Source organism: Vicugna pacos, chromosome 9 (assembly GCF_048564905.1).
Source record: "Vicugna pacos chromosome 9, VicPac4, whole genome shotgun sequence".
Lineage (NCBI taxonomy): Eukaryota > Metazoa > Chordata > Mammalia > Artiodactyla > Camelidae > Vicugna > Vicugna pacos.
This window is the reverse complement of record NC_132995.1, coordinates 33,319,316-33,602,250: the sequence shown is the minus strand read 5'-3', so window position 1 is coordinate 33,602,250 and position 282,935 is coordinate 33,319,316. Positions and strand designations below refer to the sequence as shown.

Here is a 282,935-nt window from a genome sequence, read left to right as displayed (position 1 = left end):
TCACTGCTTCTCACATCCTGCTCACAGCCATCCTTCTGTTGGTGATCCCTCTCCACCTCCAACACGTCGTCCTGACTCAATTCCTGGTATTTTTGGATTTAGTCCATAAATCTTCTGGCTTCTCATGGTGGGGGGACCCATGTACAGATTTGCAAGCTGGACAGTACACAGTGGAACTATATCTTAGAGGTGTTATTCACCTTGTAAACATTGTCACTTTGTCTATTTATTATGATCATTTTCCAGCAGATGGCAGTAAAAGGGGGTGGGGTGGGAAAGAGCATATTATGTCAATTTCCCACCAGATGGAAGTCAAGTATCTAGCGCTACTTCCTCCCTCTTCATACAAAGAGGCTGTAAGGCTATTGGGTATCCTGGCTGCTTGGTGGCACCCTCTTCTGCAGATAACTTCAGCTTTGCTAACTCACCTGCTACCTACCTGCTCAAAATTGAACACTTCTCATCTACTGTCCTCTCACCTGTTCTTTTTTGTTCTTTTGTAGGTTGATAAATTTTTGGTTTATTTGCTTTGATTTTGGTAGGGCTTTGGGAGGAGGGAGAGGAAAATACATGTCCTGAATCTATTATTTTAACTGAAAACACCACATTTTTAATTTTTCCCTGAATAGAAATTTGTGCAGTAATGCCTCATTGTGCACATGAGCAAGTATTAATACCTCTTTGTATAGTTTACTTTTACAAAAATGGATCACGGTATAGATGTTATTGGGCAATTTGCTTTTCTCACTTAATGTATTCTGGGCATCTTTCAAAGTCAGTTTATATAGATCTACTTTACTCTGTATAATAGCTGTATAATATTCCATGAAGGATAGGAATTCTATTCCAAGGGAGAGAAAAGGGGGGAAAAAATCTCCTTTTTGTCACTCCTTATCCCCCAGGTGGAGGGATGACTCCCCAGGAGAGTTCCCCCAGGTCAGGGAGAGGGTTTGGTGGGTGGGGATGGAGTGTACACAGTTTTAACGATATCATTGATTCCACGTATGTAATCATAATCGTAGGGTGGACGTGTCAGATTCTGTTACTTTCCGCTTGACTTTATTGCTAAAACCCAGGACTTCTCAACTTTGGCACAACTCACACTTTAACCAGAGAATTCTTTGCTGTGGGTTGGTCTATGCGTTGTAGGCTGTTTCGCAGCATCGTTGGCTTCTACCCACTAGATGCCAGTAGCATTTCTCCACCTCCCCCCCACCAACCCAGCTGTGACAAACAAAAATGTCTCCAGACTTTGCCTAATGCTACCTAGGGCAAACTCACCCCCGGCTGAAAACTGATCTGAAGTTCTCTTAGCAACGAGTGACCCAGTTAGCTGTTTTTGCTTCCTTTGTTTCTGGTAAAACTAGCTATTTATGATTTTTTAGGAGAGGCTCTATATTCCCACCATGTCAGTTTCCTGTGTGCCCAGATAGGGGGTTAATTTACTCTCTTAATTTACTCCCAGATTTTTTTTCCCTATCAAGTTTATTTGCTGGTTTTATTTTAAATAACTTCGAAAAAATTTTAAATGTAATACATATTTGTTGTTGAAAATTAAAAAATACAGAAAATCACAGGGAAGAAAATTTTACATCTCCTTTTAGGCTCATTCCAGAAAGTCATCAATAACATGATGTTTGTTATTACTCTTAGAGCCCCCCAGTCTTTTTACTGTCTTTTCCTCTGTGTAGAAAATGTGTGTATATATAACATTTTAAGCAAAACTCTTTTTCATTTAACACTGTAATACCTCTCCTTGGTTTAAGCACCAGAGTCCTTTGCAATCACTCTATTCATACATCCAGAGAGCTTATCCTTAACGTTCAAGTTCTGATTGTTTATGCTGATTAAGGCGATCACTTGTCTGTACCATTTTTGAAATACAGCAAATGACCTCTGTTCTCTGTTAAAGTATAACTTGAAGAACATTAAAAATAAGACTCTCATACAAATGAACATGCACCAAAGATATATTTAATTTGTTAACAAGGGAACCAGTGGGACAGTGATGGGGGCTCCCAGAGGGGCAGGGCAGCTAAACCAAGCCCTGCCCGACTTGGAGAAAGTGTCTAGAATGTGTGGACTTCTGGCCAAGTGTGGATCATGTTCTTGTGGTAAACAGAGGCAGGAAATGCCAGGCTTGCTGTGTGAGGCAAGGGAGCGGAGGACTGTAGCCTGGCCCTAGACTGGATCCCTTCAAGGAGGTCCCAGGCTTCTGTAAGCTGTCCTCTGAGTACTGGCCAGAACAAAATGCCTCCTTCAACACCCTGCCACACTGTCAGAGATTCCACCACATTCCCAGAGCTAAGTAAATAAGTTGCCGCCTTTTAAAAAATGTGAATGCTCCCAGGAGGAGTAGGCATCTAGCAAGAAGTCAATACCTTATTGTGAATTAGCTTATCAGATGCCCACCCACATCCTGCAGAGACAGGGCTCAGAGGAAGTGGGAGTTTTGATTCATTGGGAGGAATGAGGGAGGGACAGGAGGGAGCTCTGGTTGAAAAGGGCTAGCTCTGCTCAAGGGAGACTAGGAGGGGGCCAGAATTGGGATAAGGGGCCTACTGGGAAAGTTTTCACCTCCATTCATCAAGTGATAATTGGTGATCATATTAGTTTATTATATGCCCCACATTGTGCTAAGCACTTTGCAAACCAGTGTTCTATTTTATTTATTTATTCATTAACACTTACATAGCACCATGTGCCACCACCGACCTCTCACACTCCACATGCTACACCTAGTTTATTACGGATCCTGTTGGCTCCCACTGAAAAATGATTTCAGAATCTGACCCTTTCTCATCACCTTTCCAGCCTTGCTGCTCACCCACTGGTTTCCGGCAGGTCTCCCCCGCTGGTCTCCCTGCTTCCATATTTGCAGTCAGAGGAATTCTTTATAAAACACGTTCCTCCTTTATTCTAAAGACTCCAATGGCTCCCAACCTCTGTCACTATAAAAACCAAAGTCTTACACAGGTCTATATAGTGCTACGTGAACTCTCCCCTCTTACCTGGCTGATGCCATTGACTGCCTGCTCAGCCACAGGACTCCCACTCTTCCTCAGGCACACCAGCGTGCTTCTGCTCAGGGCCTCAGACTAGAACACTCTTCTCCCAGAATCTGCATGGCTCCTGCCCTCACTTGCTTCAAGTCTCAGCTTAAATGTCACTTCCTCAGAGAAGCCCTTCTTACCACTACCCACTCCATCTAAAAGAGCCTGCATGTGCCAGACTGCTCACTCTTAGAAAAGATGGCTGCAAATATAGAGAGGGAGAAAACTAGAATGAATTCTACGGTGTTAGATTGGAATTGGAGATATGGAGTGAACTCATGGTTTCAATATACACAGATATACAGAGAAATAAATATAGATAGAAATATAGATAAATATTGTGTGTGTGTGTGTGTGTGTGTGTGTGTGTGTACATATATATATTGTTCAGTCCACTAGAGAAGGCCTGGGAACAGCAGCAGTCCGGTAAGAGTGAGCATACGTTGTGGCCTGATCTTGGCTTCTCAATACTCTTCTCCACTAAAAGGAATCAGGACACCTTGGAGAAATGTTTGATTCCAGGCCTGGGGCAGGGAAAGTACAAGATGAACTTGGAACATTTTTCTTGTGCCAAAAATAAGAAAGTACTCAAAGGATGATGGAACATCAAAAGGATATAGGAGCCAGCTTGAGGGAGCTCCCACTAGGCAAATAAGAGACAATTTGAACATCAAAATAACTAATAGCAAGAATTCATTATAATTCATTGAATAAGATAAGAATCCATGAGTTCATTCTAATATAAAGAAATAAATAGAAAGTTTGATGAGGATCAGGATAATTACAGAGCTTTCAAAACACCATGAAATACATATTCCTTAAAAAGGTATAAAGAGTGACTTTATAGGGGAGAAATCTGGCAGATGCTACCCTGATAATCAAGTGATTGAAGTTAATACCTCAGGTAATGGGACCATAGAAACTGTACGTCACCTGATAGGATGGTATGAGGACATGGCATTATTTCTGTCATATTTCAGCCAAGGATACATAATCTGAATCAAATCATGAAGAAGTATCAGATAATCCCAAATTGAGTAGCAAGCTACAAAAGTACGGGCCTATCGTTTCCTGAAAGTAACTGGGGAACTGCTCTAAACTGAGAGCGGTTAAAGAAGCATGACAACTGTAACTGTGTGGTGATGGATGCTGGCTAGACTCAATGTGGTGATCATTTTGCAATATACATACATAGATCAAATCATCATGTTGTGTACCTGAAACTAATATGTTATATGTCAATTATATCTCAATTTTAAAAAAAAGAAACATGACAATGAAATGACATGTGGTTCTGGAGTGGTCCATTTCCTCTGAAGGACTTCACTGGGGTAAACGGCAAAATTAGAAGGGGACCTAAGGATCACGGTGTTGGTAGAATGACACGGTTCTTGCACTAATTAGGGCGAGTCCCTGCTCAACTCCGCGATGGCCCCAGCGATACCATGGATGTCTAGTGTGCTCGCCACCAGGGCCATCTTCTCCCAGCCTTCTCTATCACTGTTGTCTGTGTCTCGTCCTCCACTTTCTCAGTGAAAGGATTGGTCCCCACCTTAGGGGTGTGGAGTCTGGATTTTCTTCTTGGGTTTGGATTGTGCTTTCTGGGGCTGGCAGGTCACCCACAGGAACTTCTGTTGTACTTTGTGCTCTTCTGGGCAGCAGAGCTGGCAGACCCCTGTGTTCACAGGGCTGGCCCATTGCTAGCATTTGGACTTTCTGTGTCATCTTCCAGCCAAACAGGAAGACTTCTGCAAGCATCCAGACATGATGCACTTCCTAAAATAAAAAGTAGAGCTTGTGGGTGCATCATCTTTTAGTTTAGTTTGTTCTTTATTGTTGTGTGTGTGTGTGTGTGTGTGTGTGTGTTTGTGTGTGTTATTCCTCAGGGGATAGCCCCTAGTATCTATTGGGGGAAATAAAAAACTCTCAGATTCTCAGGCTCAGAGTTCTCTAAACAGATGCCTTAAGGTGAGGAAGAGGTGGGGCTTGGATGCACGGGGAAAAGCCTAATGCCAGGAGAATTCCTCGATATCCTTTTGCCTCCAACAATCAGAGCAGCTGGTCCTCTGGAGAGCAAACTTTCCTGCTTTAAAATAACACCAACTGTAAAGTGACATGCAAGTATCTGTGATTTCTACGGGTGACAAACTGGCAGGGACAGCTAATGCTACTGCGCTTTCTTTTTACTTAAAAGAAAACTTTTTCTTTTTTACTACAGACATAACAGAAGGAAATGCTAACTTTTATTTAGAGGTTAGTGAATAAAGGTGTAATTTTTTTCATCCAAGTTTATGAACCCTCTGAGCTCTTGCCACAGACCCACGTTAAATACTCCTGGGTTAGCACGTGGTGAGCCTGACAGCCCAGAAATGGCTGCAGAAAAGGATCCACAGAAAACCCAAGGAGGAAATGATTCAGGCTTAAATCAGGGCCGACGCTATGGATGGGCATCAAGTTAGGAGGGTGGAAGCAAGCAGCCATCTGGACAGAAAGCCAGCTGGACTTGGTGATGGATGGGAGGTGGGAGCTGGTGGTGATTTTGGACAATTTGGAAAAGCAGTTGATTTGCCAGGAAGAGGATAAATGTTTGTGAAGTACAACAGCCTTGCCAGGGGGTATGATGCCTGCTACTATAGAATTCAGCCCACTCTCCTCCAAATGCCCACCCCAACCTCTTGTGTGCAGCTCTCAGGGAAGAAGTGCCTGCCCTCCAGAATACTGCCTCCACCTATCACTTGCAACTCCAGGATTAAGGAACTATGCTGCAGGATTTCTGAATCCTGATCCTCCTTAAAATGCAAATCTTGTTTAGAAAGCTGTTATTTACATTTTAGTCTGAATGAGTTTATTTATCCTTCCCTGAGAATAATAGAAAGGTTTGAGTTCACTGAGCTGCTTGGAACAGACGGATAATGAAGAATTGGGGGAGAAAACTGTTTCCCCTTTTCTAGTCAAACAAAACTGAATAAAAGGGGACCCCACTGGAGCACCAGCAGGAAATTTCTGTTTCTACTGCTTCTAGCTTAGGCAGGTTAGGTCACATCCCCTCCTGCCCACTGTGTCGGGGGTGGGGGCACTTTCTGGTTGGAGGGCGGAGTGGGTCATATTTTAAGGATGGTTAAGGAAAAAAGAATCAAGAAGTGATAACCCTAAGCAAGTTATGTGAATAGACCCCGGTGGAGTGCTACCAGGGAGCCCCTAATGAACACACTTTATTCACCTTTCTGGGGCCTCAGAGACATGCAAAGGTGAGAGTCCAGCATTCCTTGTGGATTCCTTGGATTACAGAGAGAATTTAACATCCTACTCCCCCCACCCTCTACAACCTCCCAACTGATGAAAAGCCTCCATTAACCCAGAGATTGCTGGGGGAAGGGCTAAGATAGTCAACCACCTGTAAACATTGGTTCTTTTTTTCTGATTATAAAAGTAAAATCAAATGATTCCAAGACTCAAAGGCACTTAATGTATCTCCTTGCAGTTCTTTATCTGTGCATTTGTTACATGCCTGAGAACTCACCTACTAAATATATTCATAAACTTTGGCACAAAGCAAACAAAACAAAAGAACATATGTTGTATTACATGTTCTTATTGCAGAGAAGAGGACCTGGAAGGATATACACCCCGCTATGGGAATGTGGAGGGAAAAGAAGGACACTGTTCATGTTTTAGCTCACTGAATGAATTTCTTGAAAACATATTTAGTAACTGTATTCTACTGTATGAGTTTCTTACTGCTGCTGTAACAAATTATACACTTAGTGGCTTAAAGCAACACAAATTTATTATCTGATAGTTCAAGAAGTCAGAAGTTTGAAATGGGTATCATAGACTATAATCAAGGGATTGGCAGGGCTGCATCCCTTCTGGAGGTGCTCGGTGAGAATCTGTTTTCTTACCTTTTCCGGCTTCTGGAGGCTGCCCACAATCCTTGGCTCCTGGCCTCCTTCCATCTTTAAAGACAGCAATTGCTTCATTCTGATCTCTGCTTCCATCATCACATGTACTTCACTGACTCTCCTGCCTCTTTCTTTCATTTATATGGGCCTTTGTGATTACATTAAGCCCATCTGGCTAATCCAGGATAATCTCCCCATCTCAAAGTCCTTCATTTAATCACATCTACAAAGTTTCTTTTTCCATGTAAAGTAATATCTTCACATATTCACAGGTTACAGAGATTAAGAAGTAGGTCTCTGAGAAACAAGGCAGGGAGGGTGGCATTATTCTGCTTACCATAAATACTTGTGCAATTTAAAAAACTATTTTAAAAACCTTGTATTATAAGAATTTTCTCATCACTAAAAATCCCTAATAATCATAATTCTTAATGATGCCGAATATTTCACTGTAGGGATACACCACGATTTATTGAACTGGTCCCCCAACTGGGGATATTTAGGTTGTTTTACATTTTCATGATTTTAAAGATGATTTTCATGATGAATATCTTTGGGTCTTTGTGGGGGGGTATACTGAATCATAAATGGCTTAAAGAAACAGACTTGGTGATCAGAAAGACCAGAATTCAAATCCAGCCAAAGCCTCAATTATCTGCTTCATTGCAGTCTTATTTTCCTCAACTGCAAAAAAGGGACCTCAGCTCCAATCTCACTGGATTTTTAAAAAGCTTTCTTGACATATAATTCATATATCACACAATCCACCCAGTTAAGGGGTAAATTCAATGATTTTTAGTCTCAGGGTTTTTGCAGGATTCAATCATACTGAACACAAAAATTGTCACTACTATTAATAATTCTTTGATCATAGTTTTCATTATTTTCTTGAGCCAGGTTCTTAGAACCAGCAAATATAGCATAAAAGCCTGTAAACCTCTCAAATGTTTTGGAAACAGTACTTGTGAAGATAAAAGTGTTCGTATGAGGGTTTTTTTAATTTTGGGAGGTTGGGGGTATTTTTTAGTGTTTGGATAGAATTTGGAGGCATAGGAGGAGTGGGTAGGAAATCGTTGGGCTAATTGACTCAAGATGCCTTCTTTCATTCTCCCTTGCATAACTCTGAATTATACCCACCCCCAAACCCACACACGCACAGAGTAATTAGGGGAAGTTGATTCTGGTTCACTGAATGTCCCTGCCCTGTCTCCCACCCCTGCAGAGCCACTGGCCTGTCCCTCTCCATATCCACATGAGACTCCTTCAGTGAGAATTGCATTGGTACCATCTCCAGTTGCCCATCTTAATTCACACCAAGCACACTAGCAAACTGGCAGGAAGGAGAGGAGGGTATCATCTCCAGTTGCCCATCTTAATTCACACCAAGCACACTAGCAAACTGGCAGGAAGGAGAGGAGGTAGGTCCCCAGCAAGTCCACAGGGTGCCAAATCTACCTATCAGTAAACCAGAGCAGCATATTCCATTTGGCTGTGGGAGGACCGACTGCAGGCTTCAGGGCTGAGTTAGTGAAGTGTCAGCCAAATCCAAGAGCATGTTGCACCAGAGTCATCTGTGGGTGAATCCTCAGGCATCCCAGTAGGTGTGGGAGCAGGTTACGGGAGATGGGTGTGGGTGAGGTGGTGAGGGATGAGAGGAAGGTGCAAGGAGGGTGGGTGGGGTCAGAGATGGGCGAGGGTGGAGGCCAGGAATGAGGTCCCAGCTCCAGTTGGATCTAGTAGTTAGACCAGTAGTTTAGAACCATTTTTGGGTCATGGCCTTCTTTGAGAATCAGATGGATGCTAAGGAAAGAATGCATGCACACACACCAACCCACAAATTTTGCACAGTGTCAGGGGTTCCTTGAACTTAGAAAGCTCATCCAAGAGTTTAGGATTAAAAACCTCTGATCTAGACTAGTTCACAGGGATTTATCAGAAAGAAATTCTAATGCTGCATTAAAAATTTGAGAATGTTTGTGTCTTCTCATGTGATAGAGATTTAGGGAGGTTTGCAGGTTTGGGAATTAAATTCCAAAGCCCACTTATTCCATACATGCTCTATTTATTTTCCTCCAGCTTTTATTTTGAAAATTTTCAAGTCTACCAAAAAGTTGCAAGCTCATATCTTCAATCACATTCTCTAGTTGTCTACACTTCTCCCTAATCGCTTCCCCTCCCCATGTCTGCTTGTGCTCTAAGAAACCCATGTTTTTCTGGATAACCATTTGAGAGTAAGTTGCAGATATGAGACTTCATCCCTAAACACTTGGCATGTAACTCCTAAGAGAATCTCCTCTCTAACCACAATATAAACCACATACTCATAAAATTTAACATTGATACAATACTTTATGTAATGTACATCCTATATTCATATGTACTGGTCCCAATACATAGTGTCTTTTTAGCTGTATTCTTTCTCCTTCCCTTCCTCCCTCCCTCTCTTCCTCCTTCCCTTCCTATCTCTTTCATCCAGGATTGAATCCAGAATTATACACTTAATTTAGTTATATCACTCAGGCTCCTTTAATCAAGGGCACTACTCTGGAGTTTTGTATTGTTTTCTCTTGTGACATTGATCTTTTTGAAGAGTCCAGACTAGCTGTTTTGCAGAATGCCCCCCAGTTTGGATTTCTCTGATTAGATTCAAGTTAAGGTTTGTACCCTTCTTGGTACATCACATCAGAGGGTCAGTTGGTCCCTTATTGATGATGTTAAGTTTGATTCATGATTAGAGTGATGACCTCCAGGTTCCCCTTTGTAATTAACATGTGCTCTGTAGGGTAACACTGTATTCAATGAAAGCCTTGAGCTGTGGCAAATGCTGGGTGAGCCAGTGGTGAGCATCAAGACTCAGTCCTTGCTCTCCTGCTGTTTTTACAGTGGAGGAAACAGAGAACAAGTTAGGAAACAAATAATTACAAAATATGCAGTTTTCTGAAGAATGTGGGTGAGTGCTGAGATAGAGAATTACCAATTCTAACATTTAAAGTGAACTTAAATATGAGACTTGAAGAGGAAGAAGGAGTCAGGTATAGGAAGATGGGAGTGGTGGGCATGGAGGTGGCTCTGGCCAAGCTTGGAGGGTAGGAAGAACTGAAAGATGAGCATGTGGTGATTTCAAGGAAAGAAAAGTGATAGGAGAAAGGTCCTGGTCTGGTAATAATAATATCGAGCACTTAGACTCTGCTCGATACTGTTCTAAGTGTTTTACATGGTTTACCTTGTCTAAGTTTTCCCCATAGCCCTTGAAGTAGATGCCTTTACTAGTTTTATGCAGTAAAATCTACAGCACAGAGAGGTTAAGTTATTGGCCCAAGGTCACACAGCTTGTAAGTAGCAGAGCTGCAATTCAAACCTGGATTCATTTGCCTCCATAGTCTGTGCTCTTAACTGTATCAAGGGTCTCACCTAGAAAACAGAATGTGAAAAAGGATTGGAGTCAGAGCAGCCTGGACTAAGTGAGGAAGACCTGTCGATAAAAAATGTGGGATGGGAAAGCAAGACAAAAGAAAGGCCCAGAAGATCAAAGAGAGAAGAGTGTTCAGCGCTAGAAGGCAACATAATAAAATGAACCAAAGTTTGGTTGGCTACCCCACCCTCAGTCCATGCCCAACCTCTAGCCTGTCCCTTCAGGCAGGACTCTCACAATTCTTTTCCTGCTCTCTGTCCTCCTAAACAAAACCAGGGCATTTACTGAGTCTCAGAGTATTTCCCCACAAATTGCTTATTAATTACAAAGGGAAAACAGGAACTTTACATTCAGCAACTTGGCTGACTCCAGGTTAACCAAGTGAGGGAAGTGAATATACAGAAAGATCTTAGGGAAGGTTCTGGAAGGAAATTTGGGGGGAAATGTAAGAGAAGGGTTTTGTGAGGAAGGCTCTGGATGAAGAGAGAGGGGGAAGTCTTGAGGAGGTTGAGGAGTTTATGGGTAACAGTGCAGGCTCCATTGGGGGAAGCCGGCATGTCTCTGGGAGGGATGGGGAAATCTTGAGTTGAGGGAGTTTCAGAGTGGTAAGAGCGAGACATTAGGGAGGGCTTGATGGGAACAGTTTGGGTGACAAAAGGGTCACAACAGGGTCAATATGGGAGGTCGGGATGGGTAAACTCTGGATGACAAGAGGGTAGAGAGCTTGGGGTAGGGGTCTCTAGGAGAGTCCTGAAAGGGTATAAGGGGTAAGGCTCGAGGACAGCAGCTGTGGGTGGGGTAGGCCCTGCGTTGAACGTGTTTAGCCAGCCCCAGGATGGGAAGATTTGGAAGCCGGGTTGGGGAAGCCGGGGAAGCCGGGGCGGGGCCGGGGGCGGGGCCGGGCCGCCGGGCGGGTCCCCCAGCGCTGCAGGGGGCGCTGTGAGTCTGGTCAGCCCCGGGCCGGGCGGCGGCCGCTCCTAGTGAGCGCGCCCCCTTTTCCGGGTTTCCTCCTCCTCCTCCTCCTTCTTCGCCGCCGCCGCCACCGCTGCCCCTTTCCCGGCCGGCGGCCGCCGCTGCTGGTGCCGCCACCACCGCCGCCGCCGCCGCCTCGGGACCGCGAGCCGAGCGGAGGCCGCCGCGGAGCGCGAGCGCCGCCCGCCCCGCCGCCCCGCCGCCCCGTCGGCCGCTCCAGGGCCGGGCCGGCTCGGCCGGCGCCCCCCGCGCCCCCAGCCCGTCCGCCCCCGCGGGCCCGGCCTGGCTCGGCCGCCCACCGCCGCGCTCCTCCTCCTACTTCGGCGGCCCGCTGCCCGCCGCCTCCTCCGCCCGCCGCCCCGCGCCCCACGCCGCGCCACCGCCGCCGCCCTCTGCGCCCCGCGGCGCCCCCCGGTCCCGCCCGCCATGCCCGGCCCGGCCGCGGGCAGCAGGGCCCGGGTCTACGCCGAGGTGAACAGCCTGAGGAGCCGCGAGTACTGGGACTATGAGGCTCACGTCCCGAGCTGGGGGTAAAGCCGCCGCCGGCCCCTCTGACCCCAACCCCTGCCGCCCCCCGGCGCAAACCTCAGCGATCTGTCTCTCCGCCGGCCCCTCTGCTGGGCCCGCGCTTCCTTGGGTCTGGGGCTGGAAGCAGACCACCCCCTTGCATGTTTTCGTCTCCCTCTCCCTTTTTCTTGCCTCTTCCTCCCCGCCGTGCGCAGCCCCTTTCTCCCGCTTACCCCAGGGAATGCTTTCTTACTGAGAAGTACAGTGGTCCAGGGACCAGAGCCTGGTGGAAGTGAGGGAGCAGCCTTTCCTTCTCACGCTTTTTAATTTATATTGGGGTGGGAAGTCAGCAGCTGTCCTCTTGAGCTATTAAAATTCTCTGCCTTTTTAGTTTCGTGAAATGAGGCTGGGTGGGAGGAAATTTTTTAAAGATGTCCAGATTCTCAAGGCAGGCGCAGTCTACCTTCCGGGTGTGAAATATAAGGCAGGTGCTGTGGGCAGAGGGGCACCCTCTGAGGATAGACGCTTTGCTCTCCCCCCTAGATTGGCTGAGAGCTGTACCTTTCCTACCTGATCTCCACCAAGTTGTGAGGGACTGATTACGTTAGGAGCTGTATCCAGTGGAAGGAGCCAAGTTTATGTTGTGGCTTTCATTTAGGGAATGAGTTGTGGCGTGATGTTTAGACACTACCAAATGCCTGATTAATGGAGGCGGTTAGATGGGGGCATGTAGTGGGCATAGGTTTGGTTAATTCCAAATCCTGGCATTTATCTGTCACTCTTGCCTTTCACAGTAATCAAGATGATTACCAACTGGTTCGAAAACTTGGTCGGGGAAAGTATAGTGAAGTATTTGAGGCCATTAACATCACCAACAATGAGAGAGTGGTTGTAAAAATTCTCAAGGTGAGTGTCTTATGAGTTGCACTGAAATTTCCTTTTCACAGGTGGGAAGGATATAAACTACTCCAGCCACATTCTAGAGTGAACAGTGCTAGGTCTCATTTTACTTATCTTCTGATGTCCCTCTACTCCCACCTCCTGTTTTCCTGTGATCTTTTGAGAAAATACTCAGACCTGTTTCAAATCTAAGCTTGAGAATTTGGGAACATTCTCGTTCTGAAATGTAATTATAGGCTCCCAAAGTGCCTATTCCAAAGGGGCTCCATTTGTTACAAAATAAATAGGTATTCAGAAGCAAGAAGAGCCTTTTCATGAAGATCTCATCAATCCAAGGGCTTCTTGAGCACTGAGTTTGTTACTCTTGGTGCTCTAAGTTATTCCAGAAAGAGAGCTGGAAGAAATTGGAGCAGCTTCAAAGAAAAGTTTGAAGCTTGAGTGGAGGGAAACACCTCAGTGGATTATCACTTTATTTTTCTCCTTTAGCGATAAACGTTTCAGGTGGTGTGCACATGGTGAGCTGTTAGTGCCAGGAAGGTTCGTTGTTGCTTATCATCTAGTAAAAGTGAAATTGGGAGCAGTAGAGAGTACACTTACAATCACTAACATTATAATTGGAACAAAACCCTCTCAGTCTGGTTTAGCAGCCTAAGTTTGTTAAAGAGACAACTTCTGTCATCTCTTGGATGAAATGTGAAGATTTGGCTAAATTCTCTTTCAGGTAACTGATTTTGTAGCTTTAATAATGTATTATAGGGTGTACTAAAAAGTAATTCTTAGAATCTGTGAAGGGTATTCATCATTACCAGATCACTTACTGTGTGTGGCTGTCATTTAGTGAAATCTTGATAAGACCAAAGAGTTAATTAATTAATACAAACACTTTTAGGGGATGAGGATATAATTCAGTGGTAGAGTGCATGCTTAGCATACTTGAGGTCCTGGGTTCAATCCCTAGTACCGCCACAAAAAAACAAGTAAAGATTTTTTTTTAATGTCTAAATATATACATACAAGCATTTTACATGTACAGGACTTCTGATGTGGCCATTTTGGAGAGGCTCTGTAAATACGAATGTAGGATTGAAAAGTTTTAAGTAGAGTTATGGCAGCTGTGTCCCTGTTTAGAAAGAAGAGTCAGACTTAGACTGTCTGAAAATTACCTTTCAGAAAAGTGGCCTGCTCTGTCTCTCAGTACCATCCTAGCCTAGTGATGGAGACGCAGGATTGCAGTCGAGAGAAACAGGCAAGTTACTTGTGCTGCCAGAAACAGTAGGGGTGAGAAGTGAGGAACTGATACTGAAGATGTGGCGTTTGACTCCCCTCTTCCCTAAATATGAATTGCACCTACAAAGTCACATTTTTTTTTTCACGAGCATAAATATTTAATGTTCCCTTCAGAGAAGTCACCTGGGACTTTTTTTCCTTTATACATTAGCATAAATGTTTTTTTAAAAAGCTGCTTAAAATCTCTCTAGGAAGAAGCAAGACATAAATTGAAATTAGGAATATTCTTATTCCACTGCTGTGCATTCAGAAGAATGAATTTCTGACTAAATTCCAGAAAAATGTCTAAACTTTTGTGTGATGGTAGCATTTTAGAGTAAATGCACAACTTCCCATGGTGTCTTTTTTGAAAAGGAACAGCACTCAGATGTACATGCAAGTAATAGTACATTGATTTAGGAAGGCGTCTTACTGCCCCTTAGTCATCCTTCTAGAGAACCTCATAACCTCAGTTGGATAGTTTTTCCCCTGCTCTAAAAATTCATGGGATATGTCTAGGGAATCCAATATGGAAGCTGAAGTTTATTTTTACCAACAAGAAACGTAGGCACAAAGAAACGTATCTCACATCACTATGTTGAAATAACCTTTAGCCAGAACTCCCATTTCCTGTTTCTTCCTGTCTCTTGCTGCTCATTTTACCATTGGGTTGTATCTTAACGTTGAGCACAGAGGAAGTTCCAGTGTTCTGGAATAAGACTTGGGAGGCCTCTTTGATGCTCTAGTCCATGAAGTGTTGTTTCTTTTGTATCTCCTTGACACAAGTTCCTTTCAGACTATGGCCTGAACCACCTTCTTTCCACTGGTGAAAAACTATACTCACTTTTTGTTTTTCAAAGCCTTGTAAAATTTCTATCCAGATTTTGTTCTATCTGAAGGATGATGGGGTAAGAAAGTACTAACTGTATTTTTGGGGTTTTCCCATTGTTCTGACAGGCTGAATTAAAGTAGTTTAAAAATACTGGATTTTTTTGTTTGTTTTAAAAATTAGGATCTTTATTCTAAGTTACATGTACCTATTCAGATGAGACAAAGTTATGACTACTGCCTACTATCGTGGTGTTTGGCCACAGGAAATTAGATACTCAATAGAATGCCAGTTGCTCGTAATTTGGAGGAATCTAGAAAAAGCTTCCTCTTCAGGTAGACCTACTGTACTTCAACTGCAGGAAGGAACTTACATATTGATGTGCACGTTGTGACCAAGAGAGAGGGTATGTTCCTCGAGGACAGGAGCTGCCTATCCTTTTGGTCAGTAACATTTCCATCCAGTCCTTTCCCATATATGAGAATGGTTGGATGATGAATGACCATGCAGAAATTTTGTATCATTTAATTTACATCAGATTTCTAAATTTTTTTTTATCAAAACATATTAGGGCTATTAAGAGGAATTTAGAAACTGGTGAGCAAAATGCTTCTGTCTATGCTGAAGTGAAATTCTGAGGCTGAAGTCTTAAACTTTCTAATCAAATAAGGAGGTTATATCTTTTTTGACAAATTGTTTTGAGGAGAAAGGGAGGAGGGCGGATGGTAAGGGTTACTGTAGTATGACAGGAAGCCATTTTTGTTCCTAAAGTTTCATCTTTTGATTCTGAAAAAATCAGTTTTTCAGTTCTTTTGTGGTAACTCTTAGGAAAATTACACAAAAATGAAAGCATTTGGCCATTTTGGGCAACTTCCAGCCCTTTGTGAGCACCACCTATATATGGATTTCGATTCTCCTTGGGATCCTTCGAATTAAACTGCTGTTTCCTAAATAGAAGTTTAGAGCAATACCAGTTTCTAAAAAACAGATGTACAGGGCTTTGGACCCATGCTGTGATGACTAGAAATCCTCATGAGGCTTCCTGTTGCTAGTATTATTTTATAAAGAGCTTGACTATCCATTTTTTCCACCAGAAATTAATTCTCAAGCTTCAAAGAGTGGTAGTAATACAAGTTCATTTTTTCAGCATGTTTAGCCTACTTGTTTATAGTTATTTTTTAAATTTTTTGCTCTCAGGAGGTAGTGTTAAAAGAAGGATGAGATGTCTGTTGATTATAGATCCTTTTTAGTTACTTCATGATCAGCTGGTGGCTGTTATCTTACATCAAAATGATGTTTTCTCCATGCTGATACTGTGCTTTCTCCTTTATTTCTACTTTCTTAGGTGGAAGGTTTTTTACCCCTCCATTTACTTCATTAGGCAAGTGTACCAAGACATCTTCCTGAAGCAAGACATTAATGTTAATTCATCAGAATTTTTCATGATTTCTAGTTTCCACACGTCTCAAAGTATACAAATGTTTTTTTAAAAGTTATTATTAAACTATTACTGACTTCACTCATTTTAATTTTTTTTGGAGGGGGGAGGTACTGGGGATTGAACCCAGGACCTCATGCATGCTAGACATGCACTCTGCCATTGAGCTATACCTTCCACCCTAAGTATCACTGCCTTTAAAAGTAATACAGATTTTAAAAGTTGTGTGTGAACTAGTCAGTGCTGTTTCTAATATTGTGGTTGTGGGATCAGAGATTGAGAGTGTGGTTAACCTGTGAAACAATCACAGAATAGGGGAGCATAGAAATGATTAGAACCCAAACCTTTTTTTCACAAATAAACCAAGACCCAGGAGTGCCTGCAGTTTGCTCAGGGTCCCATGGCTGTGAGGGGAAGCACTAGGTTCACAACCCTCTGTCCCTGTTTTGGGGTCTTGGTAGATGTGAAGGGCAATGGTAGGACATTTACTGGATATTTGACTTCTTGCTGTACATCTTGCTGGAAAGATGGACGAACACTCAGCAGAAGTCAAATGAATTACTTTGTTTCTAATGATTTTTGGAGTTATTCTGAAAGGAAATAACTTGATGTCAGTGGGTTGCTAGTTGAAGTGTGGAATAGATGAATACCCAGAGAGCTATGGAGACCCAGATTTGGGTTCTCTGGTTTGTATTCACAGCAGCATGTTTAATGCGTAAGTGAAATGTTACTTTCCTTTCTTGGTTTGATACCACAAGAACCAATGTTTTTGTACTTTTTTAACCCATACAGTTCCTCCAAGTCTCATCCTGATTACTTGTAAGGTTTAGGGGTTAAGTTTTATTCTTTTAATACATTAGAGTTTATTGGAGAGTGCACCATGTGTGAAAAGAATATTTTGGTATATATAGAGTACCTAATTTTCATGTGTAGAGCATGACTCCAAATAATTTTTAGAGCCTAATTTTAGGATCTGTCACCTCATAATCAGGGTGATATAGTGTAAGAAGTACTGCAAATGGAGGGCAGAATACTTGGATTCTAGAACCAGCTTCTTCATTTATACCCACTTGACTGTTTTGTTATCTGTAAAATGGGTATACCTTTCTTGTTTGACTCACAAGTTGTTGGGAAAATCAGATGAGATGCAGATAGATGAGTAGGTAGTTAGAGGATGGTGATTGAGTAATCTACAAAGTTTTTTTCTTTTTTAAGTGTGAAGTAGACTGCCTGGATTCAGGTGTTAATTCCAACACTTAGGAGCTTTGTGACCTTGAGCAGTTACATAAACTTTCTTCCTCAGTGTCTCATGTAAAATTGCAGTAGTTAGTAGTACTCATCTCAGAGTACTATTAAATGTGCTTAAAGCAGTACCTGGGACTTACAAAGCAGTAAAATATGGTTACAACAATATTTCATTTGGGCCAGGTGAATGATTTTAGAGGGCAGAACCAATCATAGAAAGGACTATACCATCCTCTCAATGAGATTCAAAAGACCTGCTGTATATCTCGCTTTTTAAAATAAAAAACATTTTTTAAATCCTGAGAATAAACAGTTACCCTTAAGGAGTTGGTAATGTAGTTGGAAAGATGAGAGTTGAAAGATTAGGGGGAAAGTTGCTGTGAAGAAATTAACATTGCTCAGATAATGTTTATATTTAGGTCAGTTGCAGTAGATTTTAGAGATGCTACCAAGGTAATGAAATAAAAGCTATCATCCAGACTGAGCTTTCTTTCTGCTATCGTACATTCCTGACAACCATTGTTCATTGTAATTGTTTGTTACTGGTGATGAAATCAGTATCTTAGTCGGGCAATTGTTGCTTTCATGGTGGAATAAAAGTAATCCCATGTTTGAAAGTTCTGAGCTGTAGTCCCACTTTCCTTGAATTTATCAGGTCGGTTGTGCTTGGAAAGACTTTAAGATGGAACTTTGCCTGTTAATATTTGCTGGGATTTATTGAGGTCATAATTCTTAAGCCTTTGGTAGACATTACTTTGCAAATTCAATCACAATTAAATGCTAGTAGTTGAAATCTTTCTCACATCTGGCTTTTTAAAAACCAGCTCTGAGTAAATAAATAGAACAGATTACTGACTTTATCAACTTTTTCCTTTCCAAGCAGCCCATCACTAAATTGTTCTTTTGTTTTAAAATGTTTTAAGTTGGTGAATGGGGAAAGAGAAAAAATACCTTACTCTTGAATTATTTTGAACAAGTTTCTCTTAAATAGCTAGGACTTTCACTGTGGGCAGAAATCTGAAAAAATGCTTTTTTTCTTTCTTTTCAGATCTCATGCACAGAAAATTTTAATGGGTGTTTTTTTCCCCATAAATATTGTCTCTAGGTGTGTGCCAAAATTCATTTATTATTGAAACTTATTTTAATACTTTAATTTCTTTTTTTAGCTTTTTACCATTTTATCTACTAGACTTTGTGTTTCTTTTTCCTTTTTTTGCTTTGTTAAACTGCTAAACTGATTCAGTTAGAATCAGGTAAATTCTCTGAACTGGAATAAATGAACCTTGGGTAAGAGAGAGGCTCTTTCTAATGTGCAGGGTGAAATGATGAGATTGTGATAGAAATGTGTTCGCCACCTTCCTGGTGGTGAATGAGTGCAGACTCTGGGCTAGAGGGTTAAAGCATCCTTATTTCTGTAAAAATTCATGGTCTCTTTTCCTTTAAATGGCAAAGGTCCCTTATGAATCCTAACTTTTTCTCTTCAGTTACTATTTATAGAATTTAAATCATTGCTTTCACTTCCTGGGAGTTCATTGGTTTTTTAGCTTCTGGAGCATCTCTCAGGTTCAGCAGAGTAGTCTTGAGGCTAAAGGAAGTTACCTGTAGCCTGGTTCCTATAGAGACTTGCTGCTCCTGCTTTGCAGAGGCGTGTCCTGAGCTGTGCATCACTTTCCTTTCTTACAGTCTCTTTGTCTTTTGTCAGTATATGAGGACTCCAGCTGCAGTATAACTCCATTGTGTGACTTCAGAATTACCGTGCTGTCCCCAGTCTCTGGTTCAAGGAGTTGTTGGACAGGTGACAATTCAGCAACAAAATATGCTTCACTTGCTCTATAAGTTACCTTTAGACGTAATGAAATATATGTTCATCTTAACTGAGTTGTCCAGGAACAGTGTGCCTGTCTGATCAGTTGCTGAATAGCAGGAGAACAAAGCAAGGCTTTATATGGGGCATTGTCATGAAAGCAACTTACTTAATGGTTTACCCCTGTGCTCACCCACTGTTAGAAGGAGAGGAGGGCTTTTGGTGAATATAGGCTGCTTCTGTCTGTGGTGTTTTTCTCCCTCTGTCACCAGTCCTAATCCCACAGATTTGTAGTTGCTTTCCAGTAGTGGATGAAAATTCTGAAATTTTCTTACATTGAATATACTGGTAGCATTAGTAAATTTTTAGATATAATACCCAGCTTTTGTTTTCCTTTTAACTTTTTCACAAAATTTCAGACTTACAGAAAAGGTGCAAAAGTTCCCATGTATGTTTCACTCAGATTTCTCAAGTATCAGCATTTGTTTTTATCCTTCTCTCTCACACTGTCTCTTATGTATACACACACACATAGATAATGTATGTATATGCCTATATAACTATATTTTTTACATGTTTTAAGTGCTTGAGAGTAATTGCAGTCATCCCTGATTTCCTGTATTTTCTAAAATCAAGAACAATTTTTTTTGCGTAACTCACAGTGCCATGATCCAAAGTCAGAAATTAACATACAGTGCTGTTAGCTAATCTACAGCCCCCATTCTCATTTTTCAGTTGTCCTTATAGTGTTCTTTATCACAAAGGGAAACCTCAGATCATGCGATACATTCAGTTGTCATATCTTTTTAATGTGGAGCAGTTGTTCAATCTGTATGTTTCATGACATTGACTTTTTTTTAACATTTTTTATTGATTCAGAATCATTTTACAGTGTTGTGTCAAATTCCAGTGTTCAGCACAATTTTTCAGTCATTCATGGACATATACACACTCATTGTCACATTTTTTCCTCTGTGATTTATCATAACATTTTGTGTATATTTCCCTGTGCTATACAGTGTAATCTTGTTTATCTATTCTACAATTTTGAAACCCCAGTCTATCCCTTCCCACCCTCTACCCCGCCCCCCACCCCGGTAACCACAAGTCTGTATTCTCTGTCCATGAGTCTATTTCTGTCCTGTATTTATGCTTTGTTTTTGTTTGTTTGTTTGTTTTTGTTTTTTAGATTCCACATATGAGCGATCTCATATGGTATTTTTCTTTCTCTTTCTGGCTTACTTCACTTAGAATGACATTCTCTAGGAGCATCCATGTTGCTGCAAATGGCATTATGTTGTCGGTTTTTATGGCTGAGTAGTATTCCATTGTATAAATATACCACATCTTCTTTATCCAGTCACCTGTTGATGGGCATTTAGGTTGTTTCCATGTTTTGGCTATTGTAAATAGTGCTGCTATGAACATTGGGGTGCAGGTGTCGTCCTGAAGTAGATTTCCTTCTGGGTACAAGCCCAGGACATTGACATTTTTGAAGCTTATCGACTAAAATATTGTGATATGTCCTTCTCTGGCTGTTTTCTGATCAAGTTGTACTTCATTTTCAAGAGCTTTCTTTTCCCAAAGTACTGAGCTCTGTAATTATGAAAAAGGAAAATAAGGAGTAAAATTCCCAAGTGAAGATAGGGAAGAACCACAGTAGTGAGGTCTGTTCCGCTGAGAACCCTGACAAAGTGAAGTGGTCGTGATTGTGGCAGCTGGCTTAAAAGAATGCAGCTAGATTCCAGAGCTTCAGTTGAGCACCTTGTTATAGGTGATGTAGGTGTTCTGTGTTTCATAATCTCTGTTTTGTTGTGTGTTCAAAGCTGTAGCTTGGTGACCAGCAAGAGATGATGGTTTCTCAAGCATATGTGTATGTTACGTCTCCCCTTCCCTCCCCACCATGCACCATACACACAGGCTTTTTTAGTCTTGCTTCATGGCCAATCCATTGAACTCTTTTTGCCTGTGCTAGTATAGCTAGTATAACACTGTGATGGAATACTCCTTTTCCTTAGTTACATTTCTCCCAAAGCCACACTTGGGAAGTAAAAGCACAGTGGCTGAGTGAGGCCAACAGAGTCAGACTGTCTAGATTTGAATCCTGCCTCCACTCTTTACTATTAACTGTGCGATCTTGGGCAAATAGCTCAACTTGGCTGAGTCTTCATAGAAATTTTATGAGGATGAAATATGATTTATGACTAACTAAAAATTTGAAAATAATAAAGCTAGCACTTATTGATTGCTACTAAATGCCAGTCACTGTTTAAATACTTTATAAAATGTAATTGATTGTGATACTTACTTTTCTGGAACTACTTTTATTCTTCTGCAAATTCTTTAGCCCATTTAAGAGAAGAAATAATGTGTGCAAAGCTGTTGTTTCTCATTATGGTCTTCAGTTTTATTATCAAGTAGGTTAAGAGGTTAGCAAGTAGCAGAGGTTTTCAATCACTGCTGTATCTGAGATCAGTTTTCTCCTTTGCTGATCCATCATGTTTTTCTGTAGGAATGGGATCTGTTGGGAAGTTTTACTGGCTTTGTGCTGATTTCAGATTCTAGATGTTAAGGAAATGGGAGTGGTGACGGGAAATGGGAGCCAGCAGCTGGGAAACAAGTTTGTAACTTGATGTCAGTGAACTGGTCTTCCCTCCTAGAAGACAAAATTACATGCAACTCATTGTAAGAGCAGGTGTCTCACCATTTTGTTTCAGTTTTTCTATTTGTGAGTGCATGATAGACAGCTGTTCAGAGCTATAACAGTTTCCATTTGGCAGTTATCTAGTAAGCATTTTATTTTTAAAGTATGACATGGGTGTTCAAAAATTTTAAGTGCCCTAAATGTAACTACTTAAAGATCTGACACATAAGCTATATGAGTCTGTGAATTATTTAACTTAATCTTAAAAGTTCTCATGGGCAGGCCCGTTTTTATCTCTTTTTTTTTTCTCTTCTGATTTAGACATGCCCTTTAGCATAACGCAGTGTGAGATAATGCAGTATCCATTTGATATAAACAGGTTTTAAAGTTTTATTTATTAACTTCAAAAGGAGTCTCACTTTTGATTACTTTTATGTATTTAAGCCAGTGAAGAAAAAGAAGATAAAACGAGAGGTTAAGATTCTGGAGAACCTTCGTGGTGGAACAAATATCATTAAGCTGATTGACACTGTGAAGGACCCTGTGGTAGGTGCCTGGTGGTTCTGAGAGTGAGTGAGTGAGTGAGTGTGTCACAGAATTTCAGGATATGAGAAACATCATTATAATCTACTGGGGATGATTGAGCTTGTCTTTACTACTGAATGGTTATGAAAACCAGAAAAAATCATAGTGGCCTAGTGATAAAATAGCCGCCGCCACTTTTTTGGAACCTAAAAGCACAAGTAGAAAAAATTCCTGTCGCAGGTTTGTTACCTCATTATTTTGATATGGTCCACAAACGTTTGCTGAATCTCTTTACGCCCCTGCTTCTTCCCCAATTTTGAAAGCTTATTACTGCCAATTAACATTATTTTACCTCACTAAGTAAGCCTGACATTTGAAAATCTGGGTTTACAGAAGGAAATATGATGTGTTTCCACATGGACCCTTGGCCATAGAGAGCTGAACAGACCACAGCCCCACAGACCCGTTGAGGAGGCTGTCTTGCTATTTCTCATAGTGGTCTTTAATTCAGCATTCATCTTTAGGACTCACATTGTATTTGCAGGTGTAACTTAAATATTTTTGTTAAAATGCTTGATTTTTAGCCATTTTAAATGTGCTGTTAATTTTGTTTTCTCTCCCTGAGGGGAGGAACTTAACCTCACGTGTTTATGATTAGCTGAGGGTTTTTTGGTACCATGCTTATAGCATGTCCATCCCATTTCTGTTCTTCACCTGTTCTACCTCAGATATTTCTCTGTTCTCCCATGATAGCTTTTTGTTTAAAAAATAGGTTTTTGTTTGTATCTGCTAAAGACATCCTTGTAATGTGGTAGCTAACATACATTGAAACTATGTGCTAGGCACTATTCTCAATGTTTAACTGTATCACATTGTTTAATCCTCACAACAATCAGGTGGGGTAGGTACCATCATCGTCCATCTTGTCACATTGTACGGATAAGAAAACTGAAGTCTGCAGAAGTTACTTGCCCAAGATTACACAGTATCATTGAACTGAAGAATAAGGAAAGTTTTTCCTTTGGGATCCTGACAAGATTGAGAAGGTTGATTGTAATCTAGATTGTCTAGTTGGCATTAAAAATATATCCCAGCCTTATAAGCTCAGATTGATTTTACAGTGATGACTAACTCTGAACTATATAATATTTGAAAATGGACTGCATTGTGAAGCAGTATGTAGTTTTATACCTGGAACATCTTCATTTTGCTTTTTTTTTTAAGTTCCTAGAACTTAGTGATTCCTGTCTTACTATTTTTGTAATTTGTTATTTAAAGCATGTGTGTGTTTTACATGATACGTAATTCAAGTAAATTGAAGTGGATGGAAACCAACAGGGAGCCTCTGTCCCATAACTTGTACGGGAACAGGCTTGCTCCCAGCCTGTAGACAGATCTGGTGGTCTTGATGAAACCCTTTCAGTGTTGGGCTAGTGAGGAATCCCTGGACCAGGGCTGCTGCTTGTTCTGGCAAAGACCTGCATGCATGCATTGTAGCCTATTTCCTAGGTAACTTTCACCTGCTTCCTTGAGCAAAATTTTCCTAGCCATAAAGATTTCCAAGATGATTTTGTTACTTTCTATAACCTTTTAAGCCCCTGCTTTTCTCTAAATTTTGAAAGCTTATTCCACTGCCAATTAGCATTATTTTACCTTACTTAAGTAAACCTGACATTTGAAAATCTGTATTTAAACAAGGAAATATTGAACATTTTGTTATTATTGCATTAAAGATCATAGTGCTTTCAAAATACTTGATTTTACATGAGTTTTTGAGGAACGCATCTTTGTAAAGTGAGACATTCGCTAATCGTCTCTAGCCAAGGCAGTAATTTCACATTATAGCTTAATAATAATCACAGATTTTTTTTGATCCTGAAAAGACCTGTGATAAATTCCCAAGACCTCTGATAATTCTGTGAAATGCATCTGGCTTACTAAACCAAGATGAAAATGTATCACTCTTTTTGTGGTTGGCAAACTGGAGCACTGCAGACTATAAATCTTCACATAATGTGCCAGGCACACTAACAAGTTGGTCAGAGGATATGTCTCTTTTAAAAAACAAAGCAAAACCTTTATTATGAAAAATTTCAACCATTTAAAAAAGTAAAATGAATAATACAATGAATCTCCCTGCACACATCACCCAACTTGAGCTCAAGTTAATCAGCTTGTGGTCAGCGCTGTTCATCTGCACCCCACCCACTTCCCCACCGCCCACCATCCCCAGTTATTTTGAAGCAAGTTCCAAACAAAAAATTTCAGGAGGATACTTTCTTAATAGGCGTTCCCTGATGAGTGAATCTCTCATCTGTGTAGGGTTTGGGAATGGGCCAATATGTTAGAAGCAAATTTGTTTATTTTTCGAATACTTATAAAGCATTGCTATTCTCTCTTGCAGTCAAAGACACCAGCTTTGGTATTTGAATATATCAATAATACAGATTTTAAGGTGCGTATGTACTTTTTCTTTGTGGCATGGGGTTAACGGGGAATGGGGATGTGGTAATAAGTACTGTTGATAGTCTAGAACACAAGGCGGGCAGGAAAGGTCATTGATGAGAGCAGGAAGTAACAGATTAGATTCCTTACAGCATTAGTACAGGATGCAGAAAGCCGTTAGGTTCTTACATTTTTATCACCCTTTGCCTTGCTTACTCTGGGAATCGCTGCTGGTCTGGCTCTAAGTTAATGCGTCATCTATAGCAGTCATGTTTTAGACAACATAGTTTTAGGTAGATGTTAACTCTACTTTTCATAGGAATCTTACATTCCTGATAGCAAATGTTAAATGGATCCACAGCTTGTGTGAAAAAATGCAGTATAGTACATTGGATTCAAGCTGTCATCTAGATGATGTTTGTTGGTCAGGCACACTGTATACAAAGCAAATGATGCAGCATCACTGTGCTTTAGAAAAGCCCTATTTTGGGTTGTTTACATTTCTTACAATGCATGTTAATTTATACTTTGAAGTGTTCTTCGAAAAGCATGGTCTTAAGCTGTTTTTTCATGAATATGTTTTTATTGTTCAAACACTGCAACCTTCTGATAAGGTTTTTGGGGCCAGACATACTGAACACGGTAGAGCATAATATGAAAACCAATATAAAAATAAACAGTGGTGTTGATTTTTATGGGCAGTTAGAGAACTTTTAGGTGATTATAATTCTCTATCAGTGAAAAAAAAGGCTTGTGGTTTTATTGTTGTAGAAAGTATGGCAAAACCAACACAGCAGCTGAAAGACGCTGGTAACAGGAGTGATATTTTTGGGTGAAAATAAAAGAATCTTATTCTCACATTTACTTTTTATTAGGTTATCACTCTAAAATAAGGTTAGTGTAAAGTAAGCAAAAGAGGATTGTATGACTTATAAAACAATAAGGAAGTTTTATATACAGTCGTCCCTTGGTATCCACGGGGGATTAGGATACCCCCCAGGGATACCAAAATCTGAAGATGCTCAAGTCCCTTGTATAAAATGGCATGATATTTTCATATAACCTATGTGTATCCCGTATGTTTTAAGTCATCTTTAGATTACTTATAATACCTAATACAATGTAAATGCTGTGTAAATAGTTGTAAATACAATGTAAATACTATGTAAATAGTTGCTGGAGCTTGGCAAATTCAATTTTCTGATTTTTTTTTTCCCTGAATATTTTCAATCCGTGGCTGGTTGAATCCTTTAGATGTGGAGGGCCGGTTGTATAGCTTCTCCCATATGTAACAAATTTCCTCGTTGATGTGACTCCTTAAGGTGAAATCAATAGTGAATTCTAAAAGGTGGGATGTAAACTTTTCATTACCGACCAGAGCAGTGCTTAGCTGCTAGGCTACCGTGCTGATGCTTGTAGATGATTACACTTCTGCTGTGCAAGATGTCCGTGGCTGGGAATGTGTGTACATTTAAGAAGGCTTAGGGCTTTAATGAAACCAAACATTCTCTTATTGCAAAAGTTTAAAGCTGGTCTTAATGAGACTTCATAGTAAAATCCCTCAGTTTTCAATGCCTCTGCTTCCTTAATGAGCTTTTACCAATTATCTAGCCACACATGTAAAAATATTCACTTCAGCATTTTTGTATTTCTTAAATTGACAGCTGCTCTCTTGATTTAACAACATGCAGAAGATCAGTTTTTAATTCCTGGAGAAATCTTCCTTCTTACAAAGGGGATGTTTTGATGTGGTACATTCTCTAGGAGCTTCCTTTAAAGGGGAAACTGATGCTTTTGGAGGCTTGCATATATGAAAACATCTTTATTCTATCCTTGCAATTAATATAATTACCATGGTATAGAATGCTAGGTTGTAATTAATAATTTCCTCAGAATTTTGAAGAGATTGTTCCACTACTACTACTGAAGCCATTCTGGTTTCATCTTGTGTGATCTGGTTTTTGGTTTTGGTTTTTCTTCTGAAAGCTTTTAGGATTTCCTCTCCATTCTCAGTCTCTGAAATTTCACAGTGATGTGCTTTCATATGGGTCGCTTTCATCTTTTGTCCTGGGGACTTACTGGGCTTTTTCAGTCTAGAAACCCATGTCCTTCCATTTGGAAAAATATTTTTAATGTTCTTTTATTTTCTTCTCTTTCTTTGTTCTCATTTTCTAGAACTCATTCAAAAGTTAGACTTCATATCTTAGAACTCTATTTTCTTCTCTGAATTTTTAAAGATAGTATCCTGTTCTTTTATACTTTATGTAATATCTTCTATTTTCTCACTGAGAATATGTGGTCTTTTTCCCATTATGTTTTCTTCATTCCTTTTTCTCTTTTTCTTCTAAATTCCTTTTTTGGGGGGTGTTCTCTGTTTTTGCCTCTGTTACAGTTGTCTGAAATGTCATAGTTTTTATTAAATGTCTGCTCTTACTTCAGAGTAATGAACTCAATGATTACTGATTGTCAGCTCCTATCTTGAGGATGCAAGTCTGGCTGCCAGCGTCTTAGTAGCTTCTCAAGTTAAGGAGAGCTATGGGGAGTGTCATGTGGACTTTCACTTAATTCCCCCTTTTCAATGTGGTGTTTTAAACTCATTTTCCTGTTTTCAGCTCAATCTCTGCCCTCTTTTGGGGATCCCTGGGGTCACTAATTCCCGAACCTTTCTGTAGTTCTTCGGTGTGAAGTGTTTGCTAGTGGACTGCCTCCATTGGCAGAATGTTAGCAGAATTCTCAGCTTTTGTGTGGTCTGCTAAGTCAACTGGACACCTGTTTTATAGCTTCAAAATTTGTTATTGCTTCCATTCTTTAAATTATTGTGAGTTAATCCCCCCTTGTCCTCTTACTGTTATTTTAGAGGAGCTTTGGGAAGAAGCAGAGGTAGGATGGGTTTGTTCTGCCATGTTAAACTGGAGGTCCCTTTGACATGTTCAAGCCATGCCATTTTAGTAACTTAAAAGATCATTAAATATTAGGTAGCAGTTGTGTGCTTTGGAAGAACAGATCATGACAGAAAAATTATTTTCTTTTCCAGATGGTATAACAGGCCACAGGTGGGAAAATCAGTTGATTAAATGTCCAGTGTCCATTTTATTAGGAAAGTTTGTTTTTATTTTTTCTCATTTTACTGTTAAGTGTACTAATAGCTGGTTTTTAGATATCCAGAGGTTTGTCCCTTTTTTTTAATTTTTAATTTTATTTTTTATTGGGGGGAGGTCATTAGGTCTATTTATTATTAGTTTTTTTTTTTAAATGGAGGTACTGGGGATTGAACCCAGGACCTTGTGCATGCTAAGCATGTGCTCTACCACTTGAACTATACCTTCCCCCGCCATCCCTGGTTTAAATATCAGGGGTGAATCAACAGTGATACAGCCTGCAGCCCATTCTTTTCAGTATTTTTTATGGATACAATTGATAATAAATTTTGATCTTTGATTTCCTTTTATTGTAGAACCTTTCTGGTTTTGGTATCAGGCTTATACTAACTTCATAACATAAACTAGATAGCTTTTCCTTTCTGTTCTCTGAAAGTTTACATGAAATAGAAATTATCTAGGTAGGTGTCTTTTGGGGTGGGGAGGGGAGACTTTGGACTAAACTTTGCTTTTTAAAACATAACATTGGCCAAAGTTTTACCCCAGCTTTCTATCTCTTCCAAGTCTGTTTAGATAATATCTATTTCTAAAGTTGTCTACTTTTGATTATATTTTCATAAAGTTAATAGAATTCTCTTAGGACTTAAAAACATAATGCATCTGTAATTTATGCTTTCCTTTACGTTTGTAACATTACTTGTACCTTTGCTGTGTTTTCTCCCTCTTTTTAAAAAAATCAGCATTGCTAGAATTCTCTTATTCATACCTTCAAAAGAACCAGCTTTTGGTTTTGTTGCTCAGATAGTTTTTGTTAGTTTTTCTATTTCATTCAGTTTCTGCTCCTATCTTAATTATTTTCTTCCATCTTTCCTTCTTTCTTCCTTTTTTTTTTAACTGGAGTTACTGGGGATTGAACGCAGGACCCTCGTGCATGGCAAGCATGTGCTTTTCCACTGAGCTGTATACCCTCTCCCCTTCCTTCTTTCTTCTTTCTTGAGTTTTCACTGTTTTTCCTACTAACTTCTCAAGTTGAAGTCAACTCACTTGATTTGTTTCTTTCTTGATCGGTAGTGTTGCATCTGTACAACCCCAGGAACCATTTTAGCTACATTCCATGATTATGGAACTCCTGTTTAGTTTTCAGCCCACTGAATATTGGGAGGAATAGCACAGTTGATACCCTTAAATTACTCACCTAGGTTTACCAGTTGTTAATACTATTTGCCACATTTGCAGTTATTTCTCTCTCCTCCACCCTCCCCTCTTTATCTCTGTCTCTATCTGTTGAAGTCATCATAAAGTAAGTTGTAGACATCATGATACTTCATTTTTAAATATGCTAGCACTGGAACTAGGTAGGATATTTTCTTACATAACTACAATACTATTGGTACACTTAATTTAATATTTATACAATAATGCCATCTAATATACCATACAGAGTTTAACTTCAAAAGTTTCCCAGTAGTTATTATCCTAGGAATGGGCTTTATAGCTGTATGTTTGTGAATATATATCCAGGATCTACTTGGTTTTTTAAAAAAAAATGATTCTTCTATTTTGTTGGTTCCTAATTTGATTGCACTGTGGCCAGAGAACACGATCTGTATGTATATAATGTTGATTATTTGGAACTTGTTGATGGTTACTTTGTGACTTTGTTACATAGTCATATTTTTATATTGTTAATTTAGTTCAGATCTTTTATGGCCTTGCTGATTTTTTTTCCTTGATACTTTATTTTATGATAGAGGTACTAGTTTGATCAATTTCTCCTTGAAATCAACAGTTAAGCTTCATATATGTCAAAGTGATAATAAAAGATAACGTGGTGATACTTAGAACAAAAGACAAAGCCAATTTCTAAAAGTTGGGATGAATAGTTACAGAAAACTCTCAAACTCAAAATTATCCCAAGGAGGTTCAGATACTGTTTTGAGGTAGAAAGAGTTTTCATTGAGACATGCTTCTCAGTTTTCTATGCCGTTGCAACAGTATAAATAAAAATGAATATACAGTTTAAGTAAAATATATCATATGGGCATTTTAAAGATTGATAAGACATCCCAAATGGGCCCCATCCTAAGAAGACGGTAGACCTATACTGATCTGTGGAAAATTTCATATCACTCATAGAGGAGGCCTTGAACTCCTGATGTTTTGAGGTCTTGTTCATGTTGCTAGAGTTTGATGTGGAGAGGATGAGTTCACAGACTCAAGTTTCCTTAATTGGGGGAACAAAATTTACTTTTATTATTATTGGTCACTGACATTATTTTGTCATCTTTGTAAGACATTTTCACGTGATTTGTAGTAACTTTGATGTACTTAATTAATGATTTGTTCTGCTTCCTTAAATTTCTAAAAATGTTTCCCTTGGTCTCATTCTGAATCTTGGGGTTATGTGTAAATAGTGGCAAAATGGGTGCCACCTTTCACTTTTACTTTATATCACACTTCCCCCATTTTGTCTTCTCCCTACACGGGGACCACTGGGGTTTATGGACATAGACCAAGCTGTGTGTGCAGGGTGGAAGTTCGCTGTGTTGGTAATTCCCATATCTGGCTGGGAACCTTCTTAAAGTGAGAAGCCCTCCTGAATGACAGTCACTGGGGCTGGGGCCTTGCAGCCATTCCATTCTGCATGTTGGTTTTAGACCAAGTAGGCCCTGGTTCTCTTGATCAAATTGTATTTTTTGCATTCTTCTCCCCAGACTTTCTGAGGTTAATAAAGGTCTCAGGAGATTTCCACCTTGGGTTCTTTGAATAGTTCTGGAGTATAACTGATTTCTAGGGAAATGCCAGTATGTTTGAGGCTTTGGAACCAAACTAGGATTGGTGAATAGTTTCTTCCTCAGCACCTTTGTAGTCTTCCGGGAAGCATAGGCTTGTTTTGTTTTTGGTAAGTCACTTACTTTATGAAAATGTAAGTAAAACTAACTTCCTGGCAGCGTTTTGCCATTGGTTGGTTAATGATGTCCATGTACCTGACTAAGAAGAATGGAGGAGAAGTGTAGTTCTTGTGAAATTTCCCTTTCTAATGTGTTGTTGACTCAGTACTTCTGTTTCTTGGAAAGGTATCAATTTTGTTTCATTGACTGGTGAAGATCATCAAAGACAAATATTTGTTGACTTCTGTGTGCGAGCAGAGGATCACGCCATGTGTGGTGTAGGGTATATAAAACATAGGCTGTTCTGCTGTGTGAGGACTTAGAATATGGACTGGGTTGTACGGTGGGCCCTTGACATACTTGGGGGAGTGAAGGTTCAGAGATCTTGAATCACCAAATTGGTGACTGCCACCAGTCACATCACTTGTTCCTCCCCATCATGCATATGCCACAATGCGCAAGGATGCTGGCATGGGACTCTTAGGATGTGGACGAGGTGAAGAAGCCCTTTGTTGTTTCCAGCGGAGTGAGACATTATCTTGAGAACTTCAGGTCACTGCCAGTACCTGAATGAGAAATGTTAACTCTGGGCATGCTGCTGCTGTTGGCGTCCTGTGGGCACCCCAGAGGACAGTAAACAGCATGGGGGCTCAGAGAGGGAAGAGACCACTGTCAGCTCTGTAGAACCCTGATGGGATGGGATGCTAAGGGGGAGGGGCAGGTAGTCTAGGTTTTGGAGAGGGAAGAATGGAAGTGGCACACACAGGTTTGTTTGGTCAGAGTGGGGATCTCCTGGGGGTTGCAGTGGAGAAGGAGCTACAGAGTTGGGGAAGCTGGACTGGACCCTGGCGAGGCCTGAATTCCAGGCCCCAGTGGTCAGATGTTACAGGTATAGTTGGTCTCCTACCCAGAGCTCCTGAAAAGTGAGAGTGAATGTCAGCCTGTCGCTTAGGTCTTTATAATGTATTAGGCCTAAAAGCTATAGTCAGCTAGGGTTTTTTGTATTACATAAAATTGATACTGGTTGGAGTAGCCAGAAATACTATGTTAGCAGTCCAAGGCAATTTTTATGCCTTACACTGTTCACATGGATGCTTGGTATAGATACCACGTGATATGACAGGAAAGCCTCCCACAGATAGAAATCCAAATAATTAAATAGCCCATATCTATTTTTCGGAAATAAAATATTCTAGCCCTCTAGGGGTTAGAAAATGTCCTTTTCACTTTCATGGCCTGTTTATTGACTTGAGGTTCAACTTGGCCCAGTCTCTGGGAATGATCTCCTTAACTGTCAGAGGAAAAGCTGATTTGGCACCCAGAGAGATGATATCTTCAGCCTGTGTCTCCATACAGGCTGTTCATGTGCTGGCTGAGAAGCCTTTCTTGCTGTTCAGAGCTGAGGGAGAACAAAACACTTGGGTGTTTAGCTGTTAGGTGATTGAGTCTCCTGAGCAGAAGTGGTGGCGTGTTTGCTTTTGGGCCTGAATGTGATTCTTTCCCAACCAGGGTCAGCCTCCAGTAGTGGAGCAGCTCAAGGTACCACCAGTGTACTGGAAAGTATGTTTTCATTGCCTATAGTGCCCTTAGCTAGGCACTGCCTGAGATTCATGAAATCAGATCTTAGTAAATGGAATTTTGAGAAAGAGGCAAAATCCTGGTGTTAGAAAGTGTTAGGTTCTTGGCAAACCTGTTATTTTTCCTTAAAAAATTTTTTTGAACAGGTAATATCTTTACATAGATCTAAAATATAAAATAGTATGCAGTAAAAAGTCTCCTTATTCCTGTGTCCAACTGTCCATCCTCTAGACATATATGCACAAAACCACTTTTCATTAATCTCTTACATCATTTTTCTAGATACAAACAAATATGCATGTAAAGTTTTAAGTTTCCCCTCCTTTTACACAGATTGTTTATGCTGTTTTGTGCACCTTGGAAAGATTCCCCACGTGGCTTGAGTCTTCCAATAAAGAGAGAAACAAAATAGGTTTGATAAAAGTGTGCAAATTAATTTTATAGAAGGTGCTGTTTGACTAGTGGGGAAAGATTTGCTTGCAATTGATTATCAAAAATAATAGTATGGTTTCTGATAAGGGTTTGTGATAATTTAAATGAACCTGGATGTGTAAATTCTGCTGTCTGTCTTAGAAATTGGAATTTAAAAACTCCCATCAGGTGGGTCTTTGGATTATCAATTATGAATACTCTCTTTTGTTTGTCAGTTTGGTCTTGAATCATTTTCAGTACCTGTATCTTTTCCTTCCCTCCTTTCTTCCTTTTCTATATTTTCTTTTCTTTATTTTTTTAAGCATCTCATCCCACCTACATTTTCCCCTCTACAACATTTTACTTCTTCAGTTCCCATCAGTTATTGCCTATGAGGTGTTCTTTTTTTCCAGCCTGCAGTTCGTTTTGGGAATGGAAGGTACAGATTTTTTTTAGTCTCTTGCCATCTCCAAATGCTATAGCAGTTCATTTTCTTCATGTTTCATAAGCAGACTGTTTTGTCGCTATTTTACCATGTGGGCTGATGAAATTTTTCAAGTTCTGCTGTCCACTCAGAAGTCAGTTATCTAAACCATGGTGCTGCAATGGGTTTAGTTTGTTTGAAGTGCAGTAAAAATACAAGGTCAGTTGGACAACTTGGACTTCATAATAATGTAATTGTGGTGTTGAAATCATAGAGCATTACATGAGTTTTTGAAAGATCCAAGTTGGTATAGATGGCTTTTTTTCCCCTTGGAATTCCTTGGGTTTTTTTTTCTTCTGAAGACTGAAGTATTAGCGCCTTGTCTTATGTTTTTATCCCTATTTGTTCCAAATCAGGTAGTAAAATGTTCTGGGATTCCTGAGTGACTTAAGCACTAAGTTTATGGAGAAAAATGACCAACTTTGGGATGACAAGATACAACAAGACTAAATTAACTTTGTTTTCTAAAATCTGTTTCAGCAACTGTACCAGATCCTGACAGACTTTGATATCCGGTTTTATATGTATGAACTACTTAAAGTAAGTGACATTCATAAACAGTGAATTTTTTCAGGCTTATTCATTAAAGGAGAAGTTTTTGAGAGGACAAAGAGACTTCAGGAATATTTTTTCATACCCAGAGAATTTATAGTGTTTTTTGTTTGTTTGTTTGTTTTTTAACTTATATTGAGGTCTCTATCAGGGGATCTTTACATAGAAATTTTCCAGTGGAACTGAAAATGGTCAAGTTAGGGGTACTGGGGACATTATACCAGAGGTTAGAACCTCACTCTTCATAACTCCTGCTGGATTTTTTTTTCCTGCTTAATTTATACTTTATACTTACTATTAGTTTTCATTGCATAGCAGATCACCCCCAAACTTAATGACTTTTTAAAATGATCTACTAATTTTCATAATTCAGTGGGTTGAATGGATGAGTCTTTTGGTTTGAGTCCACTTGACTGGGGCAAGATGGTCCAAGATGGCCTCATTCACATATCTAGGATGGCAGCTATAATAGCTGAGGTCTCATTCTCCAGGAGGTTATCCTGGGCTGCTTCCTGTGGTGGTCTTGAGGGTCCTGACAGCAAAAGAGGGAAACCTCGACATGTATGCACTTTTCAAGATTCTGCTGTGTCATGTTTGCTAATGCCTTGTTGGCAAAAGCAAACCACATGACCAAACCTAGATTCAGGGGGTTGGAGATGTAGATTCCACCCCTTGATGAGCAAAGCATTGAAGTCACATCATGGGAGGACATGCATTCAAGGATGGCAGGCATTTTGCAGCCATCCTTTACTTCCCCCGTCTCGTTGAGACAACATACCCTTTAGCCTACCTATTTAGTCCTGGCTGGTTAACCTTAACATGCAGGGAGAGGTGATAGGTGGACCTTCTTGGAGACTTACTAATCCCAAGACTGAAATTTTCAAGCATTATTGATAAATAGAGGAAAGATCTTTTTTAGTTTGTCTAGGTAAACACTTAAGAATTCTGAAAAGATTTGTAAAATAGAATAGACCAATTTTTTTAGGGTCATGGATCACCAAAAGTGTAATGAAAGCTATGAACTCTCCCCAAAAATGCATATGAAAATATACATACAGCATTATGTAAAGCTTTAGAGTGAAACATGTGGATCTCAATTTAAGAAACTCTGGAAGAATGTAGAGGAGACTAAGGTATTGGCATTATTGATGACAATTGCCAGGATGGAGTTTTGATGGGATTGTGAACAGTTGCTGGAACAAAATACCAAGTTAAATTAAGGCTAAAGCTTTTGGGAATGGGGATTTGTAGAACTAGCTCTTTAAAGTAAACATGTTCTTTTTACAAGCACTTGCACAAACCACTTATCATTAGAGCCTTAGTGGTGTATTTAAGGGTTCACTCTTATGGCTCACAGGTCTTTCTTTTGTCAATAAGCAAAATGATGAAGAAGGTAGAGCTTGATCTATCCCATCTTTCTCCATCTCTTCTCCGGGCTAGAATTGTAGGACTCGGTGGGACAGGGGTGTGCAGCGCTATGGCCCTGTGAACTGTCAGGCTAGCCTTTTTCCTAGAGGTGCTTCTCAGAAAACCCCAGGCATTCACTCCATGAAAGCTGCAATCCAGATCTCTTACAGGGTTGTTTTTGTTTGTTTGTTTTTGTGGGGGTGGACATAGTGATATTTGGTTTGGTTGGGTTTTTTGTTTTGTTTTTGTTTGGGTTTTTTTTTTAAGTAAAGATTAAGATTTTGTGGTTAGCTAGCACACTAGAGGTAATATTTATAATCTAGTGCAATTGTCCTTCGATCAGGTAACAGCATCCCAGTGATGCAGGTCTTCAGGCTAGTCATTCCGATGGCACTCAGTATCTGATGTTCCCTCTGCCTTCTGGGGGTAGCAGCTAGGGATAAGGGCATACTTTCTGCTAATGAGACTTAGAACCCCAGATGAAACTTGAAAAACCTCCTTCATGCTTAATAGTCAGAAACTATCAGCTTTTAAAAATGAAATAATTCCCCAAGGAATTTAAAAGCAGTCAGTAATTCCACAGGGAATCATCTTGACTAGTGAACTTGACAGAAGAATTAATTCCCTTACTGTATCTGTTCAGCCTTTGCTTTCATCAGGTATTTTTCACACCCCAGGTACTATGGTTTTAATTACTTTATTCCTTTGGGCTAAGACAGGGCAAAATAATAAAATCAACACTTGCTAAATTTTCTCCTGGAAAAGGAAAAAAAAAAACCAGGATTGGGGAAGAGGAAATACTTAACATCATTAAAAATGTAGAAGAAACTAAGTCTGAGGGCGTCAGAGTGATTGTGTGGTGACTTGCTGAGGCTTCCCACCAGGTGTGAGCTCCTGATTCAGATTTAGGGAGGTCTGTCCTCAGGAGCCCTGGTTTCCTAAGGTACTGTCACAAAGCCACTGTGGAGTCTTGCTACAAGTGTTGGTGTAAAACAAGACAGAGAAAAATTAAACTGAAGTAGAACCTACATAGATGAAATGAATAGATCTAAGAGTACAGTTTTCTGGATTTTACATAAATGTGAAACCTTCATCCACATCTACATAAAACTGTGCTGTCCAATATAGTAGCTGCTACGCAAAGGTAGCTATTTAAGTTAAAAATTAAAAATTCACTTCCTTAGTCACACTAGTCACATTTCAAGCATTCAGTGGCCTCATGTGGCTAATGGTTACCATACAGGACAGTGCAGATATAGAATATTTCTCTCCTTGCATAGATTATATTCTCACCTCTACCATCATAGTTTAGTTTTGCCTGTTCTTGACCTTGATGTAAAAAGCATCATACAGGGTATACTCTATGGTATCTGGGGAAGGCAAAGTGTGCCTGTTCCTAGAATGAAGTCCTTAGGACCATCCTCTAGTTTATGTATTCCCTCCCATGTAAAGATGCCTAGTAGAGTGTCCTTGCTAGTCTAGTCCGTTGATTCTCAACCAGGTTAACTTTGTCTCCCAGAGGACTTTGGCAATGTCTGGAGCCACTTTCAGTTGTCACAATTGGAGGGGTGCTACTGGCATCTCGTGGGTAGAGGCCAGGGGTTTTGCTAAATATCCTACAGTGTGCAGGAACACTCCCCACAACAAAGAACTATCTAGTCCAAAATGTCAACTGTGCCAGTGGTGAGAAACCCTAATCTTGTCCCATAGAAAACTCCCTCTTACAAGAGTACTCAGTGCCAAGCACATCGTAGATGCCATAAGATTATGGATTGATAGCATCATTACTCAAGGAGTATATTATGGGACTCGTGTTGACTTCAAGAACTTTTTAAGATAAGACAAAGCAGCCAACATTGAAGTTTATGGAAATAGTTACTGTGTTGGAAAAGGGAGATTTAGGAGCAAATTTTTATATTACATAAAACAAAAAATAGACTTAACCCAAATAAGAAATGGGTGAAAATTTTGAATCAACATTTGTCCAAAGGAGATAAAGGCTAGCCCCAAAGCATATTAAAAGATGTTTAATTTGATCACTAATTAGAGAAATGCAGTTTAAAACCACAATGAGATACCTCTTCAGATCCACTGCAACAGCTGTAATCAAAGAAATAAACAAGAGCAAGTGCTGACGAGAATGTAGAGAAACTGGAACCCTCATATGTTGTTGACGAGATTGTAAAATGGTTCAGCCACTTTGGAAAACAATTAGGCAGATTTTTCAAAAGTTTAATGTAAACTTACATACAACCCAACACTTTCACCCTTAGGAATTTACCCAAAAGAAAGGAAAAAATATGTCCTCTCAAAGATTTGTAAGCAGCATTTATAGATAACATTAGTCATAATAGACAAAAGTTAAGACAACCCAAATGTCTATCAGCTAATATATACAATGAAATACTGCTCAGCAAGGAAAAAAGTAACATGGATGAATCTTAGAAACATTGTGCTGAGTGAAAGAAGATAAAGTACTATATGTTGTGTTATTTCATTTTATGAATGTTCAGAAAAGGCAAATCTGTAGCATTAGGTGGTAGATGAGTAGCTGGGAGGAGAGGGGAGGGAAGGAGGAAGTAAGAGGTAGATGGAGTGGGACTGACTGCAGGCAAGCCTAAGGGAAATTCTTGGGATAATGGAAAAGTTCTAAAGCTGAATTGTGGTAATGGCAGCACAACTTGAGAAATTTACTTAAAAAATCATTGACTTGTAAACTTAAAAATCTTAGCTGCTTGCCAACAATCTTACAGAAAGTAATTTTCTCTCTTCGAGTAATAACATAATCATGATTCTTAAAGGCCAGCTGGCTCAGGGATTGTTTTTAAAGAAAATACTAATATTAGAATACAAGTAAATCTAGAAAACCCAGAGACACTTACCTGAAAGACAAGCCACATTGACAGATATATCTGGATGTCATTCTTCATGTCCACTTGGACCCTTACATGTTATTTGAACAACTATAAGAAGTGACTCCAGTGAGGTTCCTAGATCTGGTTTTAAATGCATCTGCAGATTAATGTATGATTTCTAAATCCAGGTGGCTGAGACACTGCCACCAGGAACAGGTAGAAGAGTACCTTAAGAAGTATATCATGCCCCTTTTTAAGAAACCTTCATCGTAGCCCTTGACGTCCTCTCCATAGCCCTCTTTCTACCAGCTGCCAGCATCATGTGCTCAGAGAGCTAGGGGTGCCTTCTGAACATGTTTTTTTCTCTTTTGTTACAGACACTAAACTGCCCCTGGGAGACTGTATTCAAATCAAGCTGTCACAAACAAATAAGAATATGCTTACATTGCGGGGGGTGGTAGAGGGTTTGCTTACTTTTCTCTGTGCTTTCTTATCTAATAGGCTCTGGATTACTGCCACAGCAAGGGAATCATGCACAGGGATGTGAAACCTCACAATGTCATGATAGATCACCAACAGAAAAAGGTACCATTACAGCCAGGCAGCCACAAGCCTTTCATTGGAAGGCTTAGGGCCAGTCAAAACTCTGACCAGTACTAGGTGATTTCTGAAGACTCATTCTCTTTTCTTTGGCAGACTTGTGATAATAGTATTTCTCCAGTCTCCAGTGTTGGTTTCTACTATACATAAGCGTAGTACACAAGGAAAGTAGACAGCTAACCCTAACTGTAGTCACTTGTTTACTTCGGTCATGTTTTTCTGGAGGGCCTCAAGAAAGAAACTACAGTTGATGGTTTTTACTTCCTTTCTTAATGACCCTCAGACTAATCTGCCTGGCCTTACAAGTACACTGAGTCCTTCCTATTTTCAGTATCCAATTCTGGTTGTCCCTGACTGGTGAGTAAATGAATCAACTAGTGTTTGATTAATGGAAGGCTAGAGCAGCGCTTCAATCCAGGAGTGGGGCGCATGTCCCCAACCCTTTCCATTATGACTAGAGCTTATAGTAAGAACTCTCAGTAATGGGCGGATGTGTTAACACATGAAGCTGGTATGGAGGCAGAAAAAATGCTTAAGCTCTATTGATCTAGAGAGAGTAGTAAGCCAGGATAATTTAAATTTGAAAAAAAAAGCAGCAGCAAATAAGATTCTGAGTGCTCTGCTCTAGAAATGACCTCTTATGCAGTTGCGAGTATAGATTTTAGCCAGTGCACTTGCTGACATTTTCTATATGGTCAAATAATTGTTTTCTAATATACGTGGCCTTGTTGTAAGGCACAGGCATCAAGAAACACTCCTTTCACATGTTTTATTTCTGTCATATTTTAGCTGCGACTGATAGACTGGGGTCTGGCAGAGTTCTATCACCCCGCTCAGGAGTACAATGTCCGCGTAGCCTCGAGGTACTTCAAGGGACCAGAGCTCCTTGTGGACTATCAGGTAAGATGGCTAGTGAAGCACCTCTGGATTCTTTTTATATTTCCTTAGGGCTTTGCCTGGTTTTTCCTGAGGTATTTTGGTTTTTTCTTTTTTTAATTGAAGTATAGTTGATTTACAATGTTGTGTTTCTGATTTACAGCATAGTGATTCAGGTTTATATATGTATTTTTTTTTCTTTTTCATATTCTTTTTCATTATAGGTAATAATAAGCTGTTGAGTATAATTCCCTGTGCTCTATAGTAGGACCTTGTTATTTATTTTGTATATATTAATTTATATCTGCTAATCCCAAACTCCTGATTTATCCCTCCCCCCCTTCCCACTTTGGTAACCATTGTTTTCTGTAAGTCTGTGAGTCTTGTTTCTGGTTTGTAAATAAGTTCATTTGTGTCTTTTTTTTTTTAGATTCCAAATATAGGTGACATCATATGATATTTGTCTTTCTCTGTCTGACTTACTTAGTATGATCATTCCTAGGTCCATCCATGTTGCTGCAAATGGCATTATTTCATTCTTTTTTATGGCTGAGTAGTAAATTGGGTATATATACCACAACTTCTTTATGTAGTCATTTGTCGATGGACATTAGGTTGCTTCCACGTTTTGGCTGTTGTTAGTAGTGCTGCTATGAACATTGAGGTGCATGTATTTTTTTTGAATTAGAGTTTTCTCCAGATATATGCCCAGGAGTGGGATTGCTGGATCATATGGTAACTATTTTTAGGTTTTTAAGGAATAGCCATACTGTTTTCCATTGGGGCTTCACCAAATTACACTCCCACCAACAGAATAGGAGGATTCCCTTTTTTCTGCATCCTTTCCAGCATTTATTGTTTTTGGACTTTTTAATAATGATGGCCATTCTGACCGGTGTAAAGTGATAACCTCATTGTAGTTTTAATTTGCATTTCTCTGCTAATTAGTGATATTGAGCATTTTTTCATGTGCCTATTGATCATCTGTATGTCTTCATTGGAGAAGTGTCTGTTTAGGTCTTCTGCCCATTTTTTGATTGCTATTTTTTTGTTGTTATTGAGTTGTATGAGCTGTTTGTATATTCTGGGAGTTAAGCCCTTGTCAGTCCCATTGTTTGCAAATATTTTCTCCCAGTAGGTAGGTTGTCTTTCCGTTTTGGTTATGTTTTTGTTTGCTGTGCAGAAGCTTTTAAGTTTAATTAGATCCTATTTGTTTATTTTTGCTTTTATATCTGTTGCCTTGGTAGACTGACCTAGGAAAACATTGCAACGATTTATGTCAGAGAATGTTTTGCCTTTTTCTTTTCTAGGAGATTTATGGTGTCCTGTCTTATGTTTAAGTCTTTAAGCGATTTTATTTAAAAAGCCTGATTTTTATTTAGTTGATTTGGATATATTCAAAATCCAGTCTATTCTACTGCAAAATGATTAATTACAGATTTTTCTCAGCCTTTTTTTTTTTTGACTTTAAATTTAAAAATATCTACAAAGGTCAACTAAAGACTAGAAACTCAGATCAGAAAAATGGCATTTGTAACATCCTTGACTGACTGGTTGTCTTTATTTCCTCAGATGTATGATTATAGCTTGGACATGTGGAGTTTGGGCTGTATGTTAGCGAGCATGATCTTTCGAAAGGAGCCCTTCTTTCATGGACAGGATAACTATGACCAGGTAAGCAACCACTGTCTGGATCCTATCTACTTTGGGGCAGATGCCAAGAAAATAGCATCTTGATAAGGGATGCTGTCCTTGAGGCACTAAAAATCACTCTGTGTCTGCATATGAGCTTTTCTTCAGGGTAAAAAATTTCACAAAATCTTGTCTGTGGTTAGCCAATCTCCAAAGATAGAGACAGATAGTACTGTGTTATGCCCAACTTCCAAAGTGAGTTTATGAAGTCAGGTACCTCCTTGTCTAATAAAACAGGATTCTGGTCATTAGATTTTATGCCCCCATAATCATCAGCTTCTAGAAGATTATTGTCATAAGTTGTGTTACCATTTTAAAGGCATTTTGGAAATTTGCATTCATGTAAACTTCCTATCTGTGGTTTGCTGCCTGTCTGCCCCAGGCTTGGATCTGTATCTGGTCCCTGGAGATTTAGTGATGTGGAAGTCTCCTAATTTCTGATCCAGCATCCCCGTGGGCTTGCAGTGAGTTCTGTGCTCAGTGATTTGGTCAGTTTGTTTTGTGTTTCAGCTTGTTCGCATTGCGAAGGTTCTGGGTACAGACGAGCTGTATGGGTATCTGAAGAAGTATCACATAGACCTAGATCCGCACTTCAACGATATCCTGGGACAGTAAGTAAGAGAGAGAAAGAAAGGGTTTTAACTTACCCATTTCAGAAGTGGAAAGGTTAGCCAAAATCACTTTTTAAAGCTCTTTCCCCTTTCTGCTCATACCAGAATTGAAATACTCTTTTTTTCCCATCTGTATTTTTTTTTATCTTATCATGAGATAATTGGGCATTGTTTACATGTGTCTTCTAATCATTTTACTTCTGTAAGAAATAACCTGTTTATCAGTAGAAAATGGAAGACAATCATGTAACAGAAAAAAAGCTTTCTGGACAGCATATGCTTATTTTAATGGAAAATCTTAGAAAGCTGTGGTTCTTCTTTGAATAAGAGATTTATAGTTTTTTCTTGTTCTGTGTAATGGATTTTTGAATAAGGGAGCAAATTTTAAAGCACATTTTTCAGATACAGTACAGTAGTGTTGAAAAGTAAATGTGTGGACAGTTTTCACCATTTCCATCTCCATGCCTCACCCAGAATTGACTAAAAGCCTGGGGCGTTATCTAGAAATTACCTAGAAAATTATCTAGAGAGGTTCCACAAAGTCCTAAATCAGATATAGAAGTTGTAATCAATTCTATTTATCAGTCGGCACTGTTTTGTTTAAGGATGCTGTAATCATAACTGGGGAGTGGGGCAGGTACTGGTAAGAATGAGATTTAATGAGCTTGTAATCAGCACAGTGTTTTAAGACATTGTTGGCTTTAGCCCTAATATGTAAGGATTCTTGTTTAACTTAACCTCAGGACACTAATGCTTTCCTCTTTTTGTCAGACATTCACGGAAACGCTGGGAGAACTTTATCCATAGTGAGAACAGGCATCTCGTCAGCCCCGAGGCCCTAGATCTTCTGGACAAACTTCTGCGATATGACCATCAACAGAGACTGACTGCCAAAGAGGCCATGGAGCACCCATACTTCTGTGAGTCTCTGGGGCCTGATTGTCAAAGGGAAATTCTTCCACCCTTTATCACTGAGGACAGTCAGGATAATTCTGGGTGTTTGGATGACTTGTCCTTGGGATTTGGTCTCATTAGTTCTAGGCTGTTGAGAACTCTGCAGATCTGCTTCTTGATGGCCAAAGATGTTTGCTTGTTCCCCACTGTAGCTCCCTTGAGTCTGGCCTGTTTGTTGCCCTTGACCCTGAGTTGATGGATCACAAGTATCTAAAATTTTGTTTTCAAATATATACATTTGTGTGGAAACCTAATCAAAGGTTTTTCCCCCTCAAAAAAATAAGTGATTAGTTGGAAGTAATAAGATGACCATAGTGTATTCTTAAAGAAGGAAATAAGTTAAATAAAAAGAAAGAATTTGAGGAAAGGAAAGCAAGTATGGAAAGATCTCACTGAAATCCTCTCTGAATTACCAACTTCTTAGGTATTTCACTTCACAGGACGTGTATATATTCAGTTTATGTGGTTGCTTATCTGTCTGTGTGCATATAGTTTTCCCTGCTGATAAAGCGTGTCTCAGACTTTCCTCTTATTTCAGGCAACATGAGGTCATTTAGTCCAGTCACAGAGGATACCGAGCGTAAGGGAGTTTAAGTGACCTGCTCAGTTTCTCTCAGAAGTGAGATGAAAATGTACTCTCATTCCTTTTCCTTTATCCCCCTCTCAAGATAATAGTCTTGAACCTACTGGCCCTTAAGCATTAGCAGACAGCAAATTTAGAAGGTCTTACCCTTCATTCTTCCAGTACATTGATTATGTAAATCATAATCTGTCTGATTTTCTGAATATATACTGTACTTCTATAAAAATATTTTATGCTGTTGCTTAAAATTGATAGGTCTTTTTTTTTTTTAATTGATAGGTCTTCTAATGGTTCCTTTTGTTCACCCTTTCCTCCAAAGTGTTTATTGTCTAACATGCTTTAAAGAAATCATGAGTTGGACATGATATTAATATTCAAGGAAAATAACACGTAAGAAGTTAGTAGACATTTTGCACAGTGGCAGATGTGTGATTCTGTGCCTCTTTTCCCTGAGTCTCAGCAGTTGAACTTGTACCCTGAAGAAGTATACAAGTTGACAGTACTAGCATTTCTCCGATCATCTCAGTGTCTGTAATTTCTGTTGCCCTCCTGACCCTGACTTCCTGGCGGCCTATCTCGATCTCACTGTGGAACGGGGTTGGGTCTGTCATGATGTTCTCCCCTACACTGGCTGACTTTCCTCCTGTTTCTTACAGACCCCGTGGTGAAGGAGCAGTCCCAGCCTTGTGCAGATAATGCTGTACTTTCCAGTGGTCTCACGGCGGCCCGATGAAGACTGGAAAGCGACGGGTAATGCGGCATTGATGCTTGCCAATAAAACCAACCAACCAAACACAAACTTTGAAGGAAAACTACAGTGTGATAAAAAGAAATTCTAGCCGTTCCTTCTAAACGCAAAGAAGAGTAAAGACCTAAAAGTCTGTCAAAAAGAAAGAAACTCCCCAGTACTAGTCTACAGGGAGCTGCCGTTCTGGTAGCCTGACGATGCACATAGTTGAGGATCTGAGGGGCCTCTCCCTTTGGAATGCATATGGGAGACGAGAGACTCGGAGTTGTTGCACGTTTACCTTTATTTAACAGGAGACCACTGTTGAATTAACCCGTTCAGTCAACAAGCTCTGAATATCTGACTTCCTATCTATTCCACTGTGGTCTGGGTTTCTTTTGGTGAGATTCAGGCTCAAGTTTTAGCAAAGCATCAGCAGTCTATTCTGACACACCAGCCTCATTTATGAAAAGGAGATACTAAAACAGTGACAGTATTTTTTTTTAAAGCTCTTTTACAAATTCATGTTTTATGTATTTTTTTTTAATGACATGAGCTCTCTAGGAAATGTACCTTCATCCCTGCAGTTTTCTTCCAAGTGTATTCATTTGGGAAAAAACTGCAGTCATTCTCACAAGAGTCCCCTTTGATGTGTCAGGAGGCATCACTTTAAACCTTGTGATGCCATGAACAGGTCCGTCTGTCTCATCAAAAGTTGGATGCTAAGTGCATAACTTGGAGCTCACTGTAACCTTTGTTGATTTGCCTAATTGTAAAACTTTATTGCTATTTTTTTTATGTAGCTTTTTTTTCCCCCAGCCTTATAAGGAAACCTCACTATTTCCCAGCACATCCCTTTGTGTGCACTTACTTTAATGCACATCTCAGAAACAAAGACTTTCTGTTCACAACCATAACTAAAGCTGGAAAGTCAGTCTTCAAGGAAGTCAGAGAGGGAGAAAAAAAAAGTCCTATTAGAATTTAGGCAAGAAAGGCCTATTGGGTGGAAAAAAAATATTCCCTTCCCACCCTTTGTTCCTTTTTAGCCCCATGAGAAACAGTTTCCCACTGTAATCAGGGTAATCTGCATTTTTAAGCTCTGGTAGTTAACACAGGAATGTGTTGGCAAAGATAAGTCTTTCTCACATGCAGGGACTGGAGTTGTGTGGGCAGGACCAGCAGATAACCCAAGTGACCACAGAGAGTAACATGTGAGGGGCTTGGGGAAGGGAGTGGAGCTCCTGGGGCAAGTATCAAAGCTTGGGATCCATTATGCTAGCCTTCATGTTAGCAAAGGAAGCTAGATATTGTTTAAGGAAATAAAAAATAGGCTGATTTCATTCTGGGGACTTGTCATCAACATGGTTTGCAAGCAATCCCCTGACCCCAGCTGCAGAGCCATGCCACAGCTGTGGGGACCTCATATACCTAGGCTAGATGTCAAGGTGTCTACCACCACATCATACTTTAGGATTTCTTTATCAACTATTTAATAATGCCATACACTTTTATAAGGTGAGGTTGTTTGAGAACATCTGTTTACATTCCATATTCCAATAAAATCATACTGGTATTGGTAGCAGGTCCTATCTCTAAATGTAGATTCTATTTTTGTTGTTTGGTCGGTGGGGACTAAAAATACAAATAAAACTTTTATTATAGGTTACAGATGAAAAATAAGATCCCAAAGCCAGGAAATGCATTCAGTTAAGGTTCTTGTACCAGTGCTACCTGCCTGCATTGCACATTCTGTGTATTAATGTGTACATTTGTTCTACCTGAATATCAGACAAGACAGGAGCTCTTGGCTGAACCCATATTGATACGTCAGGCAGTGAAACTCAGTGTTTTGGATTATCAAAAGCCTTCTATTGCTCCCTTTTAGGGAACACCAAACTGTTGGTGGTTATTTATCAGGGAGATGTGCGACTGTGTGTCTTTCCTGCCCCACCCATCTCCTGCTTTGTCACGCATTCCCTTCCCCCACCACCTTTTTTTTTTTTTAAACGTTTCCTGTCTGGACCAAGCAGGCTAGCCTACTGTATGGTCTTGGTGAAGTGGTAACCCCATTTCTTTCTCTTGGGTCCCCCAGAGGCAATAAAAGCATCTGGAGGAGAAGAGTCAGGTGACTGACTGCTGCCTCTCTCCTCTGGTCATGATGTAGTAGGTGCAAACACAGCTGGCCTGCCTGTCCTTGGGCTGTGACTGCGGCTTGGCAAAGGAGTAGTTCTTCCTTTTTATTCATGTAGTTTACTTTTCCACCACCTACACTTTTTACCTCTCATGCCTTAGACATACAGCATAACTGAGTTTGAAGTGCTCTCTTCTGGGTCTGGTCTTAACACTCAGCTTGCTGGCTGGTTGGCTGTGCGTGGTTCTTGCCCAAACTGAACTGAATCCAGTCCAGACCTTTCCTCTTCTACCAATCACCAAAACCATTTTGTGTCCAGATGGACCTAGCTCCCCTGAGATTTAGAGTATTTACCTGGCTTAGAAGGCGGTCTTGCAGAGTTCCAAACGACAGATGAAAGTATGCCTGTGTGTGTTTGTGTGTGTGTGTGCATGTCTGAATCTAGTCTTAGATTTAGACAAAGCTATGATAGATTCACCCATCCAATATCTGTTTGGGTTGGCATATTATTTCTTAAATTCATCTCAGTAATTTTCATTAGACATTTTGTTTGCTTCATTACCTTAACAGGTTAAAAGTGCCTATGATAAGGACTTACTATTTCCTAAAGAAAAGCAAAAAAATGTGGGGAACAGGGTAGTGTTACACTGTCATCTCAGGTACTGCCTGTGTTCAAGAACATAGACCTGTATGGTGAGAACAAAAGGTTCCTGTGCCAAATACAGATGGGTGTATCATGGTTTTTTGGCCACGGTGAGCATAACTGCAAGGTTTTGCTTTAGCTGAGAAATCTCATGGTGAGAGTAGAACTGAGGAAGTGTTAATATTTCCATCAGGTTTGCTTGCAGTTCAATCTCCCCAGGATCTTGTCAGCTGGCCTGCTCCTGTCCTGCCCTATCCCTGTGGTAGGTCCAGGTGGGAGAAGCCATCAGGTGTGTAATGCGGACCAAGCATTCCCGGGGCTTCTTACTAGTTAGAGGGGTGCCAGTTGCCAGTTCTGTGAGGCACGTGAACATCAGTCACTCTACTGGTCTCCTAACAGGCATTTCTCTAACATGTCGGTACTAACAAGGCTCAAAGCATATGTATTCCCTCGCAGAGAAGTATAGTACTCTCCAACTGATTGATTACAGGAGACAAAAGAGCTTGTAATCCTTGGGCGCTGGGAGAGAGGATGGGAGAGGAGGGTGTTCAAAGAAGAAAGGGAACCAGTAAAAACAGTCAAAAAGTAGATCTTGAGGAGGGAACAGGACTTCTTGAGAGGAGAAAGCTAGGGGGCACAAAGTTGAAGTTCTCTGATGTGCCCTGAGATGGGCACTGCCCCAGGATTGGTCCCAGTGGGGCTGCAAGGTGGTGCTCTCGAGGCAAATGCTGAGTCCCGGAGAGAGCTGGCAGCCGTGGGCCTCAGTCTGCGCCTACTCAGGGAAATGACTTAGCTTCTCCCAGGTGCTGCTATGATGAGGATGGACGCAAAATTATTTGGGGACACAAACAATTGGAAGAATTTTTATATATGCATTGAAATGGATCTGAGAGAGCCCCGTTGACAGTTTCCTTTAATGCCAGTTCAGATTAATGATTTGTTTAGAAACCTGTGTTACTGCATGAGCACTCACAAGAAAAAGCAAACTTCCCTCCTGCAAATTAATAGGAGTGGATAGTAACTGATCAGAGTCAAGGTCATTAAGACATAAGCCTGAAAACAAAAGCAGGGTCTATGTGAGCACACAAAAAGCCAAATCTGTCAGTAAGCTTATTAATTAATCTAAGACTAGTATCTTGCCATTAAAAACTAACCCCAGGGTGGGGGTGAGGAGAGGGGAGGTGGCAGGGAGACATCTGGCTAAGAAAACCAGTAATAACATACACTTTGGAGCTGTATGGATGTGTCCATGAAAATGACCCCAACCAGGTATTGTAGAGGCTGGGGAACGTGATGTGAGGGGATTATACAGGTGACGCATACTTTTGTGTAGAGACTCAACAATGTGCTACAAATGTGATACTTAATCCTGAACTGCATGTATTGGGGATTGTTTAAAAAAAAAAAACTTTCATTGAATCAATAAATTAACAGTTTTTCACTTGCTGACTTTTTTGCTGTAAATGGTGACTAAGAGGTTGGGACAGAAATCTTACACCCAGTGGAAAGCTTGGATAAATCTTCGAGAACCATGGAGCCATTTCCTTCTGTTTGCAGAAAAGCAACACTGCCTGGGTTGTGATCTTTTACTAATGACTACTTCAGACTCAATTGGCCACCTCTTTGTATCACTGGATGACTGATGTATGATTTATGTGCTGCTGCCCTTAGAGGAAAGAAAAATGCTATGTTAAATTCTGTTTTCATAAATAAAAATGTTGATAATCACCAGCCTTCCCAAGTGGGAGACAAGCCACTGCCATGAGGACCTTAAACTTGTATTTCCTGTGTCTTGGGGGAGAGGAGGGATAAACTTTGAACTGCAAAGATGTGGGTGGGTGGGTGGGTGGGTGGTTGCAGTTAATTACCTTGGTGTGATGACTTTCCTTTAGCAAGAGGCGGGACTAGGGTGGTGTGGTGGGGATTGTTCTGTTTCTTGCTTCTGAGTTACACCACTCAGAACCTGCTGCTGGGGGCTGACCATTTCATTGCATGACTTTAAACACTGTAGCAGGGTGTCTGCATTTATGAAAACCTCTCCCCAGCTCCATTCCTTGCAACGCAAGTAGGCACATGCTGTTGTTTGGCAGATGGTGGTGTCTTTCACTAGTGTGCTTGTTTCTCACTGATCCCTCTGTGGAGTTGAAAGCTTGAAAATCATCTGCTGAAGAGTCATTTCTTTCTTAACCATATGCACCATGCAGCCTTTCTCAGGTACTAAGCAGTAGAACCCTTTGCCCAAAGGAACTTTGAGTCATGAAGTGTTTCTGTGTGACAGTTTCCCGGGTGCATAGTCCCTTCTGCCAATGCTCTAGTACCATCCTGAGATGCTGCTTCTAGAATTCTGGCATCTCACCACCCACTCTGCTGTGCTGGGCATGGAAGGAGAAATGAGGTTTTCAGGCCAAGCCAGACAGCCACTTCCAGGGAAGAGTTAAAAATACTTGAGCTCTCTTGGACTGGACACTTACCCTGTGTAAAAACAGTCATCTGAGTCTTGGTCCCAAGGTGTCCTCTGTAAATCAGGTCATGCGGATCTGCTGAACTTGGTAGCTTGGCTTGCACAGAATGGTCAGGAGACTATGGAGCTTCTAGATCAGCTTCCTGGACTGAGAGAAAGGGAGGGAGTGGGTCACAGCAAGGCTGGGACAAAGACTGCCCGTTAGTGGTGATCAGAAGAGGAAGGAAAAGGGTACTACTTGAAACCTGAAATCATAAAATCAGTTCTTACCTGATTTCCCACAAACTGCCATGGGCAAGTTGGGCTTGCATACTATTCCCAGCACTCCCCTGGAGAAGGGAGCCACCAGCCAGTGGAGACCTGTCCTCACTCCCAGTCAGATTGATTAATGCCGTCTTTCCCCTCCTCCCATCTCTCCCCAGGTCTGTTGCGGTTCCTCCCACTTTTCCATAAGCAGAACAAGAACCAAATCAAACGTCTTAACGTGTGTAGAGAGATCACGTTCCGTGAGCAGACACAAAATGGTGGCAGGTTTGGCAAGCACGAACTAGACCAACCGAAGGGCAGCCCGCCACCGTATATCAAACCTCACTTCCGAATGTAAAAGGTTCACACGCCTTTGGCTTCCTGTTGACTTCCTCCTGACCCAGAAAGCATGGGAAATGTGAAGGGTATGCAAAATGGTTGTTGGTTACTGTTGCTCCCTCCTCGCCCCTGGCTCATCCCGTGGCCACCTGTTTTCCAGCAGACCACGTTAACTAGCCGACCACAGACTCCACAGTGGGGGCACGGGGCGTATGTGGCATGAAGGGCGGTTACATATTATAATTTTAAAAGTATATATTATTGAATAAAAGGTTTTAAAAGAAATGTATGGAGAGTTTTCAGTGTGGAAGGGGCCACTAACTGAGACCGATGGCCGCCAGGACTGAGTGAGATAGAAAAGCGTTTATGCCAGGTTCTAGCCAGAGGAAAGAGGGCGCTTCCCAGCGGTGATGAGGGCGGTTTCAAGGATGCTCTTTACAGAGACAAGATGTTGAAGAGGTACGTGAAGCAGAGCTGGCAATGGGGGACCACAGATCATTCAAGTAGACTTGGTGAGCCAGGAAAGCCAGGACTTGCCTTGAACACAGGTCTCCCTGAGCCCCTCCTTCCAAAGCAGGTGGGTCTCCCAACCATTTAGACTGTAGGTAAAGATCACCTCTAGTGAACTCAGGAAGTTGCCTTAGCCCCTTGTTTGCTTTCCCTTTGCAAGTGTCGCCATATTTTATTCCACCTTTTAATCCTTCCCCCTCACCCCCTGCCCCCTTCTGAAAAAGCATCTCACCTTGGAGGCAGGTGGAGTCTGCTGCCCCAAGGCAGGGAAGGGGTCGGGGCCTCCGGTTCAGAGCATCCTGAAGCTCCCTAAACTGGGAGGAGAAGAGGCCCCTCAAATGTGAAGAGAGGGTGGAGTGGAAGCACCAGATGTGTCTGTTAAGTGAGAAAATGAAACCCGTTTTACAAATGAGCTCCCTGGCTCCCTCAGCCCTCCTCTCCCAGGACAGCTGTGCCCCAGGGAGGTGAAAGCAACAACCTGGTGGCTGCCAGCCTTGTCTCTGGCTGAAGCCTGCGTCCTCCCACCACCTGTAGGGAGCAGAAGTGGTGGGCAGACTGCGGCACCCAGGCGGCTGGATGAGACACCAGCTAGTTCTCCACAAAAGCCAAGCCACTTGTTCCACAGAACATCCCTTCTCCTGTCTTCTCTGCTGCTTGTCCTGAACAAGTGACCATGGGAACCCGTGTGGACACTCACAATTTTTGAAGCAATTATGGGGGGAAAGCAGAGGCCTCTCAGGGCCACCTCAGCATCACAGTGTCCCTTGGACCAGCTCCTGTCATATCCAAGCAGCTCCTCAGATGTGGGAGCTCAAGACTGTGCCTGCCCTGGACACGAGAGAGTCTGGGCCCACAGATTCATCACCAGCTGACTTTGTAAGGCCAGTGGGACACTGAATGGATGGACTTGCTACCTTCCAGCTCCATCACCTGCTTCGTGTTCTCAAGTGGTCTCTGTCACAAGACCCTTTTTGACCCAAGGCTCTGTAAGCTTCTGTTGGTCTCCCACATCTCTGAGACAGCATCTCAGTACCATGTTTTAATGAGCACATCCCCAAAACTCATAAACATGGTGCTTCATACATGAGTGTTAATCTACATAGTATATTATCTCCTTGTTGATCCGCTGGCATTCGAAGGCCTTTCCAGACAAGGAGAGTCTCTTCAGAGCACATGCACGGTCAGTTAGCTTGGGAGTTCTTTAGATACCATGTAGAACTTGAATGCTAGTTTTATCCAATTTCCCTTCTCAATCAGTGGGAAAGTCTTATTTTCCAAGATAATCTTGGTTTTTGTGAATGATTATCGTTGGGTGGGAGTGTTTGGCTGTAGAAAGAAGGCGAAAGAGGAGTTTTTGTTTAGGTTGTTTTGACCTTGAGAAAAGGGGACAAGGAACCCACTAACCCCAAAACAGTCTAAAGCTCATCCACAATGTGCTTGGAAATTCAGAACATCAATTCACATCTTTCAGTAGTCCTGCTTGTGTTTGGCTTGTCTAAAGTAATATTTAGTGACTTTTCCTGATTACCAAATTAATATATGCTCATGGTAAATTCAAATGTTACATAAAAGTAAATAGTGAAAACCTCCCTTCAATTGCATACACATACATAAAAAACTTTTTCCTCCCTTGGAGGTAACCATAGTTAAATTTGGCATGTATCTTTCCTTTTTTTTTTCTGTGCATTTACTAACATTTTAAAATCATAATGATTTTTATTTTACAGAAATATAGTCAGATTATACATTCTTTTTTGTGACTTGTGCTTTCACTTAGTTGGGAAAATTTTGCTGTTCGCATGTATAGATCTACCTCACCCCTTTTCATGGCTGTACAGTATTCCACTGTGTGATGTACCACAGATGAAGCAATCCCTTATGGATATACTCTTACCAGTACTATTACCAATATTGCTGCAAAGAACAAATTTGCACATACATTTTTACACAGTCTGTGAGATAAAAAAAATCTTAGAAAAGAATTATTGTGCCATTTTTTTTCTTTTTCTTTTTTCTTTTTCTTTTTGGAAGGGCATTATTATGATTCAGAGAAAGCAGTCTTCCATTCTCTTCTCTCACTGGTGTAGGTTGGCACCGTGTTGCCTTCAGCTATGAAATTCTTGTGGGGCTCTGTAAGAAACTTGGGGCATGGTGCTCAGGGTCTGTGAGCTTTCCAGGGACCTACAGAAATGTTTGAGACTTGAAAAAAGGATGTTGGCTCTAACATAAGAAAGTTGCAAAATAAAAAATTAATAAATGTAATGAAATGTCTCTACAATCCTGTGAACTGTGAATTCAATATTTACTTTTTTTAAACATGTTTTCTTATTTTATTAAATATTACTAGTATTCTTTAAAGGACAAACACACAGACCAGTTGGCTACAGTGAAGAAATCTCCTTATAATTTATAAGAGTTAAGAAACCATTTTAAAAGATACTTCCAGGTATTATCTTCAGTGATGCTGCTAATCTTTTTTTCTGGGACTCCAGGTAATATTCAGCTTCTGTAGCTACCACACATGCAGCAAATCCCCATTTGAATCCTTTTAATGTTGCACCAACAAAGGAAACATTATTTGCAAAGCCACCCATGTATCTCCAAGCTGCTCTGCGGCCCCATAGGTCCCTTAACCCTTGTGCAGCCAGCTTCTCCTGGACAATTTTTAATGATGTCCCTTCTATCTTGCATTGTTTATAATCTGGAAGTTTCATTTTACTGTGACCATGTTCGTCATGTCCTTGATGGGCCATGTCTGCTCTCTTCAGACAGTTCTTTTAAAATGCAATATTACTATGTTTAATACATACAGATCACATGAACTTTTTCTGACAGCAATCTGATCTCTCAGACACTTCCAGTGTTTACTTTTAAAAATATTTTTCTCATGATAATTAGTGAAGAGTCATAGACAATCACAAAATAATCAAATAATTTCAAAAGCAATTCCAAAGTTCTTTTCCTCAAAAAGTTACAAGAAAAAAAATTACCTTCAATGAAAAATGGCTGCCTTTTAATGTTTGAAATGCTGTAGGGAAGCCTTCAAAAGTAAGCATGCCGAGAGCTGACAAATATTTTAAAATATCCTTGTCCAGAGGGGGCTGGGTGGTGGAATGGATGATCAATCCTTTGCAGAATATTCTACAGGCATTTAAAATAATGTGCATGTCAAAAGCGTGCTAAGTGAAGAAGCCAGACTTAAAGGCTGGGTAATTCTATTTAATGATATTCTGGAAAAGGCAAAGCTGGGGAAATGGAGGGCAGACCCATGGTTGTCAGGGGTCAAGTTTGGAGGGTGGGGGTGTTGACTATAAAGGGATAGCATGAGGGAATTGGGGGCTGATGGAACTGTTCTGTATCCTAAATGTGGCGATGGTTGTATACTTGACTGTCAAAATCATACACCAAAAAGAGTACATTTTACTGTATGTAAGTTTAAAACTAAATTTAAAAAAAATAGTAATCTGCAGGGACTCAACAGAATTCCCTTACAACTTCACTCGCAGACTAGCAGGAGCCTCATCTGCCCATCACTGGCTCTTCTACCCATGTCTTTGGATGTAACCCCTGGAGCTGAGATTCAGCTGTCTGTACTATGCCAGCTAAGCACCCCAGTCATCTGGGCCCTCTTCCATCTTTGCTCCCAGCTAAGGGATGAGTCTCCAGGCACAACTCCTCACCTCATTGCTATACCTCCCCATCCCCATCAGCACAGAGGGGTGAAGAATAAACTCTGCTTTACAGTGTGTGATAAGTCCCTCGTGTCTCAGGGCCAGGTGCTCAGACTTTCTCGTCTTGGGCTGACATGAACGGACGCTGTCCGGGTTTTGACGTCTGACTGGGGCTTTTGTGCACTGTGTTTCTTACAGTTCCTAGTGCTTTAAATAATATCTTAGTTATTAAAGCTGTACATCTAAAAGTCTAATTTGTCTTGTGTCTTTAAGATCAGTTTACAGATCTTGTCTTAACTACAAAGCGATTGGTTTTGTATATAAATTTGAACACTTATTTTGCTTAATTCTTGATTGATGCTTGATTAATTCAAAACGTAATGGGTTAAACCCTAAACATTGCTCACGTACTTAATCTAGTTTCTGTAGGCATTTTCAAGGAAAAACACATATTTAATCTGTTTGATTTGCACAAACACTTTCAATAGCTAATATGAAAGACCTATAGTCTGATGAAATCTTCCTAAGCATTCAAATACTAACATATCCAAGTCTAAACTCATAGATTTAATCAATCAAAATCTTTTAAATATTGTTTACAAACTTAATTAAATTTTCTTAGCATTTTAAAATTAAAACCACAGATCTAATTTCAAATTCCTTTAAGCATTTTAAATTAAATTCAAAGTATCAGGTCCTCTAATCCTTTAATTGAGTTATCTGAACTATTTCAAATATGTTAAATAACAAATATCACAATGATCAGAAACTTATTCCTCAATTCAGCACGATTACTGATGTCATGGATTTGATTTACTTGCCATAATCTCTCTGCGTGTTTTGACACTTACCCTACCAACGTGAGATATTCTGTATAACGCAGGACTATGGTTCATGGTCAGAGATTCTGGGCTGGGCACAGAATTGGTTGCTGCATCTGCAATGGTTCTACCCAAACAGCAGGTTAACAAACTAAGCCCCTTCTTGTAGTAGTGGGATTATCCAGACCACCCCATACCTTGCACCTCATGTAATTACTTCACTTTTACCTCTTCTGCAGCTTTTATCTTTTAATTTTTTTATATTATATATTTTTTTATTGAGGTATAGTCAGTTTACAATATTGTGTCTTCTGCAGCCTTTAGTGGCCTGATTGGCATTGGTTGAGCTTCCGAACACACTCCTCAGAATGTAATCACTATACTGCCTCATTAGTTCTGCTCTTTTCACTTACTACTTTTTAAAACTGACACATCCACCTCATTCTAATTGCAAAGTCATTGAAGGAAGCAAAATATCAGCAAGATTTTTTTGTGTGTTTTGTCCTTACATCCTTCATGTTGATGAAGAGAAAGCACTCTTGAAAAAATACAGTTGACCCTTGAACAACATAGGTTTGAACTACAGGGTCCACTTACATATGGGTGTTTTAAATAATAAATACAGCTGTACTATACAATCTGCTGTTGGTCAAATCTGAGGATGGAGAACCACAAATATGGAAGGGATATAGAGGAACCACATATAAGGAGGAACAGCATACATGGAGGGCCAACTGTAACTTGTACATGGATTTTTAGCTGCTGCAGGGGCGGGGGGGTCAGTGACCCTAACCCCTGCATTGTTCAAGGGTGACTATATAGTGCTTAATCATGTTTCTGTGAGACATCTGTGGTCTTAGGTTATTTTAGTCTACATTACTTTGAAATGAAGGCAAGTGTCAGAGGTAACCATTTGGTTCTAGTCCGTCTGTCCATCCATCCATCCATCCATCCATCCGTTCATTCATTAATTGTGTGCCTGCCATGGTGGGATACATGGTCAGAAGACAGTCTACACCTAGAAGGAGCACATCAAAGTCAAGTCTACAATAGGAGCAAACCCTCTAACTTATGTTCTCCAAACCTTTGATCAAATAATCTTTACTGTAGCCAAGGCTGTGATCATGATAAACTTTGAACCCCAACCTAAGGAAGAACTGAACACAGTTTATGCGGACACTCACCGACAATGAGAATGAGTAGTTAGGAGAAGCAAGCACTTTCATTTTCTCCATCAGCTTGCTCAGATTGGCTATCTGTCCAAAGCACTAAGCCCACAGACCTCAAGCTGTTTCCATTTTAACTGGGGACATTGCATGTTTATTGAGAGAAATGTGAGGAGGCAGATAGACAAGGTGACCCCTAATTCCAAGCAGAAAATAACCTCTACTGGCTGGATGGATGTGGAGCTGCTGAGGCTGAGAGAAAATCTGTGCTGGGCCTGCAGAGGCCAGGACCCACCCAGTCTGTACTGCATACATACTGGCACTTAGTTTGGGCACTGAAAATACAGCTATAAGCAATACAGACAAAATTGTTTCTCCCAGAAGCTCAAAATCAAGTGCAGGGAGACAGACAATAAATAACTACAAAGAATGTCAACTGATAATAAATGCTATGGAAAAACAATAGAGTAGGGTAGAGGGATGAGCAGTTTGGATGGAGGGAGTGCTATTTCAGATTGGTGGTAAAAGAAGTCCTTCCTGATAAAGAAGTATAGCGGGTTGAATAGTGTCCCCTCCAAATTCACGTCCACCCAGAACTTCAGAATGTGAATTTTTTTGGAAAGAAGACCTTTGTGAATGTAATTAGTTGGAGATCTCAAGATGATATCATTGGATTCAGGATAAGTCTGAATCCAATGTCATTGGATTCAGGATAAGTCTGAATCCAATGTCATTGGATTCAGGATAAGTCTGAATCCAATGACTTGACTGGTATCTTTATAAGAGGAGGAGAGGACACAGATACAGAGAGAAGAAGGCCATGTGAGGATGGAGGCTGAGACTGGAGTGATGCTGCCTCAAGCCAAGGAATGCCTAGGGCCACCAGAAGCTAAAAGAGGCAAGAAATGATTCTTTCCTAGAGCCTTAGGCACAGCATGACTCTGTCGACATCCTGACTATGGACTTCTAGCCACCTGAACTGTGAGTGAATAAATTTCAAGGTAGATGGAGGTTTTGGGAATGAGAAAAGGCAGTGGTCTGGGAAGAGTGATGAAGAACAAGGAGGATGCATGTCCCACCTCTAGACCCAGTGGTTGAGGGGTACAAAGGAAAAGCCACCCTCACTTAAGAGGCTTGAGGGGGAAGCCATACCTGCTGGGAATAAGTAGACAAAGTGAAGGAGGGAGTGGCATGGGCAGGAAATAAGGAGAGAAAGTGCTTATTTCTGGGAAATGTCAAAGACCATTCTGGCTGAACTTGGTACCAGTAAGGGAATAATATGAGAGAAGCAGAGGTATATTCACTGTGACGAAACTCAAGCATCAGGACCTCTCACTTTCTGTGCCCTTACCAAGGCCCTGGGAGGGGCCTTGGCAATTTATTCAAGTGTTCCATACGATTTTGTAAAATCTGCAAAGGCAAGCAGATTATTTGGGTCTCATCAAAGCTGAGTCAAAATGGCACTTCCTTCCCATCAGAAATAAAATCAATAATGCAGGGTATATAATTATAAACATACAACAGGTTTTTTCTCCTTTTTAAACTTTTTTTTAAAAAGTAAAACTCATGCAAAATAGAATGAATCAGTCCCTGTGTTTGGAGGGCACAAACAAGTAGCAGTACTACAAGCAGTGGCACATATGTGGGTAAAGTTGCATGTTTTTTAAAATTAATTTATTATTTTTATTTTTAACTTTTTTTCTAAAATTTTTAAAAATTATTTCATTTTAATTTATTTAAAAGATGCATGTTTTATGAATCCTTCCATCAACCATGATAGACTCAGTTATCCTATTCTCTTTATAAAAATGATATTACAAAACTATGTCTTATAAAGAGGTGATCACCACGAAACCTAGATACTCAGCTGGTGAGTTCTGAGGACTTTAAACGTAGGGCAAGAATTTGGACTTTACCCAAGGGCAGCAGATTAACAGGAGCAGAGAATGCTATGGGCTGACTGACCTGGAGGCTGGGAGCGGGGACCATGGAGAACAGAGGAACTAGTTCATATAGCAGTTAGAGGCCATAGCAAGATTCATTACTATAGATTAGTTTAACCTTTTTTTTTTTTTATATTCAGTAAGTGAAATCACACAGTCTGGTTTAGTTTGTCTGACATTTTTTGTTCAACATTATTTCTGTGAGACATATTATCCATGTTATTGAGTGGAGCTTTGGTTCATTATTTTCACTGTTCCATAGTATTTCATTGAATAAATGTATCACAACTCATTCATCTACTGCTGATGGACATTTCAGTTGTTTCTAGTTCAGAGTTATTATAAATGATGTTGCTAAGCACATTCCTGTACATGTCTTTTATCAAGCATTTCTGTTTGGTACCCAGCATTAATATTTCTCAGTCACAGAATATATATATATTAGACATTGTCAAACAATTTTCAAAAGTGGCTCTACCAATTTAAACTTCCATGAAGAAGCTATGAAGTTCCACACAAATAACAAAAGAGGATGCAAAGAAAAGGGAACTCTTGTATACTGCTGGTGGGAATGTAAATTGATGCAGGTAGTGTGGAAAACAGTATAGAGGTTTCTCAAAAAATTAAAAATACAGCTACCATATAACCCAGCAATTCCACTCCTTGGTATATATCTCCCCCCAAAAAAGCACTAATTCATAATATATACACACCCCAATGTTCATAGCAGCATTATTTACAATTGCCAAATACGAAAGCAATCTAAGCAACCTATCCATTCATTAACACATGAATGGAAAAAGAAGATGTAATTATATACATACAGTGGAATACTACTCAGCCATACAAAAGAAGGAAATGTTGCCATTTGCAGCAATATGGATGGCTGCGGAAAGCATTATGCTAAGTGAAATGTCAGACAGAGAAAGAAAAATACTACATGATATCACTTATATGTGGAATCTAAAAAACATAACAAATTAGTGAATAAAATAAAAAAGAAGCAGGCTCACAGGTATAGAGAACAAACTAGTGGTTACCAGCGGGCAGAGGGGAGGAGAAACATAGGGGTAGGGGAATAAGAGGTGTAAACTATTAGGTATAAAATAAGCTAAAAGGGTATATTTACAACCTGGGGAATACAGCTAGGATTTTATAATAACTATAAGAGGAATGTAACCTTTAAAAATTGTGAATCACTATATTGTATACCTGTAATGTATAATATTGTACAGCAACTATACTTCAATTAAAAAAAAAACACTGTAAAAAGAAAAAAAAAGTTATGAGTGTTCCAGCTGCTCCATATTCTTCCCATCACTTGGTATTATTGTCAGTCCACTTAATTTTAGCCATTCTGGTTGGTATGTAGTAATGTTTCATGATTTAAAGTTGCATTTTCCTGATGACCAGATATGGGGAGCATCTTTCCCTAAGCTTGTTGATCATTTGGATATTTTCTTTTGTACAGTACCTCTCCAAGACTTTTATCAATTTTTCAAAATTAGGTTTTCTGTCTTTTTCTTATTAATTTGTGGGAGTTTTTTTTATATATTCTGGATAAAAGATTTTTTGTCTGATATATGTATCGCATATACCTTCTCCCAGATTGTGGTATGTATGCCTTTTCACTTTCCTAATGTTGTCTTTTAATTAACAGACTTTAAAAATTATAGTGAAGTTCAATTTATCAATAGTTTCTTTTATATTAATACACTTGGTGTCCTATTTAAGAAATCCTTATCTACCTGAAGGAATAGAAGATATTTCTAAGGATTTTTTTCTTTTTAAGAACTTATTTTTTGGAGCAGTTTTAGGTTCACAGAAAAATTGAGGGGAAGGTACACAGATTTCCCATATATCCCCTGGCTCCACACATGCATGGCCTCCCTTATTATCAACATCCCCTACAAGAGTGGTACCTTTGTTAACAATGAATGCACCTGTATTGACACATCATAATCACCCAAAGTCCATAGTCTACTTTGGAGTTCACTCTTCTGTGTTGTACATTCTATGGGTTTGGACGAATGTATAGTGACATGTATCCGTCATTATATTACCATTCAGAATATTTTCACTGCCCCCAAATCCTCTGTGCTCTGGCTATTCATCTTTCCCCACCCACAACCCCTGGCTTAAGGACTGATCTTTTTATTTCTCCATGACTTTTCCAGCATTAGGGATTTCTTCCACAACTGAAATATCGTAGTTTATTTTGTGCCTTTTAGAAAATGTTCTAGGAATTAATTGATTAAAAAAAAAAAGCTATTGAGTCAACCAACCCAACCGTATTTTAATTGTATTAATTTCTTTTATCATAATGTTTAGGCTTTCTTGTTTTCTAATGTATTTAAGGCGAGAAATTTTCCTCAAACTATTGCTTTGACTGCATTCCACAAATTAAGCTATGTGGTGCATTCACAGCAATCCTATTAATAATTAAAACAATGATGAAAAATGATGCAAATAAGGTGCATTCATAGCGGTTCTGTTAATAATTGAATCAATGATGCAAATTGTTTAGGGCACAGTTAGTGTGCAATACTGGTTAGCTGCTTTAACCTTATCCTGTACTGTCCAAAAAGCATTTATTTATTATTCGCAGGACACCAGATAAGCACTTGCTTATCCAAGCCACCCTCCGTCCCTTTCCCCACGTTTCTTTCACTCTTGTAACTCCTCCTAGCTCGGTAAGGGATGGGGCCCGGTTTTCACGCCCCTTGACCCCACCCTCCAGGTTCCCATGACACCACGCAGGTACTAATAAGACGTTCTATAATCCTCTGTTTCCTTCCGCTTTCTAAAAGCAGCGCTCAGAGATTACGATGGGAAAATAGTTCCTTTGCTACCTAGTTCTTTCCATGAGGAGGCGGGACTAGGGCGGGGCTTAAGAGCGGAAGGAACAGGAAGTCTGTGATCCCTGTGGCGGGATTGGGTCCTGCGCTCTAGGGGGGGCGGGCTCAAGTGGGCGGAGGGATCCATCTCAAGCGGCGGGCGGCTCGCCGCCACCATTTAAGGAGGGGAGAGCGCTGCGGCCGGTGGTTGCTGTGGTTTCTGTGCTGAGGTGGGTTAGTTCTTCTGGGACCTGAAGCTCACAGACGTAGCGTCTACCTTTCAATTTCGGCTGTCGGTGGCTGCTGATATAGAGTTCGGGAACTCAGCGTCCCCTTTTCGGACCAGAGCCGGCCCCCTGTTTTGCCTTCGCCACTTGGTGCCCAAATCTAGGTTGGCTCCGGCGCGGCTGAGGAGAAGGCCGGCGGCAAGATGTTCAAAAACACGTTCCAAAGCGGCTTCCTCTCCATCCTCTACAGCATAGGCAGCAAGCCCCTGCAGATCTGGGACAAAAAGGTCAGTGGCTGGGGGCGGCGGCGGGTGGGGTCCGGGGGCTGGGCCCGGAGTGGCGGGTAGTTGTGTCGAGTTGGGGCCCTGGGGGAGGCCGGGCGGTCGCTGCTGTGCCGTCCACAGCCTGTCGTGACTGAGGCGCGAGATGGGGGCGTCAGGTGTAAGCAGCTGGGGTGCGTGTAGGGTGGGCGTGGCTGGGGTTCAAATGTCCTGCGGCCGTGGTGTGGTTAGAACAGTGGTCCCTCGGCGCATACTTGACCTGGGCCGTTAGATTACTCGGCCTCGGTTTTCGCATCCAAATGGTGGGGTTGATAGTGCCCGTCTCATAGCATGAAAAGCGCACCTTCACGTGAGGTTGCCTTGGGGACGTGTAGATGAAAGGATTGCTGTTAACTGATTTCACAAATATTTACTGATATCCTGCGTTGTGCCAGGCACTGTACTGGGCACTAGACACAGAGCCTTTGTTCCAGGCCCCCTTATAGAGGCACAGCCAGAACTCAGTTATGTTTGGGTTCATTCATTTGCTCCCTTCCTCCCACTGATCCCAAAGAAGCCAGAATTAGATGACCTTTGGCACCATCTCCATACTCACTGTGACTTGGGGTTTGTACTCTGTCTTCAGTGGCTGACTTCTCCCTTAGGAAAATTGCAAGATGGTGATAGTCTTGCCTGGGTTAACAAGCTCAAAGCCACGTACGAACCTCATCATCTTTATTAAGGCATCCACTGGATGATACTTTCACTGACTCCAGGAGATGGTAACCTTGCCTACTTTTTTGGAGATGTTGATTAGGGGACATGTGTGTCTAGCAATCTGAGTTGGTCTGCATTTTATTACATTGATATTTCCTTTTTCATGCAAATTCCCATTCAGTCATTGAATTTTTTTTAATGTAAGTTAATATAAGGCACTCTGCTGTGGAAGATTAGATGATTTAGGATATAACCCTAGTACTACCCTCCTCTTTGGAAAATAGGGAGAGGTGGTTATGTTGAATGCTGTTTTTATAGAGGTGGATGTGGGATAATCTGAAAAAAGCAGTTTATTGGTAATGAGGCCAAGAAGTTTGGATTTCATCTTTTTCATCTTCCCTTATCCACAGATAAAAGTTTTGGGCCATGTAGAGATTAGGCCTTTTCTGCCTGTCACCACTAGGGAAGTCTGCATTCTGAGAGCAGCTTTGGGGTGGTGTGTACACAATGTTATTTTTATAAGATAGTTGAAAGATCTGAATATAATGAGTTTGGCCTTAAGCTTATGTGAAAAATCTGACCAGCTCTCCTCTTTCAGTGATTCTATCCTCAAGCTAGAGATAATGACAAGAGTTACTCATTACATAGGAAAGCAGTTCCTTAATTGTTTTCCTACATAACTGAGCTTTTCAGTTCCATGGTTTTGTTCACATTGGAATAAAAAACACTGTAAACTCTGAAATTGTACCTCTACAAAGAGAACCTGGAATGAGCGTACCTGGGAGCTTTGTAAGGATGATGGCTTTTCAGCCGTGGCTTGACTTAGTTACGGACTGTCAGAAGGGATGGAGAGAGTGGATTGTGCCTAGTTGAACTTGGAATTATAACAAAACTGTCAATATGAGGCAATTGAGATAGAGAATGGACTTGATCGAGGAGGAGAGGTTCTCAGAGCAGGTGAGTGAATTTACAACACTGAAAGAATGAATTCTAGTGCAGGGAGGCCTCAGCATTTCTATTAAGTGAAACTTTTATTAGAGTTGCCCTATTTTATCCTTTCTGGGCTTGATCTTCTGAAATGTGTTTTATTTTTCAAATGCAGCTTTTTGACTAGTCAACATGTTTACACATGGAATATAAAAGCAAAGTAACCATGGTGCACTGTGTCCCTTAACAACACCACTAGAGGTCGGATGGTACCTTAATGACATAAACATGTGTGAAAATATTGCTAGATCGACTGGCAGAATTACATGGAGTGAATTAAGCAGGCATTTTGGCAAAGAGAACCTTTAGAAGAACACTCATTTTAAGCAAAATTCTTATAGTAGTAAAAAAATGAATTACATGTTTCTACTCTTCTTCTTAGACTAGATTGAAAAATGTAATTTTCCCCGCCTTGAGGCAAAAGAAGGAAAGGGAGGAAAAAAGGGATAGTTTGGGGCCAGATCCGTAGGCTGTGGTGTATATGTGCTATTTCTTGACTATGTTATAAAGTCTTCAGAAAGTGCTGGGAATCCAGTTCAGTCAGGGAAACATTGGGAATTGAAATTCTTATCACAGATTTATTGAGCAACAGCTAAGGGACAGGCATTGTGTAGATCTGAGGAGATACAGAGTTGGAGAAGACATTTTTCCTGCTCCCATGGAATAAGGCCAACTTATAATAAGGGCAAAGTTTGATGAAGGGAGGGAAGGACTGTCCACATTTGTCTGGAAATGATCCTGCCCTCTGCTAGTAGGTACGTATTGGCTATAAGTGTCTATTTTCAGTCATTACGTGTTTTGATTTCACAAAGCTGTACTATTTGTCTTCCTGAGTTTCTGGAGAGAGAATTTCTGTAATTTGTTTACTATGAGGAACAATCTTGGAAGAATTAGATTTGGCTTCTGTTTAGACTCTGTGTCTCCTTATGAATATGAGGAGTGAATGCCATATTCACAATACCAGTGAATTTACAAACTGCAGTTTTGTGAGTGTGGCTACGTTTGCAACACTTGCATTTATCTGACACTCTGAAGTACTCCCTTCCTCCTCCCATCTCATCTATCTAATCTCAGCTTAAACATAATTTTACTGGCAACTTAAGTTAGGTCTCCTGTGTGCTCCTGTGGCACTTTATACCACACTGTATGGCAGCTGCCCATTTAATGTATACCTCCCACTAGACTACAGGTTCCTTGAGGGGAAGAATAGTATCTTACCTTGAAACCCCAGTGCTGGAGTGTGATCAGACACCTTGGATTTGCATACTGGCTCTGTCATATGTCCTGTGCTGTGCAACCTTGGGCAAGTACTTAACTACTCAGTTTTCTAATTTTGAAATAATGCCACTTCCTTTTCATGGTTATGGAAATTAAATGAAGATGTATATAAAATGCTTAGCAACAGTTGTGGCATACAGTATTATTAAATAGGGCAGGGACCTGAGGCATTTGCTCAAGAGTAAGTGAGAAATTTACAATTAAGCTTGATATTCAGATGTGTAGGAATAGGAAGTACAGTAAAACCAGACATCTGAAATTAAAATAATTTAGTCATTGTACCATGGCTTTCCCAGTCCAAAACCTCAACAGGGCTTTAAGGCTACGTAGCCTGTGGTCTAGTGCCTCTTAGCTAGTTCTCCAGGCCTACCTCCCCCAGGACCTCCCTCTTAGCAGTGATCTTCTCCTGAACTGAGAGAAGTCTGCTTTCTGTCAGCTTCAGGCTTTTCTACTTGTGGATCCCTCTGCTGGGACCCAGTCCTCCCCTTTTTCACCCCTAGTCTCTGGGTCACAGCTCAGAGGCACTTTCTCAGGTTAAGTTAATTTATATCCAGTTATAGAACTTCTGCTTCCTTCTCATCATACTGGTCATACGTGAAATTAGCTTCTCAAGGTCTTTATTCCTGACTGGACTGTAAGCTTCCTGATAGAGACCTTTGTAATTTTTCAGACCAAGAGCTTAGGAGAAATTAAGGGTTTCTTAATATTCCCTTAACTTCTGGGACCAGCAAATAATACATTATTAAAGGACTCTTATGTTTAATATAAACATTACTTCTGGTTTGTAAAGAAAATACCAGGAAGTTCTATTCCCACTTATGCCTGTGTAAAACATACAATTTTCAGTCTCTACTGATAATATCCTGAAAGTCTACTAGATGAGAATGTTAATTCATTCAAGCTTGTCTATCTTTCTCTCCTCTCAACTTGTCTTTCTCTCAGCTGCTTCTGGTCCTCCCCCATTCCCAAATGAAATATTAGAAGCAGAATTTTTGTGGTTGTTGCTTGAAAATGTTAGATTCCCATTCCCAGTTCATAATTTTAAAAATGAACAAAATCTCTCTCCAGAAAAAAAGTTTCCACACCCTAGCTTTTAATTAGCAAATCTTGGTACATGTTAAACTAATACAATTTCCAGTAGTAGAATTGAGAGCATTTGGACATGAAAGTACAAAAACTTTTCTTCGGATTGTCCCTGGGTCAATCTGAGGATATTCTTCATTATTCCGAATAATAGCTTTTACTACAATTGGGCAAAGGCATGGGTTTTAGTTACACTTGCCCTTATCAAGGCATTGTTAGGAAGAGAATAGTTAGTAATACACATAATTGTCCTCACTTTTAACTAAGGGGCTGTTTGTAAATGCCCAGAGTTGCCTGTCTGCTGAAGGATATAGTCCCTGGTAAGTGTCACAAAGGGAGAGAAGCCATTGATCCATTGGAGCCTGCAAGGTCCAGGCCTTGAGTCAGAGCTATGCCCAGCTCTCCCCACAGAGGTCTCCCTCTGCCTGTTTTCTGACTTAGAGCCCAGCCCTAGCCCAGAGCTGAAGTGGACAGCTCTAATGGTTTAATGTAAATTGGAACATGTGTCCTTAAGACTAGCATGCCAGATGGCTGAGGGCTCAACTGTCTGCCAGGATAAGTGGGTGGAGCCAGAAAAAAGAAAGATTGGAGTAGGGAATGGATGCAATTCATGTGTTATTTTTAAAGTGCTTAACGAAATATAGAGCATTGGCCAGCTTCCTCCCTATCCCAGTAGTATTTTTCCCTCCTTGGCTTGACCCTCCTCCCTGGGGCTTGCATTGAATAAAAAGAAAAAAAAAAAAAAAACACAACCCAGCGTTCTTTATTAGTTGCCCCAGCAACCATGGAAAGCCCAGGAGAGTGACTGTAAGAAGGGCTTGAAGTTTCCCTTCTTGATGTCTACAGAGTCTGAGAACCATTCTGATTGTTAATTGCCAGTAGTCTGGGTTCTGAAGCTTCTAAAGAACCTCCAGCTCATTGTTGGAGTTGGCAGTGGGGAGAAGAGAAAAGGGGAGGACCTTATGAAATTAAAAAATACAAGATTGACTTATTTTTTGGAGGAATAAAACACTCATAGGCCACACTGCAGGAATGTGTCGTGAAATAAAAAGAAATAACAACTCAAGAACAATTGGCACTTTATAATTTAGAGAGGAAAGTAAAATACAACCTACTTCCACCATGAGCAATGAATGCTGACCAGTTCATTTTATCTTCATTTCAAAGCCAGGCCTGCCTATTGGCCTCTGAACTGGAAGGAACTAAGGAAAGGAAGTTGATGTTTCTTCTGAGGCCATGTATCTTGTTATACGTGTTTGTCAGAAGCTGGGCTGAGGAGGGGGTTGCTTCCTGGAAGACCTTTGTAACTTAAGGCAGTGACAGCCAGATTGCCAAGGTGGGGCAGGGGTGAGAGGCCTTGCCCCAATTTGTCCACCTCCCTTTCCCCGTTGATCTTAGTTTTAGAGCCTAGAGAAAGATTTTGGGAGGCCTCCCATCCTTAAAGTGCTCATATTGCTGATTAATTTCACCCTCACCCCTGCTCCACTCTTTTTTTTCCATTCAATTTGTGTTTGCAGCCCTTTGAACTTAATAAAGAAGAAAAATCATAATTCACTAAGGAATCAGCTTAATATGATTTTAAAGCTCTGGCAGCATGTGATATGAGACTACTTGCAGTTTTGTTCTTTGAGGACTGAACTTTCTCCTTGGCAAAGTTCTATTTAGCTTGTTCTCACCACCAGGCAGGTTAAAACTCTAGCAAGACTGATGGAAATCCCTTCAAAAAAGCTGCCTTTTCCCCCCTCTGGGTTCTCTTGTTTTATGGGCTGTGTTAATTAATTTGGTAAGAATTAAGTTTGAGTGTGGTTGTTGATGTGTTGTAAAAGACATTTCTCTTTAGAAGTTACTGAAAGTCCAACTGAAAAGTTAGTGTGCCTCTGTCTTGGCTTTCAGTCTGTTGTCTTCTGTGTGCAGTGTAAGGCATTGTTTTCTTCTGTAAAGACCTAACTAGTCAAATTTACTGGAGTGATGTCATCTGCTGTAAACTTTGAGATGGGCAGAAGGCAAGTTTCCTAACACTTCTTCCTGTGCAATGTGGATGGGTTTTCTGGAGCTGAGGGCGGCTTCCCATTCACTCTGGTCTGAGAGACCTGAGGGGATGTAAGATTTGAGGCCATGCTTTCAACATTGTTGGATAAATCGCAGTGTGTTGCCTTGGGCCCTAATTACTTAATCCTTTCAATTTAATCATCTGTTTGGTTTGTTGCATTCTGTACCTTTTTAAGAATGAAGTTATAGAGAATAATTAGTGCTATGTTATAAAATTAGTGTTTGCATTTTGTTGGAATGCTGCCAGCTCTTATCAATGTGGCTGAGTCATATTATTTGGAAAAAATTTCTTGATGAATTCCTCCTTCACCAACAAGTTTGCCTGACTTTTCACAGCAGCTGTGGGCTAGCAAGTAGAGGAGGAATATTGTCACTTTGGGAGCATTTATATGGGAAATGAGGTGGGCAGTGTTGGCATGTGCTATACAGATCCAAGCCTTTGTGCTCTTAATCTCCCTTGGAAAGAGGCCCAGAATTCAAAGCAGGAGGGCATTGGATGTCGCCAGCTTTGTTTGAGAAGCACATCAATGTGATGTTTGTGACTTGAGAATCCAGAAATGCTACATTGGCAGAGATCTGGGGCATTCTGTCTCTGACAGTGGGTACCAAAGGATGATTTGTGGGAAGGCATTCTTCATGCTGGCAACCTCAGTGGCTTTGTGATATACCCTAGGATCTCTGGCTTCCTATAATAGTCCATGGTGGATCTGTTATCCAGGAATTAAAAAAAAAAATCCTCCTTGAATCTCTTCATATGTGCCAACTCTTAGGGTGACAAATCCAGAAGTCAGCAAATATTTGAATGCTTAGTTTATGCCTACCAGAGTGCTAAGCATTGTAGAACATACAAATGTTGCTTAGCACTTGATCTGTGCCCTTGAGCTTATTTTTTGAGACGATAAGACTCACTTGCATCTTGCAGAAAAAAATGAGCAGTGATACCAGATGTCACTTGGGGAACACTGAACACACCATGAGTGGATCAAATTCACAGTAACAGAGCTCACAAGACTGGTATCTAAAGACAGAATACCATAATATTAATACTAATCTATGTTGAGCAATATGACTATCAGACTCAACACTGTTCTCTCCTTATATGTGAATCTAATGGAAAGCCAAGTGATGAATCATTGAATATGACAGCCCAAGGCAGCCATTTTTGCTGTAACTAGAAAAAGACCACATGCTTGTCTTTCTGATGCATCTGGTTCTAAAGCTGATTGATCTTTTTCATATGTTAATACATTCAGCCCCAACAGTCCAGCCCTGTCTCAGAAGTGCCTTTGCATGTCTCTGCTCTGTCCATATTAGGTGCTTGAGTGTAATGCTTGAAGATTGTGCTTTCTTAAATATTTTTTGAGATGAGGAATCCATATTGAATATTGATTGCTCTCCATCATGTACTTCTTACATATGCAACAAACAATATAAAACAATGTAGGATGAAGGGCTAAATTATGTAGTCTAGGCTACATGAGCCAGAAAAACAAATCAGAGAAGAGAGGTCAGTGTGGGCTGAAAATGCTAAAGAAGGCTTCTGTGTGTGGCACAGATGGGACTTGAATTCGTATTTGAAGAACTAGAAACTTAGGGAAAAGAAGATAAGGAAGCATGAAGTGTAGGAGTAAATCTGGGGGTGTAATACTTTCATTTTTTGGTTGCCACCCTTCCTCTCAGTGACACTCTGCCTTTGACCTTTCTCACCAAAGACGTATATGGAGCAGTATGGGGCAGTGGAAAGCCTGCTTGTTAATCCTACCTCTTTTACTTAGGATCTCTCCTTGCACTTCCCAAGTGTCCATGCCCACATATGTAAAGTGAAAACAACACCAACTATCTTGTGACTTTTGTTAAGTGTTAGGATTGAGACTGTTGTTGCTAGGAAAGTTCCTAGTGCATAGTAGACACTTGGTAAATGTTAGCTGAATCTAGATTAAGTTCATTTCCTTGGTAAGAAATTTGTCCTGATTTATAGATTGCCAAGTTACCTGCAATTCCTGTGGTGGTTGATTGGGCTCTATACAGAGGTAACAGCATGCGTTACTTACATTCAAGCTTCAACATACCATGTTCCAAACTTCTGTGTTATGTGCCTTGAGCTACTATGCTTTTCTTTAAATAGTCCCATTCAGAAAAATATGTGAAAACGAATATATGTATGTATGTTCATGACTGGGACATTGTGCTATACACCAGAGAGTGACACATTGTAATTGACTGTACTTCAATTAAATAGATAAATTTTAAAAATAAATAAATAAATAGTCCCATTCAGCCTTCAAAATCATAACAAAGTTATGGCCAAATATTTCAGTACTAATCAGTTTAATTTTCTTCCTTGTAGGTGCGGAATGGCCACATCAAAAGAATCACTGATAATGACATCCAGTCCCTGGTACTAGAGATTGAAGGAACAAATGTCAGGTAGATTGTCACTCTGTTCCCCAGAGACATTGTATACCAGGAGGCAGTACATCCTAGAGGTGAATAGCATGGACTGCAGAGTCAGAGTCAGACTGCCTGGTGTGACTCGAGCTCTGCTACTTAGCGCTCACCTTGGGCAAGTTACTTAATCCTCTAGGCTTCAGTTTACTCATCTATAAAAGGGATAATAATGGTACATCTTCCTTATAGAGTTATTGTGAAGATTAAATAAGTGAATGTGTGTAAAACACTTAAAACCTGCCTAATCCATAGTAAGTACTGTGTAAGCCTCAGTTATTATTATTAATATTTATCCAAAGTGTGTTAGTATGGAGGTAGGGGTGTTGCAGTAACCATCCAGTGGGTGGCCAGTATAGTTTTCAGTGCCAGGGTGGTCTTAGTTTTGGTTTTCTATCATTTGATAGTTTCTAAAAGACCAGAATTGAATCTTCTCTCACTGGAAGAACTTCATCAGATCCACTGGTCTGGCTTTGTTTTTCAGATGTTCTATTGTTGATGTCTAGTGCTGTGTTAAGCTTTTGTTTCAGAGTCCAGCATTTTAAAAACACTAGCTTAGCTTAAGGGTTGAGGGATCATTAGATGACATATCTGGGTCTTTTAGATCTGCCTTCCAATTTATCCTCTTGGACTGAGTGTTATTGCTGTGCATACCACAAAGAAAAAGACAAGTAGTGTGTTTCCTGGTGTTTCTTCTTTCTACAGCACCACGTATATCACATGTCCTGCAGACCCAAAGAAAACACTGGGAATTAAACTTCCCTTCCTTGTCATGATTATCAAAAACCTGAAGAAATATTTTACCTTTGAAGTACAGGTAAGCGTGTGCACATGAATCTCCATACTCTTGGCTGTACCAAAGAGGTATCCTGTGAACTTATAGGGGAAAAAATGGCCCTAGGAAAGTATCCTGCCTCTGCTGTACACTTGATGTAATCATCATTATTATGACATAATTTTGGTATTAGTAATCAAAATTTAATGCCAAGTTTTAAAAGAAGCAGTAAGCATCGCATCTAATCAATAGCTACAAGAAAATCTAACCAATAGCTATAAGATTTCAAAGCTTGAGGGTTAGAGGAGTGTTTGGAAAGTAACTAATATGGGGCTATTGTTCATCTCTAGTCTAGCATTCTTCATTTTTCAAAGGGAAGAATGTTTATGGAATCATTCTATGGTCTGAGGGCCTGACGGATGTGTTATATGTCATAAGCAGCTGGTGTTGTCTTGGCAACAGACAAGATAAACTAGCTACTTCCGGGCCATCTGCATCCAATGTGACCTGTCTCTGATCTGTTTATTCTCCCTTGAGTCTCAGCCTTGGGAAACCAAGCTGTGGGAATTTCAGGTTGTTTGCTTCTTCCAAGATGGAATTACTGTGATTTTTCTCTGTATCTCATAGGTACTAGATGATAAGAATGTGCGTCGGCGGTTTCGGGCAAGTAACTACCAGAGCACCACCCGAGTCAAACCCTTCATCTGTACCATGCCCATGAGGCTGGATGACGGCTGGAACCAGATTCAGTTCAACCTGTCGGACTTTACTCGGCGGGCGTATGGCACAAATTACATTGAGACCCTGAGGGTGCAGGTACTGGCTCCTTTCCCAGATGGAGCTCCAAATGGGAGAGGGGGCTATGCTCTGCTTATCACTGACTTGTGGCCCATGTGACAGAACAGTGTGGGTTTCTGGCTAAAGTTCCCAAGTCACTGTCTAGGGGGCTTTGACCTCAGAGAGGCCCGGGACCTATTCAGGAATCTGCTCAGATGCAGTGGGAGAATATAGCAAGCAAAATCCCCCTCGTATGAGAATCTACCCCTAGGCCAAGCTGAGAAGGTGCAAAGAGATGAGGCTTTGACAGCACCGTGACAGGGCCCGAGGAGAATCAGGAAAAGAGGAAAGACAATCATATTTTGCCTCTTATTGTCTTACATTCACAGATCCATGCAAACTGTCGCATCCGACGGGTTTACTTCTCAGACAGACTCTACTCAGAAGACGAACTGCCAGCAGAGTTCAAACTGTATCTCCCAGTTCAGAACAAGGCAAAGGTAAGCCAGCCTTCCTCAGAGGAAGGCTAGACAGTGAAGTTGGAGAAGCTGTGTCCCCGAAAAGTGTTCTGTTCTACGAATTCAACTGTTGATGTGGAGTATGGAGTACCTTCACATCATAAGATCTTAGGTCTTCTTCCACCACGAGCACTGACTCAGGAATGATCCTGTGAAATGTTCTGTTACTACTGTCTCACCTCCAGAAGGTGGTCCTGACCCTTCTGGGGGCATCCTGCTGCTTCCTGTTGATAGGCTTTCCTTGAAGAATACCTTCCATCTGAACCTCTTACATTAGCCCCAACTTACTGTCAGCCGATCCGTCCTCTCTGACACAAGGGTGGGTGCTTATGTGCCTGCCCACTGTGACATGTATGCATCTCCCTACAGTCCAGTGACCCCTCAGGTTTCACCAGAGGAAGGGGGTCAGTGGCACTGACCATCTGTTTTCTAACAACTTAGACTGATGACTTTTTTTTTTCTCTCCAGCAATAACTGGACTGCAACTCAAGGGATAGACCCTGGACTTGACTCTTAGTTTAAAAAGGAAACTATCTGGAGGACAATGCAAAAAACAAATATTTATATTAGTTCACTGTGCTGCGGTTCTTTTATCTACTACTTGGCGTCCCTTGTCGTGGACACCAGTGACCATGTTGAAATGCCCTAATTGCATTGTAAGTACAGTGAGGAATAAGCCGTCCTTTGATACGCAAATGTTGGAGTTTATCTTGCTGCCTGCCTCGGTGTGTAGGGAGATACATTTACCACGAGTTTATGGAATTAAAGATGTCCCATAAGGCGATTTCAGCCAATATTTCTTCCTATGGTTTGTTCTTTGTTTTATATATTACCTAAATATATGTATATGCTGTGTAATACTCATAATCCAGAAATGAATAAAATGTTATATTCTTGGTTTGTAAGTTTGTTCTTAGTTTGTGTCTTTTTTAATGGTGACATTTCTCTTTCTTTGTGATGTGAAATTAGAATTCTTTCCAAAGAACATCCCATACATTCATGCTGTGAAACAGCTTGCAGTAAGCACTTAATGTGATAGATCTGCACATGCTGATTTGGAATCAACTTCCAAGATAAACTAAATGAAAGGAAATACGCATAGTGTCTGACCAGTAGAATCATCTTACTCCAAGTGCAGCTTTAGACAAAATGGCATGTATTCCAGATTGTTCTTACACACCTCAGGAAGGTGTCATGTTGGAGACCTACGTGCTCTTTTATAATAGTCAGCACATCTCGTGTTGCTTAGCATTGGAACAGATCACAATTTCCCTATTTGAACTCCAGATGAAGTACTTGCCTTGGATTTAGGGACTTACAGGAAAAATGTTTCTTTAAACACTGGACTGTTTAAAGAACAGAACTGAAACCTCACACCGCTCTGCCTGCTCGCACTTATTCTAGGGCATGTGCTTGGTTAGCAGAATGACGTGGGCACAAATAGTAAAATTTACAAAAGTTAAATACTTACGTGTGATACAATTCTACCGTATGTAATATTTTTGGGGGGAAACAATTTTAGGGCAGAGAAGAGCATATGTAGATATATGTAGATGATCTCATGGGACACATAAGAACTATACAGTGATTACATCTGGAGGGAATGGTTTTATCATTTGTATACTTTTTTGTGTTATAAAAATGTTTCTTTGAAAAGTAATGTTTTTTAAATAGTAATATTTATGTAATAAAAATTTCAAAGTCAGAAAAGAACAAAAGGCCATCCTGGATACTATGCTCTTCCCGACACTCCTTCTGGATTTGGTTTTGTCCCACAGGATGAGGCTGGAATTGTGGGCACTGGCAATTTTGAATTTGATTAGAGGTAGAAACAGCGCTGAATTCCTTGTTACCACTGCTGCCTCCTGAGAAGTTAAATGGCAAGGAGCTCTGTTGTCCCACGTCCTTATCCTCCAGAGTGCACTCTGGGTAAGCATGACAGAATTTCTGAGGAGCGCAGGGCTGCAGGAGGTGGCAGGTGGAGGGAAAGTTGCTCCACTGCTGACTTCCATGACTCACTGAGTTCTCATTTCACCTCACAGCTGTCGTGTGCCTGACACTTAGGTGGGCTCAGTCAGGGCTACTCTGCCTTCCTCTTCCTGCTAACAACCGGACTGGAGCCACCTTCACCACAGACGCTGCCCCTCTCCTTGGAGAGTCACCATCGTTCAGTGTCGCAGAACACCCATCAGCCCAGGTGACAGCCTGCTCTCTCAAAGCCAATGCAGTCTCATCTGAATGTTGTCCCGCTTCTCCATCCTTAAACACACTAGCGTTCCTGTTGTCAGACTCCGTGTGCCTGTCTGCCGAGCTTTTTGGGTTACAGAGGAATCCTCAGAAATGGGTGGGGGTGGGATGGTCAGTCAGGGACTTCAACAGAGCTGCTTGTCTCTGGCTGCTGTGTAGAGAAATCTTCCCTCCAATCTGGAGTCTGTTGTGGGATGAAAGATGCTTTTGTGGAGGCGAGAAAACCCGGTTAACTTTTCATCTCTCTTTGGTGCCAGGACATCAGTGGCGTGCTCCTGGAAGTCCAGAGAAGTACAGTAATGCACTCTCCTCCACACAGAGCCCCTTTCACCCCAAGGCACTTGTCAGACTATGTATGGGGATTACCTCACCACCCTCTTTAGGGTGGAAGGCGGCAGCTGTTGACTTCCCAGATGCTTCACATATCCATCCGAGAGGAAGTGAGGGGGTGTTGAGGGTGCTGGGATGTATTATCTAAGCTGGACCCAGGCCAATGTGAACTATGGCACCAATGACTGCATGGCCTCTGCCCTCAGCTCTCTAGCTCACCAGGAAGATGACGACTAATTATGAGGTCAAGGGAAGGAGGAAGGAAAGGACAAGCTGCAGGGCCTGGAGGCCTCCTCCATGGAGCTGGGGCCGGAGTGACCTTAGATTGAGGAAATTGGAGCAAGCAGAATCACATCACCCGGCTCCTTGGAAGTCATGGTGTGTTTTAGGAGTTGCCTTCCAAACAAGAGTGTTAGTTAATTGGCATGAAATTAAGGGGACAGGTATGTCACCATTCCTAACAGGGCCCATCTTGAGGGAGACCAGATCCACTATGTCCCTTATTTGCCACTGGCCCATTGACTGCTTTCCCTGTAGCCAGACAGCAAAACCGACTGTGCCAGTCCAGCCCCTTCCTGGGTCATTTCTCCACGATGCAAGTATGCCAGAGAACAACCCCCAAGCTGATTTCCCTAGCACATCAGCAGCTTTGGCCAAAAGCCTCAAGTCTCAAGAATTCATTGGAAAAGATCTTAGAGCTCTTGGTGTCCGAGCCCTCTCTTCCTCCATTTTACTAATGAGAACACTGTAGTCCAGAGAGACTCGGGCTGGCTCCTCTAATTGTGGCAGGGGTGGAACGAGGACCTGGATCACCTGATGGGAGTCATATGCCATCCCTGTCCTCCCTTGTGCTGGCATCTCCCTGCTTCCTGTGTGGCTATGTCCTCTGTGTAACGGCATTGACAGGTCAGATAACCTTTGCCTAGAAGGCTGAGCTAGACTTGGCTACTCAAGAGAGATTGAGGGCCAGACTCAGGGCTTGCCTGGTTCATCCATTCGTGGTTGCACATTAGCTGAACTTTAAGACCTGAGGCTGAGGATAAAAAGCTATGGGGCAAAGGTTTGTGTTTAATAGATCACAAAAGTTAACATAGGCTAATGGGAAATTCAGACTGTACAAAGAATATATAGTAAGATGAAGTCCCTGTTCCAATCCCTTACTGAAAGTATTTGAATGGGCCAAGCCAAGTTTTAACTACTTTACTTGTATTTGTTTCACTGAATTATCACAACATTGAAACAGGAACTATTATTCTCATTTTACTGATGAGAAAACTGAGGCATAGAGATTAATGTGCCCAAGCTCATGCAGTGATACCCCTGGTGGTGGAAGCATGATTCAAACTCAGGCTGTTTAACCCCTGTGCTGGGTTCTTAAATAACTTGACTTCTTTAACCCACTGTTTCCTCCTCAACAAAATTAGCCTCAGGATAAAAAAAAAAAAAAAGTGAAGCTTACCTCAGAGCTGGGCTGGAAGACTGTCCATCTACGAACAATAAATTAGATCAATTATGTTAGCGTCACAGTGGAATACCACATAGCATTCAAAAGGGACACATTACAGCTAAGTGCAACAAAAGAGGAGAATCACACAAAATGCAGAGTGAAAACAGCAAGGCACATTTCTGTACCATTTTTAAATAAGTCAAACAATATATTGTTCAGGATGCATTTATAAACAACAATCTATAAAGTAATCCCCCCTTATCTGTAGTTTCACTTTTCCTGATTTCAGTTATCTGTGGCCAACTGCAGTCCAAAAATTTTAAGTGGAAAATTCCAGAAATAAACAATCCGTAAGTTTTAAATTCTGCGGCAATCCGAGTAGCATGATGAAATCTCATGCCGTTGCACCTGGGATCCCCAGCCATCAACATCGTTTGCTCAGCCATCGACGTTGTCACGGCTCAGTGATTCAGCATCAGCCAAAGCAGATGAGCCTCCTCCTGCTGACAGACCAGAAGGTCAGTGTTAGCCTAATGCTACGTCCCCACACCCGTGTCATTCACCTCACTTCATCACGTAGGCATTTTACCACCACACGGCCCAAGAAGGGTGAGTATGGTACCATGAGATATTTTGAGAGAGACCACATTCACATCACTTTCATTACAGTATACTGTTATAATTGTTCTATTTTATTATTAGTTATTGTTGTTAATCTCTTATTGTGCCTGATATATAAATTATACTTTACCATAGGCATGTTATATATCAGAGAAAACGTATTATATTTAGGGTTTGGTACTATCTGTGGTTTCAGGCATCAATTGGGAGTCTTGGAATGGTTCCCCCTTGGGGACTATTCTGGTGACAGGCAGAGGGTTGAGTATCTCAAAACTCAGGAGAGTTCTTTACCTAGAGGAGGCAGAGGTAGAGGGGTGGGGACACAAGGGATGGGAGAGGCACTTAAGCTGGCTTCCAAGGACCACCAATGCCTTATTTCCTAACCTGAGCAGTATTTACCCATAGATTTTTGTCTCATTACTATTTGAATTACACCCTATTGAATATATTCTTCTGATTATATTTCTCAATTTTCAAAAAAAAAAGTTAAATTTGGATTACTTAGCCCTGACATATTAAAATGCAGGCTCTTGGGGCCCAGTTCATTAAAATGCAGATTCTCTTTCATGAGATCTAAATCTGGCCCAGAAATCTATGTGTTAGCATCTTCCCCTGGTGAATTCTGGTGTTTCTGTCACTTGAAGCTCCTCCAAGTTGGAGCGAGCAAGAGTTGATGTGATACCTCTTGAGTGAAGAGAGGCCAGATGCCAGGAGAGGAGGGTATAGAGCAACCCGCCCTGGCACATCTGCAGACTGTAACTCCCCTACCCCCCGAAACCTAAAGCTTCCCTTTATACAAAATACTAGTGTGTAATTTACATCTCTATACCTTTTTCATAACCTGTAATGCAAATCACGAGTGCCTCTGGGCTGCAATAGAGGCCCTCCAAATTGTAAATCCATGAGCCATTGAACATCTGGATGGAGCATGAGCCTTGGAAAAATTGTGCCTCTTGGTATCCATGGTGTCTGAAGCAAAGCAAAACAGTGTGCAAGGGGTGGGATATGGAAACACATTGGGCAGAACCCCTTACTAAAGGGTGTAAAATGTCACTGGGAGCCTCTGCTGTTTTATTGCATGAGGGTAATAAATATTAATAAGGGCCTTCATGAATTCTCTCATCACATGGTTTTCCCCCAGTGCTTTTTACCATGAAGTCTTCAGTTGTGAATCCTCCTGGTATTTGGGAGAGAATACAGCAAAATCAGGAAATACAGTAGAATCAGTCCACACACACACACCAGCCTTTGGGTTCCAAGTCACCCTCAAAGCTGTCTCCCCTCATGTTCACTTGAAGCCTAAACCATCTTTCCAAGCCTGGGACCTCTCTTCTTGATGTTGGGCACTGACCTGAGCCAACATGTCAGAGTCCTGGTGACTCTCAGGAGCCTCCGACTATCAGAAGTGGGGAAAGCTTAGCTCTCTCCCCTCCTAGCTGGCTACCACATGGTGTGCTATGAAAGCAAGTCTCAGACCACAAGTACAAAACTGACCAGTGAGCATACAATTCATGCCGTCTCTTCCTAAAGCTCAGCGGAATGTCTGTTTGCTCTCTTGATGCACTTCTGTGGGGCATGTGAGGATGTGTGGACAGTAGGTTTGTACTGAGGAAACAGGATCACATGGGGATCCTCTGGTAAGTATGTGTGGTTTGGAGGAGGGATGAGATGCAGGTCCTATCTGAGTTCCAGACTAAAACATTCTGAAGGGCTTAGATGGCTGGGCTTGCCAAATTCTTATGCCCCATTTTAATGGAGACAGAGGTGCCTATATGTAATGTTTCTGGCCAGTCACATATTTTGGACTTGACTCATTTCACCAAAGGAAAGTTATTTCTAATATTTCTGTACTAACAGGGAATAGAAATTCACTCCCAGGGCTTGTGCTGCCTTTGGCCATGTGCTGGCAGAGGAGTGGAGGAGGGGAAGACCCTGTATACCCAACGCACCACACCAGACCTTTAAAAATAGATTGAAAACTGTGCTAATATGATAACCACTAGCCACCTGTGTCTATTTAAATTAAGTTTTAATTAATTTAAGATAAACTAAAAATTCAGTTCTGTCATACTAGCCACATTTCAAGTACTCTACAGCTACATGTGGCTAATGGCTACCGTATTGGACAGTGTAGATATAAGAAATTTTGATTGGACAATGCTGTTTTAAATGCAACATAAAACATCACCACTACCAAAAGATGTTCAATGTAATATAATCACTTCCTTAAAAATGAATCTGAGCAGACTTCCCAAATGTTACTGTGTACAGGAATCATCTAGGGATTTTGTTAAAATGCAAGTTCTGATTCAGCAGATCTGGTGTGAGGCCCTAGATTTTGCATTTCTAGTAAGCTCACATGTTGTGCTAATGCTGCTGGGCCATGGATCACCCTTTGAGCTGCAAGTATTGTAGGATTAGTTAAAAACACTCAGGGTGAATTTTAGGTGATGAGCTTCGGGAATGGATGCAAGTTCAAAATTGAATGATAAGTGATGAGCATCATCTTTGTCCCTGACCTTGGTCACTGTGTAACCTCATTCAGACATGATGTCTCAAGTCTGTAAATTTCAGGCCTGTGTAAATGTGAGGCCCAGCCCAATGGCTAGAGTGATGGGCCCAGAAGTCAGGGACAGCGCCACTGCCCTCTTCCACATTAGGGCCACCTGAGGCCAGAAAGCCCTATCTCCCTGAGGATAGAGGGGACCTGCCATGACAGATGCCTGGGACAACTCTGCATAGAAAGGTGAACTGGATTTTTCATCTCAGCCTCCCTTTTATTTCTTGTCTTTTTTCTAATATAAAACCAGAAAAGTACAAAGTATCCATTCCCACCACCCAAAATTACCATTGTTACAATTTTTCACATATTGCTTCCAATGTTTCCGCCCACGTTACAGCCTGTTAATTTGGCAGCCTCCAGTGAATGCTGCCTCCTAGGATTCGCATCTGGTGTAGTGCTGGCCTGCCACTTGCTTTAACTACAGAATGTGGCAACGGTGATGCTGTGCCAGTTCTGAGCCAAAACCTTAAGGAAGCCCAGAAGTTTCTGCTTCTTAACTGTTGGAAGCTCTTGGCTACTTTGTTGGAGTGCTACTGTCAGGCAGCCCCAAGGAGAAGCATGTGGAGGAGAAGCATGGCCTCAGCTTCCAGCTGAAGGAGATGTGCAGGGAGCCACCAGCTAGACCAGCCATAGAGATGCCCAGAACGTTCAGCCAAGATGGAAGAATCAGGAGCAAATAAAATGGTGGTTGTTTTAAGCCAGAAATTTTGGGGTGGCTCCCTAGGTAGCAACAGATTACCAAACCCTACATGACACAGGTAATAGCACACCCAGTTACCAAGGAGCTAAGAGTAGTCAAAATCATGAAATGAGAAAGTGTGTGGTTGCCAGGGGAGTTACTGTTTCAAGATGAAAAGACTTACGGAGATGGATGGTTGCACAACAATATGAATGTATTTAATACCACCAAAGAGTATGCTTAAAAATGGTTAAGATGGTAAATTTTGTGTTATGTGTATTTTGCTACAGTAAAAAGAAACATAAAGCAAAGAAAAAAAGCACACCCAGCTCCACCTTCTTAGTACCTCCCTCCCTGCGCTGCCCCCTCTCCTCAGACCCCTCATGCCCTTTGACAAGTGGAGGGAAGGATATGTTAGTGGGTAGAAAAAGCAGGAATATTTATTTACTCACATGTATCTCATCTCAGTTACAAAAAGGATATGAAGTGATTTACCAAGAAGACATGTCAGATTTTCTTAAACATTCAAAGGATGAGGCGGAAGGGAAAAGGCTGAGGGTGGGAGGGCAAAGTACCACCTGCCAGATGAAGGTATATTGACACACGAGCTCTCACTCTCGTGTTTGCTTAGGGAGGGACTGGCCTGAAAGTGTGGCCCTGAGAGCCCTTGTGACCAAGATCTGCAGGGAGAAAGCAACGATCCATGATCCAGCAGGCTGCCTCAGGAGAGGGACACAGGGACGAGAGGGTGTCTGCAGAGTGAGGAGGAGCTGCAGCTGGGAGTAGGGGCAAAGTGGACTCCGAGTGGCCCCAGGGAAGAATGGCATGAGCACAGAGGAGCCGTCCAGAGAGAGAAGCAGCAGCCCCAAAGGTAGTGGGAAACGTGCACCGAGGCGCCACAGCCCTGCTTGGGAACTCAGCTCAGAGCTCTTCCAGGGCCCTCCCCCACCCAGCCCAGTCATGCCTCCCCTTGTCCTTTGGCTGTGCTGGCCCTGGGTGAGGGGTCCCTGCTCAGAGTGAGGCCTGTCCAGTTCAGTTCAGTTCCGGGGTCCAAGAGAGCCCCCATCTCCTCCGGCTGAGGGTGGCTCTGCCTTCTCACTGTCACCCTCACAGGGTCAGTTCCCGTGAGAAGTACCGTTAGAGATGGTGTGTAATCAGGTAAAAGATGTCACTTCCAGTCTTTGAGTTTTGTTAGAGGTGTGGGGGTATCAAGGAAGGCTCTTTGCAGGAGGGCTTTGCAGTGTCCAGGAGGTGTGGACACCAGGCCATAGGAGAAAGGGCAATCCAGGCAGAGGAAACAGCAGGAGCAAATGTGCAGAAGTGGGAACTCCAGCTTCCTGCTATAAAAAGAGCATGTAGTTCCTTTACGTCTGACTTTCAAGCAGCCGCCTCAGGCTTGGGGCCCAATTCTGGCCACAGGTTGGGTGCTGTGCTTGGGGAGGCAACCATCTTCCGACTTCCTTCTTCAACACCTGCTCCTGGGGAAGAGGACTTTATTTCAGGGGGAAAGGATGCTGGGGTGCGGCAGGCTCCTCACTCCATGTCCACTGCCCTGGGCTTCAGTTCTGTGGGTGGGGGTTCTCTGGTTCCATTCCCCACGCCTAATCCCTTGCAGCTGTTGTCCTCCCCAGGAAAGGCAGTTGTGTTGGAGGGAAGGGAAACAGTTATTTTGAGTTGGTCACTGGCTTCTGACTAGGAGAGGTGGATGGCCGTGTGGGCCTGGCAGTGGGGTGGGCGAGTAGGACCAGAGCCAGGCCTAATTGGGAGGGAAGCCTGCACGATTAGAGGGGGTGTTGGGGAGGAGGACATGGTCCTCATCGAGATGGGAGCTGTAGAGGAGGGTGAAGGACCAGGGAGGAAACAGGCCCCACATGGGGGATGCAGAAAACTGAGCTGGTGTCCTGAGTGTAGTCTGGATTAGCTGGAGGGAGTGGGGGAAGTGGACACAGCCTCCCCAAATTGGCCCCTGTGTCACAGAAGCTCCTTGTGACCAAGACTGGGGCTGTGGGGATGGGGGGGAGGTCTCTCATTGAATGAGCTGCTTGTAAGGGACTGGACTGGCTGGTCACAGTCCCCACCTCTTCCAGGCAGGCCTTTCCCAGCACCTCCCTCCCAGCAGAAAGCAAGTTTGACAGAGACCAGATTCTCTGGGACATCTGCCCTTCCTGTCTGTGGGGTCATTGTAGGGCAATGAGATGAATGGATATGCCTAAAAAGCCAAGTGGCCAGTGGTTAAGCCCTTCCCTGTGGGGCATGCCAGCGTGGGCTTGAATCCCGGCTCTCCTGCTTACCAGCCCTGTGACCTCAGGGCATACAGTTCACCTCCCTGAGCCTTCCCATTTTATAGAAACAGGAGTTACAACAGTGACATGCACTTTATAGGGCTGTGGTGGGGATTCACTGAGAGAATGTATGGGCTGTGCTTAGGCACAGCACTGGGTGGGTGTTGTCATGGTGACAGTCATTGTCCTCAATGCATGATCTTCATGGGTATCATCATTGTTGGCCTTCCTCTTGGTCCCTGGCCTGGGTGTGTCCACCTGCATAGAGGTACTTCATGGAGAGGAGAAAGGAAGAAATTTTCAGGGAGGAAGACGGAGGCTCCCAGAAATGTGGGGAGGAGAGAGGAGCACACTGGGCTGTGTACCTGAGAGGACACGTCTGTTTTCTTCCCTGCTGTATCCCAGCACCTAGGTGATGCCCAGCACAGGTTTGGTGCTCAGAGCAAATATTTTGAATGAATAAACAAATGAATTTTTTAGTGAATCATCAGCTGTCTGGGATGTGGGACCCTGGGTTCCTGACTGAAGGTGATTGGATGATGAATTCTTGGGCTGGTCAATGACCCAGGACATGGCCATCAGGTCCTTCTGTCTGGAATTTGAACAGGGAAAAAGAAGGGGGCAATTAGCAGTAGGGGCTCAGGAAGCAGAAGTGAGAAATGGGCCCAACAGAGCAGGCTGGAGTCGGCTTTTCCAAGAGGGAGGCAGCCCTTGGGGAGACAGTGGTACCTCCTACCTTTCCCAGGTGTCCCTCCATCTCCCCAGCCACCTTAAGTGGCCAGAGGAGGGAAGATGGAGTGGGAGGAGGGCCATGCTCCGTGGGGCCTGCCCCCCATCCTAGAAACCCTCCACCATGAGGAGCTCATTCCCGTCGTTCACAGGCCCCCTCACTGAGCAAATGTTGAGCCCCTGCTGTGTATTAGCCATAGTGCTGGGACTGGGGCTGAACTACAGCCCTACAGAGTGGCTTCTACGATAGGTAGGAGTCCAGAGAAGGCCTCATAGCCCCGGAAGCATGGGGACAGGAGGAGAGGGAGCACTTTTTGGAAGAAGACATGTCTACTGTTTGCATTAAGAGCTGAGGGAAAGGTACAGGTTGGATGGGAAAAAGAAAGGGGAAATGACTTTCCAGGCAGAAGGAACAGCAGGGGCAAAGACTGGAGAGAGCCTGGCTGGTGTGAGGAACTGCAAGGAGTTCAATGCGTCTGGGGTTGGGGTGGTGAGTGATGGGGTGAAAGGGCATACTCAATGGGGTCTCCACTCTGGGGTCAGAGCCTGCCTGTGCCAGAGCATCCAACCCATCACCATGAGGGACAGCTGCACTTGAGCGACTTGTCCTTGGAGCAGAGCCAAGTGCCAGGCCTGGGGCCAGAAAGAGCTGGGCCCTGTCCCCAGCTCTGCTGCTGCTGGCTATGTGACCCCAGGCAGCTCACTGCTCCTTCCTCAGATGATTTCCCCCTCTGCACAGTGTAGTGCCTAGCTTGCTCTCCCCTAAGACCCTGTCCCTGCCTCAGAGAGGCCTTGGGGGACACTGTGGGCTGGTTGGGGGTGGGGTGGTAGGATGAAGAGGGACTTGAAGGCAGTTTGGAGGGGTTAGGCAGCTCCACGTTTGGTCTTTATAAGAAAGCCCCTTTTCCAGGGACCACTGCCAGCATCGCTCCAGGTCCTTGGATCAGGCTTGGAAAAGACAGATTCCAATGGCTCCTGGCCTGAGTGGCTTTGCTCTTCCCTGGGGAGACCATCCCCACCCACAGAGCAGGCCCCAGGCCCCCTGGTCCTCCACTTCCCGCTGGGCCCAGGCTGCCTGGCTTTTCAGGGATGGCTGACTCATGGCTTTGGCAGCCCTAAGCTCAGTCTTTTCCTCCGGCTAGGGGCCAAGGGGGACCAGGAGTTTCTCTGAAGTCCTTTCCACCCCTAGCTTCCTGCCAGCCTCAAGCCTTTGCAGAGGGGTCTGTAGCTTTACAGTCTGGTCCAGGGAGCCCTTTCTGCACATTCTCACCTGTGCTCCTCCCCGATGCACCTATTGAGCAGGTGTTACTGCCCCACTTTACAGGAATGGGGAGGTGGCAGGGGTGCTAAATTTCCAGAAGGAGTAGGAGCCCTGCCGTATAATATACAGCTGGGCAGTGTCAGACCTGCAGAGGTCAGGCGTAGGGGAGGGGTGGAGCTTCTCCCCTGTACTAACGGGGATGGAGCTCTGCCTGAGGACCTGGCATTGGGCCCCGGTTAGGGAGGACCTGTAAGGGAGGGATCGGGCCACCTGAACATTCCCTGAAGGCTGAGCCTTTCTCTCCTTGGGGCCCTGCCAGGTAGAAGGCCCTGTATGTGAGGGTGGCTGTCTCAGGGAGATAGGGAGCCCATGGGTTAAAGGCATGGCTTTGGGGGTCAGATAGCCTTGAATCTGAATCCCAGTTCTACTTCTTTCTCATCACATAGCTTGAGAAAGATCCTTCAGTTCCCAGATGGAGAACCTTGTGCCTCCCTCTCAGGATAGGAGGAAGGGGATATGAAATGACCTATATGTTCATTCAAACAAATATTGAGTGCCTATTGTGTGTGTTGGGCTCAGGGACACGAGGCAATGGGACATAAATGAAAAATGAACATTTCAGCTGGGGAGACTGACAGAAAAAATACAGACATAACAAATGACACTGTAGGCTGGAAGGTGAGATGGTGAGATGAGGGGAAGCAGAGCCAGGAGGGGTGGGGGGAGGGGGGAGGTGACAGAGTGGGCAACTTTGAGGTGATGAACAGTGCAGACACAGGGAATGGTGTCCTAGGTAGAAGGAGCAGCATTGCAAAGTGCCTGTTTGGGCTGTGCAAGTGACTCAAGAAGCAGTGAAAGCGGAGTGGGAGAGGGGTAGAGTAGGTGAGAATGTGGGCAGCAAGGTGAGGGGGCTGCCCTCTGCAGTTGTGAAAGGTCAGGGCCAGTGTGGACATAGGACGTGACAACTCTAACCCCACTTCCTTATGCTGCAGTTTGAGTGTCTCCTTTCTCCTCTCCTGCCATCACATGGCCTCTTCCTCAGGTCCTTTGGCCCAGAGGCCTCCCCAAGTATGGCCTATGACCCTCTTCCCTGCAGGGCGGAGCTGCCCCCATCCCCCAGCTGCCTGCCTCTGCCTCCTATTTGGGGAGGGCACTGTGTCTGCTCTGGCTGTCTCAGGGAGCATCACAAAGGCTCCTTTCACCAGAGGGCATTGTAGGGGGACTAGGAGGGGACACGGTGCCCTCCTGCCTGTGGGCATAAAGACCCCCTTTCTCTTCTGCCGCGTCAGCCCTCTCTCAACTGGCGGGCAAAGGGATGGCGTGCAGGGAGATTCTTGTCCTTCCTTTTAAAGTATGGGTGAGACTGGGGCCAGGCCAGACAATGGTGGTGATTTACAGTCTGCTGGGCTGCGGGGCTGCCTGCTAGGGTGGCAATGACAAGCCAGGAGTGCCTGGTGCAGGGAGCCCTGCACGCTGGGTCGGGGCAGGGTATTGGGGGAGGCCTGCCTGGGATCCCACAGTGGGAACCTCGACTTACTAGCTATAACGTGAAGGGGTTGTGCTGTAATTTCAGAGCTCCCCTAAGCTCTGCTGTTCTGAGGTTCCACCTCAACTGGCCTCTTCTTGGGTCTGTTAGCTCCTGGCTAGTCTTTACCTGGGTCTCTCAGCCCTAACTCATGTCAGGTCCCTCGTGCTGCTGTTCTGACATTCTGTTCTGGAGAGAGACCTGTCTTTGGAGGGAGACAGGCAGGAAGTGGGGAGCACACAGGGGCCACACAGGGATGGAGAGAGCCTGAGGGAGCACTGGGGGAAAAGAGGCAGGCTGAGGAGCTGGTAGAACAACTTGGGGAGATGTCCACAGGACAGCTGGCTCTGTAGCCAGGGACTGCTGGAGACAGGGGGACAGAAGGACGGGGAGGGAGGGAACAAAGGAGGGAGCAAGAGGGAGAGAGGGCCCAAGAAGGTGAAGCAGAAAGCTAAGGAAAGTGAAAGTGAGGGAATGCCCAGGAAAGAGAGGGACCTGGAGAGAGGGCAGCGAGGGAGACACACAAGATTCAGAGGAAGAGAGAGGGAGAACAGAGGAGGGAAGGGGGAGGGAAGGGGGGGAAAGAGACAATGAAGATCTAGGCCAGAGCCACAGGCGTAGAAGGCAGAGTGAGTGAGAAGCTAGAGGACTTCTCTCCAGTCCTCAGTGGCCTTGACCCCCCACTTCCAGCGCCGTGCCCTACATCACCAACCCCACACCTCACAGGGGCACAGCGGGTGCTATCCTGTCCTCCAGCGGGGGTGATCCGGTTGGACATAAGCAGGAACTTTTTGATTAAACAGCAGAATAGGCCCACAAGGGAAGTGACCCCCTCATTGGAGCCCTGGCTCTCCTGAGGCAGGGGACTGGCCATCATGGCCCCTTGAAGGATGTGGGCTGGACCGTCTTATTCTGGGTTGATTGGACCCAGTGTGGAGGAACGCGGCTATGAGGCAGTGCTGTGGTCAGGGGCCTGGGTCCCCTGTGGGGGTGGGGGCAGGGGCTCTGGAGCAAGTTGGGCTGGTGAAGTCACAGTACATCTGTCCAGGTGGGCCTCTCCAGAGGACCGTCTCCTCTCCACTCCCAGCCTTTGTTCCAGGAAAAGGCAGCTGGGGGAGGGGGCGGAGGACAGGAGTGTTTCCAAAGGAAAAAAAACGAATCCTTCCATGGAACAGACAGCCAGCGCGGCCTCCGGCCACTTCACCCCTCCACCCCCATCCTATCCCCGCTCCACAGCCACCGCCTCCATGCCTTCCTCCCTCCCCTCTGGCAGGAGAAGCCCAGCAGCTGGAAAAACCATATTCTGCTCCCAACTCCCACCTCAGCACTGCTGAGCCCTGGTGGCCCTGCAGAGGGGGCAGGGGTGTGTGTGAGTGTGTATGTGAGTGTGTGTGTGAATGTGCACATGTGTGCCTGGTCATCACTGCCTGCAGCCCTAGGGGTGGGAGAGGCAGGGTGCATCAACAGGGTAAGAGGCAGCCTGAGCTGACTACCAGGAGCCTCAGTTTTGTCAACTGAAATATAGGCATGACCCTTACCCTGCTTCCTTAATAGGGTTGATGTGAGGGTCCCAGATGCCAAGGTGGGAGGGATGGGAACATGTTCTGAGACCCTATTTACCTGTTGGCCTCATACCAACCCTTGAGGCAGGTGCTGGTGTTACTGTTCCCTTTCCCAGTGAGGAGCCTGAGGCTCAAAAATATAAATGGCCCACAGCGAGCAAGTGGCTGACCTGAGACTGGAACCCAGGTCTGACTTCCTGCAGTTACTAATGAGGCCCCAGAGCACCTCTTCCTTCCTCCAAGAATCTGAGGCTCTGTGTCCCGACACCCCAGAGAGCTACCTTTCCCCAGGGACCTGGGGTCCTTCCTGACTTAAGAACTTGTGGCAGGTTATCCCAGCCCAAAGAATCCCCACAGGCCACGGGGTCTAACTCCCTGTCTGCCCAGGCGCCCAGCACTTCAAGTTGCAAATCACATCAGAGCAGAGCTGGGATTCCAGTTTCCTGCCTGGTGGTCCTGACTGTGGGCTGTTTTTCTCTCTTCCTTCCTGTAAGCACTAGCTGATTCCTGGAGGGGCTATCAACACAGGCACACTCCCCTTCCTCTCTCGCTTCTGCCTGGCCCAAACCCCACCCCATTTCCTTGCCCTCCCCAAACAAGGGGCTCAGCCCGGTAGGAATGCTGAGTGAGGCTTCTGGACATCCCCCCAGCCCCACCCCTTTCCTGGCATGAACCCCTCCTCCTGCAGGCTGCTCAAAGGGACCCAGCTCTTCTCCAGACCCTGTCTCTGCACCTGACCCCCTCATCCCAGTGTAAACATCCTGGTCTTTGGCTGGATGACCTCAAGGCCTCTGAGACTAGCTCCTTGGTGACCCTACCATCACTACCACCGGGGAACAGGAAGCAGCCAGACCCATGCCCTCTCCCTTTTTTCTGAGACCAAGTCTGGGGAGGCTTCCAGGAGGAGGAGGGATTTAGGGAGCTGCTTGCCAGTCTAGAAGTGACTTGTGTAGGGATGATGCCCAAGGCAGAGAGAGCAGTGTAAGGTGGACAGTGCTGGAGAGAGATCCAGGACATCCTTGGCACAGAGGCCTGTGGCCCTCCTAGAGCCTACTGGACACACAGCCAGGGCAACCAACACAACCAAGGGGAGGAAAGTGGGACACAGCCAGAAGGAGATGAGGCCCAAGGGCATAGACACCAGCCCTGCTGGGAAGGCACTGGGGTGGGAGGTGACACCACACACCCGAGCTCAGCACAGAGTTAGCCAGTATGAGCCCTGGGCTCAGCTTAGTCCGTCATGTACTAAGTGCTCTTCCTGTGCACAGTTCTGAGCTCTGGGGCACCTCGGATGACACACCTGCCCTGGGCAGCTCCCACTTGGTGGCAGGGTACTGGACACTCCCTGTGACAGATTGTCCATGTCCACCCAGATCCCCGGGCTGGTGCTTCCATCCCTTAACTGCTATGCTGTTGGCTGCTCTCAGCTCACCCCCTCCAGAAGCTGCCCTTGGCTGACAGGAGCTGCATCACCTGGGGATGCCTGGGAGATTATGAGCAGTGACTCACTGACATGAGCCGATAGCAGCTCGGTCCCCTGACCTCTGGAGTCCACAACTTCTTTGGTGCCATTTATGCTCCAGAGACCCCAGGGATCAGGCTGAGACAAGATTTTTCCTGAAACCATGTCCTGCTCAGCTTCTTCCTCTGCCCTGTTCTGCTTCCCTCATTTTCTCACAGACTGAGGCTCTCAATAAACCACTTGCACTAAAGTTACATCTCAGGCTCTGCTTCTAGGGAGCTTGACCACTGACACCCACAAAATTGACCTGGTAGCCTCTCCTATAGAATGGCCTCAGGGCTGGGGCGGGGGTGGGACCCAGTCTTAGGGACACAGGAAAGCCTCCTTGAAGAGGTGGCATTTGAATCAGGGCCTTGAAGTTGGAGTAAGAATTGTTGAGCTGAACAGAGACTGCTTCATCTGATAAATCTTGCCTGATTTAATTGCTCAGGACATGAGAGGCCAGAGGAGCAAAACACAAGCAAAGGCCCAGGGACAGGAAAAGGCAGAGCATGTTCAAAGGAGAGAGTGGACCTGTGGCTGAAGGGGAGGGCATGGAAGGGAGGTAGGAGATGAGACTAGAAAGGAAGTTGGGGCCAGAGCAGAAGGTTGCCGTCACCACGTTGTAAGTGCAGATCACCGTGCTGCACTCACGGCTGATGGACTTTTAGACTCTTGCTAAGCCCAGACAGAGCCTCAGAATCCTCGCCCTGTGACTAGCAGGCTCTATCTATCTACTGAATTAGCATGTGTGGTGACACCCATTTACTGTCCCTGCCCCAGGGAAAGGCCGGGCTGGGCCCATGATGGGATGTGTAGGCCAGGTTCAGAGGCCTGTGGAGAATGGGCCCTAGTACAGTAGGGGCCTCCCCAGGGAAGCAGCCATTGTGGCCCATAAATAGGTTAGGCGGTCAGGAAACAGGAAATCCTGACAATACAATGAGTCCTGGGGTGCAGGGGTTTCCTCTAGGCTGAGGGCTGGACTGAGGATGCTTCTTAACCAAAAGGCCTTGCTGAAGCAAGAATCCCTGGCTGCTGGCCTCAGACGCCCGGCTCTTCCCACAGTCCTTAGGGGGACTTGGGGCCCACCCTCACCCCACCCAGCCCAGCCAAGGGCAGCTCAGGACAGGCCAGCACGTGCCAGGACAGGCAGCGGAACCCTGAAGGAAGAGCGATGACGGGCTCAGCTCCCAGCTGAGCTTGGAACCAGGCAGTGATGAGAACAGCTAGGGTAGTCAGACCAGGGGCCAGGCCAGGGGGGTACCCCAAAATCAGGGGGTACTTCTGCCAGGCTCTCCTGCCCAAGGACCCTACATACCTCTAAGCCTGCATTGGTGGCCTGTCTTTGCCTGGGCTCCCCAAGGGCATAGCAAGCACCAGGCTGACCCTACCTGAACCCCAACAGTGGAGAAACAATGGGACGCCTCTTCAGAGAACCAGGCAGCCCGTAAAACCATGTCCCAGAAGAATTTTATTAAAGAAAGCAAGTAACAAAACATGATGTCCAATAGGACCCCAATTTTGTTAAAATACAAACATAAAAATCTGTGTGTGTGTATATGAGGGTGTACGTGCCCATATATGTGCACAAAGAGACAGGAAAAAGGACCAACAAAATGTCAAAGCGGTAGGGTGTCAGGGGATTTTTATTTCTTCTTTGTTCTCTTTTGTACATTCTAATTTTTCTACAATGAACTTTGTAATCATAAAAAAAAAAATCAAAACACACCAAAATCCTGCAATACCTGTTTTCTTTTAAGTACAGTGTTTACAAAGAGTTTTCAAAGAAGTGGGGCAATGTTGATAATCCATCTGAGAGGAAAACAGGATACAACATTGTATACATCGTATGTAAAGGACAAGAAGCCTAGGGCAGGAAGGGGACAGGAAGGAAGCACATGGGGTGTTAAGGCTGATGGCTTTGCAGGGCACCACCATGGTCCCAGCCATCTACAGGGTAGGAATCCCCACACCTTTGTGTCCATTGTCCACCATCTCTAGTCTTTAACATTTTTGGCAATCCAGAGTGTGGAAGATAGAGTCTTGTAATATGCGTATCTCTGATCATTGAGACTCTTTCCCCCAAAAACTTTTTATTATGGAAATTTTTAACATACAGGAAAGTAGAAAGAATTGTACAATGAACATCCATTTACTCACTATGTAGGTTCTGCAATTTACATTTTACTAGACTTGCTTTGGCACTTATCAATCCATCCATCCATCCATCCATCAGTTCTTATTTTTTGATACATTTCAGAGTAAGTTTCAGACATCACTAAACTTCATCCTAAATACTCAAGCATGCATATTGTTAATTAGAGTTCAATATTTGTCTATGATTCTCCCCCTTACCTTTGTGTAAAATTTACACAAGGTGATGCAAAAATCTTAAATGTATCATTTGATTTGTTATGACAAATACATACACTTGTATAACCCAGACCTCTATTATGATATGGAACATGACTCTCAAAAAACTCTCTCCTGTCCCCACCTTGTCAATCTCTGCTCCAACCCCCCCTAGAGGCAATCACTGTTCTTATATTTTCATCATAGATTAGTTTTGGCTATTCTGGAACTTCCTATAAATGGGATCATACAGTTTGTACTTGAGTCTGGCTTCTTTCATTCAACATTATGTCTGTGAGATTCATCTACATCATTGCAGTAGTTATGTTTAATAAACAAATAGTGTTCCACTGTATGGACATACAAATACCTATACAGTGTTCATTGAATAGACATACATTGTATGGATATACAAATGGCTATCTGTTGTGTAGATACATTCCATTCATGGATAAGGATACATTGTTTGGATACGTTCTCTTGCTGATGGATACTGGGGCTGCTAGTTTTTACTTATGAATAAAGCTGCTATGAACATTGATGTGCAAATGTCTTGTGAACACATTTCTCTTGGATAAATTCCTAGGAATGCAACAGAGCTTGTTGCTTTTCATGTTTGTTAAACACTTGAAATTTTCTTTTGCATATTTTTTAGTCTTTTTCTTATTGATTTGCAGGAGCTTTTTCATTATTAGTGCTAGACCCTAAGGATGCAAAAAATTTTATCATAGTCCTTGCCCTCAAGTTGCTCAGAGTTTAGCAGGGTAGACAGTCAGGGACATAGTTACATGTGACATGGTGGCTGCTTTGTGTACATTTATGCATTTGTAAGTTCTCTGCTCAAAACTCTGTCCTGGCTCCACCTCACTCAGGGTCAAAGCCAACAAGACTGTACATGATCCTAAATGACCTGGTCCCCTAAGCCTCTGACCTCATTCCTACCACTGTCTCCAAGTGCAGTCGGCTTCAGCAGCTCCAGCTCCTTGCTGGTCCTTAAACCACCAAACACAATCCCCTCTTCAGGGCTTTTGTCCCTGAGAGTCCCTCTTCCTGGAACATTCTTCCTCACCCCAGATTTCCACAAGATTTGCTTTCTGTATTAGTTTCCTAGGGCTTCCATAACAAATTACCACAAATTTGGTAATGTAACAACAGAAATTCATTCTCTAACAGTTCTACAAAAAAAACAAAAAACAAAAAAAAAACCCCAAAAAAACCCTTTTCCCAAATAAGCATCCATTCACAGGTTCTGGGGACTAGGACATGGACATATCTTTTGGGGGCCACCATTCAACCTACTGCACTTCCTAATCTTCTTCAGGCCCTTGCTTAAATGTTACTTTCTCAGAAAAACTTTCCCTGGACACATTATTTAAAAGTGTGCGCATGCACAAACACACACACACACACACCCTCTCCATTCCAGCTCTCCCTATCCTCCTTCCTTGCATGATTTTTCTCTCTAATCCTTACTCACAAGTAAACCATGTGTAGTTTACTAATTTATTGATTTTTATTGTCTTTTCCCCTATTAGAATGTAAGCTCCATGAAGACAGGGTTTTGTCTATGTTGTTCTCTGCTGTATTCCTAATGCATAAAACAGTGCTGGGAATACAGAAAATGCTCAGTAAATAACTGTTAAATGAATGAATGAATGATCATATTGAGCACCAAGCTTTGGTTTAAATAGAAATTTATAAACAGTAGGAGCACAGGAGGAGGGAATAAGTCATTCTGTTTGGAGTCTCATCCAAGCAGGATTCACAAAGAGGGTATTTTTGAGCTGGGCCAGGTAGGAATGGGGAGGTGTAGAGATCCTCAGAGGCAGACAGGGTAGGACCAAGACCCAGAGCATAACTGTGAAAAAATATGGAGCCTGGTGTGATCTGGGTGTGGAGAAGGAAGGAGAGAAGGGGGAAAGCATAGTGCACATGAGGCAGGAGCCTCTTTAGCCTGTGTTTCCATCTTTGCTTCCCTGACCCCCATGATGGGGAGAACATCCCATGTCTGGCCCTATTCCTCTGGGAGACCCAGATTGATGCTCTTCCCCAAAATATAGGGGCAAGGGAAGCCCCACAATTATTCTCAATGACCACATTTGTCAAGGTACCTTAGTGCACTGGATAGCACTTCCATTGGAAGCCCAACTCAAACTGGCTTAAGCTGAAAAGTGTACTTACTGGCCCTGGTATCTGAAGAGTCCTGAGGTGGATCTCACTTTAGGCATGACTGTATTCAGGGCTCAAAGTATCACCAGTAATCAGTCTCCACTTCTCTGCTGGTTTTTTCCTGCTGTGGCTCTCAGACACCCTTCCCACCAAAACACACACACACACACACACACACACACACACACACACACACACACACACACACACACTGTAATGGCAAGATGACATCCAGTTGCTCCAGAGCCACAAACCCATCGGAAAAAGAGCTCTACTTTCCCAGTAGCAGCAGCCAGTGTCTAGAGATTACCTTTGATGGGGCTACTTGGATCATGTGATCATCTCTGAACCAATCACAGTGGCCAGCAGGATAGAATCTGCTGATTGGCCAGGCCTGAGTCATGTGACCATCCTTGTATCTGAGGGGCGGAGCCAACTCCACTCAGGCCACTAGAATTGAGAACAGTATGCTGGCTGTGATTTCCCCAAGGAAAATCCAGACGCTGGTTTGAGGAGAAGTCAGGATGGCTTCTGGAAAGGCACAAGGCCCATGGCTAAAGCAAAATGGGCTGCTGAGATGTAGATTTCCCTGCACCAGCTTCTGCTACTCTGCTGTCTTATTCACTCAAGAAGGCAATGGGGAGACACAATTAGCAAAGGCTGTCAGTCCCCTGGTCTTTCCTGTCTCAATTTCCAACTGACAGCTCCTGCATTCTTTACCTGAGAACTTCCTCTAGCTGCAGGAGTAGGCTTTGCCCATGCACATAGCAGGGAGTCAGCACCCCACCCTAGAGGACCCCTCAACTAGTGGCTGATGGGAGTTACTCTGTGGTAGCCCAGCTCCTCACCTCTCAGGTGGGATGACTCTAACATGCCTGTTCTACACCATCCCCCAGAGTTCTCCAGGGGGATTAAACTCTGGTTACCTGCAGTGGTGACTCGCCTGATAACATGCCCTTTATTTTCTGTCTTCCCTTCCCTTATCACTTTCTCGCTCCTGTACGGGTGTTCCTGGGTCACCAACAATAAACTACAGTACTTTGCCTGGAATCTGTCTCAGGGTCAGCTTCCGGGGGAACCCAAACTAAGACACAAGTGTACCCTTGCAGCTGCTTCTTCGGCTTTCAAAAGCAAATCACTGGCAAACTCTTGTTGAGATGCAACCCAGCTATGTGTGATTCAGGGCCCCCAAAATTTCCAAGCCTGGGAAGCAACTGTTGAGAAAAATCTTTTTGGCTGCCTCTGTGGAAGGTAGTATGGAGGAGATGAGACTGAAGAGGGGGTCTCACCTGGGACCTGAAACAGGGCTCTGTGTGTGGGTGGCTGCTGTGGCCCAGAAGGAAGGGCAGAGGGACCTCACTTTCACAGTAGAATCAGAGACATCGGAAGATGCACTAGTGGGTGGGAGTATTGGATCACATGCTGCATTGGTGTGGATGTGGGGAACCAGGCACTCTGATGCACTCTTGGGGGTGGTGTGAATTTGGGTAGCCTCAATGGGGGCAATTTGATGACTTTAAAATGCACACAGTCTTTGATCTGGAAATTGCATTTCTAGGAATTTATTCCACAGAGATGCAAACTTGCACACGTATATTAGGAGATATCATAGTGCTCAAATACTTGATAATCTTCTATTTCCCAAAGAGATCAAAACCAAAACAACATCACATCTATTAGGATGACTATTGTCAAAACTCAGAAAACAACAAGTTTTGACAAGGATGTGGTGAAATTGAAATCTTTGTGCACTGTTGGTGGGAATATAAAATGGTACCACCACTGTGGAAAACAGTATGGTGGTTCTTCAAACATTAAAAATAGAATTACCATATGATCCAGGAATTCAACTTCTAGATATACACACAAAAGAATTGAAAGCAGGGTCTCAAAAAGGTATTTGTACACCCATGCCCATAGCAGTATTATTCACAATAGCCAAAAGGTTGAAGCAACCCAAGTTTCCACCAATGGATGGATGGTTATATAAAAGAAATGTCTATACATACAATGGAATATTACTCGGCCTGAAAAAGGAAGATATGACACATGCTGTAACATAGATGAAACTTGAGGACATTACACTATGTGAAATAAGCCAGTCACAAAAGGACAAATACTGTATGATCCACTTTTACGTGGAATAGTCAAAATCATACAGACAGAGAGTAAAATAGTGGTTGCCAGGAACTAGGGAAGGAGGGAATGAGGAGTTGTTGTTTTATGGAGACAGAATTTTACTTTTGCAAGATGAAATAGTTAGAGATAAATGGTGGTGATGGTTGCACAACAGGGTAAATATACTTAATACCACAGAACTGTAAACTTGAAAATAGTTAAGATGGTAAATTTTATGTTATGTATATTTAACCACAATTTAAAATAATAATAATAATAATAATAATAATAATACCCAACAACATATTCATGGGCCAGCTTATATTTAGAACTTTTAGGTATATAGGTTAAATAATCAAATACTTAAAACATTTAGTATATCAATTTAGCTACACATGTCTTTTTAAAATCACATATTAGCTAAAACCATATGTCACTTTAGAAATATAGTTTTATCCCCTCTAACATATTCCAGTAAATAATTATGTTCCACTTTTTGCATTACACTTCTACTGATGCATCTCTGTCACCTCTTTGTCACTGTCACATGAAAAGATGCTCAACATCACCAATCATCAGAGAAATGCAAATCAAAACCACAATGAGCTATCACCTCACACCTGTCACAATGGCTATTATCAAAAAGACAACAAATAGTAAATGTTAGCAAGCATGTGGAGAAAAGTGAACCCTTATGCACTGTTGGTAGGAATGTAAATTGGTATAGCCACTATGGAAAACAGTATGAAGAATCCCCTCAAAATTAAAAATAGAACAACTATATGATCCAGCAGTTCCACTCCTGGGTATTTATCTGAAGAAAATGAAAACAGTAATTAGAAAAGATATATGCACCCTTATATTCACTAAAGCATTATTTACAATAGCCAAGATGTTGAAACTACCTCAATGCCCATCAATAGATGAATAGATAAAGAAGATGTGGTATATAGGTATACATGCACACACAGTGGACTATTACTCAGCTGTTAAAAAGAAATAAAATCTTGCCATTTGCAAAAACGTGATCGGACCCTGAGGATATTATGCTAAGTGAAAAAAGTCAGGCAGAGAAAGACAAATACTGTATGATTTCACCTATATGTGGAATCTAAAAAACAAAACAAACGAGAGTTCTGGCTGCTCCGCATCCTTGTCAACACTTGATATTGTCTTCCGTGTTTATTCGAGCTTTTCCAATGGGTAGATAGTGGTTTTGCATTGTTGTTTTAATTTGCATTTCCCTGATGGCTAATGAAGTTAAGCATGTTTTCATATATTTATTGGTCATTGGGATATTCTTTTTAATAAAGTGCTGACCAAGTCTTTTATCCATTTTTCTTTTGGATCATCTGCTTTTTTTCCTTATTGTTTTGTGGGAGTTCTTTATATATTTTGGGTACAAGTCTTTTGTTGGACATGCAGATTGCAAGTATCTCCTCCCATTCTGTGGCTTCCTCTTCGTTTTCTCAACAGTGACTCGTGAAGGGATGTTCTTAATTTTAAAGCATTTAAAGTAATACTTTAAAAGGTTTGTTTATAGTGTTATTTTAACACTTGCAATTGTGAAGTCATATCCCCAGGAAAAATTACTGCATTTGTGTTAAATGCCTTTGCCTTCTTTTTCACCCCCAACCAATTCTGTTGGGTGTCCGCCATAAACATCCCAAATTAGAATTCATGAGGTCATTTCAGGCTATTGTGTCTTCCACAAATAGCACCTCCTTATTTAAAATAAAGGAATCAGCATCAGGTAATGAAAGAGCCTTTATCAAAACTTCTGTATACAGTAAAGGGATTCCCTCTTTTCTGAGAGATTTTTTTGGAGGGAAAAAAATTGCCTAATATTCAAGCAAAGACAGTCCGTACAGAAATATTCTCCATTCCAATGCCATAATAGAAAAAGAATGGAAAAACTGGCATGTCCTAATACTGGTATCTTCATTCAGTGGAATACTAAAGAGCTACTTAACAATGACAAGATAAATGTATGCATAAGAATACAGACTTAAGTGAGAAAAAAGCCAGGAGTGGAACAGCATGTGCACACATCTCTTCTTGAATTTGCACAGTCTGCTTGCAAGGAGTCTCAACAGTGGTAGGAAGGGGGTTGGGGTGCAGAAGCAGAAGGGAGCTTTAGACTCTTACAAATCATTTGAGGCATTCTAAATATTTTTAAACCTATGTGCATCTATTATTTATTCCCGGAACTACTAATTAAAAATTGAGAAATACAAAATATAGGAATTTGAGAGGGAATGAAAATTTTCATTCTAAGAAATGTATGCTGTCACTTTGAACCCTGAATGGTTCCTTTCAAAGCGGTCAAAACTTCCCCCTGCAGCCTCTACTGTTGGGGTAAGAACCAAAGTGAGGGCTAAATATTGGGATGTCTCCTTTTTGGGGTTCTGCTCTCAGCAATGTGGGACCCACCTGTGGCCAACTCAGGGCTGACATCTCTGTGAGGCATGTGTGGTGCAGTGCCTTGAGTCCACAAGTTCTAGAGGCTCACGGAAATGTTGGAATTGATTTAAAACAGTAGGAAAAGGATACAATCCAGCCTGGATTGTATTTGTCTTGTACCAGCACAATCATAAAATAAATAAATACATATATGTATGTATATGTAACTGAGCAAGGGCTCGTGTGCTCGCAGTGCAAAAAGCCAAACTGGCAGTGTGTATTTGTAGCAAAGTAAGGGTTCATTTGCAGGGCACCAACCCAGGGAGTGGGCGACAAGTCTCAGAGCCACTCCGCCTTGGTCTTTGAATTAGGAGTGTTTTAAAGGCAAAGAACAAAAGAACTGGGACTAATCATCTGTCTGGTGACATTTCTTAATCGTCGTTTAGGGAGTCAGGATGTCTCTGGTTTACAATTCTCTGGCGAGGTGGTCCATGGCTTAGGGGTCTGTGAGCTCATCTTGTTTTGGAGAAACAACCTGAGTTTGTACGTTATCTAATAATATCAATTTTAGTACATTAATGATGTTATTGACAGCAGCAATCTTAGTCATCTGACTCTGGTGATTAGGGTTCAGTTAGCGCAGGATTGAGATCAGAGGGGACAAGAAAGAGATTGAGATCAGAGGAGACAGACAGGAATAACATTGTGGATAAAGAGATTAACCATAGAGGGAGGGTATAGCTCAGTGGTAAGAGTGTGTGCTTAATAGGCATAAGGTCCTGGGTTTGATCCCCAGTACCTCCATTAAAAAAATTTTTTTAATTAAAAATAAATAAGTAAACCTAATTACCTCCCCCCACCGAAAAGAAAGAGAGAGAGAAAGAGAAAGATTAATCATAAACTCAATAAGGAAATTTGGTTCCAGGGGGATTTTATTTTGTATACACACACACACACACACACACATGCACACAATATTTACAAAGAAGGGGTTTATGAAGGTGCAGAAGTGCCTAGAAAGTCATAATGTTGCCCTGGGGACACTTTCTGTAAAGGGCTACATAGCAAATATATTAAGCTTGGGGCCCAGATGGTCTGGCTCTGTTGCACCTGAAGTCTGCCTGTAGCTGAAAGCAGCCATAGACATACACAGATGGATGGGAATGGCTGTGTTCCAACAAAACTTTATTTACAAAAACAGGAGGTAGGCGGGATTTGGTCCAGGGCCAACACTTTGCAATCCTTGCCTGGGGAAGTTTCAGTATTTGTTGAATGAAGGAATGAACAGGAGAGGGAGGACTATTACTAGACCTGATCCCTGTCTGGTTGAGTTTGGATTTGGGGGGTGGGGTGAGGGGTGGGGAGTGGATACTGGACTGGGGATCAGTTTTAACCTTATCTCAGCCCCTAACTTGCTGTGTGATCTTGGGCAGGCTGCCCTCCCTTGCTGGTCAGTTCTATGTATGTAAGGTGGAGGCTTTACCTCCCATTTGCTGGACTAGGATGAGAGAATGAAATGTAACAGAGGACATGGAAGTGCCTGGAATAGGAAAAGGAGATTCCTACCGGGCAGCTCAGGGCAGGAACTACCAGCTTCCTGGAGGCCTGGCAGCCCAGGGAATGTCACTTTGGCAAAGGAAAGAAGGGGGCGGGAGCTGCTAACAGTGTGACCCGAAACACAAACAGTCCCCAAAGAGGGGCCGAAACTCTCAGGTTGGTGAAAACACGCTTGTCAGGTTTCCGTCCTGCCTCTGAGCAGAATGGGGGAAGGTGCCCCAGGCTGGTCTAAATTGGCAGTGGCCAGTAGTGACTAGGGGGACCTGGGCCTCTCATGTTCTCCTGGGCATGTGTCCAGCCAGAGGTGGCCCTGGGTGCCCCAGTGTGTGATTGTTCATCAGCCAAGACACTCACTCCAGAACTGGAGGTTGCACCTCAGGGGCAGGTGCCCAGACCCGTGGAGGGAGCACCGTGTCCCCATCTCTCTGCAAGGCTGTTCAGTGGCCTGGTAAGGCAAGCTCTCATGCGACCTGGAAGGGCAATATGGATGCAAGTATTAAAATAGACAACACACATTTCCAGGGATCTGGGAATTTCACTTCCTCTCCAGCTGTATCAATTCAAGCCCTGGCAGGATTCGGAATTCACTCAGAATTCATAGACCAAACAAAATGTAGTTCTACTAACTTACAGAGGTGCGGTCAGGACCACTGGGCTCTACAGGGCAAGTAGAGGCACAAGATGAGCCCGGTGGGGCACCACTGCTGCCCTACACCACCACACAAACTCTGCTGGATTTGTTTATGAAAAAGAACAAGATCACATGTTATAAAGTCTTTTCTTGACTTGTAAATTCACAGGGAGGTGAGGGAGAGTGACTGGGGCTCCTGACCCTGGTGAACAGGGTGATGTGGCTGCAGATGGTGTGTCCAGGCTTCCAGAGCTCTCTCTCACTCTCTAGCCAAGTCATATGTGACCTGGGAAAAGTCTATTCTCATTGAGGCCCAGACTTTGGCAATGAAAGACTGAATTAAGTGACAATAGTGTTAGATTGTATTTTTTGAGTTACAAATCATGGAAATTCCAACTCAAACTGGATTGACCAAAGAGAGTATTTATTAGCTTTCACAAGAGTAAGGGGGACCACCATCAGGTCTGGCTGTATCCAGGGGCTCAAACAATGCCATCTTTCTGTCTTGTGTTTCTGTTCCCTGTGTGCTGCTGCTTATTTTCATGCAGGTAGTTCCATGTGTGAACAAAGGCTGAAGATGACTTGGACATTGCCCATAACTGGTAGAGATGGAGGAAGGAATAGGAGACTGCCTCCACCTGGGTCTCGCCTGTCCTTGGAGCTGGGGGATGGGGCAGCCTTTCTGCAGCTTATGAACTCAGTGTGGGAGAGGGGTGGCTCCCTAGAGGAAAGTCAAGGTGTTTAGTCAAGAGAGAAGAAGATCAGTACTGGGCAGGCAAAAGCACTGATGCCACTACATTAAACCCAGCCTCAGGTCTGCACATATTTAAGTCCATAATTTCCCTGATTCTTAGCACCAGCTCTGAAAACATAAAATCCCCATTTTATGGCAAAGGCTGAGGACTCAGATAAGTTGCCTGGACCTAGCTGATCTCCGACCTGGGATTTCTGAGCCCTGACCTAGGACTTTTTCTGATTCACCCCACAGTCCCTTCTCTGAGGCCCCTTTCGTATTTTATGCTCCTAAAGTCCTGCATTGCCCAGAGCAGATTGCTGGTGCAGGGTGTGTATACAGCAAGTCTCCCAATCAAATTCTTTGGCTCCTCCTATTATCTGGGGACAAGGAGAGGACAAGGGCACCACTCCCTCACCTCCACCCTACCCAGGAAACTAAGCTCTGGTCTCTGGGACCCATTCTCCCATTGGTGACATCATCTGCACATGGGGCCAGTTGTCTGCAGAATGTCTTCCTCTCTGCTAGGAACCCTGTAAGAGGCTTTGGTGGGGAGTTGGGGTGGGGACAGGGAAAGAGCCCGATAGACACCAGGAGGGGCCAGCAGGAGGGGAGGTCTCTCTAGGCAATGAACAAAGCTGGCAGAGGCATCCTCCCAGAACCAGTGTGCTGAGAGCACTGACTAGAATCAGTATCCAGCCTTGTCCAGGCCTCAGTTTACCCATTTGTACACGAGGAGCTTGGGCTAAGAACCTTCTAGCTCTAAAACTCATTGATTGACAAAGGGCCAATTTCCTCACACTACAAAAAGTTCCCACAAATCAATAAGAAATACCCCAAAAGAAAACTGGGCAGTGGGCATAAGCAGGCCATCCTCCCCTCCCCTTAAAAAAAACCCTAAAGGGTTAACAACTGACATGAAAAATGTTTGAGCTTGATAGCAATCAAAGGACTGCAGGTAAAACCAACAAAACAATATTGCTTCCGCCAGCAATACTGATAAAGATGATCTCATACCTGGTGTGTGAGGGGTGGGGGATGGGCACTCAGCTGCCACGGGATGGGTGGAAACAGGTGCTTCTTTCCTTCTGGAGGGTAATTTGTCAGTATGTAATAAAAGCCCACCTTGTGGGCTGGTCGTACCACTTTGATTCCACATTTAGAACTTTCTCTAAAGGCAAGAATCATGGGTGTTTGCAAAGGTAGTTTAGCAAAGCATACAGAAGCCAGAGAAGTACTCTAAATATCATAGATCATGCCACCCTCCCCTCAATACCTTAAAATATTTCAAAAATTTCTTGTCAGCCTTAGAATAAATCCAAGTCTGTAGCCTGATCCTACTCCCTTTCTTTCACCCTTTCACCTCCTTTCTCACCCTGCTCTTCTCCTTTCGGTTCCTCAAACATCCCAGGCTTGGTCCAGCCTCAGGATCTTTGCATGGGCTATTCCCTTGGCCTGAGATGCTTGTCTCCTTTGAATGTGAGCCCCATGAGGGAGGGTCTCTGTGATATTCCCTGCTGGATCCTTGGACTGCCCCCTGACAGCAGTAAATGTTCATTGAATAAATGAATTATTGAGATCGGGAGTTTTGGGGTCAGAAACAGGGGTGGCTTGAGTTCAGGGTCTGCCACTGTTGAACTGTGTGACCTTGAGCAAGTTACTTCACCTCTCTGAGCCTTGAGCATCTCTGGTGTGAAGTGCAAACAGAACTACCCCCTGGGGTTCTAATCAGGATTGATTTCAGTGAAGCATATAAAGTCCAGTGCAGTGTGAGCCCTCAGGAACTATTTGCTGTAATTATAGATGTTTCCAAAATATTCTCTGCAACTGTCCTGACATGGGTTGAGAAAATTCCTCGGGGATCCATAGAATGCATCCACAAAAAGCATGTTGTAGAAAACAATCTGTGGACACGAAAAGGGGTTAAAGATGTACTGTTTACTTGCTTGTTTTATTATGATGGACACATAATGCATGTTCAGAAAAATTCAAGCAATAGAGAGAAAGTCTCCTACTTACCCAAATCTCATGCTATACTGAGTGAAAAAGGCAGGTAAAAAACAATATGCCTCGTATGAGCTTACTTTTAAAAAATAAAATATATTAATATATACTCATAAGGGAAGACCTGTAGATTTACAGTAAATTGTTCGGGGTGTTTGGCAGGAGAGTAGAAATTGCTGGCATTTTTCATGGTCATCTTTGGCTTTTCTGTGGTTTCCTCATTGTCCCCAGTGGCTGACTATCTGTTACCTTATACATCTGAAAAAGCCCATTTAACAATTAAGTCAGTCTTCCCACCCGCCTCGCCTGCCACCATCTGGCTACTTGGTTCCCCCGGGCCTCTTGTGAAGACTCAGGTGTCCTATGCTGTCTTAGGCAGCATTACTGAGGCTGGCCATTGTGCCAGAGACTCCAGGAAACATTCTCAGTAAGCATTCAAGTGTTGAAGAGGTGAGTGCCTTGTGGTCCTGGGGTTTGGCACTTTCCTGAGAAGAGTCCTAGACTGGCAAGAAGAATGGGTTAAGCTAAGCACAAGTTTGGAACTCAGAGCACCCTGGGCATCAGTCAGGACAAAAATTAAAAACAAAAAAACCCAAAACCCATTAATAACTCGCATTGGCTTAAGAAATAAAAGGAGTTTATTGACACAAGTAACTGAAAGAGCTTAGGCACAGCTGGATCCAGGTACTCAAATAGTGCCTTCCAGACTCTTTAAGGCTCTGTTTCGCTCCGCTGGCTCTCCTCTGAGGCAGGTTCTGTATGTGTGGTGGCGAGATAACCCCTCAGCAGCTTCAGAGCCATGCTCCAGTAGCTCAGCAATCCCAGCAAACATAGGGCTTCTCTCTTGCAGGGAATCCTTTGCAGGGAAGAAGTCACAGGAAGTCCTTGATTGGCCAGACTTGGGTTTTCTGCTCACTCCTGGATTATGTGCCGGGGTTCTGATTGGCTGGGTCTTGGGTCACAAGATCATCTGGCCACCAGGGGAATGGGCCAGCTCTACCAGAATCCATGGACTGTGAGGAAGAGGGGGCTTGTTCTCATGGGACAAGATGGGGGACTATTTGCAGAGGGCAGATCTCCTCTCCCCTAGCTGTGTTGAAGGCTGTGCTTCATGTGTGTATGAAGCACAAAAATATCCTTTATCAGGAAAGCTGGATTAACCACAACACCCCGCAGTTCTTCCGAAGATCAGAAGAGGGAGTTCCCATGAGGGGTGGGGAGGTGACATGGGGTGCATGGTGACAGAGAGGGTGGGGGTGGAGGAGTCCTGCCTGGGGATCAGTTCAGAGACTCAGTGAGTGACTGTGGCCGAATCAGCCCCCTGTCCAGGCCTCAGTGTCTCCATCTGTAAATGAAATTTAATCTGGCTGAAGCTGACGAATTTTTAGGATGGTGCTATGTAATTTTTTGATGAAATTATTGGGGTACAGCTGCTCCTCCCTTTCCACTGACTCAGAATATTTTCTTAATGGAATTCAGTTTATTGCTGTGATCCATGCTGGCAGGGGAATGATATAGTTTTTCCAGGAGGGGCCTGTTAGATTGGCTGCAAGAGAAGGGAGGTTTGGAGGCTATTTCTGGCAAAGAGTGAGGTGGGTGAAAAATGTAGGGTGGGAGGTGTCAGGGGCACGTGGGAGAAAACCTGAGCCGGGGCCTCGTGCTCAGGGTCTGGAAAGAAGGGCTGATGCTGCGGGTGAGGAGGGGCTGGGCCCCCAGGGTTGGCAGGGTGAGGCCTCAGCAGCTGGGGAGGGGAGCTAGTGGGACAGGAATATCTCTCTTTCTGGCACCTGTCCGTGGGCTTGTCAACCTTTGACCCCATCCCACAAACTCTCCTGGAGAGAAAGCGAGAGATTCTTCCTTAGAGCCCACCAGGTACCTGAAATAGAGATTTTAGTAACAAACTATTGAGAGCCTGCTGTGGGCTATTCTAAGTGTTTACACGAATTGGCCCAATCAAGCCTCAGAACTGTATGAAATAGGCATGGCTATTAGCAGCGTTCTACAGATGGAAATCTAGGCTCAGAGAGGTGAACTCACTTGCCCAAGGACACACAGCCTTTAATGATGGAGCCGCAATCAGCATCTGGGTGCCTGTAAGGCTGGGCCGGCTGGATTCAGAGTCAAGGAATGGTCAGGACACAAGTGCTGGGTGAGCCAGAGGTGGAAGGAAACTCAACACCTTGAGGAGGGAGGGTGGGAACCTGGAAAAAGCAAGCCTTAATCTTCACCTGAAAGGATCCATGCAATTTGAACAGGATAAAATATGAAGGGAAGAGTTTTCCAACAGGAGGGAACAGCATAAGCAAAGTCATAGAGGCCAGCAAGTACAGGGAACATTTGGGACAAGGCGAGCACCCTGGCAGGGGCTCTGCCAGGGCTTTGTGGGTCATGAGGCCACTTGAGCAATGGGCTGAGGGCAGTACTGCTGTGCCCTGAAAGTGCCTTGGGCCTGAAATCTCCAGCATTTGAAAGGATAGCTGAGGGGAGGCTGTGCCCAACCCCCTTGTGTGGTTTGACAGATTGAGGGGCAAAGCCCGGCAGCCTCAGGACCCCAAGGCAGAACTAGAGGTCGTGGAGGGGCAGGAAGCCCTGTTCCTCTCGGACCTACACGGAGGATTCCACTGCAGCCTGGGCGGCTGTGGATGGACAGGAAGCTGGCCATTCCTTCCCGTGAGCCGGAGGAGAATGGCCTCTATGTGAGCCACAACAAAAAGGCTTTTCTGCCAAGTTGGAGGGGGAGGAAGCAGTCAGCTTAGCCCTGCCCCAGCCTGAAAGGAGGCTCTGTTGGTGGCCCTGGGGTCTTCAATGTCTAAACGTGTGGGGAGGGAAGGCCAGGGTGGGCAGGGGCCTCCTCGTCCCTGCCTCATTCTCCAGCAGCACAAGGGGGTGAGGCTGGGCTGCTATGCAAGTCAGTTTGTCTGGGTTCTAATTGGCCACTTCCTGGCTGTGTGACCTTGGCCAAGTTACTTCACCTCTCTGAGCCCCGCTTATCCTATGAGTGAAACATAAGCAGGGGAGCATGCAAGAAGATTGGGGTTGCATTCACACATTGAGCATTTGCCAAGTGCTAGGCACTGTCGCCAGCACTCTGCAGCCCTCATCCTCTGTTCATCCTCCCAGCAGCCGGTGGGGCAGGTCACGTGATCCCCTCCATTGAGGTTTAAGTACTGGCAGTGTCAGGGCTGAAGCCCAGGATGTTTTGGACTCTAAAACTCAAAGCTGTGCAAAAGCTGAGGAAAAGAGGCTGGAAGGGAACACACCAAGCTGTCAACACTGGCTGGGGGAGTGATAGCGACTTATGTTTTTCTTCTTCTTGTTTATCTATAATGTCTTAATTGTTTCACTTGGGAATTAGCAAAATATAAAGAAACAAAAGATGCTGAGGGAATGGGGGCTGGCAGGAGCCCAAGGTGAGTTTAGGTTACAACTTGATTAAAAAAACAAAAACACTGTAAGGATATGGGCTCCTGTTTAATCCTGGGGAGGAGAGGTGGGGGTCACTGGGGCTGCTGGGCTGTCTGGGGATGGGGGAGGCAGGTGCTTCACCCTCCTCTCCTCCCTCAGAGACCCTCACACATCTGGGTCCTCAAGTGAGAATAAATAGGGCTCTTGAGATAGGCTGTTCCTTCAGCCACTGGGTTTCTTTGAGATTCTACCAGAGAGCTTGGGGGTGGAAGCCTCCTCCGGCAGTTTCCTGAGGAGGTGAGGCCTCTGCCAAGTCTCTCCTCTGGCTGGGCTCTGAGGAAGAGCTCAACCAGAAGTCCTTTCATCCTGTCCTTTCTTGTCCCTGTGCCCCCACACCGTCCTCCACCTTCCCCGTGGGCCTCTGGGCCTCTGGGTGACCCTAAGGCTTCAGGCAGGAGTCAGACCCGGTGGGGTCCTGGGGCTTCTGATGGTGTCCGCCTGCCCCCCTCCCCCACCCACTCCATGCCTCCCACCAAAGCCCCTAGGGTTGGGGGAGCCCCCAGGCCATTTCCTAGCTGTGCCTGAGAGGCCTCTGGGGCTTCTGATGGCCAGTATTTCCTACTCTCCTCAGCCAGTTTTCAACACAAAGAGAGGAAAGGGCGGGATGAAGAGGGCTGGGGATGGGGTGCGCAGCTGAGGGGAAGGGTGGGGCCTGGAGCAGGTTGCAAGACCCTGCCCAAGAAGCTGCGGGGGCCTGGCCTGCTCCGTGGGTGAGCATCACATTCCTGGGTGCGCAGGCCAGCACCCAACAGGCTGGGTCCAGAGGTCTGACGTGGTGACCAAGGCTCACCAGTGCTCAGACTCAAGGGTCAGTGACACCTGTCTCCTGCTTTCCTGGGCATCACCTGTCCCCTGCCCAGGGTGAGATTTTCTGCTTCTTCAAAGATAAGAAGGTAGATCTTGGGTGTCCCCTCACCCTCTGAGCAGAGCATATGGTGAGGAGAACTTTTGGAATTCAAAGTGGCATCATTTTCCATCTCTCTCCAGTCCAAGCTGGGTCTTCAGGCTGCCCAGAACCAGTCTGGACAGGTGTGGGAGGGCTGAGGGGCTTGGACTGGTTCTCTCCCATCCTTCCTAGATGTGCAAGGTGTAGGGGAAGCTGAGTTGCCCTTTCTCACCATGAATGAATGATCAGTATATCCCCTACCCCTTCTCTGCCTAGCCACAGCAGCCCCCCAACCCCATCTCCTGCCTCACCTTCCTCTGATCTATTTTGGGCAGCCATCTCCCACTCTTCCCCAGATATCTGCTCCTCCCAGGGCCACAGAACTGGGAACCAGGTCTCTTTGGTGTAGGGGGCAAGTCCCCTAATCCCAGCCTGGACACCTGCCCCTCCAGCTGTAAGCTCCATCCAGCCCAAGGCCTCTTACAAAGGAGGCGGACTCGCCGGCTGTACAGTTTAATCAGTGCAGATTATTTACAGAAAGAAACGTATGGGGGTGGACAATGACCCCCTCCCGCCCCCCTTGGCTGGCTCTCCGGTGGTTCTGAGGATGGAGAGGGGGAAGAAGCAGCTGGACCCGCACTGGGAGCCAGCCCATGAGAAGCCCCTCCCCGCAGGGGCCCAGGGGATTCTGGGTGTCAAACCTGCTTGCTCAGGGCTGCAGGAAAGTAGAGGGGACAGAGCCGGCTGTACAGTACCATTTCCCACAGCAGCCTCGCCTCCTGCTAACTTTGGGAAGGAAACGTGAGCCCAGGAGGAGGTGTCTCCAGGCTACGTTGGGCTCCTTTGGGAGCTCCACAGCCCCATCCTAGTCTGTGTGAGGGGACAAGCTGCTGGCCTTCCCTAGCAGTGTCCCTGCTCCCAGTGCCCTGGGGGACTGGGAGCTGGAAGGGAAGAACCCCCAAGCCTAGTGGGCACGCGTCCATGAACATCTACCACCTCAGCTTGGGCAGCCATCTGCCCCCTCTCTTCCTGGGAGAGCTGGGACACTGGCAGCTGAGCCTGAGGCTGGTGGGGTTCTGAGACCCCTGAGGATGGTGGTGTGGGTGACAGAGGGTGGGAGGGGGCTCATAGAAAGAGCCCATTTGGGTCACAGCTCAGAGAGGAGAAAGTGGGCAGGGTGTTGGAAGCCCAGCCTGCTCAGCGAGGCCGGTGCTACCCTTGGGGGAGGGGCCTTGGCAGACCCCATTTGGTCCTTGGTAAGGCAGGCCCAGGGCCCCTTCTCCAGAGAGGGAAGGAGATGTGGGCTCGAGGGGTACAGGGGAGTTAGAGGCTTCTGGCCCTGCGCTGGCCAGGGGTCGGGTGGGGTGGGGTTCTTAGGCACAAGGAACCCAGGCTGCTGGGGTTATCAGAGGTGGGGTGGGAAGGAACCAAACCTCAACAGGACTCATGCTTTGTCAGTCCCCTCCCCTCCCCCTCTGGCCTGGGGCTACCCTTGGGTGAAAGCTCTTCTTCCTAAGACCAGACTCAGCGAGGTGGAGACCAGTTAGGCCCCACTAGGCTCCAAATCTAACAGAGCCCAGAGTTCTGGCCCTGGTGCTCAGGCTGAAGAACAGCCCTTCGGTCACTGTTCCAACTGGGCCTTCTGCCCCTCCGCTCCTCTGGCTGTGAACAAGCCAGGGGTGGGGGATGGGGTCTAATTCCCTGTCTGGTGCGGAACTACAATTAGAAAACTCTAACCCCCTGCCCTGAGGGACTGCCCAGTCAGGAAAGTAGAAAGAAATGCTCAATTAGTGCGCAAAAAAAAAAAAAAAAAAAAGATACCTGGGCATAAATAAACAAGGGGACAGGGCTGGCAGGGATGTTGGAGGGCCTGGAGGGGCCTCCACCCAGAGGCTGAGGGAGCCACCGAAGGCTCTTGCTGAAAGGCCCCAGGAGCCATCTCAGAACCACAGGTGCGGCCAGCCTGGCCCCTTAGCACCGTGAGGAGCAGGAGGGGCTGGTGTGGAGGGTCAGACCCACTCTTGCAGGGAGCGCTTGCAGTAGAGGAGCATGCGGGGCGCACCCTTGCGCTGCATCTGCACGAGGGCATAGGTGAGGCCCAGGATGCAGAGCAGCAGCAGCAGTGGGGGCACCAGCACCATCACCATGTTCACCGTCCGAGTGACCTCCTCCATCTGCACCACCACTCGGCTGCCTCCGTCCTCGTCTGTCCCCGCCCCGAAGTCCCCCTCTCCACCACCTGGGCCTGCCTCATGGCCCTCCTCTCCCTCCTCACTATCACCGCCCACCCCGGGCTCTGCACCCCCATCAGGGTTGAAGGGTGGACGGGCCACGTCGGGCCATCGGGGCCCTGGCTCCACATGCTCCTGGCAGCCCATGAAGTCCCGCAGGATGGACTTGGGGTAGCCGGGCTCCATTCGCAGGCGCTCATTGTCGAACTTCCAGTACTTGGTGCCCTTGTAGAAGTAGGTGTAGGCTGCAGGGGCAAGCAGGCCAGAATGGCGTCAGGCTGGGCCCTGCCCGCTGGCCAGATACCCTCGACGAAGACCAGAGTGTGCTGAAGGGGCCCCAGCTTTAAAACACTGTCCTTCTCACTTACTTCCTTGGGCATTTTCAAATTTGTCCCTTCCCAACTGACAGGAGCCAGACCAGGCTCAGAGAGGAACAAGATATAGGTCAAGGGCGTGATCAGAAACTTGTGCTTCCTGGCTGGGCTAACATTGACTTGTGCAGGGCAAAGAAGGGTACTATAGCCTGCTGGGTTGGCGGCTGTAATCAGGGGACCCAGGCCTGGCTTCCCTCTGCACTAGAGAGGCCAATGTCTTGCTCAAGGCCACATGGCCAGCCTGTATCGGACCTGGAGTGGAGCCCAATGCTGCCTTGGACCAGCTCTTTGGCCTTGGGCACTCTCCACCCATGTCCCTTTAACCCCAAGAAGGGCCAGGTTTGAACTACCAGGTCTGTGCTCAGCTGAGCACAATTAGATCAGAGCAGTCGCAGAGTGATGCCGTCATGTGCGGAAGGGAAGCCATATGACCTGCCTGAGCATTAGCAAAGCCTGCTGGGTCTCCCTTGAGCCTGAGAACCTGAAGGCTGAGAACCAGGGCTGATGAGTTTTCTTAAACTCACAGAGACCCTGCTGGAGAAATAAAAGCCACAGCTCCCTGTTGCACAGTTATAACAACAGAGATCAGGCTTCCCTGCCAGGTGGGTAAGGGGGCATCCTGGGAGGACTTTTGCCCCCTTCTGCTCTGGATGGGGAGCAAGGCAGCTCTCAGCACCAGCTCAGGCCTGGGCTGTACTCTTGACTCCATGATTTCCTCGCTGTGGGATTTGGGGCTCTTTAGCAAGCTCTCTTTGGCCTTTGTAAATGGTGACAGTGCAGGGAGAACCATGAAGATCATGCTCCAGAAGCTTCCAGCCCAGGGCCTGACACAACCATGTCTCCTAAACATGCCATCGTGATGCTGGTGACCTCAGGCAAGCCCTACCCCCTGTGTGTGGAGGAGGGGAATGGTGAGTGCTGGGCAGACTGGGAGGGGGCTGGCCCTGGTACCTGCATCATTGCTCAGGAAGGCCCCTTTAGGGGAGGCGGGAATCCCCTGCCACACGCTGATGGGCTTGGGGTAGCCAGGGTCTCCACGCTGCGTGTCCTCGTTGAAGCGCCAATACCTGTGACAAAAGCACTAGGCTGTGGGCCAGTGTGGGCCTGGGAGCCTGGGCCCCAGAGGTAGTGAGTTCTTTCTGGGGAGGCCTGAGGGTGGGGGACCCAGTTGAGTCCTTTTCCCTTTAGAAGAGGGGCCCTCACCTGTCCTCTTGGAAGAAGAAGGTGTGACCCGTGGGCTCCCACCAGATAGCTGTGTCGATGCGATCGTAGGGAATGTCCAGGCCATAGGAGGTCAGAGGCTGTGGGTAGCCAGGCTCCAGGTTTGCCTCTCGGAAGAGCCAGTAGTGGTCACCTGCGGGAGGGGCCAGGAGTGAGTAAGGACAAGCCTGGAGCCAGGGGCTTGTGTAGGAAGGAGGCATGAGGACTGATATTCTGGGCCCCCAAATCTGTTCACATCCACTTCCACACTCACCCCTGCCCTCCCACACACACAGAGTAACACATCCTTGTATGGAGGACTGGCTCTGACACCTACACACCCAGGACAACATACAGTACAGCCTCGTATCACACACCCTTGGCCCTCAGAGATCCTGACGACACACTCATTTACACTCATGCAGTTGCCAGCTCACACCTGTAGACACCACACACTCAATCACACTATACACGGGCCTCCATTTCCACCTGAACATCCATGCCCCCACACCCAGTTCTTGTACAGAGACAAGAAAGAGGGGGAGCCCTGCATGGCCTCTGGGTCTGGGGGCTGCATCCATGGGGCACCCCAGTGCGTGGCCCAGGGCTGCTCATTTGTAGTCTGAGCCCAGCCCTGTCCTCAGGGACTTCCTGCCTGGTTGAGGCTTGGGCCAGCGGGGCTGGCCGATCCATCACAGGGACTGCCCTCGAGGATCTCTCCCGGGGGCAGGCCTCAGAGGCAGAGCTGGGGGTAGGGAGCTCTGTTGTCTCCACAGACAGACACAGGAATCCTGTCCCTGAGAGGGCTTGGGGACCCATTCTTATGAAGGAAAGGGCAAGGAAGAGTATAGGAGGCAAGGAAGGAGGATGATGGGGCAGAGCCCCTGTGCTGCAGAAGTTGGACACTCTCCTCCGTCAGGGCAGCCACTGGCCCCCTGGTCCTCTGGACTCTGTCTAGGTCCCCAACCCCTGCCTTGCTGCCACAAGGACTCGTCTCCCCCAGAGTAAGCCCGCAGTGGGCAACAGGACGCGATGTGTGACGCGGTCCTTCCCTCTCCTCCTCCCTCAGGTCTGGCTGGATAAGGCCAGAGGTTAGGGCAGGAAGGCTGCCCAGCCCCTCCCACCTACCCCAGCTTACCTTTAAAAAAGACAAAACGCCCATCCTGGCGCTCATAGGCAGCACTGATGTCACTGGGCAGGCCACGCCAGAAGTGCCCGATGGGCATGGGATAGTTGTCCAGGACACGGTTATGCCGGACCCGCCAGAACCAGCGGCCCTGGGGAGGGTGTGGGTGTGAGCCAGCACAGCCCGCTGCTGCTTCAGACTGGGAGAGGCCCCCCCCTCCACCCACCCCTTCCCAGGTCAGGGAGGGTCCGGGGGAGACGGCTTAGGAAGCCAAGGAGATAGCCCTCAGTGTGGACCTCTAGGTTTATTGTATGACCCTGGGGAAGTCCCTTGTCCCTTGGGCTGGTTTCTTCTTGGTCTGGGATCTGATGGCTCCCGTGGGCTGCACGGTGAGGGAGCGTGCAGGTGGGGCAAGGGTCTGGGGGTGGGGAGCTCTCTGCTCTGAGCCTGGGCCAAGGGGCTGGGGAGGTACAGGAAGGGGCCAGACCTTGAACACGAACATCTCCCCACGCAGCATGGCCACGGTGTCAAAGTCCCCGTCGCAGATGTTGGGACCATACTGGTCAGGCCGCTCTGTGGCTCGGGGCTGGGCTGGGGGACCTGGCCTTGGGGGCCGCTCCGGCTTCCCGCCTGGGGGTGGTGGCTGAGGGGGTCTGGGGGGCCGATGGTCTGGCCGGCCTGGCCGCCGGGGAGTCACAGTGGGAAGGGGTTGGGTGGGCTGTGGCTGACCATCCGGGGTGCCTGCAGAGGGGCGGCAGGGGGAAGTGAGGGAGTAGCCTTGGAACCCAGTCAGGATTCCAGGTTCTCTCACTTAAAACCCTGGGAGCCTGGGGACCCCAGCCTGGGGAGACCTGTGCCCCATGGGCAGGCCCACCCCGGTGGAAGGCCCTATCAGTCCACAGCAGACCCCTTTACCATACCACTCTCACCCTCAGGAGGACCTCCATCCTCCTCCATACAGCCCCCTCCTTGACCTCTCCACACTGAGTTGGGTCACTGCACCCCTGAGGCTGCCCTTGGCTCTACCTCCCCTCAGGGACATGCCCCTCAGGATGCTAGTCTGCTCCACTGGAAGCTCCAAAAAGCAGTGGACACAAGCAGAGGAGAGAACACGGTTCCCAGGTGGCCAGGAACACAGTGAGGGGGCACCTGTCATGTGCCCAGCAAGGGCTTGCAGTGGGCACTGAGTGTGGCCCTGACCCACCAAACTGGGGGCTTTCTTGGGTGGGGCCTGCCTCAAAGGCACTGGGAAGTGATAAACCAACAAACTCAGAGGGGATCCTGGCACAGGCTCAGGCTGGGAGGGCCAGTGGGAGGAATGGGGTCCTGGGATGCCAGGGACAGCCTGGGTCTAATATCACTCAGACTGAGGAGGAAAGAGGGGCAGTGAGGGGCCCTGGGGTCAGTGCATCCCTTGCGGGCCCCAGCCTGGAGCCACCATGATGGCTCTGGGTGAAGCCCCTGAGTGAGGGCCAGGACCTGGAGTTGGCCGGCCTTGGCTTGATTTCTAGCACCATTGTTTACTCACTACTAATCGTCTCTGGGCCTCTGTTTCCTCATATACAAAATGGGGGTAGTGGTAGTATCTAGCTTTGTAGGACTGGGAATTGAGAGCAGGCATGCAGAAGCCACCACCATGCCCAAGCCGCCCGCTCACCATAGAGCTGCTGGATGCCCCGGAGGTCGTCCTCGGGCAGCTGGAAGTTGTCAATGTCCATCCACTGATAGAATGGCGCCATGATGGCACTGGGGTTACTTGAGTGCTCCAGCCCCAGTGCGTGGCCCAGCTCGTGCACTGCTACCAGGAAGAGGCTGTTCCCTATGGTGGGGGTGGGCAACACAGTCAGCTCTGGCCCAGCCCAGGACCTGGCCACCCCAGACCCCATGGGCTGAGGGGGCTAGAGAGCCTGCCTTTGCTTTACTCTTAGAGGAAGCTGAGCTGCTCTGACTTCAGGCCTCCAGCTTCTGCATCTGAAAAATGGGTACAATGATCCCTTTCCTTTCCTACTAGCCCCTGGAGATAGTGGAACAGCAGACTGAGAACAAGTGTCACTGCTCTTGAGAACTGCCCAGGAGATGTTCTCCCCTCCCAACCCTGCAGCTCCAGCTCTGCCTCCCGTGTCCTGACCCTGACCAATTGTTCTCACCATGCAGGTCAGTGCTGGAGAAGGTCCAGGGCTCATCTGCATCGAAATGGGTGTCCCCACCCAGGCCAGGGCCAGGGAAATAGGCGTGAGCCAGAAAGCCACCTGTGCCATCAAACGGTGAGCTGTCGCCGTGGAAGCCAGAGGCAAAGAGTACCATGATGTCGGCCTCCTTCTGCCGACGCAGCCGGATGTCCTCGTAGGGCACCTCCTGGAAGAGCAGGGGCGTGGCCTGCTCCCACACACGGAAGGCCCGGCGCACTGCCTCCAGGGAGTGGTACCAGCCCAGCTTCTCTGTGTAGTTCTGGATGCTGCAGGTGGGTGGGGACATGTGTGAGTGCACCCAGGGCCTGGGGCTGCTGTCCACTGCTAGCACACATTGGTTTGGGGGTGGGGACACATGGTCTCAAGGAAGATGCATAAGATCCGAGCTGGTTCCCAGACAATGCGCATCAATATCAACTGTCAGTTCACCTTGATGTGGATTTGAAAAAAAGAACCAACAGGTCAAGGCTGGGAATTCATTCAGGTATCACTGAGTAAGGTTGCATTGTCCCAAATAAGCTTATTTTAAGAAAGAATAATATTGAGTAAATAAAAGTATAGGTGATATATAGCCAAGAGAAAGACCTAGAAAGTGGGATGGAAATGGCTGAGGTGCAGAATAGACGAGCGTACACAGGATAAAAGCATGATGAGGCCTGGTATTTCCCACATAAAGCAGATTAAGCGTCCGTGTGCTGGCCAGATCTCCATCTGGTTGGCTCATGAATTCATTCTGGGGGAATGGGTCTAAGTGACCTCAGGGAGATGAAGCTGCAGGTGAGGTCATGGCTAGACTGGAACAGGAAGAAGGACCCTTGGGGACTGCCATGTGGCTGGAGGCTAGGAGAGGTTTCTTGCCAAATGACTCAGCAGAACGGAGGAAGGTGCCTGAACCAGGGTTTGTGCAGGTGACTTGCTGCCTGCCCACTGGACAGTGCCTGGATTCCGGCACCCTGGGTCTCTCTGGCCCTTCAGATGCCTGAAACCCCCAGTTTGTACTGGTGCAGGAGCTCATCTTGGCCAATGAGGCCAGCCCTGGGCTTCTGGCAAGTGGGAGGAGGGAGGAAAGAACAAAGTGGATGCAGCTTGAAGGGTCCTGACCTCCTCTGGAGGGAGAATGCCTACGGGGTGTGGCCAGTCTCATCAGCATGGTATCGGGATTGGACTGTCCAGGCTGGCACCCTGGGGTGGGCTGCTGGGGAAGGAAGCCTTCCAGACAAGTCCACTGGGAAGCCCCAGGCCTCAACCCAGGCAGAGAGGAGCCAGTACCTTTGGGAGATGGACTGGGAGGGACGCCATCCTGGGCAGCCGGGGTCCATACCTGAAGGTCAGGTGGTGATTGTTCCACTTCCTCCCAGTGAGGGCGTAGCGCTTCCGTCGCCGCCGCAGATTGGCTTTCACGCGTGTCCCAAACTGGTCTGGCACCCCACAGCGGGGCCGCTTCATCCACCTGGGTGCATAGAGCCTCCCCTCAACACGCCTGCCTGTTCAGCTCTGCCTCTTCCAGGCAGTCCACCTTCTTCCACCCTCCCACCCCGGCCTCCAGCTGCCCCGTATATGAGTGTAGTGGGCGTGGGAGACATTCTAAGCTTCAATTTCCTCTTTAGGAAAATGGTACAATGATCTTTTACTGGATGACTGGGTGCTCAGCAGTGGCTCTGCCAAGGTGAGCCCCTTTTCACCAATATCACCCAGAAGTGGGAGGAATTACCCCTGAGGCCTCCTATCCCTGGTACCTTATGCTCTGTGCATGATCATCAAGAATGCAGCTTTGGGGTATATCACCTGTGTTAGATTCAGAGCAAGGCTTAGCTAGGATGTCCCAACCACAGCATGAATGCTGCGCCTCCCCATTCCTATGCCTGTGCAGACATCACTAATCAATCCTATGCTTTCACTGCTGAACTGGGCTTTGGCCTCAGGAGCTTTCTCAACACAAGGCTGCAGGCAGCCACTCCTAACTAATCAGACCTAGCACAGAGGATCAAACAATTTGCCATCTCTTATCTAGGCCACTCTTTTCTGGAAACTCCACATGCTAACCCTCGTCAGAGCAGGCCAGAAGGAGGTCAGGTGCCGGTGGGGTCTGGGAATGGCCTGACGGAGGGACTCACGTCTTGGTCTCTTCGTCGAGCACACCCGTGACAGGGATCCCGTAGAAGCGCTGCATCTCGGCGAGGGCCGAGGCCAGGATCTGGGCGGAGCGCATGGTGGACATGTGGCGGCTGGGCTGGGGCAAGTAGCCATAGAGCCGCAGCCAGTTCTGCAAAGGAGAGGCCACGACCTGGTCAGCAGGTCCCGGCACCGCCACCTCCAAACACGCACGGCTTACATCCCACCACGCCTCACCACCGCCACTGCCCCATCAGAGCGGCCATCACCTCCTGCGGGTGACTCTGTGAGCCTCTGTACCGCTCCCCCTGCTTCCACCTCCTATGGTCTGTTCTCACATAGGAACTGGAACAAAAGACCTTCACAAGTTAGGCCTGGTCAATCCCCTGCCTAGAATCTTCCAAAGACGTCCCATCTCAGAGGAAAAGCCAGTTCTTACAGGAGCAACCCAACCCCAGCTCTGCTCTCAGACCTCATTCCTATCATCCACCCCAGCCAGGCTTGCTCTTGCCTCAGGGCCTTTGCACTTGCTGTTCCTGCTGCCTGGAGTGCTCTCCCCCAGACATCGGCATGGCTCACACTCTCATTTTCTTTAGGTCTCTGTTTCATTACCTTACTGGAGAGATGTTCTCTGACAAATGTAAAAAAGAGGCCCACCTGCTGTACCCTGTAATCTCTCTCCTCCTTCCTGTACTTGTCACCATCTGACACACTGTATATTTCACTTAGGTGTTTATTGTTTGTCTACCCCATTAAGATGGAAGCTGTGTCTATGAGGACAGCCTACAGGAGCCCCTCCAGGATGTACTGCACTGCACTGGCTCCTCCAGGATGGCCCTCTACCATTACAGGCAGACTGCTGGGGACCCTACAGGGTTCAGAACCTCTTGAGTTCTCACCAAGTAAGAAAGCCTGCCCTTTTGCTCCCCAACAGACCCTAAACCTTCTGGAACAAAAGCAGATGGGTTCAGCAGCCCACCTAGGCCCATAAGGGTGGGGCAGGAGGCCTGAAGTCCAGTCTTTGCTCTACCACAAACTCTGTTCTCTCTGGGCCTGAGTTTCCTCATGTGCAAAACAGGGAGCCATGGGGTTATTGCGGGGTGAGGTGTGAGAGAGACAGCTCTGGAAAAAGCAGCTGGAACACAATGAGGGTGCCTGTCCCCTTCAGACCTTGCTGGGCAAGTCTTCTCATCCATCTACCCATCTGTCCATTGTCTGTCTGTCTGTCCACCCACTTAGCCAGCCATCCTGCCAGATTTTTCTGAGCCAGGTGCCATGCCAGCTGGAGGCTGTGAAGGACTATGGCTGAGGCATCCTGACCTCAGGGCTTACAATCTCCCTGGGGAGACCCAGTGTCCCCACAGAGTGAGGAATTCACACCTGCAAGACTGTGAGCAGGCATGACCATTGCAGTCAGAACCAGAGGACGGGATCTCCAATGAGAGAAGCTGAGCTATGGTAAGACGGGGACTCGGCCCTGCCACCTATGCCCCTAAGCCCACGAGAACATGGTGACCACTGTGGGAGGCTGGTGAGCACAGAGGCCAGGGACTGCTGTGGGGGGCCTTGGCCACAAAGAGGAGTATCCGTTGAACCTTTCCTGGGTCTCTGAGGGCCCCCAGAGGGACCAGACCTGAAGGCCTGGTCTCTGAGAGGTTCTGGAAGGTGAGGGCTACACATCAAGGGCCCACGAGACAGGATGGTGGCTGGACACATGGTGGCTGCTCTGGGCTGACAGCCATGTGTCACATCCAGCTCCTCAGCTACTTGTTTCCTCAATGCCACCCACCAGCCCAGCCCTGGCAGCTGGCTAGGCCCCTGGTGTGGAAGAGCTGCCCACACAGCCAGGCCCATCCATGCCCAGGCTGCCGCTGGAGGGAGTGAATGCTGAGCCAAAGAGGGCAGCGCAGGGAAACTGCTAGAGCCTGTCGGTGCCCGGCCACAGGTTCAAGGCCCCTCAGGGCCCTGGGCAACAGTCATAGAACAATGAGGCAGAGACAGGGAGTTGAGGAACAACCACAGCTCTGGGGACAGGCAGAGCTGGGGACCAATCCTGGCCCAGCCATTTGGCCTTGCCGTGTGTGCCTCAGTCCATAAAAGGGGGTTGTATCGGGATCTGCCTCACCTCCCGGGTTTCTGTGAGGATGAAGTGGGGAAGCCAGAGGAGCGCTCGGCACTGTGCTCAACTGGGCAAAGCAAAGTGCTCAATAAACATATGCTTAATAGTAGAGTCCTGCCCTGCTGCGTTGTTCCTAGTGTGGTAGCCTTTTGCCTCTACCAATAGGGCGAAAGGGTCCAGGCTCCAACAGGGCAGCCTCAGGTGGGGGCGGGGCAGCTGGGGGAGGCAGGAGTGACATCCCTCACAGACCCTCTCCCCCTCTGGCCCAGGGCTCCTCCTCCAGCTCCCCCAGACATTGGCAGTGTCGAGAGCGCCCTCCCTGTTCTCAAGCACAGGAGACCTTTCCTGAAGTTCCTGTGTGTAACAGGGGCAGTCCACCACCCTTAATGGTCAGGGTTTTCCTGAAGAAGCAGAGAGGGATCTTGAAGGTGAAGCTGTGATGCTGGGCCAGCTCTAACAGTGAAAGGAATCCAGCTGGAAGTGGAGGGAGAATTGGGACTGCCTGCTGACAGATGAGGGCACCTCTGCATCACCTATTTGCATAAGGTAAAAATATCCTGGGGAGCGCAATCACAGGCCACCAAGGGGCTGATTATCTGTGTCTGGCGAGTGACAGGAGGAGGGTGGGGGTGGGGTGGGGTGGGGTGGGGGGAGGCTCAGGCTGGGGCCCTGGGGAGAGGAGGAGGGAGCCAGGCCTGTCTGCAGTGAAGAGCTCCAGAGCCCAGCAGAGTGGATGGGGCAGAGGGGCCCCTTCAATACTGTGGGCAGCTCAGGGCTGACGGGAAAGGCCCAAGTGTGCCAGGGAAACCAAGAGCTTCCATCTCTCTGTATCAGCCAAGCCTTCCTGGTGACAAAGGCCTCCCGGCTACTGCGTGGGTAAAAAGCCGAGGCAGAGGACCGGGGACAGGGGTGGGCTGGGCTGAAACAGAGCCTTGGCCCAGAGTAGCCGAGCCCCCAGACAACAAAGCGAAGGAGCTGACGGAGCCCGCCTGACGGGCAACGTGCTCAGAGCTGACCACAGAGTGTCAGCCAGCCTACCCCACCTGCAGGGCTGGGGCTTTTCCTTTCCCTGCTGCCCAGGAGGAAGCTTCCCACCACCCTTCTGCTGTGCTAAGTGCGACAAGCCCAGGAGGTGGTGGGAAAGAGCATGGGGGGCACAGGTGCTCTGCAGGTACTGCCCTAACTCCAGCCTGCTGAGGGCTCTGCGGCCAGGGGACAGAAGTGGGCAGCAATCCCCAGGTCACCGCTGACACCCCAACCCCGTCTCAAAGTAGGGGAGGGGCTGTGCTCAAGCCCCTGCTGCTCCTACCAGTAAAGACTGTCCCTTACCTAAGGTCCTTTTTCCTCCCTGTCACCTAGAATCTCGCAGGCAGGGTGAGCCAAGCAGATGAACCTTAGTTTCTCAAGTGGGGAAACTGAGGCCCAGGGAGTTCAGTAAGTTTCAGAGCAGGGGTGCCTCCTCCACAAGGGCCATTGTCGAGTGGGAGACCAGAAAGTTTCTGAAGAGAGAGCTCTGGGGCCAGGAGGCCCCTGCCTGTCTGCAGCCCAGGGTGGGAGGCTGCTGCTGCAGGAGACCCCACCCATCCTGGTTCTCTCAGCCATTTCTTTCCTGAGCTCCAAACCCCATCCCTTAAGTATGTATAGATGCATCTGGTGAGTAGCTGGCCCAGACAAGGAGATGTGGGGCCATCGAGTCTGAGGGGAAGCCTCCTGGTCCCTAGGGGAGGCCATAAATGCAGCAGTCAAGGGCTAAGAATCTGCTGGGGGCCAGGCTATCCACTTTTGCCACCCCATTCAATGCTCACAAGTGCCTGATCCCCATTACACAGCAAGATTCAGAGAGGATGAGTGGCCCACCCAGGGGCACACAGCTAGTCTATGGCCAGAACTGGAGCCCATAAGTAGTGCTACTGGACCAGGCTCTTTGTGAAGTAGCACCAGCGGCTCTTGGCCTGAGGCTGGAGATGCTGGGCTCTGGCCCTTCTCGGGAACAGTGCCCAGCACAGCACTGGGGGAGGGTGTCTAATCCTCCCCACACTGCACATCCCTGGCTGGGTGTGGGCACTGGGCCACGTCAGCAGGGCTGCCCCCCAGGACTGCTGAGACAACGCCAAGGCAGGCCTGCAGGGAGGGTGAGTCTGGGAAGGAGCCGCCAGATCAATACTGTGCATTAAGTAGCTGTGGGGGCGGGGGCCAGCACCCGGCCTCTGCCACCGCAGCCAGCTCCTCCTGCTCAGATCAGCAGAGCCCCCTCCCATCCAGCCTTATCAGACCCTGTGTGATAAGGATAATCTCTCCTGGCTCTGCTCAGCTTCTGTTACCCATGGCTCTCTCTGCAGGCCAAGCAGACCCTGGCAGGGCTGCCCAGACAGTCACAAAATGTGTCTTGTCAGGTCCACCAGCAGTAGACACAGACCTTTCACAGTAAAAGGTGTCCTGAGGTCCTTATTGTGCCCGTCACCTTACCCCCATCCTAGTCTGAGGGCTCTCGGGAGCAGGCCAATGCCTCGCCTGGCTCTGTGCTCCCGGCCGTGCCAGGCACAGGGCCTGTGCTGAATGGGATGATGAGTCCTGGGGAGCTGCATGGAGAGGCAGAGTATGCACTCTAGAACCATCGTGTCCGCACCTGCCCGTTCATCAGCTAGGTGACCCCAAGCAGGCCCTAGACTCCCCCAGTCTCAGACTGGGAGGGACCTCAAGGCCATCATCCAGCTACCTCACTGAAGCCTCCATGGACCACACTGGGACCATTGGGACCCCTGAAGAGGTGGGCGCTCACTGTTGCCAAGGTAGCGCATTCTGTCTTTGGGCGGCAATGTCTGTTAGAAGGCTCTCCCTCAGGCTGGAGCAGAAATCCGCCTCCCAGTGACATCTGCCCCTTGGTACCAACTACTTGTCCACATATCAGGCCTTTGAGTAGTGGAAGAGGGCTAAGACATCTCTGAGCCCCCAGCCCCTCCTTGGCAACATGGGGTCCCAATTATAGCTGCCACATTGAGTTGAGAGCACAGATGTCATAACTAGTCCCAAGGCCAGTGAAGAAAGGGGCACCAAGCCAGGCCACCCCATCCTTGTTGGGTTTACTCCCTTTAGAGGCAGCATGGTCCACTTTTAAGCAGTTTTAGAAGAACACATTTGGTCATTTGTGGTTCAAATCTAATCCCCCAAGATGGGAAAGTTGCAGGTGGGGAAGGGGCTCTGGATGGTGGGGAGAACCGGTGGGGTGGGAGCTGTCCAGCCAGGGAAGCAGGAAGAAGGTGGATGCCACTTCTTTACCTGTGGCTCCCAGCCTGCCTTGCACTCCTGAACCTAGAGGAAAACCAGACAGGTCCTTTGGCCAGTGGGCGGGCAGGGGTGGGGTGAACAGAACCCTGTTTGCTAGTGGTTTCGGGTTGGCTGGGGGCCAGACCTGGGGCCTTACCTGGAAAACCCCCTGTAGGTGTTGTCTATTCCGTGAGGCTGCCTTCCAGGCAGAGCCTGGGTGGCTGCACAGGTCGGGGGAGGGCTCCAGGCTCACGTGGCTGAGGGCGGCTCCAGCCTGGCGACACTTCCAAAGCATGACACGCGGGGCTCTGACCTGCAGCCTTTAACCCAGCATGGGGGCTGGGAGCTCAGGCTCAAAGCCACACCGACCAGGTTCAAATCACAGCTCTGCCACCACCTCAGGCTGGGGAATCAGGGTTGTTCCTCTCACCTCAGAGTCTCAGTTTCCCTTTCTGTACAATGGGGTCATGACTGCACCTAAACTTACAAAGTTAATACCAGGATGAAATGTGAAAATGCTTACAAAACACCCCTAGGCCCTGCCCAGGATAGAACTGAGTATGTTGAAGGTGTTCAACATAATACCTGGTCTCGCTGGGCCCCATGTGAAGGACACAGTGCATAGCGTTTGGCATTTTATACATAAATGCACTAAATTTCCCCAATAATTCCATCCAGTAGATACTATTACTTGTCTCATTTTGTAGACAAAGAAAGTGAGGCTCAGACGGGTTCAGTGACTTGCCCAATAGCAAATGCCACCTGCATCTCACTGTCACTGCTATGTTTGCCGCTGTTTTGCAAGCGCCTCCTGTGGATCAGAAGCCATGCTCATATGTCCCCTCTGGGGTGGCAGTTGCTCCTGGGAGAAGGACATGGTGGTGTCCAAAGCTAAGGGCTGGTCCTGGAGAGCCATCCAGCCCTGGCCTCCAGGCTCTGTGGCTATCAGATGGGGCTTTGCTGAAGGCTGGCTACTGGCTAGGACCCAGATCCCCATCTATCTGTCCAGATACTGGAGGCTGAGTTGGGTCTTTTTGCTCATTTCCTGCTGTCCCAACAGGGAAGTGGGATCTGGGAAGAGGGATCCCTCTTTGCCTCTCTGATCCATGCCCATCTCATACAGCCCTGCCGTTCTTGCCCAGGGCTGCAAAGCCTGCACAACCTCCCCTAAAGGGCCCAGGTGTCCCTCAAACCAGTGGTTTTCTGGGGGCTGCCTCATCTGAGCCCTAACTTGATTGGGGGGTGGGGGTGGGGAGTCCAGCTAGAAGGCGCCTATTGTGTGCCTCAGGTCTGATGTGTTAGCTACCTTCAGGATCCCAGGTCCTCACATTCATCTGTGGAGTCCTCCCAGGACTCTGAGATGGAGAAGGAGTCAGCAGAGAGCCCCCAAGCCCTCTCTGCTTCTCCTGACACAGAGAAACCTCTCCATGCCCAAAGCAGAGCTGGGCATGGGGCTTGGTTTCTGCCTGAGTGGCCAGCTGTCTGAACTACATAAATCTTGGGACAATACTGAAGATGCCAACTGCCTTAGCCCACCTGGCTGCTATAACAAAAATACCATAAGCTGGATGGCTCATAACAACATTTATTTCTCAGTTCTGGAGGCTGGAAGTTCAAGATCAGGGTGCCAGCATGGTCAAGTTGGTGAAGGCGCTCCTCCTTCAAGCTGCAAACTGCCAACTTCTTGCTGTGTCCTCACATGGGGGAAGGGGCTTGGGAGCTTTCTCAGACAGTTTTTATAAGAGCACTAATCCCACTCATGAGGGCTCTGACCTCATGACCTAATCACCTCCAAATATCATCACCTTGGAAGTTAGGTTTTGACATGTGAATTTTGGAGGGGATTCAGTTGATAGCACTAACTTTAACCTGAGCTGGGAAGCAGTGGCCTCCACAAGGACCCTGGCAGCTGGCCTCAGGCAGAAGTCACACTCCCAGCTGGGCAAAGGTGCCAATGGCAGGAAACAAATAACAAAAGGGGCGTGGAGGGGTGGCCAGAACCAGGCACTCAGTAGGGAGAGGCTTTTCCTTGCCGGGCAGCATTGCAGTTCTGAGGTGGCATCAGAGAACATGGGCAGGATTTGGAGGGATTTGGAGGAAGTCTTCTTTGGGGGGCCTGGGTGTGTTTCTACACTGTTTCCTCTCCACCCTCCTTGGGGTGGGGCAAAGGAAGGCGTTTGTGTCCAGGAGTCAGAATGGGCAGGTCAGGTGATAGGCAGACAAGGAGCACACACTGGGCTGTTCTTTGCAAGGAGGCAGCTGACTGACTAGACCCAGGGCGGCCCAAACACAGGGCCCTGGCAAAGGGCTGGGCATGAAAGGCAGAGCCCAATCAGATCCTGGGTCCTTGGCTCAGTTCTCTAGGTTTTGAAATAGTGTGGAGAGGAGTGGCTTGTTAGTGATGATAAGAGAACAGACTAAAAAGCAAAGAGGGAGAAGGAAGGAGAGAAGATGCAGCTTCTATAGGTTGCCAAAGACAAGGCCCTCACATTAACCCCTTCTCCTCAAGGGTGGGCAGGGGGGGCCCCTGCAGTTTCTGCTCCACAGTTAGGAATGGGTACTAATAAGAGGGCCTCAGTGGGGCCCCAGGGACCAGCATGGAAGTGTGGAGTCTGGAACACAAGAAGCCTGGGGCTTCAGCTCGCCAGCCAGACCTGAAGGTCAAAAGCAAAATTCAAGCTTCTTTGCTCTCCTGCTCAGCTGCCAGGTACGGGCAAGGAAGATATGCAGGAGACTGTTCAGAGAAGATGGGTGTGCCTATGTTTTAGTGGCAGTGGGACCACACCTGTGAACTCTTGAAGCCTGAGTCACCTCCATGGGGTGAAGGCAAGCCAGCTAAGGACCCAGAGGTGTGTCTGGGGAGGAGGAAGAAGGGAAAGTGTGGAGAGACCAAAGCTTCTCTGGGTGAAAACCAAAGGCACTTAAGTAGGCTAGGAGGTGCTGTGGCCAGAATGAGCAGGACAGAGATCTGAAGGGGAGACTGGACTCAGGCTGGGGAGGCCAGGAGCTACAGCTGGTACCTGTCAGGCAGGGCCTGGGTCTACGCAGGCAGAATGGCTGGAGACTGGGAGCTGACAGCCAAGGGAGGGAGTGCGACAGGGCAGAGTAGCTCAGCGGTGGCTTCCCCAAGAAAGACAGCCTTCTCCAGGCTGGGGCCTGGCAGGTTGCAGGTGTCTGCTGGCTCCTAGCACATGCCAGACTCCCTGATTCCTTAGTCTGATGAAACTACTCTGGTTTCTGCCCTGTGAGGGGGAGAGAGGGAGAGGGTCTGGCCTTGGCTCAACTGCCAAGCTTCTCAGAAGGTCCCAGTCATGACCTGACCTGAGGTCTGAAGCTGTGGTCAAGGACCAAAGCCCTGCTCTAAGGGATGAGGGCTCTGGACACAGGGTGAAGCCAGGCCCAGGAGTCTCTGAAGCTGGTCCTTAGTGTAGATCTGGGAACAATTTTCCCACAGCCTTGGGGCAAATTGGCTGCTGAAGCCATTCAACTGTTTGGGCTCTAATCTGGCCAGACTTAATGCAACTCCAGGGAACAGCCTGCACCCCAAAGCCAACTCTAGGATCTGGGATAGCCCATCTGTCTCTAGCCCTCCATCTACTCTGGCTTCCAACATTAAAGGGTCTTCTGTACCTTCCAGAGCTTCTTCTAGCAACAGCCCAAATCAACTTTTTTCCTGAGGAGAGGGGCTGCAGGTCAGTCAGAATCTTTAGCCAGTGTCACCACAGGTGTAGGGCCATGACCTGTGGCGCCAATGCAGGCCCTGGGCTATGGGTACTCACTCAGCTGGGAGAATAGGTGGTGATGGAGTAACAGAAGCAAAAGAAAGAGAGAATGAAGGCCCTCAGAGCACAGGCCCAGTGCCCCAGCTCCTGGCCATCTAAGATGTGAATTCACAATGCCTGACCACCAAATTCCAGTTTGGTTCAGAATAGCTTTCTGTGCAGAGATGCCATTCCTAAATAGATTATAAACTCCTCAGGGGTGGGTCTGTGACTTGCAGTTCTTTGGTATTCACCTCCAGAGAGTGGCAGGTGGGCCCTGACAGCACTCTCTGCCCAGTACCTGAATGGCAGGCTGAAGGACAATCCCCACCAGCAGGAGCCTCCTATAAGCCCCTGTCTTTGTGAATGGGGGAAGGGAGTGGAAGAGCTGGACTGGGCTGGAGCTGGGCTCCCACTCTGTCTCCTGCCAGGGCCTGGCTCCCTGTAGCTTTCCCTGGCCAGGCCAGAGAGGGAGGGCAGAGCAGGTGGGGAACTGGCTGGGAGGTGTAACTTGAGCTGGGAGGAATTCCCTGCCCTTCCTCCGTGCTTTTATTAAAGTAGGGCGGGGAAGGGCAGGCTTCCATCGGAAAAATCTCCCAGGCAGCCGGGGAGGTGGGGAAGCTGCCGGGGGCTGGGAGGGAGCACCCGCCTGGCTGCAAATAGAAACGGGACTCCAGCCTGCAGCAGCCCAGGCGGCAGGAGGCCCCAGGCGGGCCCAAGGGCACCCAGGCCCGAGCCTACCGGGGCCCGCGCACAGGCGGGTGTCTCCCCGCCACGAACCCAATTCTCTCTTCTCTGGGGCGGGGAACAGGGTCTTGGAAGTAGGAAAAGAACTCGCTTTTGTCCTGGGTCAGTGGAACTGGTGCCCTTACTGTTCCTGCTCGGGAGGACGGCGCTCGGCGACCCCAGCGAGCCAGGGGCGCTGGCTGGACCCAGTTCTGCGCCAGGAGGCCGCGCCTGATTACCCGCGGGACGGATCCAGAGATGGGCATCCGTAGGGGTGTCAGGCGGACTCCTGGAGAAAAGATAGATGTTCGGAGTCCGCCCTCTTGGACCCGGGCCTTGGTGTAGGGGTGCTAGTGGGAGAAAGCGCCAGGGGTGACAGGATCTTCGTCTTAGATCCCACCTGACCGTGGCGCGGCTTGCGCGCAAGAGCCCAAGAAAGTCCCCAAAGCGCCCCCTCAATCCTGCTGCCTCGGAGGTTCGCACCCCTCCCCCTATCCCGGCCTGCATGCGCGGCTCTGTGCCACCCAAACTAGAGGCTACCTAGGTGGGAGCGCTGCCTGCTGTGTCCAAGCACCCACCCCCCAACAGTCCCCTCCCCACTCGCAAAGAACGTCACTGCGCGTCCGCAGGGCTCTCGAGGAATCAGACGTCCGGGAGGGAGGGAAGGAGGGGAGCAATGGCTGGGCCGGCAAAAGCGGTTCCTGGGACGCGGGCTGGGAAGGATCAGCGCCTAGGGCAGGGCTGTAGGGGTAGAGAGTGGGCGCAAGCCCTACGCCCTCCAGGGTTTGGGAGAGGCGCACCGCCAAGGGCCAGCTGGGGAGGAGCAGCTTGCCCGGTCCCCTTTCTCCCCATCTCCGGGACAGGGTCTCACCTCCGCGCCCTTCCCCACCCCTCCACGCTTCAGGCTGCGGGCGTGGCTCTCTCCCAACCTCCAAGTCCCCCAACCCCCCTCAAAGGGGCTGGACGGGGGACCTTACCTCGGCATTGACTTCTGCGTCCTCCGCCGCTGCGCCGCGGCCCAAGCAGCCCAGAAGCACCAGCAGCAGAGGCAGCAATCGCGGCCGCGCCGCCGCTTCCCGGCCTCCAAGGAGACAGCCCGCCCAGCCCAGCCGTCTGGGCGCGCTCCGGTCGCTGCCCATGCTCTCGGAGCCCAGCCGGGCCCGGAGCGCTGCAAGCGGGGATCGCCCGCTCGCCGGCGCCGGGTCCTCGCACTCGGGTCGGAAACTTGCGACGCTCCCTGGCTCCTCGCCCGGCGGGCGCGCGGCAGACCTCCCGGTCGCAGTCGCCGCCGGAGCCACTTAGGTCTCCTCGACAAATTCCCACGCCCGAGGAGAAGCGGGCCGGGCAGGTCCCGGCGCGCAGAGCCGGCCCACGGGGGAGAGGGAGGGCCGGAGCCGCCTGCCGCGGGGTCCGGCAGCCTCGGCTCCCGGGGCCGGGCTCCCGAGAGCAAGCGCAACTCCTGAGCCTTTGTCTGGCTCAGCGCTCCGGCCGCCCGGTCCCGCGGCGCCCCCTGCGCGCCCAGCTCCTTCTGTCCATGCCCGGGGCCGGGCGCTGCCCAGAGCGCGCGCCTCTCGCCCGTGGACTCTTCTCGCCCCGCGCCCGACCGGGCCCGGGTCGCCGCACAGTCCAGGGATGAGGCGCAGGGAGCCGGTCGGAGCGAGTGAGCTAGCCAGGGAGCCAGCGCCTGACGTTCCCAGCGAATTCCGCGCAGCTCCAGGCGATCCCGGCCCTCCTCCCTGCTCTCCACCGCCGCCGCTCTTAAAGGGCCAGTGCTCTCTCAGCGCGCGGACCCGGGCGTGGACTGGGGGCGGTACCTCAGCCAGAGGCTTCTTGGTAGCAGGTGCCTGCGGTGGAGCTGGACAGGCAACCCTTTTACTCTTCCCAGACGGGGGGGATCCTCCCCAGCCCGCCCCTGTCACTCCCATCCTTGATATGGGGGAGCCGGGTAGACCCCCCCTAAAGCGGCCCGCCTCACAGAAGGAGGGGCAAGAAGAAATGAAGACTTCCGTTTATCCCGCCTAGTGGGTGGGGGGGGATACTGAGGCAGCAGTGGGCAGTAAGAAGGGCGGAGGAGGAGGGACCCAAGTGTCTGTTCTTGGGCTATAAATAAATAAATAAATAAATAAATAAATAATAAAAAATCTAGAGATTAGTTGGCCTGAAACCTCTTTTCAAAAGCCTGAGGGTGTCTTTGGCACTTCAGGATTTGTCTCCACTGCCGTCAGGCGTACGGTGCCTTGGATACGGAGTACCGAGCGACAGAGGCGCGGTTTCAGTCCTGGGTTGTCACAGACCTGAGGCATGGAGATGGGCAAGTTACTTAACTTTTCCGAGCCTCCAAGTTCTTATCTGGAACGCCGGGCAAAGTGCTGGGGTGAGGGGTTAGGTATGCTTCTAGTGGCTCACCTAGCACACATTAGGGGTCCAAGCAAAGAACACTATTTTGTGCAAATGAACTGTAACAATGCAGCACCACAGGGTGCTGGGCGGGAGGGCAAAAAACCCTGCGGAGCGGAGCTTTAAGTGCTAATTCTATTCCAAGAGGAGCTTGAAATCCGGTCGGTTTGGGTGCTGAAGGCTTGAGGTGGGAAGCCTGGGTCTAAGGTCCACAGAGACTGCACATCCAGACCTAGGGAAGTACGGGGCCCAACAGACTGGCGGCCGGTTCAGGAGGTGAAGGCACCGCTGAAAGGGCAGGAAGGCGGAAAACTTCCCTCTTGGCCCCCACCTCCCAGCCTTGGAAATGAGAGCTTTCCTTACCTGAGGGCGGGTTTCTCTAGAGTAAGTCCTCAGGTCACCCAGCAGGCCTCAAGTTTTAGGAATCTGCGAAGATCTGGCAGAGCTTCAGAAATGGCCAGTTTACCGACCCGCCAGGTGAAAAAGAGCACTGTTAAGGGAACAGGCAGGAGTTAAGGTGGTGAAGATAGATTTTACTTTAAAAAATTGCAATAGAGACTCTAATATAGAACTGGGCCTGATTCAAAATACAGCCAGAGCAAGTGGGGGGCGGGGCTGCATTGGTGGATGGAAAATTACTAAGAGGAGATGTCAAGTCTGGTGGGGATTCTGGCTGAAGGCAGATAACGGTGATCAGATATCCCCTGGGGGGCAGTGGGGATGCTGAGTTTGATCAGATATCATGGGTGGGGAATTCTGCTAAACTGACTTAGCAAGATTCTGGCTAAAACTGGATTCTAGAAGGAAGTACAGGGATGGGCCTTGTTGGGGAGAAGGTTCAAGGGAACTGACCAAAGTTTGGACAAGTAAAGAATCTTTGTCAGTCCCCCTTCTTGTTCAAGGGAAGAAGAGGTATTCTTTTCTCTGATCAATATATGTCCATTTCTTTTTGGTTGTTTTCTATTCATTTAGAACCAGCTGAATCATCTGTTGAGACTTGATGATGGTTGACAATAGCTGTACTGTATGACACACCGACATTTGATGAGAGGGATACCTTGAAGATAAATGCGAAGATGAGGACTAGAGGCTGAATTGGTCCTTCTGCCTAACTTCGCAGACCTTCTACCAGAAGTCCCAGAATCTGTTGTCCTTCTTCAGTGGGTAGTGTGAGCGCAATGGCAGTGATGCACACACTTCTTTGTTCACCTCTTGAACCTTCCTGGTTATGGCGGGGATGTCAGGTAGGTTGCTGGGGACAAAGGTGCAACAGCTGCTTCCAACCATTGTGCATGAGCCCCTCTTTTGGGTCGTATACAGGGTGATGCATTTATGGAGAACAGCACGCCAGGTTTCTCGTCGTTGGTGAGTCACCGGTTTGAAGCCAGTGGATGTTATTCGAGGACAAAGTGAATTGCTTCGGCAATGAGTAGATGATTCTGTTGTTGAGTCTAACTTCTTGAGCCAGGCGATAAGATTCTTGCGGATGGTACCCAAAAGGTGGCAAACCTTTGCCAGAAAAGTACTGTGGTCATGCATGGAATGAAGGCCCAGTTCCGTAGCTGTTTTTTCTGAATTGTCTCCCCAGGAACCAAGATCATTCACAAGGGGATCTGTGATGTCCCGTTTCCCCTTTGTTCCTATAATGAGTGTGAGATGAACCTGAGGGAGGGGTGGTTGTTTTAGAGATTATATAAGACAGGAAGAAGATTGTGGGGCCTAGAGTGAGATGAAGGGATTGGTAAATTGGCAAAGTGGCAAGATCTGGCCCAGTTGGCAGGTAACAGCCAATAAACTTGAGTTCCACAGACTAAAGAAGAATCACCTGAAGTTAGCCAGGGGGCATAGAGATAGGTATTTGATGATGGAGGGTAAACCAAAGGAAGCTAAATTTGAGGGTGGGGACAAGATTTGTCTGAAGGAGTTCCCTGTGTGGTTGGGTTGGATCCCAGAAATTAGGCTGAGAGGGGCAGTGGGATTATTTCCACTTATACGAGGGATATCCAGTGGCATGGGGGTTTTACGTTGGATTCAGTGACAGCTAGGTAAATGTAACGATGAATGCTTATTCTTAGAAAGGGGCCCATGGTAAAATGACATGGCAACAGACATGACCCATGTGACAACAGTCTAGAATAGATGCAGGGTTTTTCTCACAGTGGGGGGTTGTACACTTTAAAATGGTGGAGGGAAAGAGAGGATGGGTTACAGCAAAACAGGTATTCTGATTGATCAAAGGGATCTGGACAATACCATTTGTGCACACAGGAAAGGGAGGACCATACCAGCAGTCTGTGGCAACGAGTTCCTCCCAAGCTTAAAGGTTCTGTGGGCAAATAGTCTTGCTGAGAGGCAGGGGAAAACAGGGCGTGGGAGAGGAGCAGGAACTCATAACTCTAGGGATGGAGAGATAAAAATAAAGACTCATCTCAGGTGAGGACAAGTCATGGTGAATGCAGAGTTATTATGGGAAGAGCAGGAAGGGTCTCCAGACAAATGGTAAGGACAAGAAGCAGAGGAGAAAGGGGGGGGGAGCACCCAGGTGGGTCTTGTTCCGTGGTCTTGAGTGGCAGCTGACCACCTCCTGACATTGTCTACTTGTTCCAAGGTTCATGGGGGATCTGCTTCTGGCCGTCATCTGCTTGGTGTGGGGGGTTGCAGGGAGCTCTCTATTGAGCCTCAGTTTGAGGTCCCTGCTTGAAATGCTTCTGCTACCTGAAAAGCTCTTGTATTTCTTTCGTTATAAAACATGAGTCCAAGGTTGAATACCCTGTGATTTGACAGCAGTGTGAGCAATGAGTAAAACGGTATAAGGTCCCTTTGGGGCTCAAGATTGGTTTTCCGATGGTGGCATTTCTAGAACACTCCATCGCCTACTTGTGAGTCACTTGAGGGATGATCAGGAAGTTGTAAAGGGAAGGCAGTCAAGGGAAGGCTTGACTTGTTGATTATAGGATTGAGTGTATTCTGTTAATCCTTGACAAGTATCTCAGGGTTGTCACATGAAGTTAGAATCTTCCACTAGACAAGATGAATAAGGCATCCTTAATGGCCCTCCTGTGATCATTTCAAAAGAGGGTAGCTTGTGTGGCAATAGGGGTGAAGATCTGAGAGGCACAAGAGCAACGGGCAGTTTTTATGGCTGTGGTAAGTCCAGTTCTTCAGACAGGTTAGCTGATTTGGTCTTGAGGATGCTGTTGGCTCTTGCTAGGGCACCAGATAGCTGAGCATGGTTAGGGCAGTGGAGTCTTTGACTACTGTGTTGCCCTTTCGATTTCCTGTATAATTTTACCAGTGAAACATGGGTCACTAGAGATGGTGGAGGGGATAGCCCAAGTGGGGAAGATTTGTTGCAGAAACACGTTGGCACCTGATATTGCTGAGGTATTCCGGCAAGGGAGGGCCTCTAACCATTGAGAAAACAGGCAGGCGAGAGCAAGGACATGTTGGTTGCCTTGTGCGGTCGGTAACCAGATACAATCTACTTGCCAGCGAAGGACGATCTGAGGGTAGCTGCCTCCCTTCCTTGCCCCACCTTGACGGTTTTTCCAGGGTTATGTTTCTGGTAGGTGAGAAAAGTGAACTGCCTCATCCAAATAAAACCAAAGGGTCCAAACTACTGTTTGTCTACTACACCCAGCATTTTGTCCTTTCCATGTGAGTCATGTTGTGCAAACCATACACACCATACTCGGGAGAGACTTAAGAGCTAGCTACCAGGGAGCCATCTCGGTGATTCCAAAGTCCATCTGAGTGGCTCAGACACCCAGCTTTTCCCCATCCAGTGCTTGCTGAGTATTTTGCTGTTATTTGGGCCATGTGGACCTCTTTTATGATTTCCTTAGGCGTTATCTTAAATTTGTGCTCTCTCTCAAGGGAAGGGGACTAATCCCACTGGGGTCTAGGGCCTCAAAGCGGGATGCAGGGGACATAGTCCCAAGGCTTGGAAACTGCTTGGATTCTTGGGTGGTTGGGGAAGAGGCTACTAATTCATCATACTTGTTGGGCCTCATCTGATTTTTTTCGTGCTGTTTCCCTCAGTTTTAACCATCTGCTGGGGTAAGAAAAATGCCTCTAGAAGTTCTGCTATTTGGGGCCCATTTTTTATTGTCTTGTGTCCTCTCTGTTTCTATCACATACCAAAATCATGCACTAATCCACAGGTATGGTGGCTCGCAGCATAACCTTCATTCCTTCTGCTGTTATGCAAGCCCAAGTGAGAGCAATTAACTCAGCTACGTGGGCTGATCTGACATTTGGCAAGACTCGATGTTCTAGAGGTTTATGTTGATCAGTGATGGCATATCGAGCCTGGAAGGCCCCATCTTCCTTCCAGAGGTAGGAGCCATTGACACGAAGAGTGAGGTCAACTTGGAGAAGGGGGTTTTCTGATAAAGCTCATCTAGGATAGAATAATGATCTAGTGTTAATGACACAGTTGTGAGAGGTTCCATCAGTGGATAAAGAAGCAAGGTGGCAGGATTAAATTTTTTTTAATTGAAGTATAGTTGTTTTACAGTGTTGTGTTAGTCTCTGGGGTACAGCAAAGTGATTCAGTTATACACACATATATATATTGTTTCTCAGGTTCTTTTCCATTATAGGTTATTACAAGGTATTGGATATAATTCCCTGTGCTATACAGTAGGAGCTGTTGTTTATCTATTTTATATATAGTAGTTAGTATCTGTTAATACCAAGCTCCTAATTTATCCCTCCCCCTGGCAGCGTTAAAGTCTTGACAGCTCTGTATGGTGACATGAGAAGGAGAGAGTAGCAGGATTTCGTAACAGGTGAGTCGAGAGGCAGAAAAGTACTGTGTTTTCTTGAAGCACTACGGCCTGTGCAGCACGAGGGACACGTATATCAAACAGACGATCTCATACTAAATCAGAGGGAGCGTGGACTAGCTTGGATGCGGTAGCCTTGGCTCATGAGCAAGGGGGCTATGCCTTAGCTGCGGGGTTGAAGGCCCAACTATAATATCCCAGAGGTCCATCATGCTTCTCAGATGACACTCTGAGGGCGTGAGCCTCTCATTCACGCACAAACAAGGAAAAAGGCAGAGAGTAATTGGAAAATTTCAGGATAGGAGGTAAAAGCATAGAGCCCTTAAGTTCTCACAAACATCTTTGGATGAGGGGGTCCTGGACCACTGGGTCTAGGGGTGCTTCCCTAGTCATGGCATAGAGGGATGACACAGTCATAGTAAAATCTGGTATCCACGTCCTGTAATATCCTACAAGACGTCTCCCCGCCCCCAAAACCTGTCAGTTGTCATTCTCTTTTAAGAAGAGGAAAGTGTTGAATAGCAGAGCCTCGGTCTGTGGAGATAGTTTTATCTGGAGCTGAAATATCATGACCCAGATATCAGACATGCAGAGCATAGTTGAATTCTGTCTCTAGCTACCTTGTGGCCATTTTTTTTTTTTGCTAATACCATAAGAAGGTATACAGTGTCCAAAAGGAAGAAGCTATCATAACTGCCAGAATGTAAAAGGAGGTCATCTTCATATTGGATTAAAACGGAGTCTCCTGGGAATTTTAATTCCCTTGAATTGGCGTTTGGGGTGTGTGAGAGTAAGTAGGAGCCTCAGGAAATCCTTGGGGCACAACAGTCCAGGTATGTTATTGATCATCCCAGGTGAAGGCAAACAAGTATTGGAGTTCCTTGTAAAGGGGAATCCTAAACAAGGTGGAACACAAATTGAGGGCTGTGAACTATGGGGTGCTGAGAGGAATAGCAGACAGGATGGTGCTAGGATCAGGCACTGTGGTGAATCTGGGTTTGATGATTTTGAGAAATCTCAGATCTTGGACTAACTGATATCCTTGCCCATTTGGTTTTTTGATAGTCCAGATGGCAGAAGTGCAGGGGCCAGAGGTGGGAACTAGAAGGTTTTTGTCTAATAAATCTTCGATTAGCAGGCAGAGACCCTCAAGGCCTTGTCTTAAATGACATCAGGAAATCTGGGGAGGGGCATGGAAGGATCAGTTTCTACCTTAAGGGGTTCTACAGCCAGATGCATCCAACATCAGTGGAGGTTTTTGTCCAGAAATAAGAGGGAATTCTAATAGCTGATTTAAATCTTCAGGAAAATAAATGTTAATTAAAGAGGGCAAAGGACCTCAGAGAAGTTGGACCAAGAGAAAAAAAAAGCCTATTAGGAGACAGATGTGAAGGGGACGAGTCAGGGACCCACAGAAGTCCTTCAGAGGCACAATGAATGTTTATACCTCAGTTCATGAGAAGGAGCCTTCCTAACAGGCTTACTGGGCAGGTAGAACCGAGGAGGAAGCCGTTTGGAGCTTTCAGAGGTCCTGTAGAAACAGTAGGGGTTGAGATGGAGGCAGATCATGAGGTAAGTTATCGTAACTGGCTGCAGGTAAAGTTCATGACTCCAGGGAAGGGTGTCAAAAGACAAGTGGTGTTGAGGTGGAATGTGTTACCATGATGTCGATGAGAACTGTGGTGGGGACCTTTTAACCCATAAGGTTATTTCCCCTTGTGAGTTTGGTGGCAGTTGATGGCCCTGGACAGTTATTTTCCTGGAGTAAAGTCTCTCGCTTTCTGGTGAGGAGGGGGCTCAGGCTTTTGCCCTCCTCTCGAGGTCTGACCACTCCTGGCAGGGCCAGGGTCCTTTCTTCTTACAATTTCAGCAAGAGTCTTGATTAATAGGAGACCAGGATTTTGGAAATTTCCATAGATGAAAATGTTGAGGTCCTTCTAGCTGTTTTAATTGCAAGGCCATAAGCATGTATTGTGTATTTTCCAATTTGCTGGAAATAGCATCTTCATAATGCTGGGCTAACGTCTGGAGCTCAGACATGTTTGCATTTTGCTGGTTAATACTGTTTCTCCATAATGAGTCACGGAGCTCTGGTTTGAGACCATTTACAAAACCTGTGGCCAGATCAGAGGCTGCTAGGGAAGTCAGGTCCAGCCCTGCTGTTTCCATGTTGTCTCTAATTGATGCCAATGGTCAGCCACATTTCATCTCTTTGCTGCTTATATTTTTAATACACAGCCAATCAGTTTTGGTGAGAGAGACGGGAGGGGTGGCTCCTAGTAATTTTTCTACTCCTTCCCTTATCTTCTGCTGAGAATCAGGGTCATTGAGACTCTTGAGTGTCTTCAGGAACAATGTTCCGTTTGGCCTTTTCAAACCAAAGTGGGGCATCCCCAGGGCCAACTGGTAGGTGGATTAGTTGGCATAAATTGGGGAATCTGGAGAATATGCCCCCAGAACAGCCTCCAATTGTTCAGTAAATCTTTCCCTTTTCTTTTGGGAGATTCTTTTGGAAATTCCTTTATGATAGCATGTAATTCCACAAAGACCAAAGTTTAAATGTTATCTCTTCTGTTGGCCTCTCTTGAGAACAGGTAGCAGCCACCCTGGGCTTCAGCTACAAGAGATGGGGACTGGAGAACCTTACAGTTATGGGGAGTTGAGAGGCTGGGGTGTCACTGGTGAAGGACATACTGGGGGAGGACAGGTATCAAGAAAAGCTGGGAGCTGAAGGTGGGGGAGGGAGCTGTGGAGGGGTGTAGGGGGTTTACTGGGTCAGAAAAATATTCTGAAGATGCTGTTTAAGAACTTCAATAGTTTGAATGAGATTTGAATTGTTAAGTTGCTTTCTGGCTTCTTCATACCAAGTGAAAAAAGCAGACCATTGTGCGTCAGAGATTTTTGTTCCATTTTGCCCTCGGGTTCCCCTCAGGTGGACTCATTTGGATCCCAAGAGCCCCAGAGAGGCTGTGGTGGCTCAAGAGTTTTTGGTAAAGTTTTGCCAATGAGAAAGAAAGCTCAGGCTGTAAAAGCATGTGGTCAGCCGGAGTATGAGATTTCCAGCCGATCAAGAAGCCCCCATGTTCTTGACTCATGGTACCTTTACACTTATGAACAGAGAAACATGGGTTTCCAACCCAGCCTCTGTTCCTACAGGGACTAGCCTCTTACAACCAGAAAGCCTAGGACTTTAACCAGCCTCTGTTTACCCAGGACTCTAACCCAGCTTCTTACAAACAGCTGCTTGCTTAGGGCTCCAACCCAGCTGGTTACAGAGAAATCCAGGACTCTACCCTGGCCTTGGCTTGCCTGGGACTCTAACCCAGCTTCTAGAGTGTACTTGGAATCCTAAAAATCAAGACCTGTCCTCACTGTGCTTCATTCGACATTTATCCAGAGCACTGGATTTTAGCATTGGACTCAATCACCAGATACCCAAACCAGCAAGCAGACTGGAGGCAAAAGGTTAGGTAGGTGTGCCCTGTGAGGCCTGGTGTCGCATTTGAGGCTTTGGTGGTAGTTCCAATCCAGATTTGATTCACAGCACCAAAAACTGTTAAAAAGAACTAGAGTTGGATAGAGGTTAAGGGAGTAAAGATAGATTTTATTAAAACAACAACAACAACAAAACTATTGCAACAGGGGGAAAGAGACTCCAGTATAGAACTGGGCTCAATTCCAAATACAACCAGAACAAGTGGGGATTTATAGCCAAGAAGCACGGGGTAGGTAGGGGCCAACATTGGTGAATGGAAAAGTACTAAGTGGAGACATCAAGTCTGAGAGATTCCGGCTGAAGGCAGGTCAGGGTGATCAGATATCTGGAGGGGAGTGGGGATGATTTTGATTAGATATTAAGGGCAGGGAATTCTCAGTAAGCTGATTTGGTAGGGTCTTGCTGGAACTGGATTCTAGAAGGAAGTACACAGATGGACCTTGTTGGGAAGAGGGTTCGGAAGAGCCTGTCTAAAGTTTGGTCAAGCAAAGAATCTTTGTCAGCACCAACAGCGGACATTACCTCATGTTCGGCAGAGCATCCTAAGGGAAAGGAAGTTGGGGTTTGGAGGAAAGGTGACAATTTCATCCATTTCTATTGACCAGCTTTTCTGTGGGGTCCCTCATTTGGGAAATGAATTTCTGAATTTTTTTACTTTGAAATTTCCTTTTGGGAAATGTACAGTTGTTGTCAGGAATGGTCAACAGGGTTGTCTCAGTTTAACTGAATGCACTGCAATCTTCTGCAATATTTATTCACAATCATCAAATTAGAAAAAAAGGTTAGAGGTACCGAGTAAAGACAGGAGCCCAGAAACCGTGAGCAATGCTCTTAGGTGCCCGCGGTCAGACAAGGTCGGTCATTGTTTTCTCTCTATTGGAGGTTCCTGTCTTGGGGTAAATCCTACCTCAGGGAGATGGCATTCCTGGTGACCAGACCTTGAAGCTCCCAGTGACTGGCTCTCGCCCCCACAGGTACTCTTCGGGGCTCCGAGGTGGGTTTGTACCTCATCCATCACAGGGGTCTGTGCTTCTGTCAGGTCTGAGGGGAGCCGTGGGACTGAGCTGTGTGAACTCCAGCTCTTCAGTCAACCAGCTTTAAGTATTATCCACATCTTGCCTCTATCTTTCCTTCTAGCTCCTAACCTCCCCCAACTCTTTTTCTCTTGGAATCTTTTGAATTAAAGCCCAGGCGTGTCATTTCACAGCACAGTTTCATTCTGAGACCCTGCTGTGGTGTGAGAGGTTATACAAACAGCCTGGATCAGAAGCCAGGGCCGGGGGTGCTGCCTGGCTCTAACCAAGTTACCTCCCCTCTTTGGGTTTGTCTCATTTGTAAAAGGAAAGTTCTGGCTCAGGTAGAGGCCGAGGTCCCTAGTCTGGTAAAGGAAAGGTGCTGTGAGTTAGAACCTGGCCCAGGGCTGCCACCCCCACCCATGGCTGCCCGCTGCGGGCCCCTCGGGCGCCTGGTACCAAGACAGGGAATAAACAAACAAGCCAGAGTAATTTCCCTCTTCCTTGGAAACAAAGCTGGGGTGGTCTGGAGAGGCGTGTGGAGAAGACTGGAGAGTGCCAGGTGGAAAAGAGCCAAACAGACCGAGAGATGATGATTTCCCTGCCCTGCAGGGAACATCTGAGGACACCGAGGCCAGATGTGTTGATTTTGCACCCTCCCCAGTGTGATAAAATCCCCCTGGAGAGTGAGTCTTTATTCCCCGCCAGCCTGCCGAGGGGTGGACCCCAGCCTGCTCGGGTCTTGCCTTCTGTCTCTGGAGCACATCTCCTCTTATGGAAGAGCCCCAGCTGCTTTTGCACGGTCAGCGTGGCGCTCGTGAATGCGCCCTCTCCAGCGGCGCACTCAGCGTCTGGGCGCCCGCCAAGCCCTGCCGACCCGCCGCCAGCCGCCAGGCCCAGCCTGCCCACCCCTCCCCTGCGGTGAATCTCCTGCTTCCTTCCTCTATCACCACCTTTCATTCTCCGTTGAAGAGCCAGTTATTGATCTTGGCCCATTTCTCAAAGTTGCTGCATGCTGATTCCATCCAGGCCACATCCTCCCCCAGGGGACCTGCTGGTCAGCCAGTCCTCCTGGGTTTGTTAATGGTGGTGCTACATGACCCCCCCCCCCAGGGGACGGGGGGGGGGTGCCCTCCCAGGAAAAAGGAGTGGATGACCCCTACAGGTGCTCCTCAGGGATTACCCAGCCCAGGATGGAGGCTGGGTATCCCTGAGGAGGAAGATCAGGTGGTCTGTGTCTGCAGAACCTGCTTAGTTGGAGGCTGGCGTCCATCCTGAAGCTGAAACCTGCAGGAAATTGTATGGCTTTGCTTGTACCTCCCAGTCTGGGAAGTGCAAAGTCAGGGGTGGGGATTCTTCTCTGCACCCTGTCCATCCCCTAAATAGTGAGAGTCCAGAGGGCTGGATGAGTCTGATTCACTCAACTGCCTAGGGCAGGGTCTGGCCAGGAGCAGGTGTCAGTAAGTGCTGGCTGCACAATGGATTTGCCAGGAAGGATGCCTGGCTTCTTCTCCCCCTCCAGCATGACCTCAAAAGCCAGAGGAACTGACTGGCCAGTGGTCATTGAACCAGCAGCTCAATGCAGAGGGGTAGGGGAAAGAGGCAGAGAATGTGGTTTTCTGGGTCTTTCAGTGTGGACATTGGAAGCTTGGCTCAGGAAGCACAGAGGAGCAAGAGGGAGTGTGGGAGCCAGAGTGACAGGGCCCCTTTTCCCTTGCCTTTCCCTGGGGGTGAGTTGCATGGGTGGGGAAGGTAGATGGGGGAGAGCAGGTCTGACCAGGAGCAGGCAGCAAAGGGCAGCCTTGATTTCTTGATTTCTCATGTGACTCCAGGCAAGTCATTGAACCTGCTCTTCTGGAAAAATGGAATAGTCATTCCTACTCAGTTTGCTTTTCAGGGGGTTCTTGGGAGGAACAGATGAGAGGGTCCTAGAAAGGGCTCCGAAAGTGTTACAGGAGAATCAAGTCTAAATGTCTGTGCTCATACTGACGCCCTGCTGCGTGCCAAGCCACGGTCCAGGTGTGTGTGTGACCCTCTGGTGAGTGGGCTTGGCAGGCCGGGTGACCACCCTCTGTACGGAGGCATCACTAAGGCCTCTCATAGCCACCTCAGAAGTTGCAACAGAGACTCCAAAGAGTTCCCCCAAACTGTGAAGCACGCTGGAGAAGGTGGGGGCAGAGGAAAGTCATTTGTTCACCTAATTGAATAGAAGCAGTCCAAAACAAAATCCAAAATAAAAACTGCAATTTGTATTTGTTGAACATAATATAAAACTAAAACATAAAAAAATTTCTTCCTTCATTGCTGTAAGTCCAGATGGCAACTGGAGAGGACTGGGCCTTTGCTCTGGTGAGGGCTTGAAGAACAAAAATCCCATGCAACCCTGGCCCTTCCTCTGTCCCCCTGGAACGCCTGCAGGTCACAGCAGGCCGCTGAGGCAGCAGAAAGAGAACTCAGCCTCGGGAAGGCGCCTCTCTGCCTCTTTGGGAAGCTGATGAGAAGCCAGAGGTCACAGAGCATCGGAGGCCTGGCTTAAAGCCACCAGCCAGGCCAAGATGAAACATCTGCTCAAGTCTCCCCAGGCACCTGGCTGGGGGCGGCTGGGAGGAAGGAATGGGGAAGACTGATGCTCAACCACAAATTAGCACCCTGGGCCTTGGCCTTGAAATGGCCTCTGCTGGTAGAGGAGGGGGTGAGACTAAAAAGAAATAAATGACACACTTCAAGGGGGGAGGGTGACAAGCTCGAGGATGCATCCTGTGTTGGACTTGAGCAGGAATGAACCAGGACAGGATGGCTTAAAAAACTCTTCGTCTGTGGCCAATGGTATCAAAATGCAAACGGCCAAAGGGACTGTGGTGGGGGGGCCATTTGTTGGAGGGACTCCAGTAGGGGTTCTGGCTGAGTATGGGTGGGCTCACCGGGTGACCCTAGTTTTTTTGTGTAACCAGCACAGACCTGGAACTGGGAAATCCAGGCTGCCCTCTACTGGTGATTTCTGGGAATGACCACAATGCAGCAGCACCTGACTTCTAACTCCAAAGACTCAGGGGAGAGAACCAGCTCCCAGGAGGACCAGGAGTGGCTGCATCTCTGGCCAGGCCTCCCAGTGGGGTGGCTGGCAGCCTCCCCATCGATCTGAGTAGATTCCTCCATCTCTGCCTGGCTGCAGATGGGCCCAGGACAGTGAGGGCCTCCGGTGCTCACTTCAAAAGCATCGAGAAGAATTTGTTCCCCGACTTGCAGCGGATCTGCTCGGCACACGCGCGCAGGAACATCTCAGAGTCTTCAAACTCATCCACAATTTCCTTAAACCAGGAGCCAGGGGAAGACAGTCACATTAAGGGGAGTCAGGGACCCAGAGGGCCCTGCAAACAAAGCCAACCTACCGACACCCTTCAGAGGTTAGGCACTGCTCAGGGGAGGCCAGGGGCCATGCAGGCTCCAGGCTCTGCACTTGGGTATATTGCCTAATTAACTCTGCAGTCTTGTGGGATCGGGCCTATCATCCCAGCTTTGCAGATAAGGAAATGGATGCTCAGAGCCCTGGGTCACAGAATCCAATAAAACCAGGCTTGGGGCCTGGCTCTGCTGGAGCCCGAGACCAGAGCTCTTTGCCGCCTCCAGCACGATCAGGCCAAGAGCAGAGGTGGCTACTTGATGATGGCCCACGGATTTGTCCCACCTGCACATGTTGTGTTTGGCTTGTGAAATGTTTTCTTAAAAAATACATGTTAGTTACCAACATTTGAAAACATGAAAATCTAGATTTCTGGCTTCTCTTGAAAAACAGAAGTGCTTGCAATAATAGGTCCACATTCCTGCGCGGCAACTCCCCACTGTCTCCTCCTCCAGGGGTGAGGACCAGCTCCTCTGAGGGCACTGATGGGAAAGTGAAATATATCCCCAACTTATCACAGGAGGAGAAAGCCTGTGAGGGAGGACGTCCCTTATGCCTGGCACGTTTCATTTCTAACACCTGCCAGGCCCCTGGGGGCACCCAAGCCATTGACCTCTGGGCAAGGGCTAGGACTTCAGGGGAGGCCTGCAGCATCCTCTCAGATCAGTGTTCTGGGGCAGGGCTTCTCAAATTTTAACGTGCACTCAAATCCCTAGAGAGCTTGTTAAAGCCTGATTTCTTAGGTCTGGGCTGGGGCTAAGGAGCATGTACTGCTAATAAGCTCCAGGTGATGTTGCTGCGGCTGCTCTGGGGTTGCACTCCAAGGAGTAAGGTAAGGAGTTGGGGTCACTGGCCACGTCAGTTATTTCCCAGGGATGTAGGTTTGCAGGCCTAAACCTCAGGGCCCTTCGGCTCCCCTCCCACCCCCCAACTTCTGTGGCCTCACTTCTGGGCTCCCAACACTGGGAATTCACCTGTAGTTCCTGCAGGCACTGCCCTTCCAGCTGGAGACGTGCATCACCCACACACCAGGCCAGACTGATGTGGAATGAGGGGTCCTGCAGAGGAACAGCAGGGAGGCAGGTGGTCACCTGGATGCCATGGCAGGTCCAGATCTCACAGCAGGCCTGTGACAGAGTTGTCAGGGTATCCATGCTGGACCCCTGGCCTGATCCACGGGAGACCCGATCCTCAGTGTTGATCCCAGGCATCCGCCACAGATAGATCCAGTAACTCAGGGTTGGTCCTTGGCTATGGACTGAACTGTGCCCCCCTAAGTTCACAGGCTGATGCCTTAATGTGATGGTATTTGGAAGTGGGGCCTTTGGGAGAGAATTGGGTTTAGATGAGGTCGTGAGGGTGGGGCTCTCGTGATGGGAGTAGCGCCCACACTAGAGTCAGGGGAGCTTTCTTCTCTCTTTCCATCATGTGAGGACACAGTGAGAAGATGGCCGGCTACAAGCCACGAAGAGAGGCCTCACCAGAAACTGACCACGATGGCACCTTGGCCTTGGACATCTAGGCTCCAGAACTGTGAGAAAATAAATTTCTATTGTTTCAGTCATCCAGCCTCTGGTATTTGGTTATGGCTGCCTGAGCTAAGACAGTCCTGTTCTCAGAGGCTCTCCTTCACATAGCTTAGAGAGTCATTAAATCTGGGCTGGAGGAGAACCCAGCCTTCAACTCTATTTTCTAATCTAAAACATTTCAATAGATGACATACTTTTAAAGATGAAATGACCAAAAACCAAACTGGTATGATAAAACCATGAATTATCTCCATTCAAATTCATATATATATATATCTCAGCATGATTTTAAAAGAATATATCAAACAAAACCAACAATCTTTTAAAACCTTGACATTCAACTTGGAGTTCAAGTTCCCCTGGAGGGCATGGGGCAAGCAAGGCGTGGGAAGGTATGCAAAGCTACAACTCTACCTGGAGTGTCAACTTTACTAAAAAAAAGTATTGGGGGAAATTACTTAAAAAGTATCAGAATAAACTTGGATACACGATAGAGCAGAAGGCATAAATCTCATGGCATGCTGAAGATATAACAGAAGATTTCTAAGAAATGTTGGACTTCAGGTGGGCTGCATCTGACTACAGCTCAGACCTCAACTCAACAGGGGTGTGTGTCCTCTGAGGACTGGCATTTGGGACACCTCCCTTGGGAATGTTCTGGAGGGCTCTTTGGTTTGCCTCTAACAAGGATATCTTGAAGGTTGGTTTTGTTCCCATAGAGATGGGTCAGTGGAGAAGACAAGACGGTGTTGATTACCTGGTAGAAAGTGGTGAGGTCAAACTCCTTCAAGACCCTGTCTACCTCTGAAACCAGGTCCAGGAACTGGGCGTGCCCTGAGGTGACCTCGAGCCCGACAAAGGTCCTGGGGAGGCAGAGGTGGAGACAACATAGGCATGAGACACAGCCACTGAGAACACAGACCATCCACACTGGGGAGGATGGGACAGACAGCTGGGAGTTCAGCTCGCTTTCCTGCTCTAGGAGCCGGCTCTTTCTTTTGGCTAGCCACACATCTCCCCTCCTTCCCCAGGGCTGAAGAACCCTCGTCTTCACCTGCCACCTGCCATGGCTGAGGCTACAGAGCCCCAAGCTTCTGCGCCCAGGCTCCCAGCCATTGCTCTGCAGTCTGGACACTTTCCCCAGGGCCGGCCCTCTGGCACCGGCTCCCTCCTGTCAGCACTCTCATCTTTACACCCTCACCCTTGAACCCACATCCTCAGCCAGCCCCCACACCCCATTCTCGGTGAAGCTTCTGTTCCAATGATTTGTCTACCTCAACTATCTCTAACTGCTCCCGTCAAAGCTGCCAACCACCTCTGAACCTTCCCTGTTCTCTAAACCGTCAAGGGCTGCACAGCCCGGTCCCCCTCATCAGCTCCGTCTGCACGCCCCAGCAGGTGGGTCTCACTCAGCCCTGCTTCCAACATCACACAGTCCGACGGCTCCCAAATTTCTATCTCCGCCTGGCACCCCTCTTATATATCCAATTGTGGGTGTGACATTTCCACCTGGGGGTCTCATAGGCAGATTTTACCAGCTACAAAGCAGAACTTCTGATGTTCCTCCCATTGGTGTTTCCCATCATGGAAAATGGGGCTATTATTTACCCAGTGGTTCAAACTCCAACCCAGGAATCTACTTTGATTCTTCTTCTTACTTTGCACAGATCCAACCTGTTGGTAATTCCAGTTGATTCTACCTCCAGTGCATTGGGAATGTGTCTGCTTCTTGGCTCTTCCACTGCCATCTCCCTAAGCTAGGCCACCGCTGGTGCCTCACCTGGATGGTGACATCTGTCTCCTCTGCTCTCCAACCTCGCTCCTTTACATCTCTGGTCTACCCCGTAGCCACAGACATCATCGAGCCAAACTGACATTAACAAACAAATTAGATCACGTCTCGCCTCTGCTCAAATCCCTCCAATGGTTTCCATGACACTGAAAATCCAAACTCCTTACCTTGACCTTGACTCCTTACCTGCATGGGCTAATCCCACCTGACTCATCTCTTGCTCTCCCCCGCGCTCCCCAGGTTCCGCTTCACTGGCCTCCTCAAACATGCCAACCTCCTTCCTCCCCAGAGTCACCTCGGTGGCTGTGTCCTCTGCTGGGAGGCTCCTGCAGCAGCTCTTCCCAAGGCTGATCCCTTCTCATCCTCAGGTCGCTGGCAAGTGCACCTCCCTAGTGCCCACCTTGGCCATCCGCTCCAGATTAGCTATCGTGTCACACAGCAGTTTTTAACAATCTCATTCACTTGTTCATTGCCTGTCTCCCCTGCAGAATGTAAGACTCCAAAGAGCAAGGATTGTGCCGACCCTTTCACTGCTGATCTGTCGTGTATAGCAAGTGCCTGGCACGAGAAGGTGCCTCAAGTTTGTGCAGCATAGAATGAATGAATGAATGAATGAATGAGCCCTCCTCTCAGAGGTGCTGAGAGCAGAAGGCAGCTCAGGGAGTGGATCCGACAGGAAGGCTTGCTTTGAAGCCTTGATCGTAACAATTTCATCTCACGTTCATCTCATACTTTAATGCTTTGACAAAACTTGTTTGGTTCATCTGAGCCTCACAAGTGCCCGATGATGATGGCGGCGTCAGGGCAGGCACATGACCGCTTGGAAATGGAAGGTCACAGAGGTCGAAGGTATGAGCTCAGCATTAAATTGGAGACAGAGCTGGGCAGGGACCCAGGTTTTCTTTCATACTCAGGCTTTTTCCACTAAACAAAGATGTTCTCTACCTCTGCTCCTCCTCCTGCGCTCCCTGCGTTATTTTTCTTAATGAAAGGTTCAGACTTGGAAACAGCTGCCTTTGTAGTCATAGAGCTGGTTAAGACACAAACAAGCGAAAAACTGGGACAGATAAGGCCCCCTCGAGTCTTTATTCTAAAGAATCCTCTTCCAGAAACAACTGGGGGCAGAGCGGGGAGACCCACCTGGTTTTCTCTTGATTGGTGTAAATCTTTACCCGGTCAGCAGTAAAGCAGAATCTGAAATTCAGAAGAAGAAAAACCACATTTCAGGAAGAAGAATAAGAAAAAAAAAATTAGAGAAAACCGTTTGTATTAAAAAAGAGCACTTTGAAAGAAAAAAGAGTACTTTGAAAACATAGTTAACTCATTTCACAGTATTGTCACCCTATTTTTACAGGTGGTAAGTTGAACTCTAAAATATTAGATCTGGACAAGACCTTAAATAATCACCCAGTCCAGGTCACACAGAGCTTCACTCAGATGCTAGAAAAATTTTTACTTTATTAAGAGCAGTTTATTCCAATAAACAATTTGAGACTATCTCAGCTTTACTGATAGGAAATGAGAAAGTCTTGTTCATCAGGTGGGTGATAATAGGTCATTTAAGGGCCAATTTGTTCTTTGCAGGTTAAGACAATTCCGACCCAGTCTAAGCAACAAGAGCCTTTCTGTGTGCCTGGGCTGAGCTGAGGGCCTGCACATGTCAGCTGGGGACCCTCCTACGACTCTGAAGCAGGCACCATAATGACCCCATGTTACTGACGTGGAAACAAGCTTGGTGAGTCACAATCTGAACTTCAATCTGCCTGATTCCAGAGCCCTTGCTCTCACCTATGATGCTTTGGTGAAAGGGCCTTTGTTGGTGTGAAACTGGGGCAACCACCCACCCACTCTCCCCTCAGATCAGCCACACAGGGCTGTCAGGCTCAGCCAGGTGAGTGCTCTGACTCTGGCTGGTCCCGCTTGTGTTCTCTTGGACACCAGGAGATCTCAGAGGGACAAGGCTGGCTTCCTGCCCTTCCCGGACCAGCTTGCAAATCCCATTACAGGAAACGCTCACTTTACAGGCTCCAGGCCAAGGTCTCACCCCAACCTGAGGGAATGCCTGCCCACCCTCCCCCAACCCTGCACTTGCCGGGTAGAATTTCACAACCTATCCAAGGGCGCAAAGTCAGTCAACTTTTGGCTTCCCTATTGGCCTTCAGTCTCTTAGTGCATCCCTCTGGGGAAAACGTAAGCGGTGACAGGACCAGCAGAAGCGTAAGCACAGAGTGCCTGACAAACGTCCTGGAGTGGACACGGGGTGTCTGTGCCCAACTGTGACGGTAATTCTTTGTGTGACTTGACTGGAGTAAGGGATGCCCGGACAGCTGGTAAAACATTGTTTCTGGGGTGTCTGTGAGGGTGTTTTGGGAAAGATTAGCAATTAAATTGGTGAGCTGAGTAGAGCAAATGGCCCTCCCCAACGTGGGTGCGTGTCATCCAACATGCTCCGGAACAGAACAGAACTGCAGAGGAAGGACAAACGCAAACTCTCCCTGCTTGAGCCAAGATGTCCGTCTTCTCCTGCCCTTGGACACCGGCATTCCTGAATCTTAGGCTTTCAGGCTCCTACTGGGACTTACACCCTCAGCTCCTCCCCACACCCTCCCTGGTTCTCAGGCCCTTGGACTCACGCTGATTTACACCCCTGGCTTTCCTGGTTCCCCAGCTTGCTGAGGAAGCTCACCGTGGGACCCGATCTTCCGAACTGCGCGAGCCATTCCTACAATAAATTTCCTTCTATCTCTGTATCTCTCTATCCTATTGGTTCAAAGTCTCTGGAGAACCCTCATATAGATTTTGGTACTGAGACCAGTTTTAGAGGTTCAGAATTTTAAGGATGAGTTTTCTGAATTAGTTCTGGCGTTTCTGGAATTCACTCTCTAATCTGATTAGATTCAAAGACACTAACGACTCTATCTCCAGTAGAAAAGAGAGCACTGATAGTCCAGGCATGAACTGTTTATAGAGATGTGAAAATACACTCATGGGATATTCCTCATCAACCACTGATTAGAAGCAGGGAGCTAAGTGACCCTATATGGTACACTCACACATTTTTGGAAAACTAAGGAATATAATAACATTGATTGGTTGCTCCTAATGTTACTGGACATAGTAGTGAAATAAAAAGACAAGCTCAGGAAACTGAATTCCCAACTCCAGCATAAAGGACCTAAGGGCCTCCATGTGTGCCCTAAAGGAGGCCCTTCTCTCTTGTTGCTACAGGGCTGAAATTGCTGAAAATCAAACTCAGGAACTTATTCTCCCATTGGCTGAATTACAGCACAAGTTGAACCCCTTGGCCATGCAGGATGTCCCAGTTAAACTGGGGGCACTGACTGGGAAAGAGTGGGATCCTGTGAGCAGGGAAACCCTGATGAAGTGGGGGCATAGTGCCCTTAAATTCCGATGAGTCTTCTCTGCCAATGGAAGGGTCCTCCTCACCTAGAGTGTCAGAGATCTTCCCTTCCACCTGAGGGGGTTCACCCTGCCTTGCCCAACGAAGCGGTAACGGTCTCCCCTGAGGGCAGATGCCAAGAAAATGTCTCCTCAGGACCCACCCCCATCACCCCATCTCGCTTCTAGACCTGTAATGAGACTCAGGTCCCAGCAAACCCCTAAATTAGGTGAGGTACTATGTGTGACCCACCAGGAGATGTGCTACACTCCAGAACTACTTGAGTTTTCTAATTTATACAAGCAGAAATCCAGGCACCGTGTGTGGGAGTAGATTTTAAAGGTGTGGGGTGATGGTAGAAGGATCATTAAGTTGGACCAGGCTGAATTGATATGCGCTCAGTAAGCAGAGATTCAGCATGTAATGGTGCAGCTTGGGGAGTTAGAAAGGGATCTGTTTTTTGAGTTTGACAGCTGAAACGTGGACCAAAAGGTGTCCCACAGTGAATGAACTGGAAATACCTGGCCCGCAAGGGGGGCGTAGTTACCAAAATGGACAGCAGAGTCAAAGCAGCAATCAGAATAGTCTGACTCGTGCAGACCTACGGCATTGGCTAGCTGATCATGGTGTTCCCACAAGTGAAATGGATAGGGAGCTTACTAAATTCTTTCTTCATTTGAATAAGCAGAGGAGTTTTAGGCAAAGTGCACCAAAGTCTAACTTGAATTATAAAGACAGAGTCCTGGCCCCTCAATTCCCAGGCTTGAGCTAATTCCCAGACCCAGAGCCCCTTAAGTGAAGGGGAGGCTGGTTCCCCTTGAGGAAGGACCCTGGTCCACTACTACAAATTTATATTGTTAATCTTTCTCCCAGCCTTCCCCAAAGGGACCTATGGCATTTTACCAAGGTAACTGTGCACTGGGGAAAAGGAAATAACCAGCCTTCCCAGAACTACTGGACACTGGCTCTGAACTGACACTAATTCCAGGAGACCCAAAATGTCACTGTGGTCCCTCACTCAGAGTAGTGGAGGTCAGGTAATCAATGGAGTTGTAGCTCAGGTCATCTCACAGTGGTTCCCCAAGCCCATCCTGTGGTTATGACTGTAGTTCCAGAATGTATAATTGGAACAGACACACTCAGCCACTGGCAGAATCCCCAAACCGATTCTCTCTCCTGTGGAGTGAGGGCTATTACGGTGGGAAAGGCCAAGTGAAGCTGTTAGGGCTGCCTCTACCCAGGAAAATGGTCAATCAAAAGCAATATCACATCCCTGGAGAGACTGCAGAGCTCAGGGCCACCATCGAGGACCTGAAAGGTACAGGGCTGATAATTCCCACATCTCCATTCAACTCTCATTCTGTCTGCACAGAAGATAGATGGATCTTGGAGAATGGTAGTGGATGGTCATAAGCTTAACCAGGTGGTGACTTCAACTGCAGCTGCTGTTCCAGATGTGGTTTCATTACTTAAGAAAACTAACACCTCCCTGGTTCCTAGTATGCAGCTGGCAAATACATTTTTCTCCATCCTTGTCCATAAGGCCCAGAAGCCATTTATGCTCAGGCCAGCGATGCACCTTCGCTGTCATACCTCTGGGCTCTGTCATCTCTCCAGCCCTATGTCCTAATTTTTTTGAAGAGTCTGATCACCTTTCCCCTCCATGAGATATCACACTGGTTCATTATTGGTGACATTATGCTGACTGGACCTAATGAGCAGAGAGCGGCAACTACTCTAGACTTATTGCTAAGACATTTGTATGTCAGAGGGTGGGAAATATATCCAACTAAAGGGGTCTTCTACCTCAGTGAAATGTCTAGGGGTTCAATGGTGTGGGGCGTGCTGAGATAGCCCCTTTAAGATGAAGGATGAAGTATTTTTAAAATAAGGTAGGTATATTATTTTTAAAAAATATAATGCTATTGCACTGGTAATAGACTACAGTATAGGGTAAACATAACTTTTACATGCATCAGGAAACCCCAAAATTCATATGACTCATTTAATTTTATTCTGGAACAGAACCCACAATATCTGTATATGCTCTGAATCAGCACCCACTTATGGTGCTGTATCTCCTGTAGCCAGGATTCATGGGTCTAGGAATCAAGGGGCAGAGATGGCACTGGTACCACTCACAATTACCTTACTGATCCATTAGCAAAACTTTTGCTTCCTGTTCCCACATCTTCATGCTCTGATAGCCCAGAGGTGTTAGTTCCAGAGGGAGGAATGCTTCCACCAGGAGACAGAGTGGTTCCGTTGAACTGGAAATTAAGACTTGCCACCTTGCCACTTTAAGCAGCTTGTATCTTTGAATCAGTAGGCAAAAGAGCTGCAGTGTTGGCCGGGATCGCTGGTCCTGACTACCAAGAGGAAACTGGACTACTACTCCACAATGGAGATAAAGAAGAGGAGGGATGTCTGGACAATAGGAGATCCGTTATGGCATCTCTTAGCATTACTATGCCTGGTGACTTAAGGTCAATGGAAAACTACAACAACCCTATCCAGGCAGGATTGGTAATGGCCCAGACCCTTCAGGAATGAAGATTTGGGTCACTCCCCCAGGTAAAGAACCACAACCATCTAAAGTGCTTGCTGAAGGCACAGGGAATACAGAGCTAAGTAGCAGAAGAAGGTAGTTGTAAATACCAGCCACGACCATGTGACCAATTACAGAAATGAGGACTAGAATCGTCGTGAGTATTCCCTCCTTATTTTGTTTTGAGTACATCCCTGAGTAAACATACAGGCATACCTAGGGAGTACTGCAGGTTTGGATCCAGAACACCACAATAAAGTGAACACTGCAATAAAGTGAGTCACACGGAATTTTTACTTCCAAGTGCGTATAAAAGATATGTTGGCACTACACCGTAGTCTCGTAAGTGTGCAATGCCATTATGCTTTAAAAAACAATGTGCATACCTTACTTTAAAAATATTTTATTGCTAAAAAAGGCTAACCATCATTTGAGCCTTCAGTGAGTTGTAATCTCTTTGCTGGTGGAGGGTCTAGCCTCGCTGCTTATGGCCGCTGACTGATCAGGGTGGTGCTTGCTGACGGTTGGGGTGGTGGTGGTAATCTCTTAAAATACGACAACAATAAGGCAAAGGATGAAGTCTGAAGAATTGATTGACTCTTCCTTTCATGAACAATTTCTCTGCAGCATGTAATGCAATGCTGCTTGATAGCATTTTACACACAGAACTTCTTTCAAAATTGGAGTCAATCCTCTCAAACCCTGCCGCTGCTTTATCAACTGAGTTTACGTTATACTCTAAATGAATGCTGTCATTTCAACAATCTTCATGGCATCTTCACCAGGAGTACATTCCATCTCAAGAAACTACTTTCTTTGCTCATCCATGAGAAGCAACTCCTCATGCATTAAAGTTTGATCATGAGATTGCAGCAAGTCAGTCGCATCTTCACGTTCCACTTCTAATTCTCGCTCTCTTGCTATTTCCGCCACATCTGCCCAGTGAAGTCTTGAGCCCTTCAAAGTCATCCATGAGTACTGGAATCAACTTCTTCCAAATTCCTGTGAATGTTGATATTTTGACTTCTTCCCATGAATCACAAATGTTCTTAATGGCATCTAGAATGGTGAATCCTTTCCAGAAGGTTTTCAGTTTACTGTGCCCACATCCATCAGAGGAATCACTATCTATGGCAGCTATAGCCTTATGAAATGTATTTCTTAAATAATAAGACTTGAAAGTCGAAATTACTCCTTGGTCCATGGGCTGCAGAGTGGACGCTGTGTCAGCAAGCATGAAAACAACACTGATCTTGTTGTCCATCTCCATCAGAGCTCTTGGGTGACCAGTTGCATTGTCAGTGAGCACTATTATTCTGAAAGGAATCTTTTCTGAGCATTAGGTCTCAACAGTGGGCTCAAAATAGTCAGTAAACCATGTTGTTAACAGATGTGCTGTCATTTAGGCTTTGTTGTTCCATTTATAGAGCACAGGCAGAGCAGATTTAGCATAATTCTTAAGACCCCTAGGGTTTTTGAAATGGAAAATGAACATTGGCTTCAACTTAAAGTCACCAACTGTATTGTATTAGCCCCTAATGAGTCAGCCTGCCCTTTGAAGCCAGGCATTGACTTCTCCTCTCTAGCTATGAAGGGCCCAGATGGCATCTTCCTCCAACAGAAGGCTGGTTCATCTACGTTGAAAATCTGTTGTTTAGTGTAGCCACCTTTCTTAATGATCTCAGCTAGATCTTCTGGATGGTTTGCTGCAGCTTCTACATCAGCACTTGCAACTGCACCTTGCAACTTTTATGTTATAGAGATGACTTCTTTCCTTAAACCTCATGAACCAACCTCTACCAGCTTCAAACTTTTCTTCCGTAGCTTCCTCATCTTTCTCAGCCTTCACAGAATTGAAGAGTTAGGGCCTTGCTCTGAATTAGGCTTTAAGGGAATGCTGCGGTTGGTTTGATGTTCTATCCAGACCACTAAAACTTTCTCCCTATCAGAAGTAGGCTGTTTTGCTTTCTTATCAGTCCTGTGTTCACTGGAGTAGCACTTAATTTCCTTCAAGAACTTTTCCTTTGCATTCACAACATAGCTAACTGGCACAGCAGGCTTAGCTTTCAGCCTGCCTTGGCTTTCAACATGCCTTCCTCACTAAGCTTAATCATTTTGGCTTTTGATTTAAAGACTTTTCTTTCACTTGAACCCTTGGAGGCCATGTAGGGTTATTAACTGCAATATTGGTGTATCTTGGGGGAAAAGGGTGGCCCAAGGGGAGGGAAAGAGATGGGGGGAATGGTCGGTCAGTGAGGCCGTCAGAACATACTCATTTATCAATTAAGTTTGTGGTCTTATATGGGTGTGATTCCTGGCACCCCAAAATAATTACAATAGTAACACAAAGAACTGATCACAGATCACTACAACAAATAAAATAATGAAAAAGTTTGAAATATTGCAAGAATTACCAAAATGTGACACAGACATGAAGTGAGCAATGGTGCTGATAGACTTGCTTGACACAGGGATGCCACAAACCTCCAATTTGTAAAAAAGGCAGTATCTGTGAAGTGCAATAAAACAAGGTCTCCTGTACATATATTTAGCAAATACCTTGTTTGCTTCTCTTATTCCCTTATCATGTAACATATGATGTACAGACTCCACATTAGTATTTAAGTCTTATTAATTTTACATCATAGTATTCAAGTTATGGGCTATCAGAAGAGTAACAGCATCACTCAAGAACTTTACCTCCTCTTCTGGGGCAGGGATTAGTGTATCTGCAGATGTGCACTGAATATTATATCATGTTAGGCAGAATTATGACCTTGCTGTGTCTTAATTAAAGATTCAGCATGTTTAAGGAGATGCATACAAGTGTCAAGTTGACAAGAGGTGACTTGTGATGGTTACTTTTATGTGTCAACTTGACTGGGCTAAGGGATGCCCAGACAGTGGGTAAAACATTATCTTTGGGTTTGTCTGTGAGGGTGTTTCTGGAAAGACTGGCGTTTGGATTGGCAAACTGAGAAAGGCAAACGGCCCTCCCCAATGTGGGTGGGTGGGTATCATCCCATCTGTTGAGAGCCGGAATTGATCAAAATGGCAGGGGAAGGACAAACTCCCCTTCTCTGCTTGAGCTGAGACATCTGTCTTCTGCCTTCCAACACTGGCACTCCTGGTTCTCAGACTCTTGGGCTCATATCAGGACTTAGGCTGTCAGCCCCTGATTTTCAGGACTTTGGAATCGAACTGAATTAGACCACAGGCTTTCCTGGTTCTCTCTTTGCAGATGGCAGATAGTGGTCTTCTTTGCCTCCATAACCGTGTAAGCCAATTCTTACATTTCTCGTGTGTAACTATATACATCCTATTGGTTCTGTTTTTCTGGCGAACTCTGACTAATACACCAACCACCACCCCTTCTCCTGGTGATCCTGTGTTGGAGAACTGCTCTCCCATTTTGTGCTGGTAGAGTGGTCAACCCCCTCTCCCCAAGGGAGGGGTGTGTACCTGACCCAGGCCTGGCCGATCAGAGCATTCCCGCAGTCATGGCAATAGAAATCAGAGGTGCGCTACCCACTCTTGGTCATCTTAGGCTCAACCAGTCAAGCTCAAAGAGGCCACCTGGCCCAGCTTCCTTCAGGGCACAGGCTAGGAAACACTGCACCAGCAGGGCAGCACCAGGGAGGGCCATCCCAGTGGTCCAGGTGCTGTTCTCTGGTCCCTAAGTGAGCAGAAGAACAAGCTACATCTATGCACCCCAGGGACCAATGTGATGGCCCTCTGGCAAAGTTTCCAGAGGTCCCAGCGAGGGACTTGCCCAGGGAAAGAACCACCGCATGTAGGGAAGCCCACCAGGGACTTGGTTCACTCACAGCCTTCCCAGCCCAGACACGGTGTGCACTAATAAGTCATTTTTACCGTAAGTGACCTGGCCCACGAACATAGCTGGTATTCCACCTTCATCTAGGGAACAGAGCTAGAGGCAGGGTAACTGAAGCATTCACAGGTAGAAAGGGGGAAAGGGTTTGTTAACTCTGCTTACGAAGGGAGAGCTCTGTGCCATATGATGACGTATGAAGTCAGGGACACCTCTGAACTTTTTAGTTACATCAACCTATAAGTTCCCCCCCATTTAAGCCACTTTTGGTTGGATTTCTGGTTGGATTTCAGCCTGGATGAAAAGAGTCCTGACTAATATACATATGACTCAATAAAAAGGGGAGTGGGGGCTGGATTAGGTGGAGAGATGAGTTTTAGTCCTGATTCTCTGACTAAATGAATTGGAGCCAATCTTTTTGTCTCTGGCCTGAGAAGGGGTTAAAGGAGGGAGCCAGTTCTCCAGTTGGGCAGAGCATTTGTATGAAATTCCTGGGCCCAAGGCCTCCTGCAGTGTGAGGGTGGGGCTTTGGCTAGAAGACTTCTATCTTTGTCTCTCTTACACATCTACAAAACACATCAGGGATTTGTGTAATGCCTTATTTCAAGAAAGGATTCTGCAGAAAAAATCAGGGTGAGAAAACCACCGCCTGGATGGCTTCTTAGGCTCCTTTTGGAACCAGCATTCAGGGAATCCAGAGGATGATATCTGGGTTCCCTCTCCTGCTCAGTCCTTCAGCAAACATCTATTTGATGCCTACAGTGAGCTGGAAGAATGATGTAGGGTGATTCAGAGAGAAGGTGCACTCCTGCGCCAGCAGGAACTTGGGTTCCAGAGTGGGAGATGGGACACAGGGATGACTGGATGTGAGGGTGAGTGGAAAGAGCACTAGGGTGTAAACAGCCATGGGATGGCAGGATCCCTGGGACTGAGGAATTCTGGGGGAGAGCCTCAGTACAAGAGCAGGGCTCTGATCTGGCCAAGTCTAGGAGGAAATGCATTGCTGGAAGGAAGAAGATGTATGAAATAGTTAAGGGGAAAAAAGCCGAGGCTGGCAGACAAAACCAGGAGCGGGGTTGAGTTCTGATCCTTCGCTAGGTGCCACACTGAGGGCACACATAACTGCATTCATTCTCTCAAGTCCGCTCTGAGGCAGCCACCACCTTCCCCTGACCTGCACACAGACGAGACTCAGAGGCATGCCCAAGGTTGCACAGGATGAAGTGCACGACAGGCAGCCCCAGGAGATGCTGGTGTGCTCATGTTTAGGCTCAGCCTGCTTGAAGGGGTAATGCCCCCCACAGGCCCACCCCAACAGGCACTCAGGATAGGAAGGGGAGCCTTGGAGGGCAGGGAAGGGAGAGGCAGAGGCACGCACCAGGCACTCACCTCTGGAAGGAGGCCACACGGTCTTTCAGAGCCTGCACGAAGGGGAGGATCCAGTGATGGCGCAGAACCACGCTCTGGGACAGACTGAGGTGGAACGTCTCCATCCTTACCAACCGGGGGACGTAGGTCTGGGCGCGTGGCAGCAACACATCAAGCAGGTCCAAGAACTCCTCCCCAGCTTCATCTGGAGGGGAAAAGTGGAGAGGGTGGCCCATTCTCTTAGCCAGGGTGGCACAGCTGGATGAGAAAGGCCTTTGTTACTCTGAGTTTTAGGAGAAAGTTACTTTGACAACAGTCAATGTCAATGGATTCTAATAATATTTTAATATGTATTTATGGTTATAGAAGTCACATGCACTACACTGCAAAATTATGTGTGTTATAAAATGTACACTCTTAAGAACAAATTTAAAAAGATAAGATAAAAAGAAATATATTAAAATTTTTTAATATTTTTCTTTCTAATGGATCATCTTGATCTCCCCTATAGGGCACATACAGCCCACTTTCAAGACCACTACCCTAAGGATAAAGATTGTCAGACTTGATACCTAGTTCCCCAGCCTTTTCTCAGTGCAAGCACTGATGTATATATTTTATTTGTTAAAAAAGATGAGAACGTATCATTCAAACTGTTCTTCCACTGGCCTTCTTCATATAACACTATGTGTTGGACCTCCTTTCTCTCATTACAGAAGTTCAGCTCATGATTACAACTCCACAGTAATCCATAACCAGAAACAGTGCATTTCTTTCATCAGACATTTATGAGACATCTAGAATCTCCTGATAAGACACTTAGAATGCTCCTAATTATTCATAAAGACAAAGAACTCAACAAGGACCACTGTAGTATGTTTTCAGATTTTTAATTTTTTAGCAAACATGACTGGAGCTGCATGGCTAATAGTCTGCTCACACCTAATGAGTTACTCAATTTGTCCAAATGCCCCATGGAGTAGGCAGTATAGAGAATCATTCCCATTTTGTGGATAGGGAAGTGGAGGTTTCAAGAGCTTAGCTGATATAATACAAAGTGATAAGAGCTACCACGTCCTCTGTGGTGCTAAGAACTTGACATAGATACTCCTATTTAATCATCACAAAAGTCCTAGAGGGTAGATATTACTACTCTCCCCATTTTAGAGATGAGGAAACTGAGGGTCTGAGAAGTCCAGTAACTTAGTAAAGGTCACTCAGAGTAGTGGGTAGTGGAGTGAGGTCTGACTCTGAAGCCTGGGCATTTTCTGCCTGCCACTCACTCATTAGGAATGGAGTGGGACTTGAACTCAGCACAGCTACAGCCCTCTTAGAAATAAAGTACCAGCTACAGCCCTAGATCTTCCCCTGGTTACCTCCACATAAGCAGGGAGAATAGCATACACAGGGTTAGTAAAAAATATTTCAGCAATGAATTCAAAACTGAAACCAAGTTAACAGAAAAATTCTTCAATTCTTTTTTTAAATTAAAAAAATTTTTGTGGGGGAGGCAATTAGGTTTATTTAATTAATTTATTTGGTTTATTTTAATGGAGGTACTGGGGATTGAACCCAGGACCTTGTGCATGCTAAGCATGTGCTCTACCACTGAGCTATACCATCCCTCCCTTTTTTTTAATTAAAAAAATTTTTTTTCTTCAATTCTTGAAACCTGTTCTCTCCCTGTTTAGTTAATCTCTTTCTCACTATCAATGTCACAGGTTTCTTGGCTTCTTCCTCCTGGTTGGGGCCAGCTTCCTCCCATCAAGGGGTACATATCAGTCTCAGCCACGCACCTCTCATGCATTACTCACACGGTAGGTAGACGTGGGTGGCCCAGTTGCCCCGCTCATGGGGAAAAGTGCGCACCCGGCCCCCATGTTTTGCACTGTCATCCGCCGGCCCCTCCTCGGTGCCTGGGAACATGAGCAGCACACTGTCGGGTACTGGCAGCCTCTGGCTGGGAACAGGGCTCTGGCCACTGCAAGAAAAAAGGAAAAACAAGCATTTAGCCCCCTGGCATTCTCTACCTCTACACACAATGCAAGTTGTAACTGCTTGTACAGGGTGACTCTGCGTACAGGGTTTCTCTCCAGGTGCTATAAGCAGCTTATAGGTAACCAAAACGCTCTTTCCCATCACTGTTTCATCAGGGTCTCCCAACAACTCCAGAAGGCAGATCTTAGTGGAGAACATGGTCCCCATAGGAAACAACTGGGCAGGTAGCAACATGTGGTTCAGAGGTCACATATCCTAACTGGACAAGCCTGAGCTGGAGACAAGGCTAGTTCTGTGGTTTTGGGCAAGTCATGTGCCCTCTGTGGGCCTCAGTTTCCTCATCTGTAAAGTGTATTTCTATCTGATAGGGCTATTGTGAGATGAACCGAGACACAGCTTGCACTCAGCAAGCACCAGGCCTGGCAATTAGAAACTGAAGCTCCACAAAGTGGGAAATTTCAATGGTTTTGCTCAGTGCTGAGTCCCCAGTCCCGAGTCTGGAGCAGAGACTGCTCAATGAATATTTACTGCATGAATGAAAACACTCTCTAAAGGAGGAAACAGATCTAGGGTGGTCCAGCAGTGCTCGCCAGAAGACAGAGTGAGCCAGTGGAGGAAGCTGGACCCAAAGCCACGTTTCCTGCTTCCTAACCTTGGCAGAGCCAGGTCGGGGCACTCTGGGACTTTTGTCCAGGGCTGTCCTCTGGATCCTCCTTTCCACCGGTGCCCCTTTTCCTTACCTCGCGAGCAGCCCCGCACCCTCCCCAACCCATCCCGAAGGTTGGGTCCAGTCCAGGTCTCAAGCGTCCCCAGAAAGACTTCCTAGCTCCTTACCCATTGCTGCCTCCAGCCCCTTGCCGGGCCAGGATCCCGGCCTCAGCCTCATCCTCGGAGCCGCTGCTGCTGTAGCCCACCAGGGGCGCCGCGCTCATGGGGCCCCCTCCACTACAAGACGGATGGTCAGCCGGCAATCAGCACCTCACCCGGAATTCCGCTGCGCCGGAAGTTCACTCCCGGGGGCGGGGCCCGGGTTAGCACCGCCTCGGGGCGGAGTCGGGGGCGGGGCCGGCAGGACGGTAGCAAAGACTCTCCCTAACCAGACCACGCTGCTTGCACCCTCGCTGCGCCTTGACCGCTACCTGGAGTCTCCCGGAACACCCATCCTCCGTGTGCCCATTTCACAGATCGCTTTGGGCCCTGACCTCTCTGTCTGCTGCCCTGTCTGCAGCAACTCAGGACCTCCCAGCAACAGATGGTCCCTGGGTCAGCGGTCACCGCTCTAGATCCAGACGAGATCCTTGCCCTCGCGGTACGGACGGGGTCAGAGGTCCCAGGACCCCTTCCTCAAGGCAGCCCTAAGTCCGAGCTCCAGGGACCCCTTCCCCTAAGAGCGAGCTGAGAAGTCAGAAGAGGTTCAGTTCCAGAAGATCAGAGGGTCTACGAGGCCCCTCCTCTCAGGTTCAGGGGTCAGACCAGGGGCCGGGCCCTGAGAGCCCCCTCCCTTAAGACCGAGCAGGGTGGTCGGAAGCGGAGCGCCCTTCCTGGGTCAGCTGAGGCGTGTCCGCTGGGCGACTGGAGAGCTGCCCCGCGCTCCCGGCTGTCCGACCCGGCCCGGCCGCGGGGTCCCCAGCAGGGGGCGGCCTCGCTCCGCGCGGCCCGCTCCTCCCGCAGCCGCCGCCGCCCCGGCTGCCGCTCCTCCCCCGGCCCCGCCTCCCTGGCCCCCGCGCCGCCCGCCTGTCCGCCGGTCTCTGCAAGGCCATCGGTCCGTCCGCCCGCCCTCCCATCGCTCCTCCGCCCCGGCCCCGCTATCCCGGCCGCGCACGTCGCTTCCTCGGTTCCGGCCGCCTCTAGCCCGTCCCCCGCCCCCGGGCCGGCCGCCGCCGCTACGCAAGGCCGGGGATTGGCAGCGCGCGTAGGCCGCGCTGCCGCGGATGGAGTCGGAATAAAGGGGCGGCTGAGAGAGCAGCCGGTCGCCACTCGCCCCGCGCTTGACCCCGCGGGCGGCCTGGAGCAGGTGAGCGGCGGAGAGCCCGGGGCCGCGTCTGGGGGCCACTCCCGCTCCCGCCGCACCCTTTCCTCAGCCAGTCCAGCCGCCCCCCCACTCCCTCCAGCCCGACCCGGCGGCCTCCTGAGCTCCTGGGCGGCCCACGCCGACCTCGACGCGCAGCCGCTTCCCGGGCCCGGCCTGCAGCCCTGGGGCCTTCCTCTGGCCCAATCGCCCGTGGGACCGGCGCTCGGGCCGCAGTAGCCTGGCCATTCCCAGGAGGGCTGACAGGAGACAGCCCAGCTGGGTCTGCGGGCAGTGCTGGCCGGGAGGTGATCAGCTTTCATTCTGTTTCTCAAGGAGGAGGAAGGGCTGGGGTGGGGCGCAGGTGGGGGCCTCCCCTTGCCTCCCTTATTACCCTAGTTTCTCATCCTCTTTGCTGAGTGATCAGAGAGGCCTCCTGGCTGCACCTTCCTGGACAGGAGCCGGGGTGGGCGGCAGAGCTGGGGGCCCAGGGCTGGGGATCCTGGGTCTGGCTGCCATTCATGCTGGAAAAAACAGTTGGATTGGCCCAGCCTGACCTGGACCTCACACAGAGTAGCCCTGCTTCTCTCTTTCCTGGAGAAGCTTTGGTACCTGTTCACTCATGCAACCTGCTGCCTCCACCCGGAGGAGCGGCCCTTTCCTTCTTCCCTTCCCAGAAAGATGCTGAGCATGACAGCTTTTAGCTTGACTCTTATGTTTCTTTGCAGAACAGTTAGAGGTCAGGCTGGCCTGTGAAGGCATCCCCTTCCTTCTCTTTTCATCGGGAGAAAACAGAAACTTTTCAAAGTTAGAGGCAGAGGAGTTGGGAACCTGACAGTGGGTTGCATCTGATTCTAAAAGTTTCTCCCTCTCGCTGTCATTACCTTATGCTGCCACAAAGTGGTGAGTTAGAGATTTGCCTGGGCTGGGTGGTCTTTACCTTCCACTGATTTCCCAGAATGTTACAGACTTGGAGTAAGGGGACAAGATTGTCTCCAGGAAGGTGATGGGGAGGAATGCTCTGTGATTAGCATGCTGCTTCCACATTGCAGAGGCAAATTAGAAATTGCTTGCATTTTCCTGCAGGCCTTAACACCATCAGATTCAGGGGATTCAGGATTTTTTTTTTTTTTTTTTTTGGTGCTCGGGAAGATGACTAGACTGGGGAAGTTCTCGATGTATACATCAAGGCTGCATAAGTCTGTGGACCTATCATCCAACCCCTATCAGGCATTGGCTCAGGTCCCTGCAAAGCCTTCCCACCTGTTGTGTGAAGAGAGAACAGACACATGGTCAGGGTGGAGGGCCTGCGGAAGAGTTGAGAGGAATGTGGGCCAGCCCCTCAAAGGAGAAGTTTTCTGAGATGGTCCTCAGTTCCATGTAATTGTTTTAAATATTGACTGACTGAAGCTATTTGCTATGGGGCCCTCAGATCTGAGAGGTCTGGCCTCTTAGATCCAGCAGTCTGTTCTTATGAGTAGTTGTGTCCTGCATTGAGATTCAGGGCAGCAACAGGCGAGGAGCTGGCAGGCCTCAGGGAGGCCTCAACCAGAGCCTCTCTACTTTTAGATAAAACCAATATCTTATGTATTGGGCTTCCAAGCAAGATGTTTTCTGCAAAAAAAGTTATGTTACTAAACTTCTTGTTTTGGATACTAGGGCCTTCCCTGGTCAGTCTTCCCCTTCTTATTTCCTTGGAGCATGAGCAGAACTCGTGACTTCTTTGTTTTGTGGGCAGATAACCCCAGACTATCACCTGTGAGACAGCCAATTGAAGAGGGTTGGCAGTAAGCTGGGAGGCTGGGATGACAGCCCAGGGATGGGGAACTGAAGGTGAGTGGGCATGGAGACAGCCATCATCCTCTTTGCTGAGGGAGCTGAGCTGCCAGCAGACTTCTTTGGTAGTGTGTGACGGGAGCAGATCTCCCAGCCCAGAGCCTCTCGCTTCCCTGATGTGGTTTATGTCAATGTGGCGAGTGCAGGCAGATCAGGGAGAGGGCCCCGAGAACAGCTGTGTGCCCCCACTTCAAGCTCACAATTTCTCTCTTTTCTACAGAACCAATCCTCAGGGAAGGCAGAGCCTCCCTGTCATTGCTGGCACCCTGCCTCGAAGACTCCAGTCCTGTAGGCAGAGCCTTGTAGTCTGTCTTGGTTAATGACTTGGGCCGCCTGACCAGTCCCTCTGTGCCTTGTCTGAGGTCCTCTTTCGTACCTGATCCCGGGCAACTTCTCTCTCTGTTGTGGGTCACCTTAAGCGGGAAACTGAAGCCATTACTCTCCAAACCCTGTTTCATCTTTCCAAGCATGTCGGAAAGCTGGCAGCAGCCGCCACAGACACAGCCGCAGCAGCCGCAGCCACCGCAGCCGCAGCACCACGCGGAACCACCGCCGGCCCTGGCTGAGCACACACTGCCCCCAGGCACGGCTGAGAACCCCCTGGGCTGTGCGGTCTATGGCATCCTCCTGCAGCCCGACCCAGGCCTGCAGCCCCCGCAGCACGCGCCGTTGCAGGCAGCAGGAGAGCCGGGCCCCAAGTGTGGCGTGTGCGGTCACGACCTGGCGCACCTGTCCAGTCCGCACGAGCACCAGTGCCTGGCGGGCCACGACCGCTCGTTCCAGTGCACGCAGTGTCTCAAAATCTTCCACCAGGCCACCGACCTGCTGGAGCACCAGTGTGTGCAGGCAGAACAGAAGCCTTTTGTCTGTGGCGTCTGCAAGATGGGCTTCTCGCTGCTCACGTCGCTGGCGCAGCACCACAGCGCACACAGCGGCACTGGCGGCCTCGTGAAATGTTCCATCTGCGAGAAGACCTACAAGCCCGCCGAGGCGGCAGAGGCCGCGGCCACTGCCGCCCCGTCACTGCCCCCAGCACCCCCTCCGCCTGCCGTCGCCCCTGCTGAACAGGCCGACAAGCCCTACAGCTGCCCCATCTGCCAGAAGCCCTTCAAGCACCTGTCGGAGCTCTCGCGGCACGAGCGGATCCACACAGGCGAGAAGCCCTACAAGTGCACGCTGTGTGACAAGAGCTTCAGCCAGTCGTCCCACCTGGTGCATCACAAGCGCACGCACAGCTCGGAGCGGCCGTACAAGTGCGCGGTCTGCGAGAAGACCTTCAAGCACCGCTCTCACCTGGTGCGCCACATGTATGCGCATTCGGGCGAGCACCACCTGTTCCGCTGCAATGTGTGCGAGCTGCACTTCAAGGAGTCTTCTGAGCTGCTGCAGCACCCGTGCACGCCGAGCGGGGAGCGGCCCTTCCGCTGCGGCGAGTGCCAGAAGGCCTTCAAGCGGCCGTCGGACCTGCGGCAGCACGAGCGCACGCACAGCGCCGAGCGGCCCTTCAAGTGCGACCTGTGCCCTATGGGCTTCAAGCAGCAGTACGCGCTGATGCGGCACCGGCGCACGCACAAGACGGAGGAGCCCTTCAAGTGCGGCCTGTGTGAGAAGGGCTTCGGGCAGCCCAGCCACCTGCTCTACCACCAGCACGTGCACACCCTTGAGACCCTCTTCAAGTGCCCCGTGTGCCAGAAGGGCTTTGACCAGTCGGCCGAGCTGCTGCGGCACAAGTGCCTGCCGGGCACGGCCGAACGGCCCTTCAAGTGCCCGGTGTGCAACAAGGCCTACAAGCGGGCATCGGCCCTGCAGAAGCACCAGCTGGCCCACTGCTCGGCCGCAGAGAAGCCCCTGCGCTGCACCCTGTGTGAGCGCCGCTTCTTCTCATCCTCCGAGTTCGTGCAGCACCGATGCGACCCGGCCCGCGAAAAGCCGCTTAAGTGCCCGGACTGTGAGAAGCGCTTCAAGTATGCCTCTGACCTGCAGCGGCACCGGCGGGTGCACACGGGCGAGAAGCCCTATAAGTGCCCCAACTGCGACAAGGCCTTCAAGCAGCGCGAGCATCTCAACAAACACCAGGGCGTGCACGCCCGCGAGCAGCAGTTCAAGTGTGTGTGGTGCGGCGAGCGCTTTCTGGACGTGGCCCTGCTGCAGGAGCACAGCGCGCAGCACAGCGCCGCCGCCGCCGCGGCCGAGGGCGCCTACCAGGTAGCCGCCTGCCTGCCCTGAGTCCACGCCGCAGCCCCCACCAGGCCCAGCCCGGCCTCCCTGCACCCAGCTCGGTGTTCTGAGGCCCTGGGAGTGAGGACAAAAGGGCACTGGGCAGGTGGAGGGTGTGGGTGCCTGGCACTCCAGGTCCAGGCCTGGAGTGGGGCTAGCAGAGTGCTGTGGCTGGTCCTGACCCCACAAACCTCTTTCCCATTACAGGATTCACTTTCTTGAGAGCTGTCAGCCTCCCTTGTCTCTGAGGGTTTGGAACCCGGCTGGAAGTCACGTGGCCTCTCTCCACCCCAAGGAGGGGGTGGTGCTAGCCCAACCTCCCCACACCTTTCAGCCTAATTAGAAATCAGATAGGCTAGGAAAGAGGAGGGCCATGGTAGGGAGGGCATGGGAGAGGGCTGGGCTCCAGAGGTGGGCTGGGTATAGGGCTCTCCCTTCAAGTCTGAGGGAGATGGCCAGCTTTGTGATATCCTGGGACCAGAAGGGTAGACCGAGAGCCACAGGTCACTCTGTCAGCTTCAGCCAGGTTCTCTAGGTTTCTGACAAGCGAGATGTACAGCAAGGCTGCACATCTGTGGTTGGGTCTGTTTGGAGAGCAGCTGGCCCAGCCAGAAGGGAGGAGGTAGAGAAGTTCTCCCATGAGACACTCAGCCAGGGACAGTGTCATCCCTGGGGAAAGGAGGAAAGGCAGCTTTTACGCTGAGAGCGAAACCCACCGTTTTGGAAGCACGGCTCCAAGTTCCGGTGGGGAATGCACCCTCTGCCAGTCAGAACTGCTGCTGTGAGAGAAGGGGATTGTTAGACCACCTGGTGCCTGGAAGGAAGCAGGGCCAAGCCCATGGTCTTCCCATGTGAACAAGTGTCATTCCTCCTTGAATTGTGAACCAAAGTCTCAAGGCATGGCCGTAATCAGCTCACCCTAGCCTGGCTTCAGGTCCAAGACCAAGCCTGGGTACCTGGGTACCTGGGTACCTGGGTTGGGGGAGGTGAAAGGGCTGTAGGAACGGCCTCTGACCCCACAGTGCCCTCTCAGCTCATCAGTCTGGCTGCTGGCCTGGACTCCAGGGGTCTTGCACTGCCAAGATGCTCTAGACAACATCCAGCTACTTCCGAGGCCAGAGTGTTCTCTCGTGGGTCCTCCTAGGGACCCCCTTGGTCTCTGGCTGCCCAGGGGGCTCATGGAGACAAGGGTGTCCAGGGCATAGGGCATGGGCAGGGGAAGATGGTTGTAAGGAAACCAGTAGGTAGATGGCTTGCTGGCCAGGGCTCTCCTCAGGAACACCAGAGGACCTTCACTATCAGAATGATTATTTTGAACCCAGCTCTGCCCCTGCCCTCTTCCAGCCCCTTTCCCTGGTTGTGGGTCTTGAAAGATTTTAATCAGTGCACATACCAAGAGCCCAGAGGAGCAGGGAGACCCGCGTTGCCCACTCTCACCTTAGGAAGTCTGAAAAGCCCACATTCACCTCCTCTGTCTGACCCGGTCACTCCACGTGTCCGCAGAAAGGGCTGGTCCTTCCCCTCGGTGCTGGCTTTAGTCACAATGCCTCAAAAGACATGGAACCCAGGCTGACAACAGTCCCAAATGTTAACTTTTTCCTTTCATTTTGCTTTCTAAAAGCAGTTGTTATACTGTTTATAACATTGTATAGTTTAATTTCATGCCATTTTGGACTTATGTAAAAATGTGGGAATTCGGATTTTTAAAAAGAATGACTCCATTTTAGATAGCTCCTTTTGATGTTAATATATAGTGAGTCCAATGTATGCTTTAGAAGTAAAGACATTGACCTTCACAGACCAAAACACTGCTTGTTCCAGTCATCCTTATACAGGGGAATGTTGGGATGTGGAGAGAGAGAGAGGTGTACAGGCCAGGGTGTCAGGCTTAGGACTGGGACATAAGGCTGAGTCTGAATCCAGAGTTTTGAACATCCTGGTTGTGAGACTTTGGGCAAATCACTTAGTCTCTTTGGGACTCAGTTGCCTCATCTATAAATGGGGAGGTTAAACCTTTGCCTTGCTTGGTTCTTGTGAGAGTTAAGTGGAGTCACATGTGGAGGCCCTGGTGGGGAAAGTGACAATGCTGCCAGTACCAACTGCCGGACACTTAGGGCCCTCGAGCTGCAACCTCTTGACCTCCTTGGGATTTAACCACAGCCCCTGTAAAGGGAGCTGGGCTATGAGGGACCAGCAGCTCATGGGTGGTCAGAAGCTGGGGCCTGGGCCTGGGAAGCATGAGCACTTGCTCAGCCCCGGTGGAAAGCCAGGGCCTGCCTGGGCAGCCTACAAGTGCTGCCCCCGAGGACTGCCCGCTCTCACCTCGTTCCACTTGCCCTGTCACACGGTGATCCATCTACATGTCCGACCCAGCCGCCGTCATCTCTGCCTTCCTGCACCCCCACCTGTCTCCCGACCCCTGCCTGGCTGTGTGCCAACTGCAGTTCAGGCTCCTGTTTCTCAAAGGCAACACTGGAGGCGAGGAGAGGAAGGGAGAAACAACCCCCGCTCCAGGCCTGGACGTCTGAGAGCCAGTGGAGGGTGGGCAACAGGGATGCTGTGCCCTGAAGGTGGGGATGGAGGTGAGGGTGGAAGGAGGACAAGGAGCTTCCCATGCCAGAAGGGGCTCAAAACTGGCTGCAGAAGGCTTAGTGGAAAGGCCAGGGGGACCCCAGATGTGACCTGGACGTCACGTTCCTTTCCTCCTCTGTGTGTGGCCATGGGAGGACCCTTCCTTTGGGAAGCTGTGTGCTTCCTTCCTGCAGGCATCTACCTCTCAGCCAGAGGATGCCTGGGCCCCTTGTGTCTGTGTCAGACTTGAAGTGAGGCTTCCTTCCTTCCTAGCTGAGTGACCTTAGGCAAAACCCACCCCCCTCGCAGAGATGCCTGGAAAACACTGGCAGATGTTTGGTGTTTTGTAGCTTCAGGGTGCCCTCCTGAATGGATGATGGTCTGTGTGAGCCCGGGGCAGGAGGAACCCTGCCTGGAGCCTGCAGTGACTTTTTCTTCCTTTGTCCCCAGCCCTGCCTCCCTTCACAAATCAGTGGGGCTCTTATGGCTCCCACTTGGGCCCCAGCCTCAGCCCAAATCAGGGCAATGAATGGAGCCCTGGCCTAGGAGCCTGGGTGTTCAGGCTCAAGCCTTAGACCTTTGATAACATGTGGTCCCCGGCAGGCTCTGCTCCTCTCAGGGCCTCAATTCTGTCTGAAGCAGAGGTCTTGATCTCTGAGAGTCCTTAGAGATCTGTCACTCTGATTCTGGGAAGGTGACAGGATCAACCTGAGCTTCCATTTCCCCTCCCTCCCTCTCCTGGCCTGCAGTCTACTCCCCACCTGTCTCAGTCTGGTCTCTCTTGATTGTAAGTGACAGAAACAGCATAAACTGGCTTTAGCAGCTGCCCACTGCACCTGGCCACACACACAGGTAGCTCTCCCACACACCTGCCCAGGAACCCCACAGCTCCCTGTGTCCTATATCTGATGCGAGTCTCCTCTCTCAGAGTGTGGAGTTCTCATGGGGGAACTTCAGGCATTATGACCAGGGGTACAAACTAGTGCTATCTTCTCTAGCCTCTGGGGAATCATTCCCTATGTCCCAACCACTAACAGGATGGGAAGAGGGTGGTAATTTGGGGTGAGGGGTTACATCTGGATGAGAGCCAGAGAAGTGAGAGGGAGAAGCTGGCATAAACTTCACATTTTGGAGGCAGTAGTTCGCCTTTTCTGGGGAAAGAGGCACTGCACTGGGGTGGGGGGTGGGGGGTGAGCAGAGCATTTTCCCAGGTCGTAGAAGTCATTGTCAGGGCAGGCTGGACCACCAAAGACAACTTCCCCAGGGAGCCCATCATCCTGTTGGCTTTGTCAAACCCCCTCTGTGTGGCTTGCTCTGTGCTTGGTCCCTGCAGCAGGGCAGTGAGAGGGGACCCTGCTCTCTGGGAGTGGAGCCTGCACTCGTGAACCGTGGTGGCAGTGGCGTGCTGTTGTGGTTAAGAGTGCTGCTGGGCCTGGCCGGAGTCCTACCCCCTCCACTCATCAGCAGCAAAGCTTTGGGAGGGTTGTTGGATCTCCCTCATTTTCCTCCTCTGTGAAGGGGGCACTGTAGTGTTCTTTACTGGGCTTTAGGGTGAGGGCCCAGTGAAATGACCTGTGTGGACTGTTTGGCACGTAGTGGCCACTCAGGAAAGCAGAGCACTGGGAGGTCAGAGGCAGGAGGGAGCCAGCCTAGCTCTCTGGTCTGAATGTCAGTGTCTCCCCATCCCTGCTACAGAAGACCTTTCCTATCCACCAGCTGGTTTGAGCCTCGTACCGTCTTGATAAGACGAGCAGGGCAGACCTGAGGATCTGCTTTGTGCTGACCTTTGAGAAGTCCAGGGGCTTCCCAAAGGCATACAGTTGGTGATGAGAGTGGCCTGGAATTGGAGGATGGGTTGACCAGGTGGGGAATAGGCAGTGGGGTGGGACTGCCCTGCCCTCTGAACCTCACAGGCCTCCAGCTCCAGCCACTGGAGCCTGGGACTCTGGCTCCAACATGCTTTTTGCTGGCCAGGAAGCCAGGAACAATGGCCGGGACTGGTGCTGGCACCAGGGCTGGCCAGGGGAGCAGGAAAGGTCTTCGCCAGCAGGCAGAGGGGGCGGCCAGCCCTCTGGGCAGCTCTTAAGTCCTTGAGGGATAGGAGCCGCCGTGCTCTGTCTTCCCATCTGTGCAGAGGCAGCTCTGTAGAGAGCCTTGGCCTCCCTAGGCAAGGCTGTCTCCAGTCTCCCAACCTCAGTCTCTCCTCCAGAGCAGAGCAGGCCCCAGACAGGACCAAGGGCTGCTCAGGCCTTGGAAATTTGCCCAGGGCCTCCCCGTCTGGGCCAGGCTCGCCTGTGATAAGCTCCCATCCTCAAGCGGATACTTTCTTTGTTCCTTGAAGGTCATGCCTCCAGGAAAAGCTTTGGCCGCTATTGATTTTCATAGATCTACAAAGATTCCAGCAGGAATGCCCAGTCCTCCTCAGGGCCCTGAAAAGGAGGTCAAGAGGAGGGGTGGGAGGGTGGGAAGGGGTCTGTGGGGTCTCTCTCTTCACTGTGACTGTGTGTCCATCCCCACCTTGGGTCTGCGTCCCTGCCTTTGTTCATCCACCAGTGTTCCTGAGCACCTGCTATTTGCCAGACACTGAGCTGGTGCGGCAGGGCTTGAAGCTAAAGCTAGAACTTCGGATGAGAGACTTTTGAGGCTTTCATGTATTAAAAGGTAGGGTCCCAAAGGTCAAGGTTGCTGATATTTAGCACAGAATAATACCTGCAAGAGTCCTCCCTGACCCTCATGCACCCTCCTTCAGCCGGGACACTTACTGTATCCCTGATCCTCCCCATTGTCAGCTCCCGGCCCAGGGCGAGGGTACGTGTTTCCTGTGTTACTTTGTAATAATCGCAACTATCACTTGTAGTACTTGTTTCATTTAGTCCAGGTCTGTGCCTTGGTTCTGGGAATCCACAGGCCCCATTCCTGAGTCCTAGGTCCACTTAGAGAGGCAAGAGGGACTGACAGGTGCAGTTTTTTCCAAGAGTCTTCTGTGGGCCACAGGCTATGAGTTAGTCCCCCGAAGCAGCCACAGTTCCTGTCCTCATAGTCTTGGGGAAGAACTGGGGAGAAGGGAGGACTTGAGAGAGGCTAGCCTAGAAGAAAGAGTGAGATTTGGGTAGGAAGAGATGGAGAAAGAATTTCAGGTGGCAAGAAGCCTTTGAACAAAGTTAGGAGGCAGACAAAAGCCTGAGGTGTTTGCAACAGCAAGGAGGCTGGTGATAGGGTTCAGGTCAGTGCCCAATAGTGGATTAGATTCAGGTTAGAAAAGCCTGGAGGTGAGGCCATGGAGGCTGGGCTGTCCCCAAGGCAGTGGCCACAGGGAGGATTTCTAATATGATCTCTCTATGAGAGCAAAGAGCTCCATGAGGCTGAGGGAACTTGGAGGCCAGGAGACTGTGGCCCAGGCTGGGTGGAGGCGGGGCTTCTTTCCTTCTCTTGGGATTTTCAATCTGCAGAGTCTGCCACTGCCAGCAACTCCACGAGAGCTTTCTGGTGGAAAATCTTCTCTAAGCCCCGGTTGAATGTCCCCACTGGTTTCCTCCCCACTCTTGGCTTGCGTCTCTCATAGCAGGAAGGTGGTAGGGGGGTGGCCACAGGCTCAGGGGTCAGGCAGGCTTACTTCAATTTCTAGCACTGCCAGTCCCCAGCTGTGTGACCGTGGGCCAGTCACTTAACCTCTCAGAGTTCATTTCATCATCTGTTAAGTGAGTTAAAATTACCCACCTCAGGGGGACTAGAGTATTTAATACATTACCTTGCACTTAAAACCTAGAAAGTGTATACTAAATCAGGCGTGTTCACACATCTTCTCTGCATTTCCTTTATTCTTGGTCACACATTTTTATATCTATGAAATCAGGATTCAATGTGCAACTGGTGGGTAAGGACCTAATCAAATTCCTGGGCTTGAGGAACGTGGTCTAGGTGTGCCCACGTTCTCACTTTCTGCTTTCAGGTTTGAGCCAGCTGGGTCAGCCTCTCTCCCCCTGGACTAGAAGCTCCTCTGTCCTCCTCAGGTACGGCATCTGCTCTGTGTCCCTCCTGCACCCACACGGGGCCTGTTGAGGCCTCAGATGTCTGCTGGGTCAAATTCCCAGAGGGACTTGCCCAGTCATTCAGTGTCAAGGAAGCAGGGCTAGGAGAAAACTCAGGCACCTGATGCCCTCTGGCATCTCAGCATGCTCTCTGGAGCCCTCTGACTGCCCCCAGTCTCACACAGGCCGGGACTCCAGCATTCCTGCTATCAGCCTTAAGCAAATCCATCTCTATCTGAGCTGTCAGGTTGGAAGGGACACTCAGGGTTGAAGAATGTGGCTCTGAAACCCCAGGGGGCTCTACCAATGGCTTCCCAAGGTTCAATCCAGGGGGACTGCCCCTCAGCTTGGAAGAAAGTACTCCTTCCTGCATGAAATGGTGGGAGGCTGGGTACCTCCTCAACAGGGTCCCAAGGAGGAGAGGGCTCTGACCTGCTTACCACTTCCCATCCGCTCCCCCTCATGCTATTTTCTGCCCTGCTGTCAGCAGAGCCCATACCTGAGGATGGAGAGATGGACACCATGGTCCCTCACCTCTGTGTACGGGTAATGATTCACCACTACCCCTAAAAGAAATTAAAGTCAGCCTCGAGTATATAAGGTAGGCTCCATCTGCATAACACACAACAACACAACTCATCTCCTTGTTTATTAGCCAAGATTGAACAAAAGACCCTCATTCTGGGAAATAACTTATTCTACAAATATTGGACACAAACCATATGTAAACACTGTGCCAAGTGCTGGGACTTGCTTTGAGTTCTGGGTTCTGGGTTTGGCTAGAGGCTTTCCCTGACCTGGGCCTTAATTTTCCCACCTGTGAAAGAGGGTAGCTTTGGTTCTGCTCACTCTCCAGGGTGCTTATGGAGCATGAGGCCTGGAGGAGAAAAACGGATCACATGATAAAGTATAGCACAAGGTCCAGAAGTGAGGGTCCAGTATTATTCTTTAAATTCCTTCCACCTGAGACCAGGCTTACATGCACTAGGTGCTTAGTAAATATTGGTGAAAGGGGACAGGGAGGATGTAAGTCAGGTTTTCTTAACTTTTGTGGGCACTGACTGTTCTGAGCATCAATGAAAACTAGGAGCCTTTCCATGGAAAATGCACATGTGGGCAGACCCATGGTTTTGCACATGATTTCAGGAGATTCATGGGCCCCTGAAGCCCCAGATCCTGGAATCAGAAGTCTTGCTCCACCAGTTCTGGAGCTGGGGGGCCATTCACCCTGATTTGGGTCTGTCCTTGCAGACTGCCACAGCTGAGTGGGGCGGGGTATCTGATGGCCCTGGAGCTAAGGCTGATGCTGACTGCTCCAACCCCCAACCACGCTAAGACACTGCTTTAGCCCAAAGCTTTGGGCAAGGTTATTCTGGACCTGGCCCAGGTGCACCCATGGCTGTTTGCAGGACATCATGCCTCCTTTCTGTAGGTTGGTTGGCAGATAAGTTCTAGTCCTAAAGCTCTGTGGACAGAGCAGATAACTATTTGCTTACAAGGTATGTTCGTTGGCTTTGGGGAACAGGAAACTTTCTTCTCTGAGTGGTCTCAGGCACCTCATCTTACTTCTACACTCTGCTGCTTTGCAGGGAATGGAGTCCATAGGTCTGGCCAGCACTTCAGGACCTTTCTCTACATCTGCAGGGGCACCCCAGGCCCACGGTGTATACTGGTATGGCAAGGCCTTCTGAGATAGGTGTCTAAAAATCCTTCTCGATCCCCCTCTTTTCTCTTTAAGGCTCAAGTTCAGAGTCTGAGGTGGAAGGGGCCTGGTTATAGGGGCACAAAGAAAACCTAATTCCCAGGCCTGCCTCTGCCCCTTACGACTGGCTGGGGCTTGGGGCTTCGACGTTGACTACCTGGGGTCACCAGACATCTTTTCCAACCTCCCACCAGTCCTCCAGGAGTTGGCAGGAGGCAGGTAAGAGTGAGATATCATCATCCCGAGGTCCTGACCCTCCCCCAGCCCCTGTAAGAAACACACACACACACACACACACACACACACACGGGTGTGTTGCCTCCCTGTGGAGCATAAGGTTTATTTCCAGTCAGGCTGAACTCTTAGGGAGACGGGTGCTGCCACCATACACCCTCTGTCTTGCTGGGGAACCTGAGGTAGCCTGATCTGGCAGCCTGGGGGTCAGCCTCCTTTTCACAGATTAATGCCAGGGAGTCAGGTAGTTGATACGACTGTGGAGAGAAACAGGGGTGAGGTGGGGCCTCCAAGGTGTCCTGGGGAAAAGTCAGGCTGTCCTTCTCTAGGCCTTCCCCTTAAAACCCACCTTCCTGCTCTGAAAACGCAGTATCTCTATGGCTCAAGAGCCTTTGATGGCTCCCTATTTCCTTTAATATATTTTTGGTTGCTCTATTTGACTTTCAAGCCCCACTTCCAGTTGCCTCTTCTTTATCTCCTGTGAGCTTTACTCATTTTTCAATCATTTAGTGAACCTATTCCGCCAATCATTATATAGTAGTAGAAAAACAGTAAGTGTTCCCCTGTGGGTATACACGGTGGGTGAGGGAAGGCAAACGTCCTATCAATAATTATAAAGCAATAGTCTGTGTGCTCTAAGATAGGGAGATATGCACATGTAGGGACCAACTGGAGTGAGGTTTGAGCTGAAGGGGAGAGGCAGAGGATCAGGGAAGACTTCAAGGAGGATGGGACATTGGTGCTGGGCTTTAAAGAGTAAGGAGGAATTTGCCAGGCAGAGAAAGAAGGCTCTGAAACAGCACAAGATGTGAAGTTCTTGGTTGCGCTCTTGGTTTGGGTTGTCCCAGGAGTCTGGTACTGCTGAAGTGTAGGAAATGGAGCTGGAGAGGTGGGAGATGGCCAAAGTATGAAGGTGCTTGAATATCTTGGACGCTCCTGCTAGGAATATGAGCCCCAGCCCTTACCACCTAACCTGCATCCTGGAAGGCAAGTTTTTGGCTCTTCCATCCTATTTCTTATATATCTATTTACAATTCCAGCCCCTGCACTTCTTCCAGGTACCACCACCACCACCACCACCACTATCCCGGACCCTCTTTGTCTTTTGGCCTCATTGGGGCAAATTGAGTGGGAGATGCACTTTGCTCCCTCCATCTTCCAGTGGGCTACACCTTTGCCAGGCAAGGATCTCTTCAGAGGGAAGCCCTATGGCATCCCGACCCCTACATCGCCAAGTAGGATACTACTCCCCTGGTGCCTCCCTAAAGAGGCCCCGAGAGTGGAGAGGGGTCTGAGAATTGCCTGAGTCCTTAGGCTGCCCCTCAGGGCCAGGTGTGATGCGGGGATGGAGTCATTCCCTGCCCATCTCCCTTCTAGTTCCAGCCCTACCTGTAGTTGGAGCCGAAGTGTCGGAAGGCATTCCTGGAAAAGAGAGAGGAGGGTGAGGCCGGGGTGCGAAAGGGTGATCCTCTCTGGGAACACTACTCTCACGTTGGGAGGCGCTGTGCCTTCAGGATTACACTTGCACTTTCGTCCCACCTTAAGACCTCCACTCTAAAGGGTGAAGTTGCTAGGGACTGGATGACAGGATGCTCCATTTGGTAGGAATTAAACTTTTACTCATTTTGAAATTGCAACTTTCTTTTGGTGTATTGGAGTCAATTATTCCTAGGTCTCACATTTTCAAGGGCCACTAGGTGTGCGCTGGTGAAAGCAGCCAAGATCCCACCCTCCCTCCTCCAGGTATGGGGTCCCGGGGCCTTGTGGGGTCACTTACAGGGAGTCGAAAGGCAGGGGCTTCTGTCCGTAGCGATCCAGGCTAGGGTTCTGGTTAAGACAGAACTGGGATGGGCCAGAGGGATGGGGGTCCATTGATTGGGGGGACACGGACCCCCTGCCCACGCTCCACACAGCGCTATCTGCCGGAGATCTTTGCCCTCGGCGCTGGGAGACCCTACGCTCGGTCTCCTCTCCCCTTCCTTGACCTCTGTGTTAGCCGATCCTCCCTCGCCCCCGGTCCCCCAGATATGAGTTAGCACGCAGCCCCTCCTACCCGCCAGTTCTGGGTCACCTCCGGCTTCAGGTACCGCACCGCGTAGCCGCTGAAACTCTCAACTGCGGAGAGAGGGCGGGTCTCCGGCCCCCAGCCCGCCCAGAGCAAGCCCCGCCCCTCCTTTACCTGAGCCCCGCCCCTAGATCAAGCCAAGCCCCACGCCTGGTGCTAGAACTGGTCCCGCCTCCGGACAGCGCAGCTCCAGTCCCAGAACCAAACCTGCCCTCCGCCTCCGCCCCACTGGCTCCCCCGGCTCGGACCTGGTGCCGCCCCCTCCCAAGACAAGCCCCGCCTCTGTGAGCCTCAGTCCGTCTGTCTCCCTCCCCTGAGTGTCCAGCTGCTCTTAGCTTCCCCGCCCTGTCTTTGACGCAGCCCACCCCGCGAAGCCTCCGGTCCGAGGTCCGGGCTCGAGGGACCCAGCACCTCCGTTATCTCTCCCGCCCTAGGGCATCCTCCGCGCCCGTAGACCAACCCCTCTTGCTCGGGCAGGGCAGCTTGAACTCGCCGGCAGAGGACACGAAGCGGGACCAGTCCTCGATGGCGTGCGTGAAGCAGGGCCAGTCAACCCGATTGATGCCCGGAGCGATAGGCGCCAGCTTTCCCTCGCGGCACCTGTTTCGGAGCCTCTGGCCGGTCGCCGTGATGTCCTGCCAGGAAGCAGGGAGTCAGGACGCGACGGCCAACTGACACCACCCCTTAGGCGGGAGCTGCCACTTGGCCCATCTGACCGAAGGACCTCCCGAAGCCCCTGAAGGAGATGGGAAAGGGGACAGGAGTCCCAAGCAGGCAGTGGAGAAAAAGAGCAGAGTGGAGCCCAGGACCCAAGGTGCTTGGGGCTGGATGCGCGGGACATTCATGTCCTCTTCCCAGAGTAAACTCAGGGCCAGGGTCAAAGGATACTCACCAAACACTGCAGGGGTTTGTTGGGGACACCAAGGAGTGTGAAGTGGGCATTGTCAAAGTCATCTGAAGAAGGAAGAGAAAGGGAAAAGAGACGTCTCCTCCACCAGTGGTCTCAGGCCCACACAGGAGAGGTCTGGTCCACGCTGCTTTAGCAGGTTTTTGAAGTACTTGACAACTTTAAAATATCTAAAATCAAGTAGATTTCACTTAAGATACCCCTTATAACAGAATAAACTCCAACTAGATCAGATTTCAAGGTGAAAAATTAAACCATTGAAGTGCTAGAAAAAACATGGGTAAATTTCTTTTAACCTTGGGATGGGAAGGCCTAACCAACTCTAATTTAAAATCAGGTAGCCTTTACTTCAAATAAGTAAGTAAGTAGTAAAATACACCATAAAAAAAAATAAAATCAGGTAGCCTTAAGAAAAGATCAATAACTTGGACTACATAAAAATAAGCTTTTGCATTACAACATAAGAAAACATAAAGAAAGTCAAAAGACAAGTGGGAAAAATATTTCCACGTATTTTCCCTTATATTAAAAGAGCTCCTGGAAATCAAGACTAAATACAATAGAAGAGAGAAAAAATAAAAATGGCTAAACAGGTATACAAGACATCTTTAGGGATAATTTGGGACATTTTAATACAGGCTGAATATTAGATGTTAGGGAACTATTTTTAACTTTCTCAGATGTGATAATGGTATTGTGTCATGTAGGAGGATGTTCTTATCTTTGGGAGCTGCTTGCTGAAGTGTGTATGTGTGAGAGAGAGAGAGAGAGAGAGAGTGGAAACAAGTATGACAAAACATTAATTGAAGCAGGTGGAAGGTAATGGATGTTCATAGTATTATTAGTCTTTCAATTTTCCTCTATGTTTGAATATGTTCATAATAAAAAAAGTTGGGGAGCAAAGAATATGTTTGTATTTGCAGTGGTAAACAGTGGAAGGGTATCTCAGGAACTAAGAGTGGTTACCTGTGAGTGGGGGTCGGGAGAAGGGGGAGGAATGAGAATTGTTTAAAAAAGTACATTGCTATAGCATTTTGAATTTTTTTTAGCATTTTGAATTTTGAAACTGTGACCATTACTTCTATTAAAAATGTACTTGCAATAAAAAGCATATCTAAATCAAGAGCTCTCCCTAAAAATCTCGATTCCTGGCTTCTCTTGGAAGCCAGGGAATTGACAGAACTGTGCTGACCCTTCCCACACAGAAGTCAATGGGAGCCCCCTTTAGAGGGGAGGGTGTGAAGGCTCCACTTCACCTCTCCCCTCTCCCCTTTTGCCTCCCCACCCACTTTTGGCATTTGTGTTTCCCATCTGGGCCCCAGGGGTCTGTGGGACCTCTGGAGATCTCCTTGCCACCACTGACATCCTCTGAAACCTGGGTATCACCCTGGACTCACCCCTCTTGCCCCTCTACCCACACTGATACCAAATCCTGTTACTTTGTCTCCTAAATACCTTCTAAAACCCTCCCCAGAGGCCAAGATACTATCAATCCTCCTGAAGACTGTAGTCCCTCCCAGGATCCTAACACCCCCCTTCCCAGTTATCCACCTCTAGTTCCTCTGGGCCTCCACCACCCTTCCCCCACCCCTGCCCCAATGCTCAGACCTCTTTTCCGCTTAAAAGTCTTCAGAGGTTCTTATCTACCTCCAGAGAAAGTCCAGACCCCTGAGCTTAGCAACAGGGCCCCCCCGAGCTGTGTCCTCCTCCCCAGCCACAGCTCCTGCTGTTCCTGCACACTTTATCCTCCGGCCCAACTAAAGCCCTCAAGTTCATCAACACCTCGCATAGCTTTTCCCCTCCAGGCCTCTGCACATGCTGTTCCTCTAGCTGGAACACCTTTGTTTCCCTGCAGACCCAGAACAGTGTCAGGCACAAAGTAGGCGCTTAATAAATGTGCTGAAATGAACAAGTGTGGATGTCCATGGGGCACCAGGCCTGCACACCCAAGCTTCTCAATGGATGAAGGGCTCTTCCTTGGCCCCATGTGGCCCTTTTACCCTGGAGGATCCTAGGTCCACCTCTCATTCATGGGAGGTGTCTTCCTCTTCCTTTTTCAAAGGGAGAGACGATTGGGTAGAAGTTGTCGTTATTGCCATTATTATTCCTCTTCCTCCTGCAACTGCTGACCTCTGCACAGTTCTCTCTCCATTAACAATAATAACAGCAACAATGTTATCTCTGAGCACATATTATGTGCCAGGCACTCCTCTAAGTGCTTTTCAATCTGTGTCTCATTTTAATCTCACAGTGGCCCTGAGAGGCTGACCCTGTTATCATCCCCATTTTACTGATAAGGAAACAGAGGCTCAGACTGGGAGATTTCCTAGGCAGGGAGGAGCAGAGCTGGGGCTAGCGCCTTTAACCCTTTCATCTGTCACTCTTGGCTTTTCCCTCTGAGATCTCTCTCCTCCAAACCATCCATGCCTTCCCTGAAGGCCCAGCTGGGCTGGTGCAGGTGGCAACAAGGTGGCCTGACCTTTGTGGCAGTACGTGGTGGACTGGCAGTGCTCGTCGGAAAGGCAGGCCCTGACGGAGTCCATGTCCATGCGTCGCAGGCTGGGCAGGGCCGGGTGGTAGAGCTGCTGCTTCACACCAGCCAGCTGGTTGCGCTGCCGCTCCATGGGCAGCAGGATGGCCGGGGATGCGTACACGTGGGTGGAGCCATCCTCCCAGGGCACCAGGTCGATGATGCGGGCCATGGCTAGGGGCAGAGACACAACCTTGTGGGAACACAACCTTGGCCAGTGCTGATTTGTCTACTTGTCCAACAGTTATTGAGCACCTACTGTGTGCCAGGAGCTATGGTGAGGGGTCCATTCAAAGACACACGCACAGAGGATGTGCTAAGGTCTCTGGCAGAGGTCAGAACAGAGTGTGTGTGTCTGGGGCGGCTGGGGTTGGGGCATTCAGGGAATGGCCTAAAAGAGATGGCATTTGTGTCTATTCTTCAATAATGAGCAGGAAGCATCAGCAGCAAGTGGATTCAGAATTTAGCTCAATATGCCTCTGGGTAACTAATTATGGACTTTTGGTCTTAGCTGAGGTTTCTGGTATTTACTCAAAATTCTACGGGGAGATATAGAAGAGTCTTAAGTAAGGGACGAGACATGATAGATATGAACCAGAAAAAATATGGCTGGTTCCCCAGTGCTTCCTTTGAAAAAGCAGGTAGTCCCAGAGCCTTATTTTCTTTAGCCTTTAAACTTTAGCGAGAATCTGTTGAGTCAGGTTGCTTTCTTCCTGACCCCAACTAGAGGTGAGAGATGGAGGTGGGCAGGAGGAGAGAGGACTTTGAGCCATGAAGAAATGGGGATGGGGCGTGGTGGCGAGTGAGGAAACTGCCACCAGGGAACGGCCTGCGTGAGCAGGGATGGGGAAGTGGGGCAATGGGAGGAGGGGAAAGGGAGGGCTCCCTGCTCCTGACCCACTGACAGTGGTACCTCATCTGCAGGCCATGGGCTCCAGGTGTACAGACTTCAAGGATTTTCTGCTCTTCTGACTGCTCAGTGGGAAAAGAGGCAGGGAGATGGGCCGAGCGCCAGTGCCTTATGAGACAGTAGGAGAATAAAGGAACATTCTGCAGAGACAATGCCCATGGCAGCCTGATTGTGAGGGCACTTGCTCCTCGGCTACCCTGGCAACCGCAGGCTCCTAGGGGAAGAGCCTGCTGCTGGAGGGTCCTTGCACTGGCCCCCTCTTTCAGCCTTCCTGAAGGTTGCTGTCTCCCAGGCCTCAGCACATGCTGGGCACGCTGGGAAATATCAGACAGGGGGATGGGGTCCTGGGGGTGGCTATGCCTGGACTCGCCAGGGCAGGCTCTGTGACCTTAGACTAGTTATTGTCTCTCACTGGGCCTCAAAGCTCCCATTTGTGTTAGGCAAGGGCCCTGGGCCCCCATGAGGGGTGTCTATGAGCTGAAAGGGCACTCCCCTCCTTACAAACCTCAGGAAAGAGGGCACTGCCCTACCAACTAGTCCTTGGGTCTCTAGGGGTGGAGATTAGTGGCTGCCAGGATCTGGGGTCAGCATAAGGGGATCAGGGAGAGTGGTGGCCTCAGCAGGACGGGGATTAGCAGGTGATACTCCACCCCCAGCCCTCTGCAGGCCTGCAGCCTCCCTTCTGCCTTCCCCAAAAAGCAAGATCACGAGGGCCTAAGCCCAGCACCCCTAAACCCTGGGCCTGCCAACCACCCTGGCCACAACCATGGAGATGGACCCTCCAGGTGAGGAAACCTTGGGGATACTCTGACTCATTTGCATATATTGGCATATGCTTTGCATACACCTGCCCAAGTGCTGAGCCTGATGGGCCCGGGGACCCCTACTGTGAGGTTCCTGTAGGATTTGGCTCCCTAGTTGCTCATCCTCCAGTGCTGCTTCCAGGTAGGCTTTGCTCCTCCTCCAGTGCTCCATACAGCCCCAGAGCAGCATCCCCAAGTCCCATCCCTTACCGAAAACTTTTCTAGGGTTGACCTCATTTGCCATCCTACCCCAATGTATTTTTAACTTTAAGAGTTTAAAAAATAAAAAAGTTTAAACTCTTTTAAAGTTAAAAATACAAAATACAGAAAATGCATAAATGTATAATGTAACTCATAATTTATAAAGACCTCCCATATATCTACCAGTCAGACCAAGACATAAGTACTACTTTGCAAAACAGTATAGCAGTTTCTTAAAATGTGAAAGATAAATTTACTATATGACCCAGCAATTCTATCCCAAGGAGTCATCCCAAGAGAAATGAAAATGTATGTCCACACAAAGACTTGCATGCAGATGTTCATAGCAGGATTTTATAATAGCCCCAAAATGGAAACAATGTTAGCATCCATTGACTAGTGTAGAGATAAACAGACTGTGGTGTATCTGTGCCATGAAATACTCTTGGGAATCAAAAAAAAGAAAAGAAGTGCAGATACATGCTACAATGTGGATGATCATCAAGAACATTATGCTAAATGAAAGAAACCAGACACAAAAATGCTCCACACTATGCCTACCCCTGCTCCCCTGCACCTCACACAGGTCTCTGCCCTCTGTGTTTCTTTCACGGCGCTCAGCATATTTGCAATATTTCTTTATTTATCGTTAATCTTTTTAATTTCTGAATCCTACATTGTAATGTAAGCTCCGTGAGGACAGGTCCTATGTCTGTCTTTCTCAGTGTGCCAAGGCTGGCACACTGCCCGGCACATAGGAAATGTAGATGATCAAGTCAAATCCCTGCCCCTCTGCTGATCAACACTGCCTGGCCCCCACCCAGGTACTGTCACCTCACCGAGCCCCTTTGCATGCTAGGCCTCTGTCCCTCTCCCCGTCTCCCTGAGAGCTCTGTCTACACCCCTCCAGGGTCAGACCTCAGTTCAGGGGGCCAGCTCCAATGTCAGTCCTTGGATTCTCCCTAAAAGCCTGGCCCTGGGACCACAGTCATTCTGGCAGATCCACAGGAAGGAGCTGCTGAGGCCCTGCCCAAGCTGCAGAGAATTCTGGGACAGAGGGACTCGGCTTGAGTCCCTGCGCTGGGGCTGGAGAGCTGGGTGTGCCTCCTGCCACTGCTGACTGAGAGTTGACAAGCCCCTGCCACCTTGAGGGTCTCCCAGAATCACATGGGGACTCCGGGCTGTTATTCTCCACCAGCAAACCCTGTGGGTTGGCCAAGGTATGTGGGGAACCAGGTCCCCTGGGAGCTCATGGTGTACCAGACTAGGGCCATGTAGGGCTCCTTCCCTGGGGCCCAGATCCCTGCTGGCTCCTGGGGGTTTGCTGCCTGCTCTCTTTGCATCAATCTCCTCTTTTCCACCGCCACCTCCCCACCCTGTTCAGCACCTCCTAATCCTTTGCACACAGCCCTGCTGCCGCCAATTAATCCCTGCTGTGTCTGGGAGGCCAGCTGAGAGAAGCAGGAAGAAGGCAGTTGCTGGCTGGTGGACGGCATCCGAGCAGGTAACTCAGGATGGAGGAAGTGGAGACTCGGTGGGACCCTTGATGGGACCCCCTCCATGCTTTCCTCCTGGCAAGGCATTTAGATTTGGAGAATTGGGCAAGGCTGGAATCCTGAGGCTTCTCTCTCCCCTTGGCGGGGCTCAAACCTTAGTGAACGTCCAAGGCAGCTCGTGAAGTGTGGATTCCAGGTTCTGCAGAAGGTTTAGAGGGGCCTAGGAATCTGCATTTCCCCAGCTCCTCAGAAGCTTATGAAAGGCTGGTGGTCCCAGCACCAGAGTTGCCCTGAGCTACCACTCTCGGGTCCCCCTTCCACCTGAGCCTCCCTCACCAACATGGAGTCAGCAGGGACATGGCAAAAAGATGGGCGGGACCTACAAGTGTCTCTATCCAGGAGAAAATGGCTGGGTCTGGGAGAAGAAGGAAACTTGGGAAAGGGGAATGCTTCCCTAGTCATTTCCAGAAGGTTCAGAAACACATGCAGAATTGCTGCCCGCTGGGAAAGGGCTTGCAGGACTGGCTTGCAGAAGCAGCCAATCCTGGGCAAATGTCAGTGCTCCCGGGGTGGATGTGGGACGCTTGGAGTCTGGCAGACCTGAGCGTAAACTCAGCTTAGCCGCTTACTGGCTGTGTCACTTTGGGCAAGTCAGCTGACTGCTCTGTGCCTCCATTTCCTTAACTGTGAAGCCGTGATGAAAATGCTTATTTTACTGAGGCTGAGTGAGAAGTGGTGAGAATGAGGGTGAGGTGATCACGACATGTGGGGCTGCCTGTGGCTGGCGGGGGCCGGTGGAATCTGCCATTCTAAACATGCAATCTTGGACTCTACCAGCCTTGGAAATCAGTGTCTATACCCCACACCCAGTGAGGAAATGGAAGACCAGAAGTGTCATGTCTGGCTCAAGTTCACCTTTTGGGTCTGAGTCAGAGCCCTGACCCCTTACTCAAAGCTGAAGCTGGGCTGCCAAGGGCAGAGCAGGGACAGAAGTCGGGGCTGTGAGTAGAAGGGCCAGCAGCATGGCCAGGGGCTGCAGGGAGCTGGGGACTGGGGTGGGGATCCTGGCCCCATGCCTGCCCTTTTCAGCCTGGGACCAGGGTCTCTGGCAGAGGAGGGGCAAAGTAGCAGTCTACAAATGCCTTGGCTGCTCACGGCTGAGTAGGGAGCATGCACTGTGCCGGGCGGGGCCTCTGAAGGGCCCTTCGAGGCTGGGAGCTTGCAGATGTTGATCTATGTGGTGCCCTCTGGGTCAGGCCATCCTGCAGGAATATAGTCATAAGGGCAGGGCTGCCCATTCTCTGAAGATAAATAGTGCCAGAAACTGAACCTGTAGAAGGTAGAGCTGGACTATCACAGTAAGCCATGGACGGGGGGCTTAACTATCATTTTATCTTAAAATTGTTCTAAGTCATGAAAATAGGTTAATTTTATCTTATATTAAACAAAAAATATTTCCATTCATATGCTACTCAAAATGTATTTTAAAACAATTTAAATGGGATTATGCTGAACATGATAGTCTATTATTAGCATTTTTTGCTTGACATCCAACATTTATTAAGCTTTCAGGGTGTGCCAGTCACTGTTCTCATCAGTTTACTTTATCCTCACAATAATCTCTGCCAGGTAAGTCCTGTTAACATCCGCATTTTACAGACAAGCAAACAGAGGCATGGAGAGTTTAACTGATCTGCTCACAACTGGAGTTTGGATCGTGTAGATTTTTCCACATGAGTTCAAATAGATCTGCCTTAAAAAAATGGCTCCATAATATTCCACTATTGGATGTATTATAATTTATTTAATATGTGCCCCTCTTACAGATGAACAATTAGATACTACCCAATAACCAGTCTCCTACTGATGGATTATTTAGAGGTTTTTCATCTTTTGCTTTCACACTGGTTGTGACCAACCTCTTTGTACACATATGTCTGTGGGCTTGAGCATTTCTATAAGGTGAACACCTGGAGGTAGAATTGCAAAAACGTTTTTAAAGAAAGAAATAGGAAATATGTAACCCACAAAAGCAGTCCACGAATGATGGGAGGAACTGGGAGGACTCTGGGGAGGCCTAAGGACTCTGCCTCCACAGGTGTCAGAATGTTGAGCTGGGCCCAGAAGGTGCTGCCTCAGCCCCCGGAGGCCCGTCGGAAGACCAAGACAGAGGAGGAGGAGGGAGCAGAACCAGAGCGGGAGCCAGAGACCGAAACAGCCCTTGAAGAGACTGTCCTAGAGGAAGAGTCCCTGGTAAGAGCTGGAGGGTGATGGAGGGCACACTGGCCTTGCTGCTCAGAGAACTCCCAGCTTGGGTCAGCTGCCCCCACGGACTGTCCACAACAGGGAAAGCTGGAGCCAGAAGGAAAAGGAGGTCACCTCATTCCGTAAACGGCCAGATAGTAAATATTTTGGGCTTTGTAAGTCATGCCATCTCTGTTAATTACTCAACTCTGCCACAGTAGTGTGAAAACAGGCTGAGACAATATATAAATGAATCAGCCTAGATGGCTGTGTTCCAGTAAAACTTTGTTTACAAAAACAAGCAATAGGCTGGATTTGGCCCACTGGCCATTGTTTGCCAATCTCTATAGAGTCTAGAGCAGAGCTACTCGAAATAGCCAGTCTATGAACTGTTTGCTGCTAGTCCCTGATGAGATCAGAAGCCCACCAGATATAAGTCTACTATGTAACTAAGCACACTGCTTTAGTTGTTGACATACAACCTACTGTAAACTGCTTAATCATTGTGGACCAGTGACAGTTTGCAGACTGACACTGGTTCATGGACCGCATTTTGCGCAGCCCTGTTCTACAAATTTCTTCCTTGCCAGTTCTGCATCCCATTCATTTAGTAGCTTGATGACACTAATTCAGAAACTCAGACAGATTTGATTTAGCTTCTAATCAATGCCAGGCCTGTGTGCAGTGCTGGGAGCACAGTGATGAGTAAGGCATTGCCCCCTGGGGGTCAGCAGACAATACTTAGCCAGGTCATTCTGCCAGGAGACAAGTGATGAAGGAATGTGATGCGCTCCAAGAACATCCTCAGCTCTACCCTTCTGGGAGGACCATATAAGTGTATAAACTGAGAACTATGAGAGCTCAGAGGAGAGAGCCATCTTCACTCTGGAGACTGAAAGCTGGTGGAGGAGTGCTTCGTAGCCTCAGTGCACGGGGCCAAATTGTAACTGGAGGAGACGAAGACGTGGGGGCCTTCCTGGTGGAGGAAAGGCTATTACTGGGTAGTGCAGGGTGTGTTTAGGAAGCAGTGTGCTATCCAGATGGAGGGTTGCTGTGCATATGTGTTTGCATGTGCACAACGTGTATATGCAGGTACACGTGCCTCGTATTCTTAGTGGTATGTTTGTACATACGTGTGCATTAGCAAATTGCACTGGAACATGTGTTGATTCACAAGTGTGTATACACAGGTACACACATACATGTTTATGTGTGTGTATACACGATTCATGTGCCTGTATTTCCATGTGCATGTGGGGCATGCTAGTGTATATAAGTGTGTGTACACGCCTGTTTCTGAGTCTGTGAATGTATTTGTGTGCGCTCATGTATGCTCATGTCTGCGTATCTGTGCGTGTGTATACATATGGACATAGTGTCTGCATGTTTGTATATATACACATTTTGTTCATCTGTGCATGTATGCTCATCTATGTGTGTATTTGTGTGTTGGTGCACATGTGAAATGATGTGTTCACAAGTACGTTTGTGTGTCAGTGCAAATGTGCATGAGGATGTGTGTACATGCCTATGTTTATGTGACTGAGCACTTATTTTTGTGTCAGCCCATGTATGCATGTGTGTACACACACCTGTCTCACATATCTGTGCACTGTACACACATGTGCTTGTGTGTGTCTGTGAGTGTGTGTAGACGTATGTGACAGTGAGTGTATAAGTGTCAGGGCACACATGTTAGTGTGTCCTTGTGCTTGTGCATGCTTGTCTGTGCATGCACACGTGTGCACTTGTAGACGCAGCTGAGAGGCAGAGGGCAGAGGCTGAACGCCACACAGCTGCTAGAAGGGGATGGAACATTTGGTGCAGGACATGGAGGGCTCTGGTGGGCAGCTGGGTGTGGGGTAGGCTCCTCTCAGCAGCTCTTCTCCTCAGTTGCCCAGAGGCCTCATAGCTCTAAATTTTTTCCCTCTTTTCAGGCCATTTGAGTGAGACAGCTTCCTGGGGGATGTGATAGGCCTGGGGGCACCTTAGGGGGATGTGAGGGCCCGGCTCTGGATGAGGGACCCCTGGAGGAAGGGTGTGTCCCAGGTGGAAGGTGAGGCCACCAGGATTTACAGAGAGGACTGTGACAAGTGTATTGTTTGGTCTTGTGGGGTGAGGGGTGGGGTCAGTTGTGGGTGGGTTGGAGGCTGCGCCTACCTGAACCAGGCTGGTCTCACTGAGGCTTACGGGGTCCCATTTGAACCCTCCAGCCACCTGAGGAGCCCTGTGTCGGGGAGGAAGTGGCTGCTCCAGGCCCTCAGGGTGAGTGCTGGAAGCCCAGGAGGGCAGGGTGGGTGGTGTGGAAGGGCTGTGTTCTCCACTCAGAGCCTGGCTGAGGGCCATGAGCTGGCAGGCCCATTTCACAGATGAAGAAACTGAGGCTCAGAGAAGCTAAAGGTGGGCTCCTGGGGACTTTTTAGCTGAGCTGAGCTGGGACCCCCGGCTTCTGACTCCCTCAGGGTTCTTCCCTCTCCTCTGCCTCCGACTTGACCTCCCCAGTAGGGTAGAAATGGGTCTCTCTGAGGTTCCAGTTCTAAAGTATGAGGAACTCTTTTCCAGAAACCCAGGAGGCTGCCCCTTCTCCACCTACATCCCTCCAGGCCCAAGTCACTGTGGTTCCTGAAGTGAACAGGTACTGCCCCACTGTCCCTTCTCCTCAGGGCCAGCCTCCTACCCAAGCTAGGGAGACATTAAAGGGGTGGGGACGGGCCCTGCTGTCAGATCTGAGTCACTTCCAAGTAAAGACTCAGAACATCTTGGAAACTGGCTGAAGGGAGCCTCAGACAGACGTGGGGGTCTCCTGGGCCAAATGAACCATATAACCAAGAGAAATGGAGTGTGGGGACCAGAGGATTCTCAGTGCTTGGGTGAAACACAGGTCCGGTGTGGCCAGAGCTTCTGATTTTCCCAATGAAGACAGAAATCCAGACTTTTACATGAAATCTCCCAGATAGCTCAAACATTTTAGACCACTGGTGCTTGTCCAAGTGAGCATGTCTGCAGCAGGGCTGGCCTCAGACAGTGAGTCTGGGACCCTCATGTTTAGGCTGACCAGCCTCTGTCACAAGGAAACACCTTATTGGAAACCGTCAACCCTCCCAGAGCACAAGACATGTGCCAAGCACAGGAGGTGCCCCCAGCCCCGGAGCCAGGCTAAGGGGGCAGCAGAATGATAGAATTCAGCTGTTTTTACCAAGCATCTGGTGGAGGTGGGCTTGGAATGGCGTGGGCATGTCTGGCCTCACTAAGGGTTGGTGTCCCCTATTTTCCAGAGGGGGATACAAGGCTCCAGGAGGGAGGGGACATGTCTGTAGTGTCCCAGTGGGGAAATAGAGGTTTGGGGTTCAAATGAAGTTCTTTAGGATGCTGTGAACTGCCACGCTGACCAGGGAGGGGCTGGGGACGTTGAGGGCAGGCCGGTATCTCTGTCTCTCAGTGGTCCCAGCGGCTGGGTGCCAACCTGGCTCAGGAAGGGCCTGGAGAAGGTTGTCCCACAGCCCATCCACAGTGACAGGACTGCCCAGAGCACTGCTGCTGGCTTGGAGGGTGCAGCTCAGGTACTGCTGGGTGGGAGCTGAGATGGGTTGGGTGGGGAAGGGGTGGGAGGTAGTCCGGCGCACCTGACCTCTGCCCATGTCTGTCTGTCTGTCCTGGCAGGCAGGAGCACAGATCCTTGGGCAATGCAGCACTAGGGGCTCAGGTAAGGCCAGGAGGCAGGATGGCTTTACAGGGGTGGGCTCAGGGGCTGTTGGGTTGGGTCCTGCTCCCTGGGGTGTCTGCAGGGCCAGAGTGTCTCACCTGACTGGGCCCGGGTTTGAATCTGTATTTGAGCTGGGCTGACTGGGGAGCTCCAGGCAGGCCCCTTGCTGCTGACCATCCTTCTTTCTTCCCCAGATGGACCCAATGAGGCCCCCAGGGCCCAGGACACCGGGTGAGTCCCTGTCTTGAACGCTGGTTTGGGAGCTCCTAAGCCCCATCTGCAGTGTGTGTGGTGGGCTCAGTGTGCCCAGAGCCCAGATTCCACCACCAACTCAGTGTGTGACCTTGGACATGCCTCTCATCTCTTCTGGACTTCACTTTTCTCAAGTACAAAATGGGGATGATGGGTCCAGTGCTACCCAGAGTTTTTTTGTGCTAATTACTGGGAGATTCCCTTCTGGGGATGGAGAGGAAGCGTGGCCAAACTCCTTAGAGATGGGCTTCATGTAGGTGGGCACCATGTGGAGCCCAGAGGCAGGGCCTGGGTCACAGTGGGAACATTGGGGTGCCAGGTTTGGCTTCATAGTTGGCAACAGCTTTGGACTTCTCAGAGCTGACTGAAGGGGTGGCAGACTGGTTGGGGGGACTGTGGCAAACGGGAGAGCCCATGTCCCTCTCTAGGAAGGGGCCCGCTGATCTCCTCTTGCCTCTGCCCTGCAGGAGAACAGGCCTGGGGTGGCCAGAAGCTCCAATTTTTCAAGAGAAGCTAGAAATTTAGGTTTTTACGTAATCCTTAATTCTCAGATGTTGCCAACATTGGGCCCTCAGATCCACCTGGCCTCCAGGAAGCCCCTCCCTCTTCAGGGAAGCTCCGTGTTCCCAGGGGAACCCATCCTGGGATGGGTTTTCAAAAATACTGTGAGGCCCCCAAATAAACCTGAAGCCTCCAGTTTGCTGTCTGCTAGAAGTCCAGAGTCACACCTTCATCTCCATTCACCCCATTCTTTCATTCCTTCCCTCATCCAGTCCTTAGACTGTCAGATCCTTGAGCTCCAGGATTTTTGTCTTGGTCACTACTGAATCCCTGCTGCCTAGCACAGGGCCTGCCATGGGGAGGGGGCTCAGCACAGAAGGGATGATTGAATGAATGAATGAACATATACAATCACACAGTATTCGTTCATTCATTGCTCCAGCTTGCTCTCTATTTCTTTTGTCCTCTGGAGGCTGCCCAGATCATGGGTCCCCAGGGCCACTCTGCTGACCTGTGGGACCAGTAAAGTTGATTTAGGATGAAGACACCCAGAGGACTTAACAGCTTTCTTTTGGGCCATATCAGAGGGGATGGGTTCCCCTGGGAACATGGGGCTTCCCTGAAGAGGGAGGGGCTTCCTGGAGGCCAGGTGGATCTGGGGGCCCAACGTTTGCCACAGGGCCAGCTGCATAATTCATAGGGCTCAGTGCAAAATGAAAATGCAGGACCCCTTTACCAAAATTACTGAGTTTAAAACAGTGACTCCTGAGCATTAACCAAAAATGGGCCCTGCCCTGTGTGACTGCACTGCTCACATACCCATGAAGCCAGAACTATCTGTCTCAGTCACAGGGAGGCCCCCATGCTGCATTCAGGTCCCCAGGCAGTACCCCTTCTCATCTGCTGCCCAGGAGGCCAAGACTAGGGGATCCAGCCCTGGATCAGAATCTGAGGTTGGCAGAAGTTCCCCTCACCAACGGAGGCCCCCCCCTTTTTTTTTCTCTTTCAGGGACAGTAATTAGGTTTATTTATTTATTTTTTGATGGCGGTAATGGGGATTGAACCCAGGACCTTGTGCATGCTAAGCAGGCACTCTGCCACTGAGCTATACAGTCCCCCCACTGGAGGCCCTTTAAGGGTATCCAGTATAAGGTCCCCACTGTGCAAAATGGGAGCCAAAGGCGAGGAAGGGCTGGTTGAGACCGAGGATCCAACGGGTGGTCAGGACAGAGTGGTTGGCCACTCCCTGAGGCTGCTCTACTGACCACCGGCCCCTCTGCAGGTCCGGGTCCTGGCTGCTCAGGTGGCTTGAGCAGAATGTGGAAAAAGTGCTGCCTCAGCCCCCGAAAATGTCTGAGGTAAGTTGAGGAAAATGGGGAGCAGACAGCTGACCACGTAGGAGGGTTTCTGGGGCCCCAAGAAGGGCCTGCCTATTCCAGAGGCTGTCCCCACCCCTAGGACCCATGGAGGGGATGCTCTTTTCTCGAGAGGGTCCTTGATGGGGAGGTGTGACTGCCAGAGAAGCAGGGGATTCAGGGGCAGATGGGCCAGGGCGTGGCTTTCTTCCTCCGTGACCTCACTTCCTGTTTACGACCCAGGGCTGGAGAGACGAGCCTGTGGATGCTGCCTTGGGTCCAGGTACAGGGAAAGGATCTGGGAAGAGGCTGTCTGGGATGCTCATAGACTGGGCTGGGGGTACAACTGGGGCCTGAGGAATGCTGGGGGAGGACCTTAGCCCTCACCCAGGCTCTGGAGGGGTTCAGGGCTTGCAGGAAGCCGACTGTTGTTGGGCCCTGGAATCCCTGTCCCAGTCCAATCTGGGAAAAGCCAGTAGCCTGAGACAGCCCTGAGAGGTCTTAGATAAGTCCCTTCCCCTCCCGGGACCTCAGCTCCATGTCTGTCTTATGATTGGGGTAGTCGGGGTGGGCCCAAGGGGCTCCCCACTCAGTAGTGTTGGTGCTTGAATCTGGTCCCCCATGCCCTTGAGGGGTTGCATGGAACCCTGCGATGTCATCCTTCGTCTCCTTCCCTCCCTGCTGCTCAGAGCCCCCAGGACCCTCCTTGGGAACCAAGCCCGAGCCTGTGCTGCAGGCCCAGGAGAGCCCCTCCCTGCCTGCTCCCGACCCCCCAGAGCCCAAGGAGGAGCCGACTCCAGACCCCCTGCCCAGCATCCAGACCTCCTCCCTGCCACCCGCCCAGGACTCTGCCAGGTGAGCCCCCCAAATGCCATGCCTCCCACAGGCAGCAGGCTCAGTGCCTGGCCCCAGCCCAACACCCAGCCTTCACCAATTGAGTCTTTTTAAATTATAAAAGTAGCACATGCACCTGGGAGAAAATTCAGAGGTTTCCAGCATCCCCTCCCAGGGCAATCACATCAGCAGTTTCTCCTGCTTTCAAGCGTTTCCTACACACAGACAAGTTCTGAGCACATTTCTCCTTTAAATACACACACCAGGCAGCAGCAAACTATATATACTGTCCCTCATCTCATTTTTTTCACTAAAAAAAATTTGTCTTAGAGGCGGTTTTATGCGTAGTGGTCTGCTCCATTCTTTCACCGACTGCACAGTACTTCATTAAACGGGTGCACCAACTTTTATTTAACCATTTGGCAGACATTAGGTTTGTTTCCACTCTTTTGCTGCAATCAGTAGCCTTGTACAGGCATCACTGCGTTCATGAGCAAGTAAATCAGAGCAAATGGAGTTACTGGGCCAAAAGATACATGCATTTAAAATTGGAATATATACTGCCGAATGCTGCTGCCCTGGCAGTGTGTGAGGGGACTGAGATGCACCTCAGGGGGTGATGTAGAGGGTAGGGGGCCTGAGTTACCACTGGGGTCTGACCAGTAGCCAGAGGCTTGGCCTAGGGAGGCCAGGGAGCAGGACGACTGTTTTCAGGGCTGGAGACCAGGGTTCTGGTCTGCCTTCTGGCTGGCTTGCTGCCTGCCCTGGGAGGGATCTGACACTGGCCTCAGTTTCCCCACAAGCCCTCCCACCTGGCCCACTTTCTCCCACTTGCAGGTTGGTGGCATGGCTCCTGCACAGGCTGGAGATGGCCCTGCCGCAGCCAGTGCTCCATGGGAAGGCTGGGGAGCAGGTGGGTGCTGGACTGGGGAGTGGGGGCCCTGTGTGGTGGTGGGAGGGGTCTTGGGTGCTCAGGCAAGGTGGGATGGTCCCTGGGTGGGGAGGAGGGCACAGAGGAAGAAGGGAGCCTGCAGTGGAGCTCAGCCACCTATCCTGCCTGTCTCACTCACACACCCTGGTCACCGTGGCCACAGGGCTGAGAAGTGCTGGTCCAGCCCTACCAGCCAGGTGGTCACAGTCAGTGGGGGAGGGGCTTCTATGTGGAAAGCAGAGAGGATGCGGGGTGCAGAGGGAGAGCCTCCCAGGAGCACTAAAGAAGGCTTCCTGGTGGAGATGGCCTGCAAGCTGAAACCTGAAGGAGGAGGAAGAAGCGGGTAGTGTAGGAAGGGCCCTTCAGGCAGAGAATTAGCACGTGCAAAGGCCCAGAGACAAGAGAGGCCTGGAATATTCTGAGAAGAGAAGTGAGGCTCACAGAAAGCCAGCGGGTCCTGTGTGCCTTCCTGACAACCTAGGGCTCCCACGTGGGCAGGTGGGGGGAGCAGGGCCTCCCTCTCCAAGAACCTAACACCTGGCTCCTCTCTCTCGGGGACAATTGGACATCTTCACAGAAGTGCTCACTGAGAGGAGGGTCCCTGGGGATGGTGATGGCAGGAGAAGGTGTGCTGGCCGAGAGAGGCCTTCATGCAGATAGAGCTTTGAGACAACTCTCCAGGAAAGGATGGGAGAGGTTTTTCATATGTAGAGAACCAGAGAGAGGGCATTCGAGGCAGGGTCCCAGCCCGGCAGAGAAGCTGAGGTGGGACCCAGCGAGCAGAGACCCTGGTAGGGGAGTGACCAGAGCAGTGGGGGACGTGTGAGGCGGGAGCGGAGAAGCAGGGTGGGATCTTCTGCAGGTTTCCTGGGAGCTGTGAGGAGACCCTCTTGCTCCTGCGTGTGCTAGGAGGGCTGATTGAAGCAGGGAGGCCAGTGAGGAGGCCACAGATGGTTTTTCCCCTTCTTCTCTTCCCATGCAGGAGCCTGACACCCCTGTGATGTGTGACGTGCAGACCAGTAAGTGGCAGTGGCCCCTGGTGTGTGTCTCTGCAGGGCCTGTTTGGTCTGCGCACATGGGCGGTGGGCTGTCCTCGGTCAGGCCTGGACGTGCTCGGTGGAGGTGGGGGGGGGCAGGGGAAGCCAGAGTCTCCGGACCTGGGGCTGGGAGACTCCATGATCTGCAGGCCCCACCTTAGGTCAGCCTGGCTAGGTAGCCAGAGCCCAGCCTAGAGCCAATGATGGCTGGAGGCCCCTCCTGGGGGCCGGGGGTGGGGGATGGGCACACTGGCGGGAACCTGGCCTGCCTTCCCGCTTCTTTCCAGGAAAAATGATTCTGAGATCAAGTTGGTTGACTCCTCTTCCTGCTAGGAACCCCTGGAGAGAGCTCCCCACTGCCCCCTGGCCCAGTGGGTTTGGCTAAGCAGAGTTCCTGGTTGCAGGATGAAAGGAGAGGGATGGGGTCTCCCTGTGGAAACTGAACCCCATAGACTCCAGCTCCCTTAGGCTGGGAGGGCATCCCCTTACCTGTGGCTGGGCTGAGGGGGTGCGTGCTGTCTTACCCCAGCCCTTCACCAGGAGTGGGGCCAGACGGAGGCCTAGAGTGAAGGGCTAGGATCCAAAATCTGCTCTTCCTTCATTTCATGGCCTCAGGAAAGGCATGTGGTATATAGGACATTCACTTGTTCATTTGTCCTTCATTCGTTCACAAATGGTCATGGAGAGCTGCTATGTGCCAGGCCTGTGGTGAACACTGGAGGTGAGCAGAGCAGAGTTCAGGGCCGGTGGGCAGTAACCCTGTTCCATCCTGGACACAGGCCCTGGCCCATGGGCCTCAGGGTGTCCCCAGGGTGGCCAACCCCAGTCCCCACTAGGCCGATGGTGGTCTTTACAAGAAGTCTGGCACAGGGGGTGGCTGCCTGAGGCTGGCCAGCTGTGGAGCATGGGTTTGATGGAGTGGCCATGGGAGGGGATGGTATTTGTATAGTCGTGACAATGTTGTGAGGGGGAGGCCTCAGAGCGGGGTGTGCTCAGTCTCGTGAAACTCATGGCCACCCTGGAGGGCACAGAGCAGGGATGCCCATGACTGTTGGGGAAGGCAGAGAGGCAGAGATGTGCCCAAGGTCACAAAGCAAGTCATCATGAAGCAGGGACTGGAAACCCCTTGGCCTGAGAGCAGTTGGAAAGGTTAGAGGAAAGGAAAACCTTCCAGGCACAGAGACCCCTCCCAGGGGGCGCCGAGAGCTCTGAGGATGGAGCCCCTGGCCCCCCTCACCCTCCTCCCTGCTCCTCTGGAAGGAGGTGGGTCTTAGCCCACTGTAGGCAGGGCCTCCCTGCATGCCCCGAGCACGTGGGACTCAGGAGGGCACTGGGGCCCCCTGGGGGCCGACTCAACCGGGGGTCAGTTTTCTAAGGCTGCCATAGCCAAGGACCATAAACAGGCACCTTCAAACAGCAGAAATGCATCCTCTCATAGTTCAGGAGGGCAAGAGTCCAAAATTGAAGTGTTGGCAGGGTTGATTCCTTCTGGGGCTGTGAGGGAGAAAACGTTCCAGGCCTCTTTCCTGACTTCTGGTGGCTGCTGGCCATCCTCGGTGTCCCTTGGCATCCAGCTGCCCTCCAATCTCTGCTTTTTCCTCTGTGTCTGCCAAACCTCCCTCTCCTGTCTTTTATAAGGACACCAGTCATTGGATTTAGGGCATACCCTAAATCCAGGATGATCTCATCTTGAGATCTTTAGTGACATCTGCAAAGACCCTATTTCCAAATAAGGTCACATTCACAGGTGACAGAGGTTAGAACTTGGAGCGAGAGATATATATATAAAATATATATATATATATATATATATATATATATATATATATATATATATATATATATATTTTTTTTTTTGCGGAGAGGACGCTATTCAGCCCACTATGAGGGTGACGCTGAGGGGCTTAGGGATGAGTGTCCCTCCCCTACTCCCTGCTCCGTCCCCCAGACGCTCCATCCTTTTCATTCACTCCCTTCGCTTGTCCACCCCGCCACCCACCCTTCTGTCTTCTCCTTTGTTTCAGGGGTGGCAGCAGCTGGAGGCCTCTGAAACAAAAGGGAAGGGAGCCTGGGAGAGCGCAGATGGACAAACAGACAGATGGATGGAAGGAAAGAAGGGTGCCCTGAAGAGAAGAACTTCAGGGGAGGGAGAAGAGGGGGTCATCATCCCCCACCTCCTTAAACCCCCTGCTCCACCCCCCCACCCCGATCCCAGGCAGGGCCACGAGGAGCCAGTCCCAGAGACCAAGTTTGGCGCCTTTCCTCCAGAGCAAGAGGAAGGCCAGCCAAGGGCAGCCGTGGGATTTAAGCTAGGCAGCAGGAGGACTTCCCACTGGAAGGCTGAGGGAAAGCCCGTGGAGGACTCTCTTTGAGAGGACGCCTGTGAAGCCTTCAGCATCGTGCCTGGCACAGTCAGCAACCCCACGGGACACAGTTTTTTTTCCAGAAGAGGGTCTCCTTAGGCCTGGTCATGTTCGCCCCCTCAAAGAGTTGGGCACCACTAGTGGACAGCAACAAATGCTTTAATTGACATTAAAAAAAAAAAGTACGTTAGCACATCAAACCTGTGAATGCATGATATTATTGCTTTGGAGAAGGCTAAAGGGCGTATCGAGGTTTGAGAAGTGGGTGGATTATTATGGCCATGTTATTGGGGTTGCTGGAAGGAGGAATTAGCCAGGGGTTTTAAGTTGTCTTTCCTGGGTCCCAGCTAGTCTACAGATGTCTTCGTTTGGGGGTGATTTTAAAAATTAGAATTAGATGTTGACATTTAAACATCAGGTAGCTGTCCATAGAAAAATCTGGCTTCTCTTAAAAACTGGGGCGATAGGGCTATAATGGTCCCGTGAGGGTAATCTAAGCAGCAGCTGCCACCGGAGGGCAGGTGACGCCCTCCATTTCACACGTTTACACCATCTCCCTGGCTACACAGGCCTTAGAGTTTGAGACCCCTCTCAAACTGGGAGCAGTGGGGAGGGCAACAAAGTAGACGGAATAAAGTAAGCATACACCTGGAGAGAATGTGCAGGGAGGGTGGTGGGCACTTCAGCTAATATGGAGCCCAGTGTCCTTGATGCAGAAGGTAAAACTAGAGAAATTGGAGACTGATGTTAGGGGACTAGGCTGTAGGCAATGGGGAGCCATTGAAGGTGGTTGAGCAGAGGAGTGACTTAAAGATTACTCTGAGGCTAAGCAAGAATTGGAGGCAGAGAAAGCAATTGAAGCAAGGATTCTCAAACTTTAGGCCACATCCAGGGGCAGCTATGATGAATGTCCCACCCCCTAGCCTTCCAATTTGAAGAGTGTGGGAGCCTAGTAATCTGCATTTTCAAGAAGCACCCACCTTCCCAGATGATTCTGAAAATGGGGCAGTGGCAGGGACCACACTTTGAGAAATACTCAATTAATGAGAAGTTAGTTTAGTGCTTCAGGGACCAGGTGGGAGAAGATGTGGGTCTGGACCAGGGCAAGGCAGGGGGAACAGGTATCATGACCCACGCCTGCCAGGGAGAATGAGGGCTCTCAGCCGAGGCCTAGGCTTTGCCAGCAATGCAGGGTCTGAGTGGGGACCTTGTCCTTGGGCTCCCTGTCTGCTGGTGTTAGAAATAGCAGCCCCCTTCCCATATGGGGCCGTTGACCAGCTGCTGGAGTCAGAACCCCATTCAGCTGCCCTGAGGGCCATCCTAGGCCTCACAGGATGCTGCACAGGAGGAGATGTGCCTGTGAGGGACTCCAAGGGTCAAGTTTAAGCTCCAGATGGAGCAGCAGTTTCCATGTGAGTTTGAGCACCCATAGTGCTTCGTGTCCCCATCTGTGACATGGGCACCTGGGTAAACCCTGGGAAAGCCTGGAGAGCTGTGAATCAGATGCTTGTGGAGAGGGGTTTGGAGCTCCACGGGCAGGACCTGCCTCAGGATCAGTACCCCATGCCTGCCTTTACTGGCTAGTGACCCCTGGCATCATCCTCTTCTTTGGCTGTAAAATGGGGACAGGTCTGGCACTAAGATGGGAGAAGGAGGTGCTTATAGAGTGCTGACTCACTAATTAGTACCTAAAAAGAAGGGTTACTGAAAAAGAAATTGAAGACATAAGCAAGGATGGCATCAACACTTCAGGGCATCAGACACTGGGCTCGTCCAGTACCCATTATGGAGCGGCTGCCAGTGCCGGGGAAGCACTCACTCCTGGGACATGTTTGTTACCTGGATATCACCAGGGAAACGAGTCAGGGGACCTGGCACTGCCTCCGGCATCCTGTGTGGCCTTGGGCAAGTCACTCAGCCTCTCTGGTCTATAAAATGGGAGAGTACTGTTCTTATCCTGCAGTTTTTGTGAAAATCAATGAGCTCACAGGCCAGGGGATATTCTGTCCCCTGGATGTCAGGCAGCGGCTTGCATCCCTAGGGGCTGCTTCGGGTGGGGATGCCGCACTGTTGCTGGGTGGCAACACAGAATGACACATACATATGATATACAAGTCCCACTGTCAGATTCAAGGCCATAGTTGGAGGATTCTTGCTGGTCAAACCCCAAGGCTGCTTGTAGGGCTGGGGAGCCTGGACCACAGTTCAGAATGCGGGTGTGAGGCTTCCCCGGAGGGCGCACAGATGTCTCCTCTGAGGGGCAGGATCACTTCGCTACCCGGATGCCAGGAGGCAGGAGTGGGGAGTGAGGTGACTCTTGGAAGGCAGATAGCCCTGTACCTGGCACTGGGGAGCACCCTGTAAGAGATGGTGTTAATCTGTGTCTCATTTTGCTCACCTGTAAAATGGGGAATAAAATATATAAGGGGGAAAATTAAAAGGAGGTAACAGTTATTTCCACTTCACAAGTTTGATGTGAGGACTAACTGGGTTAATCCACATAAATCACTTAGCACAGGGCCTGGCACACAGTAAGTGCTCAATAAATGCAGCTGGTGGTGCTGCTGCTGTTATTATTATTGTTCTACACTATGAACAATAACTTCCAAAGTCAAAAGATAGGACTCGAGGCCAGCTTCCAATTAAAGCCGCTGTTCATAATTCATGCCTGGCTTGAGGGCCACCGAGACCCCTGGAGCTTTTGGGGGAACACCTGCCCTCCAAACAATCTCCACCTTTCTCCCCTTTCTCCTGCCTAGGGGTAGGCTAGGCTCCCAGTGAGACCCCCCTGCACTCACTTCTGCCAAGCTTATAGCCCCACAGTGTTTTCACTGCCGGGGACCAGGGTACATGGAGAACTGTTGAAGGTGAGACCACCTCTATGGGAAAGTCGAGTTCCCTCGGAGGCTGGAGCACCTAGTCCAGGAGGAAGTCTTTCCAGACTTCCAGAAGCAGGTTCTGAGACTCTGGGCATGTAGTATGCCAACACCCGGGGGTAGCATCTAGAGAACAGGCAGTGGGCAAGCGCTGTCTGCACCCCTCGGGGCATTCCAGGCCACTGCACCGGGATGTAACAGGGTGGACCTCAAGCCTGGGCCTCTTGGCATCACCTGCAATGCTGTGGTTGGAAGCATTGTTCCTGCTTCTGCGCAAACCTCAAAGAAAGAGGCCCTGGAGGGAAACAAAGACTAACTAATGGAAGCTCTGTCTCAAGAGGGAAAAGAGCGGAGCACTAATGGAAGGAGACAGGGTGAATGATCGTGGTTAGTCCTGGTCTGGTTGTTAATGGTCCTACTAATAATGGTGCCATTTCTGCTGCTTGGCTGAGAGCAGGCACATGGCTGGTGATGGCCATGCCTGCTGTGGGGTCCCTGGGTCTCAGAGGCCCAGGCCCACTTTCCCCAACACCTGTGACTGTCCCCCACAGTCAGCATCCTCCCTGAAGGGCAGGAGGAGCCCGATCTCATCCTAGAGGAGGTTGACCCTCACTGGGAGGAGGACATGCATCAGGAGGGCAGCACCAGCCTGCAGGGCTCAGAGGCAGCTCCAGCTGCTGAAGAGGAGAACGAGGTGGTGGAGCAGATGCCCAGGTGGGAACCAGAGAAGGCCCTGAAAAAAGTGATTGTTTGGGAAGATTACAGGCACATGGTACAGAATCCCAAAGGTATCAGAGGGCATAGAGTGGGAACCACATCTGCCTCCTCCTACCTCTCCCTCCCACCAGACATCCATCCCTCTCCCCATGGGTGCAACAGCTTCCAGGCTCTTCTGTACCTTTCCAGGGCCCGTCTGAGCACATACAAGCATGGATTCCCTTCAGTTTTGCACAAAAGATAGCATATCACATGCACTTCCCTGTCTGCACCTCGCTACGTTCGTTCAACAATATACCTTGAGATTTTTCCACATTTAGTACATGGAAAGCATCCTCATTTTTTACAGCTGCATAGTATTCCATTGTATGGGTGGGGTGTGCCAGAATTCATTTAGCTTGTATGCTATTAATGGCCATTTAGGCTGATTCCAAAATTTTATTATTATAAATAATACTGCCACAAGCATGCTTGTCCACAAGTCCTTGCAAGTGCACATGTGCACATCTGAAGGGAATTGTAAGGTCATCGGGCACAGGAACATGTAATCATGGTACTGATGGCTGAGTCACCCTTCACAGGGACTGAACCCGCTTCATTCACTGATGATCTTGGTGATAGCTGCTCAAGCAGGAGGTCTCAGATCCTTAGGTCCATGACCTACATTGCAAAGATTGGGAAACTGAGGCCCAGGGAGGATCAGGGGCTGACCGAGGGATGGCATCAGAATACTTGGGGACCAGGACCGGCCCCTCATGCAGTGAGGGAGCTTTGTTACTAGAGAGAGGCTGGGGCTGCTCAGGTGGGGCTCCCCAGGTGGGATCTTGGTTGGGAAGTTCAGGTCTGGTTTGGGGGATCACAGGATATCCTACCGAGAGTGGGGGCAGGAGGTGGACCCGGGGTGCTGCTGCAGGTGACCTCACCTCCTGCCTCTGACTCAACTCAGGATGCTGCCTCGGATTCAAGAGGAGAAAGAAGAAGAGGAGGAGGAGGTTCGAGAGGAGAAGGAGGAGGTTCGAGAAGAGGAGGTTCGAGAGGAAGAGGAGGTTCGAGAGGAGAAGGAGGAGGTTCGAGAGGAGAAGGAGGAGGTTCGAGAGCAAAAGGAGGAGGTTCGAGAGGAAGAGGAGGTTCGAGAGGAAGAGGAGGTTCGAGAGCAGAAGGAGGAGGTTCGAGAGCAAAAGGAGGAGGTTCGAGAGGAGAAGGAGGAGGTTCGAGAGGAAGAGGTTCCAGAGGAGAAGGAGGAGGTTCGAGAGGAAGAGGAGGTTCGAGAGGAAGAGGAGGTTCGAGAGGAAGAGGAGGTTCGAGAGGCGGCGGAGGAGGACGAGGAAGAGGAGGAGCAGGAGTCTGAGTAAGAGACTTGCGCCCTGGCTGAGGGGTGGCCCAGGGAGGGGCTACGGTGGGGCTGCTGGGGCTGCCAGGGCTCCTGGGGTGGGGGTGCTTTCTGCTGCTTACAACTCCTCCCTTTGTTCTGTGCTGTGTGCTGTGTGCCGCTGGGCACTGACCAGAGAGGCTGGGGCAGGGGCGCTGGGGGTCCCCCACTGTGCTCATAATGACCTTGGGACTCATGGTACCCAACACATAACAACCACCCCCACACCTCCCACCCCTAAATATACAAACAAATGGAGAATGCAGCCTCCACAAGGTGAGCATTTTTGTCTATTGTCTTCACTGCCATGTCTCCAGAACCTAGAACAGTGCCCGGTATAGTAGGCACCAAATAAACACGGGTTGAATGCTTGAATGGATGTGTGGACCCATGTAGGGGGCTCCCGGTTTTCCCTGTAATTAACAAAGCTAAGGCAGAGAGCTGTCTCTGTCCCTCACACCCTCCCCAATCCTTGGTCCCTAGTGGTTGCCTTTAATGACTTGTAAGGCTGCCCTGGTTTCTGCTCTGCCACCCATTAGTGGTTAATTCTCCACCCATATCCATAAAGATTTCAATGTTAAAAAACACAGAAGAATTCAGCTACAATAAAGTTTAAAATGGGGATCAGAAATCACTGAAGATTATAATCATCAAACTTGCTCAGAGACTAGATCTTAATTATTTCCACCATTAAAAAGAAATGATAATTATGTGACATGAGAAAGGGGTTCATTATCGCTCCAATAGCAACCATATTCAAATATATGAATGTATCAGTCAGCATGTTGTACACCTTAAACTTACACAATGTTATATGTCAAATATATTTCAATAGTAAGAGAAGAAACCACAAAGAGGGCGAGGATTTTGAGCATTATAGGGTGGACAGAAGGGCAGATGGGGAGGTGGATACACAGGAGGGGAAGAGAGACAGTTGAGTGCCTGGGTGGAGTTAGGGAGTGAGAGGTGGTACCCGAGATAAAAAGGTGGGAGTCTGGTCTGGAGGGAACTGAAAGCCAAGGGACTGGAGGAGATGCCTGGGGAGTGAGTGTGGATGGAGGAGAGCCCAAAGGCCAGATCAGAAGTCAGAGAGATAAGGGAGAACTAGAAAGGACTGGGGAGGAGGCGCCCGGAAGGGGAGAGGGAAGCGAGAGGAGGATGGGGCCTGGAGGCCCAGTTGGAAAGTGTGTCACGGAGGAGGGAGGTCAGCTGCCTCAAGAACAGCCCTTGTGTCCCAGGAACAGTGACCATGTAGCTCGTGGAAGTGGGGGGAGATGATCCTTCAGAGGCGGTGGGACCAGATCATAAAAGCCTTGAAATTGATTTCCCAGGAGCACTAGGGAGCCACTGAAGGTTTGTGAGTTGAGGAGTGACACAAGCTGGCAGCTGCATTGTGGAGAGACTGAGGCAGGAGGAGCAGCCAGGTGGCTGTTGTACTAGAGACCAGGCCAGACGATTTAATCTGTCCCCTTGCTCCATCCTCCTTGCATTATTCCCTGTCCCTGTCACTCTGCCCTCCGAGGTACCCCCTGCTCCACACTGTTCTTTCCTGGCCATGGCTTGTGGCAAGGTAGTACTGTGAGTGTTAGTAACACAAGCTTTACTTCTCTTAGCAGAGTTCCCTGAGCAAGAGGCTGACCCACCAGCACAGAGCCTCTGCCACTGCATCTCTAAGATGGGAGGATAATAGCCCCTGCTGAGTGGTCAGAGGGCCAGCTGTGAGAACGGATGCGGTAGGACCTGATGTGGAGCAAAAGCCACTGATGTCCTCATCCTGACTGAGGGTCACTTTAGTCCCAGTCAGGAAAGAGTTAAACCATAAGCCCAACACAGGATTTCTGGGCTGGAAGCTGCTTAGTGTCATCTGTTTTAGTCCACGCTTGCCCAGTTCACATATAATCTTTCCATACTTGCTTGCCTCTAATGACGGGGAGCTCACAATCTCTTGAAGGCTGTCCATTCCATCCATAGGCACCTCTGACTTAGGAAATTGTTTCTTCCACCAAAATTAAGAGTGCTTCTCTCTGGCTTCTGTCCCCTACTCCTAATTCTGCTCTCTGGGCTCCTCCAGAGCCAAGATGCTCTCACTAACAAGCAACTACCCTTCCCCTAGGTGAAGACCTTAGTTGCTCCCTGGCTTCGTTATTACAGCCCTCCTTGTCCTCTGCTTTCCACCTGCCTCTGTGTAGAGTGCACAGCTCTGAGCTGTTCTGCCACCAAACCTGTATGCTCAACACACAGGCCTGCCAGCCCCTTCATATGCCACTGCTCTTGAGCTAAAGCACTGCTTGAAGGCCAGTGAGCCTATGTGCCCACACACAGGCACACACACTAACCACCCACGGGTTCCTAGTGCATAGTACACAGGAGCACATACACATGTGCCAGGTTACACACACACTTATCTGCAGGCAGGGCACTTATACCCACACACAGCCTGCATACATGCACAAGCAACACACACACAGGCACACATGTACACACTTGCACATGTACACACTGTCCACAAGTGCATGCATACAGTTACTGACAAACGCTGTAGGCACACACTTGCTCACACAAACGTTCACCTAGAGCTTCAAACTCAAGGAACTTTTGGGCCTGGGGCCCCAGGTGGGATGAGGGCCCTGTAATGACTGAGTGATCGCAGGGCCCGAGCCAGAGGGACAGGCGGGCTGGGCTGTCAGTGGCTGGGGAAGGATGCCAGCTTTGCGGAGGCACAGGGGTTACTGATGACGCGCGGGCCCTAGTAACGGGCAGATGGTCGCCTAGCGACCTGGTCTCTGCTGGCAACAGCTCGGCTTTTCCTAGCAACCGCAGCCTTTTGGTCCCCACCTGGCCTCCCTGGGGGCGTTCCTGCAGAGTTTCCCTGCACATCCCCTCAATCTGATTAGAAGCAGGAAGGACTGGTGGCTCATCTGCCACCCGAGCCACGCTGGCTCCGGAGCTGGCCTGGCAGGCTTGGGGCTGGGCCAGGGCTCCTCAGATTCTCCACTGGCATGCACCAACCAGGGCTTGGGATGAATGTCATCGCCCCCAGCTGAACTTCTGCACCATGGGCGTCCTTGTCGGCAAAGACAGTGAGACCCAAGTAGGTGGCTGCTTCTCCCTGAGTGCTCCCCCACTTTCTTCTTCTGGGGTTAGGGTGCAGGAGGAAGAGTTGGTTGAAAGCAATAGTTAGAACCTTAATTTGGGGGCACAACCTGCGCTGTGACTTAGGGGAGGAGCAGTGGGCTGATAAATTCTTGCCAGCCGGCCGCCACTGCTACTCTCTGCACCTTTAACTTGGAGCGCCGGGGCCTCTGGGATGCCCACCGCAGCCAGTCTGGCTGATCCTCTGCTTGGAAACCCCTGAGCCTTGGGAGCTTTCCAGAAGTTGATGGTCTGCTTCTGGGCATGACTAGGGGCAGCATGACTTTTGGGTATATGGGCCCCAAAGCAGCCCCTGGTGGTGCTGACAGGGCCACTGTAGGGCTTCTTGTGTGTCTTGATAGCTGGAGATGTTTGTGGAAAATGTTCCCCAATCTACACGGGTGATTCAAAGACCTACTTGAACTAATAATAATAATGACAAGAACAATCATAACAGCTGTCGTTGGGTTAGCATTTATTTTCCATGCCAGACGCTGTGCTCAGGCTCCTGCTGTTAATCCCGTTTCACAGAGGAGAGAACTGAGGCTCAGAGACAGCAGCCCACATGCCCAGAGGTGCCCTGCCAATGAGCTCGGGGCTGGGACTTTGTCCACGGCCAGGCTGGCTCCTAAGCGGACCCCTAGTACTACAGACAAGAAAGCTGCTTACCAGTGTTTAGAAGCGGAGAGTCCAGATGACGCCTGACATGGGAGGCTTTTTGACTTTTCCATGAACTTCTCACTGACCCTTCTGACCTCCCTCAAATAAGCCAGGCTGCACAGTACAGGCTGGACAAGTCCTACCCACTTGACAGATAAGCAAACAGAGGCTTCCTCGGGACTTGCCCAAGGCCATACGATGATTTTCAGGCCTGATTCTAGAATAAACAAGACCCCAGGAAGCCTCTAACTTGGACTGTGGGAAGTTCATTTCCTGGTCCTTCGTGCTCTGAGGACCAAGGAGGCCTCTGCCTCTGTTTTGGGGAAAGAGATTTCCATCAGCCCCTCACAGCAGAAGCCCACCCAGCCCTTCTGTGCGGGCCTGACTTCTCCATCAGGCAAGGAAGACACAGCTCCCATAATACTTTCAGAGGCCCACAGAACATTTTAATTTATTTTAAAGTCAGACTCTAAAGTGAACTTTTAGATGGAAGAGAATGTTTTAATATATAATATTAGCATATTAATCTTCCTATAAATGTAGCCACAAAATGGAATTTTAAAATTCATTTATGGAGGAAGGGGCCCATGAAGAGGAAAGTGCCCAGGCCCTATGAAAGTCATGATATGCTGTTTTCTTTAAGAAAATTTTCTTCCTGGGCAGGGTGGAGAGTATGACCCTGATAACTAAGGTCTCTCACAATGGAAATGCATATACAAAGAAGAGAGATCAAGTGAGTTGGGTGTTTGAATCATCTAGATACTTGCCTCACTCCTCTGTGTCACCAGGGCTGTGTAGACACTAAGGGGCAGGCATGGAGTATTGAGTACTTAGCACTAGGGTCGACAGCCATCTTTTATCCAGGTTCACCTTGTACAGGCTGTGTGACCATGGGCAGGCCATCTGACCTCTCTGAGTCTCTGATTTCTAAGCTCAAATGAGATCAGTCCCAGCTGGGCTCTCAGGGTTATTTGGGTGAGGATCTGGTGGGACACTGTGTGTGCAAAGTACTTGGCCCGGTGCCTGGCACACAGCCCTTGGGAGCTGCAGTGACAATATGATTGCCAACTGATTCCTGCTCCCAGGCTGCTGGATCCCAACTGACTGGACCCCAATTCTGTCCCCATCTCTTCACCCACCTCAGGAGGGCTGAGGAGTGGCCCTCTGGGTAGAGGACGGGGAATCCAGGTTTTCTGGGCAGCAGATGCCAAAGAGCATTCTCTGTGAGCCCCTTGGTGACAGGGGTCTGTGGGGTGGGGTGAGGCCATTAGGAAGCAGGATCTAATTCTAACCACAAAAATCACATTAGCCCTTGGTCCCAAGTCATCATTTTAACCCAGAGATGACACAGCTTCTAAGGGCCTAATTTAGCCTGGAGACAGGCTCTTTTGGATATTGGCATATTAATATAGATATTCATATAGATTAATTTGGATTAATAATCAGCATCTAAAGATGAGGAAATTCCACCTTTAAAATGAGTAGTTCAGGGTCCCCTTGAAAATCAGAAGATCTGGCCACTGGTCTCCCATTCCAAGCGGGGTGGGGTTACTGATTCAGAAGGGCACAGGTTCTCTTAGTTGCCATAGTCTTCTCCGCTCCCTATAGTCTCACCCCTGGCCCCCATTACTCATGAATGCCTCTGCCTGGGCCAGGGACCCCTGAAAGCATCAGCAGTTGCAGCGTGGCTCTGATCTCATGGCATGGAAAGAACCAGGGCCTGTGTTTGAGGTTTGTGTGATGTGGGATTTTTTTTGCTGTGTGATTTTGGCCAGGTCAGTTGACTTCTCTGGGCCTCACTTTTCTCACTTCCCACTCTGCCTACATCACCAAGGTTGCCTGGAGACTCTCAGAGGGGAAATATTGGGAATATATTTTGAACACTATACAGTGCCCTCTGGTCACTTCCCAGAGGACAGTTCCTCAAAACCATCCCTGATAATTTTCTTTGTAAAGAGAAAGAAAATTTGTTTCCCTTTCATGGGCACCCATCCCCACCTATTTCCAGATCACAGGCCACCTCCTCTGGGAATCCCTCCTTCCTGGGCAGAATTGTGGCTATGCCCTTCACAGCACATGGCTCCGACTGGGAGATTATTAGGGATCTGCTGCCTGCCCCGTCTTGGGAGCTTCATGAGAGTGAGGATCTATTCTTAGGCATCAACTGGCATTCAGCACAGTTTGGGAAACATTTAGCACCCCTAACCCCGCTCCTTTCCTCTGCCCCCTCGCAGTCACAGTGTCCTGCTGGATAGCTGTCTGTTCTCACAGGAAGGCGAGGACCAGAGTGGAGTAGACGAAACCCCGCACCAGAGGGCCTCATACCAGGTATGAAACAGCACCAGGCCAGGCCCCCTGGCTACCTCGGAGGCCTGGACTGGTGTTGGCAAAAGGGGCTGGGGCCTTGTCCGCTTTGTTGACAAGGAGGTTTTGACTAGTGAGATGCCCACTGGACAGAGGGAAGCAGAACAGTGGATGCTGTGAGGCCCTGCTTGTACCAGGGGTCAGAGAGTGTCAGAAAGGGCCTTGGGTGGGGAGCAGGTGAACCTGGACTTTGGTCCTCACATGGCTGTGTGACCCTGGGCAAGTAACCTCCCCACTCTGGGCCTCAGCGGCCCCCTTTGTAAAATGGGGCTAAAAACCCCTCCCCAGAGTGTTGTGCACAGCTGTACACTGTGAAATGTGGTGCCTGGGTGGAGAACACCATCGTGGCCGCTTCGTTACTTGGTCCCCACACGCAGAAGGTTGCTCGAGAATTTCCCCTCATTCTATGTGACAAGTCTGGGTGTTGGACCTGGGGCTCCTGTGGGCACTGGATGCCCCAGAAGGTGGCCTGGAGGGTGTGACCAGCCAGGCAGGGCAAGGAACAGACTTAGGGCCCATGAAGACTCCTGAAGGCAGATCTCCCAACGAAGGCTGGACTGGACTAGGGCTAGGAGGGGACTCGATGGTCACACCTTCAGTTTTCTCTTTTCTCTTTTGCAGGAGCTGCAGGAGCAGCAGGAGGAGGTGGTGGCTGCCAGCTCAGGAGGTAAGTGTGTAGTGGGGGTGGGGTTGCATAAGAATGTCCAGGATGCTTTAAGGCTCGGGGCAGCCTGGGCACAGGGGCAAACCCTCCCCCCACCTCCTCATCTCCCCACTCTCCACTGCCCACCCCCAGCCACTCACCCTACCCTGAGGCAAAACCCATTCTCTGTGTCTTGGGGCCACATTATCAGAGCCTGATGTATTTCAGAGACCCCGGGGAACTGTGCTGAGGTCCCTAGGAACCCAGCAGGCCTGGGGAAACTATTCCCAGCCAACCCCTCCTGCCACCACCTTACTGGGGACACAGCTCTCTGGGCTACCACCCAGTGAGGGTTTAGCACAAACATAACATTGTCTATGTGAAAACTGGGGCCAAAGCTTGCTAGCTATGTGTCCTAGATACTGTGTCTTTTGATAAACTTTTTTTTTCCTGCTAAGATCTCCAGCACAAGCACTTTATCACCCCCCTTACCCCCAATCCTGAGAAGTCCAGGGATAGTGGGAACAGAGTCTAGGGGAATCGAGGATGGCTGGACACCGAGCCCTGGCCTTAGAAACCTCAACAATCCTTAAGGCACTGGTGCTCCAGCTGCCCTGTGGGACTGACAGTCCATTTTATAGATGAGAAAACTGAGGCTCCGTGTGGGCAGCATTTGGTTCAGCAGTCAAGGGTAGAGACCTGCGTTTCACTCCTAGCTTCTCTTTCTTCTTTGCTATGTGACGTGGAGACAGTTCTGTGACCTCTCTTAACTGAGGCTCCCAAATCAAGAAAAAGGGGACAGTAACAGTACCTACCTCACGGGGTTGTTGGGCAGAGTAGGGGTGACATTACATCAAAGGCACCCAGCACTGTGGCTGGCACTGCAGAAGACCATAGTAGGGATCATGATGCTTGTGTTTCTGCCAGCCATTGATGGAGATGGACCTGGACCCAGGTGCCTTTTTTTTTTTAAAACATCTTTATTGTGGTATGATTCCTGTACTGTACACTACACATACTTCAGATGTGCAATTTGGTGAATTTTGTTAGATGTACACACCAGTGAAACCACTGCCACAATCAAGACAGCCAACATTTCCATCACTCCTCAAGAGGTGCACATTTCAAATCCCCACTTTATCCCTTCCCGCTCCCTTTACCCCCTGATAACCATAAGTTTGTTCTCTATGTCTGTGAGTCTGTTTCTGTTTTGTAGATAAGTTCATTTGTGTCCTTTTTTTTAGATTCCACAATAAGCGATATCTTATGTGGACCCAGGTGTCTTAACTCCAGGTGTCCTGAGCCTACTCCCCACCTGGTCTTTGAAAAGCATCCTCTGTTAACTTTAACCCAAATCTGCCAGAAACCTACAAAGTCTGCACCCTCCATAGATGAGCAAGACCAGGATCACCTGGGTGCAGACCTGGGCTCCGGGGCACTGGTTCCACCCCCTTCCTCAGGTCATTTGGAAGCAAGTGGCCTGGGAACCACACTTTGAGAACACTGAGGCACAGCCATCTATCTGCTGCTACTCAAAAGTGTGGATCTCTAACCAGAAGCTTTGGTGTCACCTGGGAGCTAGTTAGACATTCAGAATCCCAGGCCCCACCCCAGACCTGTTGAACCAGAATCTGCATTAAAACAAAATCCCTGGTGATTTCTCTGCACATTTGTGTTTGAGAAGCAATAGCCTTGAGCCCTTGTTCTTAATCATGACTGCACATTGAAATCATCTGGGAAGATTTTTAAAATCCTGGTGCCAGTCCTCACCCCAGACCATTAAATCAGAATCTCTGGGGGTGTGCCTGGGCATCAGACATTTCCAACCTTCCCAGGTGATTCCAGTTTGCAGTCCATTTGGGGAACAAGGGACCTAGAAAATGTATTGCTTCTGGTTGGAAGTGAAATTAATTGAGTTCCAGGATTTCTTTGGGGTGGAAAATCCTACTGGACTAAGAATGTTCAAGTCTTAAGTCTGTGATCCTAAAAACCTGAGGAGTTCTGGGTTCTTTGATTCTAACTTTTTTGAGTCTGGGGTAGGAAATGCTACGGTGGTTGATTAGCAGAGAGAGCACAATACTGGGGGGCTCGGGGCTGTCTCTCAGAGCTGTTAGGCAGACCAGCCGCATGACTGGTGATGCTCTGGGCACTGAACTTCAGGGACAAGAGTGATGCTGCAGACTTTGGGTGCACCTGCTCCAAGCGCAGGTGGGCACTGAGTTGGTCTGTGTTGGTGCTGGCGGGGAAGAGCGCCACCTACCCTGCCTCTCCCATCTCTGTGTTCCTCATTGCAGTCCCCAGGGTCCTGCCTCTGCCTGAGACCCCCTGGCCCCAGCACCATGGCTAAACCAGGCCGGGATATGGAGCTAAATCGCCTGGTCCAGGAACAGCAGCCTGGCCATGTGGCCCCCAAACTCGCCCCCTCAAACCTGGTGGAGCATCTCCCCAATGTGCCCAGCTACCGCCCTCCAATCACCCGCATCCCTGTCCTCATCTCCCGGAGGACAGCCTTGTCCAACTCCAGCTTCGCCAAGGAGACCAGGAGCTCCATTCGTCTCCTAGGTAGCGTGAAATCGCCCACCCAGCATGCTTGTGCCTGTGACATGTGCTTCTGCATGGCTTGGGCTGTTTCTTGTGTAGATGCCATGGTCTTGGTGTGGACCACTAGTTGGGCTTGTCGACTGAAATAAATGCGCAGCCTAAAAGTTGAGAGTTATGTTTTATTTGGCGGGAGGACTGGAGCCGGGATGACAGCCTCTCAGATCGCTCTGAGGGACTGCTCCAAAGAGGTAGGGGAGGAGCTAGGATATACAGGAGCTTTACAACAAAGACCAGGTAGTTGGAACAATAAAAGATTTCTTGTTGTCTAAAGAAAACCAGGCATTTCAAGTGAAAGAATTTAGTGCTTTTCTATGTATGGGAGGAAGGAAACATTTGGGCTCATGAATTCATTCCTTTGACAAGCACTTACGCTATCTAGGGCCAGTGCCCTGTCGTTTCTTATTTTGAATCCCCTCAGAGTACACTGTTGTGAGTGGCTGCAGAGGCTGGGCTGCAGGCTTGTCTTCACTGGGGGATGGCGGCAGCCACTGATGACTTGATGGTTTCACCATGCTTTGTTTACTGATATGGTTTGCAGTATTTTTCGTTCACAGGCTCATGGAAAATCCCCTTCTTCCTCTGCTGATCAATGCCTTCATTTTGCTTTGTGGAGATTTGAGGGATATTAATTCCCTTCTCTCTGTGCCTAAAATTCCACAATAGCAATTCATTTCTTTGGGTTAAACATGGCTTTCTGTCAATCATCATTTTTATACAGATAGTCACTCACACCCTAGTTTAAACAAGCCACTCCAATCTCCAGGGCAAGAGGCTTGAGGCAGGGAGCTGGGTTGGGGAACAGAGTAATCAGAGGGGAATGGACCAGAAGAGGAATGTGAGTGTCCATTGTAGACAGAATCTACTGGCCTTGAGAGTTTGCTGGGAGCTGGACTTTCTGAGGACTTGATATCTGCCCCCCAAATTCCATCTCAGAAAAGGAGAGGCCCCCAGGTGCCGACAGGCAACTCCAGAGGAGAGGCATCCTCAGGGGCCAGTGTAGCAAGAGAGCCTGTCTGGATCTGTTTAATTGTGACAAGGTCCCGGCAGTGGCTTTCAGGCTCCTGCTGCTTGCTGCCTGATGACAAAGTGCTCGGGGACATGCTAGTGCCTCTGGGTTAACTCCTGTCACTTTATGCCTTGGCTCAAACCAGACCTGCCCACTTTCCATTTAATTTGTTTGTTTGTTTGTTTTTGGATGATACTGAGCAAGGTTGCCTCTGAGATCAACGGACAGGTCAAGCTGAACATTTCATGGGATGGGGTCTACCCTTGCTCGGCTCAGGGTGGGCACAGAGTGGGGGTAAGATGGAATGTGATCATCCCCAAGACAAGGGATGATGCTCCAGGCTCAGTCTTCCAGGCAAACCCTAAATCTACTCACCCTGAAGAGTCCCCCACATCCCCATAACCCCCGCCACGTAGCACTCCTTGATTTTTGCATATTTTGTACCAATTCTACGTTCACTTGATTACTATTTTTCTTTCAATGGATTCACTTTTTCATTTAGTTAAGTGTGTTTAAACAGGAAGCTTTACATTATAATTCCAGTGGAAACCCAGCCTGGCCTGCCATAAATAGAGGATGTAAATAGAATTAACTTCAAAGACCTAGAGAACAAGGTCATTGTGATATTTTCTAGTGAGGGATGCGGCCTGCTAAGGGGGGTTAAGGCGGTAGCAGCGCTAGCCTGAGACTCCCTCTCTGCACACTCAAGATCTAGAGAGAACGGGAAAGGGGGGATGGTCTCATTCTATGTCAGCCTTTGCCTTGGCTGTGCCATCTAAAATCCTCATGCGCCCTTCCTGGTCCCTGGGAGCCCCCACACTTTGAGAAGTAGCCCCAGCAACACACTGGGGACAGTGGGCTGAACCGGCTGCAGTATGACACACGATGACTTTAGATACTGCAGACAAGGCAATGTCAGCTTGCAGTGAGGACGTTATTCCCACTCCACTGGCGTTGCTAGTCACCAACCTCAGGATGGAATAAGAGTTTAAGCTCTGGAGTCAGGCTGCCTGGGTCCAAATCCTGGCTCTGCAGCAAGTTTCTTAACCTCTCTGTGCTTCAGTTTCCTTCTCCACAGAATGGGTACAGTGATAACAGCGACTTCGTGGAGTGGCCGGGAATGATGAAAGGGTTTATGTATAAAAACACTTAGAGTTCAGTAAAACAAATTCCTGGACAGCACATAGGAAATGCTTAACAGTAAATACTATTATGCTCAGAACCAATTTAAGCATGTATTATTCTTTATGTTCTTAATCATAGTATTCTTATGCTATAAATCAGTATAATATAAACCAATAGAATTTCTATTTTGAGTTCCTACTCTGTCAAGCTGACAGGAAATGAAACACCAGGCTTGGGAGGTTCCCCCTTCCCCTGGGAGCGACCAGTTTGGAGGGTCTGATGCAGGCGAGGCAGGTGGTGGGGGGACCATCTATTCCCTCCCAGGCTCCCTGGGATGGCCTCATGGATGCTAAGGCCAGGGTGCTTTCTGTTGCGTGGGGGCCATGCTGGGGCACCCAGGGGCCCTGAGCCCCTGAGCATTTTTGAGGCTCTACCCTCATGCTGACTGCCTCTGCGCCCCCGCCCCACCTCCAGCTCACGTCTACGGAGGTCTACCAGGAAACAGGGGGCAGTCCCCTCTACCCCATGGCTCTCGTCTGCCTTGTGCAGCCTGGGGCATCTCTGGTTAGCCTGGCAAAACTTCTCCCTTAAAAATTTTAAAGCTCCTCATTTCCTGCTCATCCTCTTCCCCTGAGGGCTTCGGGCTTATTACAAGTGCCCCAAAGTCTTGAGTTCTGCTAACATTTCGTCCACCAAACGTTATAAAGTGCTAGCTTTTCCCACGGTGGCCATTAAAAATGATCACATACCCAAGTGTTTCCATATCCATTTTGGGGGTGTGCTGGGGCCTATCTGGTGCTCAGGCCTGTGCCTGGCTGCTATTGGGTGGCCCAGACCAGGCATGGTAGGGAGTGGGGGCACCATCCCAGCTCCCTGACATCCTCTGAGCTCTGCCTCGGGCAGGGCAGACCTGTCCCCAGAGTCCCTGGGTGGGTAATGAAGCCCAAGGTAGGACTGCACCCAGGCTCCCAGGGAAGACCTGATTTTCAGGATGTGGGACATGGTGCAAGGCTTCTTGGAGATCAAGAGAGGGACTAGTTGATGAATTTGGGGGGCTCTTGGCATGTACAAAAATAAGGGAATACCCAAACAGGTACCCAAATGGGGGTAACACAAAGTACAAAGACATTTTGTTGTCCTTGATTGGAAGAATCTTCTGAATGTCTGCATTTGAGATACCTCAAGAATGTGAGGACATGTGCCCTCCTGCCTAATGCCCCCTACAGGCCTGGGAAAGCATCGTTGCCCCTGTCTTGGCCTGGGAAAACTGAAGCCCAGAGAGGAGAAGCAGCTGCTCCAGGCCAAGCCCTAGGACTCAGCCCCCAACCCTAAGCACCTCATGTCCTTTCTGAGTGCTGCCACCCCCACCCCTAGCCCAGGGCCTCAGTGCTTCTCCGGACTCAGGGAAACCAGGCTGGGCTTTGGAGAGCTGGGCTCCAGCCTATGTCCGGAAGCTCCTGTGGCTTCTGTGGTGTCATGGCTTCTTTTGTGGTTCCTAGGGTATTGGCTGGAGTGGGCGTGGCCCTCAGAGGGCCCGGGACTCCGCCTGGTTGCACCGCCTGCATGGAGCTCCTCCATGGGCCCTGCTGGGAAGTGAGGCTGCCAAAGGCCCCTCCACGCCTGCTTTCCGTGGCCCCCTTGAAGAACACAGCAAGGCCTGGAGACCTAGCTTTTCTTTCTCTGACTCTGTGCCCTTCTTCTTGTCCCCAAGTGCCCACCACGGAGGAGCACCCAGAAGTTCAGGTGGAGGATGCTGATGCTGACAGCTGCCCCCTCATCGCCGAGGAGAACCCACCCTCACCCGTGCTGCCGCCCCCTTCTCCTGCCATATCCGACACCCTCGTGGTCCCAGGATCGGCCACAGGGAGCCTCAGGTCACCTTTTATGCTTCTCTTGGGCTTTTCACAGCACAGTGCCACCTGTGCATTTAGCAGATGAGGACACTGAGGCCAGAGCGGGGGAGAAGCTGACCCGAGGTCACTCAGGGAGTCACTGTTGGCACTGGGACTATGGCCCCATCCTTCTTGGTTCTAATTCCTGGCTTCAGGCTCTAGAAAGAGCTCTCCAAGGAAGTCCTGGCCTGAATACCCTCAATTGTACGTTAGAAGTGGGTAATAAATGTCACAGGGCTAAATTCCACCCCCTTATTTTATTGTTAAGCAATAAATGTAAATACCAAAGAGCAGCAGAATAATACTCATCCCTAATCCCACCACTCTCGGTGGTGGTTTTATTCTTCTGCCTTCTCTTCTGTACCTTGTTTGTGGGCCCAGACTTTGGTGTCGTTTTAATTGGAGTGACTGGATCACGTCTCATTTTTGAGGCCACATCTTATCCAGTGAGCCCTTTTCCATATTGCTAGGCTGTCTCCTTAAAGCTCATTGTGATGGCTGTGTGACGTCCCCCAGCTCCATGTGCCAGGATGGACATAACAGACCTCCTCTTGTTGAACATTGTCCGTAATGGTGCTGTGAACACCTCTTTGGTCTTCTGCTCTCTGTCCTCGGGCTCCTTTCTCAATTGTGGGATTCCTGGTCAGGGTTGCATGTATTTTTGTGCCTCTTGAGATAAGTTTGTTGCTGCGTGGTTCGAGCTGGTGTTGGACAATCTGAGCCAGGTAACTGAGAGAGGTCCTGCATAGAGCTAAAGGCAGACTGGGAAGTGCGGTGCAGTATTTTGTGAATGACTATTTCAGCTAAAGGAGATCTGCCAGTGCTTCTCCTGTGCCGGCTAGATTGAGAGAAGGTTCTGCTTTCTTGATTAATTTTTGCTCTCATCCATGAGCCCTTGAGTAATTTCTCAGCTGAGGACAAGAGCCTGTCAGAACAGAGATGACTGGATGTAGTAAACAGAAGGCTCCCTGATTTTAATGTGGAGAAAAGAGTCATAATCTCACCCAGCCTTGGAACACAGCTCCCAAACCCATCAGTCCTCATGTTTACTTCATTGAATCACACACAGAGTACAGACAGCAGAAGAAATGGCACCATAATGGTTGCAGATATCTGGTCTCCCTCCCTCTGGTCCCTTTATAAAGGTGGGGAAACTGTGCAGGCGGGGTTAGAAGTGGATATTTGGAAGCAGCAAGGGAACTAAGGTCATTTGGGACTAGAATCCAGGCCTCCTGCCTTTTGCTTATGAGCTGGGCCTGTGGGGCTCCTCTGATTATCATTCATTCATTCATTTATTCATTTGCAAACATTTATTGAACGTATTTTGCGCCAGGCTCTGCTCTAGGCGCTGTGGGTGCATCAAGGAGAAACCTGACAGGGGCCTGCCCTCATGGAGCTGACACTCTAGTGCGGCTGAGGTGGACAATGAACAAGTGGTCCAACAAGACTATTCCAGAGCATGAAAAGTAGAATGTGACTGTGAGAAACTGGGGAAGCCTCTGCCTGAGCTTGGCCCCAGGAAGGAATCCTGAAGCCTGACATGAGAGGCCAGTGGGGCTGCCTGTGGTCAGGAATGAGCACTGGGGGCAACTGATGGGAACAGAAAAGCCACCAAAACCGCAGGCCCTGACAAAGGGGCATGCAGGCAAACCCCCTCTCGAGGCATGAGGCCGTGGCTTGGAGTGAATCCCAACTCACCACTAACCAGATGTGAGGCTTAAGGCAAGCTATTTAATCTTCCTAGGCCTCCATTTTCCCACTGTAAGATGAGGATAAAACACCACCATCCTGTCTACTAGGATTGTGAAAATTCAACAAGGGACCGTATGTGAGGTGCTTAGCACAGGGCCAGGTACCGGGCGGTGCTGCGGGGGCACAGCTGCTGATTTAGTTCCACACTCGGGGTTCCCTGGGGGCAGCATGTGCTCCCCAGGCCCAGAGGGGGCACCGGGCTGGGTGCAGGAGGGCTGCGTTGAAGTCCCAGCTGTGAGACTTTTGCCCCAGTCTTCTCGTGTGTGGTCGACCTTTTAATTAGAGTGTGAAAGAGGCGACCCCATGAGTTTTGCCATCCTAGGCGATTTGGCAGAGGTAATAGAATAGTTTCAGAGCCTTCTAGAATAAAGTAAATGCTGTACATCTCTGACTGGATCCTTCTAGAAGCCCTAATGGTGGAATCCTGAGTCATGGTGGTTGAGGATGGGAAGAGTATCTGGCAAGTTCAGACCTACATGCCATCAGCCGAAACACCACTGAGTGGTTCCAAATGCCATACCTTGTGGCAGGCTTGGACTGAATGACAGGAACCCCAGGGATAATTTAGCCTTCGTTCTCAGATAGGAAAGTGGAAACTCCAGGGGGAGATGGGGCTTTCCCCAGCTCACACCATGAGGTGGAGACCAGACTCCATGACCCATGGGTGTAAACTTTTCCAAGCAGGGGCACATTTGTGAAGGGAGGGAAGCTGATCTTCCAGGAGAGTTAGCAAGATGGGATGTGGGTCCTCAGCGCTTCCTTGGTGGCTGGAAGGGTGGTGTGATAGAGAAGGAGGTGGGATGGACTTGGAGAAAGGGAGACGGATGTTTAAACTGAGACCCAATTGAGTAAGTACCTCATTGAGTTGGGTGCATTTAGTCCCATTTTACAGATGGGGAAACTGAAGTGGCTCAGAGAGTTTAAGTAACTTGCCAAGGTCACACATTGGGAAGAGGCAGGGCTGGGGTGCAAACTCCGGTTTCCCTGATACCTAGTCAGTGACGTCACTTTTATGCTAGGCCATGGAACAATGCAGAGACTGAGGTCCAGAGGGTGGGTGTGCCTCCTCTTCTCCCTTTTTGGTTCCCTGCAGGCAAGCGAGGACCCTTTGGCAGCACCATCCTCTGCCCCCACCTCCCACCCAGGATTCCCTCTGGGTAATCTGCAGGACTCAGAGCTGGTTCACCCCCTACCTCCCTGAAGGCCCCCTCCAAGCCTGTGTCCTTGCAGGAAGAGGCTGCCCTCCCAAGATGATGAGGCTGAAGAGCTCAGGGTGCTGTCACCAGCTGTATCCCCTGTGGTCGCCTGGTCGGACCCTACCAGCCCACAGGGCACTGAGTAAGTGGGCGCTCCCTCTGGGGTCTCAGGGAGTCAGAAGCCTGGGTGAGGCTGGGTGAGCAAAGGGAGGTAAGTTGAGGGAGCACGCATGTTTTTAGAGCCCTCCACCCCAAGGCAGACTGTGCCAGTGGCTTCCGAGCAGTAAGACAGGGCTGGGTCTCCTGCCCAGGTTGCTTCTGGCTGGCCCGGGAGTTCTGCAAAATCTGATCTGCAGGATGGGCTCAGACTCTGGGTCCAGCCGTGCCCAGAACCACAAAGAGTGGGCCCTGGAAAATCCTCATCTTTATAAGCTTGCCAGGTGATTCTGATGCAGCTGGTCTGTGGAACAATGTTTAGAGGCCACTGCGAGGGCATTGGGATCTGAGTCTCTGGTGTCTAACTGTCCCAAGGGCTGGGCCAGTGGGAGATGTTTTCCTGAAGGGTATACATAGCCCTGTCTCCTCTCTGATCTGTCCTGTGTCTCATGTGAACCCCAGACCGGGGCTGACAGCCCTGAAATGAGTTCCAAGAGTTTCCTCCCAAATCACAAGCAGAAACCAAGTTTTTTTAGAACTGCTCATCTGAATCAGAGCCTGCATGGCATGTTTTCTGAAAGTTGGGCACCTGGGCATTATTCCCAGACTGTGCTTCCTCCAAGCAGATATTAAAGTAGATTTGATGTTTCTGATGTCAGAAGGAAACTGGGGCAGGATTTACCCCTTCAGGCCAGATGGGATACAGAGCCAGTTCTTGCCCGGGGGCACAGGGGTCCCTTCCCACGCAGCCTGCTCAGCCCTGGGTGGTGTGTCTGCAGTGACCAGGACCGTGCGGCCTCCACGGCCAGCCAGAACAGCGCCATCATCAATGACCGGCTCCAGGAACTGGTGAAGCTTTTCAAGGAGCGAACGGAGAAGGTGAAGGAGAAGCTCATCGACCCTGACGTCACCTCCGACGAGGAGAGCCCCAAGCCCTGTGAGCCCAGAGCTGGGGGTGGCCCACCTGCCAGGGGTGGAGCTGGGCTCCTCGAGCCCCTATCAACTCGTGGGGAGGGTAGTCCCAAGGAAACGACTGGGGTGCTTGAGAGAAGCCCAAATCCCCACTCTTTGGAGTTTTGTGTCCCCTGTGCATAGGTTTAGCTTGTGTCCAGGGGAAGGAAGAAGGTCAAAGTTCTGACCAATGAGCCACTCCCTCCCCCAGGGCAAGTTCCCTCGTTGACCCTCTGCCCCTTTCCCCCTGACAAGCCGGTGCTCGCTCCACCCTGGGATGTACCTCAGGGTCTTACACTCGGATGGTGTCCATAACCCACTCTAGAACGATACAGCCTTATTTTCCAGAGGCCTCAGTTGCAGTATTCTTATGGGCCTACTGAAAGCTTCCTGCTTTCAAGGTGCCAAGAGGAAATAAATACCATATTCTCTTGCCAGGGGGGATTCCTTGGTCTTCCCAAAGGAGGTTTGTGCTTTAGAACTTACAGTGCGAGCAATGGACCTACCAGAGCCTGACTTCACAGTCTTAAAGCTAGAAACGTAGCCATGTTGAATCTCTAAGAACCAATCGCTAGGTTAATAGCAACATCACCTAGATGCACAGGAAGGCTGGGATCCCATTTGGTGTCTTATTTTAGAGATGAAGGAGCTGAGATTCCTGCTCTGAAAAACCTAGAGCAGTGTCTCCCTAATTCCTGGCCCTGGGTGGTGGAAGTGGAAGTCCTGGGTATGAAATGCCCCTAGACCTCTAGAGGGAACCGAGCGAGCCCAGGCGCAGACACACAAGCAGATACTCAACTTGCCCAGAAACACCTCGCTTCAGACAGCTCCTGAGAGTTGGTCCCAGACAGATAGCTGGGGAAGGTGTTTGGGGCAGGTGCCCAGTTCACTATTAAAGAGGACCTGTGGGTTTTGCAGCAAGGAGAGCACACAGAGTTTGCAGGAGGTTGTGGGATGGCACCAGGGTCCCCTCAGCTCCAGTTCCAGAGCCTTCTCTTTGCATCTTCTACCTGAGCCTCAGGGTTGGGTCTGATGGTCACTGGTGTCATCCCATAGCCCCAGCTAAAAAAGCCCCAGAGCCAGCTCCGGACGTGAAGCCCGCTGAAGCAGGGCAGGTGGAGGAGGAGCACTATTGCGACATGCTCTGCTGCAAGTTCAAACGCCGCCCCTGGAAGAAGTACCGGTTTCCCCAGAGCATCGACCCGCTGACCAGTGAGTCCTGTGTGGGCAGTGGGCGTTGCCACCACATAACGTGAGAGGGCAGGAGTGGGGGGTGGGCACAGCACAAGAGTGGGGCCAGAAACAACCAAGAAGTCCCTGGACTAGGAGCATAAGATCATACCCATCTTACAGACAAGGAAACTAAGGCACAGAGAAGTTAACTGGCCTAACTACACAACTAGTTGGTGGCAGACCCAGGACTCCTGACCCTTATTCAAGACTTTTTTTTCCACTCTGCTCTTGCTGGTTCCTCCCCAGAGCTGCTGCTCTGAGCAGAAAAGGGGAAAATTTCTTCCAACAACTGAAGGGAATTCCTTCTCACTTGCCTCTTAGCCCATTTTATATTTTTTCAGAAATAACAACCCTTCTTGTGTGCACAGCACTTTACAGTTTACAAAGGATCTCCCTGCCTTTTTTTACCTGACATCTCCTTGTGACTTCTCTGAGGACAGAACAGGTGCCAGAGAGGGACTTTCCAAGGTTACACAAGAAGTCATTTAGGGGGCAGGACTCCAACCCTGGTGTCCACTAGTCCTTTAAAAAAATGCCCAGGTGACCTCCACTCTCCATCTATCCATGCCCCTGTATGCATCTGTCCATCTTTCTATGCATTATCTACTATTACAAATTTACAAAAGCAGGAAACACATCTTTGGAAAATTTCAACAAGAATAAGAGCAAAAGGGTTTTCTATTTAGCTGTTTATTAACTAATAATGACCCCATATGCCTTCCTCAGGGTACTTGGTTTATTAGGGCCCAGCCAGGATTTATTTCTATATCAAAGATAGTTTTGCATACCCTCTCTCCCAAGTTACAGAAGGGCCACATACACTGCCTGTAGGAAAGTGCAGACAGACAAGTGGAAGGAAGAAAGCCCCACCCCAATCCCTCAGGCTGACTTTCTAGCACATTCTTGCCCCCTCCCTGCCCCCAGACCTGATGTACATCCTGTGGCTGTTCTTCGTGGTGCTGGCCTGGAACTGGAACTGTTGGCTGATTCCCGTGCGCTGGGCCTTCCCCTACCAGACGCCGGACAACATCCACCTCTGGCTGCTGATGGATTACCTGTGCGACCTCATCTACCTCCTGGACATCACTGTGTTCCAGTTGCGCCTGCAGTTTGTCCGAGGCGGGGACGTCATTGTGAGTCACAGGCAGGTGAAGGGGGTGGCTGGGGGCTGACCCTGCAGCCAGTGCCTTTGTGGGGCTGACCCTCAATGCTGTGATGGAGAGGAAGAGAAATGAGCAAGGAAATCTCAGGAATGCCGGCCCATGGTTATTCAACAGCATGGTGGCTTATTTCACACATCTTTGATACATTCAAACTACACACATCAAATATTGCTTGTGGGCGAAATGGTTCCTGGACCACCTGATGGAATTAGAGATGAAGAAGTGGTCCAGAGAATGCCCTTTAGAGCAAACAGAACTGGTTCAAATCTGGGCCCTACCAGAATTAGCTGTATCTCCTCTCAGAGCCTCAGTTTCCTCATCTGTAAAATGGGGATAATAATCACTCCCACCTCATACCATTGCTGTGAGGATCAATGGAAGTGACATATGCAGAGCACTCAGCACAGGTAACTTCTGGCAATTGACATTTCCTGACGGTCCTGCAAAAAGCATGCTACTTGGCCCAGTTTGGGACCCTGTGCTCTGATGCAGGCCCTGCTTACCAGGGAGGAAACTGAAGTCCTGACTGACTTGACAGGGTCCCCATCTCCCTAGGCAGGCCACTTTTCAAAATTCCACACTGGCAGAACCTGCTCCACTGTGTGCAGACAAGTTGAGGTTATGCCTCTAAAAAAATCCAGAGAAAAGAGAATTCCCTGGGTAGCCTCTTTCCTGGTCTGATCAAAGCAGTAGCTAGCTCCTCAGTGGATAAGGTTGAAAATGGTCCAGGTGAGACCAGTGTGCTGAGAGAATAGCTCTGTATCCTCGCTTTCCATCCAAGAAGTCAGAATTGAGCTGGGTGGCCTTGGACGACTCCCTGCAGCCCTGAGCTCAACCTCCCCACCTGCAGGCCCACCTGCAGACCCACCTGCAGGCTGGGAGGCTTTCACCGAAGTTCCACTAGTCCATTCGGCTCCTTGGCCATGGGGCTGTTGCTTTGACAGGAAGGTGGAGATTCTGTGAAGGTTTCCCTTGCTGCTCCAGCGGGGTCAGGGGTTAAGCTCTTAGGCCACTTCACTGTCATTATTCCATTTTATTACAGACGGACAAAAAGGAGATGCGCAACAATTACCTGAAATCTCAGCGCTTTAAGGTGTGTGCCAGAGACCTTGGAAGGTGGTGTCTCTGGGGGCTTTGCGTACTTTGGGGCCAGTGTGACCCGGTTCCCCCAGGACTGGTGTGGGCCGGGTAGCCAAACAGGGGCTTGTTGGTGGCATGCCCTAGTTTCAGCCCCTTCAGGGGCATTCTGACCTCACCTTTTCATTGAAGGTGGAGACCCCCACCACTCACCCCATCCCACAACCCCGGGGTTACCTGTTTTACACACTGTAGTGTCTCACTGACATTTCAGATGGACATGCTCTGCCTCCTGCCCTTGGACTTTCTCTACTTGAAATTCGGTGTGAATCCCCTCCTGCGCTTGCCCCGCTGTTTGAAGGTAGGACGAGTGGGCTTCTCCATCCAAGGCCTTTGGCTCCTCCATGCTCTGCGCCAGTACTGGCATCTTCACATCTGCCCTGAGCAGCACCAGGGAGGCATGGCCCAAGGGGAGATGGGAAATTCCTTACAATTGTTAGTGCTTCTTAATGGTGCTCTGTGTTAGATATTCTTCTGGAGGCTTCACTAGTGCTTCTTCCTCAACCCTATGAAGTGAATATTGTCAGTACCAGCATTTCTTCTTTGTGATGGTCTCCATCTAAAAGATGGGGAAATGGAGGCTTAGAAAGCTTGGGTGGCTTGCCCAAGGCCATAGGAGCCAGGAAGTACCCAGGATGGATTTGAATGTGCAGCCCAATGTGTTTCATCGTTGGTTGTTGTCCTTACAGTGTCACTGCAGCCATTCCTCCTGCCACTGGGGCAGAGCCAGTGTCCCAACAAGGATGACAAAATGCAGAGTGGTGACCTGGCAACTGTCCTTTAATGCAACCAGAGCGGACAGCTAGTCAGAGCACTCAGGATCCCCCTAAATGGATTTTTCTGGCAAACCAATTAAATTCATCTTTCTCCTTATGTGATGCCTGATGCCTCCTCCTCAAAGGGGTAATGAGCGAACTTACAAAAGAGGCAAAAGCAATAACTTTAATAACCCAGAGAAACAGGGCAGAGACAAATTGCAAGAATGCAAGTACCCTGATGAGAAGAAAGCACATCTTGCTGAAACTGAACACAGAAGCTGCTTCCGAGCTTCCTGGCTTCCCAGAGGAAGAAGGAAACTGGAAGCAGCACCAGTCTTGTCTGACACATGCCAGCCTCCTGGCGCTGTCTGGTTGCTTGAGAGCCAAACATTAGAGTGAGGAAGGTTGGGTCCATAGCCCATGTTTTTATCCCAAATGCAAGAGTGGGATCCAGATCTTGATTCCTGTAGTGGTAGCGAGGGTGAGTAACTCACACACCTAACGGTTAGCAGGACTCAGAGGATGCAACTCTTCGGGTCCAAAGTAGGGATCCAAGTCTGTGATCCTTCTTCATCCCGTGTAAACTCAGGGTGGAAATTAGAATGAACACCTGGGCAACAGCTAGTGTGGCCCACAGGGGATCTTCATCAGTGTCATCTTCAAAGGTCAAACAGTCTATGTGCAGAGATCGAGAGGCAAGTGTAGCGTGATGGAAGGAGCTTGCAGTTTTGAGGTGGATCTGGGTTTGAACTCTGGCTCTGTCACTTATCAGCTGTGTGTTTTGGGCAAGTTTCTGAACTTCCCTGAGTGCCAGCTTCCTCTCTGTAAAAGGAGAATGGTAATATACACCTCACGTGTGAATAGATACTAAGATAACATGTATCAAGTGCAGTCACACAAGTGCTCAGTAAAGAGCAGTCATTCTTAAACTTTTTATTCTTCTTTTTATTATTACCGTAAATAAGCCTTTGGAGGAGATCATTGAGGAGTGTTAGGGATGCTGTTTCTATATATAATTGTTATCCTTATAAGTAAACATGGAAAAACAGGTCCTTAACCTGGGATGCATGTACACAAAAAGTTTCATGGTGGGATTCAGAAGGTCTAGGAGTCCCCTGAATCTCTATGCAAACTGTAAGAACATGGTTATATGTAATTTCCAAGGAAGAGGGGCCAGGGTTTCCATCACATTCATAAATGGAGTTTCTGACTCTCACTCCTTAAAGTGCTAAGGACCTCTGATTCTCAGTGTTCACTCTCCAACCCCCTCCTGCCAGGGGGCTGCAGAAAGAGCCCTCAGTCCTGGCACCCGAGGGGAATGGGCCACCCGTGGGAAGGGAGGACAGCACCCCAGGCGGTTCCTGATACCTTTTTCTTCCTCCCAGTACACGGCCTTCTTCGAGTTTAACAACCGCCTGGAATCCGTCCTCAGCAAAGCCTACATTTACAGGTGAGACCCCTAAGGCCGCACACAAGCACACACACATGCATGCACACACAGGACCCAGGACATTTGCAGCGAGAATGGAGCAGGCACTCTACCCTCACTGCCTCCCCTGTGGGCTCTCCTGGCCCTGCGGGGCCCCTCGCCACTGCCTCCCACCGGAAGCTGGGCCTCTTCCTGGCCCCTCTGTGAAGGGATGTTTGTTTTTTAGAGAACCAGGAATGTCCTGTTTCCCCCAATTGTGAGGTGGGTACACACAGGTTGCTCAGGGCTCCTCTGCATTTCCAGGGAGCTGGGCCTCTATTTGGCCTCAGCTCAAGGAACTGACCCTCAACCACTCAGACACAGAGAGGTGGCTGTAAGGACACAGTGGGCTGCCTTTCAGATGTCACTGTCTTGCGGATGTCCAAGCTTGGGACACAAGACAGCCTGGCCACGCTCAGGGACAGGGCTCCTTTCTACATCTCTCATGGAGTAGTGCTTCCCTGCATTCTTTTGTCCCTTCTTTGCCCCTCTGCATGGATGCATACCCCCTCTCCCCACCCCAGCTCATCTACTTCCCCAGAACTGTCTACACATGGAGCTCTGTGCCAATTCCAGACCCCAGTCTAGACAACTTTTTGTTTAACCATCACCATTTCTAACTGGTGCAGGCTCGAAAGAGCTGCTGGTTGGCCCAGTCCAGCCACTGGTTCCCATCGGCCAGGTGTCCATCCCACCAGGCAGCTGGGCAGGGCCATGCGGCTCCAGCGGCGGGATCTCTGAGATGGGCACTGGGGGAGGAGAAGACTGGCTTGTCCCTGCAGTCCCGGCACGTGGGGGCGATGCCACCATCACTCTTTCTGCTGCTGTGCTCATACCTTTCTTTCCTTCTTCAGGGTTATCAGGACCACAGCCTATTTGCTCTACAGTTTACATTTGAACTCATGTCTGTATTACTGGGCATCGGCCTATGAGGGCCTCGGCTCTACTCACTGGGTTTATGATGGCGTGGGAAACAGGTGAGCCATAGTCTTCCTCTTAATAATAATTCATGGCCCAAAGACTCCCTGAAAGGAGCCCCACTGCCGCCACGTTGCCGAGGCCACCTTGCTCCCAAGGAATCACTGATATAATAAGGCTCAAGGTGCACGTCTCCATGACCTCACTGATCTAGTATTTCCTGAGCACCTGTCATGTGCCAAGCAGAGGGGGATCACAAGCATGAACAAGACCTGCTAAAAAGATCCTTTCAGCATCCCAAGGTCTAGTAGAGTTGGCCAGTTGACCACATGTGTGTGTCCTCTATCCCATGGGCATGGTCGAGTCAGGGGAAGCCAGAGAATTCTGCTCAACAACACAGCTCCCTGGGCATCGTTAGCCGTGGAGGAGCTGGCAAACTAGGTGAAATCTATTTGCCAATCCAGAGGGCTGCTGTACATTGTGGGCCGTGTTGGTGATGATGATAGCGATGATGATTGTGATGATAATAATAACAACCACAGCAAGCACTGGGGACAGCTTGTATGGACTAGTCCTGTTCTAAGCACTTCACATAGTAACTCACTTAATCTTCCCATCAACCACGCAAGACAGGTACCAACATCATCCCCGTTTTGCAAATGAGGTGATAGATGTGAAGTGAGTTCCCCATGTCACAGAGTTCATAAGTTGAGAGAGCTGGGATTTGAACCCAGACAGCGTGGCGACACTGTCTTAATTGCCCTACCACCTGCCTGGTAAAGGGTTTGGGGAGGGGGCTTGGGACTGTCAGTTCTGAAAAGTGAAGTTTGATCTTGGCCTTGGTGGGTGGAGGGAAGGAGCAGAGAACCTCTCGGGGAGGGAACGGCATGAAGAATAGTGCGAGGTTGCAGAACAGTGGAGTCAAGGAGCTGGGAACAGTCCTGTGTGGCTGGAGGGGGTGGGATGTGTGGAAGTAACTGGAGAGGGAGGCGGGGCCAGGTTGCCAAACAGCTTCCCACTGGTGGAGTCAGCCTCACCTTCTAGAGCTGGGCTGTCTGATACCATCCACTGGCCACACCCGGCTACAGTACTTGACCTGCAAGGGCCACTGAGATGCATACGCTGTAAGTGCCGAGAACACACAGGACTTGGAAGACAGGAAAAAACATGTAAACTTTCTCACTGATAACTTTCAAGGTATTGGTTACATGTTGATATGGTATTAATTTTGATTTGGGGGTTAACTAAAATACATTTTAAAATTAATTTCACCTGTTTCTTTTGTTTTTGAAAGTGTGGTTACTTGAAAATTTTAAATTACATATGTGGACCACATCACATTTTTATTGGATAGCACTACTCTAGGCAATGGGGAACCAGCCGAAGTTTTTTTTCACTTTTCTTTGATATATAAATATATATATATAGTGATTATAACAGAAAGATAGGAATACGCTCTGCTTTACTATATTTCTTTGATTCTAAGATGCAGTTAATTAATTTTATGACACAGGATTTAGTCAATACAGCTTTTTGGGAAAAAAGAAATATTATACTAAATGTACACATGGATTATAAAATTATCCCAATTTTAGAAATGTAAAAGTGTGGGGAAAATGCTACTAAAAGGTAATAGAATAATAATAATAATATTGCGCATATTTTCCCATCAGTAAAATTTTGAAAACCATGATATCACTGCCCCCCCTATAGGAGATCCCACCATTTATTTACCCATTTCCTTATCAGTGGCCACTTAAGGTATCTCCAGTTTTTCAGGATGACACAATATTGCAGGAGCATCTGTGTATAGGAATCTGTGTCCTCTGGTCTGTTTTCTCATAATAAATTCATAAAGAGGGAAGGCAGGGCCAAGGGTATGAACATTTTATGAAGTTTTTTTTTAATGATTATTTTAATTAATAGACTATTTTTTTAGGATAGTTTTAGGCTTATAAAAAAGTAGATTGGAAAGTACAGAGAGTTCCCATATATACCTCCTTATTTTTAAGGCTTGGATGCTTATTGAAAGCTACCCACTTAAACTCTCACCTCTTACCTTTCAAAGCCCAGGGGAATCTCAGAAAGATGACTCTCCCAAAGATGGCTGATGGAGGGATGGACAGGAGGACAGGCAGGAAGCAGACGGACAAACCCATTAGGGGGATGCTGATCTGTCTGTTGGGACAACAAAAAGGCCAAGTCAGGGTTTGCGTGATGACGGGGATGGAGGACAGTGCGGGAAGACAGAAGCACATGGGGTCAAGGTCGTGGATGAGCCTGGAGATTCAGAGCACGGGCTTTAGAAACAGGAGTCCAGGGGGGGATTCCTAGCACTGCCACCTGTTATCAGTGGGTAAGTCACTTCTCCTCTCTGAGCCTCAGTTTCCTGTCTGCCAGATGGTGTTGATCATGGGACCCACACCTTGAAGAAGTAACCGAGGATTACGTGCATTTGAGTCCTGGTCCAGGGCCAGGCCATAGTGGGTACTCGGTCAGCTCTGGTGGCAAAAAGGCAGAGGAAGAGTCCAGGGGTCAGCGAGTCACCTTGGGTAGGACCTGCCTCACCCTGGGCTGTGCCCACTAGTGATGCAAAAGGCTCTCGATCCAGCTGTCAACTCTTTGACCCCTTCCACACAACAGGTCATTAGTGTTCCAGCGGCTTCTTTGTAGAGTGATTGTTGGTTCCAAACATCCCCTTCTCCTTACAGATGCCCCAACCTCGGCCACAGTGCCATCAGCTGTCACCTTCTGTGATGGGCCTGTGGCCTGAGGGGGAGCTACACCTAAATAGAGAGTCCCAGGGTCCGGGGCAGTCCAGGCAGGCAGGAGGGGAGTCCTGACATAAGTCGTGGGGTGGAGTGTGTCGGAATGGGGTCAGGGCCCAGCACTCCCGCATCAGCACCGGCCCTGCTCACTATTCCCTCGGCTGCACCCATCCACAGCCTTGCTCCTGGCCAGACCATTCCTTCATTCACTCATTTACTTATTCATTCACTCATTCATTCATCCCCTCACAAGAGGACGGAGAGAGGACTTGAAAGCCCCTTCTATGCAAAAAGAACAGAAGCTATTCAATAAACCTTGCTCTGTGACCTTGGGTAAGGCCCTCACCCTTTCTGAGACAGTCTTCTCATCTACAAGATGGAGATAGGATTACATGCAGATTTCTCATCAATAATAAGCCCGTGCCTGGACAGGAGTCAGTGACCCAACTTCCTAGCTCTGGCCATTCTTACGGGGAAGCCTGCACACCAGGAAAAGGGTTCCTAACCTGGGGTCTAGAGATTTAAGGGGGTCACAACCCTCCATTGAAGTTGGCTACATTTTGGGAGCAGGCTGGCTTTTCCAAGGAGAAGCTTCTTAGCTTTCCTTAGATTGTCAAAGGGGTTAGTGTCCCAACAGGCTAAGAACCTATGTCTTGGGCTGCGCCTGGCACCCATCACAGGCAGGGCTGGGAGGACTAGCAAGCAGGGCAGGGGAGGATGGGGCTGGCTGGCTGGGACTTCCCTCTGCAGAGCCTTGGGGAGCTCTCGCTGCTCCTCAGTGAAGGGGCACACTTCCCTGGCAGTGTTACTCTTTTCCAAATGAGATTCTCTGGGAAACCCCAAGATAGGCAAAGCATAAGCAGTGAAGGAGGATTCCTCCAGAAGTCAATGTCGTGGCTAATAATAACTTTCAAAATAGTGACCACTTCTTGAGTGCCTGCCATGGGCCAGGGGCTTGAGGCCCTGAATTCCTTCATACCTGGCTCCTTCGTCTTGCTCTCCTTCTGCCTAGTCTGGGCAGCAGGCAGGGGCCCCCACACACCCAGTGGCATGGAAGACACGGGAGGCCCCATAGATGTGCCATCTAGCTTCTCCAGCCAGGAAGGGTTTCGGGGAAAGCCGAGCTATTGGGATATCACTGGTCTTTCTGTTGGTGGCCCAGCGGCACCCACACCTAGTGCCCAGGCAGTGCCCAGCTCAGTTCCCACAAAGGCTGCTTCACCCGCCCTCTGGTGGGCAGGAGCGGTATGATGGGGGCTTGACAGGGCAGGCCTTTCTCCCGTTGTTCTGTTTCCAGGTACCAGGTGGTAATGAGGGATCCGGAGGCCCAGAGCCCCGCCCCAGGCCTCCCAGCTGGTCAGAGGCAGAGCCTCCCTCCTAGGCCCAACTCCATAATAACCTCTGCTTCCCTACCTCCCAGTGCTCATTGCACGCTGACTTGCCTGTCCCACTAGACAGTGAACTTCCTGGGGACACAGGCAGGTCTGTTGTTCCCCACTGCAGGCACCAGCGGCAGTGAAGGCTCTGAGAGCTGACATTTACTGAGAGCCCGCCGCGTGCCAGGCGCTCTTTTGTGCCTCGTGTCATCTTCAGGATCACTGGTGAAGGATGTTCTGTTGTCATGCCCATCTCAGGGGAAGGACACTGAGGCTTGGCGAGATGGGTGTTGTCTATGAGCTAGAAAGTGGCAGGGCTGGGTGTGGGCCCAGGCAGTCCGGCCCCAGAGCGCATGCTCTAAACTGGCTGCTGCTGCATAAAGAGCTGGTGAACGGAGCCCAGGGGAGGACCAGGCTGGGGTCATTCTCGGACCGGATGACTGGCCAGCTGGATAATGTTCTCCATTTCCCAGCTGGGCAGGGACCCCGAAACCATGGGTATATCAGGACACTGGATCCAGGACAGGCTCTGGACAGCTCCTGTGCGCTGGGAGGAGGACAGGAAGTACAAGAAAGCCGTCTGAGAGTGTCCTGGGTTTAGGCCCTGCCGATCTCACCCCTGGGAGGGCAGTCTGAAGGTGTGGACAGGTGTGTGAGGCACTCTTGCTGCTGTGTGATAATTAGACAAGCTCGGGGCATTTCCTATGCCTTTTACCACACGGTAGGACCCCATCGCCCACCCCTCCCTCTTCGACCAAGCCAGACAGCACCTGTGAACATGCTCTACAAGCTGCAGAGGGCTCTGTGGGCGGTGGGAGAGGTGGGGTTTTGCACTTAGGAGCTGTGATGTGTTTTCTCTCTCGCACACCGTGCATCTTTCCGAGCCAGGCTGCCCAGGCTATGCAGGGTGGGGCCTGTGACGACTGAGGTTCCCTTCCTCTTCTCTCCCTAGTTACATTCGCTGTTACTACTGGGCTGTGAAGACCCTCATCACCATTGGCGGCCTGCCCGACCCCAGGACACTCTTTGAAATTGTCTTCCAGGGTCTGAACTATTTCACGGGCGTCTTCGCTTTCTCCGTGATGATTGGACAGGTAGCTGGGTCACTAGTCTGCCTGCAGGTCCCCTCTCCCTCCCTTGGCTGCCAGAAAGTCACCATCTGTGCCTGTTCCTTTCAGACTAAGCCCAGGAAAGAACACTGGACTGAGAGTCAGGAGCCTGGAGCTCTGGGAGCTGCTGGGTGAAGGGGTGGTGATGGGGGGAAAGGTCCCATTTCCTCTCTGAGGTTGCTTCCTATTTAAAATGTCAGGACATCTGGAGAGCTAGGATGAATGGCTTTCTGCAAAGGCTGAGGATTTGGACTGTTTACTTGGAGAAAAACCCCTGGTAGATTCTAATCTGTGTGTGTTATGTGTGTTATGTGCGGAGGGGTGTAGCTCATATTGTAGTCAGTGCATGAGGTGGCCATCAGGGGTCCTCAGAGTTACCTTTGAGGAGCTCTGTCTGAGGAGCAGTACACCTGGTTCGACACCGAGGGGCCACATTGTACGAATCAGCCTAGTCGGGTTCCCACCTTGTGTGGCCCCAGGGACCTGAGGCCACCTGAGGGGCCAGTAGCCTCTCTCATCCATGTCCACACTGGAGGCAGAACTTCCCCTGTTGGCTACACCTTTGGTGTGGACCTGGGATTCCCCCTCTCCTGCTCTCCACCACCCCCACCCACCGCTGCAAGCATGCACCCTGGTCCATGTTAAGAAACTGCCCATGACACATGTCCCCAAAGCCCGTTCAGGGCCCCACTCTGACCCAGTGGCTTCCTTGACCACCCCTCCTTGCCGCCAGATGAGAGACGTGGTGGGGGCCGCCACCGCGGGACAGACCTACTACCGCAGCTGTATGGACAGCACAGTCAAGTACATGAACTTCTACAAGATCCCCAGGTCCGTGCAGAACCGTGTCAAGACCTGGTACGAGTACACCTGGCACTCCCAAGGCATACTGGGTAAGACTGCCCCCACCCCACTTCCCCGGCCTCCTGCTGCCACCAGCTGCCCCCACCCAGCGCCCTGCCTTCCTGGGCCCTGCCCTCGTCCTGTGTCCCTGAGGCTGTGAGCACTGGGGCCTCTCTTGGCTGCGGCACCAACATTTAAGTGAGAAGGGCCTAGGGAGGACTTTGGAGTGCCCCATGCTGGGCCATCAGGAGACCCCTGAAGACCTGAGGGGCTTGTCTCCTGAATGCCCTGCCCCGTCTTGAAATGCATCTCCATTTGAAGATGGAAGTACAATTGAAGTCAGGAGGAAAGGAAGACTTCCTGTCTCTGTCTCCTTTTTTCTTCATATACATCCATACATATCATATATATTTTGTAGATTTTTGATGTTATACTTTGCTTCCAAAATTGGCTAAAACAATGCATTTTCATTCAGTGTTGTTTCTGCTTTCATGTCAATGATGAGGTATGCTCAAATTGTAAGAATCTTACCTGTAAATTGTTTCCAAATGTAGTGATATTTTCATGGATTCTAAATGGAATCCTTAGTGAAATTTGAATATGCTAATTATATGTTAATTGACTTTTTTTTTTAAATGTTTCCTTTTTTTATCTTTAGGAGCTAGTAATTTTGTTTTCAGAGCCTTGACATCCTTTTGGAGGCCTCTGAAAAGCTTGTAGGCCTCTGGCAGTGTGACCTAGAGTCCCCCAAGGCCCTCAGCAAAATGAAAGCCCCCCCCCCAACGCTGCATTTGTGGGATTCATTCTGGTCTCAAAGAAGTTACACTTCAGGCCCAAGTTCTCCTGAGCTGGGGATGTTGGCAAGTCTGTGGACAATGCACATGACAATAGTTTCCAAGGCATGTTCACTTCCACTGTCTTATTTCATTCCAGTGACAGCCTTGTGACATCACTATCATTGCCCCCTTTCACAAGGTCACATATTAAGGATCGGAGAGGGCTCTGACCTGCCCAGGGTTGCACAGACCCAGCACTTGAGCCCTAAACTAATGGTGGTGCAGTGGGTGGGGAACAGCATTAGGGCTTGGAGGGGCATCTCCTGTCTCCAGTTACCAGCTCTCTGTTGCGCACTGTAGACCCCATGGTGGGCAGACATACTGCTCTCCCAGGATAGGCTCTGGACCACATGACCTGGCTGGGGTCCTGATTCCATCCCCTGGGCTGTGTGGCGCTGGGCAAGTCACTGCCCTCCCAAGCCTCCCTTCCTCTGTCTGTAAAGTAGGTTATAGTAGTGGGGCGCCTCTTGGGCTGCTGGGAGGATTTAATAAAATCACTTTGGTGAAACATTCTGTAAAACAGTGCCTGGTACAGTAAATGCTCCACATACTTTAGTTCTTGCTAATGTTCTTCTTATGACGTGAGTGGAGAAGACAGACCATTGGCAAACAATTGCAGTAAAAGGCATTATAAGTGCTATGGCACAAGGACTGATAACATAATAGCTGGGTAGAAGGATGTCAAGGGAAGGCTTCCTGGAGGAGGTGACATGAGTGCTGGGTTCTGAAGAATGAGTGAACGGGGTTGTTCCCAGCAGAGGGAATGGCATTGGCAAAGGCCTGGAGGTAGAGAGGGTACCCTCCCAACCTAGAATGGTTCTGAATGGTAGAGAAATGGTGTGCCACGGGCCCAGCCAGAGCAGTGTGGGCTCAGCCCTTTGGGTGTGAGGGAGGGACCTGGCCATGTCTCTGCCCCTCACCAGGCTCTTGTTTGCAGATGAGTCAGAGCTGATGGTGCAGCTTCCAGACAAGATGCGGCTGGACCTCGCCATCGACGTGAACTATGACATCGTCAGCAAAGTGGCGCTCTTCCAGGTACGACCGATCCAGGGGCCCCACGCTCGGGACTCTGGGAGGCCCCGAACCCACGCCTTCCTCTAAACAGCTCCTTTCCCCTCCTCTCGGGGCCAGGGCTGCGACCGGCAGATGATCTTCGACATGCTGAAGAGGCTCCGCTCGGTCGTCTACCTGCCCAACGACTACGTGTGTAAGAAGGTGAGAGACCCGGGGCAGTCGCAGCATGGTCAGGGATTCACAGACCCCTGCCTGCTGGGAGCCGGGCTGGAGGGGGTACCTTTGCAGGCCAGTGAGGCTTACAAGCCCGGGGGGAGCAGGACTGCCAGCGGGAGGAGCACAGTGAGCTGACCCCGGGGCTCCCGGATTGTTTGGCCCAAGGAGGCTTTGTCCAGCTCCGGGCACTGAACTCAGATGTGCCTCTGGCTTGGCTCCCTCTTCATGGGAACATGGGAGCTAGGGTGAGGAACGCCACTTTACAGAAAAAGAAAGTGAGGAACCTAAAGAGGGGCAGGGTCTTGACTATGTAGATGGAATTGCTTCCAGGGTCTTGGTCTTCCTACCAGGAAAATGGGGCTGAAGAAGGGGTGGGATAGGTCAGAAGTTGCAAAGTGATGGCCCTTACATAGGATCAGTCCACAGACGTTTTAAGAGTGTTTTTTTTTTAATCTACTCCAAAAAAAAAAAATGTTGAATTAGTCTCCAACCTTTAAAACTTGGAAGGTGTCACATAAAAATCCAGATTTCTAGCTGAAAACAGAAAATCTGCTAGCACTGAGTCCCACTTTCCTAAATAGCAAGAGTAAGCTGGAATGGTGAAGGGGCTGGCTGAAGGTGTCTCCTGATGCCATAGGCCCCACCACCCTCCACTGCCCCACAGGCTCCCTTCTCTCCTTTACATCACCCACCTGATTATGGGAAACATTTTGGTTTGAATCCCAGGGCCAGACAGTGTGTAAGGCCCTTTGTGCTCCCATTCTTTGGGATTCAAGGTGAGACCAAGGTCACTCGGTGAGTGAGTGATCGGGGTCGGGGAGCAGGAACCAGATTTCAGAGCTGTTAGTAAGGCGAGGTGTGTGTGCAGGGGTGAAAATATTGCTCAAGAACCTCTTGTAAGACTTAGGTACCTTCAACCCAAGGAGGCCCCCATCTCCAAGTTGTATGCTGTGCAGCGGTGAAGTTTCTGGAAGCCGAAAGCTGTGGGGAGGAGGACAAGGATGGTGCAGGTGGCTGAGAACTTAAAGCTTCAGCCTTAGAGGCCAAGAGAGGTTTGGGAGCCAGAGAGTGATTTGTCTGACATTGGAGCTACTTCTTAGCTGTGCAGCCTTGGGGAAGTGGCTTGCCATCTCTGAGTCTGGCTCTCCTCATGGGTAAAGTAGGGATATTGATGGTACTTCCCTCATGAGGTGGTTGTGAGAATTGAAAAAAGGTGTGCCTTCAAAGTCTGGTGCTGTGGCTGGCACAGAGCTGGTGCCATTGCCGTTGCTGTCATCCTCGAGGGTAACGTAGACTTTAATTCCCAGGAGGGAAAGTGAATCAGATTGTTGGGGAGTTTGCCGTGGGAGCTGCAGGGAGCATTTGGTGAACATGTGTGAATGGCGCCCTCTGCTGTCAGGTTTTGCTCTGTGACAGTCTTGCTGACACACCCCCCAAGGCCCTCCCTGAACTACCCTGGGCAGGTTAATGAGATGAGGGTGAGTTCTTTCCACCCCTCACTCTTTGGCCCTGTGTCAAACCAGACACTGAAACAGGGAAACAAAACTTCCTTCCTTTTTGTTAAGAAGGCCATGCATGTGTGAGATGCCCAGGAAACATTGGTCAAATTAAATCAAAAGTGTAAGCCACTTACCTGTCCTTGGTCTCTCTCCCTTTAAATGGGCCAAGTGTGAGGTAGCAGGCCAGGGCACAGCCCGTGACGGCACGAGGATTGGACAGTGCGTGGCAGACCCAGTATTTCTGATTGTAGTCAGAAGCAAGCTATTCCTTCACGCATTCATTCATTTGGTTTAATTTGGGCTTAAGACCCTTGTATCAGTCTACTAGAGCGGCCGTGCAAAAGTACCATGAATGGAATGGCTTAAACAACAGAAGTGTATCATCTGACAGTTCTGGAGGGCAAAAGTCCAAGATCAAGGTGTCGGAGGGGGAGGTTCCTTCTGAGACAGCGAGAGAAGGATCTGCTCCAGGCTTCTCTCCTTGGCTTGTAGATAACTGTCTTCTTCCTGTGTCTTCACACTGTCTTCCCTCTATGGCTGTCTCTGTCCCCAAATGTCCCATTTATAAGGACACCAGTCATACTGGATTAGGGGCTCACTCAACTCCAGTATGACGTCATCTTCACTTAGCTAATTACATCTGCAATGACCCTATCTCAAATACAGTCACACTCTGAGGAGCTGGGGGTTAGGACTCCAACACATGAATTTGGAGGAGTGGGGCACAATTCAACTCGTAACAACCATGAACTCTGGAACTAGACCCCCTGGATTTAAATCCCAGCTCTGCCTTGGCCTAGCTTTGTAAATTTGGGCAAAGAGTCCCTACCTCAGAGGGCTGTTAGGGATTAAGCAGGCTCAGTCATGCAGAGCACTTAGAACAGCGCTGGGCAGATATGGGGGAGGCATAGGTGTCAGCTTATTGTATGAACCACTGTGAGCCTTTCGTGCCTCTGGCTCTCCATCCCTGCGCATAATTGAGAATTTGCCAAATAGTATCACACCTGCACTTCCTTGTCTAGCGCTTTTCTCTCCATCACACCACTCACTCCCCACTGTAATGCTGTCAGGCAGGCAGGCCATCTTCCCAATCCACAGATGGAGAGATTGAGGCCCCAGAGGGGAAGTGACTGTCCCCACACTATACACCAAAGTTGTTGTCAGGGCTGAACCCCAGCCTGGGTTCCTCTGTGCTGTACCACCAGCCTCCGGCCCCAGCCCCACTGCTTTGGGTCGCCTTTGTATGATGACAGAGGGACTCCCCCCTTCTCTGTTTCAGGGGGAGATAGGCCGGGAGATGTACATCATCCAGGCGGGGCAGGTGCAGGTCTTGGGTGGCCCAGATGGGAAGGCTGTGCTGGTGACGCTGAAAGCTGGATCTGTGTTTGGAGAAATAAGGTCAGAGCGGGGTGAAATGAGGGGACTTGGTCAACGGCTGGGGGAAGGGGGTGGCCAGTGGGTAGGACCACATCCTCTAGGGCCCTTTGGGAGAAACTGCTGTGGATGCGGCCCCGTACCTGCTGACACGTGCAGGTGGGCCCAGCTCTCACCTGCGTGAGGCCATCATTGTGCTCCAGGCCGGGGGTTGGAAATGAAGATATTAGTGTGATCCAAACTGTAGCCTCTGAAGGGTCTCACCTCCCTCCCTCTCTGCCCCAGCTTGCTGGCTGTTGGGGGCGGGAACCGGCGCACGGCTAACGTGGTGGCCCACGGGTTTACCAACCTCTTCATTCTGGATAAGAAGGACTTGAATGAAATTTTGGTGCATTACCCCGAGTCTCAGAAGTTGCTCCGGAAGAAGGCCAGGTATTTTTTTTTTTAATTAAAAAAAATCTATGTATAGTTTAGTGTGCATTTCTTAAGGACTAAGACTTTCTCTTACACAACTGTAGTAGCTTTCTCCAAATCAGGAAGTTCAATATTGAAACAATGCTGTTATCTCAGCCCTAATCCATAGTCAAATTTTGTTAATTGTCCCAACAGTGTCTTCTACAATTTTCTTTTCTTCTTCCTGGATCCCATGTTGTAAGATATTGCCCAATGACTTTGGTCTCTCTCCATCAGGGGTTGAAGTGCCTCTCCTTTCCCCTCTGTTTAATGATTTTGATGTCTCTGAATAGGTTCTGCATTTTGGGCAGGAATTGCTCATAAGTGGTGTGTCCTTCTCAGTGCCGTGATGCTGCTTTCTCCCAGTACTGATGATGTTGGTTAAAGTTTCTGTACCCTAAAGTTACGATTTTTCTTTGAAATTAATGAGTACTGAGTGGGGAGTCACTTTGAGATGACATAGACTTCCTGTTCCTCGTCTAACTTTAACTCACTACTTTCAGCATCCACTGAAGGTTCCTTGCAATGATTGCCACAGTGGTTGCAAATGGTCGTTTTATAACTCCATCATGCCTTCTACATTTATTAGCTAGCATTCTACTGTAACAAGAGCTTTCTTTTCTTTCTCACTTGTTCATTCATTTATCTATTTATAACAGTATGAATTTGCTTTATTCCATGGATATCCTGTTACAGTCATTATTTTGATGCCCAAATTGTTCCAGATTGGCCACTGGGTGCCTCCTCAGGCTGGCTGTAGTGAACCTTTGTTACATCCCCCATCATATTTTAGCACCTGCTTGTTTATAGGCACACTAAGGAGTCCTGGACTCACCTAGTCCTTTCCCTGCCGCATTCCCGGAAATGGCCATTTCTCCAAGGGGGCTTGATTCCTTTTAGAGGGGAATGGTTTTTAGAAACCAGGATCTGAGTACTAAGTGGTTTCATTGCTAGTAGGGTGCTATTAGGCCTCCACAGTGGACAGAGCTGGGAAATATACCCACGTATACACCTGTCTGTAGAAATGCAAATATATATACATGTGTATATATATTTATATATATATATGCACATACAGGTACGGATATCTCAGCGTCTACTTCTTGGTCTGTGTCTATCTGCATCTCTATACATCTCTATCTCTATTTTCACCTAGCTAACGATTTCAATCCAGCATCACAGAGTTCAGTCTAATCTTTTTTTCCATATTTGTAAATTCCCTCTCTAACACTGAGAAATTTGACTCCCTTTATTCTTATTACATTTATTCACTTATTCAGTCCTACAAGATAGAGAAAGCAGGACCAGAATGCCTGTCCCATACTGCTGGGAAGAAGGACTCCTTCCAAGTAGAAAGCAGTTCTTTGTGTCTTTGGCCTGAGTGCCTCTGATGGAGGTGTTGTGCTCAAAGTTATGTGGATTAGTTCTGTTTTCCTCCCTTTAGTGTGGTGGTTCTGTTCATGTGATACACAGTGAGGTTCACACGTTTTGGTTTGCATTCCATTTTAGGGTTTCCCCCACCCTGATCCTTGTTGATTTTTTGTATTTGAATGTGTAAAACATTAACATGGCAGAATGCTACAAAACAGCGCACTCAGAGAAGCAGCCAGACTCTCCCCCAACCTCCGTTGCCACCCACCCTTTATAGAAATCCAAACTCAGTAGTTCCACTTTTTTCTTCTTGTGTTTCCTTTTGCAAAAATAGGCAGCTCCATGAACATTTTCTTATTTCCCTTTCTGTCTGACACGAAGGGTAGCATACTGTAGATTCTCTTTTGCACTTGGCTTTTTTTCACACGACAATAAATCCTGAAAAACATTCTCTATCTGTACACAGACAGCTTCCTCATTCCTTTTGACAAACTTCAGAGCATTCCTATGAGTGGGCACTTAGGCTATTTTCAGTATTTTTCAATGATAAATAGTACTGCAGTGAATAACCTTGTGTGTCTTTATGTTGTGTTGTTGGGGAGTGGAAAAGCAGGTTTTTGCTTTCAGACCCTTAGACTAGGTTTCAAATTGAGTGATGAAGGCAGTACGTTGTGGTAGGAAACGCACAATAGGCTTGGAAGGCTGATAGGGCTCAAATCTGGTCCATGCGAGGTACTGGCTGTGTGACCTTGGGTAAGTTACTTACCTTTTCTGGTCTCAGTTTCTCCACTGTAAAATAAGGATTGTGGAGATGATTAAGTAAAATAATGTTGTGTCTCCAGCAGAGGGCCCAGCACATGGAGCGCTCAATAACTATAAATAATAATTGTTCCTTTTTATCCATTACGTTCTCTCTATAATTTTTCCATGGATAAAAGGATGAAGCCTTTTTAATCCACCTGTCTGCTGGCTAGCCCTTGCCTTTTATCACAAATTCTTATTTTCTACTTCAGTCACCATAAATAAACTGACAGAGAATAGTCATGATAAAGGGAACAAACTCACCAACATTCATTCACAATAATTTATTGAGCATATAGTTCAAGGCCCTGGGGACACAGCAGGGAATAAAGCAGCTTACCTCCTAGTTGGGGAGACCAACAGTGGAGAACTGAATGTGTCAGCTGGGGATAAAGGCCATAAGGAAACGTAAAGTCACGGAAGGGAGATTTGTGAGCTCAGTTGGTCAGGAAAAGTCATCCTGGGGAAGTGGCATTTCAGAGAACTGCACAGAGTGAAGAAGTGAGCTGGGAAACTGCCTCCAGGGAAAAGCATTCCAGCATGTGCAAAGGCCCCTTGGAGGCACAGACTCAGTATACCCTCAGACCAGCAATCAAACGAGCATAGCTTGAATGGGATGGGAGAGGTGGAAGGGATAAGATTGGGTAGGACTTTGTAGGTGAGCCTTGCAATGGCTTTGACTTTTACCCTGAGGGAGATGGGAGCTATGCAGGATTTATACTGAGGAGTGACTTACTGTGACTTAGGTTTTTACAGGATCCTTTTGGCAGCCCCTAGGTGAGTGGATGTAGCCCCAATGTTAGAGTATAGCACACACAAGGTGCTGTTTTAGTTGTAACCCCAAAATCAGTACTCAAGGGCTTACGTGGACATTTGCAGATGTGCACAGAGTGGCGAAAATTTTGAGTCCCCTGAAGTGCACATTCCCTGCTAAAGTTGAAAACGGTGACCCACTGCCTTCTTGTTTCAGCTCATATTGTAAACAAGTATTCTTTTTGTGGTCCACTCTGGACCACATGATTCACATTTTTGTGATTTTTATTAGTGATTTTGCTATTAAAGTGGACCTAGGGGTAGTGCTGAAGTGCTGTCTGTGCTCCTACCTTTAGACCTGGGTTAGAGAGCCAGGAGTTCGTTCTAAATGAATCAATGGTTTATATTAAATAAGATGTCTTTAAACAGAAACACACACAAGACCAGACTATGGAGTGATCAGGTGATGAAAATGTGTTGAGAAGCTCACAGGAACAGAATCCTGTATTCCCCCCAGAAGCGATGGGTCAGTAGTCACTAACTCAGTGTTTGCAGGGACTTTATAGGATTTAACTACCATGGATAATGAGAACTGATGGTTTATGCCTGAGAATGGGCACCAGGTTCCCCTCACCTTCCTTCCTCCCCCCTGCAAGGGGAGATCTGCTCAGAAAAGCCATGCTGATCGCTGTCATCCCGTTCCTGTGGCTGGCTTAGGTGTGGGTTTGGCAAATCAGCTAGGATCCCTCAGAGGCTCGCTCCTGACCATACCTGCAGTGTCCTGGCTTGGGGCAGCCAGGGGAAGGAGGGGGCCGATGGGCCTTGAAGTCCAGAGGGGACCGTGGCACGATTCATCAGAGTCTGGTTCTCTGGACAGGCAAGTTTGTGGAGAGAGGCAGGGGATCACGGACGGGCTGAGCCCATCCAAGGAGAGATGGGTGTGAGACCCACAGGGCCTCGTGCTGTCTGAGCTGCTGGCAGCCACATGTGGGATTCTGTCCAAGCTCCCCACTTTACAGACGGGGGGGTGGGCTGAGGCCCCAAAGAAGTAAGATGCTTGGCTCTGACTTTGCCGTTCCAAGAAATGAGGCAGAGAGGTCTCAGGCGTGCCACTCTCTCCAGGGGTGAATTATACAGTCATTAAAGTGAAGCGCGTGTCATCTGAAAATGAGGATAAATGTTCTTAATCTGGAAATGTCCCAGAGCTGGCTCGATGTTTCAAAACAGAGACAGCCATTAGCAATCAGCAAAGGTCCTGCAGATGGTTCTTTCGTGTCATTTGAATACCACGCCGAGCCTTCCCGCGGACTGGAATGCTGTGAATTATGGACTCAAATAACACAGGTGACAGAGCCGGTCCTGTAAAAGGCTTCTGATGAATTATCATGTTTGTGGTCTCCTGGGGGAGCTTCAGTTAGAAAACGCAAGTCTTGGACAATTAATATCAATATGCACAATTTAAATCCATTGCCTCTGATTAGATAAGCAGCCAGTAATGGTCTCATTTTTAAACAAACAAGTTTTGCTGGAACCCTGATGTATGAATTTGCCAATTAGTTGTCTAGGCCCACTAGACTGCAGGCAAAACTCATTTGTTCTTGAGCCAGACCACTCATCACATATTTGTAACATGAACAATTCCTTATAAAAGGCTCAGGCTCTCTTTGATGGAAATTTCTCCCCTTATTTAGAGAAGCAGGGTGGTATATTGCAGTTAGATCTGGGTTGTAACTCTGTCTCTGCCACTTCCTAGCAAATTTGGCTGTGTCACTCCTCCCATTCTGAGCCTCAGTTTCCCCAACTGTCCTCAGTAGAATAATCCCAGCCCTTTCCATGTCACAGAGTATTGTCAGCATCCAAGAAAATAATGACTACAATGCTGCTTAGTAATCATTAAGACCTGGGGTGTTGGAGTCAAAAGCATGGGTTTGAATTCCAGCTCTGCCACTTCCTAGCTGTGTGGCCTTAAGAAAGTTACTCAATTCCATAACCTCATTTGAAACCAGGGAGAATAATAGGACTACCTGTGAGGATGATGTGAGACTACAGGACAAGTGTACATCACTTACCTATTGCTGCATAACAATGTTACCACAAGTTGAGTCACTTAAAACCACAATTTTATTATCTCCGAGTTTCTGTGGGTCAGAAGTCAGGGGGATGGCTTGGGTGAGTCCACTACAAGGCAGTAATCAAGGTGTTGGCCAGTGCTGGGTCTCATCTCAAGCCTTGACTGGGGAAGGATCTGCTTCCAAGGTCCCGTGGTTGTGGGACTGGGGGCCTCAGTTCCTTGCTAGTTGTTGGCTGGTGGCTCCCCTCAGGTTCTTGCCATGTGGGCCTCTGCCAAGGTGGCTGATCACTTCATCTCCCAGCAAGCGAGAGCGTCTCCTTGTAAGACAGACCACAGTCCTATGTGGCACATTCACAAAAGTGACATTCACTCACCCTTGCTGTACTACATTGGTTGAAAGCAAGCCATGTGTCCCACCACCCTCAAGGGGAGGGAGACACACAGAGGTGTGAACACCAGGAAAAGGATCACAGGGGGTCACCAAAGCATGCCCGCCTGTAAAGGACTGAGCACAGGGTCTGATGCATCCAGACACTCAGTGTTAACGTAGTGATGGTGATGATGGTAAAATGACACGCAAAAGAAGGAGAAGCAAAAAGCTTGGGCTCTCTTTCACCTGGGCATCCTATTTCTGATTCCATATATTGAAGTCTCCTTCATTTCCTGTGTGACCTCAGAAAAGTTACTCAGCCCCTCTGAGCCTCGTTTATAAGGTGCCGACAGTAAGACCCACATAACTTCCATTGTTCTGATTATTCAGTGAGATGCGATACCTCAAGCAGTGCCGTGCTGGGCTCAGAAAAGCTCAAAAACCGTTAGCCAAAACAACCGTCATCACACAATTCAGCAAAAGCGCTCTGCCAGAACCAGAGCTTGCCGGTGATGTTAGCGGACGCTGCTTTCTTTCAGGCGAATGCTGAGAAATAACAACAAGCCCAAGGAGAAGAGCGTGCTCATCCTTCCTCCGAGGGCGGGCACCCCCAAGCTCTTCAGTGCCGCCCTGGCCGCAGCAGGAAAGATGGGCGCCAAGGGGGCCAAAGGCGGCAAGCTTGCCCACCTCAGGGCTCGACTCAAGGAGCTGGCTGCGCTGGAGGCAGCTGCACGACAGCAGCGGTTGCTGGAACAGGTAATGTCGTTGGAGACCTAGCCACCTGGTCTGTCTCAGCCACGTGCCAGGAAGAAGGCTGAGGGGCCCACACACTGAATTTTAGGGAATATTTTTTCTTCTTTGGATCAGTCAGTACTCATTTGGTTGCGAGTGACAGAAATACAAGCAACAGTGCACGTTTAAATTAACTTGAGAAAATAGGGAATTTATTGGGGTAAGTCACTGAAAAGTTCAGGCAAGGCTGGATCTAAAAGTCCAAATGATGCCAACAGGATGAGTTCTGCCATTCTGTCATCTCTGCTTCCCTCAGGATGGCCCCAATCCCAGGCAGGCTTTAAGATGACATCCCCCAAGATTACATCCTCCTGGTTGAGCAGCTCCCACAGAAAGTACCTCTCTTCCAGTAGTTCCAGCAAAAAGTCCCAGGGCTCATAGTCATTGGACAGAATTGGGTCATGTGTCAATTCCTGAGCCATTCAGTGTGGTGCTCTGGGCGGACTGGCGCATATGCCCATCCCTAGACTGAGAGTTGGGTGTGGGGCAGAGAGGGCGTTCCCCCAAATGGAAGTCCGGGTGCTGTTGTGGAGGTAGGAGCAGTGGGAGTTGGGCAGGGATGTCTGTTACCAGACGACAGTGATGTTCTCATATTTAATGTAGCGTCTGTGACAATTTAACAGATTTGAAAGGAGAAGCCAAGGCAACAGGCATGATGCCGACTGTTCCCGCCCCCATAAATCTAAAGGGAATTTTAAAATTAGTTCTGGGGCTTTTTTCTGTGACTAATGCCAAGAATGCCAATTAGAATGATTGCACTAATTATGGTTGTTCACGACTGCCCTTTGGGGAGGCTGCTGGGAAAGGGAGGATGGGGTTAGGCAGGAGCTCAGTGGCAGGGAGGGACAGCAGTGTCTGCGTGACAGAATCTAATCCAGCTTGGTATCAGAGCCCAGGGGACCCGTCCAGAGGCCATTTGACAGCAGGTGTCTGGGGAGTGACACCAAAGTCACTTGGGGTTCTAAGACATTCCCCAGACTAGCCACCGATGGCCCCAGATTGAGGACAGACATGATTGGCTCACAAACTGTCAAGGGCAGGGTTCAGCTGGCAAGTTGGGATCTTTAGTGCTGACTAGGGTCTGGGGCTCAGTGGACATGAGCTCCAAGAGTGTTCTCAGGACAGTGAAAGGTTTTATCTGAAATGGGGTTTGTTGCTTCTAAGTGTTAGCTCTTCACCCAGGCAGCTTGGAGATGTGAATTAAATTTGCATGCATGTTCTCATAAAAGGCAATTTTAGAACAGCCAGGGCAGAATGACAGAGTGCAAGGAGCTCTTAAATAGCAGTCTAAGTACACAGGTCCAATCCTGGCTCTGTCACTGCCTGCCCTGTGACCTGGAGAAGCTCCTCTAGGACCCTCTGGGACCCAGATTACTCATGGCTGCCACATTGGGTGCAGAATATCTTGAATACCTTTTATAAAAGCATTTTAAACCTGGTGAAGCACTTGACCAACCTCCTCGTGATCCTTCTGGTTCCACTCATAGTGAGATGCTTCGGGATGATCCCATAATGGGTACCATCTGGGCATCCTGCCCTGGAAGTGTGTTGTCAGAGTCTGGGGTGGAACATGTGCACCAAAACATGCAGAAACACCAAGACAGAGGGAACATCAGGTCCCCAGAGCTGCCTTGGGTTCTAGGGGGGTCTTGGCTCCCCCACTCCCACCCAGTTCCCTTCCTTCAACCCCCTATGACTTGAGCAAACATCAGGCGGGTCTCTATTCCTGATAAATACGCTGACTGCTCTCAGTTTAAACTCATTACCACCACCTCAAGTGCATCTTGGTAGTTGTGGACTATCAGGCCTCCTCCTCTGGGGGCTGCTCCCTCCTGCTTCCTCCCATGCAGAGATGGGGTCAGACAGAGCAGGAAGGGCAGTGGGTATCCACAAAGGCTTGGGTTTTCACCCAATTCCCTGATTGTACCCATAGAAACCCCATCCATGGGAACCCTGCAAGCTGGAGGCTAGAGGTAACCACCAAGTCCCCAAATACAGGGGCTCAGCTCAGCCCAATGCCAGTGGCACCCAGCCTGTTCCTCCCCTGGGGGGGTCTCCACCTTTGAGACCTTCTGGAAAAGCGGCCAGGCCATAGCTGCATTTGCTCTCATCAGTCTTTACCTTATTTGCTTAGAGTTTTTCTCCTTCACCTGGGAGCACCCATTTCTGTAACTGGGGCAGGCAAGGCAGACTGGCTGGGCTTTGCAGAGTCCTTGGTGGCTGTCCCTTCTGATCACAGCTTCTCTTCCCTCAACAGCTCAGTGACCAGTGCCAGGGCTCTGCCCTTAAATAGGCAACTTCATTCGACTTCTAGCCCTGCAACTCAGCAGAGACCTAAAATATCTCCAAGACCTTTCACCAAATCCAACCAGGATTTTTAATCCTTAAACTTTCCCATAATATATTTTTTCTACCAAATAACCCTGATGCAGCTCTGCCCAACCCAGCCATTCCATTTCACCCACTGCATTCTGCTATCTTCCTCCTCAGGGGTCTGAGAAGGGGGCAACTGGGTGTCCTAGACCCCTCCAAGACCCCTGTGCCTCACGAGTCACTCTTTCTGGATTCCAGGCCAAGAGCTCTGAAGACCCCATGGGAGAGGGGGGCTCGGTCGCCCCAGAACAGCCTGCACCCTCGGACCCTCCAGCCCTGCGCTCTCCGCCACCTGCCCCCCAGAGGAGGCCCGACAGAGACGGGGAGGGGGCAGCCCAGTCCGAGGAGCACTCAGTGCGGATCCACATGAGCCCAGGTCCAGACCCCAGCGAGCAGGTCCTGTCAGTGGAGATCCCAGAGGAGGAGAAGGAGGAGGAGAAGAAGGAGGAGAAGAAGAAGGAGGAGGAGGAGAAGAAGGAGGAGAAGGAGAGGGAGGAGAAGAAGGAGGAGGAGGAGAAGAAGGGGGAGAAGAAGGAGGACGAGGAGGAGAAGAAGGAGGAGAAGAAGGAGAGGGAGGAGAAGAAGGGGGAGAAGAAGGAGGACGAGGAGGAGAAGGAGGAGGAGGAGGAGGAGAAGGAGGAGGAGGAGGAGGAGAAGGAGGAGAAGAAGGAGGAGGAGGAGGAGAAGGAGGAATGAGCTGGTCAACAGCGGCCAGCCACAGGCAGGTGCATGCGCCCTGCACACCCCCTCGCGACCTCGTGCCCCCCGCCCCTCACGCTCCCCCGCCCCCAGGCCAAGGCTCTGATCCGCAGCAGTGACCTCAGTCACTCTCAGTTAACTGCTCGGCCAGTGTTCCTGCCTTGACATCAGCTTCTCCCTGGGGCTGGTGTTGAAATCAGCAGACTTCCCAGTGTTTGTGCCCCAAAGTTCCCACTGTGAGTAGAGAATCCTACCTCCCCCCACCTGTTATTATTTTTAAGAACAAAATATTTTACTCTGGGGCTTCAACGCATGGGAAGCCTTGTGGGAGAAGTAAACGGTTGTTGAATTTGGGGTTTTCCCTTGGCTTTGTCTTCCCATTCCTGGCAGAAGGGAAGGCAGTTATGCTGCTCCTTTGGCTAAGTGGGAATTACAGCACGTCTGACCCCTGGCCCGATGCTGTTTTTCTTTGCTGGGCAGTCACGTTAAGACTGTGATGCTCCTTAGGACAGTCAGCACTTATCTTCCTCAGACTGTATTCAGTTCCCAGTGATGCTGTTACCCCAGGATAGATAAAATGGAAATGGCTTACTGGCAAGGGGCTGTGAGTGTTTCTGAGCATCCTCTCTGCCAGTTACCCAATCCTCCTCAGCAGGGATTAATCTATCACTTGCTCTGGACACCCTTGCTGTAGAGATGATGTTAGCAACTTCGATTAAGCCTGAAATGTGGAATCTCATGGCTGACACCACTGAAATTCCTGAGGTTTCTCATCAAGTTGTGTTGCTTTTATGATTTAAAAAAAAAAAAGGAAAAAGAGTCATTCAGTCAAGTGAATATTCATGGAGATAATATTTGCATACTGAATAGCTCTTGGGGGAATGAGTGACTAAAAACAAAAACTAATGTTGGGCCATTTGTTTCCATCAGCAACGGTTCACACCAAAGACAGCATTCTGATGGGTCCTGCTCATTTCATATAAAATTACAGGAACCTTGTGAACTACTGAAGGAGCCTTTGAAGGCTGGCAAAGTTGTGTTTTTATCCATCCAACTAAAAGCAGAATCTTCATTTCCCCTGTGAAAAGAAGTAAACAATATGGGAATTCTCAGGCTGGTCTAAGCATTTCCAAATCCCAGGGTAACAGATTCATCTGAGTAATCATTATATTGAATATAGTGATGGGCAATTTATGTTACCCTTTTTAAAAGCTTTTATTAATTTACTTTTAAAAGTAATAACATATTTACATGTGTACAGAAGGTTAGCCAGTAAAAATTCTCCCTCCTACCCCAGATGCCCAACCTCCCTGCTCCCCTTCCTGGAAGCAACCACTATGATCAGTTTCTTGTTTATTTTTTCAGAGGTTTTTTAAGCTTACACAAGGAAATAGGTAAATTCATTCTTGTTTCTTTTCTTTTTTTTTTTTTTTCCACAATTGGTAACCTACTGAAGCCGTTGTTATTTTTCACTTGATTTATTTTGGAGATTGATCCCTATCAGCACATAAAGGGTCTGCTTATTTTTTCAAGACTGCAGTCTAGTCCTTTGTATGGATGTACTGTAACGTTTAACCACCCTCCCATTGATAAGCATTTTCAGTCTTACACTGTGAAAAATAATACTGCAATTAAAAAATCTTATACAGAGGTCATTTCACTGGTAAACACTGTTTTTAAATAAGGGAAGTCAGGAGGTTTTGGCTAATTTTTTCTTTACCACCCCGATTCCTCATTTTCATATTTGTGCTGTATGTTCCGCAACCCAAGGACAGAACATGGAAAGCACAGAAATCCATGCTTTCATCTTTAGCGAGTATTTCAGATGCATCAATAAAGCAAACGTATTACCCTTCAGTAGATGTTGAAATGTTTCAAGGACACCTTCACTGTGAGCTCCTAGTTAATAAGGAATCTTTTTTATATAAATGTACTTATTCTTTTAGATCTCAACTCTTGAATGTATACTGCTTATTATATAAAGTGAGAGAATCTTGAGATTCCCCAGAACTGTCCTGGAAAGAAAATTGATTTTGAAATGAGATCAGTGGTGTCTTTCTTTCACTGAGAAATCTCATAAAACTTGACACGTTCACAGACTTTGGACATGAGATAAATCGAATTTGAGGCTGACGTTGTTCTTCAGATAGAACAGTCCTGGTTGATCGCCAAGATCTGGATGGTACAGCTCAGGATTACCGTCATTCTGTAGCTGAAACAGGACTCTTACCTTATGTGTGTTGAATCTCTCCTGATTTAAAATGTCGCAACATTTCCTGCACTTTGGTAGAAGATGAGTAGTAAGCTATTTTTTTAACTGCATAAATATTGTAAATAATATTAAAAACCAAGAAGCTGTTTAAAATTTCATTATCAAAATGTATTCAGCTACCTGGAATATTTTCATCTATTTTCTTAGCAAACGTGAATACCGTATTTATGCTCTGGCTTTCACCCTATTGCCATGCATTTTAATTAAAAGTATTTAGACAAATGTTCCTGGCTTGTGGATTCATTTCAGAAACTGACCAAGGAGGACAGACACTTTTGTGAGAAAAACTAAGTTGACTTTCTGGCTCAGGCTCCCTAGCTGGTTTCCTATTGACATCCTTGGGGCTGTCATCCAGCCTGCATTCCTGTTGCTGGAGCGATATCCCTATGGCATTTCTTATCAAACCACCCCTAGGAGCCTAAGTCCCTCAACAAAGGCCTTTTTATGTCTGGTTTGACCAAGCCGACTGCTTACAGTTTCCCCAACCTTGTTAGACTTGTTCTAACGCTGCCCTTTCAGATTGCTGACCTACATGGGCTCTGGGTTCAGACTGCCTTGCATCCAGTCCCAGCTTGACTGTGTACTTGACCGTGTACCATGGATGACCATGACCTCTCTGAGCCCCAGTGACCTCATGGAGATAACACACTGCACCATACAGGGCCACTGAGATGATCAAATAGTAGCCTGGCATTGCCAAGTCTGAGTAGGGATGAGGAATGAAGCCGGTGAGCCATGTTGTTGAAAGTGATAGGATTTCCTTGTTTTTTATGGTTAATATTGCATTGTGTGTGTGTGTGTGTGTGTGTGTGTGTGTGTGTACCACAACTTCTTTATCCATTCATCCATTGATGGATGCTTAGATTGTTCAGATTCTTGTTACTACCCACATTCTTGTCTTTCCTGGCCTGGCTTTCAGCTTTTCCCTAAATACACAACCTATTTTTATGTATTTTGAGTATTGTGTATATTTTGTGTATTTTGAGTAAATTCACCTTTGGCTTAAGTCCATCAGAGTTCCATCACTCACAATGTAAGAAACCTCACCGATGCAGACAAAGTACTTCTGGGACTTTTCTGGTTATCTAAAATTCAAGATCTAGGTCACCCATTCTAGGTGATTTTTTTTTCTTCTTTTTTTGGCCTAGTAGAGGCACTTGTTTCTTAATTCAAACATCAGGAAGAGACCCTTGGAGAAGGCAATAGAGGGGAGTGGGGGCTGTTTTGACCAAGATCAAATTCAAATATTTCTCTGTGGATGGGACACTGACTAGGAGAGAGCAATGCATCCCACAAGAAGAACCTGAGCATCAGGGCTTATTTCCCGCAGGCTTTTCCCACCTTCTTATAAGGTCACTAATCCTGTTGGATCAGGGCCCCACCCTTATGACCTCATTTAACCTTATTTCCTGAGGGGCCTCATCTCCAAAGACAGCCCCTTTGGAGATTAGGGCTTCAACAGATGAATTTGGGAGGACCCATTCAGTCCATAACACATAAATTATGGAAGTCAGCAGTTCCTGGATTCAACATCTGAGCACAAGCTGCTCCAACATTCCTTCAGAAATGAAGAGAAAGGTCTGAGTATCCTTTTTATTTTATTCTTTCAATGGGCATAAGGTGTTAGTATTTCCAAGGGGTCTTCAATGGTCACCACACTGGAATGTCAGACCTAGCAAATAAAAATACAGGGGGCCCAGTTAAAATTGAATTTCAGATAAATAATTAATGGAGGCGTAAAAAAAAAAAAGTATGGCCCATGTAATATTTGGGACATACTGATGCTAAAAACTATTTGTTATTTCTTCAAAGTTCACATTTAACTGGGTGTCCTGAATTTTCTGTGGAAAATCCACTTGGCAGGGACCAATAGCTCTTGCACTGTACAACCAGGGCCACAGCCTCCTTTGCTGACCTTGGCCCTGAGGTGTCTGGCACCTCCCAGCCTGGAGAGGCAGAGCTGGGGTTTGATTGATGTCTCACTGCCTCCCTTCTCCAGAGCAGGTCATGGCTGGTGGAGGAGGAGGGAAAGGACCTGTCCCAGTCTGGTAACCATTTGTCAGTGCTTGTGTGGTTTTTAATGTTCATTGTTATTAGTTTTATTCCAAATGCACACATGAGGTGTTCTGGATCAGAGACAGTTTTCTTATTAATTCCTTAAAATAAACACTAAGACATCTCCCCCACCTACTCCAGGCCTACACTTCTGGCCAGGGCTCAACTGTCCTTTGCAAGTAGCTGGACACTCCACAGGTGAGGCACAAGAGGAAAAAAAGGAAGTTTTGTTTTTTTTTCCTTTAAAAAAAGGAAGGAGGTAACTAACCCCCTCCCTTCCTGAAACTTGAATGGGCCTCAAATCTAACTCCAACCCTTTGATATGTAAACATTCTCTCCAGGAGCTAAACAGCCCTCAGTGTCTCTGTTTTTACTGTCTAATACAGTCTCCAAGTTCTGGAACTTCACTTCTTTTGAAGTAAATACGGAGGGAGAAGGTGCTGGAATCTTCTGGCACCTTGGGGCTTAACCTAGGGAACCAGACCCAGCTGGAGCCCCTTGGCCCTCTCCCTGAGATAAGATGAACTTTATCATCCATTCAGAGGTGAGCAATTAACTAGACAAGTGGCTACAGATCTAATTATCGTGGTCTGTGAAGAGTCTCAGGAGGCCAGGGCTTTTCCTGGAGCCCCGAGACATTCTGGGGAGTTTTACTTCCCCACTGTCTCTATAAATACATGCATATAGACTGCGTGTGGTCAACCCCACCTTGCACATTTCCAGATTTCAAAACCCAAAGTGTTTTGCTCCTGAAGGAAATGGAAAAAAGCACCTGAAGTATTCTCAGACAGATCCTAATGAGTAATTCAGATAACACTGAAAACTTCCAGATTATAAGCCTAAAATAAATAAAAGGTTTTAAAATCTGATTGACCTCAATTTCATGGAGGATAATATATTGGATGGCTTTTGGCAAATTTATAACGGCACCCACCGAAAAGAAAGCTGCCAGGAAGGAGTATGAACCACAAAGGTTTGTACCAAAAAATGCTTTGCATTCTATCAGAACCTAAATTTACTCAAAAGGATAGACCTGAGGATGCAGGTAGAGCCTTTAAAAAATTTAGCTCAGTGGTGGAGCAGATACTTAGCATGCATGAAGTCCAGGGTTCAATCCCCAGTACCTTCATTTAAAAATAAAATAACTATCCCTTAGGAATGTTACAATGATGACTGTGGAGGAGAAATTTTTGAAGACTAGAAAAGGAGATGAAACTTCATATGACTCAGATTTGAATTATCCATTGCAATCTCGGGTAATTCTTCCAGATGTGAGTAATGGCCCTGAAAACAAGAAACTGAAACAAAGAGTAAGGCTTGTTGAATCACAGCATTTCTCAGACTCATTTAGAAGGAAATCGAAGGGCACCCGCCCATCTTTAATGCAGGAACCTAAGAATATCTGCATGAGATCGCTAACACGAAAGAAAATAAAAATAAAAATATTTCTCTTAATTTGTCAGCCAATGATACGACGTTGAATGGCACAACTAACAATCAGCACTCAAAGCTAGGTATGCGTGGGGATTTGGAACTGTTTTACTTAGCAATTTCTTTTTCATGTTTGTAACAGAAGAGGCAATTACTCTTTTAGGACGATATTGCAAAATAAGGACGTGGTCAGCTCTAGAAACTTAACAGGTTTCTTTAATGTGCTTCATCACAAACTTTGGTTTCTGCTGTAAAGCTTGCTTAAATCTCTTTTTATCCCATGTATTAGTAAGCTGAATATTTACAGTATCTTCAGCGAGCTTTCTTATATTGTATGCAGTGAGTGTTTTATTACTCATACTTAGCACAGAGCTGCTGTCCTCAGCGCCATTCGAATGCTTGTGAGTGATATCCACAATGCCCCCTGTGTTGTCATCGGTTCTTTATTGGGTGCTTGACCTTTAGCCTTAATGTTGCTCACATTTGGAATTTATGTAACCTGGATGTCCCTGTTTCAGCTTGGCTCTCTCGTCCTCTGATCCAGCCTCCACCAGCCCTGGGAACTCCACCCTCTGCTTGCTTTCCATTGGATGCTGTGTCCAGCTATCTCGGCTCTAGGTTTACATCCCTTTCTTACTATTTTAAAGCATTTTAGATTTTTATGGTTATGGAAATTATATATGCATGTACTCATACTCTGGTCATTGTTTCCTTTGAGGTCTGCATTTTATGTACATCCACCCAGGCACTGAAAGAAGTGTTGTTTGCCTGCCTTCTTTAATTTGAGCCCCAGCATGGCATTTGGTACTTTTCTTTATTCACATTGTAGAACACATTTTTTTTTGACATAGTCCATTGTTTTGTAACTTTGGGACTACTCACCTTCATAATCCCCTTGACATTTATTCTATCCCTCAAATTATGTAATATTTCAAGAGTATTGTCTATCTAGAAGCTTGGAATAGCCCATAATTCTGCTTGTTTATAACCTGAGAGTTCCAATTCTTCCACCAACACGGAACCCAACAACATAAAAGCATAAGGAAAATTGACTATCTAATCATACAGCCTTAACTTTTCACTGATTCTATGCCTTTGACTTACTAAAGCAAAATATTTTTATTTAAGGACTTCGTTCTGGAACCTGCCCTGCCCCTTCCCCTGCAAACAATTCTATTCTTGCAAGGCTTTATCTCCAGAGGAAATCTAGGGGGAAAAAATTAACGTTGTTTATATTGATCTATACATTGATTCAAATGGTTAGGTAGCCATTCAGCTGACCGGAGTGAAAAAATAGGAAGGAAAGAACTCTCCATCACATGAAGCACATAATTTGAACAGAAGAAATTATTTTGATTGAATTAAATAATTCAATTATCTACTTGAATGTAACTTTCCTTATTATAAAGAAAGCCCAAAGTGAAATACTAGGTACATCGGGTATATGCACAAAGCTTGTAAACCAGACTTGCTTGGCCAGCCAGGATAAGAAGTGACATTTTTCAGCTGAGCCTTTGTTGTATCATATCAGCTCATTGAGTTGACAGGTCCATTAATCAAGGGACACTTACATGCAGCGAGCTGAAAAGACAGGCTTGAATTGCTAAGTGTTCATTACTGGAAAAATAACTCTTATGAAAACCTCTATGCAGAGCACACTTATCAACAAAAAAAGAGGTAATGACTGTGACATCTATGGATATACAATTTCCAAATGGAATTTCAGGCTAGAAAAAAATGGGGGAGTTTGGGAAATAAGAACACATTTACATTTCAATGGATGCCAATTCAGAAAGTAATTGGTCACAATAACCTAATATATTTTAAATCATCGTGAAATTAATTGCAGATGTTTTCCTTGTTTGGCTTTTACTGTGAAGCTGATGACTTTGCACTGGGCTAATGGTCCTAACTCCCCAAGGGCTTTGGTTACCTACTTAAGCATTATTAGATTTTAAAATTTTTACTCACGTTAAGTTTGGTTTTCAACTCTGTATATTCGAAAATCTCTTTGAATTTGTCAGATAAAATTGAGCTGATCTAAATAAAACATATCATCCCTTATGTAACTATATGAGGCATTAAAGAGTAACATCTTGTAAGCTTACAGGTTAAGGCGTATTTATTTAGTGGCAGATAACATAATAAAAATCAGGCACAGACCTGTCTCCTAAGTCCATCACCCCTAACTCGCTACCTTCTTTCATGTTGTTAATACCAGAGCCGCCTGCTTCCAGCAGTCATCCCCTTCCTTCAAAGCAGTCTCGGAGACCTACCTGGGAAGGAAAAGCCCAGCTGGGCTAACGAGCTAAGTCACAAATCTAAGTGTGATAAGTGTCGGTTTACTGATATAAGTTCTGACGGGCTAACTCGTAAATCTGAAGTTTAGTGTCAGTTTACTGGGCTAACAAGCTAACTCGTAAATCCAAGCTCAACAAGTGTCAGTAACGTGATCTGTTCCAAATTGATAAGCTCCAGTGTACTGATTCCTTGCTTTTTGTTGTTTGAGCCTTATTGGCTAATAGCCCCATATTTGTAATTAACCCTATAAAACCTCATGTGCACGTCTTGGAGGTGCTCAGAGCTTCGGAGCAGAAGCCCCTCTGAGCCCGCCGGCGTAATACATCTGAGTACTCCAACCCTCCGAGTGGTGCTTGTTTCTTGGCTGGCCTGTCATTTCCGTAACATACCCATTGGATTCTGATTCCAGTCATAAAGAGACCAACTGGTTTTCCTTCTGTAGTTTCTGCCTTTTTTCAAACACTTCTAGATTATAAATGTCCCAAGAAAGAAATAATCTGCAGGTGACACGTACTGGCAGTCCCAGTTTCCACTCTGTCTCTATGGGCACATACATGCTTGTCAATATAAGTAGCCTTATTTTGGTTTGGAAAATACGGTCACCGCAGTACAGTGGTCCAGTTTCAACAGCATACTATATGCCTTTCTGGAGTAGGTCATGCAATAATAATTCCTCCATATGTAATGTATTAGTCAATAGTTACCAAGATTCTATCAGAACCCAGTGAGGTAGGATATATAAGAACAAGTTTATAAAGTGATGTGCTCTGCAGATACAGATTATTACTCTTTGAAAATGTAATTACACACCGCAGTGGGATCTCCCTGAATAGGTGGTTTAAAGATAGAACTGACTTGTCTTATTTCTACTCAAGGCCTTAATATATTTAAGTGCCTATAAAATACCTACCTTTTACATGTTTGCTTTGCCCAGAAAGTTATCTCAGGAGTGTGGCCCTGGGGACAGAATACAGCAAACACTCATTGTCGTTCTCCTGGAGTATATGTTCAATTTTTAAAACAATTTTTAATGTATTTGCTCAGTTGGTTGGTTGATTCTTGTTTTTGGCAACTAGAAAGTAATTTAGAAATCAAACATCAGGTTAATAACATTTTTAGCTCGGTGCATTTTCATGGAACTTATACACAGGCATTATTTAGATGCTAGGGTTTTGCTTTTGTTTTGCTGTTTCTCTCAGAATTGCCCCTAATATTTTCTATAATGTTAATTGCCAGTATTTTGATTTTTAACATTTCTTATTGTATTCCGACAAAGGTTAAAAAAACTGAAAAAAGTATGCTTTTAATTAAATACTTAACGTGTGGTTTTATTGAGTTAGTACAGTTCTCTCGGCATAGGTACTTCAAAAGTACACTTCCTCCCAAGGTAAAGATTTAATTAGGACAACAAGCAGTAAATTGATAAAAGAACAAGAGGACCATAGTCCACAGGAATTGTTTTGTTGCTGTCTTCATGTTTCAGACATCCTAATTGGCTGCTTCATGCATGTCCTGAGGCTAATTAGTTATTCCATCACCAAGATAAAGGACTTAAAGTCACAAGTTAGGCTTCCGGGTTTAACTTCACATTTGACGTAATTTCTTGCTGCCTCCTACAGTAATTAAGCTCGCGGTTTCCTTCTCGTTTCTACCCTCCCCACTGCTCTCCCACTTTTTCCTCACGGCTGCTGAGCCTGTTTACCACTAGGTGGCGCAAAGACTCGGGTTATAGCTGCCAGAGATGAAAATAGTTCCCGGCGTCAGGAGAGCTGGAACTTGAAAACTGGAAAATCTTTTCAAAGCTAATCTAGGCAGCACTTTTGTTTTACAAATCAGGAAACAGAAACTCAGTGAAAATAAGTAATTCGTCAGAGTCCCATAGACTTCCCTTTTCCTCCTCCTCCTTTTCCTGTTTGTTAATAGCTCCCAGTGTAACCTCATCACCTGAGAAGGAACCTGCAGAGAAATACAGCTCAGAGTGAAATGGTCACATTTGCTTTGCAGAAAGGGCACTCTGGCAGGTTCAGGGTATCATTCATTCATTCGTTCGTTCATCCAAGGAGATGCCCACTTTTTGCTTTGCTCAGTGCCAGGCACTGGGAATAATTTAAAAGGGGGGGGGGAGAAAGAGAGAAAGAGAGAGACAAGGATCCTAGGAACTCACATTCTCTTAAGAGATACAGAAATGAAAAAAAAAATCACACCCTAAATCAAAGATGCGTTCATAGAGGTGATGACAGTACAGTCTGGCCACTTAGAGGAATCTGAACCAGCTGCGTGAGGAATTTAAAGGGAAGATTTCAGTAAGATAACAGTAGAGGCTGAAGGACACATAGGGTCTTGGAGGCTGAGAAATGGGGAGCCTTCCAGGAAGAGAAGAGCACGGGCCAAGGAGGAGAGGCTCGCTGGAGAGCAGCTGCTTGTGGCTGACGCCCAAAGGGCTCAGGGCAAAGGGACAGCTGGCAATCCTGGAAGGAAGGGACCAGACCGTGAAATCCTCGTCTGCGGTGCTGTACTTAGGAATCTGCTTTATCCAGTGGGGACAGCCCAGGAAGGAGTAGAGCTCAGAGTATGGTGTGGACAGGTTTGCTTTCCAGAAAGAGCCTCCTGGCAGCTGCACTGAGGCCCAGAGGCAAGGAAGCCTGGTGGTTGGAGGTGTCACAGGGCAGTGCGTGGTGGGGCGGCAGCCAGGATGGGAGGGAAGATATGTGGAGAGAGAGCTCAGGACTGGAACTGATCGACTTCTTTTTGAAAAACAGTGACTGGGCCTGTAACCGATATCCTTAGAGTGTAGTTACAACTCTGGTGCTTGAATTACTTATAAAGCATAGAAGAAATTATTTTAATTAAATGCATATATTACTGGCATAACATTTCTGAAATTATTTTTAAAATGCAATTTAATGGTGTTCCAAGTTGAAGTACAGAAAATCCTCCTGTAGTGTAACCCTCCCCCCTGACTTTAAGGGAGTGTAAACACACTTCCCTACCCCCATCTCCCAGCACTGACCAGAATTAGAAAGAAACAGACCACTCCTCACCACTGTTGCCATCCTCCTCCTCTTCTGGATCAGGCTGGATGTTTTCCTTTTATTTGTCCAAATTCTGTTTCCACCAGAGCACTTTTCTTGGGCTGCCACCACTGATGATGGCTGAGGACATTACTTCTCTCTCCTGACCCACCGTCACCAAGACCAGCCTGAAGTGGCCTGCTTGGGGGACGGGTGTGCCGGTAGGGAGCTGTGATTTCTTTGTAGCTGAAATGGCAGAATTGGGGGGGGGGGCTGCTGGGTAAGCCCTGAGGTACCACTTTTCCCTGAAGGGTCTTGTCTTTTTAAGAATTTTCAAGTCCCGAACCATTCTGTTTTCCTTTGGTCGTACTCAAGCACCAATAAATGTATCATTACTCTTAAGTTCTCTTGGCACCCAAAATTAAAAGTGCTGTGAACCGTGATCACATTTCAAATGTATCTGGGGGGCTGGGAATGGGAGAGAGGTGCAGCAAAGTCCTGGGTAAAATGAGGATCCTTTAAAAGTTTGAAGCATACGATCATTTCTTTGTTTACACAGGTTTCTAAGTTTGGGGTTTTCTTCAAGGGGTAATAAAAGCTCCCATTTACTCAGGGCTTACTATATGCCAGGCATTTTTATATCTTGTCTCTAATCCTCTGGGATCCTCTCCTGCCAGAAAATCTCTGTTCGGTCTCCTTTTCCACTCCCACTGCACCCCCAGGCCTCACTCTGTGCCAGCACATCACGGGGCTCTGTGCAGATTTAAAGAGAGTGTTGACTCTCCTGATTACAAGCGAGGAAGGCTTGACTTCAGATTCTTGGGGAAGTGCCACTGTGCACCTACCGAGCACTTGACTGAAGTGCTTTAAAATAATTCCATCAGGAAGGACAAGATAAGTGCCTTCACCGATACGCACAGCAGTTGATCTCAATTGATCTGCTGTGTGTGTGAGTTTCTGTTGTCAGTATCTACAGGGTAATTCATCTCAATTAAACTGGTCTGTAGGGAATAAACTGATGCGTGAAAACTGGGTTTCATTGCTGTGCTTATTTACAACTTACCTTTTCTACTGAGATCACCAATTATCCAGAAACTGTGATGGTAAGTGCCTCCAGGTGGTTAACGCGATTTTCCTTCCAACAGTGGGGCCCCATTTCCGACTAATGGTGCTCCAGGTATAAACCTCTAAAGCTTACCGCTAACCTCTCTGCTAATCCCTCCTACCATCTGACCACTCAGTACTATTGTCTGCTTGTTAAAGAGCACTTAGAAAGTGGGTTACTTACCATGGCATCTAAGGGGAGAATATTGTTAGGGTTCTGTCTCATTGAGGGGAGCAAAAGAGAGTCGAAATTCAATCATCGTAGGAATTGTCTCGCAAAGCTTAATTTTATATAATTATTTTCCAAGTTGAAAATAAAACAAAGTTTAAAGTCACTGCCTCCAGGGAATCTAAATTCTTGAGATTTTTTTTTCTAACAGAAATACCCTGAAAAATTATGTAAACCTCTGTCATTTTTCTTTAAGCCTGGTTGAAGGTATCACAAACAGAGAGTCTTAAAAATCACAGTAAATCTTTTTGTTAAACACGCTATGTCATCATTCCTTGGGATTCTGTTTAGTGAGAGAGATGCTTTAGTGGTGGGTACATAGAACTGAAAATGAGATTCACAAAGCATCTCCACGCTGGTCCTGAATTTCAGCTCTCTGTGTGGTCCTCCTTCCGTCAGTTAAATCACTCCTTGCTCACATCCAGCTTCCTACTAAAGAAAGCAATGACTAAATCACAGTCATTCCAGGACACCTCTTACTTCCCAAGGGCATCATAATAACAAACGAACACCCATGTGGATAACATGAGCTTATAGCTTTAGTAGACGCCTCAAAATATATAGCAGTTTCAGGGTCTTTGATATAAAATAATGACTGAATAATAAAACTTTGGCTTCCGATTTATTTTAATTAACAACCAAGATGTTAATTAAATAATAATTTTTCAGAGTACTTAAAAAATGTTTCAAAAAGCACTCTTCTAGCACCAAGACTTAATCTAAAAGTATGTACTCTCGAACAATAAGATGATGGAAAAGAAATCTCAATCTTCTCTTATTCACCCATATCATCTGCAAATCCCCTTCCAGGACTCACCTCCTGTGATTATAACAGAAAATTGGGCAGCCCTGTGTGTGTTTGACATACATGGACTCCATTTGTGATCACAAAGGAAGACAAACTTTTTTTTTCCAGTCATTTCTTTGTTTTGCTCATAGAGTTATTCTGGGTCAGAGTCGAGTTTGTGAAATTCATCTAAGTAGAAGTTTCTCTCAAAACCCAGTAACTGTGTATTTGCCTGAGGAAGGAAATTGGACCTGTCAGAAAGGAACGCATGTGGACCGGTGGTGCAGCTTTGAGCCAGCCATGGACATGGACATTTCTAATCTGCTTTTCTCATTAACGCCCAGATGCAGAGGGAGAGAGAGGCGGGAGGACGGGCTGTCTGTGACCAGATTCATTAAAGATCTGGGGCCAGGATGGATTTGACCAGAGAATTTGCACTTGAGCGCAGTGACCAGTGCCCTCTTCTCTAGGCCTGGGCGGCGAGCTGTCCCAGCAGAACTTGGGACTCCAGCATCTGGAGCAAGGCTGCTTCTCTTGGGACCACCCTCAACCCCTCGTTTTCTTCAGTGATCGATATTTCTATTCAGAAATGTGAGTACCTGGAAGAGTCCACGACCAGATTGGAGGCCACAGGTAGGGAAAGAGGTGTCCTACACCTCTGTTTCTTTCTGCCTGATTTTGGGTCACAGTGCATTCAGGGAAGCTGAGGACCCAGAGGGTGGGGGTCCTCTACCGCCCAGCCCCACCCAGGGACAGGGGTGGAGCTCTCCCACCTCTCAGCCACTGACTCCTAGAGGTCAAGGACTCCCCTCTCTGTTGCGGTGGCGGGGGTTGGGGGTGGGGCATGTGCTTACAAGTGACTGTAGTGGGTGACTACCTGGTTTCTCCAGCCCCTCCCAGAGAGGGTCTTCCCGTCCCATCTCCCTGAAGGGCAGGAAAGTCTAAAACATTTCTTCTGTTCTCCTTCTCATCTTTGTTTGACAGGAATTCTGTGCCTCGCAGGGCCTCCCCTTATTTCACAAATCTTTCCTGAACCCCTTCCACATGCCAGGCTCGGTACAGCTGCCTGAGATACACTGGCAAAGAAAACAGACAAAAGATTTTCACCTTGTAGGACTTACTCCCTCTCACAGAGGAAAACAATCATGAGGCACAACCAAAAAGTACACCGTTTAGCAGGCCATAGGTGTTAAGTGCTGTGGAGAGAAAAGAACATCAGAGCAGGTGAGGGATGTCAGGAGAGCTGGGGGCAGAGGTGGAAGAGGAGAGATGGGGTGTCGTCTTCAATAAGGTCAGGGTGAACCTCCTTGAGGAAGAGACAGCTGAGCAGGAGTGAAGGCAGGGAGGGAGGAAGCCATGCGGATAATTTCCATGGGGAAAGAGCACCCAGGTAGCGGAAACAGCCTGCGCACAGGCCCTGAGGGTGCCTGGCGGATTTCAGGAGCAGAATGGAGGAGTGGGGGTGGTGAGGGTTCAGAGCAGAGAGGCCTTGAGGGCCCCTTGGGAGACCTCACTTTTAGTTGGAGTGATATGGGAGCCACTGAAGGCTCTGAGCGGGTGTGTGTGTGTGTGTGTGTGTGTGTGTGACATGATTCAACTTCAGTTTTAACAGGATCGATCGCTCTGGTGTTGAATTGAGAAGTGAGGATAGTGAGTTAAGGGCTGGAGCTGGAAGAGGAGTCCAAGCCTGTGGCAGGAGCCCAGACCGAGATGGTGGGCACAGCAGAGGAGGGGAGAAGCGGTCAGACTCTGGATAATATTTGAAGGCGGAATTGGCAGGAGTTGTCACTGAGAGGCTGCTGGGTGTGAAAGAGCTTTGGAGCCCAGGACACCCGTGGTTTCCACTTGAGGCACAGGAAGGCTGCCGTCGTTCCTAGCTGGGATGGGAGGGCCTGGAGTTGAAGCAGGATTTTGCGGGGGGATGAGAAGTGAGGTTCAATTTTGGACATCTTGAGTTCCCACTTGAATGCTGGGAGCCTAACTTACTTTATTTTTGTCCCCTCGCTCTAGAATTGGAATTCAAGACCAAACGGACCACACAGGAGACACGAGGGGTAAGAAACTTAACGGGTGATACAGTAAGACCCCTGCTGGCGGCCGGGGTCATCCCCCGGAAGCGGAAGAAGCTCCGTTTAATTGCCGGACTGAAGACTGAATATCTGCCTAGTTCCACGCGAGATCACTGCTGCTCCAGCTTGAAACTGGTGAACCAAGCAGAAGAGCCCAGGGCACTGGCTCGCGTCTGGAAGCCCCTGCGCCCACAGCCCGACACAGGGAGCCGAGCCGGGGCCGCCATGCTCGTGGTTCCGGCCCTGGTGAGGCTGAGCTCCGGCTGCTGGGCCCTGCGGGGGGGCCGGAGGCTGTGGTGGGAGCCAGACCCCGGCCCGGGCCAGAAGGAGGCCTCTGGCTGCCACGGCTGGCACTGGCCGGAGCCTGGCGCCTTCAGCGGAGCTGTTCTTGCCCAACTCCAAGCTCCCTCCCCAGGAGGCACCCTGGTCTCAGCGATAATGGGCCATGGCTTACAGGTAAGGAGGAGAGGTACCACACCTTGCCCAGGGGCTTAGGTTGCTTTCCGAGAAAGGAAAGAACCTTCTCCAAGATGGAGTATATGGGTGTTTACCTTCAAGTCCTGCAAACATGTCTGAAGGTGGCCAGATTTAGGCATGTCTAGGATCTTATACAAGTCCTGCCAAAGAAAAAGACCTAACCCACTGAGAGCTAGGTTTTTCCTGTCTGAGTTCAGTAGCCCAGCTCTGTCACTTCCTGGTCATGTGACCTTGAGTGAGTCACTTAATTGCTCCATGCCTCAGTTTCCTCACTTGTGAAGTGGGGTCATAGTACACAGCCCAGGGCCTGGTGGACAGTGAGTGGTGGCTAATAGTCACAGTCTGACCAGACTGTGGTTCCATCTCTCTTAATTGGTTCAGAATTAACCGAAAATCTCTTTCTCTGAAACATCTCAATCTGCCTGTGAGAGAATTTGTCTTTGAAATTCTCACAGTTCTTTGCACACAATAGGTGCTCCAGGATATTTATTTAGAGGAATTTGAACACAGCTGTATGGCCTGGTGTTAGGATCCTGGTTCTGTCTCATCCCAGCTGAATGACCTTGGGCAAGTCACAAAACATCCCCTAAACCTCAATTTTGGGTCCTTTTAAAATGGCAATCATGGGCTATCTCTCATTAGGTTGTCAGGAGGATAAAAAGAGTTAGTAAAAGTCAAGGGATTGAATACATGCTGAAGTTTTTAGCATTGTTGAACTGTTTTATCAAATTGAATTATGACATGAAGTTGTTGAATTATTATTGAATCATGTTATTGTTTATTGCGATTGGTGTTGTTGCTCTTACTGTTGATAAAATGGGAGGGTCCAGGTGGGGTTGATTAGTTTCTGAGTGATTCTCGACTTGCTGCCCTGGATTGCGTTAATTATTTACAAGTTTGTTATCTAGCTCGACCTGACTGATTTCTTCACTCGATAAATATGTTTTGAATGTTTGCTCTGTACCAGGGCCTGCTCCAGGCTGTGAACAGGCCAACATGATTCTCCCCCTTGGAGCTGGTATACCTGGTAGGGGAGGTGGACAGAAGACAAGATGATTTCAGATGGTGATAAGAACCATGATGAGAATAAAACACAGAAAGAAGGCGGGTGATGGGAGTCTGGGGGTGGTCAGGGAAGGTCTCTTTGAGGAAGTGACACCCTTGAGACCTGAGGATGGACAGGAATCAGCATTGAGAGGAGGAGAAAGGGGCATGGGCTGTGTGGGGAGGGGTGGATGGAGTATCCTAGACAGGGGGACACCCAGAGCAAACGACCCTGAGATGGGAAAGAGCCTGGCTGGCATGGTGGGAACTGAGATTTTATTTTAATGTAATAGGGAGCCACAGGAGGGTTGTAACTCTTCCCCCAGGTATCACAGGGATCGCTTCAGGTCCCATGTGCCCCTTTCAGCGATGTTTTCCCTGACCACCCTACCTAAACTACAGCCCCCTGTTTAAAGGGCTGGAATGAATTCAGCCACTCTCCACACTCCATGTCCTTCCCCACTGTTATTTTTCTCCATAGCTCTTCTTAACATCTAACATTTTTCTCTTTAATTTTGTCAGTGGTCCTCTTCCTGACAAGAAGGCAATATCTGGCAAGGTCTAGAAAGTGCTAGAACAGTGCTGGCCCAAATTAAGTGTGCCAATATTTGTTGAATGCAAGATGGAATAAAGTGACATGTTGTAGATTCTGCTTTCACAAGGTCGCTCTGGCTGCCTCGTGGAGGGGGCTGGGGGAACACAGGGAGGCTGGTGAGGCAGCTGCCTCAGCCCTCCAGGACGAGGGTGTGGGAGGTGGTCCAGTTTGACATTGTCTTGCATGTAGGGCCCACTGGACTTGCTAATGGCTGGGATGAGGGTTTGAAGAATGAAAGGACTCCCTGTAGGGTTTTGACTTGAACAACTGAGGCCATTTACTGAGACTGGGTTCTGCCACGGTGGAGGAGGTTGGGAGGCGCCTGGGAGGGGACAACTTAGTCGGAAGAGTCAACTTGAGGAGTCTGTTAGACAGCAGACTGGCATTGTCAATGGGAAAATAGTTGGTGTTGAAAAAGAAAGTGCTTAAAATAGTGGAGAAACTGTCAGATTGACAAATATGAGTGGCTCAAGTATCTTGGAATTTTAGATCTGGGGAAAAAAAAATCCCAAACCTAGATCTTAAGTTTGACACTTTGATTACTTTCAAGTACCTAGCATCAAATAATATTAGCCAACATGCCTACACTTTTAAGTCACAGAAAGTGCTTTAAAATAAATTTCAATGGAATTTAAAATAAAATGAAGGGAATGACCATAGGGAAGGTCTCCAATTTATAGGATTTTTTTTTTTTAGCCTTTCAGTTACAGAGACAATTGCAAAAATAGTCTTTAATATTTGGGGGAACAACACCATCCAAAATAAAGGTTACTTCCCAGAATGTTGTTCTCACAATTTAGGATGGGGCCACTGAGTTTATCCTGTGCTGGGGCTATTCAGGCCTCCCCCACATTTCCCAGGGACCATTTTCAACCAAGTCACCATTCATGCATCTGCGTGCAGTGGTGCATTTTCGTTGTCTCGTTTTCACACACAGAGATGCAGTGAATCTTTCTATGATGAGATTTGTGGTAACTAGAAGATGCAGGAGTGGATCAGGAAGCAAAGATGACAGTGCAAAACCTGGGAAGAAATGGATTAAGCAAAGCTGTGCTGCAGTCTCACCTCGATGGGATTCTTGAAAGCATTTTGCTTTGGGGAAAATGGAAGCTACAGCACTGTAGCAATTTCAGCCCATTCTTTCCTCCCGGGGAAGTCATAAAAGCAATATTTTCCACTTAAAGATTTTCCTGTCCCCACGAAAATGATGTGCTGACAGTTCATATTTTCCCACGCGGAGCTGTGCTTTCCGAACACTGTTCTTGTCTACGGATGCTTGGTAGCAAATACGCGTGAAGCCTCGCCTTCAAGAGAAATTGCTGCAGACAAGCTCGGGCAGGGCTGTGACCAGGTGGCTATGTGGGGAGCTGCGGAGTGTTTAGTATTCTGTATGCATCAAGGCTCGAGGACCCAGCCAGGGCTGCCTCTCAGATTGCTGTGCAACTTGCAAGGCACATGAATTTCGAATCTCAAGGCTGCTTGGAGGTTTAGTAGCTAAAACATAAGCTGCTCTTACAGGTAAATCCAAGTTTAATTCCATCCTTGATCACTGAGCCTGGGGATGCTGCACACACCCCCGCCCCCACCATCCCTCTGTTCTTTGTCCTCTGAAGGCAGATTTGCTGACAGTACACAGTTTGGTGCAGAAAACTACTGCTGTTTGAGAGGAAGAAAAAATGACCCCTCTTTGGATGGACTTAAACTGCACTATGCTGCCTCCTCACCTCATTTTTTCCCCAAACCTTCCTACTTGACCCTGGCTCAGCAAGCCAGTGTGGAACAGTCACCAGGAGTCAGTGGACCTGCCTGGGTCCAAGCTGGGCTCTGCCATGGCCACTTTGCGTGACCCTCCGCCTGAGCCTCATGGTCCCATCCATGTAATGATGAAGTCCAGGAATATCATCACCTCCACCTGTGTTACACAGTAATGATGCTCTGCATGACGTGGATGCTCGGAGACATGGGTCCTCTGTGCACTGACTATCCAAGACCCCAATTCCAAGGGCCTTACCTGGGGGCAGTACTACTCCCCAGTTGTGAACACTGACAGTGGCAAATGGGCACACCCTCATCCTCACACATCCCTGGGGACACATATCTGCCCACACCTGCCCAGAATAAATGCTGGGAAAATGAAGATGTCAATAAAATGGTTGCTATGGCAACCCAATCTCATGTTTGCTGCTACATTTGCAGTATTGTGATTATTCTTCTCCCGTGGAGTTGATTGAATTCCTCAGTTGATGCCTCGCCTAACTCTGTCACCCTTTCAACACATGCGCGCACACACACACACACGCTCTCGCTCTCACTCACTCACTCATTCACTCACATGTACTCACTCACTATACACAATGGTTTGTAAAGACTAACAGAGCAGATGATGCATCTTTAAAGGGTGGAGATAAAAGCCACAAGAATGATTTTGGAGCAAGAGGGCACATTTTTGTATTCTTTTTGTGCCTTTTTGGGGTAGTTCTATGAGATAGAGTTTCAGCCCAACACCAGAAAAACTCTGCTATTAAAATTCCTGTTTTGACCTTGCATGAGCTCTTCAATGTCTTGAGCAGGAGATTTAGCTCTTTATCAAGAGAAAATAATGCTCTTAGCCCTACAGGAGGAGGGGAGAGGATCTAATAAAGACTGACAAGAAAATGCCTGCAACCTTTGCGTTCCTCCGAGGAGTGACCTGCATGCTGGTGGTGGCTGGGCTTCATTCTGGGGTTCAGCGCAGCCTGGGTGAGGAGCAAGAGCCCGGAGACAGGTCCTGGGTTGGAGTCGAGTTTTATTAGCTACGAAACTTTGAGTTAGTCACTTAATCCTTCTGTTTGTCTATGAAATGGGGCTGACAAGAGTGCTACCTCATCAGGGTGTTCTGATGATTAAATGAAATGCCATAGAAAACGCTGGCATGTAGTAAGTACCCAAAAGATGAAAGCTCTTATTCTATTCATGTTGGTCACTTCCGGAAATCCACAAAGGAAGCGTGTACCGTCCCATTGTCATCTCTGGAAGACACACGCCTTAACTTTCTGTATACGTGTCTTTGTTGCTTTTTGGGGTTTATTCCAGCTTCTTTGTTCAGAGCAGGAGGGGATGCAATAAACAGACATTCAGTTTTTTCTCCCTGTTGATAAATGAGTTGACTTTGATTTTGTAATTTTAAAATTTTGTTTGGTTTAAAAAAAATTTATTTTTCCAATTGCCAAAATTTTCTGATGATGCAATCCCCTCTCACTGACTCAAATATCGGTGCTGAAGTGCCTTGGGGGAAGTAGCAGCACTTCTCCCGTGACCATATGCCTAGAACCAAAGAGGGAGTGAATCTTCCTCTGGTCTTACTCACAGGGTGGAGCAGCCCTGCGGGGATCCAGTCTTAGCAAAGACAGAAGCCAAAGAAGGAAGCTTTTCTGTTGATTCTTTTTTTACCCTCCTGAACTTCACTATCAGAGGCAGGTATCTCCTACTGTTTCCTAGATCTCCTTCCTCAGGGAGGAACATTGGGCAGCAGTGAGGGAAGGCTGGAGCATCGTTAATTAATCACTGCTTCTGCCGGGCAGAGTGCAGTAGAGACACCAAAACATAACACCCATCCCAGGTGGCATCCACAGGTGTTTTTATTTTATAGAAATTTCAGAATTTGCATACTTAAAGGTTCAAGGTGAATATTTTACTGAATAATGAATGAATTGTATAATGTGTATAACCTTTGCAGTAACTTTTTTTTTATGTTTAAAAAATGTAAGAGAGCACAGTTTGCTCAGGGACAAACTGATGTTTCCTGGGCCTAGAAGAGTGGAAATGAAGGACGCTCCAATAAGAAACAGCACGAAGATTATTTTAGCAAATGGTAACCTTCAGCAGCTTTTTAAAAATCAAACAATTTACTTGATCACATGTGCCTAAACCACAGTATGTGTATTACTCTAAAAGTAAAATGATAAATACTTTCCTAAATACTGAATATCATTAAACAAAGTATATGCAGTGGGCATGACACTGCCTTAAAACTTGCTGTTGATGCGCTCCAGTTTGGGTCCCCAAACTCCCTTGGGAATCAGAGAGATGGCTTTAAATTCCTTTCCAAAAATTTTGAGGCCTCTCCTCCTCCCAGGTATCATCAGAAAGGAGAGCTCATCATGGAGGGAGGGGTGAGTGGAAGGCAGGGACTCTGCTCATTGATGTTTTGGTCTCTGATGCTGACAGCATGGGTGTCCCAGCCTTTGGGTCCTGGAGGGTCCCTGGGGGCCACTTCCAGGTGGAGCATGCATGGGGTGAAGAGCCGGGGATGACTGGATGCTCCTTTTTGAGTCAGCCCTGCCTAGCTGCCTCAGTCGGTGCACAGTCCTGCTCCCCAGTGCCGGGCTTGTCCCCAGTGGAGAGAATGCCCTAGGGTGCTTGGATCCGCAGCCCCTGGGAACGACAGCTAAGCTGTATATGATCAAGAATTCGGACAAGGGCCTGGGTTCAATCCCCAGTACCTCCATTAACAAAAAAGTTAAAATAATAATAAAATACAAATAAAAAGAATTAGGTGAGGGGGTCCTGGTGGAGTTGATGGGGAGGCTGATGATCCCCAAGCTTCCCTTTGGTGCTACCACTACTCCTGCTACCACATCTCACACAAGATGGGGAGAGGGAGCCACTGTCCTCTCCCCCTTCCTGGGTCCCTGGGCTTATATTTTTATAAAAGAAGAGTTATTGCAAAGTGATTCTGCAAAAATTCCCCTTTTAAAAAACTTTTCCACAAACATAAGGAGGGGAGTCCTATGTGGGGAGGGGTTAAGAGAAGGGGTCATCGGAGAGGATTCGGCTTTATTGGATCCTTCTGTTTTTAAAAGGAAAGCATAGGATTTGATTAGTTGCAATTAGTTGTAATTTAGAAATCTCTGGCAAGAGAGAACCCAAGGGTCTTGCTACCTGCCTGAAAAGGGAGTGGGTATACTGGGAGAAAAAATAATCTTTCACAAATTATCCTGGCACAGATGTTTACATTTAATTCATTTTGTACCCCATCCCTGCTCCCCAAATAAAGAAATTGTAGGAGGTCTAGTTTATAGTAATGCTACAGGTTCCTTGAATACCAAGTTCTGGAGTACAGACTGTTCAGGGCTCCTGGTCTACCTGGTGATGGGCAGCCCAACTGTTGATGGGACCAGAGGAATGTCTAGGTCCTTATCCCACCAACTGCATGAACATCACCCAGGAGCTTGTCAGAGGTGCAGAATCTGAAGCCCCACTGAATCTTAAGCTGCATTTTAATGACATCCCAAGTGATTAGTGTGCACGGTGCAGTTTGAGAAGTGCTGCTCTTGGGGAGGAGGCTGGGGATGCTGTCATCTGAGGAGGCTGCCTCTTGCCAAGTGCATTTGGAACGCCTTGAGAAACTCCACGTTGGATTAGCAGAGTTCAGGCTCCCTGCTGTGAGCAGCTGTGGTTCTAACTATAGCACTGAGCCTCGTTGTAGGACAGGCTCACCTGCTAGGCAACAGTGCTACTCACCTGGAGGAAACCCGCGGGTCTGCTCATTACTCAGGTCTCTGTGCTGATTTCATGGTTTCTGCCTGCAGTTGTGTAATCCTGGACTTGCAGGGCTCAAGTGTGGCAAAAGTCACCAGGGCTGATAAATTTCCGACTCCTGTGACGCCTTAATTGAAGGTGACACTCCCCTCTCATTGGTAAGGTTACTACCCTCTGTCTAAACTGTCCCCTCAAAGACTTGGAGGGAAAAGGAGGCTGACTTCCCAGTGTGGCCTCAGTTACCATGGCTTTGGCGGCTTCTCAATGTCTTAGGCAAGCACACAGCCTTACAATTAACTCAAGACCCTAGGGATGTTGGGATCAATTTTTTAATTTTCCCAATCAAGTGAATATTCTTCTGGCTTTTACTAGTTGCAACTGCTTTTCTATACAGAAAGCTTTTTTTTTTTGTATATGTATATATATTTATTAAAGTATAGTCAGTTTACAATGCTGTGTCAAATTCTGGTGTACAGTGTAATGCTTCAGTCATACATGAACATACATTCATTTTCATATTCTTTTCCACCATAAGTTTCTACAAGATTTTGAATATAGTTCCCTGTGCTATACAGTATAAACTTACTATTTGTCTATTTTATATATATTTAGTACTGCAAATCTTGAATGCCCAATTTATCCCTTCCCACCCACTTCCCCCACCCTCGGTAACCATTAGTTTGTTTTCTGTGTCTGTGAGTCTGTTTCTGTTTTGTAAATAAGTTCATTTGTCTTTTCTTTTTTTTTTTTTAAAGATTCCACATATTAAGTGATATCATAAGGTATTTTTCTTTCTCTTTCTGGCTTCACTTAGAATGACAATCTCCAGGAACATTCATGTTGTTGCAAATGGCATTATTTTGTTATTTTTTATGGCTGAGAAGTATTCCATTGTATAAATATACCACATCTTCTTTATCCAGTTATCCATGGATGGACATTTAGGTTGTTTCCATGTCTTGGCTATTGTAAATAGTGCTGCTATGAACATTGGGGTGCATGTATCTTTTTGAATTAAGGTTCCCTCTGGATATATGCCCAAGAGTGGGATTGCTGGATCCTATGGTAAGTCCATTTTTAGTCTTTTGAGGAATCTCCATACAGTTTTCCATCACAGCTGCACCAAACTACATTCCCACCAACAGTGTAGGAGGGTTCCCTTTTCTCCACAGCCTCTGCAACATTTATCATTTGTGAACTTTGGAAGGATGGCCATTCTGACTGGTGTGAGGTGATACCTCATTGTAGTTTTTTGAGTTGCACGTCTCTGATAGTGATATTGAGGATATTTTCATGTGCCTATTGGCCATTTGCATGTCTTCATTGGAAAACTGCTTGCTTAGGTCTTCTGCCCATTTTTGGATTGGGTGGTTTGTTTTTTTGTTATTAAGTTGTATGAACTGTTTATATATTCTGGAAATTAAGCCCTTGTCGGTCTCATATTTTGCAAATATTTTCTTCCATTCCTTAGGTTGTCTTTTTGTTTTGCTTATAAGTTTAATTAGGTCCCATTTGTTTATTTTGGCTTTTATTTCTATTGCCTTGGTAGACTGCCCTAGGAGAACATTGCTGAGATATATGTCAGATAATATTTTGCCTATGTTTTCTTCTAAGAGGTTTATAGTGTCTTGTCTTATGTTTAAGTCTTTAAGCCCTTTTGAGTTTATTTTTATGTATGGAGTGCGGGAGTGTTCTAGCTTCATTCTCTTATATGCAGCTTCCAGTTTTCCCAATACCATTTGCTGAACAGACTGTCTTTACTCCATTGTATGTTCTTACCTCCTTTGTCAAAGATTAATTGACCAAAAGTTCGTGGGTTTATTTCTGGGCTCTCTGTTCTGTTCCATTGATCCATATGTCTTTTTTTGTGCCAATACCATGCTGTGTTGATTACTGTAGCTCTGTAGTATTACCTGAAGTCTGGGAGGGTTATTCTTCCAGCTTCATTCTTTTTCTTCAGTATTGCTTTGGCAATTCTATGTCTTTTGTGATTCCATATAAATTTTAGGATTATTTGTTCTAGTTCTGTGAAAAATGTCCTGGGTAATTTGATAGGGATCCCATTAAATCTCTAGATTGCTTTGGGTAGTATGGCCATTTTAACAATATTGATTCTTCCAATCCAAGAACATGGGGTATCTTTCCATTTCTTTGCCATCTTTAATTTCCTTAGTCAGTATTTTGTAGTTCTTCAACAGAAAGCATTTTATTTCCACCAATTCTCACTGTAACGCTATTGGAGTGTGTATGGAGGAGGGGGTTGTTATTATTCCATTTTCTAGAAGGGAAAACAGAGTCAGAAAGGAAAAGTGACTTTCTTAAGGTCACACAGGAAACTAAATGGCAGAGTGGGGACCCAGAGGCAGGTCTGTGTTACTCTGTCCCTGGGCTATACCAGGTCTTTCAAAGACAGAATTCCCATGGTCCAGGCCATTTGTTTTCTTTCCGGTGAGAAAGCAAAGCTGGAATGTTTTCCCGGATTATTTGTCATTCTTCTGCTTCTCCCAGGCAGGCACCTCCACGGGCACACGTTTTTCCTTACTTTCTCCCCATGAATGATTCGGCCCCTGAAATGTGACTGCTCTGCTCCAGTGGCTTCTTGGTGGCCAGGAATTAAGCCCACGTGGCTTTCCCAGCAAGGATAGTGGCCAGGAAGGTGCGAGTGTCCATGGCTGAGTGGCCATTCTGGTGGTGGCCCTCTCAGGGACGGGTGCACCCTGCAGCTCCTGGGATGGCCATGGCTGCTTTTCCCCTGACACAGGCAGAGAAGCTGGCTGTTTCTTTGATAGTCCTGGCCTTCAGAAGGGATATATATATATATATTTATTTATTTATTTACTTACATATTAAACCATTTTTTTCCATCCCAAATGTTTAATTTTTTTCCCTCTGATTTTAAGTGAAATTAAAATATTTTCATGGCCCCCTAAAAGTCCTGTAGGCCTTGGGCACTTTGTCTACTGTACCTACTGGATACATTTGCCTTGTGTTTATTGGGTTTGTAGTGACCTTGAGAAGTTGTTTGATTTTCCTGAGCCTTGGTTTCCTGAGGCTTATTTGTAAAATGGGTGTGGTGACAGTGTCTGCTTTCATCTACAGCCAGTGGCTTGCACAGAGGTAGCCCCCAGCCCCTGACATCTAGTTAGCGCTCAGTGGAGGTGCTGTGTCACTGCTGTCTGCTGGGGGGTGATGGGCTTGCTGTAGGGGAGCTGAGTGGCTCCCCGTATTGCAAGGCCAGTCTTGGTGGGGGTTTATGCCATCAGCCCTGTTTCCCGCTTCTGCATCATACAGCATCATGGCCAGGAGGGTCAGCAGAGCCGGCCCTCTGCCCAGGCCTGTGAAGGGACTGGCTCTGTCAGTGCAGGGCTGGGATAAGAAACCAGGCTCGGACCCCAGCCCAGAGCCATTAGGGCCCTACCCGAGTCTGTCTTTTCAGGGAGACAGTTACAAGCAGATCTTGGCAAAGATGCAGACAAGACTGCCGCATACCTCACTCCCACTGCCCACGTTGCAAAGGCCTTTCCCTCCCTTGGCCCGTTTCCTCAAGGTCACGTCTGCACGTGGGCTGCTGGGACCTTGGGCCTGGCCTTTAATGACAGCCCAGCTCAGGGCCGAATCCCGGCTGTGCCACTGAGTTGCTGGACAGGTTGCTTCAGGTCGGCTTCCTCACCTGAGAAAGGGACATCACACTTCTTACCTCACAGGGCAGTTGCAAAGGTGGCAGGTAAAGCAATGACAGGCACACGTGGGCTCCATCGCCAGGAGGAGAGGGGCTTGGAACTGCTCTCCTCCCTTCTTCTTCAGGAAGCTGCTCAGGGGAATGCTCCCGGGGGTCCCCGGCAGGGCTGCCTGGGCTACAGATCCCAGCGGGATCATCCTAGATTTACCCCGAGGGGCTGTTGCAGGAATCGAAGTTAACACGTCTGAAAATGCTGACGCTGCGGCCTGGTATGCAGTGAGCGCTCAGTAGACATTAGGTATTTTTTCCTCAGTAGCCAAGCCACAGATGACAAAATGGCTTTAGCCTTCAGGAGGGACCCTTCTAGAACTTAAATGAGCTTCTGGAAATGAGAGTTTTCAGTTCCTTCCTCTCCAAACCACCCACTCACTGGAAGGTTTGTTGCTCAGGGAGCGTAGGGGAGTTTCTGACCATCTGTGGCCTCCTGGTTGCTAAGACCCCAACTGATGAATTTTCCTTGGCCTTAGGAAATGGCCATGTACCAGGGAGGCTGTGGTCCTGAAGATCCCCAGGACATGTAGGATGGGCAGCATGAGGCTCTGCAGAGGGTTTGAGCTCCAGGAACTTTGAGGGAAAGGGGGAAGGAGGGGAGGGATAACAGGTGTGAAGCGTCTCCTCCAAGTCAGGCACCAGGCAGCTCTTCGGCTCTGCTTCAGATTTACAGAAATGGCCTTGTGTGAAGTTCCGACAGTTGAGTGGCCTGGGAGACTGTCAACCGGGGCCCTGGGCTCTCTGGCTTCAGCTCTTGACATGTCCTCATTGTGGGCAGTGCCTTCGGACTTACAGCCAGCTGGGCACCAGCATGTGGCCATGGCCCAAGGGAAGCTCCTGGCTCCTGAGGGCCCCAAACACAGACCTGAGCCCATTGAAGCCAGGCTCTGACCAGCCACAGGCTGTTCCCAGCTCTGTTTCCTTTTAGCTTTTCTCCAGTGGATTCCGTTTATCCTATGTGAACCCTGAATGAGAGATGATGGAGTTGGTGCCCTCTGTACAGTGCTTTCCTGGAGTGACTTTTGTTAACCGGAGTCCTCACTGGCTGCTGGCATAAAATATTAATACCTAGCAGAGAGTGTGAGCTCTGGAGCCTTCCTGGTTCAGGGTCTGGTTTCACGAGACGGCAGCTGCAAGCAGGGTCTGCAGGCCCCGGGGCCCCTGCGTCTTAGCAGCAGCTGGGAGGAGCAGCTCCAGCCCAGCACACCTGCTCCACAGCCGTGTTCTGGGGGGCTGAGGTCAAGGAGCATGAAGACTGCGAGAGGTATGTACCCTGGTGGACAGCATGGTAAGGAGTCTGACCTGAACTCTGCTCGCTGTTTCTATAACTGTCAGCGGAACAGATTGGTTGCTTCCTGTATAATGACTGAGTCTGTACACATACACACAGAAGTGATGGTCAGATGCAATTTTCTTACAGATATTTTTCCCCCTATACAATGACTTCTTAATGTGGCATCCCTCCAGAAATGTGTCTCCCTCCAGGAAATGAATGCAAAATAATTGCATAGGTTTTTTCTTCTGGAGAGAGGATTTTTTTTAATTTTTCATTAGATTCTCAAAGGGGTCGGTGGACCCTACCCCAAAATTAAAAATGTTAATGCTAGCCATTCCACTTCTAGGAATATCTAAGACTGCTTGTAAGTGACAGCAAATATCCAGGGACAAAGATGTTTTCAGAAGCACTGTTTGTGGCAAAAGACTAGAAATAACTCAATTATTCATCAACAGAGACAGTTAAATCAGTTGGGTCCGTTCACCCTTTGGGAGAAGATACATAACGGCAGGGCAGGGATCTGTGTGTGACATGGAGGGCTCTCCAAGAGGGGGAAGTGAGAAAAGCAAAGTGCTGAACAGTGTACGTGCTTACTAACATTTGTAGGGTAACTGGGCACTTCTTAGCATGAGCTTATACGGGGGACTGTTTCTTGGAAGGATCCACCAGCCATGGTCACAATCATCATCTCAGAGGAAGTGAATGTGGGTATAGAATTTTGAAGTTTGAGCTCAGCTGGCGTAAATACAGTCAAACAAGAAAACAACCCTACAGGGCAACATGCCGACTTTACTTTCAAAAGAAACCTGAGTAGACAGCCATGCGAACAGTAGAACAAAGGCTGAACAAGGGGCAGCTAATTTGGGTGGGCAGCTGCTGCTCCTCTAAATTAAGGTGGCCGAGGTCAAAGGCTGACTCACAGCTGGCCGGCAGTGGCCGTGGGAGTTCAGTGGGGTGGTGCCCTCCTTGCAGGGTGTTTGACTGCCTGCCACGTGCAAGCTGCTGTCCTGGTAATCACGGCATCTAGCGCTTTCATGGCTGGAGCTCAAGGCCCCATTGCCCTCCTCAGGGCCCTTCGAGGCTGGGGAGCTACAGCACAGACCCTCGACATCTGTTGGGGAGGGACGGTGTGGGGGCAGGACTGGGCAGTGACTCGTCAGAACTTACAGAGGTGCCTTCGCCCCTCCTCACCTGGGAGGGAAGTCCTCCGGGAGGTCATTGTGGCCGAGCAGCCTGGATGGTCCACGGCTGCCTGGGGCAGCCGTCAACCTGCCAGGCAGGCTGGGCTGGGTGAGCTGTGCTCTAGGTCACATTCCGCGGCCATGAAGTACCTTGTTGACAGGTCTAGAGGCCTGGTATCCATCCATCCTTCGCACATTGAATTCTGGTCACAGTGATAGCTGAGTATGCTTCAGATGCGGGCTAATTATTTGCCTGAGGCCGAGTGAGCAACTGGTCGAGAAGTGTCTATGGGGTGTGGCTGGCCTCGCCATCTGCTTCATTCCATCTTGGGGCCTCAGGGCAAAGAGCTACTTGGCTGCTTTGAAATCTTGTCCTCTGAGAACACCTTACTTTGCTAGTAAGTTGCCAGCTTGGCCCTTGTTGGGTGGATGAGGTGTCCAGCCTGCACTCTGCCCACTCACGACAAACCTGTCCCCGGCTGAAGATGCAGCCTCAGGGCCCCCGCCACGGCAGGGAGGCTCACCGGACCCACAGAGGAGCATTGTGCATCCACAGTGTTCATCCACAAGGTTCACCTGGAAGTAGGGCGACCCACCATCCCGGTCTACCCAGGACTGAGGGACTTCCTGGGATTTGCGAATTTGGTGCTGAAACTGGGCAGTCCGGGCAAACCTGGATGGCTGATGACCCTCCTGGGAGCCTGCCACCAGCAAAACATGCCAGGACTCTCCACATCCTTTCATGGGCAAAGGTATGCATTGTATTTTCTTCCTTTCAGAAGTACAGACTTTACAGAAAAGTTGAAAGAATAATACAGTTCCCAGATATCCTCCACTTAGATAGCCCAAGTGTAAACATTTTACAGTTGTTTTCTTCTTTTCTCTCTCTCTCTGAAGTTGCAGACACAATGCCTTTTTACCCCTAAATACTTCAGTAAAACAAGAAATTATAACCTCTGTACAATGATCACAATCAGCAACCTAAGGCTGAAACCACACTGCTGTCTAATCTTCAGTAGTATTGGGGCCGTCCCCATAACGCCCTTTATGGTGAACGGAAATGCAAGCCCAGGTGTTGCCTTGAGTTGTAATGTGTCTTTAGTCTTCCACCTGCAACAGTTCCTGAGTTTTTTCTTTGCATGTCATGATGTTGACATTTTTGAAGAGGATAGGCCAGTTATTTTGTAGCATGATGGACCCTCTGGCAGCGCCGGGCACATAACTGGCCTCTACAAAGTGCTACCATGGATGAGTACCCACTGTGTACCAGGCTCTTTAGTGCATTGTCTCGTTCATCTCTTCAACCACCCTTTGAAGGACAAGTCACAGGATTATGCTTATTTTGCACACGAGTGAAACAGGCTCAGAGAGGTTAAGGGACTTGCCTTGGGTGGTTTAGCCAAGGAGACGTGGGCTCAGATTTTAACCACAGAGCCCATGCTCCTAACAGCTGCATCACTGTGCCCTGGGGAGTTTTCTTTGCAGGTGTTGTTTCTTTTAACTTCTGGAACTCCAAAGTCAGCAAACTGTTGTCAAGGTCCTCAGCCATCCCCTGTCCAGCACTGCCCCATACACTTATCGAGATAAGATAGCTGACCCTTGGACTTTCCCCAGGCCTACGAGAAACGAGGGATCAATTAACCTTCAGAGCCTTGAGATTGCAAGCAAATGGGTACAGAGGACTATGGGGTGAAAGTCCACCTTTGAGTCAAAAAACCCCTGTCCTCTGACCTGAGTTCCTATTATGGGTTGGAGCAGGATATGAACTAAGGAACCCCCTCTGGTCTGGTCTCTGTGGCTGTAGCTGAAGCAGCAGAGTCACCTGGCTCCCCTTTCTGCCTCTGCCCCTGCCCAGAGCTGCAGCCCGAGGTAGAGCATGCTCTCACAGGGTCTGTCACCCTCCTCCAGGAAGTCCTCTTGGCTTAAGGCCCAGCAGTCCCAGGCAGCCCCTACCTCCTTTATTCTGACCCCACTCTCCCTGCCTTCCAGAACATCCCTCCTCACTCACTGCACATAGTAGGCATTTGATACTTATGAATGAATGAGTGAATAGATGTAGGATGTCTTGGGGCCTACCTTTTGCTTGTCATCCTGACAAATCGCTCTTAAGCTCTTACCAGCCTCTGCATGGTCTCATGTGCCAGCTGGTTGGCCATGAGTCCTGTCTGCACTGCTCTTGAGAAAACAACCTCCTTTCTGTGCATTTCTGCCCTTGTTTGCAGCCAGGATGGCCCCTCATGGCTCACACACTTCTTCTCTCCCAGGATTTCCCCAGCAGCTTCCACTCGGGTCTTGCTCTTGGGCTGCTCTTCCCATCACAGCTGCAGGCCCAGTCTGTTCCTAGTCGTTCTCTGGGTGGTCCATCTATGACTCCATATTTCTGGTGAATTTATTCCTTTATTCATTCAACAAAAAGTATCCACTGGGTACCTACTATGAGTGAGGCACTGTGCTAGGTGCTGGTTCAGCAGGAAACAAGATGAAGTCCTTGGCAACGGGACGAATGGGTGCCCATTACATCTCTTGCCACGGCCCAGGCTCTGTGGCTCAGATGTGAGTGTGAGGGCCCTCATGGATTATTGACCTGGTTTTTCTCTGCTTCATAACCGCTCAAACAGTTGGCCTTGCTGCTGGCAGAGAACAGTCTTGGACAAGGGTCTGAAACCTGAGGAGGTGATTTTAAGCTGCAGATTTATGAGCTTGGCAGGTGTAGCCAATGTGTGTTATCAGTAAACACAGTGCAGCCATTGATCACACTGGGGAAGTAGCCTCATTTGACTTGACAAAGCCCTGGAATGTTCCGATTAGACCCCTATTTAGAACCTGCATTGTGGAGCATACTGGGCCTGGGTTCAAAAGACTTCTGCTCTTTAGCTGTGTGACCATGGCCAGCTTAATTAATAGAGTCTCTGTTTCTTTGTAAATTGCAAGCTGGGCCCCTCAAGGTTCTGGTGACAAGAAGATGTGACGATGGCCAGGAAAAGCTTTGTGAACATTGAACTGTTGGACTCTGTGAGAAGATGGTGATGAGGATGATGCTTGGGACAATATAGTGTGGGTTCTAGAATCAGAGAGAGACAGGGTTAGGGTTAGGGTTCCACTCCCAGCTGTGTGACCTAAGGCAAGTTGCTTACCCTCTCTGAACCTCAGTTTTGTTATCTGTAAGATGGGGATAAGAGCAGTATCAGGGAAGATTACATGTGCTATAGCATGTTGACTAATGTCTCCTACAAATTCATGTTCATTTGGAACCTGTGAATGTGACGTTGTTTGGAAATAGAGTCATCGCAGAGGCAATCAAATTAAGAAGAGGTCATACTGGATTAGAGTGGGCCTCAATCCAATACAATGAATGTCCTTATAAGAAGAGGAAAATTTACTCAGACATACAGAGAGGAGAACGTCATGTGAAGACGGAGAGAGAGATTGGAATACTCGGTGAGCCAAGGAACACCTAGGATTGCCAGCAACCACCAAAAGCTGAAAGAGGCAAAGATTCTTCCCTAGAGCCTTCGGAGGGAGTGTGGCTGTGCCACCACCCCAAATTCTCACCTCTAGCTTCCAGAACTAGGAGAAAGTAAACTCCTGTGTTTAAGCCACCCAGTTTGTGGTCACTATGTTAGAGCAGCCACAGGAAACTAATACTTGCACAGATCTAGAAAAAGTGCCCAGTGTGGTTCCTGACGTATAAGAAGCACTGTTGAAAGGTTAACCATTATTATTATTGTTATCATACCTGCAATTATCTTTATTAATGGTTCAAGGTAGGTTGTCATGGCTACAGACTTGGTTGGGGGAAGTCCCTGCAGTCTCCCCACCTCAGACCTTGTGGGGGTGAGGTGGGCTGGCTGCCCCAGCCGTGATCTCTGTGAGCTTGCCTGGATGGGGTGGCTGCCCCTGGGGCAGTGACTGGCTCCCACGAATCTAGGGGGGTTATGTTGAGGTTGGGGGTAAGTCTCCGTGAGCCCTTGTTGTGGGAGGGGTGGTGGCTGCCCCTGTTGTGGCCTTGGCCTCCCGGGAGCCGCCCGGTGTAGCAACAGCCCCAGCCTGGTTTCTGGAGCCCGTCTCGGCAGAGGCCTCATCAACCTGTCTGGCAACAACATTCCTCCGACACTCGGGCAGCCAGCTGTCACTCCACAGCTCGTTGTGGTTTTGTAACTGGTAGACGAGGAACGTTGGCTGTGACTCACTTTGGCAGTTCTGAGCCCAGAGTGTCCCCTGTGGCAGGCAGAGCCCTCGCCTTCTGCCCAGCTCCTGCTCAGCAACCGGAGGTGGGTCTTCCCAGGACTTCCTCAGCGGGAAGGCAGGGAGACACAGGCCTCTGGGATCCTTTAGACCCTTGAAGACAGATCTGACTCCATTTCCTGCCTTCCTCGGGGGCCTGTCATGGCTTCTGGGTTTGGGGCAAGCGGTGTCAATGTTTGGGTTTCAGGGAAGAGTGGGCAGTGCAGAGAAGTAACCTCAGAATACCTGGTTCTGGCACTTCCCTTGGACTGACCACAGTATGCTTTAGGGCCTCTGTTTCCTCTCCTGTAAGTGGGGATGTTTTGAGGCCTCGAGGAGGTATCAGAAGCAGAGGTGTCCTCCCTTCCCTTGGCGCAACAGCACGAGGCACATTTGTTGAATGACTTCAAGCAGCACGTGGAATGGTGGGAGGCTTTGACCACATCCTTTCCTGTTTATGTCCCCTAATTTACATCAGAGCTGAGGAGGCCGCAGGGGGAAAAGGGACAGAACTCCTGACTACCCCAGCTGAAGTTCAAGGATGGAAAAGCCCATCTGCTGGGCAGGGACAGCCCAGCTGGGTTCATTGGACACTGGATCCCCTAGGGCAGAGCTCACCACACGGTACAGACTTAATCCAGGCACCAAGCAATGCATGTGTGCCCGGGTGGGACAGTGGCAAGGAAAGGGGTCTGGGGTCTTGGAGGTGTTGGTGGTGAGTCAGAAGAACACTGTGATGCCATGAACTCAGGCATCTTCGCCACGGCACAAGCCAGGGGTGGGCATCACGGAGGCAGTAGACGTTTTTCCCCTTCTTCCAATGCCCTGAGTGGAGTGTGTCTCAGGAGGGATGTGCCCTCACTTTCACTTTCAGAGCCTATGTTTCTGACATTAGGTGCAGCATCTATTTTAGGGCATCTCCAGCCAGCCTCCCTGGTGATGGGGGCTCAGGTATGTGCACTGGTCTTGGAGGATATCCTGGTTGAACTGTCAGGCCAGATGCTGATGTAGTCCCAGATAAGCCAGTGGGAGTGATAGGCAAAGAACCTTGCAAGCAGCCCCTGGGGCTTCTGGGAAATGTTTGGGGTGGGAGGCTTCCTAGAAAACACTGGGCAAATGGAGTTTGGAGCATGGAGACCCCGGGCACTCTGCATCTTTGGCAAAGCCAATTCTGAAGCTATTCTGATTACAAATGTGCACGAATTCTATCCCTAAGTCAACCACCCAGGATCCCCCAGAGCCTTGATCACCATTTTCCCAGGAGGCCTGTTCACTGTGGGGCTCTGAGCATTACAGGGCTGGTTTAGGCAGAGTCTGTTTCTGTGGGTAAAGACAGGGCTGATGGGAGAAGCAAAAGCAGGCCACCCCAGGTCCCCAGCCTCAACTATCTGCCAGTGTCAGGCTCTAGAGATGGTATCATCCCAGCCAGGACAGGGCTAGGCCTGAACATTCTGGAGCGTGCGCAGGGCTCTCTTTCTGGAACTCTATCCAAGTTACCTCCTATTTTCATCCAGACTTGACTTTAACAAACAGAATTTGAGTACCTGCTGCATGCTAGGCTTTATGGCAGAAGAAAGAATAACAGCAATGATAATGGTGGTAGTCCTAACAAAAGTGATAGTTTCTTTACCTATAACAAGGAATAAGAATAATACCTACCTCCTAAGGTGCTGCGAGGATTGAATGAGATCTTGCACTTAAAGTACTTAGCCCATAATGCCTGGCACACAGTAAGTGCATAGTGAATAATACCCATAATAATAATAACTATTATTATTAGAGCAGCCACTTATGAGGACATTAGGCTCAGAGAGGTTAAGTGCCTTACCCAAGGTCACACAGCATGGGAGCCTGAATCAGAGAGTTCCAGTGTGATGGAGGAGACTGGATTGACAAGCTCCAATTCAGTGTGCTGCATGAGCTAAGGGAAGGGCAGATGGTCCTGGGGGCACTCTGGGCAGTGCCAGGAAGGTCCCAGGGAGGGGGTAATATTTCCATTGGACCTCACTAGGTGAATGGAGGAAACTGTCACGTATAAAGGTGGGGAGGCATGGACACATGGTAAAGTCAGAGAACAGAGGGGATGCCTTGGGTGGAGAAGTAGGGGAAAAGGCCTGGCAGGTTGGCTACAGACAGATGATGTAAAGCCTTGAATGCATGCAGAGGATTGGCACACGGTGACAAGGACCAGACCCCATGGACTGTACCCTGGACAGGCTGTGTGGTACAGTGGTTGGAAACCTGGGCTCTGGAGCCAGCCTGCTTGGGGTCACATCTACAGAGCGGGGCCAACAGCAGCACATGCACCCCAGGGCAGGAGGAATAAGGCAGGTGTCCTCAGCTCAGCGCCAGGGTATATCCCCTCCGCCTCCGCCAGTCTGGCTGCCAGGCACGTGGACTTGACCCCAGGGCTGGGACTCTCGGAGATGGCTACAGGCTCCAAGATGAAGCTTCCTTTGTTCCCTCATGGCTGGGTCGTCCACTGCCATTTGCCCAAAGAAGTCGGCATAAAGAGGATGTGCCTGCATGGACAGGGGTGCTCTGTTTGGGGAGAGGTGCTTTCTGGGCTCTGCTTTTAGAGATTTAGACAGGGAAGCTGTGCCTCTAAGACCCTCTGCGAGTCTCCTCTGTCAGCAGTAAGTTGCCCTAACAGCAGAAGTGGAGTGAGCGCCTGACTCTTACTGGGCAATGTTGCCCTCATTCTGGATGCCCTGCACCTGTGCACTTGGTTTGGGGTCAAGTCTAGGTTGATGTTGCCGCTAGGATGGCTGCATCTGTCTGTGAACCCAACTTGTGCCAAGCAGAATATGACTGTACTGGTTTGAAGGGCCCTCAGGGGCAGCAGGTACCTCCTATGCACACTTTCTTGAGGGCCGCCATGTTTCCAGGCAACCAAGAGAGCCCCTGGCCAGCCCAGGCTCTCTGTTTCCTGGGCCTCCCTATCAGAGCTACATCTCGCCCTGACTCTCAGGGTCTCCTCCTTGACACTCCCCCTGCTTTGGCCTCCATCCACCTTCTTGCTATGCCCTCCCCTTCCCCACCCTACCCCCACTGCCTCCAGGCCCACACCTGCTCTTTTGATTCATGGCTCCTTCAGTCTCGAGGAGGTCAGGGGCACCCATCACTTCTGGTTAGAATCTGGAGCCATCACCTACCATTTGGATGTCCTCACACACACCTTTCGCAGGCTCTAGGTGCTTGGAGGAGGGGTGACTGTGGAGGGGCTGGGTGTGAGGGCCCCACTCCCAGGAGGCAAATCTCAAAGACAGCTCTGGCCCAACCTCTGTGCAGTCTCCCTCCCTCCCTCCCTCTTTCCTTTCCTTCCCTCCTACCTTCTCTTCTTCCCTCCCTCCTTCCTTCCTCCCTTTCTCTCTTAAACAGCTTTATTGAAATGTAATTAACATACAATAAAATTCACCCATTTAAAGTGTACAATTCCATGGTTATTAGTATATTTGCAGAATTATGCACCTATCCCCATAATCTAATTTTAGAACATTTCATTACCCAGAAAAGAAACCCCATTAGCAGTCACTCCCCATTCTCCCCCACCTCCAGCTGCTGGCAATCACTCATCTCCTTTCTTCTGCTGGCATCCTTTTGTGAAGCAACTGGAAATAGTGAAGCCACAGCCCCAGGTGCAGAGCTGGAATTACCCTTCACTTGACCAGGACTTCAGGGAGCAGAACCTCAGGATCACACAGTCATTCCTTCCAATTTGCCCACTCACCCCCTCATGGTTTCAGTGCTGGCAAGGTCACCAACCCACCCTCATTTACCCAGAGAAGGATATAAGACTCAGAGTGGGGGAGAGATCTGTCCAAGGAACACAGCTCTAGGCCTGGAGTACCCGCTTTTTCCAGTACTCCCAGCTGCCTTCCTATAGCTCATTCCTGGGCCCAGCCACTCTTATAACATAGGGCTTCAGTTATTCCATCTTTAAAATGGGAATTATAAGACCCACCACACATGTTGTGAGGATTAGATGAACTTGAAGGCACTCCTCTATGTAAAGAGTTTAGCCCAGTGCTTGGCACATGGTTATCCCTCAGCAGAAGCAAGCTGAATCTAACTAGATTAAATTCCCACCCTGGCATTCCAGGTGCTACACACTCCAGCTATTTGGGATGGGTGGCAGTCCTCCTCCACTGTGCAGATGATGATGGAAACTACTGAAACTAGCAAGCTCCTAGTCACTCTGTCCCATCCACTGGAAGCTGGCAATGTCGGCAGGGCGGGCGGAAGGTTGAGACTTGTCATGATGACTAACAACCCAGATCTGTGGGAGTCTGGTTAATCAGCAGCGTCAAAACTTCCCATGACTGTTTGCAAACAAGGGCCACCCCCGGAGGAGAAGGACCAGAGTCAGGGGGAGAGGCTGTGGTGCTGCTGCAGAACCTGAGGGAGCAATGCTGGTGCTTCTAAGAGACTGGAGGGGTGGTCAGGCGCCACAGCTACGGTTCTGGGGAACACGTGGCTTCCCTTACCTGACTGCTGCCTCTGTGCACCCCCTCTAACCCCCCAGGAATGGAAAGCTAATTGTAGGTGCCAAGGGCTCTTGAGGGATTTTCTTTCCAGGAGTGGCTGACTGACTTGTTGCAAGAAGCCAGAATGAAGTTGGAGGCTGGTGTCAAAGCAGAGATACCCTTAATGTTGCTGATGGCTGCCTGAACAGGATCTTCTAGGGTTGTGAGATGTTCCCAAACCCACCTGGGAAGGTGTCTGGGGGCCTGAAGAGCAGGTAGGGAGGGGGTGCACTGACTCAGCACTCAGCCCGGCCCAGCCCAGCCGACAGAAACACAGCAAAGGGCCAGACTCTCTCCTCCCTTGACAGCCATCACTCAGACTTTTATATGCCTCATGCCTCACAGGGGAACCAGCCGGGGTAAGAATTCCAGATCCAAGAGAAAAACTGTAAATGAGTGCAAAAAGTAGTTCTTGTCAAAAATGCTGCCAACGACAGTGTAAAGTGTAAATTTGGTATAGCCCTTCTGATGGCAATCTGGCAACATGTTTAGAAAGTGTTAAAAAAAAAAAAAAGAAAGAAATATTCAGGCTCCTTACTCAGGTTTTTATGAAATTAACCATCCCACTCTCCCCTGGTCTCCCACCCGTTCCCCAGGGAATGAACAGCCTGCGTGTGTGTAGGAGATGTCTCAACAATGCTGTTTATAAACGTGAAAAGATGGGA

General features: G+C 48.0%; 8 protein-coding genes, 2 long non-coding RNA genes and 1 other non-coding gene across 19 annotated transcripts; 8 read left to right on the top strand and 3 right to left on the bottom strand.

Moving 5' to 3' along the window:
* Positions 1-11,382: 11,382 nt before the first annotated feature.
* On the top strand, positions 11,383-50,366 carry CSNK2A2 (casein kinase 2 alpha 2). Of its 3 annotated transcripts, XM_006214500.2 has the most exons (12): positions 11,383-11,869; positions 12,641-12,752; positions 22,417-22,518; positions 24,902-24,952; positions 33,885-33,944; positions 38,720-38,803; positions 39,608-39,718; positions 41,267-41,368; positions 41,897-41,997; positions 42,769-42,917; positions 44,191-44,284; positions 49,919-50,366. In XM_006214500.2, exons 1-11 carry the CDS (start codon positions 11,766-11,768, stop codon positions 44,265-44,267), a joined length of 1,053 nt encoding a protein of 350 aa, XP_006214562.2. In that variant the 5' UTR covers positions 11,383-11,765; the 3' UTR covers positions 44,268-44,284; positions 49,919-50,366. The 3 variants fall into 3 exon arrangements, with proteins under 3 accessions (XP_006214562.2, XP_072823572.1, XP_072823571.1); XM_072967471.1 differs by lacking the exon at positions 38,720-38,803 and having other exon boundaries at positions 11,386-11,869; XM_072967470.1 differs by lacking the exon at positions 49,919-50,366 and having other exon boundaries at positions 11,387-11,869; positions 44,191-48,476.
* Positions 50,367-61,196: 10,830 nt separating this feature from the next.
* CFAP20 (cilia and flagella associated protein 20) lies at positions 61,197-73,050 on the top strand. Its single transcript, XM_006214501.4, has 6 exons — positions 61,197-61,543; positions 69,978-70,057; positions 70,781-70,892; positions 71,478-71,666; positions 72,017-72,127; positions 72,614-73,050. The coding sequence occupies exons 1-6, from the start codon at positions 61,460-61,462 to the stop codon at positions 72,617-72,619; spliced, it is 582 nt and encodes a 193-aa protein (XP_006214563.1). The 5' UTR covers positions 61,197-61,459; the 3' UTR covers positions 72,620-73,050.
* An 879-nt stretch (positions 73,051-73,929) lies between these two features.
* Positions 73,930-77,079, top strand: LOC140698479 (uncharacterized). The gene is made up of 3 exons (XR_012076277.1): positions 73,930-74,074; positions 74,188-74,342; positions 76,459-77,079. It is a non-coding gene; the product is annotated as an uncharacterized lncRNA (long non-coding RNA).
* Positions 77,080-98,664: 21,585 nt separating this feature from the next.
* TRNAI-AAU (transfer RNA isoleucine (anticodon AAU)) lies at positions 98,665-98,738 on the top strand. Its single transcript has one exon. It is a non-coding gene; the product is annotated as a tRNA-Ile (tRNA).
* An 8,971-nt stretch (positions 98,739-107,709) lies between these two features.
* On the bottom strand, positions 107,710-128,190 carry MMP15 (matrix metallopeptidase 15). Of its 3 annotated transcripts, XM_072967468.1 has the most exons (11): positions 127,290-127,371; positions 121,983-122,302; positions 116,445-116,593; positions 115,652-115,780; positions 114,289-114,596; positions 113,799-113,960; positions 112,629-112,882; positions 112,154-112,292; positions 111,019-111,169; positions 110,767-110,882; positions 107,710-109,686 (listed from the first exon to the last, which is right to left on the bottom strand). In XM_072967468.1, exons 2-11 carry the CDS (start codon positions 122,118-122,120, stop codon positions 109,220-109,222), a joined length of 2,013 nt encoding a protein of 670 aa, XP_072823569.1. In that variant the 5' UTR covers positions 122,121-122,302; positions 127,290-127,371; the 3' UTR covers positions 107,710-109,219. The 3 variants fall into 3 exon arrangements, with proteins under 3 accessions (XP_072823569.1, XP_072823568.1, XP_072823570.1); XM_072967467.1 differs by lacking the exon at positions 121,983-122,302 and having other exon boundaries at positions 127,290-128,190; XM_072967469.1 differs by lacking the exons at positions 116,445-116,593; positions 121,983-122,302 and having other exon boundaries at positions 127,290-127,394.
* On the top strand, positions 114,296-129,948 carry LOC116281905 (uncharacterized). The gene is made up of 3 exons (XR_012075659.1): positions 114,296-114,602; positions 117,200-119,107; positions 129,682-129,948. It is a non-coding gene; the product is annotated as an uncharacterized lncRNA (long non-coding RNA).
* Positions 129,949-140,235: 10,287 nt separating this feature from the next.
* Positions 140,236-158,898, bottom strand: USB1 (U6 snRNA biogenesis phosphodiesterase 1). The gene is made up of 7 exons (XM_072967465.1): positions 158,710-158,898; positions 157,692-157,858; positions 155,899-156,082; positions 145,870-145,923; positions 143,695-143,800; positions 142,383-142,466; positions 140,236-141,316 (listed from the first exon to the last, which is right to left on the bottom strand). Exons 1-7 carry the CDS (start codon positions 158,805-158,807, stop codon positions 141,212-141,214), a joined length of 798 nt encoding a protein of 265 aa, XP_072823566.1. The 5' UTR covers positions 158,808-158,898; the 3' UTR covers positions 140,236-141,211.
* A 95-nt stretch (positions 158,899-158,993) lies between these two features.
* On the top strand, positions 158,994-165,742 carry ZNF319 (zinc finger protein 319). 2 transcript variants are annotated; one of them, XM_072967463.1, is made up of 2 exons: positions 158,994-159,889; positions 161,940-165,742. In XM_072967463.1, the coding sequence occupies exon 2, from the start codon at positions 162,188-162,190 to the stop codon at positions 163,943-163,945; it is 1,758 nt and encodes a 585-aa protein (XP_072823564.1). In that variant the 5' UTR covers positions 158,994-159,889; positions 161,940-162,187; the 3' UTR covers positions 163,946-165,742. The 2 variants fall into 2 exon arrangements, with proteins under 2 accessions (XP_072823564.1, XP_072823565.1); XM_072967464.1 differs by having other exon boundaries at positions 158,994-160,191.
* Positions 165,743-172,548: 6,806 nt separating this feature from the next.
* On the bottom strand, positions 172,549-179,028 carry SPMIP8 (sperm microtubule inner protein 8). Its single transcript, XM_031680648.2, has 8 exons — positions 178,887-179,028; positions 177,923-178,147; positions 175,429-175,490; positions 174,997-175,171; positions 174,525-174,586; positions 174,249-174,313; positions 173,861-173,893; positions 172,549-172,728 (listed from the first exon to the last, which is right to left on the bottom strand). The coding sequence occupies exons 2-8, from the start codon at positions 178,143-178,145 to the stop codon at positions 172,698-172,700; spliced, it is 651 nt and encodes a 216-aa protein (XP_031536508.2). The 5' UTR covers positions 178,146-178,147; positions 178,887-179,028; the 3' UTR covers positions 172,549-172,697.
* An 80-nt stretch (positions 179,029-179,108) lies between these two features.
* Positions 179,109-194,803, top strand: LOC140698135 (cyclic nucleotide-gated channel beta-1-like). 4 transcript variants are annotated; one of them, XM_072967461.1, is made up of 15 exons: positions 179,109-179,160; positions 179,540-179,668; positions 181,296-181,391; positions 183,482-183,636; positions 185,841-185,892; positions 186,190-186,262; positions 187,067-187,187; positions 187,288-187,330; positions 187,525-187,561; positions 189,366-189,441; positions 189,682-189,721; positions 190,128-190,293; positions 191,110-191,185; positions 192,186-192,222; positions 194,265-194,803. In XM_072967461.1, exons 4-15 carry the CDS (start codon positions 183,490-183,492, stop codon positions 194,288-194,290), a joined length of 894 nt encoding a protein of 297 aa, XP_072823562.1. In that variant the 5' UTR covers positions 179,109-179,160; positions 179,540-179,668; positions 181,296-181,391; positions 183,482-183,489; the 3' UTR covers positions 194,291-194,803. The 4 variants fall into 4 exon arrangements, with proteins under 4 accessions (XP_072823562.1, XP_072823561.1, XP_072823560.1 ...); XM_072967460.1 differs by lacking the exon at positions 179,109-179,160 and adding an exon at positions 180,798-181,107 and having other exon boundaries at positions 179,179-179,668; XM_072967459.1 differs by lacking the exon at positions 179,109-179,160 and having other exon boundaries at positions 179,179-179,668.
* A 491-nt stretch (positions 194,804-195,294) lies between these two features.
* CNGB1 (cyclic nucleotide gated channel subunit beta 1) lies at positions 195,295-244,294 on the top strand (the record flags this gene model as incomplete). The annotated part of the gene is made up of 22 exons (XM_072968298.1): positions 195,295-195,322; positions 198,031-198,251; positions 199,186-199,544; positions 205,592-205,685; positions 206,343-206,388; positions 212,808-212,970; positions 215,971-216,078; positions 216,872-217,029; positions 218,100-218,255; positions 219,201-219,409; positions 220,482-220,532; positions 220,791-220,877; positions 222,720-222,784; positions 223,657-223,779; positions 228,817-228,958; positions 229,707-229,866; positions 231,590-231,687; positions 231,784-231,867; positions 234,661-234,779; positions 235,041-235,187; positions 241,114-241,330; positions 243,938-244,294. Coding segments are annotated over exons 1-22 (3,192 nt in total), but the record flags the coding sequence as incomplete, so codon positions are not given.
* Between the last annotated feature and the right edge of the window lie 38,641 nt (positions 244,295-282,935).

Coding starts and splice junctions, on each gene's coding strand:
- USB1 (XM_072967465.1), bottom strand. CDS start 158,807: ATGAGCGCGGCGCCCCTGGTGGGCTACAGCAGCAGCGGCTCCGAGGAT. Junction 143,801..145,869: donor ACCAATCAAGAGAAAACCAG/GTGGGTCTCCCC, acceptor CTGCCTCCCCAG/GACCTTTGTCGGGCTCGAGG. Junction 141,317..142,382: donor AGTGCCTGCAGGAACTACAG/GTGAATTCCCAG, acceptor TCCTGGTTTAAG/GAAATTGTGGATGAGTTTGA.
- ZNF319 (XM_072967463.1), top strand. CDS start 162,188: ATGTCGGAAAGCTGGCAGCAGCCGCCACAGACACAGCCGCAGCAGCCG.
- CSNK2A2 (XM_006214500.2), top strand. CDS start 11,766: ATGCCCGGCCCGGCCGCGGGCAGCAGGGCCCGGGTCTACGCCGAGGTG. Junction 22,519..24,901: donor ACACTGTGAAGGACCCTGTG/GTAGGTGCCTGG, acceptor TCTCTCTTGCAG/TCAAAGACACCAGCTTTGGT. Junction 41,998..42,768: donor TTCAACGATATCCTGGGACA/GTAAGTAAGAGA, acceptor TCTTTTTGTCAG/ACATTCACGGAAACGCTGGG.
- MMP15 (XM_072967467.1), bottom strand. CDS start 127,451: ATGGGCAGCGACCGGAGCGCGCCCAGACGGCTGGGCTGGGCGGGCTGT. Junction 114,597..115,651: donor AATCACCACCTGACCTTCAG/GTATGGACCCCG, acceptor ACCCACCTGCAG/CATCCAGAACTACACAGAGA. Junction 110,883..111,018: donor TTCTTCTTCCAAGAGGACAG/GTGAGGGCCCCT, acceptor CTTTTGTCACAG/GTATTGGCGCTTCAACGAGG.
- CFAP20 (XM_006214501.4), top strand. CDS start 61,460: ATGTTCAAAAACACGTTCCAAAGCGGCTTCCTCTCCATCCTCTACAGC. Junction 70,058..70,780: donor ATTGAAGGAACAAATGTCAG/GTAGATTGTCAC, acceptor TTCTTTCTACAG/CACCACGTATATCACATGTC. Junction 71,667..72,016: donor TTGAGACCCTGAGGGTGCAG/GTACTGGCTCCT, acceptor TTACATTCACAG/ATCCATGCAAACTGTCGCAT.
- SPMIP8 (XM_031680648.2), bottom strand. CDS start 178,145: ATGGCCCGCATCATCGACCTGGTGCCCTGGGAGGATGGCTCCACCCAC. Junction 175,491..177,922: donor CACCACGTACTGCCACAAAG/GTCAGGCCACCT, acceptor TTCCTTCTTCAG/ATGACTTTGACAATGCCCAC. Junction 174,314..174,524: donor AGGTGACCCAGAACTGGCGG/GTAGGAGGGGCT, acceptor GGCCCATCCCAG/TTCTGTCTTAACCAGAACCC.
- LOC140698135 (XM_072967461.1), top strand. CDS start 183,490: ATGTTGAGCTGGGCCCAGAAGGTGCTGCCTCAGCCCCCGGAGGCCCGT. Junction 185,893..186,189: donor GGCTGCTCCAGGCCCTCAGG/GTGAGTGCTGGA, acceptor ACTCTTTTCCAG/AAACCCAGGAGGCTGCCCCT. Junction 190,294..191,109: donor CCCGCCCAGGACTCTGCCAG/GTGAGCCCCCCA, acceptor TCCCACTTGCAG/GTTGGTGGCATGGCTCCTGC.